This window comes from Periplaneta americana, chromosome 11, assembly GCF_040183065.1.
Source record: "Periplaneta americana isolate PAMFEO1 chromosome 11, P.americana_PAMFEO1_priV1, whole genome shotgun sequence".
Classification (NCBI taxonomy): domain Eukaryota; kingdom Metazoa; phylum Arthropoda; class Insecta; order Blattodea; family Blattidae; genus Periplaneta; species Periplaneta americana.
The window spans coordinates 144,985,877-145,268,882 of record NC_091127.1 but is presented as its reverse complement, the minus strand read 5'-3'; the positions used below and the strand labels follow the sequence as shown (position 1 = coordinate 145,268,882).

Here is a 283,006-nt window from a genome sequence, read left to right as displayed (position 1 = left end):
TCTCAGTAACTGTTTCACGTTGCTTACCTACTGCTACAGTACAGTATGGAGGAATCTAAAAGACGGAACGTAACATTTAACGATTTACAGCTCGAACTTATTGATCTTCAATGTGACCTAAGGGCTAAAGATCGTTTGAATAATACTACTAGCCGGTTGAGTTTTACAAGAATAAACACTAGCAATAATATCCACAACTACACAGTCTGGCTGTGAAAATGATTGCTTTGTTTGGCTCAACATTTTTATTTGTGAGCAACTGTTTTCTATAATCAACTTTAATAAAGGCAGACATCGAACATCTGTAACTGATGTTTCATTACGATCAGTAAACTACTGTTCCTTTCAACTGCCAACAGCATAAAACCTAATTTTCATGTACTGATAAATAAAAATATAACAAAATGATATTGTACATCTAAGTAGCTATAGAATTTCTATTACTTCTGTAAAATAAATATTTCTTTATTAATTAATAATAGTCCAAGATAGTTTTGCAAACACTGAACGGGAATTCATTTCATAAGCACTCGTAATAGTAGGGCCTACTTCATTTTGTGTATATTTTGTAAGAGATCCACCCCTTCTTCCAGTCCACCCTTATACAGAGCGCAGCTAATATCTGCATTCCGCTCATGAGCTGTGAGCCGGCTCGGAGAGCGCAAACCTTGTGCAGGCCTGAACTAGATCCATTCGTGTCCAAAATGGAGAATGAGCTAAATCAGTGTCCCGTACTCGCTCATTGCACAGCTCTAGAAGCAATAAGAAACATAACATCAGTGTGCTGAATTTTGGTTGAATATGAGTAAATAAAAGCGCTTGACTTTTTCACTGAATTTAGCCAGACAGAAAATCAACTGACAAGAATACAAATGAAGACCTGTTACACAACATGGAGACTACGTTGTCATATTTAACCAGTAGATAATCAATGACAGATGAGAAACAACAAACAAACTAGTTGAAATCATTAAAGGTAGGGAACAAGACACGCAGGCTTATATACACTCGTATTATTGATGTATGTAGAGACGCTGAAGTGTTAGAATGTAAAAGTTATACGTAGCTATACAAAATAGTAGTATACCAATACAAAAACTGTCCTATAATTGTATGCACACTGACAGCACATCACATTCCTTTTTTTTTTTTTATCGTGTAGTGGAACTTCATTTATGATTCTTGGCTTATTTGCTGACAAGTCCTTCAGAAATTCGAAGGTCGGTAACAATGAAGCTTAGAGAAGAAAACCTCATAGAGAATACGAATTACGGAGCCGGTTACCTGGCAAGGGTAAAGGTGTTGCTTTATATAGTGAGGTTCCATAAGACAATAAATGGGTCGCCAATAAATCTGGGTTATCTACTTCGGAATGGGTATCTTTTTTGAAGATGAATGTTAACGTTGCAGCTGTAAGGGCGGTTCCTGGTAGGCCTTTGGACGGATTCCGGTGCAGATATAGATGCCCGGAGAACGAAACTCTTGCACACGTCCAAGGTCAATGTGATCATGAACTGTTACTGCGAATGCTCGTCACCGTAAAGTGAGGTCTTTAATTGCTACATCATTAAAGAAGAAACCCTGGAAGGTGGGAGAGAAAGTAAGTTGTATAGCAAGAAATGGCTTCTCTAGACGCATAGACATATTGGCGTATTCAAAGCTTACCAAACATGGCTTCATAATAGATTCTACAATTAGATATGAACGTAGCGTTCACCAGCATTACTTAGTATTTAATAAGGAACGGATTTTTAGGTACCAGAATGATTAGCACAAATCGAGGGTTTATGTTGTAGTTTGTCATTTGTTCATAACTACTACCAACATTAACTACCTGAAAACCCTGTTTTAAGGAATGAATAACCCAAATATTAACTGGATTAAAATTTCAATTGAAACTAAAATGTAGTAGGCCTATTGTTCTATTTTCACATATAATACTACGTGGAAAGCCCTAGTAGCATAAAACTTAAACTAAAAAGACAAAATCACATTTGCTTCATATTCTTCTAGGCCCACATCATTTTCGAGTATTAAATAAAATGTCCAAAACTACTGTAAAGACTAAGAATTAAGTTATATCGTCTTATAGGCATAAAGATATAATTAATATAAAATATTATATCTTGATTTCCTCAAAAGAACAAGGTGTAAAAGAAATTGTCAAACTGCCGCCTCTTGCATTTCGTTGCAGATTATTATTTAGCATTCTTGCTAAATTTTGCGTTGATTTCTTCGAAAATCGAAATATTCGCCTGAAATTATCGTCATTATATATGTAGTTACAAAAAATTATTCCTGTATCTTATCACTCTAATCCGGGGATGTAATACTCGTAGACACAAATTTTCCTTTGATAATCATCCAGCTGATCTACTGTCTCCATCTTGCATACATGTAGCTGTGGTTTTAAACCTACCCCAGCCGTGGTCTCTGCTTCAGACCATGGTTTCGAGCCGTGGCTCAGAAAAATGAAAAAGACCTCGTTTTATAAATCCAAACGCGGTTTAAAGCCATGGCCGTGGTCTAGACCTCGTTTTAGAAATCGACTGTTTGGGTCGATTTATAAAACATAGACGAAATCTTCGTTCCAAACCTCGGCTTTTAAACCGCGATCAAGGTCTGAATCCTTATTCGATTTCTAAAACGAAGTCGAGACCCGGCTTGAGAAGAAACCGAGGTTCGTGCGTTTTATATATGGCAACGCAGCTAAGAGTCGATTTTTATTGCCGATAAACAGTCGATATTAGAAAGAAATGAACATCGGAATTAATCATTTTTATTGATTTGCATTAAGTCATTCTTTTGTTCTCAGCTAAGTTATTTTTATGCTGTATTTACTAATTTACAGAACATAGGCTATGTGCGTTTAATACTAGCATTACTTAGTATTTAATAGGGAACGGATTTTTAGGTACCAGAATGATATTCACCAAATAATTAGCACAAGTCGAGCGTTTTTGTTGCAGTTTATCATTTGTTCATAACTACTACCTGAAAACCCTGCTCTTTGGAACTAATAACCTAAATATTAACTGGATTAAAATTTCAATTTAAACTAAAATGTGGTATGGTTTTATTTTCACAACAGGCCTATTATGTGAAAAGCCCCGGTAGCATGAAACTTAAAATAGGAAGACAAAATCAAGTTTGATTCATAATCTTATAAGTAAGCCTACACATAATTTTCGTGTATTAAATGAAATGTCAAAAACTACTGTAAAGACTAAGAATTAAGTTACATAATCTTATAGACATAAAGATATAAAATTAATATAAAATATTATATCTTACTTCCCTCAAAGCAACAAAGTATATAAAAAAAATAGTCAATCTGCCTCCTCTTGCATTTCGTTGCAGATTATTATTTAGCATTCTTGCTAAATTTTGCGTTGATTCCTTCGAAAATAGAAATATTCGTCTGAAATTATTGTGGTTATATAGTTACAAAGAATAGTTTCTGTCTCTCATCACTCTAATCCGGAGATTTAATACTCGTAGACACAAATTTTTCTTTGATAATCATCCAGTTGATCTACTGCCTCCATCTTGTATATATGAAGCCATGGTTTTAAACCTACCCCAGCCGTGGTCTCTGCTTCAGAACATGGTTTCGAGCCATGGCTCGGAAAAATGAAAAAGACCTCGTTTTATAAATCCAAACGCGGTGTAAGGCCATGGCCGTGGTCCTAGATCATATATGTAACAGATATGTCGGGGTTATAGGCTTTGAGATTAACAACTTTTGTCAGGTTTACTACGCTGCCATCTAGTTGTTACATAAGAAGTCACGTCATAATACTCATTTGAATTGCATTAGCGACTGTGCTGCCATCTCGTGTTCGTTTACGGCGGACGGGTGGCGATCCTGGCGGTTGTTCTCTTCAAAGTGCTGCCGATTTTAACGTAGCGAGGAGGTATCTGTTACATATTATATGATCTAGGCCGTGGTATAGACCTCGTTTTAGAAATCGACTCTTTAAGTTCCAGAACACGGTGGAAAATCAAAGTCGTCTTCTGAGTTCTTACAATAATATTTACCTTTTTTCTGAGCGCGAGCGAATGTCATAACATTGTTATGTTTACCAATTCTTTTGATTTATTTACCTGCACGCATAATTCAAATAATCCTGCATATACAGTAACTTCATCCCCTTCCGGTTTCAACATATTATCGCTCGATCTACGCCCCTTTTCCAGTTGATTAATATATTTGTAAGTTAGTAGTAGAATGTCGTTAATCGACTCTTTGCTTATGCTTTTTCCGTTTTATTTGAGCATATATTTCATTCTGACTAGGTTCACGACTCGAATATCGGAAATAATAACACGATCATATCCTCCAATAAAATATAAATCAAACACCAAACAACTCTAACGAGAATAAATAAAGGCAAAGGAAGTAATTAGATAATAATTAATCTCTTTCAAATAAATTATAGATGACGATATGGCGATATTAGAGCGTGTTAGAGAATTTGATAGAATCCTGCTTCGTTACCTCTCTGTCTAGTACAAATCGATTACGATCTGTAAGTATTTGGTTACTCACTCTTTAAATTGAAGTTTATTTTCAACTATATCGACTGAAAGATAAACTGAACTAGTTCTGAAAGGAGGCCAATTCACCGCGTCTCAAAGAAAACCTCACTCGATGTGAGTTGAGTTGCACGATGTGATTTATATTTTGGGTGTAGGGGGGGGGGTTATTAGTGGGTATCAAAATTGAACGCTAGAAGTGGTATTTTATAGCTATAGGCCTGTGTTTCAATGCTTAAAATGTGAATTACTATTAAAGCACCTGAGGGTATTAAGGCCCAGCATGTTATAAGGCCCACTACCTAGTTTTGCCATTAGTAATACACTTTTGCAAAAGAGAGCAACAGCTCTTGAGACCTATTTCTTCTTGCATTCGAGTGAGGTATAAAGAAATTAGATTCTGGTTCTTGTTTGTAGCTGACTGGTGGCAACAAGTTATGTGTGATTATTTCTGCTTTCTTCATAAAATTCTGCAAAATTTAAGTTGATATTTAATAGTTTTACTGTGTGTTATTAATATAATATTAAATGCTTGTTATTGTGTAAACGTTAAGAAGTTTGGGGCTACCGTGAAACTTTCGCTAATGAGCATATGGGCACTCCATAAATTAAAATTGGCGCGAAGTAACAGAGCAGGAAATAAGGCCCATGAAATAAATACGTGGAAACGCCCACAAGTTCATAGAAGTCCCTGAACTATAAAGTTCAAACTCTGAAGCACAATCTTTTTTGCAATAAACGAAACAAACGAAAGACTGACAATTCCTAATGCAGAAAGAGCATTGGATGAACCATCAACTTCAGGATTTGTAAACATCCAGGGGACGCGGATGTGTTCTGTCTGCGAAGAGAATTGTTGTAGATATACATGTGTGTGTCTCTTGTGAATGATGGGTGCACGATGAATGTGTAGGTCTTACTGTGGAAAACACTGAAGACTTTGTATGCCCAAATTGTGTTCAGTACTTATATTCTTTATTGTGGCCTTATTATCTGTCACAGCAGGATATAAGGCCCAGTGACATGATGTTAATTTTCGTTGCTCACAGCATTTATGTGTCTTTTTGAATATTTATTTGAAGTAAAATATTATAGCATAACTATAAAAGTATGCTATTCCTTTATTTAAAAATTGCTAAACGACTCTATTTCAAAGAAAGAACGTTTTATTCCTTAGGCGGGCCTTATTACCCCCGGTTGCCTTATATATTTCCATAGACAAAGCGCTCATACATTATGCAGAGTGTCCCAAAAATAATGACTCATTTTCATTAAAAGCATGTTTAATATAGTAAACGTAGTAACGTAGTAAGCCTTAGATATCAATAAAGTTCAACGTGGCCACCCTGCACATCAACGCCACAGACCACCGTTCGTCCATAGCTGTGAACACACTCTGCAGTTGATCAGGTGTGCTGCTGTTGACACGAGACGATAAAAGTCACCCTCGGCTCTCTTTTTGCGCATGCGCCATCGGTGTAGTATTTCCGTTTCCGGTGTGATGCTGGGCCTCGTTGTAAGCATAAAAATTGTTTTATTCACCGCATTCTAGATTCACCTTCGTCACGATCATATATTATTTACATTTCGGTGATACAAGTTACGTAATTATAATAATAGTGCATTGATAGATTTCACAATTATTACTCCAGCTCCTGTTATCCAAGTCAAACCTTATTTTCGTATAATTGTATTCCAGAATATTTCCTCATAAGTCTTGATAGGCTATATGTATTAAGAGTTAATTTCTGGTGGTAGTATTGATATTAAACTTGGCTAACACAATATTCCATCTACAACTTCAGAGGAGCGGCAAGAACTAGCGCTGAGGTAGTTCTGGATATTTCAATTGTAAACCAACTTACGAATCTCGTGATATGCAAATAAATATCACCAAACGTAGGTGCCAACTTCAGAGGGGCTGCAAGACACTTTGTGTCCAAATTTATAAAACCAGGGGCATCACATCCAGTAAAATTAAGAGTGATCTCAACCTTGTTAACAATTCGAAGAGATATTCCTATGTAAATAAAGCGGCGAAACTAGCGCTGAAGTAGTTCTGGTGATTTCGGAAGTGAAAATTGTTGAATTTATAAGGGTTTCTTTTTATGTAGATACAGTTGATCGTATATGCATCATAGACAAATATATGCATGGCGTAACAAAACCCTAAACTAACCAAATCTAACCTGTCATAGATTCGTATATGCAACATGTATATAAGCGGGGAATTACTTCAGCACTAGTTTAGCCAAAAATTGAATTAATTTGTTTGAAAGATGAAGTAGGTTATAGGCCAAAGATTATTATTTGAACTCTATAGAGAGTAGTGGTTTGGTTCGACTGGAACATCTCGGAAAAAAGAAGATATATATTTTTTTTATTATTACCGGTATAGACCTATATTCATTATTATTTATTATTCCACAGTTGAGTAACAAAATGGACAAGGAACCAACCAAAAGAACAAATCGGGACACCCTTAGAACAATAGCATTTTAAATATCATGGTAAATTAGGAAACATACCACTAACTTTATGTGTTCCTGTAGGCCCTAAATGTTTTTATCCATCTAAATCACTGATAGAGGAGGTCAGCTGTCGAACATGTTAGTAAAGCAATTCACAATGCCGCTATCTTTCCTGAATTTGAGATCGGTGAATCTTCACACACGCAACAGAGTGACTCCACTTCTCTATTCATGATCCACATTTTTGTAGTTCAGTTCAAATCTATGAACTATTGGGATCGAACAGTAATGGTCCTAAGTCTTACCAAGCGGAAATAACACAGAGCTAACAGTTAATTAACAGTGTATGGTAATTATGTAGTAATAATCGGCCAGGCCTCCATATTCCCGCAATAGAGGTCCAGGGCACCTTCGTTATCATATGTATTTTCTTTTATTAAATTTCGTTTGTATATGATTAACTTGTCATCCAGTATCCACTTTACACCCTGGATCTCTGTTGTAGTAAGATGATGGCCTGGCCGATACGACCTGTCGATGGTTTGTTTCTACACAATTATTAAAATATATGTGTATACTTGGTAATGTATCTATCCTGGATCTCTATTACGGGAAGATGGCCTGGCTGATGATTACTACTTAATTACCCAAAATTTAAAACTAACCATTATCAACACTCGTTTTTAGGTTGATTTTTTTTTTTGTTATGATCGTCGTCGTAGCTGTGTGCTCGTTAATTGATTAGCAACGGCTATATAACTACTGATAATGGATAAATGCTTAATAAAGAAAATTGTCCCCACTGAAAGTGCAGTGAACGGGAATACAATGATAAATTGGGTTATATTAATGACAGTGAAATTAATGGCTCATCGTCGGGTGGCGATCAAAACCTTGTAATTCCAAAACTGAAAATTTTACAAGAGAAAGATATAATATTACTGATACGATATCATGTTCACGTGCTCTATTTTATGTACATGTCTTAAATGTCTGTTTAAATTCGACTGTTTACTAAATATGGTACTGCAATGTTTGCATACCACAGGCATTATTACAGAAGTTTGAAAACTAATCCATCAATCTCGAATGAAAGGAAAAGAAATCCAGTTCACAATTACTGCGGTAAATAAAACATTTTTATGCTTACAACGGGGCTCAGCGTCACACCGGAAGCGGAATTTCTTCACCAATAGCGCATGCGCAATAAAGGGAGCCGAGGGTGACTTTTATCGTCTCGTGCTGTTGACCGCCTCCACAATCCTTTCACGCAGCTGATGCTAGCTTGTGATTGTAACCCTGTACACAAAGGACTTGATGAAGAAATCTAAGGAGGTAAGGTCAGGTGAATTCGGAGCCCAGTTACTCTGTGAACCTCTACCAATCCACCGTCCCGGAAATATGCGGTTGAGGTAATCGCGAATAATGAGAGCGAAGTGAGGTTAAATCGACGCTAAAGAACTGAGTAATTGATACAGCGTGGTTAAATAACCAACTGAAAAAATATCTAGATAATCTCGCAGCTAAATCAGCGGCGTTAAACGGCGGATTTTTTTTCAATGTATAAAAATAATCCCTTAACATGAGCAACATATTATCCTCAACGAATGTTGGAATACGTGATCGGTTTTGTCAAATAAACTAATTTCGTCCGTGAAAGGGTCCAGTGGCGTACTCTAATCTTTTCTCTCTATGTCATTACACAACATTTGTAGACAAAAGTCTGAATTAATTTTTGTAAAATTGTGTATCTATTGTACTTATTTTTCATAACGAATGTCATTTATGGTTCCTATAGAAGTTCTGTATACCTCTTGTGACTAACAATATGTATTCAGCTTGGGCCAGTTGGTTTCTTTTTTTTTTTTTTTTTTTATTCTTTTCTTAATGAGAGTGCAATTTTATTGTGCATGCTTCCCCACTCCATTATTCCCACTCCTTTCCTTACGTCATTTTCTCCCCTTCACTACCTTTCCTGGAGAAATTACTCTTGTTCTAGTCTGTGAAGGTTTGCATCGCTCCTTTCTGGCTGTTTTTCCTCAAAGTATGATATGCTTTCTTTCTCTCCGCCGCGCCGTTTTAGTTCTTAGATTCGTGTCTAATTTAATTTTATAATTCATTACTTTTTTGTGGTACGATAGTTACCTTAAGATACTATGCCAGAGCTATTTAATTTCTCATACTTATTATAAATGTTATTTCACAGACTGTTTTTATTGATAAAGACTCTTTTATTCACATGTTCGTTTGTGGTGACTTATTTTTATATTAGTCTCAGCTGTTATAGAAAACGAGTTCGCAATTCATTCATACACTCTTCAATGCACTGTTCATTTATCTTGAAGATTTGAAGGACCCTGAGAATAGATTCAGAACACAATTAACATTTCTCCACACTCATATCTTTCACTCAACCGATGGATGTTTTATGCTTGTAAATTGAATTAATCTTTTTTATATAAAATACATTAAAGGTGAAATCTTACAGTTGTATGAACACTTATAAATTAGTTGAGGAATGTTAGTCAGATATGTTTCGGAGAATGCTTCTCCATCTTCAGTGACAAATACTGTACTACGACGAGGTGGTTCAAATGTTCGAACCGTGTTCTTGTGTGGCTTAAAGAAGACTAAAGAAGGTTAGAATACTAGCTAATTAATGAGACACAATCATATACTTTGTCTTTTCTGGATTTACTTCCAAACCTACCTCTTTACTTGCTTCAAGTAAAATTTCCGTGTTTTCCCTAATCGTGTGTGGAGTTTCTCTAACATCACGTCATGCGCATAGACAAGAAGCTTATGTTCAGCACTAGCATGTGGATTTTCATGAACCCATATTTTCACATTGTTTATTGTAAAATAATCATTCGGTAGGTAGCCTAACCATGATATCAATAACGAGACAAAAACTTGGAGAATTATTTTTTATATCAACCATAACAATCCAATCCTAGGTAATCATGAAGCCATTATAATTTATATTAAAAAATTGAAAGTTATTTTTCGTTCTGTTACAGTTTCACATCTCTATCATGTTTAATTGAAATTATAAATCATTTAAAAGCTCACTATTACTATAGGAAAAGAGTATACTTCTGTTTTTCGAAATATTCTGTGAAAGATCTAACGATATCAGATATTTTATGTGAAATAGTTTTGGAATTTTCCAAGAGTTTGGACTGATACTTTGTGGGCCTTAACTCTGTCAGTATAAATAAATAAATAAATAAATAAATAAATAAATAAATAAATAAGTAAATAAATAAGTAAATAAATAAGTAAGTAAGTAAATAAGTAAGTAAGTAAATAAATAAGTAAATAAATAAGTAAATAAATAAGTGAATAAGTAAATAAATAAGTGAATAAGTAAATAAATAAGTGAATAAGTAAATAAATAACTGAATAAATAAGTGAATAATTGAATAAGTGAATAAATAAATAAATAAATGAGTGAGTGAGTGAGTGAGTGAGTGAGTAAGTAAATTAATAATAATAATTGTTATTATTATTATTATTATTATTATTATTATTATTAATTATTGTGAAAAAAGACTATTTAAATCGGCAAGGAAAATTATGCTTCTGGTTTTCCCCATATCCACATAGAGCAAAACGTAGTATCATCAGGTGTAATAGAGTATGCACAAAAATTACGCAAAAATATGAAAAGTCGATGAGAAAATCTCGTGTTTTCATTCCATTATTGTGGAGAATGTGCTGACTACAACCCATTGAAGGAAGAAATATTAATAAAGTCAGCACGTTTAGAAAGAGAAGGAAGTAGAAAATATTGATTAATCGTTTGACAAAAGGACAACACAGTTTCTACGAATTCATTAATCAAAGCTCGAACATGAATAGGAAAGAGACGCAGGCACACACCTCCGATATTCGCAAGGTGAAATTAATGTACCGTACATTTAATAAAATTATAAATACTCAAACAACAAATTCTTCCCATTCAAGGTCCGTGGACAGTCAATGAGTTTGTATGATCCAAGGAATGAAGTGTCGGCTCATTTAAATAATATTGTTGGTTGTGAAGGTTTACACCTAGTTATGTATTTATAGGCCAAAAATTGTTTACTTTAAACGATATAATTCTCAAGTTTTTGATTATCAACTTTGTTACTGAATCATCACGATGAAAATGTAATAGCACATCCCAAATCACATAGAGAATGTCTGAAATAACACTACAGCTAAAAATAAACGTATAAACGTGGCGAGACCACAGTGTGGTATTTTCTCTACTAGACTCTTATTGGTTTGATTAGTATAAACAATATTTTCTGATTTAAAACATTTACTGTAATACAGTCAAGGATGATATAAAACAAAACCAGTTTGCACTTTCAAAAATATCTTTTATCTTCACGTGTTTTGAAGGTTATTCTTCGAACTTCTTAGAGTTGTTGTAATACGTTTCACAGTAGATCTACTTATTTTTTTCAACGACGCTTTTATATTACATACTTCACCTAGGCGTTATATTTTATCCCCGGTATATCAGATGGTGACCTGCAGAATGACAGACGACAGAATTGAAGAACAGGGAAAAAAAGATTACAACATAATGCACTGCTACAGCATACGTAAATGTATGGTATGAAACACAGATAAAATCTAGTTAACAGACCAATACTAAACCGGAACATATAAATGTAGAATGTACTGTACGTTTGTAAACACTAAGGACTAGTTAAAAGTATGTCTGTAAGTGAGACTGTCAACTGGGATAGTATATTATCGTTGTACAGACCCAGAAACAAAATTTGTGCCACCTGAATTTTCCAAGTTCCAATTATAACATACTGCGCATACTCAGTGCTTCACCTGAATTTTCCAAGTTCCAATTATAACATACTGCTCATACTCAGTGCTTCACCTGAATTTTCCAAGTTCCAATTATAACATACTGCGCATGCTCAGTGCTTCACCTGAATTTTCCAAGTTCCAATTATAACATACTGCTCATATTCAGTGCTTCACCTGAATTTTCCAAGTTCCAATTATAACATACTGCTCATACTCAGTGCTTCACCTGAATTTTCCAAGTTCCAATTACAACATACTGCGCATACTCAGTGCTTCACCTGAATTTTCCAAGTTCCAATTATAACATACTGCGCATACTCAGTGCTTCACCTGAATTTTCCAAGTTCCAATTATAACATACTGCTCATACTCAATGCTTCACCTGAATTTTCCAAGTTCCAATTATAACATACTGCGCATACTCAGTGCTTCACCTGAATTTTCCAAGTTCCAATTATAACATACTGCGCATACTCAGTGCTTCACCTGAATTTTCCAAGTTCCAATTACAACATACTGCGCATACTCAGTGCTTCACCTGAATTTTCCAAGTTCCAATTATAACATACTGCGCATACTCAGTGCTTCACCTGAATTTTCAAAGTTCCAATTATAACATACTGCGCATACTCAGTGCTTCACCTGAATTTTCAAAGTTCCAATTATAACATACTGCGCATACTCAGTGCTTCACCTGAATTTTCAAAGTTCCAATTATAACATACTGCGCATGCTCAGTGCTTCACCTGAATTTTCCAAGTTCCAATTATAACATACTGCGCATGCTCAGTGCTTCACCTGAATTTTCAAAGTTCCAATTATAACATACTGCGCATGCTCAGTGCTTCACCTGAATTTTCAAAGTTCCAATTATAACATACTGCGCATGCTCAGTGCTTCACCTGAATTTTCAAAGTTCCAATTATAACATACTGCGCATGCTCAGTGCTTCACCTGAATTTTCAAAGTTCCAATTATAACATACTGCGCATGCTCAGTGCTTCACCTGAATTTTCAAAGTTCCAGTTATAACATACTGCGCATGCTCAGTGCTTCACCTGAATTTTCAAAGTTCCAATTATAACATACTGCGCATGCTCAGTGCTTCACCTGAATTTTCAAAGTTCCAATTATAACATACTGCGCATGCTCAGTGCTTCACCTGAATTTTCAAAGTTCCAATTATAACATACTGCGCATGCTCAGTGCTTCACCTGAATTTTCAAAGTTCCAATTATAACATACTGCGCATGCTCAGTGCTTCACCTGAATTTTCAAAGTTCCAATTATAACATACTGCGCATGCTCAGTGCTTCACCTGAATTTTCAAAGTTCCAATTATAACATACTGCGCATGCTCAGTGCTTCACCTGAATTTTCAAAGTTCCAATTATAACACACTGCGCATGCTCAGTGCTTCACCTGAATTTTCAAAGTTCCAATTATAACATACTGCGCATGCTCAGTGCTTCACCTGAATTTTCCAAGTTCCAGTTATAACATACTGCGCATACTCAGTGCTTCACCTGAATTTTCCTAGTTCCAGTTATAACATACTGCGCATACTCAGTGCTTCACCTGAATTTTCAAAGTTCCAATTATAACATACTGCGCATGCTCAGTGCTTCACCTGAATTTTCCTAGTTCCAGTTATAACATACTGCGCATGCTCAGTCTCAAATTTTGTTTCTGGGTCTGTACATACATCACACTTACGCGAGAGAAAAAATATATAAAATAAAGAAAAAGAAAGAGAAAAAATTTCACTCAATTGATATTCACTGATTATGAACTTTTTAGAGAAACATACAATATTGTTCTTTTCAACGCGTTATGTCCGAATTCTCTATATATTGATCCGCGCTATGTATAATGTTTACTGTATTTTCAATTGCAAAACTTGTGAAGCTTGCCTGAGTGACTTACGGGAGCTCCTTTCGAATGCTGCTGAAACGTTTTCCACCGTCATTTCCGCTATTTTATGGCCGCTACTATGCCTCTTTAACACACTTCCAGTAACTAAAAATGTGCCATGAGATTTATTTATGGTTTTATGAGTCGGTGCATTGCTGTTAAACACTCGCTAAATATTCTTTGTACACTAACGTTGGGTTTAACTCAGCAAACCAGAGCACTACCTGCGCTCGTTTCTGTGGCGACGCCAGGACTGACACGGGAGCCCTTGCTCATGTTTTGGTGGCAATTTAAAACATCACAAAACTTGATGAGTTTTCCTTTCAGATGGCACCTCCTCTCTCATTGTATTACCCGTACAGAAATATACCTCGCTTGTATTTAAACAAATATTTCTCTGGGTTTCATATCGTGTGTATACTTCACTGTCTGAAAAAAAAAATCATGTTTAATATTAAGAAAATATTATTATTCTAAATCAATCTGTCAACATTCATTCTAAAACTTAATGGATATAAATCAAAAAGTAATTTTTTTCACTGTTCTTACTGTATCATCTTCAGATATTTTTTTCTGATTCAGATAAGAACAGTGTTGCAAGAAGCATTTTATAGACAGCAACATGCTGAAAAAGAAAAAAATTCAGAAAATAACTAATGATCATCGAAAAATATCCACTCACTTCAGAACTGTCTGCATCCCAGCTTCTGCTTCATACCTTGTCATTCATTCTTCTGAAGCTACTTTCTGCTACATCTGTTGACCTTTTTCAGTTTTATTTTGGTCACACATCCCTTTTCTGCTCTGTATTCGGCTCCTTTCTGAAAATTATGGTTGATAATACTATTGGGACATATTTTAAAAAATAGCATTTCATTTTCAGAACATGAAGTCATAGTCCTATAAAATAAACTTAAATAATATAGTAGCTAATGAAAAGGACTAAACGGATGCTAATATTTTCCTAAATAATATATACAGGGACATTATTTTACTTTTATTAACATTTTTAATATTAACTTGCCTATACCTCTGGATCAACGCCGTTTACTACTCCCTTCCACGACTGGAGTTCGGTGATACTGGCGTAATATACAAACAAATCACTTTACTAGGTATAGGAGGGAAGAAAGTAGTTCATCCATTTACGTAAACTAGGGAATATTGCGCTTTTGAGTTTGATTATTTTCATTAGGTTTTTGTTTAATTAAAATACAGTATAGTATTAACAATGAGTGTTTTTACTCACGAACTGAGCTGTCCATGTGGACGTATTCATTATGCAGTGTATATTATACTTTCTACAGCACATTAGCGTGCAATATAGAGAATGAAGTTAAATTGAAAAATAATCATAATATGGATATTTAAACATATTTTTGAAAATGGTGGCCATTCATTTCGATACAGGCTTCGGTTCTAATGTGCATATTATCGCACTATAGACTATTGTACCTAATCCCAATTACCAGTTTCGTTCTTCGTACTAGTAACTCATGTTGAAATAATTCTGTACCTATTCTATAAAAGAGTGCCTTACGTTCTGTAAATTCAATCTTCACTTCTGCCCGATCCGAAAAGATAAAATTACTCAGACATACTATCTACTGTCCGTTAAGTGGTTATGTCGTAGGGTCGTAGAAAGGGAGGAAATCACGTGACAGTTAATTACTTAATGAGGCCCTTTTATTTCAGTTATTTTAAACAGTTGTATAATATTACGTAGACGTCCAATTCCTAACAGAAATTAATGTTCTGAGAAAGGAGCTAAGACAGCCCAGCCACTAGCTGGCGAATATAAGCTGGTGGGGGAAACCGGGATACGTTGTAGGCAAATGGACGACAGTACCTGTGCGAAAGTGATTCAATATTGAAAGCTCTTTCGTCACTAGAAAACGCGAACATATTTTTGGAACGTACTGATTACTATGACCGTAAGGCTACTATGACTGTATATGCGGTCTTGGATATGTGTGGAGGACGGTTGAACTTCATTAGTAGAAGGGGTGAGAGTGAAGTACATTAAAAAACTCAGGTACAATAAAAATTGAAGTAAAAATAAAATGATGTCCCTGTATAAGCGGGAATTATAGTAGTACAGTACATCTCCTTTAAATACAACCTTAAGAATATTTAGAAAGCCATATACAGTATAACATTACATTTATTTACAATACATAATTAATTGCGTAGTTGCGAAAAACATTTCCGTGACAATAATATTCCGTATGTCCTAAGTTTAAAACACCATAAAAAGAGTTTCTTCACTGTATAATTATTTTTAGCGAAAACTAACATTCTCAAATAACGAGTTAATTTGAATTATTTCGCACATGTACAGATACAATAGCACATCACAAACGTAAAAAATTGTTTTAATGTGTTTAATAATAGTACATTATGCAACGAGCCTATAATGGTAGTAATTAAGATGCGAGTATGTTTATGAAACGAGCGCAAGCGAGTTTCGTAGTTTTCATACGAGCGTCTTAATTATCATTATAGGCAAGTTTTATACGACTTTTTATGCTCGACCATATTTCTAACTTGAAATTATTCATAAGTATTCATGTTGTTCTTATCTGACTGGGGAGCGGAACTGACCTTGTGCAATATCTCGTAAATTGTAAGATACGCGCAGACGCGAAAGTATTGATTTTTTCCGAGAAACAAATGTCATTGACCTTGATATAATCTAGAGAATAAAATAAACATTAATCTTGATATAACCTTGACATTGATTTAGACATTGAAAAACTAGATGACAAATTGAATTTATTTGAATATTATTTACAATTCATCATCCTTAGCTCGACAACCCATCATGGGTCCTGGCTGTCCATAGGAGTTTCCGCCATTCACCCCTATTTCTAGCAACCTTGTTTCGTTCCCCATGTCTTCGTGAATAAGTCCGTCCGGCTATTTCTCCATTGGATTTCGTGACAATTGTTTTTTATGAGATGGGGTCGTCAGCCCCAAGCTCAACCATCCGGCAATCCCGGTTGGACGATGATTTTCTGTCGGGGTTTACTCCCTTAGCCGATAAGTCCCAATTATAGAGTCAGGAACTCGCTTTTCGCCCTTGCATGACTTAGCGTTACCCAGGGGCCACGACTAGGACATGCATGCATAGGACTTGGTAGGTATAACTGGCATTACCCAAGTTTTACTGGAATATAGTCATCAGCCGACTATACTCCCTTGAGGCCTCCCACCCCTTTATTATTTACAATTAACGCTAAATATTATAGTAACAGAACATAACCTTCTGTGACAGTATTGGATTTCCAGCCTCCGTGACGATTCGCTAGTTGTCTTTCGAATGCATATCCGAGAATAATCGATATTTGCGCTTTCATATTGCTACAATGGTGTTTTCTGATTGGTAGAACACCTGAACTTTAATGAATAGGTGTACTTTAATGAGGTGCATTAAAGGGCTGCTACTAGGTGTATAATTACTACATTTCGGCATGGTCGAGCATAAACATACTGTCCTTCTATCGAATGGTAAAAAACCAATTCACGAATCCACGTCTGCCAACAATTTCCCCTATTTGGGAGTACTTCAAAGACAACGGTACGTATTCATTCTCACAATAGAGAAACCCTTAATCAGTGGTATATACCTAGTTATATCTACTTATAGAACTTACCTTCAATAACATCAAGCATGAACATCATGAAATGTCTGCTTCCTTTGAAACAGTTTCTATGGAAATGCTCTAACAATTGATTTAGTTTCCTATGATTCACTGTTTTCTGTCTTTGTTTCCATTGTAATATTTATAAAGGAAGAAAACGAGCTATTTTGAGATGATATAGACCTGTGCTTAGAAGATATTACGACTTGGAAATAATGCTAAGAACACGAGGTGACTTTGTTTAGGCTTCGCACTGTTATGTCATTAAGTAATATGATCTGTGTTTTAGTTACTTGTTTATGTCTTTATTTTACTTTATTTTAGCGAAACATAACACTCGCAAAAAACGAGTTAAATTGGTTTTTATTTCATACTAGCTGAAAGCATCCGACGTTGCCCGAGTTGTTCTTTTTTATTCTTTTTAATTAAACTGGTTGTTAGACTTTTCTGTCGTACCAAAGAATCAATATATACATATAAACTATCGTTTAATTTATATTGGAAGATTTTTTACCCCTTGGCTGCTGCATGCCTATTTTTTTAATATAACTTGAGAAACTATATCTCACAAATTCAGAACATATTACGCCTACATTAATTCTTATTTCATACACAGAATACAAATACAATATAAACTCGCAATAAGTCATTTTTAACATAGAGAGTAATATTCTGAGAGACGTATACCAGTTTTTTATAAATTAAGAGATTATATCTACAACGCATACCATACTACATTGGCAACGTGATTATCACAGTCTACTATATACAGTCGCGAAGCTCAATATGTAGTAAAAATGCAAACATGGTTAGTTGCCCACCTCTAGGATCGCTACTATCGCCTCATCATCACAGATCTCTCCTAGCAGATGACAAAATATGTTACACTTTCGTTGTCGTGTTCTTTTCGAAAAATTAACACCTTCCTTCCATTATTGAAATATTAAATGGTTAAAGTTCATTTATTATTTTAATGAAATATATTAAATTCCACCATAAACTCGAAGATGCCTGCAAGAAATAGGTTAATATTACTTTTGTTTGTGCAAAACGAACTGAAATTTACTATAATCGCTTCACTCATTCAAGATTATAGCGATAATGAACTATGAAACCAATAAATATTAATTTGCATTTCCCTTTACAACAATAATATAATAACAATAATAATGGAAAAATGAATTAATGGGAGTAACTTACGTATACCGGTACTTGTAGTGTAGGGTTACGTATTTAACAAATTGGGATGAGGTTAAGCAATAATAATCACACAAGAATTGGAAATAAAACGTGATCAATAAATTTTATTGTAACAGACTTACTTTTTCTACGTCTCTAGTAAAGTAAAAAATAAAAATAGTAACAAAATTAACAGCTATAATTAAAAACATATCCTTTGAAAAAAAAAAAGTAGGCCTAAGTTGTCTGAAAATGTACAATTATTCAAGGAATCAGCTGATACAGACGTAGAATTAGTGCAAAGCTTTTGTTTCTCAGCTGCAGGTAATAACAGAACAGGTTTATTTGAAACATCAAATAAAGTTGGAACTCCATTCCAGATTAATTTATTTTTATTTTCTTTCATAAATTGTGTGTTTTCGAAATGAAGAGAGCAAAACTTTTGTATTATAATAAAGATATGCTTCATTCTTTGTCATTAGATCTTCCCTCCTGCTGTTTATTAACCACTTTTTGCATCTACTGTAGAAGTAAAATAAGAAATAGATGTTAGGATTTTTCTTCACGAGCATCAATGCGAAATACGCAACGACCTAGCACTCGATGGAAATAAGACTCAGTCCTCTCTAAATCCAAAGTCGACCGTGGACAGTCTATTGTTTCTAGTTGCTAACCGCTTGGAGCGCTTTATCGCGAGATTTGCAAAAAATCACCTCAAGCTTCGCGACTGTATATAGTAGACTGTGGTGATTATACAGATAGAATTTCGCAGTAACACATTTTCGGACATGAACAACAATAGGTATTTTGAGAGACGTATGATATTATTTTTATTTTTACTATCTGACCTGACAGTGTTATTTTTAGTCGGCTTACGTACTACATTAGCAATATGACAAAAGTACCATTGGATTTCTTTTTGATGTGTGTGAAATCTATTTTTTTTTCCTACTTCTTTGTATAAAATATAGTTCAGAATGTGAAAAGCACGGAGTTTTTAAGTTAATGTCTGCAACTTTGAGCGACTGTCCTTGAGCTTAATTTTAATATGACCATTACAAATGTTAGTCGCACTGAAATTGCTGTTACTTAAAATCGAAATGCATGTTAGTGGGTATCATGAGAATGCGCGGATAAAAACATCTTCTTTCGCTTTGCTAATTAATATTGTCACTTCTATTACTACGTTCTAAATGAGTTTTTTCACACTAATTCTTATTTCATTGCATAATTTTGGTGCGTCAGTATTTCGCAATAGTACTACTGGTGATTCAATATTAAGTATTAAATTATAAGGTAGCAATCCTTGTGGTTTCAAAGAATTCAGGTGGATAAAACACAGTCTGCTCACTTTGTACAACTGCATTGAGAAATTCATAATACGTTCCTGGGCTGAGTAAAGATATTTATTGCATGAATTATTTAGTTTTAGCCTTCATGATGTGTATCAACAATGTTATTTAATTTCGTCTTATATTTTCCATGGCTTCTTGAAAGTCAATGTTGAATATAACAGACAATAATAAAGAACAAATGACTGCAGCCAATTGCATTTTAATATTATACAAGAATGTTTGATCGCATATAATTTGATTTTTGATTTTTTTTTATGCTCGACCATGCCGAAATGTAGTAATTATACATCTGGTAGCAGTCCTTTAATGCATGTCATTAAAGTCATCTACTCATTAAAGTACAGGTGTTCAGCAATTGACAACCCAGCTTACAGGTGTTCAGCCAATGACAAGTCAGCTTTGTACCGTTATAAAACCGCAAGTATCGATTATTCTCGGATATGCAATCGAAAGAGAATTAGCGAAAAGTCACGGAGGCTGGAAATTCAATACTGTCGCAGAAGGTTATGTTCTGTTACTATAATAATTAGCGTTAATTGTAAATAATATTCAAATAAATTCAATTTGTCATCTAGTTTTTTAATGTCGAATTCAATAATCAAGGTTATATGAAGTTTAACGGGATTACATCAAGGTCAATGACATCATTGTTCCTCGGAAAAAATCAATACTTTCGCGTCTGCGCACATCTCACAATTCACGACCTAGAACAAGGTCACTTCCGATCTTGTCAGATACAAATAAAATGTATACATCTGAATAATTTCACGTTAGAAATATGGTCGTATGAAACTTGCCTATAATGGTAATTAAGACGCTCGTATGAATATTATGAAACTCGCTTGCGCTCGTTTCATAAATATCCATACTTCCGCCTTAATTACTATCATTATAGGCTCGTTGCATAATGTACTATTATTAATTTAACATCCATTTGCAGAATTTTAATGTAGCCTATGTTCTTCTCCTGGCTATGAAGGTTAAATGTGCAAACTTTGGCAAATATCGGTCAAAGCGTGTAGATTTGTATAGAGTACATACATATATAGCCTACATACATAGCCACATTGACTTTTATATATAAGATGGAAGTGACAGAAGCAAACAATAAATACAAAAAAAAAAAACAATGGAGTAGGCTGTATTGGAGAGACAGCCGCGAGTTTTACGCGTGAATACGTCACTGATTGTTGTTCAGGTAAACGGTAGCAGTGACAACATCTCTTCTACCGTAAAAACCCGGTAGGTCTATATCTTCGCAGTGCTGGGACTCTTGGAAGTAGTCATCTTGTATGGGACAAATTTTTGTATAATGTGAAAAGCCTTCTTTTAGATTACAAATAATAATGTTGAAGTGAGTTCCGCGCCGTGGCGTCGTGGTCTAAGGCAGCCTGCCTAGGACTCGCGTTACGGAATGCGCACTGGTTCGAGTCCTCATGGGGGAAGACATTTTCTCATAAAATTTCGGCAGTGTATAGGACCGGTGCCCACCCAGCATCGTGATGCACTTGGGGAGCTACGATAGGTAGCGAAATCCGGTTACGCAAACCAGCTATAACGGCTGGGGGCTCATCGTGCTAACCACACGATACCTCCATTTTGGTTTGATGATCGTCCACCTCTGCTTCGGTATGTGGCCTTGAGGCCAGCAGCCGGCTGGTCGGTCTTGGCCCTTTGTGGGTTGTAGCGCCACGTATTATTATTATTATTATTATTATTATTATTATTATTATTATTATTATTAGTGCATCAGTTATTCATAGATTTCAAAAAGGTATATGACTCGGTTAAGAGAGAAATTTTATATGATATTCTTATTGAATTTGGTATTCCTAAGAAACTAGTTCGATTAATTAGAATATGTCTCAGTGAAACGTATAGCAGAGTTCGTATAGGTCAGTTTCTGTCAGATGCGTTTCCAATTCACTTTGGGCTAAAGGAAGGAGATGCACTACCACCTTTACTTTTTAACTTTGCTCTAGAGTATGCCGTTAGTAAAGTCCAGTATAGCAGAGAGGGTTTGGAATTGAACGGGTTACATCAGCTGCTTGTCTATGCGGATGACGTGAATAGGTTAGGAGAAAATCCACAAACGATTAGGGAAGACACGGGAATTTTACTGGAAGCAAGTAAAGAGATAGGTTTGGAAGTAAATCCCGAAAAGACAAAGTATATGATTATGTCTCGTAAAGAAAATATTGCACGAAATGGGAATATAAAAATTGGAAATTTATCTTTTGAAAAGGTGGAGAAGTTCAAATATCTTGGACCAACAGTAACAAATATAAACGATACTCGGGAGGAAATAAAATACAGAATAAATATGGGAAATGCCTGTTATTATTCGGTTGAGAAACTTTTATCATCCAGTCTGCTGTCAAAAAATATGAAAGTTATAATTTATAAAACAGTTATATTACCGGTTGTTCTTTATGGTTGTGAAACTTGGACTCTCACTTTGAGAGAGGAACATAGGTTAAGGGTATTTGAGAATAAGGTGCTTAGGAAAATATTTGGGGTTAAGAGGGATGAAGTTACAGGAGAATGGAAAAAGTTACACAACACAGAACTGCACGCATTGTATTCTTCACCTGACATAATTAGGAACATTAAATCCAAATGTTTGAGATGGGCAGGGAATGTAGGACGTAGGGCGAATCCAGAAATGCATATAAAGTGTTAGTTGGGAGGCCGGAGGGAAAAAGACCTTTAGGGAGACCGAGACGTAGATGGGAAGATAATATTAAAATGGATTTGAGGGAGGTGGGATATGATTATAGAGACTGGATTGGTCTTGCTCAGGATAGGGACCGATGGCGGGCTTATGTGAGGGCGGCAATGAACCTCCGGGTTCTTTAAAAGCCAGTAAGTAAGTAAGTAATTATTATTATTATTATTATTATTATTATTATTATTATTATTATTATTATTATTATTATTATTATTGTTATTATGTTGAAATGTATGGCAGAAAAGGAAATCTTCGCCTAGGATTTGTGGATAAGGCAAACGTTCTCGCATTCGAAGTGTTCGTGGTTTGATCCCAGATCGAAAAGATTCATTGTCCATTTGTCCCGTCCCATATGTTGTTCTGTGTTATCCCAGCTTTTGCTCTATGCTGTATTAACTACGCGACCAGGGAAACCCGAATGCAAGCTTGTCTTCGGTATCGGTCCAAAATTACGTTCCATTCACCTCATGGCAATACACAGTACGTCGGCATTAATAGGAGGAGGTAAATCGAACGAAATGAGAAATAAATGGAGAAAGAAGCGAAGGGAATTTTCGTGAAAACAATTATTTAGAAATCATTGCTACTTGTAGAATTTACATTACACTGCATTTTATTTTCTTTAGGCCTACTTGTATACAAGATGATACAAAATAATACTCAGGAAATATGACGAGTACACTTCTATACAATACGAGGACATTGCAATGCAAACGCAGGATACTGAGCTCTCGACAGGCTGCTCTTCAAAATTATTCTCAACTAGGCCTACATATAAAATCGGATTGCCATTTTTAAATCGCTTCAAAGTTGTATCAAGTACACGGTTATATGAAGTTGGTGTGACTCAAGACATGGGGGGACAGATGTCCTGAAGAACTCTCTGAACATTAGCACTCCTCTTCTCAATCCACAAGCTTTATAGCTGTGTTGTGTATATCAGGTTCCAACCTGAGACACACAGCACCTACTAATAGATAGTGATCGATAATTTATTGCTGTAAGTGTGGCTTCTTTAGTTATTACTTCTATGAATAAATGGCGAAGATAGTAGTCAATTTGCCTATAGTACATAAATATACTCGCATTATAGAATTCAATTTTTCATACCACTCCACTTAAAAAAAAACAACACTAGGTTTAGCTGGAAACAGCTGATATTGTCAACTATGAGAATAATTTATGCTTAATCTGCATCATAATTTTCCCTATTGCCACCTATTGAGAACTAGCGGAACTCTTTCAAAGTTTGTCAATTTTTTTTGGTTCTCACTTATCCCGTGGTTGGAAAGTTCATTTACACGATCATAAAGTCAGATATCTTTGAACGCAGTGTCCCCTAACACTGATGTTCAAAAACCCCTGACTCCTACTATTCGATAGTGATCGATAATTTGTTCGTGTAAATGTGATTCTTTAGTTATTACTTCTATGATTATATGGCGAAGGTAATAATCGGTGTCGCTAATAGTACATAAATATACACATATTACTTACAAATGGCTTTTAAGGAATCCGAAGGTTCATTGCTGGCCTCACATAAGCCCGCCATCGGTACCTATCCTGAGCAAGATTAATCCAGTTCCTACCATTATATCCCACCTCCCTCAAATCTATTTTAATATTATCCTCCCATCCACGACTTTGTCTCCTCAAAGGTCTTTTTTCCCTGAGATCTTCCAACTAACACTCTAAATGCATTTCTAGCTTCAAACATACGTGCTACATGCCCTGCCCATCTCAAAAGTCTGTATGTAATGTTCCTCATTATCAGGGAAAGGATTTATATGTAAATACATATTTACTTATAAAGCTAATATAATTTATATTTTGCATTATCTTTATGTTTCACAATGTGTAGGGTTGAAAAATCCTACTTTTATTTTCCATATTTTTCCATATTTTAGAGTTTAGTACATATTTTCGTTAATTTCCATATATTTTCCATATTTCATATAAAACAGTCCATATTATATTAGGTTTAACAATAAAACAAAACAAAATTCCATTAACTTTTAAAAATACATTTCAACAATAGAGATTTAAACACATGTTCAGTAATCCCTTTAACATCAGAGTTATTTGAAAATTAGCAGTCCTATCAACAATGGGAAAGTAAGTTACAAAACTGTATTAATTTAATTTAAAATTTTTAACAGACTTCAGTTGTGCAGCTCAACAGTTAAATGCCAGTCAGAGTACACATAGGTTCAGTTTTGTAAATCATACTATAAAGACGGTAAATATGCCAAAAGTACGTCATTCAGTCAATTTAAAATCAAAACTAACAAGTTACATTTCAGAATTTAAAGAAGATGGTTTATCAACTGACAATAAAATATTATTTTGTAATTTGTGTCAGTGTGCAGTATCATCTACACAAAAGTTCCTGGTGCAACAACACATTACAACTAGTAAACATCAGGCCAACAAACAACTAAATTCCAAGCAGAGACAATTGTTTTTAACACAACCAACAACATCGAATGTAAGATCTGAGTTTAACATCGACCTGTGCCGTTCTCTCATCTCTGCTGATATTCCTCTCTACAAACTAAAGAATAAGGTCTTCAGGGAATTCCTTGAAAAATATACTCAACATACAATCCCGGATGAGTCAACACTTAGGAAGACGTATGCTCCATCCATCTACGATGAGACAATACAGAAGATAAGAGATGAAATTAAAGATAGTTCAATTTGGGTTTCCATTGATGAGACTCCCGACAAAGAAGGTAGACTTGTTGGTAATGTAGTTATCGGTTTGTTAAGTGAACAATATTCTGAACGAATTCTTTTACATTGTGATGTTCTAGAAAAGTGCAATAACAAAACTATAGTTAAACTGTTCAACGAAGCTATGGGTATCCTGTGGCCAAAGGGTATTATGTACGATAATGTGTTATTCTTTATTAGCGATGCTGCCCCTTATATGGTCAAAGCTGGACAAGCATTATCTGTTGTATATCCTAAATTGACTCATTTTACTTGTGTGGCGCATGCATTTCATCGTGTGGCAGAAGTGGTCAGAGACAATTTCCCTAAAGTAGATTTGTTGATTTCATCAGTGAAAAAAGTATTTCTCAAAGCTCCCAGTAGAGTTAACGTGTTGAAAGAAATGTACCCTGAAATTCCATTGCCACCAAAGCCAATTTTAACTAGATGGGGTACATGGCTAGAAGCAGTTGAATATTATGCCGAACATATAGACTCTATTAACAATGTTCTCCTTGCATTGGACTCTGAAGATGCAGTCTCAATTGATACTGCGAAAACAGTTACCTGTGACATAAGTGTGAAGAATGACTTAGCTCACATTCAGCATACATTTTCATGCATCATAAAAACGCTCAAAAGTCTCCAAAATAGGCACCTTTCACTATCTGAAAGTTTTGAAATTATAAATAGTACTGTGGAACAACTGAATCGTGGTAGAGGTAAAGTTGCAGATGCAGTAAGAGCTAAGGTGGACACTGTACTTTCAAAAAACCCTGGATATGAAGAACTACAAAAGGTTGTTGCTGTGATGAGTGGTGAATCAACAGTGAAGATTAACTTGGACTTATCCCCAGCAGACATTGTGAAATTGAATTATGTACCAGTTACTTCTTGTGACGTCGAACGCTCTTTTAGTCAGTATAAATCTATCCTCAGAGACAATAGAAGAAGATTCACTTTTCAGCACTTGAAAGAAATGTTTGTAACCTATTGTTATGGTAACAGACAATAAAAATTGTGTTTTGTTGAAACTACATTGGAAGATAAGGTACGTCCATTATATTTTTTGTTTAGTTTGATTAAAATGTACCAATATTTAACGTACATAGTCATTTTTTTATAATTTTAAGTCCATATTTAATTCCATATTTTGGTAAAAATCCATATTTAATTCCATATTTTGGTAAAAATAACTACATATATATTTACATATTTCATATATTTTTAGTCCATATAAATCCGTTCCCTGCTCATTATGTTATGTGAAGAATACAATGCGTGCAAATGCCCATATTATACAATTCAAAATTTCATTCCCCTCTAATTATTGTAAAAAAAATACTAGACTTAGCGGGAAACCACTGATATTGTAAATAATTATAAGAATACATAATTTATAAGCCTACTTAATCTACATCATCTTACCACAGTCTAGTTTATACAGTCGCGAAGCTCAATACGTAGTAAATATGCAAACATTAGATAATTGCTCACCACTAGGATCGCTAATATCGCCTCATTACAGGCAATGCAAAATAGTACCGTTACAGGCTATTGTTTCTAGAACCCTCAAAACTCAAGCTTCGTGACTGTGTATACCAAGCCCCTACAGTCTCGGCTGCGCGAAACGAGGAAACCGGAGCAAATTGAACGCTGCGCTTGCCGCCATATTGTTGGAGAGCAGACAAATAATAGCAGTGCGTAAATCACGCAATTTAACGCTGTGATGATCTAAAATTGACATATTATGGCCATTTTCGACGTTTAACGTAAAATTAGGACGAAATAAACATATTCAAAGTTTCATTGATATGTGTTAGAACATTAAAGAAAAGAAAATACGTATGCAGCAATTTATAGAAAACATACTGATACATCCATAAATAGGCCTACACAATACACATTATAAATTGTATAATTTTACGATAATCAGCAAATTGTTAGGTTTCAGAGAATCTAAAATTATATTAACATATTAACTCTTAGATTACAAGACATAAATATATGCACCTTGATTACACAAGTTCTTGTTATAATGAAATTCCTAAGTGAAATAAATAAGCGATAATCAGTATAGACTTGTTGTTAAGTTTTATAGAATCAAAAATAAATTATATTACCGGTACTTTTAGACCACAGGACATAGGTAATCTGGCAAAATGTAATATGCGAAGGTAGCCAAATTATATTGAATTCATTCTTCAATTAATAAAGGGAATACTATCAATTATAAAAAGTATCGGTACCTAATACATTGCAAACAATAGGTAACGTGAAGACCTAAAAACTAAACAATCACTTTATGCAAGATAAAAAAAACCACATACTTTTTATGTGTGGATTTTTTACATATTGTATTTTTATTTTAAATAAATAAAATAGATATATTATCATTGCTTGCGGAGTGATGGTACATAATTTTTATGCACATATGCAATATCAATAAGATGCCATTCCTTGCTTTTGTTAATAAAATATATCCGGCAAAATGTAAAAGAGTTATTTATAGGTGAACTCTGAATCATAAATTCATAAAGGAGGCTTAGCTATTATAGCTATTTATTTATTTATTATCTGGATATTTATTTATCCATATATGGATCTTGAATGAAAGTTTATTATCTTGCAGATAAATTCATTTACATAATAAAAACAAAGTTATCTTTCCACTAATGTTTTAACATCTGATGTGTAAGTCTAAATAATTCACTCAGTGGGATTTCTCTACAGTCTGATATACCTGTACTAACAATTAAGTATTCTTTATTGTCGTAAACTACTGATTGATTTTTAATGATATTGATATTGTAACAACAGAAATAATATTATATCGTACCTTTTGCAAATAGCTTGGAAAATTAAACAGGGATGGTATTATCGCCGCGCTCTCATGGTTAACATTCGGCAGGTCTTTGAGCGGCCTCATGCGTTCGGCAGGTCTTTGAAATTTAATTGTATTATTGTTTTCAATTTCTTGTGTCGCCGCTCCAATCACTCGCCTCAATTTCAATAATGCAACCAATAAGCTGCTTCAATTATTATTAAATGACACTTACTTGTCTAAGCCACGTAGACTAAACCCGAGGTTGCAATGTCTTGTGTTGAGGACGAACATTAAGGTATGTGATTAAAAATTATTATTACAGAGTTATTATTAAGAGTTAAGAAAGCCAACGTACTCGTATATGAAATAATAATAATAATAATAATAATAATAATAATAATAATAATAATAATAATAATAATAATAGCCATTTAACAATATAACAAACTAGTGCTTATTCTTATCGAGAAAGTAGACGTGTCAACGTGACGCTTAGAGTGAAACCTACAGAGCAACAATCGGTCGGCAAAATTATTTTTTTAAACCACACCGCACGTTATTGTATGATGCCGACATGTTAAGCATGAGTCCGCGGCGATAATATATCATCTTTCAAAATTATATTGCCATTACTTTCACACTATTCACTAAAAACACCCGAGACAAAACAAAGGACAAGTATGACAATCGTGTTTACCGCTCTATTTCTACCAGTAGCATGGCGGCGTAAACATGCGCAGACTGGTTTCAATTTTGGACAGCACACCAGCGCTCTGTGTGAGTCTAGTATACTATTATAACGTCTTTGGTATACTATTATAACGTCTTTGGTGTATACTAGACTGTGATCTTACCTCCAACACTTTTTACCCGTCCCAATAATCGCGTCACCTGTTGAGAACTAGCGCAACTCTTTCAAAGTTTGTCCGTTTTTTATATCTTTGGTTCTGATCGTGGTTAGTTCAGAAAATTGTTCGTGTAAGAGTGGCTTCTTGAGTTATTACTTCTGTGAATAGATGGTGAAGATAACAGTCAATGTCGCCAATAACATATAAATATACCCGCATAAAAAAAATAAAAATTCCATCCCCCTTTAATGCTGTAGAAATTACTAGATTTAGCGGGAAAGTGCAAATACTGTCAATTATAAGAATAATTTATACTTAATTTACATTCATATTTTCCCAATAATAGAGTCACCTATTGAGAAGTAACGGAACTATTTCAAAGTTTGTCAATTTCTTATATCTTTGGTTCTGATTTATCCCGTAATTAGAAAGTTCGCCTACTCGATCAGAAAATTGGAGTTCAGGCCATAAAGATTCAATAAAAAGATATATAGGAAATTCATAACAACTAAAATTGTTGTATGAAGCAATTCAACTAAGGGAATGCAATCGTCTCAAAACATATGAACAGCAGCAATACGAGATTAAGAATTTACACAAAGAAAAAATATGTAGTACACTCTGCAATACATAATGATTTCAGAGTGCGTTGCTGTCGAGAGGATTTTTCCAACATTTTATTAATTTATGAAGATTTATATTAATCTGTATGTCAAACATTTATTATTTTGTAGTATGAGGTAATTAATAAGTTTAATTTACGATTAAACCTTACACAGAAAATAATATATATGAACACGTGGAGCGACAAGAGTGGTAGAAAATCACGTGACATAAAAATTGAACATCGGAACGAGAATGATAGCTAGATATACCCTGTCTTCCGTGTTGTTCTTTCACTTCCGATCTTGAACTTGTGGAGTTTAATTCTGCAGCGAGTAGCAACTATGAAGAGTAAGCTAACGAGTGACCTAGGGACTTCGGAGTGAAATATATTTGCTGTCTGGGTATTTATTGCGTTGTAAACTTCACAAAAATCTGTCTATTCTTAAAAGTGAAATTAATATTTGTGATGACGTAAAATGCAAAATATTAGCGTGGAATTAGGACGTATTTAAAACACTTTCATTCTTTCGGTTTCATTCTTCATTGGTTATGACATGATTAAATTATTACGAACGACCGTATTTTTAGTTACTTAGACTTAAATTTTTAATAATGAATTAAGTTGAAAGAAAAGTATTGCTGAAATTTGTATCTCAAAGAACAAAGATTACAAATTCAAGTATATTGTAATATGCGGAAGTGCAGCACTGATTGATATAATAGCCATTTTGAATGCAAGTTTTTGAGTGTTTGAAATTAGTAAATTTTATTCATTGCAAGCGCTCTGAATTTGATATTCATCTCAAATATTTAAGTAAATTCCTTGAAATTTTCATTCAATTAACATGCACAGTAACAAGTTTCATTTAATAAAACGCAGCATTTTAGTATGAAATTGTGGAGTTAATTTCATGTAACTAAGCTTTTATCATATGAATATATGAGAACTATAACAAAATTCTGTTTATAACATTCTCCTACATACCAAATGAATTTGAGTACGTAATAAGAATTTCGTACTCTTAAATGTAAATTTGTTTCTGCAGTCTTGTCTGGAATTAACGTTGAGATTTCATTTTATTTGTTCGAACTGTTCACTGAACGAGCTATGTTAAAGTGCACATGACTTTATTTTTGATACGTATTTTCCTCTCTACTGAAAATACTTGCGGTCAAATACTGAACCACATTTGATGTCTATACTTCATCGCAACACACACTTTTTAAAAGGACTAATAACTTTCTCTTCTAGGTGGTGGTTGTAGTTTCTGTTTTAAATCAATGTAGTTGTATTTTCTAGCTTGCAACTCGTATTTAGTTCCATTGTCTGTCGGTGATTGATCTGTTCTCAATAAATTACACACTGCAATTAACACACACATTTTAAACAGATGAAGTATGACATTGAATGTGCAGTTCTATTAATTTCTGTACATAGATTTTGACTTGCAGATAATTAAATTTATATGAAACTCTGCTGTTACAGAAACATTCAAGGTTTGCTGTGTACAGCAATAAAAGTGACTGTCTAAATTACGAAATGTGGAATTGATTTATATGGGAACCCTTTACTTAGTTTGATGTTAATGAAATCTCAAATTTCCTGAGTTAGTCTATTAATCAAAGCTTGTTACTCGACATGTTTATTACTAATTTTAATCCCCATTCATACGAATTATTTAAAAAAATCGTAACGTTTACATTTAAATCTTGTTCTAATTGTAGTAGGCCTACCGATTCTAGTTCGTACGAAAAGTTAGGCTTGTATAGTGCGGAGAAATATAATTGACAAAAATGTTTCTAGTTCAAAGGTATGTCGGGGCAAGACCAATTTTTTGGTATTAAACTTATTAAAACTTCTCTGAACTACGTTCACTTAAAAGCTCGGAACCTTACTGCCCACGTCATTTTTCTGCAACACAAATTCGATGAAAAGTGAAGTTGGGGAAATTGTTCTTTATTGCATTATCAACTCGAGTACTTAAATTTATTTTAGTATAGATTAATTCCAAGATACGTGATATGAAGTATTATTCCAAACTGACAAAATTACATAAAACCTGATGGCAAATATATTCAGAATGTCCCTGAGAACGGCTAGACCTACAGACTGAACAGATAAAATGACTTCAGGTAAGATATCGCAAGTTAATCATGGGGTTCATCAGATATAAAGCAAGGAACGAATATTTCAGTAATGTCACGATCTGATCATTTTCAGAATACGAATCCCAGATTCCTGAACCTGGAGCAACTGTAACTTCAAGAGGTCCATATTACAGATCCTGAACTCTAAAGAAGAAAATTGAAGAGAATTTTTCCAGTAAGTTTGGTCCTAGGTTCTCTAATAGTACTTTATTAAAATTCTAAATTTGTGTATATTAAGATATTTGTGCTTCTAAAACTAGTTTTAATTTCAAATTTTATTCGGTATTTAATATACAGGGAGATTCAGTGACTGTTACAAAATCTTAGGGATGATTAAGGCAATTATGAAGAACTTGTCTGGAAACCTTCCGTTTGATAGTTTCAAGCCTAGATATGTTAGTCAGTGCAACCAGCTAGAATCGAACTTAAGACCATCCTTTTGAAGTTTGGTTGACCTGTTCCTGCAAACATTGGTGATTTTTCATAAACATGGTATAAGCTAGTTGGCATCCTAAATGATATTTTGACTGATTAAACCTTGCAACTACCTTCCATTGCCTTTTGCTCGTCCATAAAGGAAATGTAGATCAGCAAGTTGCGAGAAAAATTGCAAGATATAATAAGTCAAAATATAGTTTACGATGCCATGTTTGAGAAATCAGTTTGTAGGAATGGGTGTCTGCAACGAAACTTCCAAAAGGATGGCATTGAGTTCGATTCCAGCTGGTTACACTGACATATCTAGGTTTGTAACTACCAAACGGAATGTTTCCGAACATACTTTCCTATACGAAAGTTGTTCATAATTTTATTGTATTTTCTATCATCCCTAAGAGTTTGTAACAGTCACTGAATTGTCCTGTAATATTGTGTGTATTTTAGAATTTCGGTAATATACAGACGTGTGCAAATTATTAGACTCAGCACCACATTTTTTTCATTTTCATAATATGAATTACTAACCCACAAAATAACTCTGTAAGATTCTATGCTACAGGATCACTACAAAAAAAGTTCTAGAAATCTGAATTTTTCAAAAATGAGGGACTGGTTCCCTGATGGTGAATGTGTCTTTGTGTAGGATGGAGCATCCCGTCACAAAACCAGATCAGTAACTAATTTCCTGGCTGAAAATAAAGTAGACGTCCTTCCCTGGGCAGGTAACAGCTCATACGCAAATTAAATCGAAAATCTTTAGTATATCGTAAAGAGGAAAAAAAAAATACTAAGTTGGACCTCATAGAGGCACTTATCCAAATATGACACAGGGATGAAGACGTCAAGAAACAATGTGAAAATCTCGAGAACAGCATAAAATTGATGATAAAGAACAAAGGGTTTCATATTAAATTGATACAAACTGTGTCTGAGTTTTGTAGAATGTTACTTGAATCATTATCGTTTGAGTATAATAATTTGCACACGTCTGTAGAAGATTAAAGTGCTTGTTTCAAACTAGAACATTGGGGGACAATTACTATCGTATAAATACATACATATGGGTTTATTTTTAGGTTCGGCATTGCAGTAAAATTGCTCCAAACATACACGATCGCCTATTGGGTTTGCTTCGCACGGACTCTCAACTGGACTTCATCAACTACCCGCTTCAACTGCAGTCCAACGCGGGAACTTCCTGAAGAGATTTCCACGAATAGTAGGACTGCACATATTGTCCCTGTTGTTGCTTTATGATCAGTAAGGGTCACTGGCTGAACAGTTCAGAAATTCGCGAACCACCCCAGGCAAGGTGGTTGTAGTTCCGCTGTAAGGTTTTAGTTTGTAAGAGTCAAGTTGGCTGGCCTGATTATAGATGTCACTGCATAATTAAGGACGTAGTAGCGCAATTGTTTTGTTTTTTGTTGTGTTTTTCTCCTTTCCGCGTGTTGATCAGGTTAGGTTTCGCGATTTCAAATCAGGGTTGTAGGATTTTAGGATGCTAGTTATAAGACGTGCCAATGTGCTGGGTTGCATTGGTAGAGCAGTGCATCGGCAGGCTGTATGAGACTTGAAAACGGTTCAGTCAGAGGCGGACATAAGGCAACCAAGTGAAGAGGTCTGTGTTAAATCTTCCAAATTTTGTGAATTTCATCAGATATTGAATGAAACCGTGGACTATACTAGTACACAATAAAGTGTGATGGTATAGTTAATTGTAAATGAAGTAACATGAATATACAAAAAGGTCTCGAATTCAAATAAGATTTTTAATCACATTAAAGATGGACTGAAGTAAAATTATGGATGCGACCTCTCCACTGAATCTATCGGCATGCGTCAGGGTAGAGTTTGTGCTGAAACTCTTCATTCATTTAGGGTGATGAGTATGGCTATAACTCTAACCTAACTATTCAAATTAGAGTAGCTGGATATCTTCTGAAAACAAAATTCCTTTCATCTATTCGTAATCTGGTTAATTTTTTCAGGAATTAATCAGAATCTCTACGAATAAGTCTGCGATTTGGAGTATGAATTTATTAAAACCCAGAAGGTATCCATACAAATCAATTGACGCATGCAATGGATTCGTCCCCAAAAATTCTAGAGAGAAGCAGCAAAAGTTCCGTTCGCAGACACAATGAAGCACAAAGGTTAAATGCAGTAGTAAATATAATTGAGCTTTAATACAGATATTGAAGATATTTTTAGTACTCACAATTATATTAATGCAAAGAAGTATTGAGAATTGATTCAGTTATAATCTTAAAGTAATAAAGCAGTTTTAATTATAATATTAAAGTGAATTAAGCAATTTAAAGTTGTGATAATGAAGAAATGTTCTGATAATTGAGGTGCATAATTATGTTTGCGATCGTGTCGGATTGCTGTGGATCTCGACCGGTTGATTGGCAGCCGGGTGCGGTGAGCGGAGTGATCTTCCGATCTTGAGATGTGTGTGTTCACGCCTAATCGCGATACGTCGAATCGTAGTTCAGAAGTACCCCGTAGGTAGTGAGGTTGGCGTGCGCAGATGCATACCCAGATGTGAGGAGATACTACGTGAACCATCAAATGTCAATTTCTTCCAAACCTGTTAAAACAAATACTATAAAGTAGTTGCGGACCATTATTAACTTTCCCCTTCATGATCCTGTGACTCAACGTGTCGAAGGGGTGGCAACAAGGAAATGTGCCGGGATTACGAAATTCAAATTTGTTCGTGAAATTGATTCCATAAAACCTGCCAAACAAAAATTAGCAATGTTATTACTGTTCAGGATTCAACTGAAAAAACCTAGTCTCTTAAGACTGTAAATGTGGTAGTACGATACAGATAGGGGAAACTCGGCTAATTCTGCAGTACGAGTAATTCCGCACTAGTGCATATGATTTTACTGCCGCTTTACAATAACGGGAACTTAAGTTTTGATGCTGTCAACAGGAAGCATGTGCTCTGCAGTGCTATAGAAAAAAAAAAAAAGATATTGGTCGACACCTCTGTCGGCAATACAGTGCCAACATCGAACGTTGGCTGTTTTTCGTATTTTGCTACACAGCTGTGAAGAAAGTGAGCATTGTTACATATAAATTGTTCCTTTTATCTTGAATTCATAATGTATTTCATAATTATTTACTACTGCGGAATTAGCCAAGTCCTATTGCAGATTTATTCGCACTGTTGCGAAATTAAGAGAGCTTCTTTAAACTGTAATGTAAAACTAAATAAATTTGCATTTTAATAGGTAGGCCTATCTTTATCTCGTTTGGTAATGAAAGGTTTCGTTCATGTCTACGTACCATGATATTTTTCAATAAACATTTTGATAAAAATATGATAGATTTACTTCTTAATATTTCGGAATTAGCAGTCTCCCCTACTGCCTTATAAGTAAGGACTATTTTCTAGCAAAATTTTAGTTCTAGTATTTTGTGACGAGAAATTAATCTAATGTTCTAAAAGCCTGTAGATGTATGGCCTTCAGCCATCTTTCAGCGATGTTTACCATTGTCTAGTTTTCAATGCGAAGAATTCGCTGATACTCATTTCAACGTCTTCCATGTTTTGGAAAGTCATTCCACACAGGAAGTGGACCACGGGTCGAAACAGATGGTAGTCTGAAGTTGCAAGATGAGGGCTATATGCTGGGTGTAATAGCAGTTAGATTCCTCTCAATTACTTGATTTTTTACGTTGTGGCTTGAACGTTGTACTGTCTCTCGGGTTATAGTCTGGAATTCTGTTCAGAGAAATATACTCCGATTAATTAATGCTCTGTATCTTTCTCAAAACTTCATGAACTCGTTCTAGCTGTTGAGAATAAAGATCCACGTCGACTGAATATAAGTTTGATCCAAACACCCAGTGAATCACACTTTCAAGATTTCACCAGACATTTCTTGTCCAAACCGATTTTGTTTAACAACTAGGCCTACTTCGGCTGGCTGATGCTGATCGAACGAGTTTTGAGATATCAGGGTTGTGGCAATATATTTTTCATCATCTGTCATTCTTCTGATAACTCTAACATCCATGGGATTAGCGATAAGCTGACAATATATCAACTCTACGTTGAGTAATATTCAGGTGTGTCTTCATGAGGTACAGATCTAAAACTTTTGTATGATTTTTCTAAGCGCCTAATGTAGCGATGTGTCTTTGAAGCACCAAATTCTTCAGACAACCTGAGTACTACCTTGAGGACATTCTACCAAAACTTTGCGTGTATTCTCAATATTCCATACCTTAAGTCTTCCGGGACGTTTTAAATCTTAAATGTGTTCTCCATTATTGAGATTCGAACCAACGTTCTGCTTCATGCTCACTAACACCACCTTCACCCTCGACTTCGTTATTCGAGCTGTGGAAGCTTTGTTTTTAAAGGGACAAATCTCAAACTTTATCATCTGTTATGTTCTTTGTATTAACTGAAGATGTCACATTCTCACAATACGCATTAGCCATAGCGTCCTATAAATTGCATTGCCTAACAAAAAAAATCGTTAGTCTTTAAGTCCAAGCTTAAAAAATAGACATTTGCGAGACGATCTAGTAAGATTAATGGTTGGAAAGATTGTTGGTTTTAATGCAGATATCAATGCAAATGGGTCTATAAATTGCGTTCAGTAAAACTTTCTATTACTATTTACCACTGTAAATTGATACGAATACTGGCGAGTGTTTCGTTAAATACTATTTTTGTATTCCATACTTGGTCTGGTTCTTCGTATGGATGAAACGAGAAATCAGGTCTTTAAATTTCTGTTCCGAGGCACATTTCCTTGGCGAAACAGGATCAATCTAATAATTGCAAATTGTTGTTGGAGAGTTGAACATCGTTTCGATATTATTTCAGGTGTTTGTTGGAGACTGGCTGTACACTGCTGAGGGATGCTGTGAAATTGAAGTGTGTAAGTACGCATCATGACTAAACTGTTTAAACCAGTGGATCCCCCACCACTACTGCCCTGGTACTTAATCCCATTCGAAAAATAAAATTCCATGTAAAATCGAAACACTCATTTGACTCAAAACCAGTGGATACCATCCAACTTTTAATGTACCGGTATCTGCAAGACGAAAAATTGTATTATGTAAACGTATTTTTGCAATTCTTTGGCTTCTAGACTAGTTTGAAATTCATCTTAGGGTTGTTTCAGACAAGTCTTAATCGATAATGTAGGATATAAGATGTAATTAACTTTCAATCTTAATGACTTATAATACAGCTAACAAGCAAACTTTCTTATGGGGAAGGGCAGATAAAATATATTTTTTCTTTCACCATGTTAATATCGAAACAAGTGCTTGTACAAATTTTGGTTCCTCGAGTCCTATTACGCCCCCCCCCCCCCAAAAAGTATTTCCTTGGGGCAGTTTATAGGAAGGAAACTGGAAATATTTATTGGAACAGATGCAGATATTGTTGAAATATTTTTCAACACATTTTCAACAGGAAATGAGACATTTGTCATACCGTGGATTCAATTTTTATATGTCTTGTCTGCCGCTCGGAATGAGAATCAGTGTGACAGCCGTCTGCATATCTCTGTCGATCCCATGATGTGATAAATGTCAATTCCAATGGGGAATATGTTGAAAAATAGCGCAACAATTGCTGTATCTGTTCCAAAAAAATCTTCCCATGGAAATTTCTTTCCGTAAACGGCACAGGGAAACTTACTTTCAGGGTGACCCTTGTAATTGCGCTCGGGTGCCCAAAATTTGTACAGGCACAATTTTTTCTACATTAACGTGGTGCAAGAAAAATAAATAACTCTTATCTGCCCCCATGAAAATGTTTGTAAGACTGAAAATTAATTACAGCCTACATTCTTAGACTTGTATAACTTGCCGATTGCGGTGTGTGTGAACTGTTGGAATGTGGAAACTATTTTTAGAGCAGTTTTCATTTTGGATGTTGGTTGTGATGTCCCACATCTTGGAGAGATTCCAGCGAAACGGGACTCGAAACGACTTCAGAATTCCGCGTAAATAGTGTCATTGCATTATTGAATTGTTTATTTTTGGTGCAGGGAACTTCTTTTTAAGTGCGAGTATTTATTAAATACGGTCTTCATATATAAATACTTACGCGGTATTTTGAAGTATAGCGCGGGACTCATTCGAAACCTTTCATTAAATTCATACAATGATACGAATGTGTTAATTCTTCGCCGAAAATTTTTACGTATACGTCTTTGATTAGACGTAAATTTAATAATCTTCGTATGAGTCATTAGAACTACTTAACATCAAAACTGCTTTAGTTTAATTCTTGATATTACCCAGTTATTCAAAAATTAATTTAATAAATGTCTTTATTGTATTTATTCAGAATTTGTTGCAATATCAAACTTTACACATCAGAGCATATTGTAGAAAATATGCTAACTTTGCAAGTAAAGTTTACACGCTTATAAAATTACCCTTCATTGTGAAGCAGAATACATGTAGTGTGCGCAAAATGTAATTTGTAAAGATTTGATTTCCTTCGTAAAGTTCAACATTACAAAGAAAGATTGTGAAACAGAAGTTTACAATTTGCAAAGATTGTAAACATTGTGAAACAGCCCCCAGGACTATTTTCTTGATGTGTCGTATATGACAAGGAGCACATATTGAATTCCTGAAGTAAACTTTAATTACTTTATAGAAACAGAGTAAATTGATTTCTGGTAACTTTAATAGTTTTGTATTTATAAAATATTGAAAGTAGATTTCTTTTGTACTAACCTTTATAGTTCCGAATTCGAACTGTAAAGATAGACAATTTATCAAGATACTTTAGGAACAGCAAGGATTAGCGGACAAATCGTCCAAACAAAAACGTCCATTACAACATTGGTCCATACAAAAATGTCCACGATATAGAGTCCAGGTTATATCGTCCATACGTCAGTCTTAGTTTGGTCCAGAAAAAATTAGCCACACTTTAAAAAAAGATCCTTGAATTTGAAATGTAGTATCCAGTAAGAACTGCATGAAGTAAAATGACCAAAGTTTATTATTGTGTTCGTTAATTATACATTTCTTATTATAGAGCAGTAGGGTTAGTCTTCAGGCGATACGAAATTCCTCTTGTGTACACATCAATCTGATTTTTTTCTTTAGATTCATTATATCTTTTACGAGTTTGATTTCCTCGGTATTGTCTTGAAGCTGAGTGCTGTATTTACGTATGACGACCAGGGACCTGGGTGAATAGTTCTCGTTTTAAGACGTCAATAAATTTGACAACGATGTTTTCTATATTCAGTTGTACATCGGGCTCTGCAGAGATTTTTCCTCGCAACGCCAGTATCTTCTACTCCTATCTTTGTTATATGAATGAAAATGGTAATACTTGTCGTAATGCAGCATCCGCTTATTTTTTTGTGAGTAGATTTTCGCCAAAAATTTCATAACTTTTATAAATTATATAATATTTACAATTTTTTTAATAAATTTTTTATTAGTGAATTTTATACTCCGTAGATTTTTTAAATGTTGCTAGGAATCAGCGTCACATTATTATTGTTTGCATTGTTTCTACTCGTGTTTCACACTTATGTAACCTCATATTTCATTATATAAACCATTTAGTCATCCAGACTTTTTAAGATCTGGACATTCTTTCATGGAAGTTTATCGGACCATTTAGTCATCTGGACATTTTTTAGGCATGGACTTCTGTCACGTCCTTTTCTGAATGGACTAAATTGCATGGCGCTTTTAGGGTGGACGACTTGACCTGAAAGAACTAGTACAGATCTGTGTGTAAAACGTTGACAGCCATACGCCGTACGGGCAAAATCTTCTCTTCCCCATGCAAGTCATCAAAAACTGTACGTTCTCTTACTCCGTATGTGACCCATATGGCCCCACGACAGCACTGAAATATAGACAGAATTACTCGTATTATTAAAATCTGTATATTTCTGTATATTAATACATTTCGATTAGTGTCCTGTCCACTTCTTGCTGAAAACTTCCCCACTTCTGAATCTTTCATAGATCTAAAACTGTCTAGATTACTTACAAGAATTACACTACTAATATCTTATTTCAGGACATGTTCGAAGTTCCTGGTTCCTAGACATCCAGGCGATGAAGACGTCAGGTAATTGGCAGTCCATATCGACATGTGCGTTTTTCACGTGAATGTGGTACGAAGATTGAAACAAAAGCAGTGTGGAATGCAATAAACATGTGAACTGCAGTAAGATTCGCATATTTTCATGTAACATGTAGCCTAAACATTGTAACTTGAAATAAAACAGTGACTGTTTAAACAATTTTTTAATCCTATTTCTGTATATTTAAATATTTCAATTTCTCCAGAATCTGTAAAAAAAAAAAAAAAATCTGAAAATTGTCTAGCGGTAAATCCGTAAAAATTTCTATCCTCTACATAAGAATGCAGGTGAACAAAAGTTTTATTACAAACTGCTATTCTGGTTTACTAACTGCCGACCCCAATGAGTAGGATACCCTTCTCATGCCCCTTTGCACGTACAAAAAGCCAGCCTTCGAAACGTTGTGAATTTCCTATTTATTTATAGCAATTGAAAATGCCCAATCTAATGTATTCTTAGCTTACCATTGCTTTATCCCTCTTTAGATAAATATATTGTTTAATTTGTTTGACGAGACTTGGGGTCCACACCTGTGGAGTAGACTAGCGCGTCTGGCCGCAAAACCAGGTGGCCCGGGTTCGATTCCCGGTCGGAGCAAGTTATCTGGTTGAGATTTTTTCCGGGTTTTCCCTAAACCCTGTATGAGCAAATGCTGGGTAACTTTCGGTGTTGGACCCCGGAGTCGTTCCACCGGCATTATCACCTTCATTTCATTCAGACGCTAAATAACCTTAGACGTTGATAAAGCGTCGTAAAATAACCCACTAAAAAAACTCGAGACTTGGTTATGGATAAAATGTTAATATTATTTGGTTTTCGGAGCCGGCTTGTAGGTTTGACTCCTATACACTAAAAATTTCCTTCGAAATTCTTGAATATTGAGCTTTGTAACTACAAAAAACATCCCTTATAAATTGGATTATTTTCACTTCCAAATTCACCTGAACTTTTCATGCGCTAATTTCTCAAAATATTGAGATAATGGCTTTGAATTTGTTCTAATTTAAGATCTCCCTCCAATAAGAGTGTAACATCTGTAATACGCGTTTCAGGAGAAAAAATAATTTCGGGGGCAGATTTCGTTAGACCTATATTTACTAGCAAAACCATTTGATTAATCAAGGATAAAAGTTTATTCAGCTATTGTTACAAATAAATGCTTCAAAATTACTTTTTCCACCGAAGTCGCATATTTCATCAATTTGATGTTACCCATTTTCGAGGAAGGTTTGATTTGTTTTTTTTTTTTTGTTTTGTTTTGTTTTTTTTTTTTTTTTTTTTTTTTTTATAATTTGACGTCCCTTCATCATCGGTAGCACTACAGCCAAGATCGAGCCTCGGTTTCTTTCAGGATTCTTCGCTATTTGTCCCTATCTCTGGCTACAATCCACCAATTCTTCACTCCAAGCCTTTGAACATCTTTCCGTATGCAGTCCTCCCATCGAAGCTTAGGTCTTCCTACTCTCCTCCTTCCCTCAACTTTGTACTCCAGTACTCTTCTGGGTATCTCGTTCTCTTCCATCCTCCTTATATGCCCTGCCCATCTTAGTCTTGAAATCCTGATCGATTGGATGTCGGGATTTATAGAGTTCATATAACTCATTGTTATACTTTAGTCTCCATCCATTGCCATCATCAATAGGGCCAAAAATTCTACGTAATATCTTCCTTTCAAATATATAAAGGCGATGGATATCAGTTTGTCATAGCCAAGTTTCGGAGGCATAATTTGACGTCCGTTACGGTAATAAAATAGGCCTAAAACACCAGATCTGGAGCCAGACAGATGTAAAAACCACTAGGAGAACGACATGGTACTAAGCACCAAAGTTTGAAGCTAAATGAGCTTTCAAAAGCCCAAAAGCACCATATTGGCTACACTGATATTGACGAGAGAAGAGGACATCTTAATCTCAAAAGTGAGACTTCGTCATTTCAGCAGTTGTCCTGGACTTGGTTGTTTATTAAACTACCGTCGAAGATTTATGATTCACGTCACTTTATTTGTAGGGCCACATGAAGACTGTTGAACACCAGAACCCCCTTAAATACTCCAGAACTAGTGGCACTAATAGGTTTTGCTGCAAGTGATGTACAACACTATAAAGTAATGGGCCCGGTCAGAGATCTAGAGAACTCATTTGGTTGTCATCTAAGGAAAGTGAGTGGTAATGCTGAAAGTGAAGTATTGGTTCTCGTTTGCATGGATATGTTGCTAAATTTAAAGGAATATTTACAAGTGACGGGAAAGTTTCATATTGTGCAAAATGTGGGGAAATATGTAAGAGCAGCGATCTCAAGCCAAACAGCATTAGCTGGTAGTAAGCACACCTCCAGGCAAGTACTTTTAGGTGAAACACTTTCCTCTTCCTAATCCTCACCTTGAAAATGTTTTAAATATTATGCAGATTTGTGTAGAACATTTACAGCTGATATTACTTTAGCCTAGTATTCATTGTCGACTACTGGTGCAGCTCAAGCGGTAGTGCATTTGCCTGCTGATTCGAAGTTGCGCTCGGGCGTGGTTCGATTCCCGCTTGGGCTGATTACCTGGTTGGGTTTTTCCTGAGGTTTCCCCAACCATAAAGCAAATGACAGGTAATCTATGGCGAATCTTCGACCTCATCTCGCTATCACCAATTCCATCGATGCTAAATAACCCAGTAGTTGATGCAACGCCGTTAAATAGCCAAGTAAAAAAAGCATTCATTGTCCATTGCAACAACAAAGTGTTTTCATCCGTCGATGTCTCGTCGCAAATGGTAAGTTTTACCTTACGTATAAAATTATTTTGATTAGGTACGTGATATTAAATAAAAATATATGAAGAATATTGGAAGAGAAGGGGGAATGTCAGGATTTTCAGGAGAGCTAATTTAAAGTTCAAAAGTAATTTATTCAAGAAGTGTGTTACAAATGATAAGTACCACCATGAATTTTGAAAGGTGATTATCTGATTAATCTAGTAATTAATATGTTTTATTGTCTAAACATAAACTTCCAATTTTTACCATTATCTCAATTTTCACAAAAAAGTGACATTCCCCCTTTTATTCCTGTGGTCTTCATATGTAAACATTTTATAAACGAGTTTCTACTTTTAGCACATAAAAACAAACATTTAAAGTTTTTTTTTTATCAATAGCAATCTCACTAGTGGTTTTGATTTATCTTGAGAAAATCGGAACTCGAGTGGGATTTGACTGTTAGACGATTAGAAGAAAGTATATAAAGATTAGAAAAAAGAAAATACTCTAATACAATAAGATATTGACTTCTTAAATTCTAAACTGTGTTGTATTATACCATCTTATCATTGAAAATATTCCGCTAGATGGCAGTAGTTCTCTCGTTACCAGTTATGCCAACTATACAATTTTCATTGAACTCTATGGACGACTACTAGTCAAGAAGACTTCGTTGATTCAGTTTCATGTTTATTAAAACAATTGCATTCCACTCCAATTATCAATATATATTAAACAATTTCTGATACATGACTAGCAATAATCTCATACAGCAGAAGCTGTAACATAACCTAAATAATATAAACAAGATAAATGATAGAAAAGTTTTAATTAAGGATGATGAAATAAAAATTCATTTTAAAAGGTACAATTATTGAAAGTACAATGTTGGCAAACAGAGACAAATGTTAGGGAAGTGATAAAAACAAATGACGACAGGGGGAAAGGGAGGTAAGTCAGTATGTACCAATTTTGTACAGTAGCAAATTGAAAGTTTTCAACCAAATATCTTTTATCTATACAGAACCCCCACAAAACTGACTTCTGTCATAGAAAGGATACATATTTGTTTATCCTAACGCAAATGATGAATGAAATTAAATTGATACATATATGAAAACAATACTAAATTCTATCCTAATGTCACACCATTAAGTGCAAAAAGGAGGTTAGTCAACTAAAGCGATGTATTTTATCTGAATGTTACTTCAAGTTCACTTCACTAAACTGTCATTTTATGCAATTTAATCACATTCTTCATTCAACTTGATCTTGGATATGTGTGGTAGATTGATAGGCTTGAGCCTCTACAGAGAAACATTTCTTCAGTTCCTGGAGATCATTGAACTTTTCTTCCGATATGTATAAAAGATCTGAAACAAACATTTCTTCATGTGATATCTTAGCAAACTCTCATTCACCGAAATTAATATTTTAGCCCGATTATAAAGTACTTAAGTACTGAGGACTTGTGAAGCTTACCTTCATAAGCTCTTGGTGGATATACGAATTCGTTGGAGTCCAACTCTGGTACAGGATTTATGTCTGCCCACCTCCCACGCAGTTGTACAGTAGTGGCAAAAAAACGGACCGACCCTTGTAGCTGATACAAAAGAATCCTGTGCTGTGTATTGTGTCAAACTGTGGTAATTTCAATATGGATAGTGAATCTAGAGATATGTACTGCTATTTAATGTAAAAATACGCAGTTATCTTTGCCGAATAGAGGTAGAAATGTAATATTGATGCCAGATAAAAATAAAACTCTGAAAGTTTTTTCGTCTGTAAGTTTGAGGCACTAAAGGAAACAAAAGACGTTAAGAATCGAACAAATGCAACGAATTTCATTGTTACGATTAATTATACAAGATGGATGTGTTTTGTGACTAGCAAAATTTGAATCTGTGACTCTAAGGCCCAATTGTATAAAACTCCCTGACTAAAGATCAACTTTGATCGAAGATCGAAAAGTGAACCGAGTTCAGACACTTCTTCTATTGTATAAAACTTTTCTGCGATCAAATTACCTTGGTTCAAATGCAATCTAAGTTCACGTGAAAATGATTTGGCAACATCGCATAAACAGGTGAAATACGTGATGCGCGGACCATGTTATACAGGTTTGTTCAGTGTTGCCAATCTAGCGACTTTAACTCTTTTTCAACAACAATTTCTTTTAACTTTTATATTGCTTAAATAGGGATTTAGTGACCTTTTTAGCACCCCATAGTGACAAAATGTAAGCTTTCTTTGTTGATAATGAGAAATCTAGCGACTTTACAACTACTTTTTGGCGACTTTCCGTACACTCTGTTGCAGACACTGTTTTTTTTTTTTGTGTAATGTAAATAATGGCGGACAATAAGAAGAAGGCTGACTGTTCTCCAAGTTGTTATCATGTTATGGCGTTTGATACTGCTAAACATAATAAAGCTTTATAAAACGACAATTTTCGTTTAGTAATACAGTTAATTGAACATTTATTAATGTACCTATCATATCCATTAATAATTAATGATTGTTATAAACATAATATAATTATAGGTTATGTTATTTGATAATGCTGAACACGATAGAGCCTTATAAAATATAAGAATGTTTGTGTATTAAGGCAAGAAATTGAAAGAAATATATATAAATGTACCTAACATATCTATTAATATTAATAATAATGGATATTTTATTTGCACAATCTGTCACTCGTATATTTCAAACAGAAAAGAAATAAATGAACTTGGATCATCTAACTTAATCGGAGAAATTTCTTCAGTCAAAGTTGACTTTAGTTTGAGACAAATTAATCTCAGATTAGACTTTATACAACACAAAATTCCAAGTTCAGCTGAAACAAGGATCAATTTAACCTCTGAGCTAAGATTAAATGGTTTATACAATCGGGCCTAAAACCAGCTACAAAGGTCGGTCCGGTTTTTTTTGCCACTATTGTACATTTCTCTGTGAATGACCAGCCGAGGATGTTCTGCTTCAACTTTCAGCTCTTTTAAAGGTCTGGTGGGAAAAGGGCAATTCTTGATGTACTTATTGTTTAAGAAGCTACTTCAGTCTCTGATCAGCCCATCATCCACCTCTATAACTGTGAAGGGTTCAGGCATAAGTCTTGCATTCTGAAATACGCTGATCCAGTCTTGAGGAAGTTCTGTTACAGTTTTTGTTTTTATCAATTCTACATCCTTGTCACATTCCAAATAGGAATGTCTTCGTAAATTGAATGTTACAACTGACCGAAGACGTTTTTTCTCATGAACAATGTAATGTACATATCGGAAGAGGGTATAGTTTTTATTTTGACCTCCTGCAGAGTCACAGAAGACGTTTAAGTGTTGGACTTCAGAATTTAGAATATTCGTTATATATTCATTAAGAAAAGATGGTACCTCATTTGGTCCGTTTCTGCCAGAAGTTTCAGGATGAACGAAGAAAATTGCTTTATTATCAGACAGTTGGTCAGTATTGAAAGAGAAAACGCTTAATTGTCGCTTGTAACACACTATATTTGTACTAATATTGGGGCAGGGGAGATTCTTCTGAAAGTCCATAGAAATAGACTCTACGTGTTGATACTTCCTACTCCTCATTTTTGCTTCTCTTTTGCGACTATAGAAAGTTTCAGCCCCAAATACTACATGAACCTTGCTCTGAGTTTTAATATCCTTGATTTTCTTCTCTAGCTCACATTTTGTCTGATGTTTGCTGCATCTAGTTGAGCTGTTAGTGACTTTTTAAGCACAGTAAATTCATCACAGGAGCTACAAGTGTCAGTTCTGGGGAATCCATATGAGATATTAAAGTTTGTATTAAAATAGTGCGGTAAGTTTCAAAGGACACTAAATTTTCAGGATGTATTTCTTTATACATATTATACATTTTACTGATGTTCAGCTCCTCAGACAGGTATATTTTCTTCGTTTGGTTCCTGCTCTAATGACTTTCACGGCCTTTAAATGATATGTGATCTATAATTAGTCTCTCGGTTTCTACTTTTTTTTTAATAGAGACAGTTGTTTGTACCTGTTCTTGTGTTTGTCTCTAATATCTTTGCCAGTTGCATTGTTCGATGTGATACGTTTTTGAATGTTTTCAAGTCTCTTTTTAGAAATACCATGCACATACCTAAATGCTTTTTGACATATCTCCATTTCCTTCACATTATACTCTTCTGTTACTTTTACCCTCTACTTAAAGCTTTTACTACGGAGGATTGCTTCATCTTCTTCCTTCCTAGGCCTCTTCTGATATGATGAGAAGTAATCAGACCACACAAGTACAATGTTTGTTTCTCCCAAGACTGTAAATTATTGATGTTTCTTATTACGTTATTTTGATTGTGTTCGCCAAGAACATCAAAACACTTCAACTTACTACAAGGATCCCCTTTCTCATGTAACTGAGTTCTCAGCTTTTTGTTAGCATCACTTATCCTACCAAAACGCCTCTTCTTTTTGCAGCCTTGACTAGCATCACAAACTTCATGACATTCACTCATAGCACTGTCTATTTGCTCCATCGTAATAGTCCAACTGACTGCTAATGTATTTGGAAAACAACTGTATTGAAGTAGGAAGCCTTGCTATTCATACTGCTCAAACATGTACGCAACAATGCACAAATACACATTCGGTCAGTATTACCACTTGTATTTTTCCATATGGACTTGCAGTACTGACAAAATACTTCCTTAGATTCACTTACCTCCCTCTTTCACAATTTACTCCTGACTTATACATCTTTCCCTGTGACTTATATTTTAAACTTACAATTTCTCATTGACTAACCATCCTTTAACTCTGCAACTTAGTAGACATAAACTACATCGTTCAGGCTACAAGATAGCACCAAGAACTCATTTCATCCCATGAGATGACTTACCTCCCTTTTCCCCTGTGACCTTCAAATGCGAGGGAAGTGATAAAAAAACAAATGCTAGGGAGGTGATAAAAATTGTAGGATGAGCAGCCATGATTTGTTCCGTTTTATTGGTCAAAAGTAGTAGATAATAGTCACCTAAAAATCCGATCCCTGGTCATCAGCACTGTCGCAGCCAATTCCTCTCTATGGCTCTTTCAGCCGTTGGAGACATTTGTCTTAGTAATAATTGTTTTCTTGACTTGACAGTAAATGGACATATAATAAGGCTCTTTGGCATGAGGTGGACACGAAACTGGCATTCAACTAAAACAGCACAGAAAATAGCATCAGCAATGACACAAAAACCATCATAGGTAGGGTTCACCCTCACTTGTGTGGCTTCTAAGCAGTGTACACTATGGTCGACGTGTCGGTGCACCGTTTTTAAAACTTTTTGAAAACATTTCTTTTTAATTCTATTAATCATCATAACAAGGGATGGAGAAAGAAATACAAAGGAGAATAACACAATCCTGAAAAGCCTTCTGGGCGCTAAAGTTTATACTCCTTGACAGGTCCATAAACCGCAGACTCAGACTAGAGGCTCTTAACTCCTGTGTATTCCCGGTGCTAACATACGGTTGCCAAACCTGGGCCCTCACAGAGAGGCAAAAGACGAACATCGAAATATGCCAAAGGAAAATGGAGAGGAAGATAGTTGGCGTTTCACTTAAAGACAAGGTCTCCAACACGGCACTGCAGAAAACTACAGCTTCTGAGAACATCACAGAAAAAGCCTTCATAACGAAGTGGAAGTGGGGTGGTCATGTAGCAAGGCAGCAACAAGGCAGATGGGCGCGAGAAACTACCATGTGGGACCCGTACATAGGAAGGAGAACACAAGGCAGGCCAAGAAGAAGATGGGCAGATACATTCAAGCAGCAGCTGGGAGGGAACTGGTCAACCATCGCCCGCAACAGGAACGAGTGGAGACAGATAGTGAACAAAATCATATAGAACTAAAATTTGACAAACTATAGTGTATGTGAATGTAAATATTGTTCACGTGAAATAGCTCATCATGTGAACCACACCAACCGAGCTTCCCCTCCTGTAGGAGGCCCTAGCCCTTCATAGGACACAGTGGCTTCATTCATTCATTCATTCATTCATTCATTCATTCATTCATTCATTCATTCATTCATTCATTCATTCATTCATTCATTCATTCATCATAAACCCGTGTGAGGTTGCTAGTCCTCCATCGGGCGCCTCTCCAGGTGGCGGATAGGAGAATGCCTCTCATGCAATATGAGTGGTACTGGGGAAATGAAATACCCAGGGCGGACCAAAACTAGCACCCTTGCCAGGGTTAAGGCGAATACCTCAACGGTGGAAATGGCGGAGATGGTAACCATCGGTATGGCTTTGAAGGCGGAAGAGGCAACCAGACATATCCTGAATTATTAAGTGGAACTGCTGCCTTGTGGTGTGAGGGTATCACAAAGGCTAAGAGATAAATCCCCGACATGTGTACAGGCCGAAAGGAGGCAGCCCCTCCACTACACTAGGAGACTGTGGACCAGTCATCCACATCTCTGAAGTAAATTTTATTACAGAAACCTTAACAAGAGGAACCGGACTGACAATTTGAAGACAACCTTTGGCCCGAAGATGGTTACGGAAATAGGCTGTTGGAACTGATACAATCTGCTCAGATTAGGAAAGCAAATGCAGCGTTCGTACAGCTATACTCGACACGGAAGTCCCACGATATTTCCTTACGAACGAAATTTAATAAAGAATTATTCATCCATGTGGCGTATTTCAATAGCGTGGAAGGTTTTCGTGTAAATTCAATTTATAAATCACTTAATTTGAAGTCCACTGAACGATGCGACAAGATTGCAACACTGTAGCTAAAGAGACAGGTGAATGTAGTTAGCCTGAGTTCGTTGACCTTTTACATGAAGAGAGAAAGAGAGGCGATGTTGCCGGATTGCTGAAACTTCCATCATAATTTTCTAATTAACAGTGCATTTAATCACAAAACGTAATATAGGTTTTCTATTCATTTAAGTGCAACCTATCGTCCCTTTCAGTCTGAAGGGTTATTTCACTTCCACCTTGTTTATCGAGGTGCACGAACCAAAGATGAGAAACACTGGGTTAGTCGATACTGAAAAAAGCATTTCACTTGTGTATTTTATCTGCGTAACGAACATGGTTATAATGTGATTATCTGTTTCAATTTCGGTATAGTCTTCTTTCTTCTATTTTCAAATATGTCGCTTCAATGACCCGTTCCACCAGGTCTCGCTGTCGGCGCGCGAACTGCTCGGTTTGTGGACTACCGGAAATTGGTTGCAATAGTCGTGTAGACAAAAACCATTTCCGAAACCTCGTACGTTGCTATGGTGGCTAATGACCTGAATACTTCCGTTATCTAACACTACCAATCTGATGGGTCATTAGCGTGCTACGCTGGCCTCTGTAATCCAGCCCTGCACTGCTTTCAGGAATACCCAACACAGTAGCCTACAACTTGAAAACTTATCTACACCACATCTTCTACACAAGTATAGAATAATTACCCATGTTTCTTGCAAAATAATGTGTAGTGTCTACTATGACTACGTGGATAGCGCGTGCGCTTCTGAAATAATTCGTCCGTGGTTCGATTCCTGGCATGAGCCAAAATTGATTTTCATTCCACGGGACTTGGAATTTTGTACTTACTTACTTGCTTACTTACTGGCTTTTAAGGAACCCGTAGGTTCATTGCCGCCCTCACATAAGCCCGCCATTGGTCCCTATCCTGAGCAAGATTAATCCAGTCTCTACCATCATATCCTACCTCCCACAAATGCATTTTAATATTGTCTTCCCATCTACGTCTCGGTCTCCCCAAAGGTCTTTTTCCCTCCGGCCTCCCAACTAACACTCTATATGCATTTCTGGATTCGCCCATACGTGCTACATGTCCTGCCCATCTCAAACGTCTGGATTTTATGTTCCTAATTATGTCAGGAAGTTTGTACTGAGATTTATAAATTTTCCAGCCTTTAATTGAATGTACTGTATATATTTTTTTGTTGAAAATATAAGCGATAGGCTTTTCCTAATCAGGGATTGTCATAAGGAGGCCTAGGGTACCGCTTGAAGTTACTAAACCACGGACAACTGTGTTGTATAGATCGAGGGAAATGGAGATGGAGAGTGCACTTCTTGCCTCTGCATGTAAACATTCAATCACAGTAGGGTACAAAATAAATGTTCACGTTTACACATATAAAATATACAGTGCATTTCTAATACAGAAAGCAATAGCCTAACATTACATGTTTCAATTTATATTATATTATACTTACTTAATGGCTTTTAAGGGACCCGCAGGTTCATTGCCGCCCTCACATAAGCCCACTATCGGCCCCTAACCTGTGCAAGATCAATCCAGTCTCTATCATCATATCCCACCTCCCTCAAATTCATTTTTATATTATCCTCCCAGCTACGTCTCGGCCTCCCCAAACGTCTTTTTCCTCCAGCCTTCCAAATAACACACTATATGCATTTCTGGATGCTCCCACACGTGCTACATGCCCTGTCCATCTCAAACGTCTGGATTTAATGTTCCTAATTATGTCAGGTGAAGAATACAATGCGTCAGTTCTGCGTTGTGTAACTTTCTCCTGTAAATTCATCCCTCTTAGCGCCAAATGTTTTCCTAAGAACCTTGTTCTCAACACCCTTAATCTCTCTTCCCCTCTCTCAAAGTGGGAGTCCAAGTTTCACAACCGGCAATATAAGTGTTTTATAAATTCTAACTTTCAGATTTTTTGACAGCAGACTAGATGACAAAAGCTTCTCAACCGAATAATAACAGGCATTTCCCATATTTATTCTGCGTTTAATTTCCTCCCGAGTGTCATTTGTATGTGTTACTGTTGCTCCAAGATATCTGAATTTCTCTACCTCTTCGAAGGATAAATTTCCAACTTTTATATTTCCATTTCGTATAAAATTCTGATCACGAAACATAATCATATACTTTGTCTTTTCAGGATTTACTTCCAAACCTATCGCTTTACTTGCTTCAAGTTATTTTCAATTTAAGTATAATATTATCTTCGTTATCCTCTGATTGAGATTCTGGCTGATATGTATATCTATTATTAGGCATTGCATCTCACTTGACGATATGTGTCAGAGGAAAACAATTGCTTGTATGCATCTGAAGTCTGATTAGTGTAATATGTAGCTAATCGGCGATGTATGCAATGCAGGAGGAAAGCAACTGACCACTCTACCCCATTATCTCCTGGCCTAGTTGCCTCATACGTGATGCCTTGTTGGTATCACTTATGAGGTTCAGACCTGTCTTGGACAGTTGACCAACAACAACAATTATGTTCATTTCTTGGTTTATATTAAATAAAACATATTGTTTTCTAAATGTTTTATCCAAATATTGTTTTTTTTTATTGTAATGTAATTAGTTTCAGACGAGTCTATTTCTGTGAACTACATTTTATAATTACAGTAGGCCTATTGTGTTTATGTTGCTGTTTTTCCTTATTTTGTAATTTATGTAGGCCTACAATTACAAATAGTATGTGTTCTGTAATTCTAATAATAAAGTTTTATTATTATTATTATTATTATTATTATTATTATTATTATTATTATTATTATTATTATTATGCGCTCGCCTGCCGATCGGGATTTGCGCTCGGGCGCGGATTCGATTCCCGCTTGGGTTTTTTCCGAGGTTTTTCCCAATCATAAGGCAAATGTCAGGTAATCTATGGCGAATCCTCGACCTAATTTCGCCAAATATAATCTCACTGTCACCAATTACATCGATGTTAATAACCTCGTAGTTAATACAGCGTCATTAAATAACCAAGTAAATTAAAAAAAATATTATTATTATTATTATTATTATTATTATTATTATTATTATATTACTACAATTGTTGTCCCGCGCCGTAGCGTCGCGGTCTAAGCATCCCGCCTAGGACTCGCGTTACGGAATGCGCGCTGGTTCGAGTCCTCATGGGGAAAGAAATTTTCTCATGAAATTTCGGCCAGTGTATGGGACCGGTGCCCACCCAGCATCGTGATGCACTTGGGGAGCTACGATAGGTAGCGAAATCCGGTTGCGAATACCAGCTATAACGGCTGGGGGGATCATCGTGCTAACCACACGATACCTCCATTGGTTGGATGATCGTCCACCTCTGCTTCGGCATGTGGGCGTGAGGCCAGCAGCCGGCTGGTCGGTCTAGGCCCTTCACGGGCTGTAGCGCCACGGATTATTATTATTACAATTGTTACAAAGTACCTTTGTAAATAGTATTGCCCTGTATAACAGTTTATAGAACTAAGAATAATTTTACGTTTCTACATCCTAAAGACGATAATGCGATGTATTCTAACCAACGTAATATTTATGTTTGTCTTTGCAGGCGAACACTTAATTTTTTTCTTGTATTGCTCCGTCCAACTAACATTATGTACGTATGAGGGGAGGGACTACCTTGCCAGCTGCTTTGTAAACACTGTATTATTCTGTGTGTACTTAACTTCAGAGTAAATGTGCCTCAACTTCGAAGTATAATTATTACATAAATAGTTTCAATAGAGGTGCTGTGATCGAAATGACGTAGGTGGTGTAATGTTTATCCTTGGATTAGACAGTAGTATAGGCTATAGCAGGCAGTTGTTCGGATGTTTTCGGAACTTCCAATGGATGTTCCATGTCGATCGTAAAATTTTATAGATTGTGTGTCGACACGTTTACTTAGTAGAGTTTATATTGAACCTCTGCTATCCTGACCACCGAGACCATCTGCAATAATTGATAACGTAAGTTAAAGAAATTATTTAAACTTCAGTATTGGTACGCATTACACACGAGACTGTTGTCTCATTTGTGTTTCGTTATTTTATTAAGAAATGAAACTAAGAGATTGTTTACCTTTACAAGCATACATACAGAGTGGAAGTGAAATAATCTTGCAGATTGAAAGGGACGATGGGGCACACTGAAATGAATAGAAAAACCAATATTACGTTTTGTGATTAAATACACGGTTAATTAGAAAATTAAGTTGGAAGTTTCAACAGTCGGGCAACATCAACGCTTCTCGTGATACAGATGTAAGAGGTCAACGAACTCGGTAACTCTGTAGATGAGCTGTTTTCTGGCGCTGTGTTGCAACTAAAGGCTGGTTCACAATAAACCGGGAACGAGAACCAGAATGAAAACGAGAAGCAGATGACGTGAATATGACAATTTTTGAGTCACAATAAACCGAGAACGTAGACGACTATGCATATCGATATGTATGTCAATAACGATATGTAAAGTCGATATTACGCATTCTGATGTTATTTGTGAATAATTGACCAATGGCGTACTCTCATGAGTACAAGGCAGCCAACATAAACACAGGTTAACCAACTTCAAAATTTCAACTGAAACACTTCATTAGGTACGGTACTATAAATATGCCCATACATCTTTATTATCACAACCTATTTTAAGTCTACCATAACGTAAAATAATTAGAGAAGAAACATCTGTAATAGAACAAAAATGAACACAACAGTAGTTATTGAATTGAAGCATGAATATGTAGTGTGTAATACAACCAATACAGTAATAAAATATGATTCGCTTCCGATCGGTGTTCAAAGATGCAGCTGTTGAAAGCCACGTATTCTCCTTCATTTTCTCATCTTTATACGAGGCGCGCCGCTTATCGTAAACGTGAGGATTTTCCTCAACACTCAATATTAGAATCTCATCAAATAAAACTTGCTCCATGATGCACAGCACAGAACACAATAATGCATAGGTTATGTCACGGTCTCCTTGCTACAAAATATACGACGACAAAATAGCTCTTAGATGGCAATAGAATGAATCTAGTGGGCTGTGATCGGAAACGTGAACGCCAAAGTTGAAACTTAGCCAACTCTCCGTTCCCGATCCCGGGCTCCGGCAAGCTTTTCGTTAATTGTGAATGCTCACATTTAAATGTACACATTTAACAATTTTACCGTTTTCGTTCCGATTCTCGTTTCCGGTTTATTGTGAACCAGCCTTAACTCTCAGCGTGAAGAGACTTTAATTTAGATGTTTTTAAAATTAAATTTACACGAAAATCGTCCACAATATTAAAATACGCTAGAGGGATAAATTATTCTTTATTAGTTTTCCTGTCGATATGGACAAACTAGTGTCACTGTAATAACACTTTCTTATAATCCTAACGTGTCTCCATTTGGTTCTGTACATTTCCTACATTATTGAATTACTGAAGTAATTCTTAATTTCCAGAATATACAAACAGATAAACTGTCGTAACTATAGTTAATTGTTTATTGCACGATTATTTACTTACATTAAAGCTAAACATTTACACCTCTGGATGCCCCATTGATACATAAATCTGTGTACAAAACATCTGGTATTTATCTTAAAATCCTGAATTTTGCAGTGAGTTTCAAATCTTTAAACTCGATTTTCTCAAAACAATATTTTGGTAGTTACGACAGTTTAGTTCTGAGAGTGCCATTGTATTGTATTATATTGTATTGTATTGTATTGTATTGTATTGTATTGTATTTATTAACATTCCATGGTATTCATACATTGCTTCACAGCTGGAATATGGAACAAGTAAAAAAAAAAAAAAACTTAATACTATTATAAAGTCTTAGGGCCGTATTCATAGACATTTTTAGCGCGGGCTTTCGGTGGATGATCAGCGTTTTTCGTATTCATAAACCAGTGTTAGCGATAGGATATGATTTGAATTCTGTACTAGTAACCAGTGGATAGCCGGGGCTAGCTTAGTACGCTCGTAGCGCGTGCTGCGAAATGTCTATGAATAGCACCCTTAATTTATAGTCACAATCTAGATGAAATATATACAGAAGAGATTTACAATATAGTCTACTAGTACAACACAAAGTTTTAGTATCAATTTCATGAAGTGTTATTGAATGTCATGAATTCACCTACAGAATAGAAGGCGTGAGAAATTAGCTACTTCTTTAATTTGGCCCTAAATAATCTTATGTTTTGAGTTTCATTTTTTATATCTATAGGGAGGCTATTAAAAATTTTACTGCCATATAACGCACTCCTTTTTAATAGCATGATAGACTTGCCGATGGAGTATGAAAGTCATTTTTTGACGTGTATTTATGCTATGAACTGTTGAATTAGATACAAAGTTTTCACGAAGCGAAGCTTGAGTTTTGAGGGTACTAGGAACAATAGACTGTGCAGGTACTATTTCGCATTGTCTGTAACGAGGCGATAGTAGCGATCCTAGTGGTTAGCAACTACCTATAGATGCATATTTACTAATTGACTTGAGCTTCGTGACTGTATGTACTAGACTGTGGTACTAGTGAAACTATATGTTATGTTTGTAATTGCTAATTATGGGAATGACAGATTTGTACTGGAATGCATCAAATCCGCCTCGTCCAAAGATGAATGATGAGAAATAAAATAAAATAAATAAGGCTAAAATGAAATTTAAGTGTGAAAATCCTCGAAGAAGAGAGACTTTCAGTCGGTGTGTCATAAGTAGGCCCCGTGAAAAGTATTGCTATCAGCTTAGTATGCAACATAGCATACCTGCTTTGAGAGGGATGGAGTAAATAACGATAGACAGCGTGACGTTGGCAGTAGTACATTTTGGTTCATGAGAAATGAAGTAATACATGAGAGTCTCATTATTTGTGCGTCCTTTTGACTGGTTTCCAGTGATTAGCTATGAAGCTTATAAAGTGCAATTCTAATGTATTCTCATTAAGAGACATAAATATTTAATTGTACTTGACATAGACCTACTGGTAATAATATTATTTACGTATTGATGCGTTGAAATGAACTATGACACGCATGTGCAACTCATGTAACGTGTATCATATTCGGATAACGTGTTTCAAGAAACTTAGCAGATTTCTTCATATAGCTTGCAGCATCTGTAACATTTTATAGTAACATATTTTCGAATTGCACACATGATGGCCATAGCAACTCCATAGCACTCTCAAAAAGTTCACATATAATAATAATAATAATAATAATAATAATAATAATAATAATAATAATAATAATAATAATAATAATAATAATAATAATAATGATTTATTTTAGCTGGCAGAGTTAAGGCCGCAAGGCCTTCTCTTCCACTCAACCAGCAAAAAGTGTATATACATATGCATGAACTTACAAAGAATTCAACAATTTGATTTAGATGAGAGTTACATGTATACAAGAGTTATTTACGAATTAAACAACAATTCATGGATATGATAGGTACATTCATAAATTTTCAATTAACTGTATTACTAAACGAAAATTGTCGTTTTATAAAGCTTTATTATGTATAGCAGTATCAAACACCGTAACATAACAATTTGGAGAACGGTCAATCTTCTTCTTATTGTCCGCCACTATTTACAACGCACAAAACAAACCAGTGTCTCCAACAGATTGTGCGGAAAGTCGCCAAAAAGTAGTTGGAAAGTCGCTAGATTTCTTATTATCAACAAAGAAAGATTAAATTTTGTCACTATGGGGTGGTAAAAAGGTCGCTAAATCCCTATTTAAGCAATATAAAAGTTACAAGAAATTGTCGTTGAAAAAGAGTTAAAGTCGCTAGATTGGCAACACTGAACAAACCTGTACAACATGGTCCGCGCATCACATACTTCACCTGTTTATGCGATGTTGCCAAATCCTTTTCACGTGAACTCAGATTGCATTTGAACCAAGGTAATTTGATCGCAGAAAAGTTTTATACAATAGAAGAAGTGTCTGAACTAATTAAACTAAAATACATAGAATGTTAATATGTCTAAAGAAAAAAGCAACATTGTAGTCAGTAATATTTTAAATCAGTATGATTGGAGTGAAATGCTAATAAGGTTATCTTTTAAGCTGTTCTTAAAGGTGTTTGTTGTCTTGCAGCCCCTAATATATTGTCTTGCAGCCCCTAATAAATGGTGGAATATGGTGGAATATTAACCCTCTCTAACATTTCACTCATTAAGAGATAGGGTCTACAGCAACATTCCGCACTAAGGGTACCGACAACCACTTTTGCAACATGACGTCCAACAGAGTCCATACTTTCATCTATAGAAACCCATATCTTCTCATTTTGTAATTTACACTTCACTTCACGCAGACATTTCTCATATGCATATTGCACATACTTCTTCCGCAGTGTTGCTACATTAGGAATTTGTCTTCCAGTGTACTTTTCTGAAAAGCCACGGAGTTTCGCGTTTCGTAATTGGTTTAACGGAATATTTGAAGCAATAAACGCGACACACATATCTTCATAAAATGATCGTTCAAGTAGTTGTGAAGAAGATTCGTGCTATACCTTGCTTAAATTCTGTTGTCTGTTACATGCGAGTTTATGCTTATTGCTATTTATATGTTTCTTAACGTTGCATGCCATGTCGGCTGCCAATTTCACAAAACAGTTCATTACCATGGATGGAAAACACATTTTCTCCATATTGACGAACATATTTCCTTAGTGGTTCTATCTTGCGTACTTTTGGTCTCGGCATTCTGAAGACCCGTGTCGACTGCTTTTGACTGCGTTGTACTAAGCTACGCCGGCACTACTCCTACCTGCACAGTGATGCGTGCAAGAGTCCTCGGTTCATAAACATTAGCTATACTACATCGCGCGTTTCCCTGTAAGCAATACTTTCTCCGGGGTCTGGTCATAAGGAATTTATCGTACTAGACTAGTTTGAACTTATGACCCTTTGGTATAACATCAAACACTGAGGGCACTCCATCAAAGAGAGGGTGCAAGAGAAATTATGATAGACGGATTAAAATGTAAGACTCGAAAAGGGAGAGAGAGCATCTGTTACTACGACGAGGTTCCGTACTAACTTGCACATCGATTTTAGACTGCAGGTGAACGATATCAGAAAGGGCACGCGAGTGGCTCATTTATGCAGTGTCACCCTGAGGAAATAATATTCTCACTAATACGTTTTTAATGTTCTAACCAAAACACCAAGGCGCAGTTTATACTGGGGGAGCTGTTATTCCCTTCGTTTAAGTCTCAACTAAAGTTTCTTGTAGACCTATGTGTATTGTCAATTATTGTGAGTGAAACATCACTTTTTAAGTGTGTATAGAAGAGGGTTCAGAATCACCCTCAATTTGCTTAAGGTAATAGTGAACAGTATTGGCTTTCACAACAGCGCTATAAAATAAATACTCACAGAATCACACAGGATGTTCCCCAGGAAACAGGTTTTGCTCAGGTAAATGCTGTAGAACTTTTAGGGCCGATTGTATAAACCATTTAATCTTAGATCAGAGGTTAAATTGATCCTCGTTCTAGCTGAACTTGGAATTTTGTGTTGTATAAAGTCTAATCTGAGATTAATTTGTCTCAAACTAAAGTCAATTTTGAAGAAATTTCTCCAATTAAGTTAGATGATCCAAGTTCAGTTATTTCTTTTCTGTTTGAAATATAAGAGTGGCAGATTGTGCAAATAAAATGTCCATTATTATTATTATTATTATTATTATTATTATTATTATCATTATTATTATTATTATTATTATTATTGTATTGTATTTATTAACATTCCATGGTATTCATACATGCTTACAGCTAGAATATGGAACAAGTCAAAACACTTAATACTATTATAAAATCTTAATTTATAGTCACAGTCTAGATGAAATATATACAGACGGGATTTACAATATAGTCTACTAGTACAACACATAGTTTTAGTATCAATTTCATGAAGTGGTATTGAATGTCATGAATTCACCTACAGAATAGAAGGCGTGAGAAATTAGGTACTTCTTTAATTTGGCCCTAAATAATTTTATGTTTTGAGTTTCATTTTTTATATCGATAGGGAGGCTATTAAAAATTTTTACTGCCATATAGCGCACTCCTTTTTGATAGCACGATAGACTTGCCGATGGAGTATGAAAGTCATTTTTTTGACGTGTATTTATGCTATGAACTGTTGAATTAGTTACAAAGTTTTCACGATTACATACGAGGAAGACTATTAACGAAAAGATATACTGACAAGCCATGGGCATTATTATTATTGTTATTAATAGATATGGTAGTACATTTATATATATATATTTTTTTTTTCAATTTCTTGCCTTAATATACAAACATTCTTATATTTTATAAGGCTTTATCGTGTTCAGCAGTATCAAATTACATAACCTATATTATGTTTATAACAACCATTAATTATTCATGGATATGATAGGTACATTCATAAATGTTCAATTAACTGTATTACTAAACGAAAATTGTCGTTTTATAAAGCTTTATTATGTTTAGCAGTATCAAACACCATAACATAACAATTTGGAGAACGGTCAATCTTCTTCTTATTGTCCACCATTATTTACAACGCACAAAACAAACCAGTGTCTCCAACAGAGTGTACGGAAAGTCGCCAAAAAGTAGTTGGAAAGTCGCTAGATTTCTCATTATTAACAAAGAAAGATTAAATTTTGTCACTATGGGGTGCTAAAAAGGTCGCTAAATCCCTATGTAAGCAATATAAAAGTTAAACGAAATTGTCGTCGAAAAAGAGTTAAAGTCGCTATATTGGCGACACTGAACAAACCTGTACAACATGGTCCGCGCATCACATACTTCACCTGTTTATGCGATGTTGCCAAATCCTTTTCACGTGAACTTAGATTGTATTTGAACCTAGGTAATTTGATCGCAGAAAAATTTTATACAATACAAGAAGTGTCTGAACTCGGTTCACTTTCTGATCTTCGATCAAAGTTGATCTTTAGTCAGGGAGATTTATACTATTGTGTATATTTCTCCTGGATCGAAAGTGGAAAGATTTCTTGTATTATCTGGTATGAACAGATAAGATATTGAACCGACGTCACAGTGAGAGCATTAGTATACAGCTGACTTCAATTCAGTGCCGTTCAGTTTAATTCGTGGTATTTCAGTACACACATACGAACAACAAGTTTTCATTTAAGATACGGATATTACGAAGAAATCGTACAAACATTGTTGTGCTATATTTCTAACGAAATATCCTGGCGAACAACCGTTCGACTCAACAATTCAGAATTTAGTGAAAAAAGTTACAGAAACCGGCTCAGTTTTTTAAATAGAAAAGAAGGTTAAAAAATCGAATTTTTTAGTTTATTTGTACACATTTCTACATCTGTGGTCGTATTGCGTGTTTGTAGGATCTGTAGGTATAGGCTACCAGTAGGCCGTTTTGATTGTTTTTGAATTCCTGTTTCCATTGTGTGTTGTAGATGACTTATGTTCATGCAACTGATTATAGATTTTGATTAATGTTTATGATATTGGTAATTGAGGCGGTGATGAATCAGTACATGTAAATTCCCAATCTGGAATTTGCCTTTTTTTTTTTTTTTTGGTCAAGTTTATTTATTTAACATGTCGATGGTGTTCAGATGAAAGGACGTATCCTACAAAAGAAAAATACTTCAGAAACAGCTATAATTAAATTTTAACACATTATTATTATTAGTTACTTTATATGAAGTAATGTAAACATATATTTATGTTTTGTAATTAAATTTTAACTAATTACAATAATTACAGCAAAAAAGTCACATTAAAAAAATGAGGATTAAACCCTTGTCATATCGCGTGTTTAGGGTCAGTGGGTGTACAAGTAGGCCATCTTTACTATTGCTGAGTTCCTCTTTCTATTATGTTGTAGATGGCTTGTGTTCATGTTAACTGATTATAGATTTTGATTAATGTTTACAGAAAATACTTTTTTCTTTAAAAGAAACTATGAATGTTCACTTTCAGACTCATGTTAAATTGCTTGGTTTGACTCTTCATACCAAAATGGACTGGGATCGTCATATAGATATACTTTGTATTAAATTATCTAGAGTTATTTCTCTGTTAAGACAATTGAAAACTTTGGTATCCAAATCTTATCTTAGAATATCATATTATGCTTTTTTTAATAGCTTATTTTTGTATGGGATTCGTATTTAAGGTAAATCAAAATTACTTATCTTGCAAAAAAAAAAAAAAGACCTTACGTATCATTACGGCTGCCCCTTTTAATGCTCATTGCAGGCCGTTATTTAAACAAGAGAAAATACTGACTGTAGTGAATCTTTATTTATTTTAATGTTTACTTAGAGTAAAAAAAGGAATAAATAGCTATAGTAGTGGACGAGGTGTACATAATTATAATACCAGATCCAATTATCTTCTACTTCAACCGGCAGTTAGATTGAATAAATCGAAGTGTTGGCTTGATTCAATGTCTCTAAAATTATTCAACAAACTATCTTATGAGGCTCATAGTGTTACTTTATCTAGATTTAGAAACGTTTTACGAAAATGGCTTTTTTATAATCCTTTTTATAATGTGAGTGAATATATTGGACAAGCAGGAACCCTTCACTTCTAATTTTAATTTCAATTTGTTTTTTAATCTGCACTTGTGTGTTTTTGTATTGACTGACTATGCCCATAGCATTTGTTTTATATTTATGGCTGTAATTAAATTAAATTAAATAATATTGGTGATTGAGGCGGTGATGAATCATGGCATGTAAATTTCAAATCCAGAATTTGCCTTTGTGACTAAAGGAAACCATAAAAAAACTCAGATTGGTTGGTCATGGGTCGGTAAAATCGAGTCCTAACTGAAAAAAAAAAAAACTCGAAGAGATAGCCTATAGACTATATTGCGTTCCATAATGTTTGACAGGCGACATAAACATTGCCGGAGAGGAAGGCTAATGAGCCAATGGCAGAATTCACGTTTCAATCTTATCTTGAAATTGGGCGGTCTGAAGCGTTCTACCTCCGCCCAACTTCAAGATAAACGTGGATCGTGACCTCTCACATTGGTTGATTAGCAAGTAGGCCTATCCCCCATTATATACCTGGAGAAAATATATTACAAACTGAATGTTAATGATACATATCTACCTAGAATTTATATTTTATTCCGAAATTACTTGGAATGTTTATATCTCCAGTATGTTTCAAAGAATCACAAACAAAATTTACCAACCAACACCTCACTACCTTCTTCCCCAATAGAATTTCAAATAAGCTTCTTACAGTGGCTCACAGTGAAAATGATATACTAAGTATTTAATGTCCATCATCATCCATTTCATAGCCAGGGTTAAGTTCATCGTGCGATGTGCTGCACTTATACAGAACAATTCACAGAACAGGAGTGGTAAGCACAGTAGGTCTCAGACTGCAGTGCAAGCCTTCGGGTTCCTCCTGCTTAAAAGAGAAACAAAGTATATTATTAGCAATTTAAATAATTACATAAGTGAATGAATGAAATAAGTAAATAAATAAATAAATGGAGGAATAAATAAATAAATAAATAAATAAATAAATAAATAAATAAATAAATAAATAAATAAATAAATAAATGAACAAACTCGCAAACAAATAAACAAGTAAAAATAGGCCTATAAACAAATAAATCAACAAAGGAATACTTAAATAAATAAGTAAATAACTAAATAAATAAAATTAATAAATCACTCAATAAGCAAAAAAATAAGACATTACACAAATAAGTAAATAAATAAATAAATAAATAAATAAATAAATAAATAAATAAATAAATAAATAAATAAATAAATAAATAAATAAATAAATAAGTGAATATGTAAATAAATGAACAAACTCGCAAACAAATAAGCAAGTAAATATAGGCCTATAAACAAATAAATCAACAAAGGAATACTTAAATAAATAAGTAAATAACTAAATAAATAAAATTAATAAATCACTCAATAAGAAAAAAAATAAGACATTACACAAATAAGTAAGTAAATAAATAAATAAATAAATAAATAAATAAATAAATAAATAAATAAATAAATAAATAAATAAATAAGTGAATATGTAAATAAATGAAGAAACTCGCAAACAAATAAACAAGTAAATATAGGCCTATAAACAAATAAATCAACAAAGGAATACTTAAATAAATAAGTAAATAACTAAATAAATAAAATTAATAAATCACTCAATAAGCAAAAAAATAAGACATTACACAAATAAGTAAATAAATAAATAAATAAATAAATAAATAAATAAATAAATAAGTGAATATGTAAATAAATGAAGAAACTCGCAAACAAATAAACAAATAAGTATAGGCTTATTAACAAATAAATCAACAAAGGAATACTTAAATAAATAAGTAAATAACTAAATAAATAAAATTAATAAATCACTCAATAAGAAAAAAAATAAGACATTACACAAATAAGTAAATAAATAAATAAATAAAAAAATAAATAAATAAATAAATAAATAAGTGAATATATAAATAAATGAAGAAACTCGCAAACAAATAAACAAGTAAATATAGGCCTATAAACAAATAAATCAACAAAGGAATACTTAAATAAATAAGTAAATAACTAAATAAATAAAATTAATAAATCACTCAATAAGAAAAAAAATAAGACATTACACAAATAAGTAAATAAATAAATAAATAAAAAAATAAAAAAATAAATAAATAAATAAATAAATAAGTGAATATATAAATAAATGAAGAAACTCGCAAACAAATAAACAAGTAAATATAGGCCTATAAACAAATAAATCAACAAAGGAATACTTAAATAAATAAGTAAATAACTAAATAAATAAAATTAATAAATCACTCAATAAGAAAAAAATAAGACATTACACAAATAAGTAAATAAATAAATAAATAAATAAATAAATAAATAAATAAATAAATAAATAAGTGAATATATAAATAAATGAAGAAACTCGCAAACAAATAAACAAGTAAATATAGGCCTATAAACAAATAAATCAACAAAGGAATACTTAAATAAATAAGTAAATAACTAAATAAATAAAATTAATAAATCACTCAATAAGCAAAAAAATAAGAAATTACACAAATAAGTAAATAAATAAATAAATAAATAAATAAATAAATAAATAAATAAGTGAATATGTAAATAAATGACCAAACTCGCAAACAAATAAACAAGTAAATATAGGCCTATAAAGAAATAAATCAACAAAGGAATACTTAAATAAATATGTAAATAACTAAATAAATAAAATTAATAAATCACTCAATAAGCAAAAAAATAAGACATTACACAAATAAGTAAATAAATAAATAAATAAATAAATAAATAAATAAGTGAATATGTAAATAAATGAACAAACTCGCAAACAAATAAACAAGTAAATATAGGCCTATAAACAAATAAATCAACAAAGTAATACTTAAATAAATAAGTAAATAACTAAATAAATAAAATTAATAAACCACTCAATAAGCAAATAAATAAGAAATCACAAAAATAAATAAATAAATAAATAAATAAATAAATAATAGTTAAATTAACGAATATTTTTTTAGAGTTTTTAGTTAAAATGAATTTTTAAATTCTTTGTATTTTACTTTTAGTGATGGGAACACTGCCGTTGTAAAACATAGAGTCAAGCTATAGCCCCTTTCATGTATTGATTCATAGACATTCAGAGACTTTTTCACATACCATTGTCCAGGTATGTAATTTTCCGCAGGAACTAAAAATTGATTTCCCATACAAGTCATCCCTTCCTTTTATTGTTGTACTAAAGTCCCCTGTAATTTTCTTCGTCGTGAGGCATATCGACTGGCATGTTCCTTTGCTGCCTTTATGTACAATCATAACAGCACAAAGACGGAGATTAAAATAGTTACTGCAACTTGTCCTTTGATATGTGGAATAGTGAGTTTCTACTACAGGAATGTTCACTAAGCAACTCTTCTTGTCTTTATTCTGCAGATTCGTTTTCTTGAGAATTCCTTACAACCTGTAATGTTTACTAATCAAGGACAATAATACACATTCGCAACTACATAATAAAACTGACAAAGCCATAACTTTAAAAAGTTTAACAGGGTGTTCCTTATGTTTTTTTTCTCTTTTTCCCTGTGTTCTATGTATCGTTCCACATATTTTTTGAAATTGCCAGAGTTTTGAACCAACATCTTTCTCATATGACGCATCATTTCGTATATGCTGTAATTCAAATGATAAATTTTCTTCAATATTGTACTGTTAATGACTTTTTTTTTAAAGAATTGCATCTTTTCCTTTAAAAGCATAATATATTTTAGCAGTTGATACTTTACAGTTATAATTCTGTTACATTTTATGAAGTAATAGCAATATGCGTTACAAGAGCGGTATGTTGAAGTTTTCATGTTCGAGGAAAAGTTTGAAAAAGCGAAACGTAGTTGAGCTTTTTTAATTTCCGAGAATTGAAAGAAAACATACCGCTCCTGTATCGTACATTATTTTGTGCGAAGATCGTTTATTACATACCTGAAAGACGTATTTCTAATTAGTTGCAATGAAATCTCCATCTTGGTTTCTGTTCAATAACGGCAAATTTGTAAAACAAAAATATCTATCTTCAACATTGTTGTTTTAAAATGTTTTCTGTGTTTACTATACTCCAGCAGGCCATGATATACGTTTGTCTTTTTTTCCCCCAGTCTATGATGAGTCTGGAATCTTGTTGATTTTTTCACGGCTTCCTTAATGTTACTTGCATCACGAATGCAGTAACTTTAGTGGAGTTGTAGAGTTTACTTAATTTTTGCAAATATTTAAAAACAATAATTAACAGTAAAATTTAGGTGAAATTGCAGTGGTAAGTTTCCAATTTATAATTATTACTATATTGAACATCTCTAAAAATAATATGTTAAAAGCCTAAAGCAGTTAAAATCAATATGTCACTTAAGCGGTAAGAAGAGAGAAATTGTTATGTGTGTTAGGTTGGGAATACTGAATGTGGAATTTTAGGCTTTCCTCGGATTAGTTTTGTGCGGAAACCAAGTAAATACGCACGATCTCGCACAAATTAATATTACCTTGAAGATCACCTTCTACGTTTGTTATAAGCGTCTCGTCTTCCGCTTATAACATTGAAATTATGGAATTGTTTCTTGCTATTTCTATTCCTGGATTATACTACTCTACATCAGGCACCGATACCTCGGGAAGCACATGTTGTCTATCGAGGAATTTCAGGAAATAAAACCTCCAGAATCGCGAAGCTGGTTATCCACTGCGATCTCCTGGGTTGAATTCTGGTTTATGGAGGGCACAATGGACCATTCGTGCCTAAGTGTTCTTGTGAGAGTGTATTGTATGGGAAATGGAATTCTCGTCACCGGAATTCCCGTCCCGTCATTGTACCAGTCACTGCAATTTCTTTCACTCTGTGTTTTGGCCATTTCGATTTTTTGGTCACTCGATATTGGTCACCTGATATTTTGACCACCAGTACACATTTTCTTAAAAATAATAATTTATTTTGGCAAGTAAAATATCCATAGGTACACTGAATAACATGTTATGTGATTAATTTTCAAAATTGCCATACTGCATAAAATTTTACATGATTTAAATTCCAAATTGGCACCCAAATGGTGTCCGATGGCTTTGAGGTACGTGAGAACATCACCATCTTCTTTATAATCAGGGTATCGAACACCGATTCTACTAATTCTTCTGTATAAATTCTTATTTTTTACGGGGTGGGGAGTGACCTTCTTCTACCCGCTCGATATGTTCGTAAATCCTTCCATCTTCACTTCGCAATAACCTTAGGAAATAGTATATCGACGGATGAGGCTTTCACCAGGGACGTCTCATCCTTTGAGGCTTTCAGGGCTCAGCCCCGCATGAAAATTTGCGTAATATATTATTTCATATATTTACGAATAACTCTCAAATATAGAGGAAGTCTCGTTCTCTGTATAGTCAAGGTTTGGACTTATCTGCGCGGAGGAGATGCTATAGCCTTCTGTTGTAGAAGCGACAGATAAATTCTAGCCCGGAGATGCTAGATCCCCAATACAGACCTTACGAGGAGAGTATGACGTAGTTCCTGGTTCGGCGTAGCGCAGTGATGTCAAAGCAAGCGCATTTTTCTGACCTTGACGTCGTGCGCGGGCAGCAAGCGCTAAGTATAGAAAGAGGAAGGGCTGTGTATATGAATAACAAACCTGTTGGATTAAGAAAACAGTGGTGCACGAACTTCAAACGGAACATGAAATTTTATGTCGTTATTTTTATATGGCTTCTTTCTGTTTAATATTATCTATATTGTCTGTAAAACAAAAGTACTAACACTAATTTCTTAATATTGCAGTTGTGTTTTAAATCTTAATAACAAAATAGAGAGTTAAGAAGGAATATTCACTTAAATTCCATAGTAGTATAATATTAGCCTATACTGTATTAAGTGGATGAAACACATCATTCATAAAGCAAGTGATATTCCAAAGAAAGAGATTGAGTATGACATGATAAGTTGGAATTCATATTGATGGTAACTTTAGCCTTACAAATGTAATCAATAAACTAATCAAAACAATATTACAGTACAAAGCAAAGTTACCTAGATACTGTATCTGTTTTAAGTGTAACTAATATTACATAACAAAACTCTTATCGCATTATGCTTTTAAGGTGATATTAATTGTGAGCAACTTCCTATCATGAGAATATTAAATTATTTTCTCGAAAACTGCTGAAGCTATAGAGCTGACATTTTTACAACACATGGGCACGTATCTTTTGCTTATGATGTAACAGTAGTTGCTTTGTTAATTCATTTCCTTACAAACAATTTCCATGCGAATATTTTCAAAATTTTCAATACACTATCTTCAGTAATACGTATATACGGTATATTAGATTTACGAAAACATTATGTAAGGCTACTAAATAAATAGGCCTATACCTGAAAATTTCAAATATTTCTTTTCAATAAAAAAAAATCAAACTTGTGAAAAATGAGCATAAAAATTAAAACTTACATTTTATAATGCACTTATACTTCTCAGGCAAATCTAAAAATTAACATGGATACAGTTTTAATAAGTTCTCTTCCCTTTATCTATTGAATCAGTGCTGGCATCCCTGAATATAGCTCGACCAAGCGGCATATACCACCTCTTTCGTCTGTCTCTTTCCTTTCCGCTGTAAAGCACTCAGGCTCTCCTGGGCTCTAAAGCGCGCGCTTGCTCCTGTGGTCATCAATTGAGGCGCTGACATGGGAAAGGTAGTAACTGCCAAAAACAAAATTTTTCAGGGGAAGCAAAAAAATTTATGGACACTTTCTCACTTACATTATTACAGAAACTGCTTTAAATGAAAGGTATACACTCATGTTTGTGTTACATATGAAATTTGAAATGTCTGGCACAGATTTATTTGTGAAATCCTATTTCATGAAAATACAACATTGAAATCACTCCTTAGACAAACTGAGAGATAACGTTATTTATACATTATGCACAATTTTTTCGGTAAAATGCATGACACTTTTCATCGAGGAAGTCTAACATAGATAACAAGTCTCTCTTTTTGGCATCAGGGACGACTGGTCTTCTTTCAAGGTCTTCCAAGCACTGCAAGTTAGTGATTGACGTTAATGACTGTCCTTTCTTAAAAATCCTGTGCTCTGTCCACATTTCAAGGTCATTAAATGACTGTCTTGTTTTTATTAGAGGAAAATCAGCTCTTGAGATTCTAATCCAGTTGAGGGTGCTGATTTTAATAGGAGTTGTATTCAAAAACTTGTCACATTCTGCAGAAAAGTCGAAGAAATCCTCATCCTTCATCATTATTACATTATTAGGCCTTAACTTTTCTGGAACCTTGGTCTTGCATCTTTGTTTTTCTTTTCTCTATGATGCCAAATTCCCTATCACATGGCATGTAGGAATGTTCTGAAACCAGGAATTTCAAGTCCACTGAATCAAAATGTTTCTTGGCAATAATGTAAATCAGGACCATTAGAATCATCCGATTCTTATTCTGCCCTGCACATTTATCAGCCCATATTTGTCTAGACACACTCTGATGTTGTATAAGGAGTTACTACCTTCTCCGCACCAACAGCTGTGCACATACAACTTACAACATCTAGTGACTACGTTTCCAACTTCGTTTCATTACATACGGACATACCACAGTCTACTATATACAGTCGCGAAGCTTGAGGTGATTTTTTGCAAATCTCGTGATAAAGCGCTCCAAGCGGTTAGCAACTAGAAACAATAAACTGTCCACGGTCGACTTTGGACTGTGTCGTATTTCCATCGAGTGCTAGCTCGTTGCGTATTTCACATTGATGCTTGTGAAATGTTCGTTATTGGTTGTAATGAAAATGTTAATGGCTAAAATACAATAATTGAAATAATAATATTTCACTAGAGACGTAGAAAAATTAAGTTTGTTTTAATGAAATGTATTGATCACGTTTTATTTTCAATTCTGGTGGGATTATTATTGCTTAGGCCTATTTTTTTTTCAAAGGATATGTTTTTAATTGTAGCTGTTAATTTTGTTGTTATTTTTATTTGTTACTTTTCTAGAGACGTAGAAAAAGTCTGTTAGAATAAAATTGATTGATCACGTTTTATTTCCAATTCTGGTGTGATTATTATTGCTTAACCTCATCCCACTTTGTTAACTACGTAAGCCTACACTACAAGTACCGGTACACGTAAGTTACTCCATTAATTCATATTTCCATTATTATTGTTGTAAAGGGAAATGAAAATTAATATTTATTGGTTTCATAGTTAATTATCGCTATAATCTTGAATGAGTGAAGCGATTATAGTAAATTTCAGTTCGTTTTGCACAAACAAAAATATAATATTAACCTATTTCTTGCAGGTATCTTCGAGTTTATGGTGGAATTTAATATACTTCATTAAAATAATAAATTAACTTTATGCATTTAATATTTCAATAATGGAAGGAAGGTGTTCATTTTTCCAAAAGAACATAACGAAAGTGTAACATACTTTGTCGTCTACTAGGAGAGAGAGCTGCGATGATGAGGCGATGGTAGCGATCCTAGTGGTGGGCAACTACCCATGTTTGCATTTTTACTACATATTGAGCTTCGCGACTGTATATAGTAGACAGTGGACATACTACCTTCTCTGTGCCATTGGCATGGCCATTTACTACCTTCTCAATGAAAAACCTAAAAATTCGAATTTTTGGCAGTTACGACCTTTCCCATGTCAATGCCTCAATTGACATGCCTGGAGTAGCGATCAGTGCACGGAGATGCTAGATCCTATAACACGGATGTTGCAAGTGAAGGAGCCGCGCAGGGAGAGGGACGACTTTAGGAGCTCATTCAGCTCTGTCGCGGTTGCGTTCGCATCGAGGTAAAATAGTGTAATACAAGTAAAGGTAACTCTGGCAATAACTTAGCCCACTGAAATTTAAATTTCTACAATAAATTCTCAGACTGTTTTGAGAATACCTAATTTCCCTATTCCAAGATTTGTGACTTATCTTTCTCTCTGACTGAACCCCTCAATTTATACTGTACTATATAATTTTGCAAAATGTACTCATCTGAAGAATTTAATAATCGTACACCTATTCGTTTCATTTGCAACATGCGCAAATATGACCACATTACACCTTCCCTTGAAACGCTCCAATGGGTAAGATTACAGATATGTCCATTCACTAATTTTCCTATATCGCATCATCAATACTTCTTCGCCTAACTATCTCTCGGTGCGTTTTAATTTCTTATCCTCTTATCACAGCCTGGGTACTCGTTATAAAAATGACCCTTTATTATCTATGCCTTGCCATAAAACAGCTCACTATTCTTCCTCTTTCACAGTATCAGCAATTCGTTTCTGGAACTCCCTACCCAGCTCCTTCAGGAACTGTCGAACGATATTGCAATTTAAAAGTAAATTGTTTAAACACGTGACCAGTATTCATGTTTAATTCTCCTTTGTGTGTATATGTGTATATATGTAATTTTCCTCAATGTTGTATAGTTATAATTTACATTTGAATTTGTTATTCTTGTAATTTGTAATATCGGTTCACTTTCCGCTTACATATTCATTGAATGTAACTTCTAGCCTTATATTATTTTGTAATTATTATTTAGTATGTTCGCATTATTTTACTCGACTTGTGCTTGCATAACTATATAAATTTTTATTAGTGTTCTTTAAATATTAGTCTGTCAAATTGTATCAGCTTCTTTTGTTTCTGGCTAAGTGGAAGAGAAGGCCTGATGGCCTTAACTTCGCCAGAATAAATAAACAGATATTAAATACATAGATATTTTATTAAATAGATATTCTTTTACATTGAATTTTAAAATATGCTTGAGTTAATGTTCTTGTGTAATATTTTAATGTGTTACTGTCAAATCCCACATGATCCTAACTGTTCACTTTCTAAACCCATATGTTCCAAACGGAGCACTCTCAGAACACTCATGATCCAAAGGTCATTGTCAAAACTCGTATGGTCCATAATTTAAAGCTAAATAACTTCTGTGCGAGATCGTGCGTATTTGCTTAGTTTCCGCACAAAACCAATCCGCGGAAAGTCTAAAATTCCACATTCAGTATTCCCAATCTAACACACATAACAATTTCCCTCTTCTTACCGCTTAAGTGACATATTGATTTTACTGCTTTAGGCTTTTAACATATTATTTTAGAGACGTTCAATGTAGTAATAATTATAAGTTGGAAACTTACCACTGCAATTTCACCTAAATTGCACTGTTAATTATTGTTTTTAAATATTTGCAAAAATTAAGTAAACTCTACAACTCCACTAAAGTTACTGCATTCGTGATGCAAGTAACATTAAGGAAGCCGTGAAAAAATCAACAAGATTCCAGACTCATCATAGACTGGGGAAAAAAAAAACAGACGTATATCACGGCCTGCTGGAGTATAGTAAACACAGAAAACATTTTAAAGCAACAATGTTGAAGATAGATATTTTTGTTTTGAAAATTTGCCGTCATTGAACAGAAACCAAGATGGAGATTTCATTGCAACTAATTAGAAATTCCTCTTTCAGGTATGTAATAAACAATCTTCGCATAAAATAATGTACGATACACGAGCGGTATGTTTTCTTTCAATTCTCGGAAATTAAAAAAGCTCAACTACGTTTCGCTTTTTCAAACTTTTCCTCGAACATGAAAACTTCAACATACCGCTCTTGTAAAGCATATTACTATTACTCCTATATAAATAAATACGGTTACAAATATGAATAGTAGTTTTTAATCATTGCTCTTGGATTTATTAACCTTCATTGTGAAGAAAATAGGCTCCAAATGTTACAAATATGTTTTCCCTCATTTGTGAAAATTTTCATTTTTGGAACACCTGAGTTATGACTAACCGACTCAATTATTGTATTTGAGAAATCCGTAGTGAGACTTGAGGCGAACAAGATTGTAGTCAAGGTTTTTTTTATCAATGTCCTTCCGTTTTTCCAGCTTACTGTTAGACATCATCTTTCAGTCCAATTTTTATTCTCTTATCATTCTATGACGTTCCCCGGATGCCGCCTGGTGATGCAAGGGTGGGATGTTGATTTAGGGACAAGGAAGTTTGCTGCTCCAAACCTAAATGCTCAGCGAACCATAGAGCAGTCTGCTGGTGTTGGTTGGGAATGTGTCTAAATGTAGAAAGCGCAATAGATCTACAAGGTCGCACTATACTGTGACCTGTTCCAATAATAAGGAAAGTATTCTGAATTGCAAATAAAAAATATTGAGGTAAAAAGTGTGGAGTTTTACACCTCCCATACCATCGTAGCAAGTCATCGTGTTCTATTGGCTAATCTTGACATACGCGATGTAAATTGCGTAGTTCTTAGTTTGTTATCAAGATGTTGACCGTTACTGATAATTAGGCTAAAGCTCGGAACTTGGGGACTTGTGTGTCATGTGCGTGAGTAAGGTTACAGGTGCAACGAACACAAAGCTCGTGCTGCAAGTGCTCAGGGACAGTCGTGTGTACTAAGAAAGTGGTCACATCAAATGACAAGAAGACGGATGAGGAAACCCTTTCATATCGAAGCCAATGTCGTTCAGAGAATTACAGGTAAACGATCTGTTTTGACGGATTCGAATGGGTATTATAGAAGTTCGAAAATACAGTCAATTTTCTAAATTTTAAGTAGGCCTAAAGAATTTCGTGGAGGAATTCGGAGGAGATACATTACTTTCTTCGAATCGAGAGTTTATATTTTGTAAGTTGTGCCACACACAAACTAGAGGCTGGAAACGGTGAAAGACATTGCAGTCCCTTAAATCGGTGGAAGATTTGTCCACAGCCATGGATCAAGTCGTAGAAGGACCTGCCCTAGTAGTGACACACAAACTGAAAACTATTTTCGAGAAAAATTTACGATATACTTATCTTTCTCAGATACGAGATCAGCTAGCAACTGCTGGATATCTAACAGAAAACAGTGACAGTGAAAACATTCAGTATATTAAGTTTTCTGCCGTCACTTCAGTGGAAATAAGTTTTTCCGGTTTCAAATCATGTTTAACTAACAGACGAAATAATGGGTTCGAAAATGTTCGAATGTACGTAGCCATACACTATAATAAAATGTACAGAGCAGAACAGTAAATTTTATATATTTCTTATTTTTATTTTCATTACGCATATGCTATAAAATTACGTGTTTCAACCTATCGCAATACTATCAATGTGTTGTTCCAGTCAGAAATCACTTTTATAGCAGACCTGACAGTACCTCCGTGCTGGAAGCGTGAGTTTGTTGACATTGAAGTCCGGTCGCTTAGCCGCGTGTAAAGACACAAGTCCCCAAGTTCCGATTTTTGCTGATAATATTCATACAGAAGTGGCGTATGCCGAAATCATGAACCGAGACTCGTGATACGGTCAGAGTGCAGATATGGGTTATCAGAAATTCATTCTCGAAAAATTAATATTTTGTATAAAGAAGATGGGCTTCCGTCTGGCAGACGCTGCATTTAACCGTAGAGGGCAGAATATAGTGAGCACGTATCCAGAATACAAAAAATGACAACCGAATACTATAATATCTAATATCTTTGGGTACAATTTCACTTTATAAGTTTTCATTAATATATTTGGGTTAGAAATTCAATGTTTTTAATAATTAATACTTACTTACTTACTTACAAACGGCTTTTAAGGAACCCGAAGGTTCATTGCCGCCCTCACATAAGCCCGCCAGCGGTCCCTATCCTGAGCAAGATTAATCCAGTCTCTACCATCATACTCCACCTCCCTCAAATCCATTTTAATATTATCGTCCCATCTACGTCTCGGCCTCCCTAAAGGTCTTTTTCCCTCCGGTCTCCCAACTAACACTCTATATGCATTTCTGGATTCGCCCATACGTGCTACATGTCCTGCCCATCTCAAACGTCTGGATTTAATGTTCCTAATTATGTCAGGTGAAGAATACAATGCGTGCAGTTCTGTGTTGTGTAACTTTCTCCATTCTCCTGTAACTTCATCCCGCTTAGCCCCAAATATTTTCCTAAGCACCTTATTCTCAAACACCCTGAACCTATGTTCCTCTCTCAGAGTGAGAGTCCAAGTTTCACAACCATACAGAAGAACCGGTAATATAACTGTTTTATAAATTCTAACTTTCAGATTTTTGGACAGCAGACTGGATGATAAGAGCTTCCCAACCGAATAATAACACGCATTTCCCATATTTATTCTGCGTTTAATTTCCTCCCGAGTGTCATTTATATTTGTTACTGTTGCTCCAAGATATTTGAATTTTTCCACCTCTTCGAAGGATAAATCTCCAATTTTTATATTTCCATTTCGTACAATATTCTGGTCACGAGACATAATCTTATACTTTGTCTTTTCGGGATTTACTTCCAAACCGATCGCTGTACTTGCTTTCAAGTAAAATTTCCGTGTTTTCCCTAATTGTTTGTGTATTTTCTCCTAACATATTCACGTCATCTGCATAGACAAGAAGCTGATGTAACCCGTTCAATTCCAAACCCTGCCTGTTATCCTGAACTTTCCTAATGGCATATTCTAGAGCGAAGTTAATTTTAATAATTAATAAAATATGTAAATTACTCTATATATGAAACGTGTAGTATATTAACTGACATTATGTGAAAAATGTAGTATGTGAAATATCTAGTATTTCAAGTGACGTATTCGAAATGCGCAGTATGTGAACTGTCTTGTCACGCACGATATATTTACCATTCCTAAATGCTTTACTATTATTATTCTATTTCATCTTTTCACTTGTTTACTAAACTGTTAACAAGTTACTAATCTGGTTACTTCTTAACTATAGTGAGGGTCACATAAGAACAGTTCCTAAACAGCAAATATTGCCGTCTTGTCAGTGTTGCCAACTGTTACCACATATCACAAGACCTACATACAAAATGAATTATTTACTTACCGTACTTTATGTTGAAAGGTTATTCTAAATAATTCAATAATAATTTTGTAACATATTTTCGTAGGCAAACTATACGGAAAAGGGATCAACATGTCAAGTATTTTGTCTGGCAATACGAAATTCTGTGATTTGACTAAACAATTAACTCACGAGGCTTAACCTAAAAATGTATTTTGTTTGACCACATAAAATTGTTAGTACTAACTCCGAAAACTTACCTGACTATAGTCTTGAATTATAACCACAACGCAACACATAAAATAACTATTATGTATTAACATTAATACTGATATTAATTAATTATTAGTATGTTCAAATTTCACTAGCTTCCAGTAACCGGCTCAGAAATCTAGTACAATTTTAATTTCATGAAACTTCAGTACCGACAAATATTGTCGATATTTGTCTTAGTTGCCAACATACTAGTTACAAAATCACTACCATTTGTAGTATTTGTCAGTATCGAAATTCGAAACGAAGTTGGCAAAAGAAAATTCAATCTGCAAACTATAAAATCACCACAATCCACTAGCATATGTAGTAATGGGGAAAAAATGGTTAGGTTTCACCCTTAGGGTATGAAGTAAGCTGACCCGGACTATAACAGCTTTTGTAGAGTGAAGGATTATTTCACATTATAATCTCTCTTCAACTAGTTCTTTTATATATTTTTTCCCAGCTAATTTTGACTCTGAACAGAAATTTACCGGCCAATTTAGTTTTGTGAAAGTTATTTTCTCGTTTATCTTCAAAAATTTATTATCTATTCCGCTAATTCTGAGGTCAACGGTCGCTGTGCATTTTAATAGTACCGGGACATCACTTTATTTTTACTTGCATTTTTATTGTACCTGCGTTTCTGAATGTACTTGACTCCCACCCCTTTCACTAATGTTCTTGCTCCCGTGAGACACACAAACTTACGGCCGCTGTTGCATTCGAAGTCTGCTAGCAGTGAAGTAAACAGTACAGAGTATAGTGTGTTTCATAAATATGATTGCGTTTTCCATAGAAGAAAGAGACTATATTATTGAAGCTTATTTCCAGGGGCAGGTATTTATGGACATTAATTTTATCATTTGTGTGTTTTTAATATTGGTGTCGGCGGAGATTGTTGGAGATTCATTTGTACTCTTGTTGGATATTAATGGAAATTTTGGAAAATACAATTATTTTGAAATTGGAGTATTAAATCAGTAAAGGTTCGTTGGATTCTGGTAAAGATGCAGTATGGCTAATAGACAATATTTGTTGGATTAAGACTGTATTTAACACACATTCATTAAAAACGAAAAAAAAAAAAACCTGCAGCCCTCAAATTAATACTTTCAAATTATTAGTGAAATGTCGAATTCTCCGCCTTTTGAGTTCACTACTGTAATCAGAACACCTGGAATACCATGTAATGTAGCCTACTTGAATGTGCAACAAATTCAAATGAAAAAAATGTCCGAAAAAAGAACTCAGAATATGAAATTCCCTATAAAACGACACAATAATAATAATTCATGAATGTGATCTTATTTCGCTATTAGAACACTATTTCGCGATTTGCGATTGTTTTATTCGCATATTAGGCCTATTAATCAGAATCACTTAATTCGTAAAGATTGCTAAAAATCTGTTCTATATCTATTATGTCGTGATTTTCTCTATCTCCGTAAATACCCGCCCTGCTTATTTCGCACAGGTACGGTGTGTAGCATGACTGAATAACTTTATCTGTGTGGGCTGAGCAGAGGTGAAGATTAGAGTTACTGAAAGTACGGTAATATGCTGAATAAAGTAGCCATTATGTAATGAATACAACCGCCTGAAGAGTTGAGTTTGTGAAAAAAAAAATGTTACTACTCTACTGTATTTTGATAAAATACCGTAAAAGTAATGATCAAACTGAAAATCCTATTTCCCTGTAACATAAATGGATAAATTACTTTTCTCTCCTCATATAGCTAGTAAAATGATTTGTTTACATACTGCACTAGTAGACTAACACCAAACTCCTGTAATGGAAGAGGGTAACAGTGTTTCCGAGTATAGCCAGGTTAATGTTAAAAATATTGGTAAAAATAAAGTGATGTCCCTGTATATGTATTGCGTCTTCCAAACACCCGCATAGGGGACAAATATCCTTAACCACATTACCTCTTCTACTTTTGAGTCTCCAGGTACCTATCTCCCCCAGGCTGATTCTACTCTCATTTCTCTTGTGTTTAATCTGACATACCCTTCCTGTTCCCAGAAAGTTTTCATTTCTCTATAATAACTTAATGAATCCAAGGTCGTTATATTACTAAAAACCTTCTGTCTTGAGATTTCGTATTCTCTGTCTTTCATTGTTTTACCAATAATCTTGACATTTAGAGTCCCTGTTTCTTTCCATAACCAATTTAAACCTAATAGGCGTACTTCCGATTGTAATTATTGTAACCAGTTCGATTTTAGATCAATTTTACCTATAAATATAGCATTAAATTTTTTAACATCGACGTATTATTCCTTAGTATACAGTAATGTTAGGGCCTACCTAAATATTTTGTAGAAAAAGAATTTAGATTTCATAACATTCATCTTCTTCATCTCATTCAATAGACATATTCAGGTCAAGACGCTTGTCTTCATCCGCTTACGGGAAGGGGCGTCCTCTCCGCAACCGTTCCTGGGTTCTAAGCCTTTCGCAATATCTCTGCCAGGATTCATTCCTTAAGGGCATTTCCAAGGGCTTTTCGACACCTTGGAATGACCGTTGGAATGGATCATGAGCTGCTTGTCACCTTGGCGGTATGAACTTAGGGCTGGGGGTTTGTGTGAGCGGGTGAGGGGTCACATGCTGACGGTGGGCTGGTACACCTCATCCCATTAAATTCGGGGTGCACAATGGGCTTCAGGATGGCCGACGTGCAAAGGGTTGTCCCTAACCCGCTCCTCGCCACCGTTACCTAACCTAATCTTAGGTTTACGTGAAAAAATCGGAATAATCATTAACAAATATTATAAACAATATGTTACTTTATACAGGGACATCATTTTATTTTTACTTCAATTTTTATTGTATCTGAGCTTTTGAATATACTTCACTCCCACCCCTTGTACTAATGAAGTTCCAACTGTCCTCCACACAGAACCAAGGCCGCATATAGTAAACACTACTGAGTTAATGAGTATATGTTCCAGAAATATGTTCGCGTTTTCCAGTGACGAAAGAGCTTTCAATATTGAATCATATTTTCGCAAAGGTACTGTCGTCCGTTTGCCTATGTCGCATCCCGATTTTCCTCACCTGCTCGCCCCTCTGTAAAGGCTAGTGGCTGGGTTGTCTTAGCTCATTTTTGAAAACATTAATTTCTGTTAGGAATTGGACGTCTACGTAATATTATACAACTGTTTAAAATAACTTAAATAAAAGGCCTCGTTAAGTAATTAACTGTCACGTGATTTCCCCCCTTTCTACGATCCTGCTTCATAACCACTTGGACGGACAGTAGATAGCATGTCTGAGTAATTTTATCTGTGTGGGTCAGGCAGAAGTGAAGATTGAATTTACGGTACGTAAGACACTTTTCATACAGTAGGTACAGAATTATTTCAACATGAGTTACTAGTACGAAAGACGAAACTGGTAATTGGAATTAGATGCAATATTCTATAGTACGATAATATTCACAAAAGAACTGAAGCCTGTATCGAAATGAACGGCCACACATTTTCAAAAATGTGTATAAGTATCCATATTAAGATTATTTTTCAATTTAACTTCATTCTCTATATTGTACGCTAATGTGCTGTAGACAGTATAATATACACTGCATAATGAATACGTTCAGTTCGTGAGTAAAAACACTTATTGTTAGTACTGTACTCTATTTTGATTAAACAAAAACTTAATGAAAATTATCAAACTCAAAATTCCGATCTTTCCTAGTTTACGTAGCTAAATGGATGAACTAATTTTCTTCCCTCCTATACCTAGTAAAGTGATTTGTTTGTATTTTACGCCAGTATCATCGAACTCTAGTCGTGGAAGGGGGTAGCAAACGATGTTTCCGGTTCTCAACCGTTAATCAAAAGGTATAGCCTGGTTAATATTAAAAATGTTAGTAAAATAAAATGATGTCCCTGTAGAATTCAATGCCTGCCTTCATAGTAACAAAAATTAATTTCGAAATTTCCATATTAACAGACTGTACCGAACGTACGTGGAGAGATCGCTCGCTGGAATAAGACGACAAATCACGTTACGTATCACAGCAGAGTAATACATTTCACATCAAGCGTTCGTTTACCTGATTTGTCAGTATTTTTCTCATCTGGAATTCAGTTATAAAATAAAATATGGGGAATAAGGAAAATGGGTTGCCCACTTCGAAAATTTCTCTGACCTGAATACCCCTAACCCTCAAAATAAAATGCTCGCGATACTTTGGTGAGTGATGAATAGGGATCGGATTTTTATGTAATTGCATATTATATTCCTTTCAACCTAACCGTATATAAATAACAAGTCTTTGCGAATCTTGTAATTACCATTAATATATTAAAATTTGATATACGTATTTTTACATATTTACCCCACATTACACATTATGGCTTGGTATTACATAAATTTACATATTTAGGGGGTTTATTCATTTTTACTTCTCTGAAAGGAAAAAGATAACTTCTGCTGGGGAAGTTTACAATTTGAAATACACAGATTTAAAAAGCCTTTTTACCTTCCTTAGTTCCAGGAAGTAATAGAGACACTCATCCCATACCGCCCACTGTAAATATGAGTGAACAATTGGCCCTCGGTTGTACAATGCTTTAACTAAATTACACCCAGAACTTCTAACATGTAACCCACTAACATATAACAAGAAAATTAGAAACGTGTTAATATCTTCAATTTGATTAAATAAATTTTTAGCCTATGTGTATGAATTAATCAACCTATATTATATTTGTATTCTATAATTTTGAAATATATATAGTCCTACTTTTCAAGTGCGATATTATTCTTTTCTAGTGTTAATATTATATTATATAATTCCATTGCCGCTGTAATTTAAATTTTAGTTCCTATTTTATTTTACTTATTTATTTTTATTATTATTATTTTATTTTCTATATTTCTCTTATTTAATATTGTATTATATAATTTCTGTAACTGTAATTTTAATTCTATTTCCTATTTTATTTTATTTTATATTCTCCTATAGGCCTATTAATATTATATCTGAACTGCGACCGAACACGAGCGGTGCTCATTCGGTCTCAATTTTTTTTATTGGGTTATTTTACGACGCTGTATCAACATCTAGGTTATTTAGCGTCTGAATGATATGAAGGTGATAATGCCGGTGAAATGAGTCCGGGGTCCAGCACCGAAAGTTACCCAGCATTTGCTCGTATAGGGTTGAGGGAAAACCCCGGAAAAAACCTCAACCAGGTAACTTGTCCCGACCGGGATTCGAACCCGGGCCACCTGGTTTCGCGGCCAGACGCGCTGACCCTTACTCCACAGGTGTGGACTTCGGTCTCAAATTTTGTTAATACTACTGTATCTTCTTTTTTTTTATATTGTTTGTATTATTTTATTTCTATTTCTCTTGTTTGTTTGTAATTATATTTTTCTGTATATTTAAATTTAAATAAATAAATAAATAAACTAAGAAAAACATAAAAATCCGGTCCCTAGTGACGAACGACGCGTTGGCGATAGAATGTGACTGAATGAATGATCTGTTACATTATTCAGTGATTTAGGTCGTGAACGATTAAGCATATCGCTCTTATCCAAGAAGACAGCTATAAAATAAAGCTGCTGCGATTTGAGTGACTTGTGTTTATCACTACACTCTTAAATATGCACTTCACTACACTGTCGTAAAGTATAATTTACCGGCTGAAACCTGTTGTATCTACTATGTAGTCTTAGAAAGTTACAACCATCTGTTGCGATATCCAGCAGACAGGAGTGGTCATCCCTGGGTGTGACCTTCTACTCGCATGTGAGTGCTGCGCCACTCATGTCGAAATTTAACTTCGCTGGTTTCCAGCAGCACACCTCTGATACAAAGGAAAAACAGAGTGAAGAATAATTACTTCCCGTTCCTGTCGGCAGTCGGTTGTGCAGGCTGCTGTCGCGAAACAAGACTTGGGCACGCCGTGTCAGTTTCAAGGTGCGTTCAGGTGTACGCAGACGTAGTGCAGTTCAGCGTGATACATCTCATGTGTAGGTGCGTATCAATCATCAACTAACAGTTATTCTAAGCACGAATATTGTGCTCAGTGGCGGTTCGTGATAATAATAGAAGATTGATAAATGGGCAATTTACTAAATAGTGTTATATATTTAAGCACGTGGGCTTACAGCTGTTTCGGTGTATACACCATCGTCAGAGCCTACTAACAGATATTCTAAACACGAATATTGTGCTCAGTGGCGGCTCGTGATAATAATAGAAGATTGATAAATGGGCAATTTACTAAATAGTGTTATATATTTAAGCACGTGGGCTTACAGCTGTTTCGGTGTATACACCATCGTCAGAGCCTACTAACAGATATTCTAAACACGAATATTATGCTCAGTGGCGGCTCGTGATAAAATGCTACTGTGTTCACCATTTTGTGTTCCAAAACCGAAGAAAATTTGAAATCGTACGTTTAGCCCTAGATCATATGTTTAGCTTAATATGAAATGTCATGATTCCAATGTTTCACTATCGAAAAAAACCCGTATATAAATTCAAAACATATAATAATAGAAGATTGATAAATGGGCAATTTACTAAATAGTGTTATATATTTAAGCACGTGGGCTTACAGCCGTTTCGGTGTATACACCATCGTCAGAGCCTACTAACAGATATTCTAAACACGAATATTATGCTTAGTGGCGGCTCGTGATAAAATGTTACGTGTGTTCACCATTTTGTGTCCCAAAACCGAAGAAAATTTGAAATCGTACGTTTAGCCCTAGATCATATGTTTAGCTTAATATGAAATGTCATGATTCCAATGTTTCGCTATAGAAAAAACCGTATACAAATTCAAAACATATAATATTTCTTATGTCTCAGCCACTATAGGAACTTAATAAATACCTTGAAAATGTCTTGGATTTGTAGTATTGGTTAATAGAAATTGATGTGATCACTGGGAGAGCTATAAGCCCATCCAACCCGCCCTAAATACGTACTTTACTTATATACGAAAATCGTCGTGCGTGAACGAAGAATACTGCCATATTTCTTTAATGTAACAATGGGTTTCAGTGTTGCCAACATAGTAATAATACTACACACTACATAGTAATAATACTACACACCTAATCAAACCTAACCTAACCTTCCTCATAATACTACACACCTAATCAAACCTAACCTAACCTGTCACATAATACACACCTATATATACGAAAATCGTCGTGCGTGAACGAAGAATACCGCCATATTTCTTTAATGTAACTATGGGTTTCAATGTTGCCAACATAATAATAGTACTACACACTACATAGTAATAATACTACTCACCTAATCAAACCTAACCTAACCTTTCTCATAATACTACACACATAATCAAACCTAACCTAACCTGTCTATATACGAAAATCGTCGTGCGTGAACGAAGAATACCGCCATATTTCTTTAATGTAACAATGGGTTTCAATGTTGCCAACATAGTAATAGTACTGCACACTACATAGTAATAATACTACTCACCTAATCAAAACTAACCTAACCTTTCTCATAATACTACACACCTAATCAAACCTAACCTAACCTGTCACATAATACACACCTAATCAAAGCTAACCTAACCTGTTACATAATACTACACACCTATAGTAACATTCCTCACATTTAGTATAATTTCGTTATCATGTATTGCCAGCTCTGCCAGTCGTGTCGGTTTCCATCTAGTGGAAGTGGATCGTACTAATACAACTAATTCGAAGAAGACGCTGTGGCGACTTCTATAATAATTACATTCGTGATACACTAAATGTGTTAATGTAGTAATAATTCTGTATGTATGATACAATAAGATTTGAAATGTGTTGTGGTTGTGATAAAAGTATTGAAAATTGGTTTATAGCGACACATTAACAGTGATAGAAGTGTGAAATATTCGTTCAGTGCCTGGTGGATGCTCTAGATTGAATTGTAATAATAATAATAATAATAATAATAATAATAATAATAATAATAATGATAATAATGATAAAACCCAATGTTTTTAGTTCCAATTTCTCCTGGTAAGTCAGTTTAACCAGTTCTTTACTGTTCAAAATTGCTTGAACAGAGAGGTCATTGTTTACGTTTGTTAAAAATTAATACATATCACAGTGTCGTTATTTACAAAAGCGTGTGTCCAGTAATATTTTAGCTCGTTGTTCACAACACGCTGATATACCATAGCTATACCAGTACTGTAATCCCATTTGCATAGATTGATTACTATAAATACATGCCAGTAAATAATAATATTCTTAAATATTATACACCTCTATACAGATCTTAAATTCATACCACTATCACAGTCAGCCAGCACGTGTTTAAAAGCCAAACTATGCTATTATGCAAACACTAAAGTATAGTAATACACACCCACATAAAGTAAACGTTTCGAGAGTGAGAAATACTGACACCTACAGGCCAAAATACAGACTATTAAATTTTCTCCTCGAGATATAGCACGTCAACAATAGGCATCGATGCACCTGACATCTGTAGGATAGATTCACTGTTCACTTAACGCTTTGTGTTCCTGATGAGTCGTAAGTGGCCAGCGAAAGACAATTTTCGACTGCGCATGCGTGTAATTCCTGTTAACTCCTTGAAAAGAGCACGTCTTGTACGTGAACGCATGTTTCCAAGGTTACATAAGAAGTTTATGCAAGATGCGGTAAGGTTAAAATACTCGATTCTGATATTATACATCTCCACTACGTCAATACGGTATTAAATAATGAAACTAGTCGTGCATTAATAGAAACAAGGTGTTCACGTGCTCTTATGCTCTTATTGACGCACCGCCACTGAATCTGTGCTGTTACAAAAGAAGCTGCAAGTATTAACAATAGTTATTTAGCGGTGGGTTAGTAAACAAAATGAGTAACAATAGTAATACCTAATAATAATAATAATAATAATAATAATGCAGTTCGACTAATTAAAATGTGTCTCGGTGAAACGTACAGCAGAGTCCGTATAGGTCAGTTTCTGTCGGATGCGTCGGGCTGAACCAAAGAGAAGCACTATCACCTTTACTTTTTAACTTTGCTCCAGAATGTGCCATTAGGAAAGTCCAGGATAACAGACAGGGTTTCCAATTGAACGGGTTACATCAGCTGCTTATCTTTACGGATAACGTGAATATGTTAAGAGAAAATCCACAAACGATTTAGGGAAAAACGGGAATTTTACTTGAAGCAAGTAAAGAGATAGGTTTGGAAGTAAATTCCGAAAAGACAAAGTATATGATTCTCCCGTGACCAGAACATAGTACGAAATGGAAATATAAAAATTGGAAATCTATCCTTTGAAGAGATGGAAAAATTTGAATATTTTGGAGCAACAGTAACAAATATAAATGACACTCGCGAGGAAATTAAACGCAGAATAAATATGGGAAATGTCTGTTATTATTCGGTTGAGAAGCTCTTATCATCCAGTCTGCTGTCAAAAAATCTGAAAGTTAGAATTTATAAAACAGTTACAGTAGAACCTCTATTATCCGTTGTAATGAAGGGGGTGGACTGAACGGTTAATCGAAAAAATCGGATAATCCGTACCATAAAAATTTTTCATAAATTAACTGTATTATAGTACTTTGGCCTATAGTTTCGTAATTTCCTTCGTGGTCCTGTATTTAACATGCTACGTAGTGGATCAGGATTTCACTAAAAGTTTCGTTGTTAACGATGAGTTCTTAAGGGCCAAGGGTTGATAGTTGATTGCCTGCGGAAAAATAGAAATACTTGAAGTCTCACGTTGTAGATTTACATACTTTATGCACTTTATCCTTGTCTTTTTTTTTATTAAATCGCGTACAGTTTCTCCTCTCCCAAACCTCTCAATTATTCGTAATTTTTTACGCTAATTAACAACACGTTTTCTTTTAGCAACTGTGGAAGACATTTTGCATAAAAGTTATACAATAAGACTACTCGAATTTTAATGATAAGGAAAGACTGATACACGGGTTTGTGGAAGTTCTTGGGGTAATATCTTTGAAAGAGGTAGTGACTATTTTATAAGTAGACTAACTATTTCTGTTGCCGACAGTAAAGCATTCCTACTACATACTGTGAGACTTGTAAGGGCAAAGGCTTGTAATAACTCTCCGTAGAAAACTACGTAGAAACATAAAGTAGGGTACAATACTTCATAATTTTTTTCTGCAGTAGAATAAGAAAGAAAAAGTTGGAAAAAAAAGTCGGATAATCCAACAATCGGTTAATAGGGTGACGGATAATCGGGGTTGTACTGTACATTACCGGTTGTTCTGTATGGTAGTGAAACTTGGACTCTCGCTTTGAGAGAGGAACAGAGGCTAAGCGTGTTCGAGAATAAGGTGCTTAGGAAAATAATTATTATTTGGTGGTAAGAGGAATGAAGTTGCAGAAGATTGGAGAAAGTTACACAACGCAGACCTGCACGCATTGTATTCTTCATCTGACATAATTAGGGACATTAAATCCAGACGTTTGAGATGGGCAAGGCATATAGCACGTATGAGTGAATCCAGAAATGCATATAGAGTGTTAGTTGGAAGACCCGTGGGAAAGAGACCTTTGGGGAGGCAGAGACGTAGATGGGAGGATAATATTAAAATGGATTTGAGGGAGGTGGGATATGATGCTACGGACTAGATTAATCTTGGCTCAGGATAGGGATCGATGGCGGGCTTATGTGAGGGCGGCAATGAATCTCCGAGTTCTCGTAAAGCCATAAGTAAGTAAGTAAGTAAGTAATAATAATAATAATAATAATAATAATAATAATAATAATAATAATAATAATAACAATAATAATAATAGTACTTACAACTTACTTACTTACTTACAAATGGCTTTTAAGGAACCCGAAGGTTCATTGCCGCCCTCACATAAGCCCGCCAGCGGTCCCTATCCTGTGCAAGATTAATCCAGTCTCTATCATCATACCCCACCTCCCTCAAATCCATTTTAATATTATCCTCCCATCTACGTCTCGGCCTCCCTAAAGGTCTTTTTCCCTCCGGTCTCCCCACTAACACTCTATATGCATTTCTGGATTCGCCCAAAGGTGCTACATGCCCTGCCCATCTCAAACGTCTGGATTTAATGTTCCTAATTATGTCAGGTGAAGAATACAATGCGTGCAGTTCTGTGTTGTGGAACTTTCTCCATTCTCCTGTAACTTCATCCCGCTTAGCCCCAAATATTTTCCTTAGCACCTTATTCTCAAACACCCTGAACCTATGTTCCTCTCTCAGAGTGAGAGTCCAAGTTTCACAACCATACAGAAGAACCGGTAATATAACTGTTTTATAAATTCTAACTTTCAGATTTATGGACAGCAGACTGGATGATAAGAGCTTCGCAACCGAATAATAACACGCATTTCCCATATTTATTCTGCGTTTAATTTCCTCCCTAGTATCATTTATATTTGTCACTGTTGCTCCAAGATATTTGAATTTTTCCACCTCTTCGAAGGATAAATCTCCAATTTTTATATTTCCATTTCGTACAATATTCTGGTCACGAGACATAATCATATACTTTGTCTTTTCGGGATTTACTTCCAAACCGATCGCTCTACTTGCTTTCAAGTAAAATTTCCGTGTTTTCCCTAATCGTTTGTGTATTTTCTCCTAACATATTCACGCCATCCGCATAGACAAGAAGCTGATGTAACCCGTTCAATTCCAAACCCTGCCTGTTATCCTGAACTTTCCTAATGCCATATTCTAGAGACGTATCCCTATAATAATCCTCGGAATAGGACTGATTCTCTGGCACGACCACAGCAAAGGAATAAGGATAATAATAATAGTAATAATAATAACAAAAATAATAATAATAATTCGTGAGTAACTCTTCAGCCAGGAGTTTCGAACCCCCCAACAATATCTATACAGAAAACAAAGTCTCGGTGAACAGTATAGAGCAGAACATCTTGTAAGAACTAGACAATCAGGGCAAAAGATAAATTAAGAATAACTGCGGTGGTAATGAAATATTTGTGGAAGAGCAATATAGAAATTTTGGAAGAACTGAGAATGACATCAGCTTTTGAACAAATTTTAAATTATAAGTCGAAGTGGATACAACATGTCAACAGGATGCTCCGCCAAAGATATCCTAGATTACTAAAAAAATTATACCCCGGCGCACAGTGGGACGGATTGCGATTCTAGCCGGAACAAAATCTAATATTGATAAATTCCTTTCGAATCGTTGAAAATAGCAAAATGAAGGTAAATTATTATGACATTCGATTAAATATTTGTATGAGACTTATTATTTTAGTATAGAATGCCTATTTATTAAAAAAGAATCGTACAGTAATAGAAATTGCATACAACTAATGCAAATAAAAAATTAAAGTACATAGATATTATTTTACAGACTACTATGAAGAGAAAAGTGATATATGTAGTAAATTTTATGACTCATGTTTAGAAATCTGAAGCGTCTGTTGTATCTCGAGAAGTGTCGGACCGCTAGCGCTACTGTCGTCCTCATCTTGAGGTTGCAGTTGAGTAGTACTATTGTTGGTACTTGGAGTAGTTTAATTACCTCAAATTACATTTTTGATTTTCTTGTATTTGGATGTCGATTGATCTGTGATATGATGGGATCAGAAGATACTAACAACATACAAATTTCAGTTTCTGCAATTTTTCCTACATGTATAAGTATTTTATGCACGCTGGATGGCATCAATATATCTATTGTACATATAAATGGGCTGTATCATTGGTGTACTTCTCAAACGCCTCAATATACTGTATATTGAATATCCACATGAAATGGTGCGTAAAATTACAGAAAATCTGTGAATGAGGTCCTACTAATGCCCGTAATATTGGCTGTAATTTGTGGGTTTTCAAAAAAGTCAACGTGCTATATTGCCATCATTTGATGTCCCAGGGCCACCAGATTTCGGTTTGTCAATAAGAAGACCTAATTGAGAGCGAAATCTATAAATAATCCCCTGTTTTCTAGCTTCAAAAATATCTTTGTTGTTGCCTCTGACCTGCCAAGAACAATGTCTTTGAGAAAATAATCCTTTTTACGGTGACACTGCATCCAACGTCTGTTAAAATTACTTCGAATACTTTTCAAAATATTATGAATGCACTTCCCGCTATTAGAATCACATGTTTCAATACATAATTTGTTCAAAACATATCTATATAGTTCATCCAAGTCGTCACTTTTATTGGCAAGTATCGGAAATAGATCACGGCGCGAAATCGCCGGTAGCTGTTCCGAGTCTGAAAAAAATTAACCACATGCAGAGCGGTCAGTAGGAACAAATGAAACTAGGTTAGTCTTAAAGTGCACACTTAAACCTACATTCTAACATAAAAATAAATGTGACTCTGCGTGACTCTGCTATTATAAGTCAACGTTTACTTTGAGAAATAGTTTTAAAAAATCGCATTTCCCGCCGTTAAGTTACTGTAACATGCCGATTCTAAAAATTCAAAGTTATTATGAACATAAAATTTATATAATAATTATCTACCATCCTTGTTCTTCATTTTCCATTTCAGAATCACAAAAAGTTTCACTCCCAGATCACAGAAAACAAGCTTGCTTCTTACATTATTTCAGCGTGGCTGAGCAATAAAATTTGTTACGGAGGGGAATCCTCGTCATCATCATTGTGTGACGTCCGTATGTTTGGTGCCAAAGCTTTTTTCTCATAGATAAGCATTCTGTGATTCATTAGCAACAACTTGAGATAGGACACGCATAAAAATGAGAACATGTGAAAATTGATTTTGTTCCGGCTAGAATCGCAATCCGTCCCACTGTGCGGCGGTTACCAGAAACTCTGGAAGACCACTGTAGAGAATTCTCGACCTCTAATATGAGACCGGAACGAGCCAATCTGTGGCCCAACTCCTTGGACGCTACATGATGATGATGATGATGATGATGATGATGATGATGATGGTATTTACGGATTAGGCTTAATAGTTCTTTTCAATTCTAATAAAATTTGTCATTCAATATTTTCTTATGTTTTCGTTATTTTTTTTTCTGATTTTACGGAAAGGTAAATCCTTTGCTAAATACAATTTCTTGATTTAGGTTTAGGCCTATTCAAACTGTAGAATTCGGGAATTTATAATTACAAAGATGGTAACCTTGCTGCCCACTCAAAGGTTAGTCCTGCTATACTCCTCAAAAATCTCATTTCTATCATCTCGATTCTTTTTTCTTCGGATTTAGTAAGAGTCCAGAATTCAGAGCCGTACAGCAACATAGGGACTGCCATAACTTTATAAAATTTTAATCTTGTTTCTTTGCTAGTGTATTTTAAAGTTCTTTTTATTACCTCACAGAAATAATTAAATTTGTTTATTTATTTGTAAAATCTTCTTTTCTTGCATATGAGATATTGCAGCCCAGATAATTAAAAGTATTAATTTGTTCTATCATTCTTCCATTCAACACGATTTTGGCTCTAATTGTTTCTAATCCTCTAAAGGCTAACACTTTTGTTTTAGTAGCCGATATAGTTAAGCTATTTTCTTTGCTAATTTTGTTTAATTTAAATATTGCCATTTGTAGGTCATCTTCGGAAGCACAAATTAAAACCTGATCATCGGCAAAAAGTATCGTATATAAGTTTATGTTTTTTTTATTTTAAAATGTACTTTCAAATCCATCTGCCACTTCAGCACGATGTCGTCCATATATACATTAAAAAGTGACGGTGACAATGGGCACCCTTGTCTTACTCCTCTATTTATATTGGCTATTTGTTGTCCTTCTTTACAATTAATTACAATTTGGTTATTAGTGTACAAATTTCTTATTATTGTTACATAAATATTGAAAGTAAATATAGTATGCACTATGCTTGTTTCAGAACAATTTCATCACAGTTCACTTATAGGTACTACCACAGTCTAGTATATACAGTCACGAAGCTTGAGTTGTGAGGGTGCTAGGAACAATTGACTGTGCCGGTAGTATTTCGCATTGTCTGTAATAAGGCGATATTAGCGATCCTAGTCGTTAGCACCTATCTAGGGATGCATATTTACTACGTATTGAGCTTCGTGACTGTATATACTAGACTGTGGTACTACTCTAGTACTTTATCAGCTAACAACTTTTGGTTATCAATCATTTGACAGCTTTTCTTAATGTTGTGCATGAACCGTTAATGCTCATATATTTTCGCTCAAACCTGTTTTCACAGAGCGAGTCAAACCTCGCGCAAGGACACTGTCCTTGTGATCTAATACAGGCCGTCAGACAGACCACGTGACTCTATTAACAGCTGATCGCGATGAGTTGCTTTTAGAGTATAATGTAACTACATTAATAAAATTTGATACACTGATTATGAGACAATTTAACATTAATTTCTTGCGACTCATGGTGTAATTTTTATTTGAATATTATTTTTGGCGTGAAAATTACGTTGATATCAACAAAATTTCGTACGTGTAAGTTACACATGTCTTCATTTCGATTAAATATTGCGCCCTGTTATGTTGTTAAGTGATTTTTTGTTGTTATAAACAGTAAATATGTGTAATAATTAGGGAACGGAATTTGGAGTAGTAAAAGCTAATATTGGCATCTACACAGTCATTTGTTTACAACCCTTTATACCAAGTCCTCCCCTTCATGACATATTCGCAGATCTCTGCACGTCAACAACAGGTGAACGGGACAGTTGTCGCATAAGAACTTCAACATGCAGGTTTGCAGTTCAGCGTAGTGAAGTGCGGGTACAATGCCGAAAGTGAAACCGACTAACAATACAAAATTGAAAGACTATATTTGTAAAAGCTAAGATCGAGTATCAAAATTCAGGAAACAATTCCCTAAATTATCGCTTCCCCCATGTCCAGTTCTTAAGAGATGGGGGTCATGGTTAGAAGCTTGCAATAATTATTATTACGCACATCACCTCCAATCTGTGAAGAAAGTGGTCCAGTCTTTCGACTGCGATTCAAATATGCCAGGAACTGCTAAATGATAGAATAATCAAAAAAGAAATCATGGATATTAAGTCAATTTTTTTTATATTTACCGGATGCCATTATTCGATTAGTACAGTCAGGAGTAGAATTAGTTGAGCAAAGAAATATTATGAGTACTATTGTAAATAAACTGAGTGCAGTAGAAGGTGAAGTAGGAAAACGTGTTGGTGAAAAAATGAACAGAGTTTTGATTAAAAAAGATAGGTACAGTTTTCTCAGTCAGATTGCAGATGCACTAACAAACACGTGTCCCAATGACGTCATTCAACATGTGAATTTAATTGACGTATTTTGTTTCAAGTACTCTCCAATTGTTTCTGCAGATGTAGAGCGGAGTTTTTCCATGTTAAAAAATTTCCTTCCTTGCAAAAGAGCAAAGTTGTGTTTAGAAAATTTGAAAATGATATTTACAATTTATTATAACAAGGCATAGCAGGAATAATTGTTTCATCACCAAAACATAGCATTAATTGAAAATACCATTTCGTTTGGCTCTACATTTTGTTCAATATTTAATGATACTCTATTAGGCTATGTTGTAAATATTGTAGTTATATATATTCTAAATACTGTAGTGTACGTTGTGTACATATTATCATATTTCATGATATTGCAAATAAAGGTTTTAATTTAGCACGCTCCTGATAGAAAAACACACATACTGTATTCAGAGTCGAGTTCCATACAGAAGACAACTGTCTATCAGCCATCAATATTTCCCCTGACACGCGAGGAAGCAGAGATTGATATTTAAATATGTATATTTGTAATGTTGTTTATTGGTATCTTGTGCGTTGCCAAGAAAAGCACATGTAGTTCAAAGTGAAATGCAGATTATGTATGTAGGCCACTATATGTCATTAAACTATTCCGTATGTTTATTCTGAAATACGTTTACAGCACGTTGCGTGTAAGTTTGTATGAAGTGAACTGTACTCGTCCATGCTCTGTGACGCAGCTCGCTTGACAGTCACTGATCTACAAATATGTATACTACGTTTCACCATTCTTTATAATACTCCAAATCCCTTTCCCTAGTAATAATATACATGTGCAAATGGAAACATTGACTCGCTTGTAAATTGTGATCAGGCCCATGTGTAGTAACACAGTGAAATTTAAAAGTAATCAGACAATTGTTCTGTTTACTGAAAAAGTTTTATTAAACTTAAATTATTGCGTCGTTTTACTTGGAGGGAATAATTTACATCAGCTGTGGCGAAAAGGCCATGGTGCGCCGAGCCACTGTGTAAGCTGCAACGTGCATAGCACCTATGGAGGGAGGCGGACAACCGAAGGGGAAGTTAATGTTTACGACGTGTAACGAAGAAAGAAATGAACAAGAAAACATAGGACACATTATCATAACCTAAAATTAACTGTCTTCAGAATGTCTCTGCGACAAAGTTTCAAAATCAGGAATTATGTCACTTACTGCCAATCGTAGTTGATCACGAAGGCATTTGTCTGTCAGTCGTGGTCTAAATTTGATTTTTACTATTTTCATTGTTGAAAATAATTTTTCACAAACGTAAGTTACAGCGAACATGGCTTCAATAGAGCAAGCGAAAGAACGAAGCTTCAAATATTTATTTTTTTCCAAAGATTTGAAAAGTTCAATATCTGTCAAGTCCTTACATCTAGCTTTCATTTAACGTCACATTGTAAATCTGTGAGTTTAAATTGAAAATCTAACCGCATTATTCGTACATCTGCTGTAAAAGAATCGACGTACAGAGATGATAATGATGATGATGACGATGATAATAATAATAATAATAATAATAATAATAATAATAATAATAACAACAACACTTAACCTTTTAATATTTCATCAGTAACATGTAGTAACTTATAATGCCGTTTTATGCTACACAACCGTTTTCCTAGTAATATTTGTGAACAAATCATACATTTAATATTTTCATCATATTGTAAGCAAAAGAATGCATCCTCCCATCCTACTTGAAACTTTCGTTTTTTATAGAGGTACATGGTTTAGAGAGAGATATTGCGACGATACGCCACTCGCAAGTCCGAGACAAATACAAATAGAACGGAGTTTGACTCCAGTGAGTAAGAGGGTGGGGGTTGTAAGTAGGAAGCGAGAGAAAAGCACTGCGAGCCACAATGTGCTCGTGAGTCGCATTTTTGCCGCGGCTGATTTACATTAGAAATAATATAATTTTTGATAGTGTACACATTTTGTACTAAAAATAAAGAGAAAAATTAAAAACGAAACATTATAAAATGGTGAGCATACCATAGATCTATTGTTTTGGTAAGTGTTACACTATGTAGTTGTGTAATTAAGTAATTAATTGAAATAAAGCGAGGTTAATTACACAATTATTGCATATGTTTATGCACGATTCAGTAATGTTTAGTTGCATGGAAAACATTGCACGAATATTTTGATGACGTTGAATTTATAGGTTATGTTTACTGTACTTACCTCATATTCCTATTTTCGTAATTTTATTATATACATTATAATTAAGCGTAAATGCAATTTGCCTATGTTTTAATTTGTTTCTTACTCTACTGGAGTCTATTGAATTGCACTTACTTACTATCTACCAGAGGAAGTAACATAATACAGGGTGATTCAAAAGGTTGCGCACAAACTTAAGGAGCTTGTAGACGGATAAAAATGCAACAACTTTATAATAGGAACTTATGGGCTAGGAAGTAATCCTGTGTCAGTGCAAACCTGATAATGTCAGGAACTACATAATGGACAATCACACATTTAAGTTAAGCAAAGATAATGTTTACTCAACAGTTTTTTTTACAAAAGTTGTTCAAATTGGCGACCACCACATTCAATACTGGCGTAACATCGTCGTAGGAAATTCTGGCGCACTACACCAAGTACATCACGCATCTCACGAACCTAATCGGATGCTGCAAGTTTTCTGGCGAGAAGTGTTTCTTGGTCGGGAGCTTGTGTCTCGTACACGAGGCTTTTGACATGTCTCCGGAAGAAGAAATCAAGACGCGTCAGATCAGGGGAGCGGGGTGTCCAATAAATTGCACCTTCCTTTCCGATCTAACGCCCGGGATATGTTACGTATTTGTAGAGCGAAGTGCAGGTGCTCCGTTTAGTCGCATCCACATCTGGCGACGCACGATAAGTGGTACATCCTCTAACAGTTCTGGAAGAACGTCTCGTATGAAGACCTTGTAGGCCTACGTCACTCCATTCAAACGTGGTGGCAGAGGAACGTCTTCATCATTTCATAGTGTATCAAACCCAGTGCCTCATTGCAAAGAAAGCTTACATCTGCAATGTAGTTCCTGGCATTCCCAAGCGTGCACTGACTCAGGATTACTTCTTAGATCATAAGTTGCTATTCGAAAGTTGTTGTATTTCGACGAAGTGCGATTCATTCGTAGTAGTAGTAGTAGTAGTAGTAGTAGTAGTAGTAGTAGTAGCAGCAGCAGCAGCAGTAAGTTTAACGAAACTTTCAACTGAGATGTTATTCAGAATGTAAATGCAATGCGGACGAGAAATGGCTGACAAATTTGGCTAAGCTATGAGGAACAGAATTCCTTAACGTGCCGTAAACCTACGTCACAGACCTTGAAGCTTCAGGTTCTCCCGCTCCAGAAGATGCCATTGTAAGAATTTTATCAATCTTTAAAATCCGTAGCCCATGACCGTCGTAAGCCACCGACGTAGCTCAGGCGGTATCGCGTTTGCCTTCTGATCCGGAGCTGCGCTCGGGCGTGTGTTCGATTTCCGTGTGAGTTGCGTTTCCGAGGTTTCCGCCAACTGTAAGATAATCCCTGGCGAATACTTGGCCACATCTTGCCAAATACCATCTCGCTATCACTAATTACATCGACGCTAAAAAGTCTAGTAGTTGTTGCAGGTCCTTAAATAACAGACTTAAAAAGAACGAGTTTTAACAGCTGAACTTAGCACCTAACGACTAGCATGCCAACCGCTAGACCACATCATCGGATGAGGAAGTGAATTCGTAGGCTGCTGTACAGTAGATGTCAACACGTAAACAATACATGTAACGATAACCGTAAATATAGGACTGCATACACACAAGTTTAAAATGGATATAAAAAGATCCGAGGCTAATTTATTCTATGGTAATGTGACGAGTGATTTATTGACAAGTATTTGACAATGAAAAGCCACGAACCATGTTTCCGGTTCATGATCATTGCTGATACGCTAATTTACAAAGCCTTGTTCATCCGTTCTATCTGCTTACTAAAGTATACCGGTACACAATTATTGCCGCATTATTTAATATTCATAATTTAATGACTGCATTTTCTAATTTATTTTTCATGTCCTCAATTTTATAAAATGTAATTTTGCACAATTTGATGTCTTCAAGAATCTTGTTTTCCATTTAGGTGTCGCTTACAAAATGTTGACGGCAACGTCTCTACTGCATATCGATGGCTAAGAAGTGATACCTCGTATCTTTGAATTTGCAGATGAATCCGAAAACTATTTTAAAAATTAATTTCTCTCAAAATAGACAAAAATTTTATGTGTTTCTGCATTGTAAACCCCTCTACTCGAGGACAAAATATTAGTTAACTGTCAAATTTTGTGAACATAATAATACATCAGTTATTTTAATAATAACGCTGTAGTTAAAGTAAATTACCATGTAAGATGGCTGCGCGCACTGAAACATGGTCAAACATAGTAGTGTGAACCGGTTTTTGCTTCTGAAGGGCGCCTTACGAGGAGAAATTCATCGTCAACTTGTTGAGGTCTACGATGCGAATGGCATGTAATGGAAACAGGTGTGGCTTTTGTGCTTCCTACAGCCCCGACCTGGAGATAGTGATTTCCATCTCTTCGGACCGTAGGAACAAGAAGTGTTTGGACAAGAATCGATGCCGGTATATATGAAGTCTGCGTCACGTCATGTCACGTCACTAGGTCATGGCAGTTTGGTGAGCGGCCGTATCGTTGTTGAATCGTTTAAAATCCAAATGCTTCTTCAACGGTCCGAAAAGATGGAAATCACTGGGTCCAGGTCTGACAAGGGAAGTATCACACCCCACATGCCGAAACTTACCTCGAAACTTTGGTGACATAACCGATGTACTATGAGAAGGCCACGTGAAAAATATTAGTTGCCTGTTTCCACTGCAAAGCCCCGAAATAATCCCCGGAATTTTGCATGTAAGTAATAGGGAAGTGGATACTAGTCGCTACTAGTTGGAATGGACAGCCCTTCCTGTGTGCAAGCCAGTGGAACGGTGGGTGGCAATCAGCAGCGAACGTGAGTCAAGGTCAGTAATACAAGCGGACCACTACAGGGTTATAGGTCTCGCAAGGACGGAATACCGACGGAAGGAATGCGAATCAAACACTGCGATAAGGAAGAGCGGGCGACAGGAAAGGTCACGAGATAACTTTAATGATATTCAAGATCAGTGTGACAATGAAGTGTTTATTCGTTGTGCATGATGCCGAAAAGAATTGTGTTTTAAACATTCAATCGATGCCAGTCACTTCTGTCTCTTGTTTATACTTCATTGAGAAGATGGGACGCGAGAGAGTTTACTCCATTTCACACGCGCACTCCACTCCGCTCGCCGGTGAGGCAGGGATGTCCAGCTGCGCCGCGTTATCATCTGGCCACAGAAGGATTCCAGCTTCGATTTCGGGGCCTTGCAGTGGAAACAGGCAGCTAATGTTTTGCACGTGATCTTCTCGTAGCACATCGGTTATGTCACCAAAGTTTCGAGGTACGTTTCGGCATGTGGGGTGTGATACTTCCCTTGTGAGCTGTAGATAGACTGGTCCAGTATCTCCCACTGGAATCACATTCGTAATACCATACCTCACCTCATACCACGCTTAAATTATCATATTTATTAAGGACTTATGTCTACTCTTTATTGATCATCTGACTCTGTATATTATGCCTTCTTATAGGCATATAAATTTATTACAATAATTCATGTAACAAAAGTAGAATATATTAAACATGCATTACTCCTGTAAGAAATGAAAACTCGCTATACTCCCAAACGAATGGTAACTAATATCAATAAAAAGAACTAATAATAATAGATACAGTATATGACAGATAGAGTCAGTGTAAATTACACTACAGCACCAAGGTCACGAATGATGACTGATATCAATAAGAACTAATATAATAGTACAATATATGTTAGTGTCAGTGTAAATTACATTAGAGCGCCAGTCACGAATGATGATTGATATCAATAAATAGTACATTATGCAACGAGCCTATAATGATAGTAATTAAGAATCGAGTATGGATATTTATGAAACGAGCGCAAGCGAGTTTCATAATTTTCATACGAGCTTCTTAATTACCATTATAGGCGAGTTTCATACGACTTTTTATGCTCGACCATATTTCTAACTTGAAATTACCGGTATTCAGATGTATACATTTTATTTGTATCTGACAAGATCGGAAGTGACCTTGTTCTAGGTCGTGAATTGTGAGTTGTGCGCAGAAGCGAAAGTATTGATTTTTTCCGAGGAACGATAATGTCATTGACCTTGACGTAGTCCCGTTAAACTTGATAATATTATAATATTATAACCTTGATTATTGAATTCGACATTGAAAAACGAGATGACAAATTGAATTTATTTGAATATTATTTACAATTAACGCTAATTATTATAGTAACAGAACATAACCTTCTGCGACAGTATTGAATTTCCAGCCTCCGTGACTTTTCGCTAATTCTCTTTCGATTGCGTATCCGAGAATAATCGATACTTGCTGTTTTATAACAGTACAAAGCTGACTTGTCATTGGCTGAACACATGTAAGCTGAGTTATCATTGGCTGAAGACCTGTACTTTAATGAGTAGGTGTACTTTAATGGCATGCATTAAAGGACTGCTACCAGGTGTATAATTAGTACATTTCGGCATGGTCGAGCATAAAAGAACTAATATAATAGCTACAATATATATGATAGATAGTGTCAATGTAAAATACACTTACTTACTTACTGGCTTTTAAGGAACCCGTAGGTTCATTGCCGCCCTCACATAAGCCCGCAATTGGTCCCTATCCTGTGCAAGATTAATCCAGTCTCTACCATCATATCCTACCTCCCTCAAATCCATTTAATATTATCTTCCCATCTACGTCTCGGCCTCCCCAAAGGTCTTTTTCCCTCCGGCCTCCCAACTAACACTCTATATGCATTTCTGGATTCGCCCATACGTGCTACATGTCCTGCCTATCTCAAACGTCTGGATTTTATGTTCCTAATTATGTCAGGTGAAGTATACAATGCGTGCAGCTCTGCGTTGTGTAACTTTCTCCATTCTCCTGCAACTTCATCCCTCCTAGCCCCAAATATTTTCCTAAGAACCTTATTCTCAAACACCCTTAATCTTTGTTCCTCTCTCAAAGTGAGAGTCCAAGTTTCACAACCATACAGAACAACCGGTAATATAACTGTTTTATAAATTCTAACTTTCAGACTTTTTGACAGAAGTGGTCGTGCCAGAGAATCAGTCCCATTACGAGGCTTACTGTTAGGTTTCGTAACAAGCTGTTTTTTACGGTGATGGGTTGTTAGCCCTTCGCCCAACCCCCAAGCTGGAGGACCACCCCTTATCGGCTGTCCACGACTGCTACACTACAGCACCAAAGTCACAAATACATTATAACTATTCATCATCATCATCATCATCATCATCATCATCATCATCGTGCTCCGACCTGGCCCGTCATATACTTTCACCTGTCCAGGTGTTCACACCTTAGTTGAAAGATCAATGTAGAAGGTATTAGAACTATGTCCATAATTAAATAATTACGTACTAATTGAATTTTCTACATGTATGCTTAACTACTTAGCTATGGTGAATCAGCTTAAATATTTGCTGCGGTTAAAAATGCCGACAAATGCATTCTCATTTAAATTACTATTTTTATTTCCCATGTTGGCTTTATTTATTCTTCTTTGTTGTTGATTTGAGGAGTAATATGTGTATACCGCAGTATCCAGGATACTGAGGTGTGACTTCCCACTAACTCATCCTGTTTTTCTGTTCTTCATAATTACCTAATATGGTTACATGTACCTACCTTACTAGTATCACTCATAATCCATGGAATTTATTTTTATACAGGGACATCATTTTATTTTTACTTACATTTTTATTGTACCTGAGTTTTTTAATGTACTTCACTCCCACCTCTTCTACTAGTAAACATCCAAACGTTCTCCACAGAACCAAGGCCGCGTATGCAGTATTGAGTTACTGAGTATAGTACGTTCCAGAAATATGTTCGCGTTTTCCAGTGACGAAAGGGCTTTCAATATTGAATCATATTTTCGCACAGGTACTGTCGTCCGCTTGCCTACGTCGCATCCTGATTTCCCTCACTTGCTTCTGTTCGCCCCTCTGCAAAGTCTAGTAGCTGGGCTGTCTTAGCTCCTTTCTGAAAACATTCATTTCTGTTGGACGTCTACGTAATATTATAAAACTATTTAAAATAACTTAAATAAAAGGGCCTCGTTAAGTAATTAACTGTCACGTGATTCCCCCCCCCCATTTCTACGGCCCTGCTACAAAACCCCTTGAACGGACAGTAGATAGCATGTCTGAGTAGTTTTATCTTTTTGGATCGGGCAGAAGTGAAGATTGAATTTACAGTACGTAAGGTACTCTTTTATAGAGTAGGTACAGAATTATTTCAACATGAGTTACTAGTACGAAGGACGAAACTGGTAATTGGGATTAGGTACAATAGTCTATAGTGCGATGATATGCACAAAAGAACTGAAGCCTGTATCGAAATGAACGGCCACCATTTTCAAAAATATGTTTAAACATCCATATTATGATTATTTTTCAATTTAACTTCATTCTCTATATTGTACGCTAATGTGCTGTAACAGTACAATATACACTGCATAATGAATACGTCCGAATGGATAGCTCAATTCGTGAGTAAAAACACTAAGTGTTAATACAGTACTATATTTTGATTAAACAAAACCTAATGAAAATTATCAAACTCAAAATTGCGATATTTCCTAGTTTACGTAAATGGATGAACTACATTTCTTCCCTCCTATACGTAGTAAAGTGATTTGTATTTTACGCTAGTATCATCGAACTCCAGTCTCGGGAGGGGGAGCAAGCGGTGTTTCCGGTTCTAGATCTTTAATCCGAAGATATAGCCAGGTTGATATTAAAAATGTTAGTAAAAATAAAATGATGTCTCTGTATTAGCCAATTGTAAGCTATTTCCTATCTTGGGTTAGAATTGAAGTTTTAAGGCGCAGTTCACTCGCCGTTTCAAAGTAAGACGGATATTTGGCCTCTTAAACGATAATCGAGAGAATATTCGTCACTGTGTTGTTCTTCGCAACACCGTCTGTGATATAGTGGAGTGGATAGAACTCTGATCTCGTATTAGGAGACTGGGGTTCAATTCTGCTGTACAAGCGTCAATCATGACACCATCCAATAGAAAGCCGCGTTTTGGGTGAATCTTGTCCTACGAAATTAGTGTAAAAATATCCTATTTTGAGCGAAGAATCATTCTCTCTGAACGCAGCCAATTTAGGAGAATAATCCAACAGAACTACTTAGAAGTCAGGAGTTGGGCGGTTAGTTATAAACTCCAAGTAATTACTACAAATTTAAAGTATTATTTTAACTAAAAAATTATTTGAACACATCACTTCAGAAGTTGAAGTTGAAACCTAGAAAACTTTGGTTTTATTATTGTATTGTATTTATTTATTTACATTCCATGGTATTCGTGCATCGCTTTACAGCTAGAATTTGTGTATGTAAAAAAGTCTTAACAGTATTACAAAGTCTTAATTATATAGTCACAGTCTAATTGAAATATATACAGAAGAGTTTTACAATATATTCTACTAGTACAACACAAAGTTTTAGTATTAATATTTAATACAACACAGAAATATTCATGAAGCATTATTGAATGTCATAAATTCACCTACAGAATAGAAGGCGTGAGAAATTCAAATTCAAATTTCAAATTTATTTACAATTTACATTTGAATTGAATACATATGAATAGATTATGATGATAGAGACTGGATTAATCTTGCACAGGATAGGGACCGCTGGCGGGCTTATGTGAGGGCGGCAATGAACCTTCGGGTTCCTTAAAAGCCATTTGTAAGTAAGTAAGTAAGTAAGTAACATATGAATAGATACCCGAAATGAGCATAATGCTCGTGCTCGGGTACAGTCCAGTAGTCTACATAAATTTTACAGGGTTCAAATAATAATGCTGATGTTATAAATAATAGTAACAATAATAATAATAATAATAATAATAATAATAATAATAATAATAACAATAATATAATAATCGTGATAGAAATGATACAAAGATTGTAATACAAAATAATTCATTAATAATAATAATAACAATAATAATAATAATAGTGATAAAACAAAAATATTTACAATAATAAAATAAATACTAAGACGGATAAAATAAAATATAAAACCACTAGCGAGAATTGAAACAACTTAAATAAGCATATAATAACCGGAAAAAATGCCAAACTCGAAAATCAACAGAAAAGTACTAGGTACTTATTTAATTTGACCCTAAATAATCTTATGTTCCATAAGGAGGTTATCAAAACGTTTTAGTGCCATATAACGCACTCCTCTTTGTAGCACGATAAACTCGACGATGGAGTATGAAAGTCATTTTGATGAGTATTTATGCTGTGATCTGTTGAAATAATTACAAAGTTTTCACGATTACATACGAGGAAATTTATTACAAAAAATACACTGACAAGCATGGACATTATTTGTAGTTTTTTGAAAATGGTCCTGCACGATTCCCTAGATTTGGCACCTACTATTATTCTAATTACTCAGAAATCTTCTATCTTTCCTATTTTCTGCCTTCCTCTTAGTCTCCGCGTATGATTCATATATCTTAATGTCATCTATTAGGCCTATTTGATATCTTCTTCTGCCCCGAACTCTTCCCTCGTTCACCATTCCTTCCAATGTATCCTTCAGTAGACAGGTTCTTCTCAGCCAATGACCCAATGACCCAGTCAATTTCTTTCTCTTCCTGATCAGTTTCAGCATTATTCTTTCTTCACCCACTCATTCCAACACAGCTTCGTTTCTTATTCTGTCTATCCATTTCAGACGCTCCATTCCTCTCCATAGAATATCCACATTTCATGTGCTTCTAGTCGTTTCTCTTCACTTCGTCGTGATGTCCATGTTTCTGCCCTATACAATGCTACACTCCACACAAAGCATTTCACTAGGCTCTTCCTTAGTTATTTTTCCAAAGGTCCGCAGAAGATGCTCCTTTTTCTATTGAAAGCTTCCTTTGCCATTGCTGTTCTTCTTTTGACTTCCTGGCAGCAGCTCATTTACTGCTTATAGTGCACCCCAAGTATTTGAAGATGTCCACTTGCTCTATTACCTCATTTACAATTCGCAATTTTAATTTCTTTACTTTTTTCCCTATCATTATGGTCTTCGTCTTATTTGCATTTATCTTCATCCCATACTGCTCACAGCTGTCATTTAGCGTGTAGATAAGGTTTAAACGTGAAGGAAGGGGTATGATTATTTATAGAATCTTAGACGATAGTACGGGTCAAATTTGGGGAAACTAGAAGGGAAGAGGATAAACTAATGTAATAGAAGAAATAGAAAATGAAGTGTTAAAACGATAGTAATTAAATGTAAATAAATGTGGTGATGACACCCTATACAGAAATGTTTGATACGCATTTAAACTTGAATAACCAAGTAACCCATATTACCAAAAAAGTGCTTTCCATACTACATTCCTTAAACAGCATTCGAAAATTCCTCCCGCTATCACTCAAGAAAATATTAGTGGAAACACTAGTAATGCCCCACTTCGATTATTGTGATTTTCTACTGACTGACCTCAATGTTAACCAGTCACAAAAATTACAAGGTGTTCATAATTCTTGTGTTCGCTTCGTCTGCGATGTCCGTCGCGCTGACCACATTACCACATCCTTCCAAACTCTAAACTGGCTACAGCTTAACGACCGTAGAAATTTTCATTCTCTTGTTCTCCTTTTCCAAGTCCTTCACACCTCTACACCTACCTACCTTGCCTCCCGCACGCACGCAAAATAGCCGCATACTAGCCATACCTAACCATAAGACATCATCGTATTCATCATCATACACAATCTCGCTCTCGCGCTTGTGCAATACCCTACCCAGTGACATCAGAGACTGTCGGAATTTAGTAGCGTTCAAAAGCAAGCTTATAAAGCATTTTCTTACTTCGCAGAGTAGGTTTAATTTTTACTTAATAAAAGAAATGCTTCTCTCTTCTTAACTTTTACAATAAACTGTCTAGCTTTTATTAATCAGTTAATCTTTTTACGTACTTTGATTTTTATTGTATTTGTAAATGTAATATTAATTGTAATTATAATTGTAATTGTATTCTTAATATTGTAGTTGTAATCCCCTGGTAGAGAGGAAGAGAAGTCCTGATGGCCTTATCTCTACCAGGTTAAATAAATAAATAAATAAATAAATAAATAAATAAATAAATAAATAAATAAATAAATAAATAAATAAATAAATAAATAAATCTATACTAATAATAACTCTGTAGCCGAAATTTTTCTGGTAATTTTCGCTTTTCCAAAAGTAATTGGTCCTAACATGTATAATTAACCATCCTGAAACCGAAAATCGCTTTTTTGAAATTTTTGTTTGTATGTCTGTCTGCCTGTCTGTCTCTCTGTCGGGATGTTTGTTACCTTTTCACGCGATAATGGCTGAACCGATTTATATGAAAATTGGAATATAAATTAAGTTCGTTGTAACTTAGATTTTAGGCTATATGACATTCAAAATACTTTATTTAAAAGGGGTTTTACAAGTGGGCTTGAATTAAATAAATCGAAATATCTCCCTTATTATTGATTTTCGTGGAAAATGTTACATAACAAAAGTTTCTTTAAAAACGATTTCCGATAAGTTTTATTCTAAACAAAATTTTGATAGGACTGATATTTAATGAGATAAATGAGTTTTAAATTTAAAATAACGATGCCACCTATTGGCGTGCAATGAAATAGAAACAAATGACTGCATCTATAATGGACCTTGGACAACAACAATCGAAAACTATTAAACATAGCCTACAGAGAATGTTTCTGTGTTTGTATGAAGTAATATCGAAAGCTAATTAAACATTTGTATAATTAATTATTACTTCAGCATTGGAAAGTGTAGTTTCTGTAGATGGACATAATGCTACCCATATAATGTTATTACAGTAACTTCTGAGTGAATTGAGGACAGGTAAGATTAAAATAGCTTCTTATGCACAGGAAACTTGATAGAAAAAAAATATAATTGCATATCACTATATATGCTGTATCACTATTTAAGTTATTTGAAGGGTTCAGAACCATAGTGGGCCAAGCGCCATTTACTGAAGACGTAGAAAACAAGGGTTAAAGTTACGTTATTACAATAATTCAACGGAAACACAAAGCAAGTGATATAAAGTATACACATTAAAACTAAATGATATGTCAATCTTCATTAACCTATGGTTGGATGTAATAAAAATTAAGAAACATGTTAAAGGAATTGTCATTGCACCAAATGAGTGGAATCTGGATCAAAATGATCGCATTTTAATTTTTTAAGACAATTTAAATTAAGTAACATATTAAACGATTTATCCTTCTATCAAACACGAATGTTCCCTGGACCAAATGTCCTATTTTAATTATATAATTAGTTTATATTTATTTCTAACGGGTGCAGCGGAGCGCACGGGTACGGCTAGTAAATAAATAAATAAATAAATGTGAGGATCATCACTACATATAGCTATACAGGGTGGAAGTGAAATCGCCTTGCAGATTTCCAGAGCGAATAGCTCATGTTTTATGTAACAAGAAATTATAATATCACACAGGTGGAAAGTTAATAGTTTTTTTTTTTTTCAGAAAAAAAATGTTTTCTCTCAAATGTTTAACAACCTCTTATGCGGTAGCTATAGCGAATGGGATCGTGATTTTTGTCCATATACATAAGAAAACTAATAAAGAATAATTTATTCATCTGGCGTATTTCAATAGTGTGGTCGGTTTTCGTGTAAATTTACTTTTAAAAACCTCTAATTTCAAACTAAAGCACGATGGAAGTTTGTTGCAACACAGCGCCAGAGAACAGCTCATCTAGCAAGACACACCGAGTTCGTTGACCTCTTACATCTGTATCACGAGAAGATTGTGTTAGCGACGATGTTGCCGGACTGCTGAAACTTCAAACTTAATTTTCTAATTAACCGTGCATTTAATCACAAAATGTAATATTGGTTTTCTATTCATTTCAGAGCACCCTATAATCCCTTTCAATGTGCAAGGTTATTTCACTTCCAACCTGTATAAAACAGCTGTTGACAATAATTACATATGATACTGTACCTGTGTATCGAGTGAGCAGAGACAAGAGACAAAAATATAAATAAATGAGGACAATAATTCATAGTTCATATTATTTAAATTTTGAACAGCAATGTCTGTCAAGTTCATACGCCACTGGTTCTAACTGTGTCGGTATGACAGCAAAGTTGTCCCTGGCGTTAAACTGCAAATCAGGGTTGCCAGATAAAGGAAACACAACCGTCATACAAACGTATGAAAAATGTCGTACTTCAACATAAAATTGTCGTACATTTCTCACCTTACTATTTTTATAGATAGTGTACAATCATATTTCACAATACACTAAAAGAAAGTGACTCATAGGCCTATTTATAATTATACCAGCATATGTTTATTCAAATGAAGAATATTACTAATTATTGTTCACATCCACAATGACATTTAACATTCAAACAAATCACCATTTCTTCATCATCACTGTCAACTCCGTAAAGCATGCACGATGACGCTTGATAAGACGCAACATCATTATACTGAAAGTCAGCAGAAACTTGTCTTTGGCCAGCGTGACGAAAATATTTAGGCTAATATTAATCAATGCTTCAGCTATTAATCAAATTAGTCCACCTCCAGTCCACTCAAATCCGCTATAATATCGGCGCGTTTAGACTTCTTAATCCTACTGCAGTACTATTTCATTGATAAAAGACATCCATTACCGAATATATAAGGAAGATAGCAAATGTCTGAACTCATATTACTTTCACATAACCGCGCAGTACGATGAAACCTAGAGCTGAAGATGACCAATTATGATTTGCATGGGAAGCTTAGCCACCATATCGATTTTCAAAACATCTTTTATACCTTTAAAGCATGATTTTTTCCCCATATTATTCAGCGACATACTGAGTGAAGAAAACTTGTCTAAAAAGAGACGAATTAACCTTTGATTTTATTTTACTTCTAAATCAACATTATAAGTTCGAAAATAATTTTGTTCCTTCATTAAAATAGTCGTACAAAATAGCGTACGACATAGAGTTCGGTCGTACCTCGTACAATTAGTTAAAATAGTCGTATGCGTACGACTATAGTCGTACGTATGGCAACCCTGCTGCAAATACAGCGGACAGTCAGTCAGTCTTGAAAGGCTTGAACCGAGTGTTGCCATTTATGTTGACAAGAAGGCTTGTTGCCGATAAGACAGAGTGCAAACGCAAGTAGCTTCTTTCATTTCGTCATGGTTTCAAATTTCGCTGTTGAAGGACCATCCCACGATTATGACCGTTACTAGAAACTCCTCTAACGTTCTTTGTGATCACGTAGGCCTATTTTAATGAAAAATAAAGCATTGTTTTGAAACTCAAAACTAATTCGTATATTAAGAGCATTAAAGACAAAGTCACATATACAGGGTGTTTCTGATGTGGTGTTACAAACTTTCAGGGATGATGGCGAAGGGCACATGTATCAATTTGAGATAAGGAACCCTGGTCCGGAAATGACCGAATCGAAAGTCACAAGCAAAAATAGTTGTGTGGAAATGAAATAATTTTATTCCTCTGTAAACCTTATTTTATGTGTATTTATCTGTACATCTTACACATACTGTATTCATCTGACGTTGTTTACGTTGTCTACTTACAGTATTCCATTCAGTGCGCTGTCTGAGGGGTGGGGACAGGAAACTACACTAAAGCAATGCAAATGGCGTAATGTGTAACGGACATGGTCGGTCCTGATATGCACGTCTGTAGACAGCAGTGTATGTGTACAAGTTGCTGTGTGCAGTCGGTCAGTCCTAGTGAAATGGAGGAGTACACGAGAGCGGAATATGGAGATCTGATTTTCGAATACGGATGAGCCAATAGGAACAGTAGACAAGCTCACAAATTGTATCGGGCCAAATACCCACGTAGGAGACATCCGGCCCATACCATCTTTCCACGACTGTTCCAAAGGTTAAGGGAAGGAGGGCACGTGGTGCCAAATTACAATTCCATTTCCACACAACTATTTTTGCTTATAACTTTCGACTCAGTCATTTCTGGACCAGGGTTCCTTATCTCAAATTGATACATGTGTCCTTCGCCATCATCCCTGAAAGTTTGTAACACCACCTCGGAAACATCCTGTAGATTTCTAAAGACATTTTGTGGTATGATACAGTTTCTACCAAACGTTTAACGACAAACATTCAAAAAAGATGTTTCATTCCTTTCCTTGTATTTATGTGAAACCCTCTGATTCTTATACAGAGACCAAATGCCTGTGAAAAATGACTTTTTTTTTTACTGCAAACCCAATCTCTCTACTTTCAAACTGTGATTATAGGATAACAATTTTTCTGTTATGAAAACTTATTGGAAAATTAAATTATTGTAGGAAAAAAATTAATTACTCCAGAATGGATGTACTTATATCAATGAATTTTGGGATAGAGTTAGATATTATCTCAAGTCATTCTTCCACATTACAATAATCTGTCACTTCATGTCCACACTCACTGAATTTCGACTAATTTTTCCTTTTTTCAAGAAATAAATCTAACCTTTCCACACTTGTAACAAACTCCACAACCGTTTAGTAAAAATGGAGGGAAAAAGCTGATTGACAAGTTTTTACCAATTCCCAACGTTATGATGTAAATGGCAGTGGCGGTCCCTGATCAATTTGCCGCGAATTTCAAACTGAAGAGAATTTAAAAAACTGGAAATTTTCCTAAATGAAAGAAAGAAAAAATCTGGATTACAGGACGTGAAAGAGCTGCCACAAATGTTTAAAATAAAAAGTGATAATTGCACAAGAAACATTTCAGATTTGTCTAACTCTATCCCAAAATTCATTGATCTAAGTACGCTCATTCTGAAGTAATTAATTATTTCCTAAAAAAATGATGCAATTTTTCAGTAAGTTTTCATAACAGAAAAATTGTTATGTAATCCACAGTTTGAAAGATAGAGAAGTAAGAACTTCATTTTTCACAGATCAGGGGGGGGGGGTTCACATAATAATAATATAGATAATAATAATAATAATAATAATAATAATAATAATAATATAATTTATTGCCAGAAAATACAATGCAAAGAAATTGTAAATTAACCAAATTCTAGCACTCCCTGAAAGAGAGTGTTCTCGTTCTCAGGGGAAGATTCGAAACTAAAGTATAAAGTATAAAGTCAGGAGATAAACATCACTTTTTGAAGGGGTGTCTTTAAACTTTTGATAGAAAGTATATACTTTTTTTCGCAGCTGTGTGATTGTGTAAAATTATCAAAACATTTTCTTATGATCAAGCCTAGTACTCACTGAGATAAAAAAAAGGTACTCGTTTGAAGCTTACGTTGTCTTCGGAGTCCGACACACATTTTGTGAAAATTCTCATGTTTGAGTTACAATGAGATTCTAATTACATACGATATATTATTATATTATATTTATTTATTTACCAGAGCTTCCTCAAATTAGAGGCTGCCATTAGACAAAGTATACAAAACAAAACAAGAACAAATAGACGATGAAAGATAACAGAGTAAGAAAAAGGTAAATAAGTACATAAACAAACAAACAATGGCAGTTTACAGAATAAAAAAAAAGTTACAAACAAGTAAAGAAGCAATGAAAGCTAATAAGAAAAAGAAAAATGATAATGGTCGTCAGTTTTTTTCAGTAAACTGGTTCCGTAAAAGTTTGACTGACTCTCTAATTATGAGGAGGGCCAGTTCATTTAGAAAAGATTTGTGCAGTCCTAGGGTCTTACAGAATTGAAAAGATGGGCCATATTATATATACTAGCCGTACCCGTGCTCTCCACTGCACCCGTTACAAATAAATATAAAGTAATTACATAATTAAAATAGGACATTTGATCCAGGGAACATTCGTGTTTGATAGAAGGATAAATCGTTTAATCTGGTACTTAATTTAAATTGTATTTAAAATATTAAAATGCGATCATTTTGATCCAGAGACCACTCATTGGTGCAATGACAATTCCTTTAACATGTTTCTTAATTGTTATTACCAATTATTTTTGGAAAAGCGAAAATTGACAGAAAAATTTTGGCTACAGATTTATTATTATGTTTATATTATATTATTTTATATTATGAAAAAGTGTGTTGATAACGGATGTACTCCAATTAGAAAGTTTTTAATTTGTTGTGGGAGCTCTTGAATCTCAGGAGGAACAACTTTTACAACAGCGCAACATAATCTGCTTGGCTCATTACCCAATTTTTTTGCATTGCATTTATTGCATATGTATTTTATGTATTTTAACACGATTCAATTGAGCATAGTTAAAATTTGAATTATAAAATAATGGATTGCTAAGCTAACGTACTATTACTGCATACTAAATCAATACACTCTCGTTGTTTGTTAATTCTCTGATATAAAAATGAATATGTTCATAAACATTATTATAAGAAATACAGGAAATGAATATACAGAATAACCTATCAAGTTTTCTGTGCATAAGAAGCTATTTTAATCTTATCTGTCCTCAATTCACTCAAAAGTTACTGTAATAACATTATAGCATTATGTCCATCCAGAGAAACTACACTTTCCAATGATGAAATAATAATTATTTATACAAATCGGTTAATTTAGTTTCCGATATTACTTCATACAAACACAGAAACATTCTCTGTAGGCTATGTTTCATAGCTTTCGATTGTTGTGTCCAAGGCCCCTTATAAACTTAGTCATTTGTTATTTTTTTTATTTCAATACACGGCCTTAGATGGCAATTATTTTAATTTTAAAACTCATTTATCTCATTAAATATCAGTCCTATCAAACTTTTTCACAGAATAAACCTTATCAGAAATCATTTTTAAAGAAACTTTTGTTATGTAACATATTTCACAAAAATCAATAATAAGCGAGATATTTCGATTTATTTCATTCAGGCCCCCTTATAACCCCCCTTTTAAATAACGTATTTTGAATGCCATATAGCCTATAATCTAAGTTACAACGAACTTAGTTTATATTCCAATTTTCATCGAAATCGGTTCAGCCATTATCGCGTGAAAAGGTAACAAACATACATACAGACAGACAGACAGACATACAAACAAAAATTTCAAAAAAGCGATTTTCGGTTTCAGGGTGGTTAATTATATATGTTAGGACCAATTATTTTTGGAAAATCGAAAATTACCAGAAAAATTTCGGCTACAGAATTATTATCAGTATAGATTTATTTAACCCTTAAATTGGCAAAACTTCATTTCTCACATTAGTTTATTAAACCGTGTCGGACTGTAAAGAAAACAACTATCGCAATGTCCATATTATATATGTTGTACAATATTATAGTATTATGACATTTTGGTTAAATTTAATTTTCCTACCAATTTTTTTTTCTATTGTTCTATTAAAATTATAGCATACATCCTATTAACCTATTGTATCCTATAGGATACTTTGCGAATTTAAGGGTTAACAACAACAACAGTATTATTATGGTAAACCTTTCAGGAGAAAAATATTTTATATATGCATTCGCTCGCGAATACATACGTTGTGTTTATGACGTGCTGCAATAATCAGACATTTACAATTACAATGGATCAGTCATCCTAATTTTTCTTGTATTTTAAATTATTTTTGGCGAGGAATTAATTCTTGACTGAACTGTTTGCGACTTGCACAGGGAAGTAAAAGTTTTACAGAAAAATGTTAGTTTTTATACTCTAGAGCGATATTAATTTTACGAAATAAATTCGTAGTTATGTTAAAGCCCTAAAACCCTAAACTTTATGTTTTGGTGTTTTCGTTTCGAGGCATAATTCTGTAGATATTAATTCTTTTACAGAAGTATAACATATCTTTATTGTTCTAATTGACATCCATTCATTGACAGGGTTACAATGTAAATTAAATCTTCCTGTATCCAAAGTGTTTAAATTCTTATCTTCTTCCTCCATTCTTCTCTTGCCTCCCAATCCCGTTCTTCCAAGCCTCTCTCCTTCATCCCACTTCTTATATCGTCCATCCAGGTTTTTCTTGGCCTTCCCCTCTTTCCTCTTCCTGGCGGAATCCATTCCAAAATCTGTCAGGGCAATCTTGATTCTGGCATTCTACGTACGTGGCCATGCCATTCTAATTGCTTGTAGCTAACGAAATCTAACAATGTACTATTAACTCCCACTTCTTGTCTAATGGTTGTGTTTCGAATTTTTTTCCGATTTAGAATGTCTAGTGGAACGTCTAAAACAATTCATTTCAGTGGAGAGGAGTTTCAATCTCAGATTCGTGTTTAAATGCCACATTTCCGCCCCATATGTTTTAGTACTCGTCATTATAGATTTATAGATTTGGAGTTTTGTTTCAATTGTTATTGTCTTATCCCATCAAACCCCATTTAACATAGCTATTGGCGATCTAACTTTCTGAATTCTATATTTTATGTCACTATGCTGGCTGTATGTTGAGTTAATTTTTACCCCCAAATATTGACACTCCTCACATCCTTTGATACATCCCATTCCATCTTCCAAAACCAAATCTTTCATTTCCTCCCCACAGGACATATATAGTGCTTTCTCTAAATTTATTTTTAAACTCTAATTGGCATAATAAGGTTAATTTTGCGAAGTAACTGGTATCATCATCTTTAAGCCAGAGTGTTTTGCATGAATGCATTGGATTAGAGCAGAGATCTCCAAAAAGCGTATCGTCATTCGATACTGCCCTCTGAACACAGTGTGCTGTAAGGCTAGAGAAGGGGAAGAGACTCGTACCTCAACAGATGGGAGCGATCAGTGGGGGACTGCGGCAACGACCTGCTTATGGTTACAAATAATATCAAAAGAATAAGAAATATCATACGTTTGATATTATTTTGACATATATGAAGCTGGAGCCCGTCTGTTGCCATTGACACAAGCCATTGCAAATTTAACCTCTTCTGTTCTATGGTGCCTTTCAGTGCCTGGGAAAGATCTTCTCCAGTTGTATTTTGTAATTACATCTAGAAGACAATCAGACACAGTAAAATGTTCATTAAGTCCTCGGGTGAAAATGGCTACGTGAGCTTTGTCATTTCTATCTGTGCTTTCGTCCACTGCAAGTGAGTAAGCTACAAACTGGTTAATTGTGGTTTCGACTAAAGATTCAATTACATTTACAATCTTTAAATTCCTTCTTTGAACTGTAATTGGAAACAATTAAATTTTCTTAAACTTTGACTTTGTTCTGGACACAATATTTTAGTAACGTCCTATATGCACGATTTTACAAATGATGCTTCTGTAAAGGGCTTCATTGATTTTCCAATATTCAAGCTAAAACATAGCTAGCAAGAAGCTTTTTGCTGTTTAAGACGTGTGTGATTTGTGTTTGTATTTTCTTGTTTTATATTTATCAAAATATTTGTAAGCCTATGCAATTCACCTAAAATTAAACGAAAAACTGTGTGTTTGTCATGCGGAACTGAGTGTAAACGTATTGTAATATACTGATTATTATGTATAACCAACAATTATACAGATAGCCCCAAAATAAATTATTTTCACATGTCCAGCATGCCTGTGAAGAGTCGAGTAGTGTCGTCGCATGTTGAATTTTAACACACCCTTAAGAATTTTCGAAAAATTAAGCATTTCACATTCTCCCCACTAACACAAAAATATTTCTCTTCCCATTCATCCTTTCATATACTTCGTCCATGATTAGAAGACATTGTGAAACGGTGGAACACTCCGACCAACACAATGATAATGGCAGTCCGCCACTGCTCTTCGTTTGCGCATAAACATTGCGTGCAGTACTGGTGGAGATTGGTGAGGCGGAGCGCGCTCTTTACGTACTGGCTTCGGTTCCGTTCAGGGGCTTACTCGCGAGAAGGCGTTTGGAGACGTCTGGATTAGAGGTATAATTGTGTAAACCAGAAAAAATAGTAATATACGTTACAAGAGCGGTATGTTGACGTTTTCATGGTCGAGGAAAAGATTGAAAAAGCGAAACGTAGTTGAGCTTTTTTAATTTCCGAGAACATGAAAACAAACATACCGCTCGTGTATCGTACATTATTTTGTGCGAAGATCGTTTATTACATACCTGAAAGACGAATTTCTAATTAGTTGCAATGAAATCTCCATGTTGGTTTCTGTTTAATGACGCCAACTTCGGAAAACCAAAATATCTTTCTTCAACATTGTTGCTGTAAAATGTTTTATGTGTTTACTATACTCCAGCAGGCCGTGATATACGTCTGTCTTTTTTCCCCCAGTCTATAAATGCGAACTTAAAACAAACGGTAAGGTTATGTAATGATTTATTTTTCATTTTAATATTTTAACAATATTATTTATATAACATATTGCAGTAATAACATCGGCATCTGGAATCTTGTTGATTTTTTCACGGCTTCCTTAATGTTACTTGTATCAGGAATGCAATAAGTGGAGTAGTAGACTTTACTTAATTTTTGCAAATATTTAAAAACAATAATTAACATTGCAATTTAGGTGAAATTGCAGTGGTAAGTTTCCAATTTATAATTATTACTATATTAAACGTCTCTAAAAATAATATGTTAAAAGCCTAAAGCAGTAAAAGTAATGTCGCGCTTAAGCTGTAAGAAGAGGGAAATTGTTATGTGTGTTACGTTGGGAATACTGAATGTGGTATTTCACACTTACCGCGTATTGGTTCTGTGCGGAAAACAAGCAAATACGCACGATCTCGCACAAAAGTAATTTGGGGACATATCACATAATTCACTAAATTTACCCTTATTATACGTAAGAAACAAAATTATAAAAACAGTCTTGGACAATAATCCTACGTTCAGTCATTCACAGTTTTGTGTGTTTTTCAAATAGACCCTAATTAATTTTCGTCTAAGAATGATTCTATTCCATGTGAAGTCCATTAGCTCGGGAGATGTCGTTGTACACAGACACACAGCATGTCAAAGTCGCCTGTTTGGCATCAAGGATATTCAAAACTAATTTCCGTGAAAATCTCAATATAGCTACATTTTTCTGCACCGACAAAAATTGCTCTTGGTTCTCACGAAAAAATGCAACGGACTTCCGATTTAATAGTCAATTTTGTAGATGAAGATAGCATTAGCTTTTGTTGAGTTGGTTCATTACTTCCTGTATCATTGAAAACATTTTTAAGGTTATGCAAGAATGAAAATATTTAACGATACATAGAAGAAGCACTTTTCTCCAACTAAATTTTTGAAATTTATAATCTGTGTAATGCCACTGTGCTTCTACTAGTCACGTTGTTCTTCTGGAAATAAGTATTTCATTATATTCTACAAGACAATGAAGAGATTGAGAGAGAGAGGGGGGGGGTTGAAAGTGCAACGTCATATTATGTGTATTATAAAACGTATGCTGCAAAATACATACCTACATAGTTTTCTGTTTTTGCATCTGATGCAATATTCATTAAATAACTTTTTTTTCAGAAACAAACTGTGTAGAAGATATTTTCTAATATCCTATTTATAAGTCGCTGACGATAGTAATATGCCGGAAGAACACTAGAGGAAAGCAGGTGTCGCGAGATGAAAACATTTAATGACTTTGTATGAAATACGTTCCTGCTCAACCAGTTGGAGAAAAAAGAAAATGATACATTGCTATTGAACACCTGGCGTTATAGGCAGTATGCAAAGCTCTTCTGTCTTGCGGACTGCTTCAGTTTTTTGTTTAAGGGTATATGTACGTACGTGAACGACCACAAATATTATCAGAAAATGCAGGCTCTAAATTTCTAAAATTTTGTAAAAAAAAAATGAACTCACAACTGGACAAAAATTACAAGGTACCACAACAAGACTTATTAGAATTTAAATATCTGTTAAAATTATAAAAATGGTTACTAATAATATTTTTCAATCCAGTTCTATCAAAGTATGAAAAAAAAAAAAAACAAACAAACAAACAAATTCTGCAGTTACATAATTTGGTAACCATAACATTGTTATGGTCTCTCTGACATCTTTAATATTTTTCCTGCATGTAATAAACACTTATTTCTGAACAGTAGACTACTCTCAGACATGTAGAGTTGTTTATTTTAATACAATTATTTTTTTATTTGTCCTATATAAAATATATTAAAATTTGCATAATGTTTTGTGACCTAATGTTTCTATTTTCAAAGAAATGGGCATTATTGTAGTCTGTCTTTTGCATAAACGCATGTTAAATCAGTGTAGAAAATTTCAGAATTCTATCTCTAGTGGTTGTGGAGTTCTGAAATAATATGTGTGAAAATTTTCAAATTTTGGAAAATTTAATTTAAAGTAAAAAGTGAATTCTAAAATATATTATTGGTAATCCTTTTTATATTTTTATCAGATATTTAAGTTCTAATAAGTCTTGTTGTGGTACCTTGTAATTTTTGTTTAATTGTGAGTTCATTTCCTTATAAAATTTTAGAAATTTAGAGCCTGCATTTTCTGTTAATATAAAATGTGTGGTTGTTCACGTACATATACCCTTAACGATGTTCGAATTGTTTCACGCTCTTTGTGGGTGGTCGGCTCTAAGGTGTAAAAAGTAGATTACATAGAGCCAGCCAGGTATTACAATTAGGTATCTTCAAGAGCAACAACATGAAGCGTGAAACTGTAACTATTAGGAGCCAGATAGTACTATTTTTTTAATAACATCCCTATGTTCTTAAAAATGACTTCTTAATGAAACTATAAAGCATCTGCTTAGAGTAATTAAAGAAATTATATGTAAATTATACTGTCTTGGAGGTATACATTTTGATTTTATGGTATAAACTTTGCAATTGAAAGTTTGTACTTAGTTGCTCTTCTCTTTTATACGAGTAATTAATTGTAACTTTTTTTACATAATTTGTTAATATACGAGAAATAGTCTAAAGTAATCTTAATAATTGTTTTATTAATTGAAAATGTACAATAAGATTACAAACACTTAATCACTTTTCAACATAGTATAACAGGAATACTTCTATGTTGAAAAGTGATGAAGTATTTGTAGTCTTATTGTACAGTAGTGGCAGTGGCGGTTCCTCGGGGGAGGGAAGGGAGGAACGTCCTCCTCACATTTTCTTCTTTTGAAAGTAAATACCAAATAAAATATGTGCCTTGAAATTCGAGGAAGATTCGATAATTTTTAAGTTCACAGCTATAAGAAAAACTCGGTTGATCGAATTTTAAACGACGCGCACTCATATGCCGTAGAAAACAGTGAGAAAGATGCGAGATTGTCTGTGTAGAGGAAAGGCACTCCATTCCTCCTCTACTGCAGTTAACACACATAGACAACAGCGCACTAGCGGCCAGAGAAAGAAGCAGAGTTTTAAAGCAAGTAAATGAACGGAGAGGGAGGAGATCCTCCTCTGAATCAGTCATGGGCGGGAAATAGAAACCGACTGGTCGTGCAGCAAGCTAGCTACTGCTGCCACCTAACGATGCTGCATTCAACCGGACTGTAACACATCTAGGAGGAGACAGAACAAAAACAGTTTTAACGCAACGCTATGAAAGACACCATGTAAACTTTTTTTAAAATTATAAATCAAAAATATTATTCATTGTTTGAAACTTTCATGGATATTTGAAAGTTAAAGTCGGGTTTATGTAAAACAAAGACGAAGTACATAGTTTTACGTAGTTGGCCCCTGAAATTCACTTCTATTCATTGTTTACTAGACAGAGCAACAGCCAAGTTGTCAGTTTTGTACAAATATATTTGAAACTGAAAGTAGGTACTCCAATCTACATCATTTTTAACATAAAAATTAATCTGCCACCGGCAGCTTTCAACAATAATGATAGTATGACGTTACAAGAACTGACATTCTTCAAAAGTATGTGATACTGAACTTGTAAAATGTACATGTGGCAATACAGACCACGTGGGTGGGTGCAGTGTTCTCGCTTTCCTCAGATTATTTCCCATTCCCATTTCCATTTTTCCGTAAAACGGTTCCGGTTACGAGTTAGTAGCTTCTTCCAACACGTGTGATGTTGTAGTGTGCTCGAAAAATGCTACGAGGTTGTGAATTTCCTTGTAATTGTTAATTTGTGCAATTATTCAACAATGAATGGAAGTGAAATCATTATATTTTGGACAATTTAGGAAACTCAGCTTACAAGAACAGATTATTGCTATACTGAAGGGAAGGCCAACCCCAACAGTACTTGGTCTTACATGTATGCATGTAGGCTAATTTGTAGTATGTTTCATTCAAGAAGGTGTCATTTAGTGCCGTTAATTTCTTTCCTCCTCTTAAGAAATATGCAGGAGCCGCCACTGAGTAGTGGCAAAAAAATCGGACCGATGAAATAATCAAAGTTCCTGAAATGAGTCACTGCGCATGCCAAGCCCGCATTCACAAGATAGCGAGTAATCTATTGAAATTGTTGCAGTTTCGACTGCTGACGTAGCCCATTTCGAAAGCCATTAGAAAATAACCTGGTAAAATTCATGTTCTGGGAGTAATAAGTAAATTAAGTAGTAAAATATCGCTGCAATGAAAAAGTATTAGGAATAAATTTGAATAAGGAACAAGAAAAAGTTTCCTTCCCAGGCAGCATTCGAACCACGAAAGTCTTGGTTACCAGTCTATCGTGCTCTGGAGTGAACAAGGCTCTGAAATCAGCTACAAGCGTCGGTCCGGTTTTTTTTTCCCACTACTTTACATATTCAATTAATAAAATAATTATTAAGAATATTTTTTGACTCTCCCTCGTATCATATTTCACATTATCTTATTTACTTTGCTATTACGGGTGTAAATTTGTTCACTATATTAGTTATAAAAATACTGTAAGTTCACAATAATGAAAAAGATTAATGTATTAAATAGTTGAAGTATCGACTCAATTGTAGGCCTAGTTCAAACAAACACATTTTTTTTTTCAATTAGATAAAGTCAATTTCTTTCAGCTACTCTGTTTGTATACTGAGGAACTCTTAAGTGTATGATCAAATGCTCCTGGTGTTCTGTCAAGCCTGAAAATCATTAGGGGTCAACTTTAAAGGTCGAATATTCGGTCCGATAAATTTGTTTCTCGTAAAAGTCTCAATTACTTTCATTGTAGAATTCATTGTTCTTTGTCATAAAAATGGAAGGACACCTAACCTGTTTAACATTTCGACTTCATATACATAAAAAATCTTCCTCAGCAATATTACATAGGATCTCTGTGGGCGCAAAAATTCGTGCTCTCACTCGATATCCAAACTCTTTCGTCTAGAACCGAGGCTCTCCACAACACTCGGTAAAATCAATTACCAGTCTGAAATCAGGGTCATTCTGATTGCAACACAACGAAACACGACACACAATTTGTAGGTCGCTGGAGTAGAACGCGTGGGAAATTACAAGGTCACAGTTGTAGCCGTCGAAGAAAATCTTTGTCAGATTCTTAAGATTTCCATTAATTAAACTCACTTTGCTTTAAATTTTTTGTTTACCAAATCGAGTCTAATTTAACACCAGTCATTAAAATATCTTTTTTTCCTATCAAACATAAATGACTTAGCTACGGTCTTCTGTACTTCTTCAGATGTGACGAGGGAAGTGTCCGCTGCGCATCGCAACACAAAAACATTGGCATTATAATCTGAGGTTCCACACGACATTATAGTTCTTTGTTTCTTTCTAGAGAAACGGATTTTGCTATCACTTTGCCGGAAGTGGGCCTATCTTCTGCGTGTCGCTCGTCCTGTCCTTGAGATTCGCAAGAGTGAATTTAAAGCTACATCATTTTAGGACGCCTGCAGAGATATTCCATTATTTTGTACGTTCACGAGTGGTTGAACTCTTTTAGTGGGGAAAAAAGAACAATATATAGCGAGAGTAGTGGTGGGGTGTTATTTGAAGACCTGCTATTTTGTCTCCGTGACAAGGTTTGTCGCTGATCCCGACTGTGACCACAGCTTCAAATCACATCTCCGAGAAATCATCATCTCCATCCGATATGTGACTTAGCGATGGCAACTAATGTACGTATATTTGACCATATGACAGTGATGTCAAAGGAAGCGCATTTTTCTGACCTTGACGTCGTGTGCGGGCAGCAAGCGCAAAGTATGAAAAGAGGAAGGGTTGTGTATATGAATAAGCAGCCTGTTGGATTAAGAAAACAGTGGTGCACAAACTTCAAACGGAACGTGAAATTTTATGTCGTTATTTTTATATGGCTGATTTCTGTTTGATATTATCTATATTGTCTGTAAAAAAAAAGTACTAATACTGATTTCTTAATATTGCACTTGTGTTTTAAATTTTAATAACATAATAGAGAGTTAAGAAGGAATATTCACTTAAATTCCATAGTAGTATAATATTATACTGTATTAAGTGGATGAAACACATCATTCATAAAGAAAGTGATATTCCAAAGAAAGAGATTGAGTATGACATGATAAGTTGGAATTGATATTGATGGTATCTTTACCCTTACAAAAGTAATCAATAAACTAATCAAAACAATATTACAGTACAAAGCAAAGTTACTTAGGTACTGTATATGTTTTAAGTGTAACTAATATTACATAACAAAACTTATCGCATTATGCTTTCAAGGTGATAATAATTGTGAGCAACTTCCTACCATCAAATATTAAATTATTTTCTCGAAATGTGGTGAAGCTATAGAACTGCCATTTTTACAACACATGGGCACGCATCTTCTGCTTATGATGTAATAGTAGTTGCTTTGTTAATTCATTTCCTTACGAACAATTTCCATGCGAATATTTTCAAAATTTTCAATACACTATCTTCAGTAATACGTATATACGGTATATTAGATTTACGAAAACATTCTGTAAGGCTACTAAATAAATAGGCCTATATCTGAAAATTTCACTTTTCTATAAGAAAAGTTGAGAAAATATTTCTTTTCAATAAAAAATATCAAACTTGTGAAAAATGAGCATTAAAATTAAAACTTACATTCTTATAATGCACTTAAACTTCTCAGGCAAATCTAAAAATTAACATGGATATAGTTTCAATGAATTCTCTTCCTTTTATCTATTGAATCAGTGCTGGCCATCCCTGAATATAGCTCGACCAAGCGGCATATACTATCTCTTTCGTCTGTCTCTTTCCTTTCCGGTGTAAAGCGCTCAGGCTCTCCTGGGCTCTAAAGCGCTCGCTTGCTCCTATGGGCATCAATTGACATGTCTGCCATATGATGTGACAGCTCCGGACAACTGCAAGTCAAAAGATTCATACTAACTTGAAGGACAAGATAACTGTGATCTACAGTTAGGCCTATATTACACTATAAAATGTCTGTGTCACAGAAGTTTGATAAAATATGTATGATAAAATCTTTTACAGTGTACACACATCTAGCTGTGACATAGTTCTGTGATAAAAGTTATGGTCATCATCATACCTTTGATAAAATCTGTGATCGAGAAGAAAGAACATTAAGTACACATGGTCTGTGAAAACTACAAATTTTTAATATCACATTATGACGCACATAAAATGTTTCATCATCCATTATTAAATACTTAGTAGGTATATATAGGACTTCACATCTAAATACTGATGTTCTCTCAGTAGAGTTTAATGGATTCTTTTTGTATCTTTTCTCTCTACCCCAATCTCTAACCCAAATCGCAGGCTTAGAGTGTAAACCTAACTAACAAAAATAAAATTTTACAGGAGAAACACAAAAAACTGAGTATAAATTAACTTTGAAACTTCACCATCTATACTTTGGATTTGGTCCTAAAATTTCAGAGTTAATTTATACTCAGTTTTTTGTTTCCCCTGTAAAATTTTCTTTTTATTGGTTAGCAGGTTTACACTCTTACTTACTTACTTACAAATGGCTTTTAAGGAACCCGAAGGTTGATTGCCGCCCTCACATAAGCCCGCCAGCGGTCCCTATCCTGTGCAAGATTAATCCAGTCTCTATCATCACACCCCACCTCCCTCAAATCCATTTTAATATTATCCTCCCATCTACGTCTCGGCCTCCCTAAAGGTCTTTTTCCCTCCGGTCTCCCAACTAACACTCTATATGCATTTCTGGATTCGCCCATACGTGCTACATGCCCTGCCCATCTCAAACGTCTGGATTTAATGTTCCTAATTATGTCAGGTGAAGAATACAATGCGTGCAGTTCTGTGTTGTGTAAATTTCTCCATTCTCCTGTAACTTCATCCCGCTTAGCCCCAAATATTTTCATTAGCACCTTATTCTCAAACACCCTGAACCTATGTTCCTCTCTCAGAGTGAGAGTCCAAGTTTCACAACCATAAAGAACAACCGGTAATATAACTGTTTTATAAATTCTAACTTTCAGGTTTTTCGACAGCAGACTGGATGATAAGAGCTTCTCAACCGAATAATAACACGCATTTCCCATATTTATTCTGCGTTTAATTTCCTCCCGAGTGTCATTTATATTTGTTACTGTTGCTCCAAGATATTTGAATTTTTCCACCTCTTCGAAGGATAAATCTCCAATTTTTATATTTCCATTTCGTACAATATTCTGGTCACGAGACATAATCATATACTTTGTCTTTTCGGGATTTACTTCCAAACCGATCGCTCTACTTGCTTCAAGTAAAATTTCCGTGTTTTCCCTAATCGTTTGTGTATTTTCTCCTAACATATTCACGTCATCCGCATAGACAAGAAGCTGATGTAACCCGTTCAATTCCAAACCCTGCCTGTTATCCTGAACTTTCCTAATGGCATATTCCAGAGCGAAGTTAAAAAGTAAAGGTGATAGTGCATCTCCCTGCTTTAGCCCGCAGTGAATTGGAAAAGCATCAGATAGAAACTGACCTATACGGACTCTGCTGTATGTTTCACTGAGACACATTTTAATTAATCGAACTAGTTTCTTGGGAATACCAAATTCAATAAGAATAGCATATAATGCTTCCCTCTTAACAGAGTCATAAGCCTTTTTGAAATCTATGAATAACTGATGTACTGTACCCTTATACTCCCATTTTTTCTCCATTATCTGTCGAATACAAAAAATCTGATCAATAGTCGATCTATTACGCCGAAAACCGCACTGATGATCCCCAATAATTTCATCTACGTACGGAGTTAATCTTCTCAAAAGAATATTGGACAAAATTTTGTACGACCTAAGCCGACGAAATACATTTTTTCTTTGATTTCTTCTTTAGTATTAATGTAGTAACCATCACTGCATATTTTACAGTTACAACAAGCGTAGAACTATTGTGGATCTATTATTAGAACTGTGATGAAAGATACGATAAAAATTTTGACACAGTGTAATATAATCAAAACCTTACATTTGATCATATGATAAGAAATTTTATCATATTCTGCGACACAGAAATTTGATAGTGTGATATAGGCCTTATCGTCCCACTCAAAACGTTAACTTCGGCAACTCTTTGATATTAAAGCTACGTCCACACATTGCCGAATGCACTCGCTACATTCGTCCACGAATGATTCACTCCATCATTCATAAACATTTTTGGGTGAATATACGCGCTCATACATCGCGATAACATCGCTAACCGCACGTTTGTTACGCGCCGCGTTAATCAGTATTGTTGATATAAATATATGGCACCGGTGTACCAATTCCCAGTAGAGTGACAAACATAATTATATATCTGGCGCTTTAAACATTCGCAGTCGCTGAGAATCGTCCGAACACAAAAATCACACTGTGACAATCGCTATTACCTGTCACAGCGATTTTTCCGGAGCTGTCACAATTCGGAGATATGACGGCAGAATGTCGTCCCCTGATGATTTACAGCAGTGATGTCAATCAGAGCGTATATGCGCTACGAAAACGCTTGCGCTACTGGAGAACGCAGAGCGCGCCAGCTACGAATACGAGCTGCAGTGAGGGTTGTACAATGTACAGTTGGCATTCATCATGCACCAGCGAAGAGATCGTATAACAAGTTCCAGGTCGAATGGGCACTGGAGTTCCTATGCAAGGAACAGGAAGGAGATATACAGTGCTTAATATGTGGACAACATACGATTAGTAAGAAAAGCAGCAACAGCGACATTATTCAACATACCATGAACAAACATACAGAGATATCGAGGGGGAAGAACGATCAAAATTATTACATACATTACAGACTACCGTAAGTGCAAATATCTAGATTATTTACTATGTATCAATTAATTTATTATTTCTTTATTGAGGATCCTTACAGGGAGTTATCCCCAATTACAAGCACACCAACATAAAGAAATACAAACAACAAATTAAAAACAAATGATTCATAAACATGTGCTGTAAACACAAAGTTTACAAAAGTTCAGTGTATATACTAATGTGATAAACTTCTAATTTCCAAATACGTAAACTGAATTGACAGATGTATAGGGCTACATAAAAAAATAAAGTACAGTTATTAAAGAGGTATTCAATTGAAGACAGTCGTGTAGGCCTAAATAAATAGTGTTCAAATTTAATGTATGGGCTATTCCATCTCAAATCGACAGAAATATAGAGAAAATTGACCTTGCATTTTTTAAATACAATGAAACTTTTTCTGTCCGTTGACAACTGTGATACAATGCTTTGTGCAAAGTTTGAGGCATCAGAACTTAATAGTGTTTAAATTAAAAATATTTTAATTTATCGTATTTTCACAAAATTAGCAACTTTAAACTGTTGTGGCTCCGAAACCCTTTCACCCAATGATCAAAATCATGGTTTATTTTGATGCTGAGAAATTAAAGTTTATATTGACATGTAAACAGTTTTTCTTACTTTTTATGGAAATAGAGGAATTTAGATTTTTCTTCATTAAGACGCCTTTGCCCACGAAAAAATATTTTTAAATTATATGGTTAGATTCCGCATTGAAAGTACAAATAAACATATTTTTTACTGGTGCACCGTTGAAAAGAAAGTATTGAAAATATCAAATAAAGAAAATAAATAGTACGCGCGTGAACCAACCAGCTGACTGTGAGACGGGACCTAGCAGAGACAAGCAAGGCCAGGAGACAAAACATGCGATGTTTCGTCTAGTAGCGCATAGCTGGGCTAGCTTTATCACAAGTTTTCATAAACACAGGAATAAAGTGACGCCCAACGCTCACTTATCTCCAGTGCGTGCGGTATATACTGCTCCGTTCAAGTCTAGGCGTGTGAAAATAAATCACTTTGTCCGCCTCTGTGTCTTGCTCTTATCTGTGTTTACGGCATCCCACTCCAGCACTTAAGCACGGGAAGGAATCGAACGTCCGTTATGCGCTCTTTCTTTGACATCACTGATTTACAGGATCTCGAGGATTTGATAAAACGCAATATATTTAAGGTTATACAGTGTCAGTTCTTTATCATTTCCTCAAAGGTTGCTTAGTATAGGTGAATTTGTTACTCTGAAGGGACAGTGGTCTTAATCTAGAATAGTGATGGGCGAAGTTGTTCTTTTCCCGGAACAGTTCCGACGGTTCCGGTTCCGAAAAAATACTATGTTCCAAATAACAGTTCCGAAATAACAGTCACCAGTGGTGATGAGTCGGAGTCGTTGAGTCGTTCAAACGAACGGTACAGTACCCTCCCTCTTCACCATAGACAAATAACACCATGCAGCTCACACTGGAGCACTCATAGGCATGACATAGTACACATTCTTATCTATAGATGGCACTGCAATGCACATTCGAATCGATTTTGGAAAATTGCTGTGCATGCGGACCAAGAGGAGCTTCTATTTCTACTCCTCTTGATGTGGACAGAACTCAAAAGCTTAATGTTAGTAATTACACAGCTGTTGACTACAAGGACAGAATACAACACTTTGTTTTCGTACATAAAGTTATAAAGATATGGTAGCCAACTAAAAAAAAAAAAAAAAACAAATCATTAATTTTTATTTTTACTTTTCTTAATGCACAGTTATAATAATAATAATAATAATAATAATAATAATAATAATAATAATAATAAATATTACAATTTCATAAATAAAAAAGATATATATTGGCAGTACTGAAACCTGGAAACCCCGCAGTGGGTTAGTAAAATGTTGGAATCGCATCTTTACCAAAGTGTAATTTAAACTTCGCATTAAACATCGCTCTCCAAATCAGTACTTATATGGGTAGATTCCAACAAATAATGCTACAACATTTTTGTCGTTCTTTGATAACAGAGAAGATAGCACAAAAACTTGTGCTTGTCAGACTTAACCTCAACAAACGACATACAGACATTGTAACTAAACCTCTCATTACCATTTACGACTTTAACCTTTGTATAGAATCAGCTGATCAATGAATTAATAATAGTATGCGTACTTTATGACTTTGTAGAATGTTTATAAAACAGAATTAGTCAACTAATGGTGAAATAAACCATAAAGCGGGAATGAATATTACAGATTATTAAATACTTACTATAACATTACAGATGATTGGCCAGTCTTACAAATGTTGATATTAAAGTTCGCGCCACCGCAAGGATTTCAATTTCCATGCGCCCCCCTCCAACCACGTGAGAGTTTCAAATACCAACTTCATCCAACGAAGTTCCAAGTACAACATAAAGAACAACGAAAACAGTGTAACTGCTGCTGTCATTGGTTCATCGGAACAAGCTCCGACGTTCCGACTGTTATCTCGGAGTCGGAACATACCTTGTGCAACGCGGTACTGCGAGCCCGCAACAGCTGGGCAAGTGAGCAGCTCGGAGTCGGAACACTGTTATTTCGGAACAGGAGGTTCCGACCTACTGTTCATTTTTGCAACAGTTCCGAGGGAGTCGGAACATACCTTGTGCAACGCGGTACTGCGAGCTCGCAACAGCTGGGCAAGTGAGCAGCTCGGAGTCGGAACACTGTTATTTCGGAACAGGAGGTTCCGACCTACTGTTCATTTTTGCAACAGTTCCGAGACCGGAACAGTTCCAAAATAACTGTTGTGTTATTTTTTACCCATCTCTAATCTAGAATAGTATTGGTGGTGGTAGCAGCAGCAGCAGAAGTATTAGTAGCAGTAGCAGTAGTAGAGTGCGATCAGTTTTGCTTTCCGCCGGAGTTGTTTTGCCTATAGGGAAAATCCCGCGCCGCGAGGGAAAGCATAACTGATCACACAGTAGGTAGTAATAGTAGTTATTGAATGACGTTTGGAACTGAATAGGTTATTCAAAGTCGAGATTCAATGCAGACAAAAATGGCCGATGAATTTTTCCCGGAGCCTTCTAATAGGGACATAGTTCTTTTACATGTAGTAAATCTATGATACTGGACTCACAGATTTATTTCTTTCCCGAAGGAAGCCATTATAAGAATTTTATTGTGCTCCGAAGTCCATTGCTCTCGGCCGGATTTGAACTCGAAAACTTTAGATCTAAAGACCAACATGGTGATCTCAAGGAAAACTCTTGATTAATCGATTACAACTTACGTCACAACTAGTTTAGTGACAGTTTCTTTAGGTCCGGAGCTCGGTGTGTGTAATTAAAGGATTACAACTAAAATAGAGATTATAATATTTTTTCTGTGTACCGTAACATCAGCAGAATTCTTCGAGTGTTTTCATACAACTGACGAAGGATTTTATCTGCATCTATAATTTGGATTTTTCTTGACCTCACTATGGAGGGACAGACGATGGAATTCTTTGTATCTAGGGTCAGTAAGGTGTCGATAGAGAATGCATCTAACGGGATGCGAACTCACGACTGGCTAAAACTCTTGCATTAAGTGAAATTGTATTAGAATGACAACAAAACGGCGAATGCTATAAAGCGACCTAAGACGAGACTTCAAGGGGAATTTTTTTTATTTTTTCTAAGATATTATAGAGCCGTAGAATGAAGTGATTACTGGTCAACAAAGGAATTGTTATAAACCTAACACAGCGAACTTTGAACCTGAGACTGTTGAAAGATCATGGTCGTATTTAATGTATTTGTCGCCCCAGGCTATGCCTGAAATGACGCCCCTTTATGCATAGCATAGCGCAAAAGTCAGTTATCTTCATTTTAGTTGCTAGTCGCCGTGTGAACATAAGTTTAAGCTTTTAAAATGTATTTTTTCTTACTATTTCAAGGATTTTACTGCCTGAACTTCCCGTTTCTAATAATAGCGGGCTGCACTGCACTGCCATTTGAACATTAACTTCGTTAATGAGAGAAAGAGAGGGGGGGAAGGAGGGAGACATGGAGGAGAATAGACGAGATGTGACAATTCTGCAGAATCACGGGTATCCAAAACGATACAGGTGGGTGGCTGTTAAAGCGCTCATGCATACAGAGGACGTGAACTATACGGAAATATGCCGCATGGATATTACGAAAATGTGAATTTTTATATTTTAAAAGAAGCTGCCAATATCTGAGAACGTGAAAGAATTCTCAGTTGCATAATCGATTAACTAAAATAGTACATTATGCAACGAGCCTATAATGGTAGTAATTAAGACTCTCGTATGAAAATTACCATTATAGTCAAGTTTCAAACGACTTTTTATGCTCGACCATATTTCTAACTTGAAATTGTTCAAAGTATTCAGGTTCTTATCTGACTGAGGAGCGGAACTGACCTTGTGCAACACCTCGTAAATTGTGAGATGTGCGCAGACGCGAAAGTATTGATTTTTTCCGAGAAACAAATGTCGACATTGACCTTGATATAATATAGAGAGTAAAATAAACATTAATCTTGATATAACCTTGAAATTGAATTAGACATTGAAAAACGAGATGACAAATTGAATTTATTTGAATATTATTTACAATTAACGCTAATTATTATAGTAACAGAACTGACTTTATTTCAAATATAGGTTATTTATTGATTTATTGTTGTCTTTCAATTGCATATCCGAGAATAATCGATACTTGCGCTTTCATATTGCTACAATGGTATTTTCTGATTGGTGGAACACCTGAACTTTAATGAATATGTGTACTTTAATGAGGTCCATTAAAGGGCTGCTACCAGGTGTATAATTACTACATTTCGGCATGGTCGAGCATAAACTAATTTAGGAAACTCATCCTCCTCCAATTCTACGGATGTAGCAATGTAGAGAAGATTGAAGTAATGGAATCCTGGCCAAGTGATTGAAAACACTGCATTTTTTCTTCTGGTGGACGTAAACGATTTATGAATAAAACAGAAATCATCAAATACAGGGTGTTAAAAAGTATCCAATATTTTAGGAGGTGATAGTATGCATCAAAACTAGAAAACAATGTCTAATAAACATGGGGCCTACAATACATACATTCTGAGATCTGATCACTTGTTCATAGGAGGTGCTCAATGTGACGTCTATTTAAGGCAGTGCATTTTTCTGTCCTACAATACAGCAGATTACCAGATAATCATGCCGTAGTTGGTGGAAAACTGATACGTCGCAAGGAATACTGAAAACAAAAGTTTGGTTGCGGATATGAGCGGGGTTCAGCAGAGATGGTGTTGTGAATTTTAGTAATCAGCATGTGTGGGCTGATGAAAATCTCCATGCACTTGAAGAAACAAGGCATCAGCACCGATTCTCAATCAACGTATGGGCAGGCGTTCTTGGCGATAGATTAAGGGCCATACGTGCTACCACAGAGATTAACTGGGGCTCGTTATCAGGACTTTCTTATTAACGTATTGCCTACCTTGCTGGAGTATGTGCCATGTCAGCAAAGACTACAGATGTGGTTCATGCATAATGGCACACCAGCACATTTTCTCCACAATGAGCGTGAACATCTGACGCTGACATTTCAGGACCGCTGGATTGATTGGAAAGGCCCCACACCTTGGCCTGTTCGTTCCCCAAATCTAAATCCCCTAGACTTTTGGTTATCAAGAACAACCAGATCAATTTCAAAGAGTGCGTGATTCTTTACGCCGAAGGGCAGAGGAATGCATTGCCATGAATGGATGTCACATGGAGCACCTCCTACGAACAAGTGTTCAGATTTCAGAAAGTGTTGTAGAACCCATGTTTATTTGGCATTATTTTCTTGTTTTGATGCATACTACCACCTCCTAAAATATTGCATACTTTTTTAACACCTTGTATTACTAAATGCTTCGAATAACAGTTCTTACTATCAGAAGAACAGTGTCAGTGTACTAAACAGCGTTTCCCTATAATACAGTTACATAGCAACAAAGTACATACAGAAAAGTTTTGCTTTGAATCAGGGATACACCGTCATGTAGATATTTCTTATACCATAAAGATTGAAAATGTATATTTTGTCTTCCTTCATTTGCTATTTTAATATGTAAATGTGGTGTCAATCTCCTATCTTTGTAAACACATTTTGTGCGAGATTGTGCGTATTTGCTTGGTTTCCGCACAAAACCAATCCGCGGAAAGTCTAAAATTCCACGTTCAGTATTCCCAACCTAACACACATAACAATTTCCCTTTTCTTACCGCTTAAGTGACATATTGATTTTACTGCTTTAGGCTTTTAACATATTATTTTTAGAGACGTTCAATATAGTAATAACTATAAATTGGAAATTTACCACTGCAATTTCACCTAAATTGCACTGTTAATTATTGTTTTTAAATATTTGCAAAAATTAAGTAAACTCTACAACTCCACTAAAGTTACTGCATTCGTGATGCAAGTAACATTAAGGAAGCCGTGAAAAAATCAACAAGATTCCAGACTCATCATAGACTGGGGGGAAAAAAAGACAGACTATATCACGGCCTGCTGGAGTATAGTAAACACACAAAACATTTTAAAGCAACAATATTGAAGATAGATATTTTCGTTTTGCAAATTTGCCGTCATTGAACAGAAACCAAGATGGAGATTTCATTGCAACTAATTAGAGATTCCGTCCACACCTGTGGAGTAACGGTTAGCGCGTCTAGCTGCGAAACCAGGTGGCCCGGGTTCGATTCCCGGTCGGGGCAAGTTACGTGGTTGAGGTTTTTTCCGGGGTTTTCCCTCAACCCAATATGAGCAAATGCTGGGTAACTTTCGGTGTTGGACCCCGGGCTCATTTCACCGGCATTATCACCTTCATTTCATTCAGACGCTAAATAACCTATTACCAACTGAGCTACCCGGGAACTCCACCCGACACCGTCTCAACTTTTCTCTTTATATCCACACAGCTCGCGTGGGCTGACGAAACGCCAGAGACCCACATCGAGTGCACACACTCTCTATGTCTCTTTGTTTTTCAGTGCTGTTAGGTTAAAATCGTACAAAATGAAGAATTGAATGCAAAAAATGATTACATCCCAATGTGAGGTTCAAGTATTGATAGACTTAATTACTAGATTGAAATATGTTATATAAAAAGATGTAATCCCGGGTGGTGACGGGATTTTCTCATTACCAAACTTTTCAAAACTGCTTCGAGGTTCATTCAGCTTTGCTATAAAATTGAGTACCGGGTTTTTCCCGGGGGTAAAAGGCGGTCAGAGAGTGGTGCCGACCACACCATCTCATTCTAGTGCCGAGGTCTAGAAAGCATGGGGCTCTACCTCCATGCCCTCCAAGTGCCTTCTTAGCATATAAAGAGGATATCTTTTTTTTTTTCTTTTAAAAAATATGTAATATCCATAAAGGAAAAGGATGAGAAGATTAGTAGAAATGTGGGTACGATCCAGAACCACATTTACAGCAGGGAACTGTGCATTATCCTAAGATCCATCCATAACCTCTCTTCGTTCAGCCAGTGATGTAGAGAAAGAGATACTGGAGTGTTCCCTCTTAAAATACAGAAAATATCAGTTGCATAAAATCGTAATATAAGCAGCCGATCCATAGCAGAAATACGACTGTTTCTGTGTTACTTTTAAGTGACCCATTTGATGCAACAGAAATGACACTGTAGATTTTGATAAACGAAATCCCTCCCGAAATTTTCTGTCACCTAATTCCTCATAAGAATTCTCGCTTTCCACTAAAGAAACTTCACGCTAACCATCATCTCTATTCAAGTAATTCAAGTACTGTACAATAATAATCGTCTTCGAAATAATTACCTGTGGATCTGGTCGCCATTTTGTTTTACTTGGCCTACTAATCACTGGTTATCTCCTTTAACCGCTCGAATATGGCCGGTTAGAAATTACCATGGTTAACCTCCTATTTAAGTTCTTACCGAGGTCGATACTTCGCAAAAATGCTTAACTAGGGGTTAGGTGGTAATTTTAACCAGTGGTTACACTAAACGACGTAAGTGGGCATAAGCCTCAAAAGCCTCTTAAGAGCTTCTCCATGATTTTCTTTCGTAGAGAAAAAAAAAACCGTACTGCGGCTTAGCCACCGTATACTGTACGTCGTCGTTCTTCTTGCAATAACTCCTATGTGCAGAATTGTTCAGTACTTTTTTTACTGGCTTTTAAGGAACCCGGAGGTTCATTGCCGCTCTCACATAAGCCCGCCATTGGTCCCTATCCTGAGCAAGATTAATCCAGTCTCTATCATCATATCCCACTTCCCTCAAATCCATTTTAATATTATCTTCCCATCTACGTCTCGGCCTTCCCAAAGGTCTTTTTCCCTCCGACCTCACAAGTAACACTCTTTATGCATTTCTGGATTCGCCCATACGTGCTACATGCCCTGCCCATCTCAAACGTCAGGATTTAATGTTCCTAATTATGTCAGGTGAAGAATACAATGCGTGCAGTTCTGTGTTGTGTAACTTTCTGTAACTTTATCCCTCTTAGCCCCAAATATTTTCCTAAGCACCTTATTCTCAAACACCCTTAACCTATGTTACTCTCTCAGAGTGAGAGTCCAAGTTTCACAACCATAAAGAACAAACGGTAATATAACTGTTTTATAAATTCTAACTTTCAGATTTTTGGACAGCAGACTGGATGATAAAAGCTTCTCAACCGAATAATAACACGCATTTCCTATATTTATTCTATGTTTAATTTCCTCCCGAGTATCATTTATATTTGTTACCGTTGCTCCCAGGTATTTGAATTTTTCCACCTCTTCAAAAGATAAATTTCCAATTTTTATATTTCCATTTCGTACAATATTCTGGTCACGAGACATAATCACATACTTTGTCTTTTCGGGATTTACTTCCAAACCTATCTATTTACTTGCTTCAAGTAAAATTTCCGTGTTTTCCTTAATCGTTTGTGGATTTTCTCCTAACATAATCACGTCATCCGCATAGACAAGCAGCTGATATAACCCATTCAATTCCATACCCTCTCTGTTTTCCTGGACTTTTCTAATGGCATACTGTAGAGCAAAGTTAAAAGGATATAGATATTTTTTTTTTTCTAAAAAAGAATTTTCTTAAAAATCCATGATTCATTTCTAAAGATATTGTTATTTTTTTTATGAAAAAAAACTTATTGTCATTGGAATAGAGTCCTCGTGTGATGATACGGCCGTCTCTCTTATAAAGAATAGATGTGTAAAGGTGATAGTGCATCTTCTTGCTTTAGCCCACAGTGAATTGGAAACGCATCTGACAGAAATTGACCTATACGGACTCTGCTGTACGTTTCACTGAGACACATGTTAATTAATCGAACTAGTTTCTTGGGAATACCAAATTCAATTTTTCAGTAGGAAGAAAAAACACATTTATTCATCCTATGGGAGCCGTACAAAGGAGATTGTGAATTCTTACATTTTCGAAAAAAAGAAATAAATATAATTACATACAGGAGATTTTATTATTTTCTGTATCACTATTTAAGTTATTTAATAGAGCAAAAATCTGAAAATCGATAAATATGTCACATAGGAGTTATTGCAGGAACAATGACGATGTATCTGCGTGGTAAAGTGTATCACCATATTCACTACTAAAGCGAACTAATCGTCTCACGCGTAATACGGCCATTTTACTTCAAGACACGCTGAAACAGCCGTGTTCAATAACTAAAACTCTACCATCGCTAGTAATTTAATATAGCCTACAATTTTCGTTTTTACAGGATCAAAAGCGGGCCACATTACATAATTATAAAGCCAAGGCGGGCCGCATGTGGCCTGCGGTTCGTAACTTGGACTGCCCTGAAACCTTGTCGTTTTCTTTTATGTTATACGTATCGGTAATTAACTGCAACCAACGTGGGATCGTAGTGACGTTGTCCTTGGTACATCTTCCTACTACGCAAAATCTTTGAAGCAACAACTCAAACGCCAGTCTAAATGCATTTCCTGCTGTGCAAAGGTGCGGTATCGTTACTCAAATGACGTAACAAGACGTAATTCCCGTTTGTTCTTCCATCATTCACCGCCGCGGCTGTGGCTGAGCACTAGTGAGCTGGTTTTCCTTCCAGACTTTCCGGGTTCGATCTCTAGCCTACGGTGATGGACAAAACAGACATTGTACAGGGTTTTTCCCGAGGTACTACAGCTTCCCTCGTTCATTCCATCAACACTGTCCAACTCCCCCCCCCCCATTTAATTTGTCATCTGCAATACAAACATTTACAGGCACATCCAGTCTTTGCTTTGACATGCAGAAGGTCTAACTTCTGCCCAAGACATCTATTCCAGTGATGTCAAAGCAAGCGCATTTTTCTGACTTTGACGTCGTGAGCGGGCGGCAAGCGCTGAGTATGGAAAGGGGAAGGGTTGTGTATATGAATACGCAACCTGTTTGATTAAGAAAACAGTGGTGCACAAACTTCAAACGGAACGTGAAATTTTATGTCGTTATTTTTATATGGCTCCTTTCTGTTTAATATTATCTATATTGTCTGTAAAACAAAAGTACTAACACTTTTTTCTTAATATTGCACTTGTGTTTTAAATCTTAATAACATAATAGAGAGCTAAGAAGGAATATTCATTTAAATTCCATAGTAGTGTAATATTATACTGTATTAAGTAGATGAAACACATCATTCATAAAGAAAGTGATATTCCAAAGAAAGAGATTGAGTATGACATGATAAGTTGGAATTTATATTGATGGTATTTTTAGCCTTACAAATGTAATTAATAAACTAATCAAAACAATATTACAGTACAAAGCAAAGTTACCTAGGTACTGTATCTGTTTTAAGTGTAACTAATATTACATAACAAAACTCTTATCGCATTATGCTTTTAAGGTGATATTTGTGAGCAACTTCCTATCATCAGAATATTAAATTATTTTCTCGAAATCTGCTGAAGCTATAGAGCTGACATTTTTACAACACATGGGCACGTATCTTTTGCTTATGATGTAACAGTAGTTGCTTTGTTAATTCATTTCCTTACAAACAATTTCCATGCGAATATTTTCAAAATTTTCAATACACTATCATCAGTAATGCGTATGTATATGCGGTATATTAGATTTACGAAAACATTCTGTAAGGCTACTAAATAAATATGCTTATACCTGAAAATTTCACTTTTCTATAAGAAAAGTTGAGAAAATATTTGTTTTGAACAAAAAAAATCAAACTTGTGAAAAATGAGCATTAAAATTAAAACTTACATTCTTATAATGCACTTATACTTCTCAGGCAAATCTAAAAATTAACATGGATACAGTTTTAATAATTTCTCTTCCCTTTATCTATTGAATCAGTGCTGGCCATCCCTGAATATAGCTCGACCAAGCGGCATATACCACCTCTTTCGTCTGTCTCTTTCCTTTCCGCTGTAAAGCGCTCAAGCTCTCCTGGCTCTAAAGCGCGCGCTTGCTCCTGTGGGCATCAATTGACATGCCTGCTCTATTTAGAAAGAATAATAGAAGGCAAATTTGATTTTACAATATTTGTATCTTAGACATGAAAAAACGAATCTGTAATTTGCCTAATTTTTATGCTTGAACAGAACCTGAATAATGTATTATTATTATTATTATTATTATTATTATTATTATTATTATTATTATTATTAAATATCCGTGGGAAAGAACCCTAATTCACCAAGCGGTATGCTAGGGTTTTAGTTTTGTTATGCGTTATACTACTTATCTATACTACTTGTGTACACAGATAATGGTGAAATATATCTCTACAGTCTTTTAAAGATAAAGTTTAACAAATCTATGAATTCTCGGTAGAAACAGGATTTTTTTAACACTTCACATAGTGGAGTCCTGTATTCGGTGTTGCAGTACAGAAGATGTGTCTTTATTTGAAATCTCTTTGCTTCAATAATAGGACAGTCAAATAGAAGGTGTTTCATACTGTGAAGGTCTTCGCGGCAGGAGCATGTAGAGTCGATGTCTGCTGGAATGTTGAATCTGTCGAAGTAAGTTCCAAATTTCCCATGTACAGAAAGAAACTGCGTTGTTACGAAAGTAGGTTTGAAGTGATGGCTTTTGAGTCGGTCGTGGATTGTTGGGAAGTAGGTGTGTCTTGTTAGTGATCCGGTTGTGCATGTCGTCCATCTAGTATTCCAGTTTTGATGAGTCTGTTGTCGTATTTGTTTCTTGATATGTGATATCGGTTGTAAAGTGTAGGTCGGAGTTTCGCTGCTGGAGACTGCTGCTTTCGCTAGCTCATCAGCTCTTTCATTTCCTCTTACACCAATGAGTCCACGGACCCAAGTGAGGCATATGTGGTGCGCGTACTTTTAAAGTAATTACCTTGCCTCTATCGCTAATGGGTGACGGTTGTACTTGTCAGCGATGCAGTGAAGAGCAGCTTGGGAGTCACCTAAAAAAATGATATTTTCCCCTGTTGTAATTTTGTAACTTTTAATGTATTTCATATATATCAGTAAATAACATGTTATAGAATGCTTGTGAACGGAACCAAAATGTGTAAAATTGCATTACAAATATTTGCCCTGTCGTACTTTATAATTTTTCATATATATATATATATATATATATATATATATATATATATATTTAGGCTAATAGATAAATGTTTTGATTATGTCTCGTGACCAGACTATTCTACGAAATGGAAATATAAAAATTGGAGATTTATCTTTCGAAGAGGTGGAAAAATTCAAATATCTTGGAGCAACAGTAACAAATACATGACACTCGGAAGGAAACGAAACGCAGAATAAATATGAGAAATGCGTGTTATTATTCGGTTGAGTAGCTTTTGTCATCTAGTCTGCTGTCAAAAAATCTGAAAGTTAGAATTTATAATACAGTCATATTACCGGTTGTTCTGTATGGTTGTGAAAGTTGGACTCTCACTTTGAGAGAGGAACATAGATTAAGAGTCTTTGAGAATAAGGTTCTTAGGAAAATATTTGGGGCTAAAAGGGATGAAGTTACAGGAGAATGGAGAAAGTTACACAACGCAGAACTGCACGCATTGTATTCTTTACCTTATATAATTAGGAACATAAAATCCAGACGTTTGAGATGGGCAGGGCATGTAGTACGAATGGGCGAATCCAGACATGCATATAGAGTGTTAGTTGGGAGGCCGGAGGGTAAAAGACCTTTGGAGAGGCCGAGATTTAGATGGGAGGGTAATATTAAAATGGATTTGAGGGAGGTGGGATATGATGATAGAGACTGGATTAATCTTGCTCAGGATAGGGACCGATGGCGGGCTTATGTGAGGGTGGCAATGAACCTGGGGGTTCCTTAAAAGCCAGTAAGTAATAAGTAAGTATATATAATATTTAATAGATAAATGTTTAATGTAAATTTCAATTATCTGGGTTGTGAAATATCTTATCAAAATGAAAAAGATGTGAACAAGAAAATTACCAAATTTACACAAATTCTAAATTAGTACAAAAATCTACAAGAATAGAAATATATAATACAGTAGCATTACCCTCCCTTTTATACGGAAGCGAGATTTGGACATTAAAGAAAAAGACATAAACAGAATCAAAGCAACGGAAATGAAATTTTTCAGGAGGACAGCAGGATATACTCTTTTAGACCGAAAAAGGAATGAAGAAATTTTATAACAATTAGAAGTAGAGTCAGTAGAAAAAAAATCAGCAGATACAAATTCAATTGGCTAGATCATGTAAGAAGAATGGAAAATTCAAGAATCCCAAAAATTATGATGCAGTATAAACCTAGAGGACATCGTAGACCAGAAAGACCTTTTAGAAGACTGCTAGATGGGGCCGAAACAGGTCTACAGAGGCCTAATTCGTGAAGGATGATGGATGATGATGATGAATGTTTAATGTAATATTAAATAAATGATCCAGTCATAAAGTAATATGTCCAAACATTTTTTTTATAAAAAGTAACATGTACGGGTTATATTTCATCATAAATCACAAAAAGAATCTTATTTTCATTTTATGCAGATAAAACAAATTTCTGAACACGGAACAATACATTAGAATATGAAAGCAAATAATTTTGTTGTATAGTTTGGTAATAAAACGTATTTCGCCATTCCTAAATATAGTTTATGGTAGACATGTTGCATTTTGAACGCCACGCATGCACGCACGCACGCGCACAGACAGATTATATAGATGTGTGTATATATATATACATATATATACAGACATATACCCAGTATATATACATTTTTTCTGGTATTACTTTATATTATTATCATAATTTTCTCTAAAATCCAATGCACGTGTCTTCTGACCGTACGTGCTTTGTACCGAAAACTAGTCCTCCTTTGTAGGTTCTCCCGCCATCTATGATTACATCCAACTACTCTCTAAAAGAACACATATATTAAAACGGAAATAGCACAATAAAACACATTATATAATATATTATCCTAACCTAAAATACATAAAAGTGTAGGTACAGTTGGGTGGATACTATTATCCCTTCCTCAGTTCGCGTCACAAACTTCAACAGCTGAAGTTCTAATCTTTCTCGCCTTCAAGAGGAACAATCCAGTCTTTTGTTCCCATTCTCTATTCCCCATGGGGTCAAGACATGCAAGCGAACTCCTATTCTGACTTAGCATCGAGGGTGGTAGATATTTTCTCCGTATATGTTCCAATTCGACACACTGTAATAAAATATGTTTATAGGAGTCCTTTTCTCTGCAAAGCGGACAAAGACGCTCCCCTTCTTTGTTGACAATTTTATTACCCTTACATGCCCCCAATCTTAGCCACGCTAAACCTGCTCTGCTGTCTTTGTTACAAGAGTTTATGTAGTCACACCTCCCCCAGTTAAGCATGAGATCTGATTGTAAATGTAGTGAGGATTTCTCCGAACATTGTAGCTCAATCTCTTGCCTCTCGATATAAAAAGCATGGGATATGCAAGCTATGTGCATTCTTTATCGTACCCATGACCGATATACAGTATAAAACGCTTGTTGTCTGCGAGTTCTCAAGATACCGGAAGTAGCCTACTCTGAGAAGTTATCCAAGTAGCTTGGGAAGATGTCGCGGGAGAATGCGGCTATGTGACTACTCTAATCTGATTCCTGAACCCACGAACAATGAGACAATGTAGAAGCAGAAAGTCGCTGAAAATGATGTTAAATCGGGACGACTAAAACAATATATTTTCAGTTGTAATAATAATAATAATAATAATAATAATAATAATAATAATAATAATAATAATAATAATAATAATAATAATAAAATAATAACAATAATAATAATAAGCTAATAATAATAATAATAATAATAATAATAATAATAATAATAATACTGTATTTCATTCACTCCGGTTGTTATGAATTACCCTACAGATTAAATAAAAGTAAAATAATTTCTCTTTTTCGGACGGACAAGCGTAAGACGCATAAGGAGCGTAACACACAGCTAAACCTCGTCAATGCGTTCGCTCGTGGGTTAGATTCCCGATTGGGTTGATTACCTGATTATGTTTCTTCCGAGATTTTCCTCAACCATAAGACGAATGTCAGGTAATCTATGGCGAATCCTCAGCCTCATCTCGCCAAATACCACCTCGCTATCACCAATACCATCGACGCTACATAACCGAGTAGTTTATACAGCGTCATTAAATAACCAACTAAAAAAATACACCACTCAATTTAAAGTACGAGTGAGAGTGGCTCATTTTTAGTTGTGTCTGTTTCAACAGTGTTGGATTCAGACGTTTTCCATCGGCAGGGAGTTATACCACAGCGCATTTTTCTGACCTTGACGTCGTGCGCGGGCAGCAAGCGCTAAGTATGGAAAGAGGAAGGGTTGTGTATATGAATAAGCAACCTGTTGGATTAAGAAAACAGTGGTGCACAAACTTCAAACGGAACGTGAAATTTTATGTCGTTATTTTTATATGGCTTCTTTCTGTTTAATATTATCTATATTGTATGTAAAACAAAAGTACTAGCACTGATTTCTTAATATTGCACTTGTGTTTTAAATCTTAATAACATAATACAGAGTTAAGAAGGATATTCACTTAAATTCCATAGTAGTATAATATTATACTGTATTAAGTGGATGAAACACATCATTCATAAAGAAAGTGATATTCCAAAGAAAGAGATTGAGTATGACATGATAAGTTGGAATTTATATTGATGTTATCTTTAGCCTTACAAAAGTAATCAATAAACTAATCAAATAATATTACAGTACAAAGCAAAGTTACCTAGGTACTGTATCTGTTTTAAGTGTAACTAATATTACATAACAAAACTCTTGTCGCATTATGCTTTTAAGGTGATATTTGTGAGCAACTTCCTATCATCAGAATATTAATTATTTTCTAGACATCTGCTGAAGCTATAGAGCTGACATTTTTACAAGACATGGGCACGTATCTTTTGCTTATGATGTAACAGTAGTTGCTTTGTTAATTCATTTCCTTACAAACAGTTTCCATGCGAATATTTTCAAAATTTTCAATACGCTATCTTCAGTAATACGTATTTACGGTATATTAAATTTACGAAACAATTCTGTAAGGCTACTAAATAAATAGGCCTATAGCTGAAAATTTCACTTTGAAAAATGAGCATTAAAATTAAAACTTACATTCTTATAATGCACTTATAACTTCTCAGGCAAATCTAAAAATTAACATGGATACAGTTTTAATAAGTTCTCTTCCCTTTATGTATTGAATCAGTTCTGGCCATCCCTGAATATAGCTCGACCAAGCTGCATATAGGCTACCACCTCTTTCGTCTGTCTCTTTCCTTTCCGCTGTAAAGCGCTCAGGCTCTCCTGGGCTCTAAAGCGCACGCTTGCTCCTGTGGGCATCAATTGACATGCCTGGTCTAGTATATACAGTCACGAAGCTCAGTACGTCGGAAATATGCATCCATAGATAGTTGCTAACCACTAGGATCGCTACTATCGTCTCATCACAGACAATGCGAAATAGTACCGGCACAGTCTATTGTTCCTAGTACCCTCACAACTCAACTGTATATATTAGACTGTGGTTATACTATGCCGGGGGAGAGATGGAACCGTCAGCAAAAGGAACAATAACTCATATATTACGCAATAACAACATAAGGCAGCATATGTAAAAGAGAACATGGAATTAAAAAGTTAATGTTTTAGTATAAAACATTATGAATATGAAGTAGGTCTATCATTCTATGTAAAATTGCCCCATAAAGCCGGTGTTAGGTATCATTTTTACATAAACCTCCCAAATTTAGTACAAGTAGTAATTACTCACCGATGAAATAAGACGAATGCATTTTCCAATAACTTTTCTAAATTTCTTAAAGAGTAGTGGTATGAATATTCCATCTGTTTCGAAGAGCTTCAAGGTAATTTTAAATGCATTTCACACAGTTTAAAAAAGGCACCACTTCGGGTACGATCGAAATACTACAAATCAGAAATGAACAAAACTAACTGCCGCTCTCGCTCGCTGTGTTCGTTGCATTTGTCTTTCGAGTCTCGTCTCGTAACTCTCGTGCGCTTCGAATCTCGCTCATCATTCTCAAAATAGCATTTGGTCGGCGTGGAAAGATTTCGTAACTTTGAATAACATACATAATTGAAATAAATAACATTACAGATGTTTAGTTGATACAAAAAGACAAAACAAAACAGTATCATAGTTATCAAAATGTTAATATATTTTTTTTTATTTGAGATTGTACACTTGATCTCAAATATACGAAAAAAATCCTAGCCTTTTAATAAAGGGCCTAGAAGGTAGAGATGATGTTTCAAGTCGGCTACTTGACTGTTTATACATATATAACAGTTGCTAAAAATAGATAAAAATTCAGTCTGGTATAAACTACTATGGTGATTCAAGGCTACTTGACGTTCGAGAGTTGACCACTCCCGATGTCTTGAGAACGTTCCCTTAATTCACTTCCAAGCAGTCAACGATGTAGGCAATATTGTCGTGCGGGTTTTCGGCTTTGCGGGCGCTGTTAGTCTTGCTTTCTCGATCGTTGTTCAACTCTACTACAAATCATATTTAGTTTTCCATCTTTTTTTTTTCTATTTGATTTCGCGTCAAACCGTTTTATGCATTGACTCGCTACTTACAGCACTAGATGAAGGTAACACAGATTAAATTACCGGTTCACAGATTCCACTTTCACTTAGAGACAATTCAGAATGTTCTTTACTAATTGCAGCGGATGCATTTTCCATTGACTCCTTAATACGTCTTTCCTTTTTTAGAAAAGTGAACAGTATCTCTTGTTTTGCCATCGTATACTGAAATGTTTATATTTACTGTATATGCTATAACTATTTTAATAAAAAAGTATTATATTTGCTAAACAAAACTAACACTGAAAACTACGTCGATAAAAACACAGCACACCACTTAAATTTAAACCAAAGAAAGATCGACCGGCAGATAACCAATCTTCAAGAAATCAACTTTAGATACTTGAAAATCTACATAAAATTGATTTGAGTTATTGAAAAGTCATATCAAATTGAAATATAAAACCGTATTGTATAAATTATATTTTTTAGTTCAATAAAAGTCTGAAATCTTCGGGGGGGGGGACATCCTGGAATCGTTTATACATATCAAAATAATTTAGAAATTCACTCTTCTATCACAAAAATAAATTAAGATAAACTAAATATATTTACCAAGCCTATAGACGAAATGATATTGTACAAAGATTTTTCTCAATTGTCAAAAATTCAAATTATTAAACAAATAATAAAGTAAAAATGTATATTTCCTTATTTTTGTAAATATGCCGTTATTCAAAATGAAACAACTAAAGAAACTCAAATTTGAACTATTTAAAAGCCAAATTGTTTAACGTATTACTTATCGATTGTAATTATTGAATTATTGTACAGTTTCGAATGGAATAATTCGCCATACGTAATTACAAAACACACACACACACACACACGCACACACACATATATATATATATATATATTGGCGACAAATTAAGTTTCTTTATCAATTATTACAGCTTGTAGAGTATTCCTGTGAATTTAATTAGAAAATTTGCTCTAAACATTCAGTACTGGACATTTTGATGAACATATTATTTTATTGTGCAAGAATTTTTTAAGAATTAATTAAGTTCCTATTATATATGTGTATACATACATACATCTTATATATGAGCCGTTCAGAGCAAAAGTGGTGTAAGTCAAAATTTGGGAAATGAGGTTTAAAGTAAAAATTCTGTAACATACAGCGCAAAGTAGCAATTAATATGTCCTTCTTGCTATCCACTGACTACTAATAGTTCAAATAAATTGAATATTAATTGCTATATATACAGCTTGATCCCGAAGTAACATAATTAATTTCAAGGAGTTATTCTTTCATATATTTCAAGCAAAAAAGTTTGATACAATTGTGTTCGTTTTTGCTTCCTTTTCGAGAAAAAATATTTTATATAAAATATTTCATAGCGTATTTTGGGAAAGCCATTGATTTAATTCCCAATATGCTCAGTGAATTTAAGAGAGCAGTGTATTATGATAATAAATATAAATTTGATCTGAAGGAATGTAACTTTTCGTTCTGAAAAAATAATTTTAAAATGTTACAGTTTGTCCGTTTACAAGCAAAACACATGAAGTCAAAAATATTACTTTAGAGAAAAGGTAGTAAGGAAGTTCTTGACAAAACTGAATCCTAAAAATATTACTTTTAGTAAATTTTTCCTCTTTGTATTTCCTTTCTCAAATTCTAAATTATGTGCATTACATACAGCTTTCTCTGAGAAGTAATAGTTTTGAATTTGTGTGTTTCTCTTGTAAACCGACGATTTGTTCGGATCAAATTTCTGCACATTTAAACAGCAAAACTTAAATTCTTTAACTCATTCATGATCGTAATGTCATGCTCTCTTAAATTTACTGAGCATATTGGGAATTAAATCCATGACTTTCCCAAAACATACTATGAAAATATTTCATATAAAACAATTTTTATCTCGAAAAAAAGCCAAATGCGAGCAAAATTGTATTCAACTTTTTTGTTTGAAATATCTCAAAGAATAATCGCCTGAAATTAATTACATTACTTATGGTTCACTCTGTATATACATACATACATACACACATACACACATACACACATACATACATACATACATACATACATACATACATACATACATACATACATATATTGTATATTACTTCTTATGACATCGAGTAATCAGTAGCTCATTACGAATTTTAAAAAAATTACAAAACTACTGTTCTATATAGAAGAAAACATAAGGAACAGTGATCAAACAAATAGACTTCTTTTCAATTAGTTTAGTCTCAAATATTAGAATTGAACTTGTAGGGAAAATCCAGAATCAAATAAAAAGACCGTGAAATAACAAACAGAATGTCATAGATAGGTATATATATATATATATATATATATATATATATATATATATATATATTACAATCTGTCAAATACGATTTGAAAAGTTTTAATTCATAACCTGTAATACCATAAAAATAAAGCTTATCGTTTAAAATATTATGATCAATGGAATCGAAGGCTTTATTCAAATCAGAAAATCTTGCTATTATTGATAAACATAGTCGTACATGACGGTCAAACATTGTTTCTGCAATTGGTGTAGTATTGTTAAACAAATGATGGTCAAAAATTGTTAGCAACATCAAAAGAAACAATTTTCTCAGCAAATTAAAAAAGCCCATTTATTTGATGCCTTGTATAGCCTATGTATTAAGTTATATATGTATTCAGGGACGTCGCTAGGGAGGTGCGAAAGGGTACGCAAGCACCCCATAAAAAATCGGAGCACCCCTTTCCGCACCCGAAAGGGCAATTTATTAACAAAATACTAGGCATAAATTATTTTGAAGAACTAAAACAAACAAACAATTACTTGGATGTGAAAAAACTACGTCCCATAGTGTATCGTAATGGATGTGATGAGCAATAATAATAATAATAATAATAATAATAATAATAATAATAATAATAATAATAATAATAATAACAACATTAATAAACAGATGTATAGTATGCGCGCAAGTGCATGAAAGAACATGTTTGATTTTTTATGTACCACATTTTTACAGCTCGCACCCCATTTTTAAAACTCGCACCCCATCCGCACCCCCTTGCTCTGATCCTGGCGACGTCACTGTATGTATTACACCGTTTATGCTATTAAAATGCGACACATCTTCCATACCCTCATCTTCGGTATAATATACGACAGTCAATGAATTGAAATTACTAAATTTGTTGAATGTGTCAAAGGGAATTACTTTAAATACCTTTGCTTTGTGTAGGTTTTTACCCTTAGAAAGTGATTGATTGCCTAGAATATTTTGTTGAAATGTTTGTTGTATTGTCTATATAATTGCGTAATAATTATTGACAGATTTCATATATAAATTCGTCGCGAATGATTCACTCTGGGTTATGGAACGTTTCATATGTTTACGCCTTCGTTGTACGTTGTAGGCCTATATCAAAAGGTCAGCCTTTAACAGCAGATCTTCTTTAAGACTGATATTGCATTGTAACTATTGGCTTTATTTAATGGTGTATGCGATATTTTCACTGCGTGTTTGTGGAGAACCTTTCGATGAAACTTTGTGGTGAAACAGGATAGTATAATTTATATTGGTGCGATGACAAAAAGAAGTTGCTGTATTTCGCAACTCCCTCGGTCCCTACGCGTGGAGGAACGGATTGAACTGACCCCTCCCACGTACCTTACGTGCGACTGAACCCAGGACTGCCAAATGCGAAGCTAGCACGCAACGCAGATATTAATGAACAAGAACAGATCTGATATCTAAGTAAGAAAGGAGAGAAAGAAAAGTCGTCCATCTATCTTCATACGTTGGTCGATAATGTACAGACTACTCGCAATAAATTGAAAGCACACAAGCAACACTATGACAACAGAAACCAAACAAATGCCTACGTTACACCCAACCCCCACTAGTTGCTAGCACGCTGCCAGGGAAGGGCGCTCCAGGCTCGTCTTTTGTTTACGACGATCCTTTACGAACGAAGGTGAGTAGAATTAAACACAAATATTGACTGCAGCTTGTTTCAAGACTTGTGTTTCGTGAGTGAAGTTTGAAGTAATGACAATACTTAATTTCTATGTGTCAACGTCTGTTTATAAAGTGGACCACTTTTTACATTGCGTAGTTGACTTTTAAGACTTCGTATAGGCCTAGGCCAGGTGACGAAACGTTTTTACTGATGAAACTCGAGGTGATAACGCAGCAAAGAGCAATACCTTTTTTCAGAGTCAGCCAAAACTGGTTAATCCAGTTTTTTTTTAGTCATTCATTGTATCTTCATTCAGATATTTATCCATTGCTGTTTTCCGCTACAATGTTCTCCCTATTTCTTTTTATTTGCGAGTTAATTTTTGAATTCATATTTCCATTATTCAACGCGATACCAAAATTATTTTCTTTTATACATTTCTAAGTATGAAATGTTGTAATGTGCTACAGAAATAACTGAATTATCAATTCTTTTGTCTACATCTTTGTTTCCCTAATTGCTGACTTTGCCGTCTGGATAATTAAATTTGTTCACCTGCTCGATTGTAGGATGATCAATACTTATTTTGATTTCTAACAAGTCTGTCAGCTGTCAACATGGAAATTTCGTATTATAATATTTTCTACGTTCTAAAGTTTGTAAACTGTTCTTTGTAGTTCGTCTTCAGACCGAATGAATACGATCTGATTGTTCACGAAAGCAACTTACTGAATTAGTCTTGTATTTCAATAAAGTCTGTTTTTGAAATGTGAAATCATCTATTAATATCTTCGTTTGCAATTTAAGCCAGTTATTATGTTGTGTTAATATTTTGTTTCATTTTATCTTTTTAAGTATTTAAAAAATACGTATACTTATATACATTTAAATAAAATTTGTTTAAGCGGAAATGCTTGTCGACTTTCTTCATTAATTTCAGCAACAACGTCGCTTATCTTCTTCGTTCTTATAGCCTACGTATGTTTCTCTGGTCTCGTAAGGATGCAAGCCAATCAACAGGTTGTTATACCTTCCGGTCGTTCTTCGTATTAGTACGTCTGTTTCAGTTTCTTGACATGTGGTATAAAAGTTCTAGGCTCATTTGTTATTTATTTTTCTTCGATGTTATCTATTACTTCTTTAGTTTCTTCATGATACCATTCCATTTCACTTGGCGTAATTATTTCCAACTATAATACTTCGAAGTTCGCTGTAACGCGGTTCATAATACCACGAATTCCAATATACAGTATCTTACATTTGTTTTAAGCGTCTTTAGCTAGTGGTGTGATTTTCTGGTATTAACGATTTACGTGAAATGTGCTAAAAAAACTTAATTTTATGCATGGAAAATTCAAATCCCTTAACGAGAGTTCAAAATTAAGTGAAATATATTCGGAAATTTTCGCGAAATAGATAGAAATTCACGAAATTGCTTCATAATCACTATAATTAAAAAAAAAAACTGCAACAGATTTTATGGAGCATTTATACGAAAACAAATAAGTAAATAAAACGTGAAAATTTACTTCTTTATAAAATATATATGAACATTTATACATATTTGATCGTTCAGCATTACATGCGTGTGAAATCTGGCAACGATGTACGCATAGTTTCAGGAACTACTTCCAGGGAGCAGTTGAAGCAGACAACGGTCATTTCTCTTTCCCACAACAACTGCCTTTGTGTGATCAAGAAGGCTTTGCCGTCACCCTCTCACACTCGAAATAAATTGAATTATGAATTTAATTAACGTTACAAACAGCTTTCTTTGAGTTTCAAAGGTATTGTTTCAGTAATAATAATAATTTAAAAAAATGTTATTTTAGTATTTTTTAAGTTTCTTCAGGGTGCGAAATATGCACGAAACTGCTTGTTCTCTTTTACGAAATATGCGCCGAAATTAAACCATTTTAATCACCGAAATCAGGTTAAAATAATCATCATAAAATCACATCCATATATATGACTATTTCATTGGAATTTGTATTTAACAAAATCTAATATTGCACATGACCTCGGTCATTACTCTACGAAAAATAAACTATTTTGAAACATTTACACGTTTAAAACTTTGGACTGATCTAAGTTAAAGAATGAACTGCGACACTACCAATAAGTCCGAGAGATAAGTGAAGTACCAATTTTGGAATAAAATAAACGTTGTATGCATGATGGCTATGTGATATTAAATAAATATATTATTATTATTACTATTATTATTATTATTATTATTATTATTATTATTATTATTATTATTATTATTATTAAATCATCCTGCACTGTTCGACTTACAATATGAAAATGACAGTGATAACGGTGATCATAATGGTCGTAGTAGTGGTAACAGTGGTGGTTCTAGTGATGGTGACGTTAGTGATGTGGGTGTAGTCTATCCAAAATAAAAACCTCCCTTGGTCTAAACAATATTTATGGCGGAAGGTAAGAAAGAGTTCTTCACTTTTCATATTATGTTTTTCTTCTTGGATAGGTATACGAATTATTTCAAAATTTATGGCAAAGACCTAATAATATATCGTATAATGCATGACAATGCCTCATGTAATGCGAAATTATTCATTAAAGTGATCTGTGTTATTGATAGAATCGTAGGGCCGTATTCATAGACATTCTTAGCGCGGGCTTTCGGTGGATGATCAGCGAATTAACGTTTTTCGTATTCATAAAACAGTGTCAGCGATATGACATGATATGAATCCTGTTTAGCACGTTCGTAGCGCGGGCTAGCGAAATGTCTATGAATAGCACCCCAAAGGTTTAGCCCCTTTTCTAGCTCGCAACGTATAACATGAAGGGAAGAAAAAGTTCTTCACGTTTCATATTATGTTCTTCTTCTTTGATAGGTATACGAATTATTTCAAACTTTATAGCAAAGACCTAATAATATATCAAATAATACACGACAGTCCCTCATATAATGCGAAATTACCCATAAAAGTAATCTGTGTTATTGATAGAATGCAAAGGTTTAGTCCCTTTTCTAGCTCGCAACGCAATGGTACACGTTGCGGGCTAGAATAGGGGATAAACCTTTAATTTAGTTATTGACAATTTTGTTATGGTAAGTCGTAACAAATATGGTGGTGAATAGTAATTATTGTGCTTATGGAATAAAATGGCAATATTAAAATGTATAAATAGCTAAGATATTTTGTTCAATATGTGTCGTCAATTTTTATTTGGATGTAGTATTTCCATATCGCGAACAGAAGCATATAATTACAAAAAGTACATTTGAAATCAATAAGCTGCAATGTAACAACAGGTTGGAGTAGAGTTAGGCGAACACGTGTGCAGAGTTAACGTAAATATTATTCAACGCCTAGAAAACGGCGCAAATGTTAAGGATACTGCTTGAGAGTTTAAGGTAATATTTATTTATTTATTTATTTATTCATTCATTCATTCATTCATTCATTCATTCATTCATTCATTTAATTACTTATTTACTTATTTATTTACTTATTTATTTATGTATTTATTTACTTATTTATTTATTTATTTATTTACTTACTTATTTAATTACTTATTTAATTACTTATTTATTGATTTATTTACTTATTTATTTATTTTTTATTTATTTACTTATTTATCTACTTGCTTATATAATTACTTATTTATTTACTTATTTATTTATTTTTTTATTTATTTACTTATTTATTTACTTATTTATTTAATTATTTATTTATTTACTTATTTATTTATTTTCTTATTTATTTATTTTCTTATTTATTTATTAACTTATTTACTTATTTATTTACTTACTTATTTACTTATTTATTTATTTACTTATTTATTTATTTTTTATTTATTTTTCTATTTTTTTATTTTTTAATTATTCATTTATTTGTTCATTTATTCGTTCATTTATTCGTTCATTTATTTGTTCATTTATTTATTCATTCACTCATTTATTTATTTATTTATTTATTTATTTTTTTTTTTTAATTATTCATTTATTCATTCATTTATTCGGTCATTTATTCGTTCATTTATTTGTTCATTTATTTATTTATTTATTTATTTAAAGTTCGCAGTGCTAAGTCGTAATGCCCCCCCTCCTGAAATTCCATTCAATTGCATTCCATTCCCCTCGTAGTGTTCGAATGCACCTTTTCTACTATTTACATTGCGTTCAGTCAGATATTAATATCTGGATCTGACATATGAAAATTTCCTTACAGTTAGAAAATTAGTACTTTCCCATTACATGAGAACTTACATTGTCAACGGAGGAAACCCTACTTATAAGGCATTTGCAACCTTACAAGTGAAATCTGGGATGTTAACAGATTATTTCGCTGACCCTTGTACAAGAGTGGGTTTTACCGACCACTAATGTCAAACTCAGATACTCAAACGAGTCCATCGCAGTGGAGTAACGGTTAGCACGCCTGAACGTGAAAAATGCGGGCCCGGGTTCAAATCCTGGTCGGGGCAAGTTACCTGATTGAGGTTTCTTCCGGGGTTTTTCCTCAACCCAATAAGAGCTAATACTGGGTAACTCTCGGTGCTGGATGCTGGACTGGTTGGCATTATCACCTTCATCTCATTCAGACGCTATATAACCATAGCAGTTGAAAAAGTGTCGTAAAATAACAAAAAAAAAAAAAAAAAAAAAAAAAGCTCGAGCTGCGTAATGTGAAGATTGTAAAGGTACTTGTCCACAGTGCAATTTAATTGCGTAACAAGTTGCCCATCGTGTTTACATATAATATTACCACCGAATTCATAATATTGTGCAAACTTAAAAGTTGGCACGACGACAAAAAAAGTTGCATTTAATGTTTAAACATAAGGTGCCTCCGTTATTAAACATACACTTCATAGTTCATCTTCATAGATCCTTATGGAGTAACGGTCAGCGCGTCTGGCCGCGAAACCAGGTGGCCCGGGTTCGAATCCCGGTCGGGACAAGTTACCTGGTTGAGGGTTTTTCCGGGGTTTTCCCTCAACCCAATACGAGCAAATGCTGGGTAACTTTCGGTGCTGGACCCCGGACTCATTTCAGCGGCATTATCACCTTCATTTCATTCAGACGCTAAATAACCTAGATGTTGATACAGCGTCGTAAAATAACCCAATAAAATAAAAAAAAATCATAGATCTTGATCATCTGACGAGAGTTTGCTACGAAAGCCCCACGAGTTGTTTTGGAAAGACCAAGCGTTTTATAAAAATGTTATACGACTGTACTGAATCGTTTTCAATTATCTATTGGAAAAATTAATATCATTAAAGAAACATATTAGTGGGAAATATCATATTTCAAGCAGAACGGCTTGTAATAATGTAGCAATAGAATGTGTAGAAACAAATAAAGGGTGTTAACGTTATAAACTACCTAAGTTATGTAGACAGCACGTATCGGCTTGCTGAATAAAATTTGTAGTGATATTCAATTATTCCTTAAAATTATATTTTTAACTAGCCGTACCCGTGCGCTCCGCTGCACCCGTTAGAAATAAGTATAAAGTAATTACATAATTAAAATAGGACATTTGATCGAGGGATCATTCGTGTTTGATAGAAGGATAAATCGTTTAATATGTTACTTAATTTAAATTGTATTTAAAATATTAAAATGCGATCATTTTGATCCAGAGACCACTGATTTGGTGCAATGACAATTCCTTTAACATGTTTCTTAATTGTTATTACCAATTATTTTTGGAAAAGCGAAAATTAACAGAAAAATTTTGGCTACAGATTTATTATTATGTTTATATTATACTATATTATATTATATTATATTATATTATATTATATTATATTATATTATATTATATTATGTAAAAAGTGTGTTGATAACGGATGTACTCGAATTAGAAAGTTTTTAATTAGTTGTGGGAGCTCTTGAATCTCAGGAGGAACAGTTTTTACAACAGCGCAACATAATCTGCTTGGCTCATTACCCAATTTTTTTGCATTGCATTTATTGCATATGTATTTTATGTTTTTTAACACGATTCAATTGAGCATAGTTAAAATTTAAATTATAAAATGATGGATTGCTAAGCTAACGTACTGTTACTGCATACTAAATCAATACACTCTCCTTGTTCGTTATTCTCTGAGATAAAAATGAATATGTTCATAAACATTATTTTAAGAAATACAGGAAATGAATATACAGAATAACCTATCAAGTTTTCTGTGCATAAGAAGCTATTTTAATCTTACCTGTCCTCAATTCACTCACAAGTTGCTGTAATAACATTATAGCATTATGTCCATCTAGAGAAACTACACTTTCCAATAATGAAATAATAATTATTTATACAAATCGGTTAATTTAGCTTCCGATATTACTTCATACAAACACAGAAACATTTTCTGTAGGCTATGTTTCATAGCTTTCGATTGTTGTGTCCAAGGCCCCTTATAGACGAAGTCATTTGTTTTTTATTTCAATACACCGCCGTAGATGGCAGTTATTTTAATTTTAAAACTCATTTATCTTATTAAATATCAGTTTTATCAAAATTTTTCAAAGAATAAAACTTATCATAAATCTGTTTTAAAGAAACTTTTATTATGTAACATTTTTCACAAAAATCAATAATAAGCGAGGTATTTCGATTTATTTAATTCAGGCCCCCTTATAACCCCCCTTTTAAATAACGTATTTTGAATGCCATATAGCCTAAAATCTAAGTTACGACGAACTTAATTTATATTCCAATTTTCATTGAAATCGGTTCAGCCATTATCGCGTGAAAAGGTAACAAACATACAGACAGACAGACAGACATACAAACAAAAATTAAAAAAAAAAAGCGATTTTCGGTTTCAGGGTGGTTAATTATATATGTTAGGACCAATTATTTTTCGAAAATCGAAAATTACCAGAAAAATTTCGGCTATAGATTTATTATTAGTATAGATTTATAAAATACCGTCTTTTTAAGATTGGTAGTAATCTAATTATTTGTTTACATTTCAACTGAACGTGAATTCCATTGCCAATGACTTTGTGCCCAACACATACCAATACTCAACAGAGTAATAAACAACTGGTTCAGTGTATGTATTGGGCGAAGTAAATAATGCCTATCCTTATTTTAAGTGAAGTAAGACTCAGAAAACACATTTTTTTTTCTGGGAAAACCTTCAGAGTTACAGAAAAATCGTTATTTTACTTTTTTCTTCTGTTATTTATGCTCTGTCATCAGTTTTTTTTAGCAGTTTATATTGTTTACATTCTGTATTTGAAAATTTTTGTTTTATGTAACGAACCTGAATTTTCTTTTAAGTAACAGTCACTGATGTCTCAGAGTGCACTATTTCACTCATGCAAACACATATTTGTAAATTTAAATGTCATGTTGTGAGTATTAATTTAATTTAAAGTATTTTCATGCTTTAATACTGTTCGCGCAACTTATCTGGGCAGCTAAAAGAGCGGGGAAGCGGGGTGTAGCGAGGTTGCTTGTAGCGGTAGCGTGGCAGGAGAGGGAAGGAGAGGGGCAGCGAGAGAGCACTAGGGAACCCAAGTGCCTAGATAAGTTGCGCGGACAATACTTAATCTATCTAAATCATTTATAAACACCCTTTTGATTAATTTTCAGATATTAATGCCACTCATTGCTGCGAGAGACTGGGAAAATACAATATGATATCCACTTCTCATAGAATTCACCATGTTGGACGTTGTATCACAAACGGACATAATATGCTTTCTAAGCCTACAATCTATTTTAAACAATTTTTAATTTTTAAACACTGGCATACAAATTGCTAATAATTATTCTAATTGTAGCTTTACTCATTTGATTATTTTATCTGATTGTTTTAATCCAATACTATGTATGATGCTATGACTCCTAACCACTCTTTGCTTTAAAATGAGCATGCATGGTTTAAATCACGTATATGTTTCATTCCTATACTACTTTCACCTATGTTCAATTGAGTTTGTCGGCTAACTATAACACCTGAAGATGACTTACATGAAAAGTCGAAAATATTCGTGATGCATAATATAATATTTTAATTGATATAACAATTTATTTCTGCTTTCACACTTAGATAAGTGATAGACTGAAAATTGTACAAAACTATTTTATATTACATATATGTAGTTTGTTTTCATTAATGTAACATATAGGTATAAGAATAGTGTAAGTAGAGGTAGGGGTAAGGGTATATGATTAGGAGTAGGATGAGTAGAGGTAAGGGCAGGAATACAATGAGTAAGGGTAGGGGTATATAAGTAAGAGCAGGAGTAGGGTTAGGATTAGGATAAGTAGTAGTAGTGGTAGTGCAAAAAATCTATTTACTTATGCTTTCAACTGCAGAGGTTATTCAACGTTCAAATTTATCATAGCTCTAAAAGGCCGTCATATTTTGCTGTGAGCCCTTTATCACGATCCAGGTTCTTCGACGTGCCATATATGTACGACACATGGTCCATATTTCCACTTTCTGGAGGAGGAAACCAAACTAAGTATTTTATCGCCCTTTATAATCCTTCGTCCTTGGCCTGGTTTCAACCCAAGAATCTCGGAATCATGATATCCGCCAAACCACGGAAGCCAACTCCTTTGATATTATCTAGACTAGACCGTTTCGTTTATCAGTTTATTACAGCAAAGAAACGAAAAACATATGATTTGGTATGAAGTGCATTGCAATTTTGTTTCTCTATTTCAACCCACTAATTTCTATTAAACCCGCTGTTTTTATTTACGTCATTCCATATAGTCTGACCCTTAAGATATTAAATATGAATGTAATCCAAACACTGGTAGGCCTACAGACAGACAGATGCTATGCCCAAAACAATTTCTACGGTGCTAGAAATTAGGTTCGTTCCAACAAGCGGTTCATGGATCAGTTCATGTACGGTTCCTGTACCAGCTTATGCGCATGCGCTAGTTGAGCATCTGCTATGGGATTGAAACTGACTGGACGCTGTTGGAACGCTTTCACGGATCGTTATGTACAAAATCCAGAGATGCTATAACTGTGATTATCTTAGCTAAGAACGGGATGCTTATTATTATCGTTTCGCAGCTAATTCTAATTGCAGAAAATAGAATTTCGATCATTTTCTATAAAAAGATGACAAAAAATATGGAAGGCAAGAATTCCGCCAATTCAATGTCGTGTACTGGGGACTCTCATCTAAAAATAGTTCTTTTTTAATTATTAATGTATGTAGTTATTTATTATACTTTTAATCAAAGCTGCATGATGAAATTGTAATTAACTATTTCAATACCCAAATAATTTCCATTCCCTTTCTTTTTGGCGAAAATTTAAATTAAATCTCTAGTTTTATTATTTGTCTTCACTGTCATTTTTCATCTTTAACCTCACTGATGTGAACATTCGATCATGTCTTTCTTCAGTATCCAGGAGACGTTGGTGAGCTTATGCGCATGCGCATCTCTCGTACTCTTCCGTACATGCCTCAATCCGCGGACTATTTCTGACCGTTCCGAACCCGTGTCAAAAGCTTGTTGGAACGCCCGACTGCAGTACATGTTTCCGGTTCAGAACTGGTTCGAATTGTGTTGGAACGCTTTTTCTATACTGCGCATGCTCACGACGGTTACGGACGGTTCCTGACTGTTGTTAGAACGAACCTGTTTATAAAATTCTACGTTTTCTTGACAATAAAAATACTTTTACAGCATCGCAATACTTTGTCTTAACACTTCGTGTGATGAGAGAGTAGAAATCGAAAATTAGCCGTAATAATTTTGTTCTGCTTTGTGAATACCCACAGTATATACAGTCACGAAGCTCAATACGTAGTAAATATGCATCTGTAGATAGTTGCTAACCTCTAGGATCGCTAATATCGCCTCATTACAGACAATGCGAAATAATACCGGCACAGTCAATTGTTCCTAGCACCCTCACAACTCAGGCTTCGTGACTGTATATACTAGACTGTGGTACCCACATATCTTCATGATCTCTAATCACGGACGTGACCTAGGCGTTGTAGCTGAATATATACTTAATACGATTTTTGCAATGATTCAGAAAATTGAATTAGATAGAGAAGCGAATATAAAAAAAAACAAAATATGTCTTGTGAAATCGTCTCGACAATCACGACCAGCGGCGGATCGTGGGTATTGAATTAAGGGGGGCTCCATACAAAAATAAACCAAGCAACTTACTTTATTTAAAGATTAGTTCCATGCGCCTTATCTTGTAAGCTGTGTTTAAATGAGACAGGCTCATGTTAGTAGATTTACTGGCATTTACTGTCCTGCGGGACAAAATTCCGGCACACCGGCGACGCTGATATAACCCCTGCAGTTGCGAGTGTCGTTAAATAAACCATAATTTAATTTTTTATATGCAGATTTGAACCTTAGAAATATCTAACTGGCGATGTTGTAGTTGGTTGTATAATATATATATATATATATATATATATATACATGATACATATATACATGATACATCAATAAATGAAAAAAAATAACTGAGCCAGAAATTGAATTCAGGATATTCAAGAGTACGCACCAGGGCGCTTGCCTCATTTATTGTGATGTTGTTAGATGTTTCAGATTCCATTATGGTTTGAAAACATTCTAGCAATGGCTCCTTCTTCTCATGAACAACATTTACTGTTCTTATTTAAAACTCCATATTGTTGCCCCAGCTGATGGAATTGTCTTTGAAACACATTAATCTAATACAGATCGAGAGAAGAAAGCAGGGTTACTGGATAAATTATCAAAAAATATGCGAGCCTTTGTATTTTGTTTAGCGGCTCTTTCCATTATGAGATTCAACTGATGGGCACTTAATTTCACATTTCTCCTGAATTGTTAAGGTACTGAACTGAATAGACTGTAAATATTGTACAGAATTAAACATTGTTGCACTTGTTATACTCACAACATTAAAGAAAATGTATTTAAAACTGCGCGCTACTGACAAACTGCTGCAAATTTTGCAGCGCCTGGAAACTCTGGATTCATGGCAAGGGGCAGCAGGGAGGAGGGGCAAAACTAACGCGCAAAGAGCGTATTCCGAATCTCACCGGTGAGCAATCCGATGGCATCACGGTGTTCCGAATTCCACCGATGACGACATTGATGCTCCACCGGTGTCGCACCGGTGCCATCAACTTGCAGAGGTGGTGGCAATCTCCATCAGCCGCCATCAGTGAATCTGATTGGTTCTTGTATAGGGCGGGAATTAGCAGACGAATGACATCGTGCACTGTTGTGTCATGGCGGTGTGTTCTGCTTTAGTTCTGCTGCATAGTTTGTAATGAGCACAACGTAAAAACAATATGTTAATGGCTTATGAGCGAACATGTCAACGGACCAGTTATTACTACCGGTTCAAGAAATAAGTTTATGATCTCTTTTATTTGAACGAGATGGCAGTACGGAAATTTCACAAAATTTTGCTAGCGTAGCACAGATAACCACTTACACAGTCGCCATGACAGCATCGATTCTTCCAGCAGTTTTGTTCCTTATTTTCGTTGCAACGTGACGTCATTGATGCCACCGGAGCGGTGAGATTCGGAATACGCTCCAGGGGAGGAAGTGGCTTCGCCTTATAGTCCTTGGCTCTGGTTTCGCTCTGGCAGCACCAGGGGAGGAAGTGACTTCACTAACGATTGCGTGCATGTCATTGAGAGCGATTTTTTTTTAAATTCGAGCCGCTAAATAGAGACTGTATAATAAATGTTTTTCACAACATAAAACGAGAAAAGAGCCACAAATGCCTGGGGGTGCTGCAGCTCCGCAGCCCCTCTTCGGAAGCCGCCCCTCACGACCGTGATAAATCGCCTCAAATGTAAACCTGATCTCCGCACACATTAAGAAACAAGCCGCGATTAGTTAGCGTGACTGTCCACTTCAGTCCACTCACGTCTGGATTGTCATTCTTGTTTCTGACTTGATCCCTCTCTGTTCTGCATTCTGATCTATACGAAGCTTTACAAGAAGTGGTGGCCAGTATGTTAACGGGGACAGCAGACGTGCGTGTTGTTCTTATGCGACATTATCTGAAAATGGTTGAGAAAATTGTTTTACCATATTAATCAATGAGACAAGAACTGATGAAAAGCTTCAAATTCATCACGTTGCTTCAACACAAATTCTCTTCTGCATTAGGACATAATAAATCCAGTTAAGTCGAACTGAGAAATTTATGAGGTAGTTATAGGTTTCAATAAATAGACGTATGAAAGCATATCAGACATAATAAACGATAACATGACAAATCACACAGATAAAATGGCATAGCTTTCCTTGACAGATGTAGGCATTAAAGGACCATATGTTTTCTTGAAAAATACTTCTTATGTATTTCTAAGAATATAATTCATGGAAGTCCACACCTGTGGAGTAACGGCCAGCGCATCTGGCCGCTGAACTAGGTGGCCCGGGTTCGATTCCCGGTAGGGGAAAGTTACCTGGTTGAGGTTTTTTCCGGGGTTTTCCCTCAACCCAATATGAATAAATGCTGGTTACTGTTACTGTCATATTATTGTTACTGATATTACTATAGCTAGCGCAAGAAACGATTACCGAAAACCAATGGTGGCGTTGCTGTCTGTTTTGACGTGTGTTTGTAGGCACACCGAGGAGGGAGAGATGCGAGCTGATGGAAGTACTGTCTCTTCCAAGAAGATGAACAAATGAGGACATCGCTGTGGAAATAAAGAACGTAGGAAGAGAAAAATTCGAAGCTAATTAAACGCGCAACATATGTTTACGAATGAAATAATAATACCGTGCGATACAAGACACGTATTCACATGCAATGGAACAAACTAAAGTAATGTAACTATCACAACGCAAGACTGATTCTATCAATGTCATTTCTCTTCCGACTGTACTTTGAATATCATTCAAGTTATCTCGTGACCTTTCCTCTTGCCCGCTCTTCCTTATCGCAGTGTTTGATTAGCATTCCTTCCGTCGGTAATCAGTACTTGCGAGACCTATACTATTAATATTACTGCTCCTTCTACTACTACTACTACTACTACTGCAAGTGCTACTGCTACTGCTACAGTATCATCACCACTACCGTCACCATCATAACAGTAATGAATACAGATCTCAGATTCGTTCCAATAAATTATCTGGCCATCGTTTAAATCTCTTTGTTTGTGTGTCTAGACTCGATAACTTTACGGGCTGTCCTACAAAATAAGAAAAATGTCACTATTCATTACACGACTATTCCATACTGACTGATGCCTATTATTGTACTATAAACTGTGTTGTATTTTCCCTGAATTGGACATGCAGCTGGAAACTATGTTAAGGAATGTACGAGTAGCTATATGATTTGTATTCTGGTGCAACGCACGTTGACCTATGGGACGTGAGCGGCATTATAATTTCGCCGCGTCTGTAGACGTGAGAAGGCTTGTTGACAATTTCTTACACGGTCTTTTATCATACACAGGGATTAAGAAATATATTGTACCAACTTTTGGACTATGTTGTATTACTTCGAACAAGTAGATAGCCAGTTTACGATACCTATTCTATCTTCTAGTCAGGTAGTCAGCATGACTCAGGAACATTTCGGGAGACAACACAAAACAACACCTGACAGAATCCCGCTTGTGTTTTTTTATTTGTTATTTACGACGCTTTATCAACTGTTATGGTTATGTAGTGTCTGAGTGAGATGTTGATAATTCTAGCGAGGTGAGTGTCCAGGGTCCAGCGCCGAAAGTTACCCAGCATTTGCTCTTAATGGGTTGAGGGAAAACCCCGGAAAACCTCAACCAGGTAACTTGGATCAGCCAGGATTTGAACCCGGGCCCTCTCGTTTCGTTACTGGATTCGGTATATAGTTCTGTCAGGTCTTTCAAAACGCAGAGAACTTGCCATCTGCGATACTCCTGTAATGTCGGTAATTCGCCGCACAACAAACTATTGATCTAAAATATTGCAAAATATAAGCAATTAGGTGTAAAACATAATTTACTTAGCACAATTAAGGAAGGACTTTCTGTCTTCTTGTGCGAAAGATTTGTCGCATTTATTCCCTTAGAGAAATCAGAGTGTTTTCCCAGATTATATCCTTCAGTTCTTCCGAAATATTTATATGGATTAATTAATTAGGCTTACTTGTCTTTTAGAGTTCCTTAGAGATAAAAGTCACAAAAGGTTATGTCGAGGGTTCTGTTGAAGAGGGCGCGTGCATTTGTCTTTTTCTTGGGGAATTTTAACAGGCAAAGAGTACAAAAAGAATTCACATAGCCAGTAACAACTCAAAAATGTCATCCGACAGATCATCGACTATATCGACTGCATTTCTCAACAGAAAGTGCCCGAGCGAGGTGTTACTTTTTAAACTGATACTACAAAATATCTGGGGCAAAAAGACAGATTGTTTCATCATCTACTTTCTTAATTTTGGAGAGCAAATTATCGTCGGCTTAGAATGTAAACCTGGTAACCGCCAAAAAGAAAATTTTACAAGGGAAGCAAAAAACTAAGTTTAAATTAACTCTGAAACTTTAGGATCAAATTCAAAGTACAGCTACAAATGACACCTGTACTTTGGATTTGGTCCTAAAGTTCCAGAGTTAATTTAAACTCAGTTGTTTGCTTCCCTTGTAAAATTGTCTTTTTGGCGGTTAGCAGGTTTACACTCTAAGCCGACGTTATGTTTCAACCGCTTATCTTTAGTAATATTTATATTAACACTTTGCGCTCTGTCGAATTACCAGAGTTGTGCTATCTTTCCAATAGCAAGCTCTTTGCCTGACCGGAGGCTACGAATGGCACGAACGGTAGTCGGACGCGGTTTTGCGGTTTCCCACCAATTTATTCATACAATAATATGTTGCCAACCTTTTGATTGCTGTTTGCGATACCCAAGTTATTCTGACTTCCAAAGATCTCTATCACGGTTTATCTCTATAACTATTACAATATGAAAATAAGCAGAAAAGACGAAGCGTAATCTATACTAGTAATAAATTTTATTTTATTTTATTGGCTTATTTTACGACGCTGTATCAACATCTAGGTTATTTAGCGTCTGAATGCAATGAAAGTGATAATGCCGGTGAAACGAGTCCGGGATCCAACACCGAAAGTTACCCAGCTTTTGCTCATATTCGGTTGAGGGAAAATCCCGGAAAAAGCCTCAACCAGGTGACTTGCCCCGACCGGGATTCGAACCCGGGCCACCTGGTTAAGCGGCCAGACGCGCTGACCGTTACTCCACAGGTGTGGACCTAATAATAAATCTGTAGCCGAAATTTTTCTGGTAATTTTCGATTTTCCAAAAATAATTGGTCCTAACATATATAATTAACCACCCTGAAACCGAAAATCGCTTTTTTTTATTTTTGTTTGTATGTCTGTCAGTCTGTCTGTATGTATGTTTGTTACCTTTTCACGCGATAATGGCTGAGCGGATTTCGATGAAAATTGGAATATAAATTAAGTTCGTTGTAACTTAGATTTTAGGCTATATAGAATTCAAAATACATGGTTTAAAACGGGGCCTGAATTAAATAAATCGAAATATCTCGCTTATTATTGATTTTTGTGAAAAATGTTACATAACAAACGTTTCTTTAAAAATAATTTGCGATAAGTTTTATTCCTTGAACAATTTTGATAGGACTGATATTTAATGAGATAAATGAGTTTTAAAATTAAAATAACTGCCATCTAAGGCCGTGTAATGAATTAAAAAACAAATGACTTCGTCTATAAGGGGCCTTGGACAGCAACAATCAAAAGCTATGAAAGATAGCCTACAGAGAAAGTTTCTGTGTTTGTATGAAGTAATATCGAAAGCTAAATTAACCGATTTGTATAATTAATTATTATTTCACCACTGGAAAGTGTAGTTTCTCTAGATGGACATAATGCTATAATGTTATTACAGTAACTACTGATATAATATAATATAATATGTAATATTATATAATATAATTTATTTGAAGGGTTCAAAACCATAGTGGGCCAAGTGCCATATACTGAATACGTAGAAAACAAGGGTTAAAATTAAGTTATTACCATAATTCAATGGAAACCTATAACAAGTAAAATAAAATATACACATTAAATCTAAATGATGTCAGTCTCCATTAAACTATGGTTGCATGTAACAAAAATTAAGAAACATGTTAAAGGAATTGTCATTGCACCAAATGAGTGTCTCTGGACCAAAATGATCGCATTTTAATTATTTGGATGCAATTTAAATTAAGTAACATATTAAACGATTTATCCTTCTATCAAACACGAATGTTCCCTGGATCAAATGTCCTATTTTAATTATGTAATTACTTTATATTTATTTCTAACGGGTGCAGCGGAGCGCACGGGTACGGCTAGTAATAATAATAATAATAATAATAATAATAATAATAATAATCATAATCATAATAATCATAATGATAATAATAATAACTTCTTACAAATGGCTTTTAGAGAACCCGGAGGTTCATTGCCGCCCTCACATAAGCCCACCGTCGGTCCCTATTCTGAGCAAGATTAATCCAGTCCATAGCATCATATCCAAACTCCCTCATATCCATTGCAATATTATCCTCCCATCTATGTCTCGGCATCCCTCCCTCAGGTTTCCCAACTAACACACTATACGCATTTGTGGGCTCACCCATATGTGTTACATGCCCTGCCCATCTCAAACGTCTGAATTTCATGTTCCTTGATTATGTTACGTGAATACAATGTGTGCAGTTCTATGTTGTGTAACTTCCTACATTCTCCTGTAACTTCATTCCTCTTAGCCCCAAATATTTTCCTAAGCACCTTATTCTGAACATCCTTAATCTCTGTTCCTCTCAAAAGTGAGAGTCCAAGTTTCCCAACCATACAGAACACCCGGTAATGTAAATGTTTTATAAATTCTAACTTTCATTATTTTTTTAAAGCAGACTGAATGACAAAAGCTTCTCAACGAATAATAGCAGGCATTTCTTATAAGTTATTTATTCTGCGTTTAATTTCCTCTCGAATGTCTTTTATATTTGTTAGTGTTGCTCCAAGATATTTGAATTTTTACACCTCTTCGAAGAATAAATTTCCAGTTTTATATATCCATATCGTACTATTTTCCGATCACGAGACATAATCATATACTTTGTCTTTTCGGGATTTACTGCTAAACTCTGTAGTTGCTTCAAATAAAATTCCAAACCCTCTCTGTTATCTTGGACTTTCCTAATGGCATATTCTAGAGAAAAGTTAAAAAGTAAAGATGAAAATGCATCTCCTTATTTTAGCTCACAGTGAATAGGAAAAACGTCAGACAGAATCCGGCCAACATGAACTTTGCTGTATGCATCACCGAGACAAATTTTAATTAATCGAACTAACTTCTTTGGAATATTATATGATATTCTTATTGAATTTGGTATTCCCAAGAAACTAGTTCGATTAATTAAAATGTGTCTCAATGAAACATACAGCAGAGTCCGTATAGGCCAGTTTCTATCTGATGCTTTTCCAATTCACTGCGGGCTAAAGCAGGGAGATGCACTATCACCTTTACTTTTTAACTTCGCTCTAGAATATGCCATTAGGAAAGTTCAGGATAACAGGCAGGGTTTGGAATTGAACGGGTTACATCAGCTTCTTGTCTATGCAGATGACGTCAATATGTTAGGAGAAAATACACAAACGATTAGGGAAAACACGGAAATTTTACTTGAAGCAAGTAAAGCGATCGGTTTGGAAGTAAATCCCGAAAAGACAAAGTATATGTTTATGTCTCGTGACCAGAATATTGTACGAAATGGAAATATAAAAATTGGAGATTTATCCTTCGAAGAGGTGGAAAAATTCAAATATCTTGGAGCAACAGTAACAAATATAAATGACACTCGGGAGGAAATTAAACGCAGAATAAATATGGGAAATGCGTGTTATTATTCGGTTGAGAAGCTCTTGTCATCCAGTCTGCTGTCAAAAAATCTGAAAGTTAGAATTTATAAAACAGTTATATTACCGGTTCTTCTGTATGGCTGTGAAACTTGGACTCTCACTCTGAGAGAGGAACATAGGTTAAGGGTGTTTGAGAATAAGGTGCTTAGGAAAATATTTGGGGCTAAGCGGGATGAAATTACAGGAGAATGGAGAAAGTTACACAATACAGAACTGCACGCATTGTATTCTTCACCTGACATAATTAGGAACATTAAATCCAGACGTTTGAGATGGGCAGGGCATGTAGCACGTATGGGCGAATCCAGAAATGCATATAGAGTGTTGGGAGACCGGAGGGAAAAAGACCTTTAGGGAGGCCGAGACGTAGATGGGAGGGTAATATTAAAATGGATTTGAGGGAGGTGGGGTGTGATGATAGAGACTGGATTAATCTTGCACAGGATAGGGACCGCTGGCGGGCTTATGTGAGGGCGGCAATGAACCTTCGGGTTCGTTAAAAGCCATTTGTAATTAAGTAAGTAAGCTTCTTTGGAATACCAAATTCAATAAGAATAGTAGGCCTATATAAAACATCTCTCATAACCGTGTCAAAATCTTCTTTAAATCTATGAATAATTGATGTACTGTGCCTTTATACTTCTATTTTTGCTCCAATATCTCTCGAATGCAAAAATCTTATCAATAGTCGATCAATAATAATAATAATAATAATAATAATAATAATAATAATAATAATAATGCAGAGGAAAAAAAAAAGTCACAACTTATAGCACAAAAAAAAATGTAGCCTATAGACGACAAACCCACAGATCTGTCAGTCTGATGAAAAGGCAAACAATTTTCTAATGTAACTATTAGGAAATTAAAAGAGCGTAAAATTTGAACAACGGTATGTGTATAGGTTAATACTGTTTTGGAAACAAGCATGAAAGGATATGAACACATCACAGTGGAAACCTAATAAATTTCTTCTATATATTTAGCACTCTGACATGAGGTCAACGCATCGTAACTGTGACACTAACAGAACAAGATCGATGACTTCACAGTCACGCTACTTCACTTAATGGAGATGGAAGGGCATAAAGGGGAACGCAGAGATGGTTACTGTTTTGTATTCATTTAACGACCCTTAGAAATGTAGCACTTTTGTTCCTTTGCAGGGATTTTCTTATTCGCGCCTGTCTTCTATCTGTGATTTCTCCTGAACTACTTGATTGGTTTTATTTATATTTAGTATTTATATTTACTCTTATTTTCTTGGCGCTTGAAAGTAAAAAAAAGTCTCTAGAATAAGTTAGTAGGTCATCGCTAGATAGTGTAATAGTGGAAATGGCACTTTTTACCCTCTGATCATACTGGCTGGAGACGTCTCGGAAAAGTATTGTACTGTAGTTATTACTAGATGAGACCGATACTAGTACATTATGCAACGAGCCTATAATGAAGGTAATTAAGAAGTGAGAATGGATATTTATGAAACGAGCGCAAGCGAGTTTCAGAATTTTCATACGAGCTTCTTAATTACCATTATAGGCGAGTTTCATACGACTTTTTATGCTCGACCATATTTCTAACTTGATATTATTAATTTTAATTGTATCTGGCCTTCAGCAATGTTCCGTATGTTGTGAGATGTGCGCCGACGCGAAAGTATTGATTTTTTCCGAGGAACAGATGTCCACATTGACCTTGCTAGGCCATAAGAACCTACAGAGATAACATTGCAATTAAATTAGATATTGAAAAACGAGATGACAAATTGAATTTATTTGAATATTATTTACAATTAACGCTAATTATTATAGTAACAGAACATAACCTTCTGCGACAGTATTGGATTTCCAGCCTCCGTGACTTTTCGCTAATTATCTTTCGATTGCATATCCGAGAATAATCGATACTTGCGGTTTTATAACGGTAGAAAGCTGACCTGTCATTGGCTGAACAGTTGTAACCTGAGTCGTGATTGGCTGAAAGACCTGACCTTTAATGAATAGGTGTACTTTAATTACATGCATTAAAGGTCTGCTACCAGGTGTATAATTACTACGTTTCGGCATGGTCGAGCATAAAAATTTATATAGATCTAGTACTTGATGGTTAATTATGATGATGTTCAAATATCAATTCAGTGGGGAAATGTAATTATTTATACATCTTGATTACACAACTTCTAACACTATATCACTGAGGAATTAAAAAATATATATATACAGGGTGTTCCGAAACTATTCGTTCAAAATAATACAGGAGGTAGAGAACATCAAAGCAAATATATTTTGTAATGGTACATATGGTCCCTGAAGGCAATTTCTGGTCCTAGGGACGATTTACACAGAAGGTAGTTTAGCATGCTAATTACATCAGTGGCATTCACAGGAACTGCTCGAATGCGCGACCATTAGCCTTCTTCTGTTTCCACAACGGTTTCATACACCAGCTGCTTCATATGCCCCCAGAGGAAGAAATCCAGACACGTGAGGTCAGGTGACCTGGGTGGCCAGGTCACGGGGCCACCTCGGCCGATCCATCGATTCCTTATCGAAATATATTTGTTTTCATGTTCTCTACCTTCTGTATTAATTTGAACGAATAGTTTCGGAACACCCTGTATATTCAATCCAATTCAATTCAATTTATTAAGCCATTAAACATACAGTGATAGTCTTTGTCACAATACGGAAAGAAAAAAAAACATACATTTGAAAGTACACATATAATTGAAAACAGTAAAATTTAATTAGAATGAAAACACAAAACATTTTGAAACTCTAAATATTAATCAAAACACTTCACTCTTAATGTAATATTTGTAACTAAATGTAATTAACTTTATTTATTAAAAAACAATTTCGTATGAATTTATGTTAAGAAACTCATCTACAGAGTAGAAGGGATTAATTAAAAGCCAATATATACAGGGTTTTTCCGAGGTGGTGTTAGAAACTCTCAGGGATGATGGCGAAGGGCACATGTGTCAATTTGAGATAAGGAACCCTTGTCCGGAAATGACCGAGTCGAAAGTTACAAGCAAAAATAGTTATGTGGAAACGGAATAATTTTATTCCTCTGTACACCTTATTTATGTGTATTTATCTGTACATCTTACACATACTGTATTCATCTGACATTGTTTACGTTGTCTACTTACAGTATTACATTCAGTGCGTTGTCTGAGGGGTGGGAACAGGAAACTACACTAAAGCAATGCAGATAGCGTACTGTGTAACGGACATGGTCGGTCCTGATATGCACGTCTGTAGACAGCAGTGTATGTGTACAAGTTTCAGTGTCCAGTCGATCAGTCCTAGTGAAATGGAGGAGTACACGAGAGCGGAATAATCAGACCTGATTTTCGAATACGGAGGAGCCAATGGGAACAATAGACAAGCTCACAGATTGTATCGTAGGAGACATCCGGCCCATATCATTTTTTCCACGACTGTTCCAAAGGTTAAGGGAAGGAGGGCACGTGTTGCCAAATTACAATTCCATTTCCACACAACTATTTTTGCTTATAACTTTTGACTCAGTCATTTCCGGACCACGGCTCCTTATCTCAAATTGTTACATGTGCCCTTCGCCATCATCCCTGAAAGTTTGTAACACCATCTCGGAAACACCCTGTATACTTTATATTCCTCAGTAATTACTTTACTAAAACGTTAATTACTTTTGATTCAAGAATAACAGAAATTGGTGATTTAATCGAGATTGACTATAACTTACAGTTCCTACAGTATAAAATGATAAATAAAATAAAGTTATAAATGAAATAGTATAGATAGTGAGTCAAAACTGTTTCTTTCAGAATTATTAATTATTATACAGGATGTTCTGGAAAAAAATTCCAAAATCTAGAGAGGAAGTAGTATGCATTAAAACAAGAAATAAAAGTGCTATAAACATGGATCCTAAATTAATATCTTCTGAGATTGGATCTTTTCCGAGGTTCTTCCCAACTAAGGCGAATGACAGGTAATCTTATTGGCGAATCCTCAGCTTCATTCGCCATATAGGCCTACCTTCCTGCTATGACCAATGTCGTCGACGTTAAATGACGAAGTAGTAGAGAGTTCTTAAATAACTGACTAAAAATAAAAAGGGCCTTACGAGGACAGAATTGCAAAATCACTTGAAGTGACACAATGAGTTATCTCCGAAACGTAACTTGAAATGCTTAAATAATGATCCGAGCACGCTAAAGATGTTTTAGCCCGTGAATAATTAGAAAGATTTGTGATGTCACAGAATTCAAAATTATTTCAAATGTGATTTTCAAATCACTGAAAAGGCTTCAGCATTTCGATGATGTTGAACAGCAATTACGTATGTAAAAAAAAAGCAATATGAGATTCTACTTGATTGCTGTCAAAAGAAGTCTTTCCCATTCGTTTACAAACACATTTTAGGTCAATGCATGGATACAAAGTTTACTAGAATATGTTTAAGTACCCTCATTTTGTCCCTTATCAAGATACAGAGCGTTCACCTACGGGTGGGGTCAGGAAAGCGGCCTGCCTGCGGTGTCGCTTGCGGGAATCATCTATCCGTAAGCTTCCGCTTTCTATACTATACTCTGTAGGGTTTTAATTTTAAAAGTTTAGCAGCAGGAAAGACTGATGTTTTTGAAACACTAACTTCCTGTGAAACACGTCTTAGAGATTTATTAGGAGAGCGTGTAAATGATGCACTGATTGCATCAATTTTTTCTCCCGTCAATACTCTTCGTTTTCGCTTAGGAATTGTAGCATTTATCGACCCTGTTGTCCTTAATTTGTTAACAAGACGTCTAACAGTTTCTCTACCCTGAATTGGACCACCCGAATATTTCACTTCAAATTGCCTACGCACCTCTCTACATGACTCTGTTTTCACATATGCATCATACATAAAAACTCTCTGTTCAAGCGTGAATTTTGCGTTTTGCATTGTTAACAAATTTTACACACACGCTGAATATTTAAGCAACTGTGTCAAGAAACTGCACTGTACGTGTTAAATACTGCAACATCTGGCTCAGAACTGATAACTTGTCGACCTTGATGCCCTTGATTGTCGAGCGTGTCTCAACAACTGCGCGCAAAAAGCGGCGTATCAGTACATGCCACTTTCCTGGCCTCACCCGTAGGCGAACGCTCTGTATTAAAATGTTTTTTCGCTCTCCCGTACAATTGAACATTTTGACCTGTCCACCTGGAAGGAAGTAAACTTCAGCGGTAAGTTTTCAGGATTTGCTATATAAACTATAATTATGTTTTTTTTTTTTTTTTCCAGGCAGTTTTACGAACACTTGACACCGCTCCTTGTATGCCTACTGATGATCCGGCTGCATTTTTCTTCTTCTGGGAACCATTCTGATGTCAGATTGCTGCTAATTTTGATTGTAAGTTCTAAAGTTTTATTGTTTTTGAATAATAATTTACATGTCCACTTTCAGGGACAAAATTGGCAGCGCGGAAAGATATCAAAACTGAGTGGTTCTTCTCCAATAACTTGTATAAAAACTGAGGAAAATCATATATCTGTAGTATAAAATATCGATATATTAAATAGAAAATTTTCCTCCAAATTGTATGACTGATGCTAACATCAGACGTCTGCTATAAGAATCGAAATGGTCGTGAAATTCTGATCTACGAAGTGATAGATGGTAATGCCGTACATGGTTAGGCCTACTCTCCGTGGACCAACATATCGACCTTTAATAAATGAAAGGATTAAGGTTACCTATTGTATTATTTAAATTTTAAGACTCTTCAGAAATTCTTTTATTACATGTATTGCTCTATGATAATCAGGATTTTCAACTCTTATTCTCAAGGTTCGTAAATTTTCTGACAACAGGCGCTCCCTAATCTCCTATGTTCACAACATCAACAATAGTAATATGCGTTACAAGAGCGGTATGTTGAAGTTTTCATGTTCGAGTAAAAGTTTGAAAAAGCGAAACGCAGTTGACCTTTTTTAATTTCCGAGAATTGAAAGAAAACATACCGCTACTGTATCGTACATTATTTTGTGCGAAGATCGTTTATTACATACCTGAAAGAGGAATTTCTAATTAGTTGCAATGAAATCTCCATCTTGGTTTCTGTTCAATGACGGCAAATTTGCAAAACAAAAATATCTATTTTCAACATTGTTACTTTAAAATGTTTTCTGTGTTTACTATACTCCAGCAGGCCGTGATATACGTCTGTCTTTTTTTTTCCCCAGTCTATGATGAGTCTGGAATCATGTTGATTTTTTCACGGCTTCCTTAATGTTACTTGCATCACGAATGTAGTAACTTTAGTGGAGTTGTAGAGTTTACTTAATTTTTGCAAATATTTAAAAACAATAATTAACAGTGCAATTTAGATGAAATTGCAGTGGTAAGTTTCCAATTTCTAATTATTACTATATTGAACGTCTCTAAAAATAATATGTTAAAAGCCTAAAGCAGTAAAATCAATATATCACTTAAGCGGTAAGAAGAGGGAAATTGTTATGTGTGTTAAGTTGGGAATACTGAATGTGGAATTTTAGACTTTCCGCGGATTGGTTTTGTGCGGAAACCAAACAAATACGCACGATCTCGCACAAAATATACTTCCGCTGTACATGGGTCGTGCTATGTTTGATTAAAATTCAGTTTGGCAGATCTTGCATAAATTATAAATTTCAGTTTCTCGCACAGAAGATTGTGAAGTGTAAATAAGGATTGAAAGGCACATAGATGTTTACTGTTCGTATGCATAGGTCTGCTATATTAAATAACAATTTCAAACAAAAAATACATTGATTTAAAAAGTAACAAACAAGCAAGGCCTAATTATCAAGAATCGAAAAACTGTTAACTGAGGTTTCACACTTTTGCGGCAATCATACAAGAGAACTGATATTGCCCTTTCTGAAACTAGTGAGCATTACCTCATGTAAATTTCTGGTTTTCGCAAAAGTGACGTTGTAACAAGTCAAGGTATCAGACATTCCAAGGTGATGGTTGTGGCTTCTGTTGAAGATATGATTATGATTACCATATTTTATCATCATCATCATCATCATCATCATCATCACTACTGTAACACTTGAAGAAATTGAAATCGATAGACATGATTCGTCCTTTATCATCAGTATTGTTTCACAACAGAAATATTAAGTTTTGTTTCTTCTACTACATTGTAACTGGATTTTTCATATTCTACAGTTACCACTATTTAACGTCATTATCAATATTTAAGTTCATCATTGTTACCACAATCGGCAGGCTATCAATACGAAGTAATGGAAACAGTTTTTGGAAGGAAATATAATACTTCCATTCTACAAATTATTTTTAGATAATTTAATTTGCTATTTTGCACATAAGAAAAATATATAACTTAGGAAGATTTGTTTTCAGACAATATTCACAAATGATACCAAAAAGCACCACGTATGAGGCAACTAGACCAGGAGATAATGTGGTAGGATGGTCAGTTCCTTTTCCCTCCCCTCCATTGCATACATCGCCGACTAGCTACATGTTACACTAATCAGACTTCAGATTATACAAACATTATTGTTCTTCCTCTGACACATATCGTCAAGTGAGATGTACTGTCCGATAATAGAGTTACATATCAGCCAGAACCTCAGTCAGAGGTAAGAACACGAAATAGAAATATAAAATTTGGAAATTTTTCCTTTCAAGATTTGTAGAAATTCAAATACCTTGCAGCAACAGTAATAAATAGACCTATATGACATTCGAGAGAAAATTAAATTTAGAATAAATATGGGAAATGTCTGCTATTATTCGGTTGAGAAGCTTTTGTCATCTAGTCTGCTATAAAAAAAACTGAAAGTTAGAATTTATAAAACAGTTATACTACCGGTTCTTCTGTATGGCTGTGAAACTTGGACTCTTACTTTAAGAGAGTAACAGATGTTAAGGCTGTTCGAGAATAAGGTGCTTAAGGAAATATTTGGGGCTAAGAGAGATGAGGTTACAGGAGACTGGAGAAAGTTACACAACGGAGAACTTCACGCATTGTTTTCTTCACCTAACGTAATTAGGAACATTAAATCCAGACGTTTGAGATGGACAGGGATGTAGCACGTATGTGTGAATTCAGAAATGCATATAGAGTATTAGTTAGAAGACCTGAGGGGAAAATGTCTTTGGGGAGGTCGAGACGTAGATGGGAGCATAATATAAAATGAATTTGAGAGAGATGAGATATGATGGTAGGGAATTGATTAATCTTGCTCAGGATAGGGACCGATGGCGGGCTTATGTGAGGGCGGCAATGAACCTTCAGATTGTCACTAAGACTACTGGCCGGTAGTGGCATTACTATTTATCTTTAAAATAATAAATAAATCGCACTGTGTAGTAAACAAAGGTGACGGAAACAAATAGAGTTTTCCTCAACATGCTTTACAATAAAACTTCAACTGAGAACTTTGAACTTGGTATCCCGACTTGATTTCCGGATTCGTCAGCCATTTATCTCACATGCACTCAAATATTTCCTATAAAATAAGACTAATACATCACTACTTTCTTAATACACGAATTCACATTACTTGCTTTTGAGACAAAACATGTTTTAAGTCAAGGAAAAGAAAAGTGTATTTGACATGTCGCACTTTATAAGTATAGCCCTTGACAAATTAAATTTTAATGTAGGCTATATATATTTGCATGTTGTTGATTTGGTGAACCAAGGTTCGTGCAATATCGATTTAGCATATGGAAAATACGTCCATTCTTTAGATCGTAGCATATTTTATTAAAAAACTAAATCACTTCCTGTTATTTCCAACCAAAACTGGTAACTACAGAATATATTGAATTCTGTTTGAAGATTTACATTTGCCAAGTTCTTGTAAACCATAAATTATTTATCAACATTCTTTCAAGAAATTAAATTAGGGTAGGCTATTCACTGAAAGGAAACTCAATCATTTCAAGTGGGGACTAAGAAAAGTTTAATATTCATTTACTATTTTGTAATAATAATAATAATAATAATAATAATAACAATAATAATAATAATAATAATAATAATAATAATAATAATAATAATCCATGGCACAACAATCGATGAAGGGCCGAGGACGAATAGTCTAATGCAGGTCTCACATCCACATGTCTTACTAGAATATTTTATGAATTTCTGAATAAGCTCGGGGGATGCTATGTGAATCGAATTTTGAGAACTGCGTGTGAATGATGTTTGGGTCGCATCTGTGACTCAAATGCTAGCGGGCTGGTCTTCTATCCAGGCGGCTCCTGTTCGATCCCCGGTCGTCATTGAATTAATGACGGACAAAGCTGACGTTGCAGAGGATTTTTCTCGGGGTACTTCTATTTCCCTCTATCATTCCATCAACATTTTCCATCTCTCATTTCATCTATTATCAGAAATAGTTAAAAATAAGCTGGGATGAAATCTTGAGATAAGGTGGGTGCTCCTGTTATGGCCATGTTCCTGATATGGCCACCCCCTATTGTGAGTTAGTTAACCAAAAAATCCGCTAAATTGCAGCAGCATCCAGTGAAAGGGCATCCTGGTATGTCACTTGATCGTTTTTCATCCAGTCAGGTTGAGCAATATGGCGTCAGTTGCCTGTTTTGAGGTTTTCATGTGACCTCTTCTTATTTTTCTCTGGTAAATCTCCTTTGTTTCATGCATGTTTTTCAAAGACTTGTTTCATGAAAAACATCGTACTCCATTCAGTTTTTAATGTTATGTTGATTGGTGTTGTCGTTGATGGCGTATCTTTCACGAGTTGTTCATAATCAAACGATTTTCGTGAAAGCTTACCTGCTCCTGATATGGGCATATCAAATGCACCATGGCCATATCAAGTTCATTTCACTTTTATTTTTTCACCTGACAAATTTACATGCCGTATAGCTGGGATTACGCAAAAATTTTTGTATTTTAAGAAAAACAACGTAATTTTTTTTATGGAAAAACTGTTTTGACTACACTTTTGAATTATAAAAAAGATTATTAAGTGTCATGTTTATTCATTTTACACCAAAATTATTTAATTTTAGCACAACATGGAACATGGAACAAGGGTGACCACATAACGTGCACATGTTCCTGATATGGACACTAGGTAGAAATTTGGAATTTGGGACTTTTGGACAATTAAAGCTACTTTTATGGGGAAAGGAAATTGTTTTAAGAAAGTCCATTAGACTGAGAACGAGTAAGAAAAAAGTGGTTTACTTTTTTTTTTCAAAATGGCGGCTAGAAAAATTCTCAAACTTTAGCATGGCCATATCAGGGACACCACCTTAGTATGGGTTTCCGAAGCTGATATGGAAAGGACTTGAGGCTTGGAGTACTTACGGTATAGTTTACGGATATTCAAGTAATAATAGGTTGCCGCAATAATATGAAGATGTAGAATATAATTATGACTAGATAGTTGACAGAATAATATAATATGGAACTAGCCGTCTTGTATACAATGAGAGTAAACATGTCTGTTGTTATACAGTAGTAACCATCATATTGTATCCTTTACTATCCGTTACTTATATTCCCGTTTCCCATTTGCGCTGTGCATGCCACGTCATTGTGAATTTTCTCTCTTTACACAAATTCACTCGCAATTTTTTCCAATTTAACTTGTCGACTGTGATTGTTGCTCAATTGATATTGTAGCATGGTTCGTTACGAATCGCTTGATACCAATGCGAACGTTCTATCGCTTCGCACTTTCAAGTTACCCTGCCGCCTCTGTCACACGACCCGCCAATTGTGCCTCAAATCTCCCCTCTCCCGCGTGTTGTTAGATGACGTCACCCACTCCAAGTCAATGAGCGTATTCCGAATCTCAGCGTTGAGCAATCTGATGGCATCACGATGTTCCAAATTTGAACGATTACGTCACTAATGCTCCACCGGTGTCGCACCGGCTCCATCAGCTTGCAGAGGTGGTGGCAGTCTCCATCAGCCTCCATCTGAATCAGCAGTGAATCTGATTGGTTGTACAGGGCGGGAATTAGCAGACGAATGACATCGTGCACTGTTGTATCATGGCGGTGTGTTCTGCTTTGGTTCTGCTGTATTGCTTTTAATGAGCACAACGTAAAACAATATGTTAATGGCTTATGAGTGAACATGTCAACGGACCAGTTATTACTACCGGTTCAAGAAATAAATTGCTTATGCTCTCCTTTCTTTGAACGAGATGACAGTACGGAAATTTCGCAAAATCTTGCTAGCGTAGCACAGACAACAACTTCTACAACCACTATGATAGCCATCGAACCTTCCAGCAGTTTTGTTCCTATTCCGCTGCAGCGTGACGTCATTGTTGTCCACCGATCCGGTGAGATTCGGAATACGCTGATAGTCACGTTGGATACATTGATCCTTCGTCTGTTGAACGCCGTTTACTGCATTGGAATATATAGTGTAGTATAGAAATTATAGTGCGACAAATGTGGAAAAGTGTTCGTCGACTTTGTGGATGGCACCTTAGTAGTTACTGTACGAAACCGTAGATCATATATGTAACCAGATAGGTCGGCCTAATAGGCTTTGACGTTAACAACTTTTGTCAGGTTTACTACGCTGCCATCTAGTTGTTACATAAGGAGCCACGTCATAATTCCCATTTGAATTGCATTAGCGACTGTACTGCCATCTCGTGTTCGTTTACGGCGGACGGGTGGCGATCCTGGCGGTTGTTGTCTTCAAAGTGCTGCTGATTTTAACATAGCGATGAGTTATCTGTTACATATATGATCTAGGACGGAACTTATAGACCAGTGTTGCCAATTATCACTCGTAAAATATGCTAAACTGACTTGTGAAAAAGGCCAGAATTGGCTAAATTTCATATTTTTAACACCTGCTTGAACATTAACAAACTGCATGAGTAAAAAAATACAAGACTCACGTAGCAAACATAAATCTCTTCCTTCTACTGTCCACACCTGTGGAGTAACGGTTAGCGCGTCTGGCCGCGAAACCAGGTGGTCCGGGTTCGATTCCCGGTCAGGGCAAGTTACCTGGTTGAGGTTTTTTCCGGGGTTTTCCCTCAACTCAATATGAACAAATGTTGGGTAACTTCCGGTGCTGGACCCCGGACTCATTTCACCAGCATTATCACCTTCATCTCATTCAAACGCTAAATAACCTAAGATGTTGATAAAGCGTCGTAAAATAACCCACTAAAATAAAAATAAAAAGGTAAAAATTCCTTCTCCTCGCCTCATTTCTTCTTCTGGTGCTGCAAACATTGTTCCTCGCCTTTAGCGTGCATGCAACATTTTTACCAATAAGTTTCAGTATTTCTTTTGGGAATTGGTATGAAAACATCATTTGTGTTGACATTTCAGTCCAAACCTTACGCTCAGAATAAGAGCTAGGGTACTCGTTTTCAGTTTGTTTCTACAGTAAGTTTATTTTTCACTATATTTAGGACCTGGTTGAAAATCCTCTTGACTTCCGCGTTAGAATGCGGTACAGTTAACACGGAAAGTGCTAATGAGACCAAATCCGCAGAAGTATTTTGGCCTCCGACATCACTGTACTAACTTCTTGCCAGAATTCAGGAGTGGATGTCTTATTCGTCCTTCTGAAGTATCTGATATTTCATCACTGGTTTTTAATTTTGTCGATATTTTCTTCAACACCCACAGCTAACACCAAATCAGTGATAGGTCGTTTAATTGATTTCAATGTTTCTTTTACACTTAGAAATTACATTTTGAGTGATAAGTGATAACTGCCTGCAGTTGGAGCTCGATTGACAAAATAATTAAAGAAAGATTAAGTACAAACTCAGTAATTCCCGGATATTCTCATTCCACAGTATGGACGTTGCGTTCAGAGGCTATCAGAGGTTTGGCATTTGGAGATGAAAAATACCTGACTCATATGCGGTAACTTATTGAATCATTGAGGAAGAGAAAATTAGAGTAATATACTTTATAATTAATTGAAAATTCAACTAGTGTAATTAAATTTTTTACCTTTAATGGCAATGGGTAGTGATGCCTGTGCAATTAAGAAATTTGAGTACAAAAGTTTAGTTCAATATTTCTACGCTTTTAGTACTTAGAATGGAATAAAAATTTCCATGGTTATACAATCAATCATTCTGAATTCATCTAATTAGTTTCGTATCCAAGTGCAAAAGAAAAGCCCTAACTGATAACCTGTTTTCCCACTTTGCTAAGTGTACCCCATTCTTGAGGTGCACAATACTTGCTGCAATCCTCACTCATATAACTTGTATTTTTTAAATTTATCTAGTAATGTATATTGGAAATTCTAGAGCAAAATTTAGTTAAATATTTCACTCCTAGTGAAACAGAAAAAATATTGAAATTTGTTTAACATTTTTTGCAATTTTTTCAATGCATATATATTTTTTTTTCTCGTGTTATGTGTGTGATTTTCTTAGGCTACACCCGTAGGTCTACTATGTAGAACATAGGCTGTAGAAAACACTGTAAAAATTTCATGTAAATTGATTCAGTAGTTTCAGAGAAAAGTTCACTTAAAGTTTGAAAAATGTCAACTTATGGAAAACTGCATTTTAAAAAAGAAGAAGAATATATGAATTACATGCACCATCAAATTTATAGAGGCCGTTTAAAGGGCTTATCTGCAGAAATACCCCCACAATACTTATATTGTTTTAAAGAGCAAGTTTTGTAGTTTTTAACACAAAATAAAAAATCAGATTTTTGACCTCTAATCACTACCTTACACAGTGAAAACTGAAAATGGCTAGAAATTGCTACAATAGATTAAAAAAATAGCTAGAAATGCCGCTAGTGGTCTTTATTTTCAAACTAGTGTTTAACTGTCACTTTAAAAAGGCTACATCTAGCCATAAAATGGCTAATTTGGCATCACTGTATAGACATATTCACGTCAAAAGAGTCATTATATACACGCTTCCTGCACAATCCTGTAACTCTTAATCATGAAACTCAATTTATGTCATCAGCCATTATCCGCGACAGGCTAGTCATTTGTCCGGTAAATAGTGCACTGAACGGCCAAAGCTACTTTTCATATCAGGATCGAGGTGAACAGTCGTCGTGAATATATACTGCGCCCACCCCTTCATTTTCAAAAATGTAATTGCACTGTGACATTTGTATTCATCGTTCAGCTTCGAGTACACAGGAGTTCCAGACCTTGCGTACGACACACGCCCGCTCTTAATCGACCTGTTGATACACTATAAGTCTTGGAGCTTTACAATGGCAGATTGCAATTATATCGCATGACCGAGCCTTGAAATGCACGCGACCTGCTTCCGCTATTAAAAGAAGGTCTCGTATGGGTTTAAAATAAACTGCAAGTGCTGAATAAAGCAGGCCTTGTACAGCTTGATTCAACGATCTTGGCCCTTGTCCTTGCTTGTTTGGCTAGTGAGCGAGCTGTGTGTTGCGTCATAACTTCATAAGAAAGAAATTTAATCACAAACGTGCATAGAAGGGGAAGAGGGAATAGAAATAATGAAAATAATATCTATGCTCGAAGTTGAGGGATAATCCATGTCAAGAAGATTAGTCATCATGACATTGTTTAGTCAACAGACGTAGCGGTTTTTTTTTTATAACCAGGGCATCATGAATCAGAACGGATTCAGAGACATCTGTATCTACTGACTTCGAGCCTCTCCTACACTCCTAAATTTTAACGAGTTGAATATGTAATTAGTTTAGTCACAAGAGCAAACATTAATTGGTTTGAGGACCGTTGCTCAAACTATAGGGTTTTTCAAAAGTGAAGAAAGATTGCTCTAGAGTATGCCATTAGGAAAGTCTAGGATAACAGAGAGGGCTTGGAATTAAACGGGTTATATCAGCTTCTTGTCTATGCGGATGACGTGATTATGTTAGGAGAAAATCCACAAACGATTAGGGAAAACACGGGAATTTTACTGGAAGCAAGTAAAGAGATAGTTTTGGAAGTAAATCCCGAAAAGACAAAGTATATGATTATGTCTCGTGACGAGAATATTGTACGAAATAGAAATATAAAAATTGGAAATTTATCTTTTGAAGAGGTGGAGAAGTTCAAATATTTTGGAACAACAGTAACAAATATAAATAATACTCGGGAGGAAATTAAACACAGAATAAATATGGGAAATGCCTGTTATTATTCGGCTGAGAAGCTTTTATCATCCAGTCTGCTGTCAAAAAATCTGAAAGTTAGATTTTATAAAACAGTTATATTACCGGTTGTTCTTTATGGTTGTGAAACTTGGACTCTCACTTTGAGACAGGAACATAGGTTAAAAGTGTTTGAGAATAAGGTGCTTAGGAAAATATTTGGGGCTAAGAGGGATGAAGTTTCAGGAGAATGGAGAAAGTTACACAACACAGAACTGCACGTATTGTATTCTTCACCTGACATAATTAGGAACATTAAATCCAGACGCTTGAGATGGGCAGGGCATGTAGCACATATGGGCGAATCCAGAAATGCATATAGAGTGTTAGTTGGGAGGCCTGAGAGAAAAAGACCTCTAGACGTAGATGGGAAGATAATATTAAAATGGATTTGAGGTGGGATATGATGATAGAGGGAGGTGGGATATGATGAAAGATAATGGATTAATCTTGCTCAGGATAGTGACCAATGGCGGGCTTATGTGAGGGCGGCAATGAACCTCTGGGTTCCTTAAAAGCCAGTAAGTAAGTAAGAAGAAAAATTTCAAAGCCCGTTAACATTGTCAGGAGATAAATTGGTATCAAAATAATAAAACAGTCTTGTTCATAGAAGTATAAACCAATTTCAAAACATGCAGATGTGATAGCCATTTTCCTCTTATGTATATCATTATTAACCCTCTTCTAGACAATGGACAGCATTCAAAAGAAAATCTTTCATAACGTCTTGAATTTTGTCTATTAATAACGAAAAATTCGCTCCGGCGCGGGGGACCGAACCCACGACCGTTAATTCTACGTACTGAATGCTCTACTACTGAGCTACGTCGGGACTCCATCCACGTCACCGGATCGAATTCCCCTCCTTTGGTTTTCCCTTTCTTGGCCTATTTCATGTTTCGACATATGTTATCATATATAATTAAAAAATAATAACCATAACTGGGAATTCCGTAGGTTCAAAAATTAATAATAAGTCATCATAATTTAGATGTAATTCAGTTTTTTAATAAAATGCTGTAATGACTAGAAATTGCAGGGTCCAAACCTCAATCCGTTTAGAGTTCTTAACCTTCTCAATCTACTGGAACAATCTTCATTATAGTCTAGCAGCACTGAATAAGATCAAATTCACATTTATGGAGGCAAAATCATTATAGTCTCATATGAATGTGCAAAAGTGTAGATATTAATCCGCTCAGAAATAGCTTGAATCGTTATTTATCTACTTCATTTGCACAGCGACAATAGTGAAACAAATTTAAATGTAATTTTCTGTGGAAATAAAGTAATATTTCCTGATTTAAAGTTTACTTTTTGCCAAATTGTGCTAACATTATTATTTTCTGCAATCTAAATTACTGGATATAATTTAATTGAATTGTTTAATTTTTAGAGTTATATATATGCATAATCCTGAAGTTTTCCTTTCGCCATTAGCTTTATTTACTACTTCTTGTTTAGCTAGAACCTATTTTGACATCTGAGAAACTAAAACGTGTTTTAATTCGTTTTCACACGTAGAATTTAAATATTATATTTAAAGCTGTTTTTTGGATATCAATTTTTAGAGAGTTTCATACCCATTTACAACTTTCAATTTTTTCACTACGAGCATAAAATAAAATTTTATATCCAGTTTTATGATATTTACTACATTTATTACCGTTTTCAGCAACAGATGTTAAAACCTAACAATTCTTATATGATTTATCAATACATTTAACACAAAAACTGTTTCATGAACAGTTACTAACTTTAACAATTTTTTAACTGTTTGTTAAATTAACAACAGAATTTTCCGTGTTAAAATCTTAACAAAGTTATTAATTCCTGAACTATGGCTGGTGTTAATTGCACTGTAGATGCAGATGAGCTTTTAGACCTTTTAAATGTACCGCATGTCATCGTAAGAGAAGTGTAAATAACGTTTCCAACAGTTGAAGGGCGGCTGCAAAATGTTACGTTGCTTGGTTCTTTCCTCGTGATAAATGAATGCATTAGCAATCCTAAGTCCACACCCACTCGTCTTCTTTGACTTTGATTTTCACACCGTCTGTTTTCTTGCATTCCAAACTAGACTAATCTTTATATTTGGTTACCAATTCGACTAACAAAGACTTTTCTATTTTAGTAAAATTGGATCCTTTGTTTCTATTTTACACCATATTTTCTCTACCTGAAATGGGTGAAACGTGTTCAGAAATGTTTATATCTGTTTTTTTTTTTTAAGATGGGACGTGACAGTTCAGAGGTCGAGCTTAGAACTACAGCGCTATAATTTTTTTTTTTTTTTTTTTTAAGATGGGACATGACAGGAGCGTTGCGATCGGAAAAAACAACTGAATGTCACATATACTGTTTTCGCTGTAAGAAAAATCCTAATGTAAACATAAGCGCGTTGCTGTCATACCGTGATTGGCTCCCAGTCGAAACACTCACAGGACGCAGGAAAATATAGTTCGTATTAGGAAACCATAATCTTGTATTATTTGAAAATAAAAAATTGAATTCTAGTTGTTAAATACGATGAAACATATAACTTCACTTATATGTAAAACGCTATGTAAAAGAAAAGCTACTTTTATATTTTGTTATGTACTGTGAACGCGGATGAATACCAACACCGAGGTAGTCTGTTCCTGTAACAAACTGGCGTCACTTGAGCTCGTAGTTCACGTAAGCACGTGGTACTGAAGTATGGCTTCTGCGTTCTCAGTGTTTGTGGTTATTAATCATAAGAGTGGAAACCCTCTCAAAAACGAACAAAAACAAAATAGTCTTAACTGTATATAATAAGTTATGCGAGTTTTAATTACAGTAATTATAAAGTAAATGTTTCCTAAGCAAACGAATGCATAGTAGTGAGGTTAGGCCTACTTGACGAGTAACGGGAGATGTTTAACATGAAACAGAATGTACAACAGTAGGCGGGAACACGTACTGAGAATCTATGGCGCCAAACAGCGGCCAATGAAGCCTCACTTCAGTCACGTGCTATTATTTATATTAGGATTTTTCTTACAGCGAAAAGATTATAGCGTGGTAGGCCTGTTGTTGTGGTAACAACGGTTGAGTTGCCAAACTTACCGTTCGCACGTGGCGAGTGCTTAATAGCTCTCTTTGCGACATTTATTGTGCACCAGAGTGCTGTATTGGAGTTAAATCGCTCGCTTCAACTAGGTCGAGTGTCGCACCCTCGAGTGAGATACGATCGGTCGTGATACGGTCGTAATAAATAGAAGCACAGTACAAGGTCATCTCACCGAGATCTTGTATGGAAGGCGACAGATAAGATACACATGTGTTTTGCTCACACGGTAAAAATAAGGCTTTATTTTCTGCGTTTATGACAAACGTTTAATGGAACAGTCAATGGAACGTACCAAAACAGGAACATGAAGTTGTAAATAAAAATAGTATTAAAAACTTCGATACACAGTTATTATTGCTAATTAATAATTATTCAATATTTGATTTACCACATATATAATATAATAGGTCCATACATAGTGTTCCGCCTATATACTGCGACAATGTAGAAACGTTTTACAAAATATTATTGATATAGCAGTAGATTAATAACAATATTAGTACAGAGATAACGTCACAGAAAATATAATAAAACGAATAATCATGCTGCACAACTGTTACAGACGCAAAGATTGATGCACTAATTATTAGAGATTATTATTATTATTATTATTATTATTATTATTATTATTATTATTAGAAAACTTGATACAGTTCTTGCATTATCGTGATTGTGTTCTCTGTTGATAATAATTACATTTACATCCAATAACATCTATAGATGTGGCAAAAACAAAATCACTCCTGTGTGGAAAAAAAAAAAAAAAAAAAAAAAACATTTATCTACAACATTTATATTACATTGTAAAGCAAGTTTTGTAGTTGTACTATGGAGAGGTTACTTAAACACTGCAAAGTTTTGAAATGATAAACATCTATGATGTTACTACACAGTTCATCACTGTAACAAGAACGAATGTCTAACGCTCGGCTTATACCGTTCGAGGATTTATCGCTCGTGACAATTTTACCCATCATGCATGTGCGCTAACTATCGGATTGTGCTATGAACTACTTGGCGCTCGAGCGAAAACGTCCGATGCAGACCTCTGTTGTGCACACAATGTTAGCATTGGTACGTTTCGTGTTTGATTCTCTGTCGATTTTTGTATTGTTTTCTTTACCTTAGCGTCAACTGTCAATGAATGTTTTAACGTCAGCATCTTAACGTCAATTGCTAGCTTCCATCAGCTGGCAGCATGGTAGTCCATATTGGCAACATTGCATTGTTGTTCCAAGCTCGGTCATGTCCCATCTTTAAAAAAAACAAGTATATATACCAATATGCTCTACCACGCTGTCAGCTGATGGGAGCTAGCAATTGACGTTAGTTGGCTGACGTAAAAACATTCATTGACAATTGACGCGAAGGTAAAAACACAATAGAAAAATCGACAGAGAATGAAAGACAAAACGTATGAATGCTAACAATAAGTCTCCAAGAGAGTTATTGAACACTCACCACGTGGAAAGTGTTACTTTGGCAACTCAACCGTTGTTACCATAGCAACAGACCTATCATGCTATGCGACATTCAGTTACTTTTGTGCGAGATCGTGCGTATTTGCCTGGTTTCCGCACAAAACCAATCCGCGGTAAGTCTAAAATTCCACATTCAGTATTCCCAACCTAACACACATAACAGTTTCCCTCTTCCTACCGCTTAAGTGACATATTGATTTTACTGCTTTAGGCTTTTAACATATTATTTTTAGAGACGTTCAGTATAGTAATAATTATAAATTGGAAACTTACCACTGCAATTTCACCTAAATTGCAATGTTAATTATTGTTTTTAAATATTTTCAAAAATTAAGTAAACTCTACAACACCACTAAAGTTATTGCATTCGTGATGCACGTAACATTAAGGAAGCCGTTTGTTTTAAGTTCCCATTTATAGACTAGGAAAAAAAAAGACAGACGTATATCACGGCCTGCTGGAGTATAGTAAACACAGAAAATATTTTAAAGCAACAATGTTGAAGATAGATATTTTTGTTTTACAAATTTGCCATCATTGAACAGAAACCAAGATGGAGATTTCATTGCAACTAATTAGAAATTCCTTTTTCAGGTATGTAATAAACGATCTTCGCACAAAATAATAATGTACGATACACGAGCGGTATGTTTTCTTTCAATTCTCGGAAATTAAAAAAGCTCAACTACATTTCCCTTTTTCAAACTTTTCCTCGAACATGAAAATTTCAACATACCGCTCTTGTAACACATATTACTATTTTCAGATCGCAGCGCTAATGTCATGTATCATCTTAAAAATCTATTGCACCTACAATGTCACGCTGATATTTTCTTAGCAGTGACATTCACAGTGACATGTAAAGAAACTATGTACCCAATAACTTTAGCATTCCATTTTGTTAAACTATTGGTCGTGCATGATTATAACCACTTACTTACTTACTTACTTATTGGCTTTTAAGGAACCCGGAGGTTCATTGCAGCCCTCACATAAGCCCGCCATTGGTCCCTATCCTGAGCAAGATTAATCCAGTCTCTACCATCATATCCTACCTCCCTCAAATCCATTTTAATATTATCTTCCCATCTACGTCTCGGCCTCCCCAAAGGTCTTTTGCCCTCCGGCCTCCCAACTAACACTCTATATGCATTTCTGGATTCGCCCATACGTGCTACATGCCCTGCCCATCTCAAACGTCTGGATTTAATGTTCCTAATTATGTCAGGTTAGGGATGCAATGCGTGCAGGTCTGCGTTGTGTAACTTTCTCCATTCTCCTGTAACTTCATCCCTCTTAGCCCAAATATTTTCCTAAGCACCTTATTCTCAAACACCCTTAATCTCTGTTCCTCTCTCAAAGTGAGAGTCCAAGTTTCACAGCCATACAGAACAACCGGTAATATAACTGTTTTATAAATTCTAACTTTCAGATTTTTTGACACCAGACTAGATGACAAAAGCTTCTCAACCGAATAATAACAGGCATTTCCCATATTTATTCTGCGTTTAATTTCCCCCCGAGTGTCATTTATGTTTGTTACTGTTGCTCCAAGGTATTTGAATTTTTCCACCTCTTCGAAGGATAAATCTCCAATTTTTATAGTTCCATTTCGTACTATATTCTGGTCACGAGACATAATGATATACTTAGTCTTTTCGGGATTTACTTCCAACCCAATCGCTTTACTTGCTTCAACTAGAATTTCCGCGTTTCCCTTAATCGTTTGTCGATTTTCTCCTAACATACTCACTTCATCCGCATAGATAAGAAGCTGATGTAGCCCGTTCAATTCCAAACCCTCTGTGTTATCCTGAACTTTCCTAATGGCATATTCTAGAGCGAAGTTAAAGAGCAAAGGTGATAGTGCATCTCCCTGCTTTAGCCCGCAGTGAATTAGAAAAGCATCAGATCGAAACTGGCCTGTACGGACTCTGCTGTAAGTTTCACTAAGACATATTTTAATTAATCGAACTAGTTTCTTGGAAATACCAAATTCAATAAGAATATTATATAAAACTTCTCTCTTAACCGAGTCATACGCCTTTTTGAAATCTATGAATAACTTATGTACTGTACCCTTATACTCCCATTTTTTCTCCAATATCTGTCGAATACAAAAAATCTGATCAATAGTTGATCTATTACGCCTAAAACCACACTGTTGATCCCGAATAATTTCATCTACATATGGAGTTAATCTTCTCAAAAGCATATTCGACAAAATTTTGTACGACGTCAACAAAAGTGATATTCCTCGAAAGTTACTACAGTTAGTCTTGTCCCCCTTCTTAAAAATAGGTATGATTATGGACTCCTTCCATTGTTATGGTACAATTTCCTTTTCCCAAATTGCAAGTACAAGTTTATAAATTTCGCTAGATAATGCCCTTCCACCCTCTTGTATTAATTCTGCTGGAATTTGATCAATTTATAACCACTATTAATAATAATCCATGACGTGTAGGGCCAAGACCGATCAGCCGGCTGCTGGTCTCACGGCCACATGCCGAAGCAGAGGTGGACGATCATCCAACCAGAATGTAGGTATCGTGTGGTTAGCACGATGAGCTCCCCAGCCGTTATAGCTGGTTTGCGTAACTGGATTTCGCTACCTATCATAGCTCCCCAAGTGCATCACGATGCTGTATGGGCATCGGTCCCATACACTGGCCGAAATTTTATAAGAAAATGTCTTCCCCCATGAGGATTCGAACCAGCGCGCATTCCGTAACGCGAATTTTAGGCAGGATGCCTTATACTACGACGTCACGGCGCGGGACATAACCACTATTATCAACTTAAATAAGTGTTCACGCCTGACGGCACCTTCAAGACATGGCTGATAAAGTACCCTTTCAATACATTTTATCGCTTTACCGGTTTAGTCAAGGCTTTAGAATGCTTGAAAATTACCAGTACACTACTTTACTATCACACATGCTAACATACACAAAATTACTGCATCGATATTTGCGTTTGTTGAAATCCTCTCAAGAGGCCACAACCAATACTATTAATTTAGCTTGCACACACTATTTAGATACCACAATTTCTCGATACTCGATACCGATATCTATTTCAGAGCTTCGATACTCGATACTACAACTTTAAAAATGAAAAATGAAAACAACGCAATAAATAATTGAGATATTTCAAAGGTCACTGAAATTTCTTACACTTTATTAATATGTGCTATCTCATTGGTCATGTCTAATTTAAAATAAGCGGACAAAGAATAAAATTCTTAGGTTTAAACAAGTTTATTGTTTGGGGTATATCTAGCGTTATCAAATAATAAAATGAAAAGTAGGTGGCAGTGGTATACACAATATAAACAATACAAAATAAAGCAATACAATTTCTATCAAAGGTGCTTAACATTCTACCCATGTTATATTTTTCTTTATTGTTGATATATAAATTGTGATGGTTCGCAAGGCGCTTTGTTATGAATCAAGTATATCCTAGTACTGTACACACTATGAAATAGTCTAGAAATATTGTGTTACAGTCGTTAAGTCGTTGAAATATATTGTCTCGCAACTGTTCATAAATTTCAGCGAAAAATTTTTGCGTGTCCAGATACGCCAGTTGAACTAAGCACCATGAAGATAAGACGTTAACTGTGCATTCACTGCGTCTAAAATAACTCAGAATAAGAGTAAAAAAAAAAATGTTGTCACAAATATAATCCGAAATTTCTCATTACTTTTACCTTTTTAACAAAGCAAAAATTATAAACGCGTATCCAGCGTTAATTTTGTAGGTAAATGTAGAAAGTATTAAAATTTACACATAAATAGTTATTATTAATTATAAGTGAATTAATAATAATAATAATAATATAATAATAATAATAATAATGGTTTATTTTAACTGGCAGAGTTAAGGCCATTCGGCCTTCTCTTCCACTCAACCAGTATGACTGAAAAATTACTACAATGCTATGAATATAACATAATTAATACAATACAATTCAAAGCAATACAATACTACAATACAAGACAATATAATACATAATTAATATAATACAATCACAATTCTTTTCATCTTCACAACACCAATAAAATAATTATGTAATAATAATAATAATAATAATAATAATAATAATAATAATAATGATAGTCATACCTAAATTAAATTAAATTATTAAACTCGATCACAATTATAACTTCAATTTGACTACGCCCGTAAGAAATCGTTTAGCCTTTTCTTGAAAGTGGTTATTGTCTGGCAGCCCCTTATCTTCTGAGGTAGAGAATTCCATTCACGGGGGACTGAGACAGTAAAAGAGGATGAATAGTGGGATGTTCTGTGGGCAGGAATTGCTAGGATTTTGCTCTCCTGTGTAATTCTGTTTCAAAACTATTTTTATATTTATTCATAAATAAACTGTGTATACACGCCTGGTAATAAATGGCTATCTAAACTGAATGGATTGACCAGCAGCGAATGGAAGGACGCTATTAAGATGACTGCCAATATATGTCCAGTACGTGCTCTGCCAGGTAGGTCTCAGAATGGAACCCACTGCCGACATTGTCGGAGTGAGAAAGAAACACTTGCTCACATTCTGGGAGCCTGTCCTCATGGAGAACTACTGAGGAATAGTCGTCACCACAAGATTCGATCCCTTCTAGCATCGGCCCTACGAGGAAAAAACTACCAAGTAGAAGAGGAGGTCTATGGTTTGTCCACAAATGGATCTACAAGGCGCATTGACATCATCGCTATCCCGACAAGATCAACAGGCGGATTCATAATTGAAAAATGAGTTCTGTTCAGTCAATACTTAACATAACACAATAAAACATGTTATAATAACATTTACACAGATTTTAAAAACAAACGTTTTCGCCAATTTTGATTGGCATCTTCAGGTCGTGTAGGTTGAATGGAACATGTTATAAAAAGTGAACACTTGGTATATGACGTTAAAAACCAAAGTTACAACTGTAATATCACTTAAAAACAGAGAATAGAATATAGCAAAAAGCCTCCACGATGTGTGCAGAATCACTGTGTTGAAAGAGGCGTGTGTGAACCAAGGAAACAGCAAAACTCTTCTGTCATTGCAGATACAGTTTTCAAGATAGATTTGAAGATGCTACGAACAGGTCGGTCGTGTGGCCGTTATGGAGAGCAGGAAAAATCCTGTAAATTGTAAGGATAGAATGAAAGAATATTTAGAAGCATTTAAGTATTATTTAAATCTTCTAAAACAATACTTACAAAAAATGGAATAACGTCTTGAAATCCATGAGGACGGCGACACGACTGATCTTTACATTAAGTGGTAGCGTATGACGAAAACTGTATACGTTGCAAGACTAGTGGATGAATGACCGTTAATTGCGTGTGATTTTAAACAGCGGGTTATTTGAATTTGGGTATTGTTCGTTAAGGAGCGGGCTATCATTATTATTAAAAAAGGTGGTAATATATAGTTCCTCCTCAGCATTCATATAATTATAATTGTTAATAGTCTTTAAGACCTGAAGGGCTTCTTCTATGCCAGTAAGTTCGTGATTAAGGGAAATGAGATGCGTGGCAAACTTTGATTTATTCCTATTGAATTTGAAGTCAGAGACGTGCTCTTTGTAACGCGTGCGAAGATTCCTTTTTGTTTGGCCAACGTATTTACTGGGACAGTTTTTACATTGTAATAGATAGATACCGCTATTGGCAAATTTATTGTAATTTTGAATGTTATTGGGAATTATATTATTAAGTTTGTTGTTGTTACGGAATGCTACGTTAATTTGTTCTTTTCTAAAAAGGTTACCTAATTTGTATGACACATTACCGAAAAATGTCATGGGTTTCCAGTGGGTGGTTTTAGTCTTTTTGACACAACTTATTAAAGTGCTACTAGTGATTCATAATTGATCCAACTGTAAGAATGGAAATGTACGAAAATCAACCTGCTGAGGTACATCAGGAAAAATGCGACATATATGACCCACTATACCATATTATAAGGAAAAATATCATCTAACGTCGATCGAAGTTATTGGATTACTGATTGGGGCTAGAGGAACCATCACAAAAAGATTCGCGCATTTTTGTAAGCAGTTTGGTCTAGGACAAACTCTTGTCACTGAAGTATCTGTGTCTGCAGTGAAGGGATCTATAAATATCCTAAGAAACCATCTCTACAGTTATATAGATTGATCTCTTTGCTATGGCGATCTGCTCACTTAAGTTGGGTCTTGCAAATAGACGACTGTGATCACCCAATAGCTAATAGATAGTAGGAAATTTTATGTTTCTTCTGGAATTAATGATGTTTTATTTAGTCTTTTCCAATTATTTCTAATTGTGCTATTTCTTATTCTTTTTCTTCTCCATTGTTTTCTTTTTTTCCATTATAACAACAATTTTATGGTAAGCTTTGTCTTCTAGGCAGCCTTCACTTGGAGGAAGCTGAATAAAATTTATTCGAAATAAACATAGCTCTGTAACCATTTATATTGAAAAGAATGTTCAAATTCATTCTCTAAAGCAAGAATATAACATGGGTGACAGCTGTCCTCCACGCGAGAGAATACGTTACGAAAAAGTACGCGAGTACTGAAAGGTTAAGAGCAAATGCTAGGTAACTTTCGGCGCTGGACCCTGCACTCATTTCGCTGGCATTATCACCTTCATCTATTCAGAAGCTAGATAAACATAGCTGTTGATAAATAGGGTTACCATGAGAAGAAATTCTATAGTAGGACATGGAATCTAAAATAAGAGGACATTGCCGAAAAAAGGAGGACTTTTTAAAAATTTGTATGAACAAAATTAAAGATAAAAACAATGGCTCACCTTAGTTTTCTGACTAGTTGCTGGATCAGTATTACATCTGTACCCTACTTATCGGTGGAGCCCACTTTGTGCACAAGAGCCTGAAGAGATAAACTTATATCTTGTAACAAATAACTATGGAATTGTTCACAGGAGATGTCATTGAAATTATATTTTACGATGATGATACCTCTGACTGTCTCCGTTTGCATGCGATTTCGTTCTTTTGTCCATTAAGCAGATATTAAGGAAAATACTCTCTCAGTACTTCCATTGTGACTTGGGATATAGAAATAGAACTGACATATTTTTATTAAGAGTTCTGAGAAAGTTTCAGCGCTCGCAGAACTATTGGAATTGAAGAATTTGCATCATTGTTTATCTAAAGTTAAATCTTTGTCCAAATTAACTTGATTGGCATATTTTTGGACATTGCAGAATAAAATTGATAAAATAGTTTAGAATCATGAATAGTGACGTTTTAGATGTAAGAATTCAATGTCTGTGAATAGGTCAACATATTTTATGTTTTTATGTGCTCCATCTTCAACTATTGAAAGCAGTTAAATTCTTTCATAGGTTTTCACCATTTGTTTAGATGTTCTATGCATAATATTCATATTAATTCTAGTTGAAATGCGAAATGCCGGACATTTCAAATTCTTTTAAAATGCTTGCCAGACAGGATAAAATGATTAAAAAACAGGACATGTCCTCCTTTTTCCGGACGGATGATAACCCTATTAATATATCGTCGTAAAATAACCAATTAAAATGGTTCGTTGTAAAGAAATTAAAACAGTCTCTGTTTATAAATTTTGTTGTTAAAGACTGCCAGAATAGTAATATACGTTACAAGAGCGGTATGTTGACGTTTTCATGGTGGAGGAAAAGATTGAAAAAGCGAAACGTAGTTGAGCTTTTTTAATTTCCGAGAACATGAAAACAAACATACCGCTCGTGTATCGTACATTATTTTGTGCGAAGATCGTTTATTACATACCTGAAAGACGAATTTCTAATTAGTTGCAATGAAATCTCCATGTTGGTTTCTGTTTAATGACGCCCAACTTCGGAAAACCAAAATATCTTTCTTCAACATTGTTGCTATAAAATGTTTTCTGTGTTTACTATACTCCAGCAGGCCGTGATATACGTCTGTCTTTTTTTTCCCCCCAGTCTATAAATGCGAACTTAAAACAAACGGTAAGGTTATGTAATGATTTATTTTTCATTTTAGTATTTTAACAATATTATTTATATAACATATTGCAGTAATAACATCGGCATCTGGAATCTTGTTGATTTTTTCACGGCTTCCTTAATGTTACTTGTACCAGGAATGCAATAAGTTTCGTGGAGTAGTAAACTTTACTTAATTTTTGCAAATATTTAAAAACAATAATTAACATTGCAATTTAGGTGAAATTGCAGTGGTAAGTTTCCAATTTATAATTATTACTATGTTAAACGTCTCTAAAAATAATGTTAAAAGCATAAAGCAGTAAAATGAATGTCGCGCTTAAGCGGTAAGAAGAGGGAAATTGTTATGTGTGTTACGTTGGGAATACTGAATGTGGTATTTCACACTTACCGCGTATTGGTTCTGTGCGGAAAACAAGCAAATACGCACGATCTCGCACAAAAGAATATATCAACGTGAAATGTAAAGACATTCTGCCCTTTAAATGAGACGTCACTAGGGTTGGGTTGCTACTATTCCCAACCAAGTAAAATGGAAGACTTCTCATCTCGATGCTCACTCAGTTGCCCTCGTGTGGGTATCGTGTCAAGTGCCGGCCAGCCTCTTATCCACAGCAGTCGCGAAGTTCCAGTCTGCCGTGTGATAGTGTGTGTCATCGATAATACGCTATAATTTAAAAATAGCCTCGGTGTAAGTGATCTATAACGTTACGTGACACGAACAAGTGTCAGCGTTATTGTTCTTATTTGTTACACACGTCATACTTTGTGACGACGTTTAATTTTTAGCATAGCACTGAAATTGTGGCGGAATATAACAGTCTGTATCCACTGGATATCCAGCTCTACACCACGGGACGAATAAAGGTGAAGTTTTATTAATGTACTGCCAGTATAGGAAATTAAAAACAAACACTGAAAATACCTTAGTTTTGTAGTGTGGAGTAGTAGAAACTCGATGTGATCACTGGGAGAGCTGTGGTCCCATCCAACCCGCCCTAAATAGGTTCCTTACTTACATAGGAAAATCGTCGTACTTGAAGGGAGAAGGCGGCCATATTTCGTCGTTGTGATGTTATTTGAGGTGGAGTGGGAGAATGATTGCAGTGTCACCAACCATTCATATTATTTTACACACCTAACCTAACCTAACCAAACCTAACCTAACCTAACCTAATCTAACCTAACCTAACCTAACCTAACCTAACGTGGTACACACCTATTGTAACATTCCTAACGTTTAGCACACTTGTAACATTCCTCACAATTTCATTTCGTTTGCCGATATTGGCATCCCTGCTACGCCTGTACCATATCGTCTGCTGGAATTCTGAATCCAACTAGTGGAAGTGAAGTGAAACTGCGACTCTGTTGATTACGTTTTCGAAGTTGTTTCTGTGTTATCTGCAAGAATTATTGTGTCATTGTAGTGATAATTGCATTTATATTGTACAATAACGATTGAAATGTGTCATGGCTGAGATAAAAGTGTTCTAAATTTATTTCCAGCGCCACAATCCCAGTGATAAACATGTGAATATTCGTTAGGAGTCCATTGGAAGTAGCAGTAGGATAATGAAACTTGACCCTAATAAATTTCAGTGTTGGAGCCAACATGGGACATAATTGGATAGTTTGAACACGTTTGCGAATTACTCCTTTCTAGACTTTGTGTCCAATGACGGAAACAATGTTGATTCCCGTGGGTAGCAGTCAGCCAGTTGCTTTGACCATGGAGGACGACACTGTTGTCGATGTAGCAGCGATCATAGTTGTGTTGTCTTGAGCATCTTTTTTGGGGGAAGAAAACGAAAGAGAGGCGTCGTACGAGATGGTGGGTGTTATCTCTCCTGGAGTAGAGTAAGGTAATTCAAGCTGTTTTATCATATGATTGTAGTTGTTTTGTCTTTGGTTTCACCAGTAGAACCTCTTGATTTCAGATATCGCCAGTGTTTTGTAAAAGGGCGCTATTAACAAAACCAGAAGACCTAAAAATCTCTTTAAAAATTCATTGTATAAAATATGTAGCTTACTTTCTTTATCTCAATATCTACAGTAATTTTATAGACTCAAGTTTTCACACATAAAATGAGTCAACGAAGGAATGATTTATAACCATTTATTAATGTAAAACTGAAAAATTGTTGGTAACGCCCTTTTTACAAAACACCATCGATATGGTGGGTCAAAGAATATGCTATCAGATTTGATAAAAAGTGCCAGCAGGAAAATTTTAAAATTTCTTCCGAATGTCTGCTATAGTTTTTGAGTTTATGTGATTGTTGTTTAGTCAACTGTCCGAAGACAGGTCTGGACCCCACAAGTGACACCACAAGGCATCACTCATAAGGCAACTAGGCCAGGAGAAAATGGGGTAGAGTGGACAGTTCCTTTCCCCCCATTACATACATCGCTGACTAGTTACATATTACACTAATCAGACTTGAAATGTATACAAACAATTGTTGAATATATCAGCTAGAACCTGAATCAGAGATGTTTGAGTTTATATTACGTATTATTCCTAGACTATATCGAAAGTCTTAAATATTCCATTGACGGAAGCATTTTTTAAAGATTCACTGACAAAAATTTGTGTTTTTCCATAACATAAGTATTGTGGCATATATGTAATGAAAATTGTTAGTCCATGTTTTAACATAATTTTAATATGAATTGATAGGCCGCTCTCCTTAAGAGACGCCACTGTGTTTCTTACAACATTCGCATTGGGAATAAGGGAAAGATGCTGATTCTTGTTGAGTTGACACACTGAAATTTTAATCACTTGACAGCATGAAAAATACTTCATTTTAGGGATGTACAGAGTGTCTAGTGAAGCGCTTTGTATGGGGCCAGAAACATGAATATTACGACGAAGTGAAGAGAAGTGAATAAAATCATTTGAAATGTAGATAATATGGAGAAGGATGGAGCGTGTAAAATGGACAGGCAGAATAAGAAACGAAGCTGTGTTGGAAAGAGTGGACGAAGAAAGAATGATGATGAAACTGATCAGGGAGAGAAAAAGGAATTGGTTGAATCACTGGTTAAGAAGAAACTGCCTAAGGAAGAAGATTGCACTGAAAGGAATGGTGAACGAGAGAAGAGTTCGGGGCAGAAGATGGACGACATTAAGATACATGGATCATATGAGGAGACAAAGAGGAAGCAGAAAATAGTAAAGATTGGATTAAGCTGGTTTGCAGTGAAAGACCTACCCTTGGGCAGAACACTTTGAATGAATGAAAAGTGTCTAAAGAGCCTACAACAAATAAACTGAAAGAAGAAAGAAAAGAGGTAAATAAAAATAATAAATTACAATAAAAAATACAGTGGAACCCCGATTATCCGTCATCCTATTAACCGATTGGTGGATTATCCGTCTGTCTTTCTCTCGCTTTTCTCTGCAGAAATATATAAAATACTATACATTATATTAGCACGTTATTCTTTCTACAGAGTATTATTACAAGTCTTTACCCTTACACAGTATGGTCTATTGTTCGAATTGTCATACTGTATAACTTCTGTATAAAATGTCTTCTACGGTTTCAAAAGAAATTTTGTTGTGCTAAGTATCGGGAAAAAAAAATGTAAATAATTGAGTGGTTTGAGGAAAGAGAAACTGTGGCTCATCTCACAACAGGATACGAATTTAGAATGTACAACACGGGATCTTCACTATTCATATCTTTCCACTGGCAGCCATTACAAGGAGTTCCCTTGCACCTTAAAACCCGTCATTGACAATGAAACTTAAATTAGTGAACTTGTGATCCACTACCTCTCGTGTTAAATATAAATGCCATAGAGGAAATTACAAAAGTGTAAGTATTATTCACTAAATTGACGAAAATTTTTTATGGTACGGATTATTCGATTTTTTTTTTCGATTAACCGTTCTGCCCATCCCCTTCATTACCACGGATAATAGAGGTTCTACTGTATGTGCCAAAATTGTTGTATATTTAACATTTACTGGATAGACATCGTATATCATCTTTGTACGTATTAACCAGCAAAATTATCGTAAATCTCAACACATTAAGGCATGATTAGCAATGTTGGTATAGTAGGTCTACATTTACATTGGCTGGACAGTCTAAGACGAGCCCAGAATGCGATGGGGAAGGTCACTTTGGTGCAGGATAAAAATACCGACACCAGGCCGAATTTCCTCCCACGCCAACGTTGGAGACTCCGCACTTGGCCGCGCCACCTGCTCTTTCTCCGTACTACGCGTCAATCCTCCATGCGTCCAACGTTGGAAGGCATTTGTTGCATAATCTGGAGTCGACTTGTAATTTTATTAGTTTCAAGCGTTTTTATTAGTCCTAAAACTAGACAACGCCCTTACATGTTCACAATTTCATAACATTAGCAAAAATCACCTCCATTATCTTCATCGTCTCATTATCCTTATGTATCATCATCATTGTCTTCTTCACCATCGTAGTTCCCTTCATTTAATTCATCTTATACTTCTTTGTGAAAGTCACTATAATCTTTTCGCTGTAAGAGAAATCCTAATGTAAACAATAGCACGTGACTGAAGTGAGGCTTCATTGGCCGCTGTTTGGCGCCATAGAATCTCAGTATATGCTTCCACATACTGTTGTACATTTTGTTTCATGTTAAACATTTCCCGTTACTCGTCAACTAGACCTAACTTCACTAGTATGCATTCGTTTGCTTAGGAAACATTTACTTTAAATTAAAACTCACTTAACTTATTATATACATTTAAGACTATTTAGTTTTTCTCCGCTTTTCAGAGGGTTTCCACTCTTATGTTTAATAACCACACACACCGAGGATGCAGAAGCCATGCTTCAGTACCACGTGCTTACGTGAACAAGTACGAGCTCAAGTGTCGCCAGCTTGTTACAAGAACAGACTACCTCGGTATTACTGTTGGTATTCATCCGCGTTCATAGTACATAACAAAATATAAAAGTAGCTTTTCTTTTACATAGCGTTTTACATATGAGTGAAGTTAAATGTTTCATTGTATTTAACAATTAGAATTCAATTTTTTATTTCCAAACAATACAAGATTATGGTTTCCAAATACGAACTATATTTTCCTGCGTCATGTGAGTGTTTCGACTAGGAGCCAATCACGGGTATGACAGCAACGTGCTTACGTTTACATTAGGATTTTTCTTAGAGCGAAAACAGTATAGATCCTGTTTGCTATATGACAGCATGTGTCATTGACGAAGTGCTAGAATAATCTCTTTTGCACCTTCTTAGCCGCCCTTGTTATTATCATATTGTTAAATCGTCCCAGGTTTCGTCTTCAGTTTCATCCAAACATATTTCCTTTATTTCTTTCATCGCTTTCTTGCTCCTACTCAGTGGCGGCTGGTGCTTCAAAATTTTGTTCGTTTACTTTCTTACTACAAAACATTAGGTTTATCATGCTACAGTTGTAAAAATTTGCAAAAAACTCACCTATTTATTTCCACAATGTTTTCCCAGAAGAATCTCTTCGTAGTGTCATTAGAGCGTATCCGTTCATAAATGAAAGGAATATTCGCACTGAACTTTCAGTTATTTATGGCACTGACGAGTTCAGAAACATTTCTGGCTGAGTGTCTCTAATGGAATTTTTCAGAGACGGCAATTCATGTTCAACTTTCGGCGAATGTACAAAATTACTAGAAATTTTACTAACAATCCCTATGACGACGTCAGAGGCTGAAAGGTGTTTTTCAACTCTCCTTCGAACAAAACACAAGGAAAGAGGACAAAAATCTTCTTATTTCACAGCTACATAACCAGTGAAAATTCTCGCACGCGTCAGAATGGAATTTTCTGTTAAATGACCTGGTTTTTGTTTTCACGCACTGGGAAATTTCAAGGTTCGGAGTCGATCTACCAAGACGCTTAATCTCAAACTTCTCTTCTAAGCTGCGCGATGAAAATGGATGTTCTATTAAAGATTTAATTGTATTCATCTTAACTAGCGTCTATTTAATATAGTAGAATAACACAAACAACACCATTTATTGAAACAGCTTCTTATGGGCCACCACGTGCTCTCAACCAACTCGACTCAAGTAACTGCAATGAAACGGAAAGCAAAAACACCAATAAAATACAGGGTCACCCTCTAACCCAAAAGAAAAACTTGTTTTCGCGCCTAACTGCAGGAGCAGGGCGGGCATTTTCCGTTACTGATTCATTCATTGTTACTCATCAGCTACTGCCATCTGTTTCCATTTTCAAAGCTCCTTTACCTTCCTATTCGTTTATCAGCAACTCAAAATTCACACTGGACAACACCCCTCTCATCCCCTCGCCCCGAAGAGATACCCAAGATCAAGTCAGTCTCCATAAGAAGTACGGTCGTTTACTTTGACAAGTCAACGATGAGGCTCCTACAAACGATTATAGTTGGATGAGAAAATTACTACAATTGATCATACCAATCTTGTACTTAGACCACAATAATTTAACTAGTATTTTAAACCAAAATATCCTTAAATTTTTTTTAGGTGTAGCGCAAACTTGCTACAACCTTAAGGAGCCGAGCCTGCTCCTATCTTTTCTTGTATGTGGTTTACTACCTAAACAATTATTTCAAATTAGCCTATGTCTCCTAGCAGTCAACACAGTTTGTCGGTTGGAGTCATTTGTTGTACATTTCATTATATTTATTATATAACTAGCCGTATCCGTGCGCTCCGCTGCACCCGTTAGAAATAAATATAAAGTAATTACATAATTAAAATAGGACATTTGATCCAGGGAACATTAGTGTTTGATAGAAGGATAAATCGTTTAATATGTTACTTAATTTAAATTGCATCCAAATAATTAAAATGCGATCATTTTGGTCCAGAGACACTCATTTGATGCAATGACAATTCCTTTAACATGATTCTTAATTTTTATTACATGCAACCATAGTTTAATGGAGATTGACATCATTTAGATTTAATGTGTATATTTTATTTTACTTGTTATAGGTTTCCATTGAATTAGGGTATTGACTTAATTTTAACCCTTGTTTTCTACGTATTCAGTAAATGGCGCTTGGCCCACTATGGTTCTGAACTCTTCAAATAACTTAAATTATATTATATAATATTACATATTATATAATATTACATATTATATTATATTATATTATATTATATTATATTATATTATATTATATTATATTATATTATATTATATTATATCAGAAGTTAGTAGGCTAATAACATTATAGCATTATGTCCATCTAGAGAAACTACACTTTCCAATGGTGAAATAATAATTAATTATACAAATCGGTTAATTTAGCTTCCGATATTACTTCATACAAACACAGAAACATTCTCTGTAGGCTATCTTTCATAGCTTTCGATTGTTGCTGTCCAAGGCCCCTTATAGACGAAGTCATTTGTTTTTAATTCATTACACGGCCTTAGATGGCAGTTATTTTAATTTTAAAACTCATTTATCTCATTAAATATCAGTCCTATCAAAATTTTTCAAAGAATAAAACTTATCGGAAATGATTTTTAAAGAAATTTTTATTATGTAATATTTTTCATAAAAATCAATAATAAGCGAGATATTTCGATTTATTTAATTCAGGCCCCCTTATAACCCCCATTTTAAATAATGTATTTTGAATGCTATATAGCCTAAAGTCTAAGTTACAACGAACTTAATGTATATTCCAATTTTCATCGAAATCCGCTCAGCCATTATCGCGTGAAAAGGTAACAAACATACATACAGACAGACAGACATACAAACAAAAATTATAAAAAAGCGATTTTCGGATTCAGGGTAGTTCATTATATATGTTAGGACCAATTATTTTTGGAAAATCGAAAATTACCAGAAAAATTTCGGCTACAGATTTATTATTAGTATAGATTGCATGAGACAACAAATTTCATACGACGGTGTAGTCTCATTAGAGTCATTCATTTTAACGTAATGTGACCTTAACACGGAATTCCCTCGGAAATGTATAAAAAAACTCATAAATGAGCTAGCTTAATCCATATTGATAACAGGAAAGAGTATACAGAAATACGCGCCTTTGACGACATTAGGAGTGGATTATTCAGTAATATTACAGCCAAACAACTAGAAACGAATTCAATTATCAATAGATAACATTAAGATTGGGTGTTCTTTTTCGTCGTTTTTTTTTATTTTCTCATTTTATACCGTCTTAAACACCAATGCTGTATAGAAGCCAAGTCCCGTGGAATGGTGTTAAAGTTAACTGTGAGACCTTGTGGGAAGATATCCTGTAACGGTAAGAAAAATAAGAAGCAGATTCCGTACCAATGGAGGAAGAAGCTTATTCCTCCATTCGTACGGAATCTGCAAGAAGGACTATTTAACATAGATTAATGAATAGTAAATAAAATGTAGGAAAAACAGACTTGAAAGCAGAAAAGAAATGCTATTCATCAAAGAGAAGAATAGCCTAAAAGAAAACTAAAGAACTATTAACGCTCAATGAAAATGAGGATAATAATGATGATGCGTTTCCAATTCACTGTGGGCTAAAGCAAGGAGATGCACTATCACCTTTACTTTTTACCTTTGCACTAGAGTATGCCATAAGAAAGTCCAGGATAATAGAGAGGGTTTGGAATTGAACGGGTTACATCAGCTGCTTGTCTATGCCGATGACGTGAATATGTTAGGAGAAAATCCACAAACGATTAGGGAAAATACTGAAATTTTACTTGAAGCAAGTAAAGAAATAGGTTTGGAAGTAAATCCCGAAAAGACAAAGTATATGATTATGTCTCGTGACGAGAATATTGTACGAAATGGAAATATAAAAATTGGAAATTTATCCTTTGAAGAGGTGGACAAATTCAAATAACTGGGAGCAACAGTAACAAATATAAATGATACTCGGGAGGAAATTAAACGCAGAATAAATATGGGAAATGCGTGTTATTATTCGGTTGAAAAGCTTTTATCATCCAGTCTGTTGTCAAAAAATCTGAAAGTTAGAATTTATAAAACTGTTATATTACCGGTTGTTCTTTGTGGTTGTGAAACTTGGACTCTCACTTTGAGAGAGGAACATAGGTTAAGGGTGTTTGAGAAACAGGTGCTTAGGAAAATATTTGGGGCTAAGAGGGATGAAGTTACAGGAGGATGGAGAAAGTTACACAACACAGAACTGCACGCCTTGTATTCTTCGCCTGACATAATTAGGAACATTAAATCCAGACGTTTGAGATGGGCAGGGCATGTAGCACGTATGGGCGAATCCAGAAATTCATATAGAGTGTTAGTTCGGAGGCCGGAAGGAAAAATATTTTTGGGCAGGCCGAGACGTAGATGGGAAGATAATATTAAAATGGATTTGAGGGAGGTGGGATATGATGATAGAGACTGGATTAATCTTGCTCAGGATAGGGACCAATGGCGGGCTTATGTGAGGGCGGCAATGAACCTCCGGGTTCCTTAAAAGCCAATAAGTAAGTAAGTAAGTAAGTGAGTAAGTAAGTATCATTATTAATATGCAGACATCTCCTATGTCCCTAGGGCAGATCTTACCGTACTTCAGCAACCAGTGATCGCGGAAATGCTATGAATATGAGTATGGGGTGAAGATCGAATAATACCTTACCGGTATTCGAACCTGGACCGCCTTTGCGTCAGGCTGTGGTACAGACTACGCAGTGATCTCAGGGCTTTCACATATACATACACACACACACATACATACATACATACATACATACATTCCTTCTACTTGCTGTATTTATTTATTCGCTATATTACACACTAAATACTGTATCTTTGGAAACTGGGAAATTCCACAGTAATTTTATGACAGCCTTCGCTGAATACCAAACGTCACACATTCCAATTACGAAACTCGTTCTTTTCCAGTCTCTTCCTTGTTCACAGTAAAAGGATTGGCATTCATTCGTCTTTGCACACCATAATTCCTTCAGAACTGGGTGTGGTCTAAACTGTACCAGCACAGACTAATGCTCTTCCTGGAATTGCCATCTACATTGTATCGGGAAGAGAAAAGACCTGGATGGTTGAAACTCGTAATTAATCACATCGTATTCGTAAGACTCTAAGATTAGATTGGAGTGAAGTCTCTACATCGGATATTGAAGCAGTTACAACTTGCAAGTTTGCAGCGCCATAATTCTCTGCCCGATGTTTCTCACATTCGTAAAAATTACTTAAAACGTTCTTATTCTCACCTCCTATCCAGGTAACTGCTGGAAGTCAATTCATATGCAATTGATAATTTGTTTCCTCGAACTCGTGTTAAACATAAAGTATCTGCACCGTAGATAGTAAACAGAATGTTTAGTAAGGCAGTTTTGCAACAATCTTGAACGCAAGAATTGTATTAATTCTTTTGTAGTTTCTGCAGATCACCACAATCTGTCGAGTTGACATAATACTCTCTGCTAAATCAATTATTGAAAATTTTAAGTAAATCTTATAATGTGTGTGTTTCTTGCAGCTACGTTAGGAGGATGAACATGTTAAAAAATTAAAGCTTTGTCTATAGCGGATGTTCCCAAACTTTTTCGGATCACAACACCTTACTTGTGCTCTCTACACAACTTTTCGTAAGTGGTGTTTCGGATAACAGACCTACAGATAAATTATCTTCGCGATGTAATAATCTGTTTGTTTATTTATTTATATGACTGTGTCACTATTTTCATGTAGAGAAGTGCTGATTCACACAAATTTGATGTTTAAAAAAGTAGCAGAACCATTGTAGCTCTATTTATGATAGCAAGACTCTCGAATTCTGCCTGGATCCAAAAGAACTGTATGGAATTCTCAACAGAATCTTTCCACACACTTCAAAATTTTAATTGTCACACTTTTACCGTTGTTAGGTTTTTTTATGCTCGACCATGCCGAAATGTAGTAATTATACACCTGGTAGCAGCCCTTTAATGGACCTTATTAAAGTACACCTATTCATTAAAGTTCACGTGTTCCACCAATCAGAAAACACCATTGTAGCAATATGAAAGCGCAAGTATCGATTATTCTCGGATATGCAATCGAAAGACAACTAGTGAAACGTCGCGGAGGCTGGAAATCCAATACTGTCGCAGAAGGTTACGTTCTGTTACTATAATAATTAGCGTTAATTGTAAATAATATTCAAATAAATTCAATTTGTCATCTCGTTTTTCAATGTCTAAATCAATTTCAAAGTTATATCAAGATTAATTTTTATTTGACTCTCTATATTATATCAAGGTCAATGTCGACATTTGTTTCTCGGAAAAAATCAATACTTTCGCGTCTGCGCACATCTCACAATTTACGAGATATTGCACAAGGTCAGTTCCGCTCCCCAGTCAGATAAGAATAACATGAATACTTATGAATAATTTCAAGTAGAAATATGGTCGTGCATAAAAGTCGTATGAAACTTGACTACCATTATAGGCTCGTTGCATAATGCACTATTAATAAATTGTCATATTTCCAAATAAGTTATGATCTAATACAATAAATATTGGTTTGACAATTTTTCGTCCTAAAACTTATTTTTTCTTTGAAATAATGTAATAAAAATCATACGGTATATTAATGATCAATCAAATATGAGCAAACGTTTTTGGCCAAGAACTCGTCATCTTCAGATCTACATAGGTGACGCAGTAAAATTTCAAAAGTTTTTTTTTTTTTTTTTTTTTTTTTTTTTTTTTTTTTTTTTTACAGTTGGAATTTTTATTTACAGTACAATAATTCTCAAATTGTCCAAGAATAATGGACTTATCCTTGACATCCAGTTCCATTTTATTTGCTGGCTTACCTTTTCTTTCCTCTTAGAAATCGATATTTTTATCCCCTGAGACTCATAAATAAGTATATCTTACAGAAGTACAAAAGAGAGCACATTATTTTGTAGGCCACTAGCCTGTCAGAAAGTAAACAGGACTTCAAGTTCGAAGTTACGTCGTACGAAATGAACACTACCTAACATGGTTACGCATTACGTATCATGAGGCTCACTTTATCTCCATTATAAGCCACTGGCATTGCTGCGTCACATTACAAAATGAATAGAAACGTCTCGTCCTGCCGTTCTTAAGGGAACACTTGACTAAAAATTACAACTCTTTTTCCTAATAATTTTTTCAACCAAATTTTGAGAGCATGTTTACTATATAAAGGTCTAACAAAATCCAAATTTTGAACTCCCAATTTTTTTTTGTTTTTGATTTTTTATTATATTCCTTTTTAGAAATATTTTCAAACCCAACTTTTCAGCAGAAGATCTTAGTAATTAAGTTTTATTTTTTGGTTGCATTCACAAGATATAAGGAAATATTTCTATGCATTTATTTTATGAAATTTATCATTTATTCACTTTCAAAAATTTTTTTGAACCTTTGAAAATGTTATTTTTTTCTATAGATCATGAAAAAAATAAACTAGCAGCATTTCTTACAAAGAAAATGCATAGAAACGTGCAGCTACCTCATAAATCATAAGGTGAATGGCATGAAGATTTTACGGAGACGGTGTTGCTGCCAATATCGAAAAATAATAATGCCGAGAAATGTAAGGAGTTCAGGACTATCAGCCTGATATGCGCCAAAACTTCTGACTGCGCGAGATCGACTGATATCATCTGGCCGACCAAGTCGCAATTCGATTCGTCTCTCCGGTGTCTCCAGTGCTGTCACCTATCAGGATTAGTTGTCGACATAACATAGTTTTCACCATCCTTAATTATGATTTCATCAGACGTGGCAACATAGTAATTGACGCAATCTTGAGGATCGTACTCCAGTTCCAAGTAGCTTGGCACTCCCACGCCCAGCTGGTAGGTGATAAGTACTGCACTAGCGCTCGATTTTCTAGGTCAAAGCCACAGAAGTTTTGTTAGTACTGTTCTCCAACCACGAGAAAGTCTCCAGGGAATGAAACGAAGAGGGGTGATGCTGTGAATTAATGTTGATGTCATAAGATATCATAAGGTCTCTATTGGCTATCTCTCAAAGCACAAACCATAACACATTTTTATACTACCCTAGTTACAAAATTAGATCACTGTTAATCTCCTGGTCTTTTATTCCCTCCATACAGGAAATAACACATGGAGGAGAGCGCATGTTTTTTAAACTGACGTAATAACTCTAATATTATCTATCTACTTCGCTCCAATAGATGACGCAATAGTAAGTACATTCCTTTCACGGTTTATCTCCTGGTTGGAGAACAGTACAGTAGATACAATTTCATGGTGTGCGCTTTGTAACATTCCAGTACTATACATTATATAATCTGTATGCAGTGTACTTTACTGTTCTCCAACCAGGAGATAAACCGTGAAAGGAATGTGCTTACTATTGCGTCATCTATTGGAGCGAAGTAGATAGATAATATTAGAGTTATAACATCAGTTTAAAAAACATGCGCTCTCCTGCATATGTTATTTCCTGTATAGAGGGATTGAAAGACCAGGAGATTAACAGTGATCTAATTTTGTAACTAGGGTAGTATAAAAATGTGTATATCAATATTATGGTTTGTGCTTTGAGAGATAGCCAATAGAGATACGAGTACCCACGTGTGTGACCTTATGACATCTTATGACATCAACTTTCATTCACAGCATCACTCCGCTCCGTTTCATTCCCTGGAGACTTTCTCGTGGTTGGAGTACAGTAGTATAGGTCTCGCAATCACGGATTACCGACGGAAGGAATGCGAATGAAACACTGCGATAAGGAAGAGCGGGCGAGAGGAAAGGTCACGAGATAACTTTAATGATATTGAAGAGTACAGTCGGAAGAGAAATGACATCGATAGAATCAGTCTTGCGTTGTGATAGTTACATTACGACTTTAGTTCGTTCCATTGCATGTGAATACGTGTTTTGTATCGCACGGTATTATTATTTCATTCGTAAACATATATTGCGCGTTAAATAAGCTTCGAATTTTTCTCTTGCTACGTTCTTTATTTCCACAGCGATGTCCTCATTTTTTCATCTTGTATGTATTTATTTAACACTACAATTGGGTATACACCCGGTGGTAGTGATATATAATATACAATAATTACAATTACGTGAAATAAAATAAAATAAACGTAAATGAAATAAAATAAAATAAACGTAATCTATAAATAGTAGATGCAATAAACCTAGGACTATAAATAAAAACTATTCTATAATAACTTATAAGTACTTCTATTTCACCCATCTATTACCAATTTAAGTAATTACATATCACCTTAATTAATCACATACCAACTTAATTACATATCATCTTAATTAATTACATATCACCTTAATTTATTTACATATGAACTAAATTACATCTTAATTAATTACATATCAACTTAATTAATTATATATCAACTCAATTAATTACATGACACAACTTAAATAATTACACTGCACCTCCAATTAAATTTTCAGTCTAATCTTCTCAACCTTTCCGTAAGGCGACACGCTACTGAGTTTTCGTCAATTTTGGTCAATATTAAAAGTTAATTTTTTTTTTTACTGATGAACTATATTGATTAGGAACAAACCCATGCACCATTTCATTGTAGATAGTCTTAGCATCATTTTGAAAGTTTAAGAAACAAATTATCTTTATATGAGACCTAGATATTTGTTTACTAAAATTATAAACACTTTTTGTTTATTTTATTTTTTTCCGAGTACATTTTTCAACATAAAATTTTGAAAATAATGTGCACATGTAACTCATCAACATCTATTCGATTTTAAAATTTAAAAAACTTACAACCAAAATTGTGGTGATTAGAAATCTCAATAGCGTGTCCCTGTAAATGTATTGATTTTAAGAGGACCACCCTGAAAGATTGCCGCAGGTAAGCTGTTCCAGTCTACTATTGTGCGGTTAACAAAGGAACATGGTCATCTGTGGTTTGATTTCCAAGGAAACGGGAAGCGAGGTAAAAGTAAACATTTGTTATTTTGTATTTGTGAAGGTAAAATGGGAAGAAATAAGAAGTTTGGAAAGAGAATGTTTACTGGAAACATTCATACAAGAAAGAAGGAAGTTATTAGTGATTTAATTAGTGACGGAAACGTTAATAACGTATTTAGTGCAGAAGAGATTAGGTTTGACCGAACACCATGTGGAGAAAATGTAGCAACTACCAGTAACAGTAAGTGTGTTACACCTCCTAGTTCATCTAAGAAGAAACTTTCATCTTCCAAAGAACTATTTGATGAGATGTGTGAAATGCAACAGTCTAATATTTGTGAAGATAATATGTTAAAATCTGGTTATGTACTAGTGGATGTGGAATTGCTATCAGAAGCATTATCTCAACAAACAAAGTGTAAATATTGTGAATGTGACTCTCTGTCAATTCAAGAAGACATGAAGAAACGAAAAGGACTTGCTACATCATTAGTAATAGTGTGTGCAGTGTGCGGAAAGGAAGGCACGTTTCAAACATCAAAAGTTACCCCTAGTGGATATGAAGTGAATACAAGATTCATATATGGGCTACGCTGTATTGGAAAAGGTTACGCTGCTGGTAGATTATTGTGTGCCATGATGAATTTGCCTAAGCCACATTCAAAATTTCATAAGGTAATTGAACATATTCAAGAATCGGCTGGTACTGTCTCAGAGGATAGTATGTTAGAAGCATGCAAGAAAGCAGTGCAATGTAATGACGGTGATGACAAGATTCCAGTTGCAATAGATGGGACATGGCATAAGAGAGGCCACACGTCAAACCATGGAGTTGTGGTAGCTACATCAGTTGATACAGGCAAAGTTTTAGATTCAGAATTGCTATCAAAATATTGTCATACATGCAAAAAGTCAGGGGCTCATGAAGGCTGTGTAAAGAATTTCGATGGAAGCAGTGGTGGTATGGAGGCAGAGGGAGCTGTACGTATTTTTCAACGTTCCAACCAGACTCGTGGTGTGAAATACAAGTAGTACTTAGGTGATGGAGACAGTAAGGGGTTTGTAAAAGTTGTGGAAAGTAAACCATATGGGGACGATTGTACTGTGGAGAAACTGGAATGCATTGGACATGTACAAAAGCGTATGGGTTCCAGGCTTCGCAAACTCAAGAAAAATTTAGTGGGAAAGAAGCTTTCAGATGGCAAAGGTGTTGGGGGATCAAAGAGACTTACAGATGGCATGATAGATAAATTACAAAATTACTATGGCCAAGCCATAAGAAATAATTTGCATAGTCTACAGGATATGAGGAGTGCAGTATGGGCTACATATTTTCACGAACTCTCCACTGACGATGATCCCCAACATGGCCTGTGTCCTAAAGGTGACAATTCATGGTGTAAATATAATAGAAAGGAACCCGATTATAAACACCATGGTTTACCATAATCTGTTATGCTTGCCATAAAACCAATATATAGAGACTTGTCACATCCAGAGTTGCTAAAAAAATGTTTGCATGGCAAGACTCAAAATACAAACGAAGCATTCAACCATGTTCTGTGGTGCAGGATCCCCAAAACAGTCTTTGTTAGTGTCAATACACTTAGATTAGGACTAACAGATGCCATCATATCATTCAATGATGGAAATATTGGAAGAATGAAAGTCCTACAAAAGTTGGGGATTGAACCAGGCTTCAACACCATAACCATCTTGAAGGAATTACACTCTCTTCGCATCAAAAAAGCAGAAATGGTAATGGAAGAAATGGCAAAAAAGGGAAGAAAATTGAAGAGGAACAAGAAGAGAAGCCGTGAGGACACAGAAGATTCAGATTATGGTGCTGGAATGTTCTAGCAATGCACTCAGGTATGAGAATATTTGTCAAAACTTTAAATCCATTTTTCTCAATTGTACATTTTTTGTAACGTTGGTGCATGTTGCATCAACACCACTAAAGATAAATGCATGAAATTTGGACTGGACATTAAGAAGACCATAACTAATAATAATATGAACGGAATTTGTTGTAAATTACTTAGAACCTGAGTTTTCAAATTTTGAATTACAAATTTTAGACATAAAATTAAACATTTAGAAAAATATTAATAATTAAAAAACTAATAACAGTTGATCGAAACTGGTTCGTATTATTCAAGATAAATGTATATTAAATAACCCCTCAAAATTTTGAGTTTATATCTCAGATACATCCAGAATAAAGTGCACCAGAAATATCATAATTTAACATGGGTGGTATAGGGAGGGCTTGCTTACCTTAAAAGTTTGTTGATAACGGATATACTCCGATAAGTAAGTATTTTAATTTGTTATGGGGGCTCTTGAATCTCAGGAGGAACAACTTTTACAACAACGCAACATAATCTGCTTGGCTCATTACCCAATTTTTTTGCATTGCATTTAATGCGTATGTATTTTAACACGATTCAATTGAGCATAGTTAAAATTTGGATTATAAAATAATGGAATGCTAAGCTAACATATTATTACTGCATACTAAATCAATACACTCTCGTTGTTCGTTAATTGTCTGAGATAAACATTATTTTAAGAAATATAGGAAACGAATATACAGAATAGCCTATCAAGTTTTCTGTACATAAGAAGCTATTTTAATCTTACCTGTCCTCAATTCACTTAGACGTTACTGTAATAACATTATAGCATTATGTCCATCCAGAGAAACTACACTTTCCAATGGTGAAATTATAATTAATTATACAAATCGGTTAATTAGCTTCCGATATTACTTCATACAAACACAGAAACATTCTCTGTAGGCTATGTTTCATAGCTTTCGATTGTTGTTATCCAAGGCCCCTTATAGACAAAGTCATTTGTTTTTTATTTCATTACACCGCCTTAGATGACAGTTATTTTAATTTTAAAACTCATTTATCTCATGAAATATCAGTCCTATCAAAATTTTTCAAAGAATAAAACATATCGGAAATGATTTTTAAAGAAATGTTTGTTATGTAACATTTTTCACAAAAATCAATAATAAGCGACATATTTTGATTTATTTAATTCAGGCCCCCCTTATAACACCCCTTTTAAATAACGTATTTTGAATGCCATATAGCCTAAAATCTAAGTTACATCGAACTTAATTTATATTCCAATTTTCATCTAAATCCGTTCAGCCATTATCGCGTGTAAAGGTAACAAACATCCAGACAGACAGACATACGAACAAAAATTTCAAAAAAGCGATTTTCGGTTTTAGGGTGGTTAATTATATATGTTAGGACCAATTATTTTTGGAAAATCGAAAATTACCAGAAACATTTCGGCTACAGATTTATTATCAGTGTAGATTTTAATGCAATATGGTTAATGTAACCCATTGCACATCATATAACAGTTCAATACAGGTAACAGTGATCTGAAGATGGTTTACAAAACCGAAAACTTTCATCAAGTAGTATGAAATAAAAATATCACATTATTATATAAGATAAGTTTATGACGGACTTAAAGAAAATATTGTTAAATTATCTAATAGAGTACAATCCGCTCTCCGACCAACAAACAAATGTCAATAATAATTAATCAAAGATAGCAGCTCAACATCAGCTCCATTTCGTTGTCATTGCAGCACTTGAAGAATTCAGACTGCATAACTGATTTGTTAACTCGAGACTCGGCTGGCTCTATGAATTCAGTGTCACATATTTTTGGGGTCACAGGGTCACAATCGCTGAAGTGTTTGTGGACAATGATGCTTAGTATAAAATATAGGGTGTCAGCAAAGCTATACTCTGGTTTGAATCTTTAATACACACTCCAAGTCAGTACCGGTGTTTATGTTCAATGTATGCTATAGTGTTTTTCAGTTTAACATTTAATTTAAATAAATATGTCACCAAAGTCCCGCGCCGTGGCGTCGTGGTCTAAGGCATCCTGCCTAGGACTCGCGTTACGGAATGCGCCCTGGTTCGAGTCCTCATGGGGGAAGAAATTTCCTCATGAAATTTCGGCCAGTGTATGGGACCGGTGCCCACCCAGCATCGTGATGCACTTGGGGAGCTACGATAGGTAGCGAAATCCGGCTGGGGGGATCATCGTGCTAACCACACGATACCTCCATTCTGGTTGGATGATCGTCCACCTCTGCTTCGGCATGTGGGCGTGAGGCCAGCAGCCGGCTGGTCGGTCTAGGCTCTTGACGGGCTGTAGGTGTCACTAAAATTAACCATTGTTTTCTGCACAAATAATTTGTGCCATCATAGTTTTGATTTCAACAATAAGAACTTAATTATGTGTGTGAACCAATTTAATCAAATTTTGTGCATATTAACTTGGCTTAATTGCAATTAATTTGATAGATTCTGAAGTCTGATTAGTGTAATCTGCTACCAGTCAGCGATGTATGCAGTGGAGAGGGAAAGGCTCACTCTACCCCACTATCTCCTGGCTTAGTTGGCTCATGTGTGATGAGTGTGATGACCAGGCTTCGAGACTTTGGACCCGATACAATAAGTTTACTGTGCTTGTACTATAGGTTGTTGACTCGCTGCAGGTAGTGAAAGGTAGAGATGTGTTCAGGTAACAACGTTGCTATTTAGAATAGAGTACGGTAGTATGGGGAAACACACACATATGGACATTCTGAAAGTAAATATACTGTCGGTGACTCAGGAGAAGACGAGAGCGGACTGAAGAGGAAGGGATGTGAACAGATAACGTACGACAACACGTCAATATTTGTAATGTAGTAAGCGGAAACATTAGGTCTCCTTCTGTTCAACTTAGCTTTAATTTCCATACACATTGTTACTCATGTTTCCTGCACGAGTAATAACCTGGCTACTGGGATGCTTATCTGAGCGATGTTTATAATAATCAACAGCGATAGTCAAGAAGGTCACATTCTTGCCCCTCGTCTTCTCCTGAGTAACGGACAGTACATTACACAATGACAATGTCAAAAGAATGTGAAAAGCATTTATTCGCCTGTCTTTTATAAGCATTTGTGTTTAATTATACACAGTGTTAATGGTGGAAATAAACATGTAGCAATTTTAATTTCTTCATTTATCCTATTGGTCGTCTTTAGGAAGTGCAGTGACAGTACCGAATTGCTATGTGCTACAAGATACATTTTCAGTGTCTCAAACGTAAATCTTTTTCAGTTGTCTACCAAACACAGTTTGTACTGTGAAAAGATGCACTCTACGTCGCATGACTTTATAGGATCAAAACAAAAAAACCTAACATCATTGCAGTCTCTAAGAGACAGTCCCCCAGGTGGCCCGGGTTCGAAACCCGGTCGGGGCTAGTTACCTGGTTGAGGTTTTTTCCGGTGTTTTCCCTCAACCAAATACGAGCAAATGCTGGGTAATTTTCGGTGCTGGACCCCGGACTCATTTCACCGGCATTATCGCCTTCATTTCATCATCATCATCATCATCATCATCATCATCATCATCATCATCATCATCATCATCATATCCCTCACGTATTAGACCCTACAGGATCTGTTACGGTCTCATGCCAGCGCTTTCGTGGTCTTCCCAATTTCCTCTTTCCTCTTGGTACATAAGTAAGAATCTGTTTAGGCCATCTAGTGCGATCCATCCTTTCGACATGTTTTTTCCACTGAAGTCGATATTGTTGAACAAAATTAATTATGGGATCCATTTTGAGTTCCTGCAATATGTCCACATTTTTACAGTGTTCCAGCAAAGAGCATCCCGCTGTTCGTCTCATGAACCTCATTTCAGCTGTCGTCAGCCTTCGCTCATCAGCTTCTCTGATTGTCCATGCCTCGCTACCGTAAGTGAGGACCGGTCGAGCTAGTGTTTTATATACCTTTAGCCTTGTATGTTTCTGAACATGGGAGGATTTGAAGACGGCGTTAATTACGCCAGTGATTTTTATAAATTTAGATATTTTGTTTGACATATCTTCATCAGTGATGTAAGAGAGGTTATAACCTAAATAGTTAAATGAATTAACACGTTCAATTAAAGTATTATTTATCATGATCTTACTTGGAATTGGGTTCTCTCCCGAAAATGCCATGACTTTTGTTTTCTCTTTTGAGATTTCCATATTGAAATCAGAGGCGATTATGTGCAAATTATAAATGGCTCTTTGTAAAGCATCCTCTGTTTTAGCGATAATAACCTGATCGTCGGCAAACATTAGTGTATCGAGAACTGTGTTTCGATTAATTTGAATTCCAGCATGATGACTTTGCCTCCAAATGTATAAAATATGGTTCATATATATAATAAACAACAGAGGGGAAAGACCGCACCCTTGTCTAACACCTTGGTTGATGGAAGTCCAGCTAGTAGTTCCGCGTTCAGTTCTTATGGCAATTTCATTTTGTTGATATAAATTATAAATGGAGAGAATGATTTGGTTTGGCACATTATCATAGAGTAAAATCTCTAAAAGTTTATTTCTATCAACTCTATCAAAAGCTTTTATGAAATCAATAAAAGCTAAGTGGGTTGGAATATTAAATTCTCTGTGCTTTTCAATTAAAATCTTCATGGTGAAATATCTGTCACAACATGATCTTCCTTCATTTCATTCAGACGCTAAATAACCTAGATATTGATACAGCGTCGTAAAATAACCCAATAAAAAAAAAGAGACAGTCCTTCTTCTCGGGTGACTCTATGTCCGCTAATTTGCTGTTTATATTACACAATGCTCCATATCCGTTATTTTTACATAAAATTGATTTCCACTTCTGTTTTACACGTTCAGTAACCGGTGTACTTGGTGTCTCATTAATTCTCTGTTCATTTCCTCAACTAATTTGAGGGCTTCCGGCATCTCTTACTCTGACTTTTGTAACCGTGTAATAGTTTCAGACACAGTTTAAAAATGGGTTTGTATGAAAACCAAATTATTTGTCAGAACATTCAAATCCAGAGCGTTTTCCTTTGCGTATTTGTTGGCATTCATTCTACAGTACCCCCACCCACTGTACGCTTTACCACTATACTCAGTACCCCGTTGTGCGGATTTCCCACTAAACTGCTCTATTGGGTCAGAAATCTCGAAGTCTACTTATGAGTTTCGAATCTGTCTTCGGATAGTTGATCACAACAACGTAATAGATTGAATAACCAATACTTTTTAATGCAACTCAAATGTTAGGTGTATACCTTTCGAGGGCTAGACGATCAGATATTGATCACCCACTGGTTTCCTAGACCGAATATTTTTACTCGTTAGCTCCGCATTTTCCGATTACAATGCTGTGTGAGCACCGAGGTTCCGTACACTATACTTCGTTCCATAATGTCTGACAGGATAAGTAAACATTGCCGGCAGAGGAGGAGAGAAGTATAATTGCTATTCAACCAATGGCAGAGGTCTCATTCCACGCTTCTCTTGAAGTTGGGCGGGGGGTAGAACGCTTCAGACCTCCTCTGCCGACAATGTTTACTTATCCTGACAGACATTATGGAACGAAGTATAGTTGAACTGCATATGAAAATTTCTTAATAATCTACATGAAGACTATAACCATGAAACTATCCCGCATTTCGTATCGCAAATCAAGAAAATTTTACAACCCTAAAAATATTTTCATTATAACGGCGGTATGCATATACTAATCTTGGTAAGGTTCAACGTGGACTATCGATTAAGGGACAGATTCCTCTAAAAAGACTAAAATACCGCCAAATTCTTTAAGTTTCAAGACCTTAACTAGCCAGCCCAAAGAATGACGCCTTAGACCACGCAGGTACATCTCACCTTAAAGCCTGTCTTTTGGCACTTAGCAGTTCACTTACTTACTTACTTATTTACTGACTGGCTTTTAAGGAACCCGGAGGTTCATTGCCGCCCTCACATAAGCCCGCCATTGGTCCCTGTCCTCAGCAAGATTAATCCAGTCACTACCATTATATCCCACCTCCATTAAATCCATTTTAATATTATCTTCCCATCTACGTCTCGGCCTCCCCAAAGGTCTTTTTCCCTCCGGCCTCCCAACTAACACTCTATACGCATTTCTGGATTCGCCCATACGTGCTACATACCCTGCCCATCTCAAACGTCTGGATTTAATGTTCCTAATTATGTCAGGTGAAGAATACAATGCGTGCAGCTCTGCGTTGTGTAACTTTCTCCATTCTTCTGTAACTTCATTCCTCTTAGCCCCAAATATTGTCCTAAGAACCTCATTCTCAAACACCCTTAATCTCTGTTCCTCTCTCAAAATGAGAGTCCAAGTTTCACAGCCATACAGAACAACCGGTAATATAACTGTTTTATAAATTCTAACTTTCAGATTTTTTGACAGCAGACTAGATGATAAAACTTCTCATCCTAATAATAACATGCATTTCCCATATTTATTCTGTGTTTAATTTCCTCCCGAGTATCATTTATATTTGTTACTGTTGCTCCAAGATATTTGAATTTTTCCACCTCTTCAAAGGCTAAACTTCCAATTTGTATATTTACATTTCGTACAGTATTCTCGTCACGAGACATAATCATATACTTTGTCGTTTCGGGATTTACTTCCAAACCTATCTCTTTACTTGCTTCAAGTAAAATTCCCGTATTTTCCCTAATCGTTTGTGGATTTTCTCCTAACATATTCACGTCATCCGCATAAACAAGAAGCTGATGTAGCAGTTCACAGTCCCACAAAAGGTGATTTACTGATTGTAGGGCCTATATCTTTTTTACATGAACAATTCGGATTATCAGTTATTTTAAATCTTTGGAAGTACTCTTTTAGTTTTACATGACCTGTTATGAAAGCAGTTAAATTAGCCGTTAATTTTAAATCCTCCCCACCTCCCCGTGGGGAAAGGTCTGAATTCAACACTCTATGCGACAACAAGAAAGACGTGAAGAAGGATAAGAGCGACATATTAGAATGACATTTGACATACGGACAGATAGACGAACGAACATGACCTGTCGTTTATCATCACATTGAGGTCGCCAGTGTTGCCAACACCAGAGATTTATCCCTAGTTGTTGAGTGCCATCCTAGATCATATAATATGTAACAGATAGGTCATCGCTAAGTTAACATCGTTTGCATTTTGAAGAGAACAACCGCCAGGATCGCCACCCGTCCGCCGTAAACGAACACGAGATGGCAGTACAGTTGCTAATGCAATTCAAATGGGAATTATGACGTGACTGCCTTATGTAACAACTAGATGGCAGCGTAGTAAACCTGACAAAACGTGTTAACGTCAAAGCCTTTAAGGCCGACCTATCTGGGGTATATATGATGTAGGGGTGCCATGTGATGGAGATAATTTTTCCTAAAGTTATTGTTTCTAGAGATTTTTTATTTTCATTTTCTTTCAATTCGTCTGGTATTTTAATTTTCGTATGTTCAAAATTTGAGTTATAACTGTATTTTCTAGCAAGCATAAAATGTGACTTTCCGTTCTTTATCGTATTCCTCAATGTGTTCTTGCCATAAAGGAAAAAAAAATATTCAGTCACCAGATACCGTGTGAAGGTTATTCGCCACTTTTCCTCGTAGGAAGGTGGTTGGGTGAGTTTTTTCCAAACGAGAACTTCCTCCGTTTCTCTACTTGACTTCCTTGTGTGATACGTGTGCTGGTTGAGTTTATTACTTACTACCCAGGCATATTAGCTAATTGGATTGAGGTTACGGTGAAGTGTTTTTTGTGATTTGTGGCTTGTGACTCCAGTGTGATTGAGAATAAATACTTGTATACGTGATAATTGTATAAATAAAGGTAAGCAAATACTGTAGGCGCATTTAAGGTTAAGCAAGAAAAGATTACATTTGTGGGCATGAGTAGGCTTACTGCGATTCTGTTGACAATTAAGGGTATATGTACGTGAACGACCACAAATATTATAAAAAAAATGCAGGCTATAGATTTCTAAAATTTTATAAGAAAATGAACTCACAATTCGACAAAAATTACATGATACCACAACAAGACTTATTAGAACTTAAATATGTGATAAAAGTATAAAAAGATTTACTAATAATATTTTTCAAACCAGTTTTATCAGAGTATGAAAAAGAATTCTGCAGTTACGTCATTTGGTAACCATAACGTTGTTATGGTCTCTCTGATATCTTTAATATTTTTCCTGCATGTAATAAACACTTATTTCTGAAAAGTAGACTACTCTCAGACATGTAGAGTTGTTTATTTTAATACAATTAATTTTTTATTTGTTCTATATAAAATATATTAAAATTTACATAATGTTTTGTGACATAATTTTTCTATTTTCAAAGAAATGGGCATTATTGTAGTCTACCTTTTGCATAAATTCATGTTAAATCAGTGTACAAAATTTCAGAATTCTATCTCTAATGGTTGTGGAGTTATAAAATAATATGTGTGAAAATTTTCAAATTTTGAAAATTTAATTGAAAGTAAAAAGTGAATTCTTAAAAATATTATTAGTAACCTTTTTACACTTTTATCAGATATTTAAGTTCTAGTAAGTCTTGTTGTGGTATCTTGTAATTTTTGTGCAATTGTGAGTTCATTTCCTTATAAAATTTTAGAAATCTATGCCTGCATTATCTGATAATAATTGTGGTAGTTCACGTACATATACCCTTAAATTAATCTTCTCTTTAAAATTAAAGCAAGTACACATTTATATGAAAAAAAAAATGAGTACAAAATTCGAAGAGTTTATGTTTCTGCGAAATAAGAGCAAAATTACATTTTATAAAACACTTTTACGTTTTTGTAAAAAAAAAAAAATCATAAACATCTAAAGGCCGCGTCACATACACATTCTTACATTTTTTAAAATAGTTTGGTCACCTCCCATGTTAGCTTTTGCAGTATGTATAACGTAGGAATGTGACGTACCTGATATTCTCTTTGCTATCTGTATCGTTATCTCGAGTTTTCAACTAATCTCTCTGGTGCTGGTGTAGAATATTGGCTGCCTGTGCGATCTCTTTAGGTCAAAACTGACGGAATTTCGACGTAGCGGATGGGAAAAGAATGGCTTTGACGGATGACGAATTTTCTGGCGGAAATCACGATTTACATCACTTTTTGACTTTCTTTTTGCTGCTGTCATTTATAATTGTTTAATTTTTGGGGGGATTTTATCTTTTCTCTGAACAACCCTGCGCGTGCCGTACCATGTTATTTTTATTTGAATCAAGATTATTAAGTCAGCTGTGTTAAAATTTGCTTTTTATTTGTATATAGTGAGATTAATGGGATCTTATTAATTTTATTTAAGTTTGACGGATTCTGACGGATTTCCAGGTATTAGACTGACGGGAATACAATTTGTGTGTTGGCAACACTGGGTCCGGTGTCCACTCACAACCAAGTTGTATGTGGTAGCGAGTGATTGTGATTGAGAAAAAAGGATGGCTCGAGATAAAATTACACCATAACTTCTAGCATGTTTCTTGATATCAAATTATTTAATGAGTATATTGATAATTCAAATGACATATTATCAATATTAAAACAATAACAGATAATTAATTCATATAAAATTTGCTAATGTTATATAATTTATGCTATGTTGCAAACGTTTTCGCCAATCAATTGGCATCTTCAGGCATTAATAAAACATTATTACAGATATAGGGTAAGCAAGGGTGAATAGGGTCAAAATTCATATTTACTCTAATAGCTCACATAACTTAACACCAAAGCTAAAGTGTGATACTTCGTCAGAAAGATTGAAGTTTTAGCTACACGTTTAAATGTCTATATTAGAATTAACTCTGCAACAATGTAGCATATTTAGAAATTAAACAAAGTACTGCATGACCCTTTTCACCCTAAGCAGCCAGGGTGAATAGGGTCATCATAAGGGCGAATGGAAACATTCTTACTTTTCATTTTTATTCGTAAACTTGTACAATAAAATGCTTATGAAGATTCAGATCCAGACAAATTATACAGAGTGAGTCAAAAGTATGTTTGGAAAACGCGTGAGCGTGCTTCTGGATCAAAAATAAGAACAATTCCTTACATGAAAATTTGACGGAAAATGCTTATTTATTGGAGAAATGGTCATATTCTCTTTTTCTTCTTTTTTCGTTGTGTGACAAGTACATGTTGAGAAACTTGTCATTTAACGTTTACAAAAGGCGCTCAGTGTGTCCCCCTCCATTGTTACACATGCCTGAGCACGACGTACACACGACTGGCGAGTTCACTCAAACACCGTATTGTCATCATTGATCAATTGGCATACATTTTCAACAAGTTGCAATAGCTCCTCTGGATTATTCACTGGTGTTGAATAGACGACAGTCTTCAAGTGTCCCTAAAGGTAAAAATCTAATGGGGTGAAGTCGGGTGATCTGGGTGGCCAAGGCACTGGACCACCGCGTCCAATCAAAACAAAAAACAATGTACTACTGTCTTGTTACTGTGTTGTTTGTAAACAAACACTGGTACAAAATCAAACCAAAAACAACACAATAATATGATCAGATGCTTATGTAAACGAAAATAACTATTTCCGTCAAATTTTCGTAAGGAATTGTTCTTATTTTTTTTATCCAGGAGCACGCTCACAAGTTTTCCAAACATACGTATGGCTCACCTTGTATATTCAATACTAATTCTTCATCACAAGCAACAAATGTCCTGTTTTAATTATTCAATAAACATCTTCCCAAATAAATCTCTTCTTACTCTCAGCTCCAACACAATTTTCGTGGTATCACTCATTTCCCTTTCCCATGCATTGTACACAGTTTCCGAGCTTTAAAGCAACAGGATCTCTCTATTTAACATTGCAAAAACCACATGTAGTATCATATTCATCTGATGATTCATCTCCTGACGATGATGATGATGATGATGATTATGGGCACATTTTCGAACATCTAACATTCAGTTCAAACCCACAAGCTGAAAGTTTAGGCGACTACATTTTCCAGACTTCTTTGTAGGTAATAATGTGGTACATTGAAGAGCGCCGCAGCGTGACGCTGGCTTCGTTCTTCACGATAAGCTTTTATTGCCCTCTACATATACTCGTCCAATCATGAAGATTGCGTCTTCCTTCTGTATTTCCCCATTTAGGACAAATATAAACCCTATTTCAATTAAATCAGTTTAAAATATTCTGACCCTTTTCACCCTTAAAATAGTGACCCGAATCACCCAAACAGCAGTAATATTTTGCATCATAAGGTTTGCCATGCTGATTGATCTTAAAAGCTCAATATATGGGTAACCTGTCCTTTAAGAGTCCACTTTCAACTTAATTACTAAATCATATAAGTATCACAATAATAACTGGTAAAACGGAGATTAAATAAACACTACAATTCAAGAAATTAAATAAAATATTGCTACTTATCGTTACAATAGCAATTTTCTAATTCAAACACCGCACCGAAAACAATGCAGTTACATTGCTTTCCCGCCTTTCTGCATTGAAGAAGTTCCCAACTTCAACGCTAGCTAGCGCACAATCCAGTATTCTTTGTTCTTTAGCTTACAGAGCGGTGTCTTCAAAACTGACCGGATTCATCTGGTGACCCTTTTACCCTTGTTTACCCTATTCAGAATTAAAAACATACGAGGGAGAGTCAGAAAGTAACCTTAATAATTGTTTTAATAATTGAATATGTACAATAAGACTACAAACACTTCATCACTTTTCAATATAGTGTACAGGAATACTTGCATTGAACATAGATGGGACTATGTTGAATAGTGATGAAGTGTTTGTAGTCTTATTGTACATATTAAAGTAATGAAACAATTATTAAAGTTACTTTTTGACTTTCCCTCGTATAAATTAGATAAACATGATAAACCTTAAATTTTAAGGTAACACTTTAATATTCACACAGTATAACTCTAACCTTAAAATACATTGAATTTAGATTATTGATAGAAATTTAAACCCGGTAATTTATTGATATATGAGTGTAATTCTTCACCATGTGCAATAATAGTTGTTTTAATTATTATAGCACGCAATAATAGAAATATAAATTTTAATTAACAATTTAATAATAAAAAATATTTACAACCGTTGTTTAATTCTGAACACGTTTTTGATATCACTTCTTTTTAATTGTCATGTTCGTGCTAAATTGGAATATGCCTCAGTAATTTGGTCACCCACTTGTAAATTATATAGCAATCAAATTGAAAAAAATTCAAAAACGATTCTCAAGATATATTTATTTAAAGAAATATTCGGCCTTCTATAAGAAAATTTCGTACTACAATCTACTTGCTGAATTTAATTTAATGTCTCTTGCAAGTCTTAGATTACTTGCTGAGCAACGTTTTTTGTATAAAATTTTGAACGGTCTACTGGATAATAGCGAAATATTATCACAAATCCACCTTAACGCTAGAACATCACATTTAAGAATCGTCAATTGTTATATTATAAAAAACTAAATACTTCAGCACATAAAAATTCACCAGTATTAAAAATGTGTTCAGAATTCAATGAAAAATGTAAAACATGGGATCTAGATTTCAGCATTCCTTACATGAAATATAAACATTTTGTTATTAATATACTGAAAGTAATTTATTTTAAATAATATTGCTATTTTTATTTGTTAGTCTGTAATTTGCCATTTATAGCTACATTTTACATCTTTTGGTCATGATATCTATATTTATCTATTTTTCATTTATTTTTATTTTGTATTTTTCATTTATATCTATATCTGTGTCTTTTATTTAGGTAATGTCTATTTGTCTGTTTTTTCTCATTTTTCAATTGTATTTTTACTTGTATCTCGCATTTGTATCTGTTTTATCTCTTTTTTCATGTTATATCCAAGTAAATATCTGTACTGTCTATTGTAATTGGGACTTTGCTCTGTTATAGACAAATAAATAAATAAATACATAAATAATTGAATGAATGAATTAACGAAGAATGAATGAATGAATGAATGAATGAATGAATTAACGAACGAATGAATGAATGAATGAACGAACGAACGAATGAATGTATGAATGACTGAATGAAAAATGAATGAATGAATATGAAGCTAACAAAATCTGTTCATAATTGTAACTAAATCACTAAATGAAATACTCATCCCTTACTGGATGCCTTTAATCGTGTGTAATATATTAATTACCACAACTATTGTTAATTTATAAATGTTTTATCATGTTTATTAATTTATGTTTTTAATTCTGAACAAGTTTGTAATGTATATTGAGATATTTTATTACTGCCTGAAGATGCCAATTGATTGACGCAAACGTTTGCAATATAGCATAAATGTAACATTAGCAAATTTTATATGATGTACTAATTATTTGTTATTGTTTTAATATTGATAAGTCATTTGACGGAAATACACTCATTAAATAGTTTCATATTTTACACATTGACTTATCGGAATTCAACACAATGGTCTTAAAGATGTTTCTTGATGTTTAAAATCTCACTGTAATTTAATGTTCCTTTACTTACTGTTAGTGACTGGTAAATTTGTCCGTGGAAGGAAGGGCGACGGAAGGGTGGGGCAACTCACTAGACTAACTATTACCTAAACATCCTTCCTTCCCCTGTCCCCACTGAGAACGTCAGACCCCTTTACGACAACTGTCTTTTTTTTTTAGTTGTTTTACGACTGTTTATCGACTTCTATAGTTATCTAGCGTATGAATGAAATGAAGGTGATAATGCTAGCGAGATTAGTCCAGAGTCCAGCGTTGTAAGTTACCCAGCATTTGCTCTTCATGGCTTGAGGGAAAACCCCGGAAAAAATCTCAACCTAGTAACTTGTTTCAGTCAGCATTTGAACCCGGACCCGCTATTTTCACGATCAGACGTGCTAACCGTAACTCCACACGGCTAGTCTTTTTGGGTACTGACAGTATTTATTATTTTCAAGAATTTTAACTGAAAATCTATAAAAATGCATTGAATATCTACCACCAAACTTTCCACAAAAATATTCCATCCAAAAACGCTACAAAATGCTAAATTATAACTTTGAAAGTGGTATAAAATGCTCATTTTAATTTTTGAAGTGCTAATTCTTTAATAGTTACTAAATTCTACCATCTATATACATTTAAATCTTACCTGTTCTCATATGTTTTTTTTTTTTCATCTTGCTATATTTAGCTATTTTGTATCATTTTCTGTACCTAACAATTGTCGATGACGAAGTAAATATATGGAAAGAAGTAACCGATCGCACGTAATTTTGTGTATCTGTATTTTCGTAGAAAGTTTTAACAAAGGCATGTGTTATAAATATGGAACAGATTTCTAGGTGGTAAAAAAGAGAGATTTAGGATTTTATAAAATCCAATTTAGGACTTTTAGGAGTTTATACAAAATTAACAATTAATGATCATTTTAATTTTAGTAAATATTCCATTTTAAGTGGAATTTATGTACAAAAGACTGGTGCTGACATTGAGTGCTTCTGAACTGAAGGCTCGAATTATATCAGTGAAAGAGACTAACTGCTAGTTGGTCAGTTTCATTTTTCATAACGGGGTTGCATTGACGCAAAAACTAATTTGCAAGCTCTCGCCTAACCTGAACAATCTATCACCCTTTTTGTGCTAGGGTAGATTTTTTTCAAACGAATTTCGGAAATTAGGTAAAATCTTCTTCCCTCCCTTACTGAGACCAATATGAAACGAAGTTGTCAGACGAGTCTGTAACTGAAACAGAGTTCTTTTTTTACATTTTAAATATCATTTTTGTAGTTTTTTTTTTTTTACATATTTGCATTTTTAGTACTTGTATTTTTATTTTAAATATACTCAAAATACTACAAAGGCGCTTTTCAGGCACAAACATAGATTTTAGGAATTTATAGGAGTTTATGGTTCATTTAGGCGTTTTAGGTACTTAGGCACTTGGAATTTCTCAGGATAATGATGTTTTGATGAAAAGGCAGATTGACAACACATCGCTCAGGATAAAAGACTGATGTGATGCCAATAAACTTAGCATCAACTCAAATAAGACTGTAGATATTAAATTTTCTTTTAACAGAAATATTACTGACTTTTCTTCAGTTCAATTCCTAGGCATTCACCTCGGAGCCGGTCTGGGCTGGAGTACACACATAGAATATCTTGTTAATAAAATTAATAAAGGAATTTTCATGTTACGAATCCTCAGACAAACATATTATAATTCTTTACTTACAGTTTATTATGCCCATATGTACAGTCACTTAAGTTACGGGATGCTTTTGTGGGGTAACCGTACTTCGATTTCTAAGTTGTTTAGTCTTCAAAAGAGAGCAGTGAGAATTATTTGTGGTGTCTCTTCTAGAACTCATTGTAAACCACTTTTTGTTCAACTAGGAATACTTGCGTTGCCGTCAATGTTTGTTCTCGATTGCCTTCTTTATGTTAAGCGTAATGTGCATAATCTTCCTACTTATTCATCCATTCATAATATTATTCTACCCGTTCCAGACTTGACATATATATCATCAAGTACAAATATAGTACTACAAGCACTAGTTTTATTTTCATATCTTATAAACTTTATAACTCCTTACCATTGCATATAAGAAAAACATGTCATATTTTACTTTCAGAAGGATGGTGAGGACATTGATGGCAAATCCACTCTACAGTGTCAATGATTTTAGCAATATTACGTTTTAGATATTATTTGTTTTAACCTCATGTAATTGACAAATCTGTACATTTTAACCTAATTTTATATTATTTCTTTTAAAACTTTTAATCTGTTTTTGTGATTATCTGGTGATGGCATATTTATTTTTGATTTTACTTTTACATTTATTCATATTGTAGTAGCCATGTATTATATATATATATATATATATATATATATATATATATATATATATATATATATCTGATGTTGTCTATGGCTGTAAATCGCTGATGACATTAAATTAAAAAAACATTTAAAGAAATAAAATAAAAAATATAGAATTTTAATACGGGGATCCTGTGTAGCCTACATTAAACGTAGAGATATCTGAATAACATACGTCCAGAACGTAGCAAACAAAATAGGTACGGAACTAGAAATTCATTACCTAGTTATACAATTTGGTGAAAGCGTTCTTTGAGTATGTAATGTCATACACATTTAAGTTCTAAAAATGCTTACAAACAATTTAATAGATGCAATCTCCGAAGCAGTACCTTCACAAGCCGCTGCTAACAGTGTGGTTTTGCAGTAAATAAAATTACCATCTGCTACTAATTATCCTGCCAACTCAGATAATATCTTCGCGCGTTATTCTGTGAGCTGGAATCTGTACTGCTGACAAATCCCTCAAAGAATGTAAATATAGCTTCGAGCGCTTGTTTGTGATTTGTATGCGAAAAGACAGCTCTTCGGGCGATTCAGGAGATGCACAAACATTGACATTGGCATCTACCGGGCGAGAAAGAGTCATTCCTATTCAGTGCAACCCAAGTAGACCTTTCGTGCACGAAATTAGTTGCGAGTCGATTTTGTGTTCGACTAAAGGTGCGTACACACTTAGCGAACGAACAACGAACGAACGACAAACGATTGCATTCGTTGATTGAAATCGGTTTGTGTGTACGTCGCAACAAAGGCAAACCGATCGTTTGGTTTGCCTTCGGAAGTGATCCGTCGCTTGTCGGTACATCAAAGGAAGTTGGTATTCGTTGTGGACGGGATTTGCCACTAGCTTGTAGTTCGTAGCAGAACGCAGCGCTTAGTTCAATTTCACTAACAGGATGTCGAAACTGGAGTGGACTGAAGACGCTGTTATAAATCTTATTAATGCATATAGGGAGCAGGAAACTTCATGGAATCCGAAGTATCCTACTTACCACAAGAAAGTAAGAAAACATGATGTTTGGGAACCTATTGGAAAGATGTTCAGCTGCAAGATAGGCGAGTCAAACACGTGAAAATTATTTTTGTTTATTTATTTTCAGTGGATATATGTTTTTTGTTTATTGTAGGGAGCAGAAATCAAAAAGAAAATTGAAATTGAGTCCCTACTGACATCATTCCGGAGGGAAAGACAGAAGTCCACAAAAAGATCTGGAATGGGGAGTGATGAAGTGTACGAGTCAACTTGGTTCGCGTATAAACATATATATAATTTGAGCTGGTAATGGAAATTACGGGAAAACGGCTGAACGGATTTTAATAAATGGCCCCTCATTTTGAAGCTTGGAACCCAAAGTTTTTCGGAAAAGTAGTAGTTTTCAGTGAAATGTCAATTTTCCTACATAATTTTCCTATTTTCCAAAATCCATCTGTTGTCAGTTTTGAGAACTAATTTTATCGAATCACGGCCGACTTGATTGAATTTCAGAACAAAACACACACTACAATAAACAATAGGCTATTACACGAAGGCCATGACCTGCAGGATTGCCGACATATTTAGAGCTCAATTCAATTTGTTATTAAAAACTGATTCTGCAGTGTATAATAATTTTCTGTGTACAACTGTGTATTGGATATTCAAATCTACGAAACTTGAGGTGGTTTGATGACATTATTATCATTAGAAATTAAATATTATTATAGTTAATATCATGATGCATCTATTTTTCATTAATTGTACATAATAGTGATGCTATATTGATGACATGAAAGTGAAACGTTTTGAGGTTAAGTAAGTAAATGTAGAGAATATCTTAATTTAGATCTTCATTTCTATAATTTACTGAGTGGCTGCTGTATATAACTACAGAACTTAAGTAAGATAATAATATTGTTATTAAAAATCAAATATTTTTATACTTATTAACCCATTGGGGTTGGGTCTTTTTCATATACTTAATGGCGGTGTAGTGTAGATATTGATATGTGTCATTGTCTTCAGTATTGGCTCGAGAGAGCGCAAAAATTACAGTTCCTAAGGAAAGACCAAAAGGTATTACTTACTGATAAAATAAGAGGCCTAGAAAATTTTGTAGTCTCCAGATCATTTCAGCAAGATCTCTTAGTAGGATAAAATGATTTTACGCTCTACATTTCAAGTTCTACATGCAGCAGCTATACGAAAATGCTATTGTTCGAAAGCTTAGCAAACCTGACATTTTTTAAACTTTTGCCTACAATCCAGAATGACCTGAAATAGCTACTGCTATCGTCCTGACATTGATACTTACGTTTTCGCATTGAAACTCAAAAACTGAAGTTGGATAGGTTCAAGAGAAAGTATTTGGCCTAAAAAAAAATCCATTCAGAGGGAGTATGTTTCATTATTATGGAAGCAAATAACTATTAAAAAGACAAGTATTCTTCATTGAAAATAAATCTGAAAAATGTTTATTTGAACGTCTAACGTACTTAGTTTGCAGCAGCATTTGCTGCACAAGCCACTAGTAAACATATGTTTTGGACAAATTCATGCCCAGAAAAAACAAAGTTCCAACCTTGTGCACACAAAATAAATTATTGGCACTGAAAAGTGTATTTTCATAAGCATGATGCGCATACGACAAACACAGACAAATCTCTCTTTTTAGTATTTTAAGATAATTATTGTCAGTGAGGTATCCGTGTACTGAAACTTTCCCCTGGGGCCTATTTCATAAAAGTAATAATTTAATACCATTACTAAAAAGGTAATGACATTAAGTAATATTATTACTGTTCTGTTTCATAAAAGTAATAGTTAATAATATTATTTATTACTGTAAGCGCTCATATTATTCCTAAAATAAATAATAATATTACTAAAGTGTTCCATAAAGCTGCAAAGATAATTAAATTTATTAATAATATTAACGTTAGTTCCATGACTGTATTTTAAGTAATAAGCTTAGTTTAATAATTTGTAAAAAGTAAATGCCAATGTAGGGTTAGATTTTGAAGATAAAACCACGAAAACATTTGAAATGGATAATTCTGACTCAAATAGTGATGAAGAGGGAGTGTTTGTACAACGTCCATGAAATTTTAGACAACGAATATCCTACAACCATATGCAAGAAAGTTACGAATATAATGAAATAGGTGACCTTTCAATTCGAGAACTTTTCGCAAAAAACTCTGTTTCTTCAAGTTATTGTCATGTCTTTTCCCCATTTTAAAAAGCATCAGAGACAAAATGAATTACTAACAAAGTCCCTCTTCATACTTACAAATACTTACAAACTGTCATAGGCGCCAATATAGGTGGACCAGGCTGAAATTGGAAACTATCTTATCTGATTGTAAAAGAGAAACAATTGGAAAGGGTGAAACCTAAATTAAATTCAATTACAGTATAGAACTGTTAGAAAGTAATTACTGTATATTTTACATTATTTTATGTTATTTGAATGATTGAACTTAATGTTTTTTCCCTCCTTTCTCGTCATTTTTAAAACTATAATAATTGTTCAGAAATATATGCCTATGGGACATTTACATCACAAAATACAGTAATGTGAATATTGTCTGTACCTATTGAAATGTTTTTTCAATGTATACTTGTGACAACCTGAATCTATATACTCTTCACTAATTAGCATTGTGAAGATCTTGGTGAACCAAAATCTTTTGCAGACATATAACAAGTAGATCTATTACAAAATATATGGACTACTTTAAACCACCCCTATTGAGGGCATAAACTAAAATTAACTTACGAGGTTTATAGGTACCGTATCTGCAATTCCACATCACAATCTCTAATTAGAACATATTTGCATTTTGTATAGTCAGGTAACTTCTTGAAAATACTACTTCAACATAATCAGCAATAAAAACCCATTAAGATAATTTCAGTATTTTTATTAATTTCGTCATAACACTAATCTTCTACAATATCCACACCTTCAAACTCAAACACGATATTTTCTAGGAACGACTTCACCGCGTAAGTACTTATGTCGTTATTGCATTACTTATTTTTGGTAAAAGATTAATTTTTATGTGTATTTATTTACGCTTGCACCAATAATTTTTAAGCCTTTTTATAAAAGTACTTGCGCAGTATTCCGAATTATAACGGAACTTGAAATATCTTACATAAGACGCTTTGCAGGGTCCACTAACCCTGCCGTCGTTAACACTGTCCTTAAGGCTGCTACAATATTGTCATCAAAAGTTTTCACTGCTTAACATTTTCATATGGTACTTCTTTAGATAACGAGGTGCAAGTTTTACACACACACGCGCGCGCACACACACGCTTCTGTCACTGATACACTGTTTTTGGAATTGCAAACTTTACAACAGCAGAGACGTGAACAATTAGGAATGATAAATATCTGTTCATAATATTTTAGATTTATCATATTGTTTCTTTTACTCGTAAATCAACTGAATCAAATAACAGAAACAATAACTTCGAGTTGCAGTGATTTAAAATCTTATCCGAAATAAATTGTCTCCCAAACCTTCACACATATTACGATTTACTCTGTTGTTGCTATTAAAGATAGTACTTCAAAACTTATTTCATTCAACAACTGTTAACAGAGAGAATAATATAAATAGCTGTAGAGTGCAGACCAACTTGGTTATGTTTGTCAGCCTTAACCTCAAATCATCTGGCTACTGTACGTAATTTATGACTCGTGCAAAACGTTTATGAAACAGAATTTAGTCGGTTAATAAAATTGTTTTCATGACTGTAATACTATTACTTAATATTATTACTGTGTTTATGAAACAGGCCTGCACTTGCTATAATTATATTTTCGTCTGCCTTTATAGCGGACAATCAGCGAACGTGAATGTTTTCTGACAATTTGCTGATGATTTGTACGTCACTTCAAACAGCGAACGAACAACGAAGTTTTGCTTCATCATTCGTTCGTTGTTCGTTCGCTAAGTGTGTACGCACCTTAAGACGGCTCCACTCTTCGCCGCACAACGCATTCATCTCCAGCCATCAAAGTCTGAATACTATATCGTTGGTGCCAGTCTGCCATGCCTTGGAAATCCACTGATTTGAGGAATACCTGTCACGGTGAACGGCTGATACGATGTCGAATGAACGCAATAGGTGCCCTGTTTTTCGAAAAAGAGATAATGAAAGCGGAATTGTGAGGAGCCGTAATGGAATAAAGAGAGAAAAATGGGAGAAGTCCAGGAAAACCCTCACAACCTTCGCTTCATCCACCACAAATACAGCTCCATCGTCGCGGGGATTTGAACTAGGTTCTGCAGTCGTTATAAGCAGCACTCTGCCAACAGATTGTGGAGCAGTATTAAAAAGAATCCTGCAACTTTTGATGAAGAGATTATCAATTAATATAATACAATATAAAATACATAATTTTCAGTATGACCTTCAATTTGCGTGTTTTGCTATTAAAATATGCACTGTTTTTAATTATATTGTCATGTGAATATAATTTCAGTGCAGTTTATCATATCAGTTGGGTAAACCTGCACTCATTTTGGAGTTACAGTAGTCCAAGAGGAAAATATAATGTACTATGCAAGTTGGAAAGTTAGGAAAAAGTTTCCGCGTGTCAAGGTAACATTGGCCCAATATTAAAAAAAAAAAAATATGAACTCAGATAATATATAACAACATGTTTAAGAGACATTATTAATTACTTCATACAGAACTTCTTCTAAAATGTTTCATTAAAATAAATTAAAAACACATCAATTACAAAAGTTTACTTTTAGAATAGTAAAAGAATTGAGCCAATGTTACCCCAGTTGACGTGAGTAGATAGCCTACGTGTTGAGCACAATGCAATGGTCAGAAATCACTATCTGCGCTTGCATCTATGTCATACTAATTGAGTACAAACAACAGTAGAAACTATTCTACGAGAAGAGCACAAATACATGGTGTCTACATTCCTCCATTCCACAGGCCTAGAGTGCGGACGTGCTTGCACGTTGTGATAGCAGTTTGTCGAACTTACTTGGTACTATCCCTATACGCAACACTCGAATGATACAAAGAGCCAAGGAGAACACTGTTTCAATTAAATTGTGTCTTTAGTCAAACATAAAAAGCTGCAATCGCCAAAAGGAAACTACTCGACGAAACATAAAAAACTATATAGCCTATTTTGACAGATGCATTACTAAAATATAAGACAGGAGTAATTTCTTGATTGGTTTACATTTTGTAAAACAAGCAGTCTATCACTGCAAAACTTTTTAATTAAAACATTTGCAAGATTTTAATTTTAACCAACATTTTTAACCACAGCTACCACCAAAATAATTTTGAACAACATTTATAACCATACCAGCACAATCAATGCTGTCAGTCCTAAGTCTTACAGAATGTGGAAGGAAAATGTGTCAAATTGTTTGTGCTAAACGCGAATGAAAGATTTCATATTGTTTGTACTCTACTCGTATAAGAAATAAGGGTTGTTCAGGTATATTGTGCTCAATTTGTACGCACCCGTTGACAATACGTCATTTAATGAAAAGACACCAAAGCTCAAATGTGCCGACTTTTAATTTATTCAATGGGTGCTCACGCTTTGGCACTGATATCTGTCAATAAAAGTGTATTTTTGTCACCTGCATGACCTTTAGCGTGCTACTGGATATATATAGTAGCTGCAACATTGACTCGTTTTTCAACAACAGAACACGCCATGATACATAACCTAAGCTCTTTAGTTCACTGTAAATCGTTTAATAGCTTTGCCAAGAAAAATCCCCTTCTGTAACAAACGCCTTTATTGCTCTTTGGTCCGCAACAGAAAGAGTTGAAAGTTGTGGTTTAGTTTCTAGAGCAATCTGTAAGATAGTAATAGGATAATAATTCAAGTTGATTCTACTTCAACTGAAAATACTAATGAATGCTACGTTTCACTGCGGTGAATGGAAGATTATCTATACTATAGCACCAATATTAAATTTGCTTATTTAATGATCCATTATCTCATGAACCGTTGAAGATATCTTAATGAAATTTTTACTGGATGAAGATACAAGACTTCTAAGTATACGGATTTATTTATAAACTAAATACAAGTTGTAAAAAATATATAATTTTTTTAATAATGCTGATTTAATTTTCTTATATTTTATGTAAAATATTTTTTTCTGATAAAATTAATAGAAATAGGCTGACATCTCTTGATTTGCGTCCATTTCATTATTGTATTGTTGTTAACATGTGTTAGAAATGTAATTCTTCTATCATTTGAAGGGTTCAGAACCATAGTGGGCTAAGCGCCATTTACTAAAACCGTAGAAAACAAGGGTTAAAATGAAGTTATCACCATAATTCAATGGAAACATAGCAAATAGTATAAAGTATATACATTCAAACTAAATTATATGTCAATCTTCATTAAACTAGGGTATTCACTTAACTTTAACACTTGCTTTCTCCGTTTTTTAATAACTGGCGCTTGGCCCACTATGGCTCTGAACCCTTCATTCATAGTTCTTGAAAAATTGGGAATTTGCATAAAAAAATAATTATAAGATCGACATTACTTAAAAAATTCAAATATTTTTTACAAATTATATTTCAGCTTTCTTAGAAACCTTGTATCTTTCTCCTGTACAATGTCTTCAGTAGTTCCATAGATAATGGGTCATTAAATAAACAGATTTAACGTTGGCGCGATGGCGGTGGGGTAGTTAATCTCCCCTAAAGCGATAGCTAACGCAAATTTTGAAAATTGCGTCGTGTAAATTATATTGATTATATTATTTTGTAAAGCCTACATTACTTGATCCATGAACAATATTTGTTCACCTCATTGTGGCACGAAAGTTAGTCAACTACCGGTGTACTCAGGCGGTAGCGCGTTTGCTTGCAGATCCAGGGTTGCGCTCGGGCATGGGTCATATTTTCGCTTGGGCTGATTAACTGGTTGGATTTTTTTCTAGGTTTTCCCCAATCGTAAGGCCAATGTCAGGTAATCTATGGCGAATCCTCGACCTCATCTCGCCAAATACCACCTCGCTATCACCAATTCCATCGAAGCTAAATAACCGAGTAGTTGATACAGCGTCATTAAATAAACAAGAAAAGTGAAAATCTAAATCGAAATTAATTTCAACTCAAAAATCCAGTGGGTGTAGAGCACCCATAAAATGTTTATACCGGATTCTTGACCTCCGGGGCGCCTATGCCACAGATAACAGGATAATCTTAGAAGAAGAAGAAAAAGAAGAAGTAGTTAGTCCTGTAAGTTATGGACTTAGGCCTACATCGAGTGAAGGAAATACAGTTACAGGAATACAATGTCTACTTATATTGTAAAATACGTAGCTGTGCAAAGCCGGTGATAATAAATTTATGAAGCGGACGACTGCAGTGTGTCCGTCCCGAGCTGATGGCGGAGTAACGAGATCGCTCAACGCCGCACGTTGCCTGCGAACACGCCCATCTTACAGATAACTAACACGCATGCAACCCATATGCGAGGCAGGTCATGACGACAGCCATGTTCAATGATTTAATATCCTCATAGCGTTTAAAATTAGCTCTATAATTGAAAGCAACAGATCGTCATACAACAAACAATTCATAAAATTGGAAAAAACTGTAGCCACTGTAGGAAACTTTTTGACCACATACAAGTGTTTTTTGATAAAATATATAGGCCTATAACTACATTAAAAATAAAATTTTAAAGCTGAAGACAATGAAGACCTGCTAGGAAATGAATCAACTAGCTCTGAGTTCAAATTATATTTTGAAATGTACAGTAGAACCTTTATAATATTAAAATGGATTTGAGGGAGATGGGATATGATAGAGACTGGATTAATCTTGCTCAGGATAGGGACCTATGGCGGGCTTATATAAGGGCTGCAACGAACCTCCGGGTTCCTTAAAAGCCAGTAAGTACAGTAAGTACAGTAGAACCTCTATTATCCGTGGTAATGAAGGGGTGGGCTGAACGGTTAATCGAAAAAAATCTGATAATCCGTACCGTGAAAGGTTTTCATAAATTTAGTAAATAATATTTACACTTTCGTAATTTCTTCCATAGTCAAGTATTTAACACGCTAGGTAGTGGATCAGAAGTTCACTAATTTAAATCCGATTGTCAACGACGGGTTTTTAAGGACTAGACTTCGTTGAATTGCCACATGCAGCATGCAATCAGGTTACCGATGTACGGTAGTATAGAGGAGGTGAGCGACCGCCCGGTCTCGTGGTATAAGCAGTTCATGTTAAGAGTTGTGACCGATCCAAATAGATAGAGCAGCTACATCTAATGTATACCTATGTAAGCACTTGTTTTTGCATTACTGTGCTTGGAATAGTCAAAGCGTAACATTTGTTCAGTGCAGACAAGAATTCAATCAAACATACTACAGTGAGAGTGTTGCTGTTCCAAATAATTGCTCCTGGAATACCCTTACCCCCGCAGCCAGTCTTGGCCCGTTGGGGAACGTGGTTGGATGCTGTTAATTATTATGCAGAACATTACGGCAAAATAATGGAGGTAATTGATGCATTGGATAGCACAGACAGTTCGCTGTTGCAGCTGTAAAATCATTGCTTTCTGAAGAGCTGTTGGAAGATATTCTGTTCATTGATTCTAATTTTAAAATCGTGTCCAAAAGCGTCATCTTGTTAGAATCGTCTAAACTACAACTCTCCGAAGTCCTTAATATAGTGGATAAAGTATCACAAACCGTTATCCAAAATAACAATTCACTAATTTCATAAAAAGTGAAATGTAAGTTGAGAAACGTTATTGCTAAAAAATTCTGCCTATTCACAACTTCTTACTATAAATGATGTACCATCAGGTCACGACAAGACATCTGAAGTTTGTGTACTAAAACGTAGTGACTTTCAGTTCTTCAAATATGTACGTATTACATCGTGTGATGTTGAACGTACATTTTCCCAAAATAAAAACTTTTTAAGTGACCATCGGAGGAGGTTACTTTGCAGTCGCTCAAAATGTACGTAATTCTTCACTGCAATGCACATATTCAAGGATGATGTGAGTATCTTACATTAAATTTTAAGAGTTAATATATCTCACTATAAAATAATTGTGTATTTACATGTTTAGACATTTCCTATTTCAATGATCATTCATTATATTTCTTGAGTGCAGGATACAGGTTTTATTGTAACCGCAGTATACTGCTCAGTGTTTACATTTTAGAGGCATACTCCATCCTTTGCATGTCCCCTTCTCATACAGTCTATACCGCGTGCGTAGTAAACCTTGCGATTCTCGTGGCAATTCCACGAAGTCTATTAAGGACAAAGGAAACTACTTGTAATGGCTGCCTGTGAAAAGGTAGGAATAGTAGAGGTCTCGTCTTGTAGATTTATATACTTTATACACACCAATCTCGTATTGTGACGCAATATGAGCCACAGTTTCTCTTTCCCCAAATTATTCAATTATTTCACTTTTTTTTTAAAGAAATTTGGCACAAAAGAAGACATTTTATGTAGAAGTTTTACAGTATGACAATTCGAACAGTACACTATACTGTGTAAGGGAAAGGCTTGTTATAACACTCTCTAGAAAAAACTAACGTGCTAATACAATACGCAGTTCTTAATATATTTCTGCAGAAAAGAAAAAACAAAAGACGGATAATCCACCAGTCGGTTAAGGGCACTGAGTTGTAATCCCTGTGCGATTAAAAACTTTCAGTACAAAAGTTTAGTACAATATTTCTAGGCTTTTAGTGCTCAAGATGGAATAAAAATTTGCAGGCTTATACAATCAATCATTCTGAATTCAGTGGTATAAAAGACAACTAATTAGTTTCATATCCAAGTGCAAAAGAAAGCCTCTAACTGATAACCTGTTTTCCCACTTTGCTAAATGTACCTCATTCTTCAGGTGCACATTACTTACTACAATCTTCACTCATATAACTTGTATTTTTTTTAAGTTATCTAGTAATGTATATTGTAAATTCTAAAGCAAAATTTAGTTAAATATTTCACCCCTAGTGAAACAGAAAAAATATTGAAATTTGTTTAACATTTTTTGCAAGTTTTTCAACGCATATATATTTTTTTCTCGTGTTATATGTGTGATATTCTTAAACCCGTAGGTCTAATATGTAGAACGCAGGATGCATAAAAAATCTGTAAAAATTTCATGTAAATTTATTCAGTAGTTTCAGAGAAAAATGCACTTAAGTAGAAAAAATTTTAACTTATGGAAAACTGCATTAGAAAAGAAAGATGTATGGATTACATGCATCGCCAAATTTAAAGAGGTCATTTAAAAGGCTTATCTGCAGAAATATCCGCACAATATTTATATTGTTTTAAAGAGTAAGTTTTTTCACTTTTTTTAAAACACAAAATAAAAAATCGGATTTTTGACCCCTAATCACTTCCTGGTTCCCTTAATAGAGTGACCAATAATCGGGATTCTACTGTATATACTGTATATATAATCATTACAAGACCAGATTACAACCTAACAGGAGTGCGATAGGATAGGCCAGATGTCTCATGTATGATGACGTGTGATTATGGCTATTGATGACGGTATAATGATTATGCTTTCATCACTGATGATCATCATTATGGAATAATGATAAGAATATGCGGGCACAAAGAAAAGAAAAGACTATCACAGCGCGTAGGCAGTCCGTCCAAGTCGAACACGCAGCTCACAAAGGACGCCTGTCGAAGCAGGCTACCTGCCAGTCCATTGTCCGTGCGCGTGACTAATGTCAAAGGTTGCAATTTGTCTTCTTTCGTGTACACACGCAAATGTTATAGATGTCTTCGAGTGGGCCTGATGATGGTTTTATTTTCCTTCACAGTTTCATATTATAAGTGGAAACAAAAAATTGACATTCATTAAATAAATAGCAGCAATAATATTAGTTCTAGACTGAAGGAAAAGTTATAATAATCCATTTTGAATCTTGCGTACACTACTTTTAACACTTGAATATAAGTAATTGAGTAACTAGCGGACTTACTCGTGTTAATTATGTAAGTCTGTGCGGCTTACAGCTGTTTCGGTGCTTCATCACACCATCCTCAGAGCCTACTAGATCTCGGTGTCATCTCGAACTTCTCTGCCTGTTATGTGGGTGCGATTGATTGTTGAAAGGTGTTGAAAAGTGGAGTCAAATAGTGTGTGTGTACTGAAATTGATCTGTGTGTTGAGAATTTGATCGGGGTGTGTTTGCATATTTCGTATTGTTCTAGTGTGTTGAGTTTTTGGTTCTTGGGTTGTATGTGTAGGATTTCCATGTCCGCATTTATGTTATTGTATGTACTGTTCTCCAACCAGGAGATCAACCGTGAAAGGAATGTGCTTACTATTGCCTCATCTATTGGAACGAAGTAGATAAATAATATTACCGTTATAACGCCAGTTTAAAAATCATGCGCTCTCCTGCATATGTTATTTCCTGTATGAAGAGATTAAAAGACCAGGAGGTTAACTGTGATCTAATTTTGTAACTAGTGTAGTATCAATATGTCTGTATCAATGTTATGGTTTGTGCTGTGAGAGCTAGCCAATAGAGATAAGAGTACCCACGTGTGTGACCTTATGACATTTTATGACATCAATATTCATTCACAGCATTATCCCCCTTCGTCTCATCCGGCAGAGACTTTCTCGTGGTTGGAGCACAGTATGGTAAATGGTTAGCATTGGTTACGTGATCGGCGTATGTAGATGTATTGTGTCCTCTGGTTATTGCTTTAATGTGTTCTTTGTAGCGTGTTTGGAATGATCTGCCTGTCTGTCCAATGTAGAACTTATCGCAACTATTACATGTGAGTTTGTATACACCTGTGTGGTCGTATTTATTTGTTTGTGTTTTTTGTGTGTTGAGATGTCTTTGTAGTGTGTTTTCTGTTCTGTATGCTATGTTGTATTTCTGCTTTCTGAATGAAGATGCGATCTTATGTGTGCTTTTGTTGTCATATGTTAGTGTGATGTATTTATTGTGTTCTTGTGTTGTTTTTTGCGTGTTTGTTAAGTTTTTGTTTTGTCTTTCTTATGATGTTGTCTATTATGTTTGGATTGTAAGCGTTTTCTTGTGCTATGTATTTGATTGTGTTCACTTCTTCTTTGTAATGTTGTTGGCATGTAGTGGGTATGTTGAGTAATCTGTGTACCATTGTCCTGAATGCAGCATGTTTGTGTTGTATGGGGTGGTTAGATGTTATACTTATTACAGGTCATAGAAGTTCATAATGTAGCCAGAGATTCAGGTTCCCACATTTACAATCAGCATTAGCAGTAGTAGGGATATCAGTCCTACGTGCTTGCCTCCTATCTCCCTACTCATTTCTGTTCGAAGCTGAATCGATCCCAGGACCATGGAACAGCTGGAAGGATTAGATCATGTGCAAATATTCCACGGATATTTTCGGAAATCGAACTCGTGACCTTCAATTTTGTAGCGTAGTCTCTTAACCACTACGCTACTCCGTTCTTCAGTTGTATACCTGTATTATACAGAGTGTTTCAAAAGTAACTGTAAAGAATAAAACTGAATTGAAAAACAAACTTGAACTCTTTGCAGAATAAACATTTCATATCAAATTATACAGGGTGTTTCAAAAATACGGGGCATCATTTCAGGTATGTATTTCCCACATGTAGACAATCAAAATAGTTCATTACAACATGTGTCCGGAAATGCTTTATTTCCGAGTTATGGCCTTCACAACATTGAAATTCACCGGAACGTTTTTCTTTCCGCAGGTCGTTGCCGTCAAAGGAGACATTAAGAGGGCACTCTAACAGTTCATTCCGAGGCGAAGGTTTTACATTCAGTGTTGTGTAGGCGTTAGACTGTGCGACATGTATTCAAATCAAGAGCTGGCAGAGATACACTTCATGTACGGTAAGGCGGACGGCAATGCTACGCTGGCTCGTCGTTTGTACCAGGAGAGGTACTCACAGCGACAATGTCCAGATCGGAAGACATTTGTACGTCTCCATTACCGTCTGTGCGAGTATGCAAAATTTAACTCTCCTGGTTTGGGAAGGGGACGACCAAGATCTACAACTCCAGAAGTACAGGAGGAGATTCTGGAGGCTGTGAACATGATTCCTTCTATCAGCACACGAAGGGTAGCGTTGCAAGTCAATGCCCTCATACGACTGTCTGGAGACTGTTGAAAGAGTATCAATTGTATCCTTATCATTTGCAACGTGTACAGGCCCTGTCACCAGCAGATTACCCTGCACGAGTTAGGTTCTGTCAGTGGTTCTTGCAGCAGTGTGGTGTAAATCCGAACTTTCCTGCCTTAGTATTATTTACAGATGAAGCACAGTTCACACGAGATGGCATAACAAATTTCCACAATCAGCATGTATGGGCGTATGAAAACCCACGTGCAACTGTTCCATCTCATCACCAGGTGCGGTTCTCCCTCAACATGTGGGCCGGTATCATTGGTGATCGATTAGTTGGACCCCATGTACTTGTAAAAGACTTATGGGGCAGGCGTACACAAACTTCCTGGAAAACACTATACCTCATGTTTTAGAAGACACTCCACTGATCAATCGTCAACACATTCACTTCTTGCATGATGGCGCTCCTGCACACATCAGTCGTACGGCTCGCCGGTACTTGGATCGAAGGTTTCTGATCGATGGATAGGTAGAGGTGGCCCCATTGCTTGGCCTCCACGCTCACCTGATCTGAACCCTCTCGATTTCTACTTGTGGGGCCATTTAAAATCATTGGTTTATTCGTCTCCGGTGCCTGATTTGGAATCCCTTCGGAATCGAATTGTGGCATGTTCTGAGGCCATACGCAACACTCCTGGAGTTTGGGATCGTGTTCACAGGTCAATGAGACATCGATGTGAGGTCTGTATTCAAGCAGGAGGTGGACATTTTGAACATCTTCTGTAATGACAACGACTTGCGGAAAGAAAAACGTTCCGGTGAATTTCAATGTTGTGAAGGCCATAACTCGGAAATGAAGCATTTCCGGACACAAGTTGTAATGAACTATTTTGATTGTCTACATGTGGGAAATACATACCTGAAATTATGCCCCGTATTTTTGAAACACTCTTTATAGTGCACGTGCTGGAAAGTGATAAACAGGAAGTTTAAGACAAGTATTATGAATCATTAAAATAGGCTGGCGATAAGGCATCATAAATAGCTAAAATAGGCAGGCAAAAAGGCATTATAAATAGCAAAAATACGCAATTGTACTGATATGTTGCGATATGAAATATTTCTTTTCGTAGTTCGCTGACTGCTCACATATTTTGCATGTAAGTACTTTACCATCAGTACAAAATACGTCGGATCCAAAAGTATTAACGTAAGTTTGCAATTTACTGCGTAAAGGAACACTGAATTTCGGAATCTTGCTGCTAGCTACAACAACGTCGCAATAAAAAATGAAAGAAAAATAAGCGTTAAAAATAACGTTAGACCCGCACTCATTGTTGTCTTGATAAATAAACTCAAGTGATAATTATAGTCGCGACGCTGTTATTCCCGGCATGACTCCTCCTCTTTGCTTACGTCTTAGGAAGTGAAGGCTCTATAAAGTCTAGGTAGGTAGTATCGTTCGCCATATTTGTTTTTTCGTTGCCGAGCTACCATACGAGGAATCTATTTGCCACACCGTAAAACATGATCTTGTCGTAGCTCCTATGGTAATAAATCAAACGCATTGTAATTCAGCAAATAAATGAGCGGCAAATAACGTCTTCGTGTGCTTTCTGCGAACGCCAACGAAAGAGCCAAAATGGCGGGCGATTATATTAAGTATTTATCGAGCCTTAAGAAATTAATAACGTCTTCACCAGCGAATCACAAGACGCAAACGTTTAAATGTAGCCGACCTTTAACGCGATTGGCTGCCGGAAATTAGAGCGACGGGACTATAATTTACTGCGTAAAGGAACACTGAATTTCGGCATCTTGCTGCTAGCTACAACAACGTCGCAATGAAAACTGAAAGAAAAATAACCGTTAAAAATAACGTTAGATCCGCACTCATTGTTGCCTTGTCAAATAAACACAAGCGATAATTAAAACGCACATTTTTGCACGGCACCACTCATTGTTGCAAAGAAATATGAACTGACTTAAAGACAATAGTATACATTCGGTGAAGTCACTTTCATTGTAGGGGTTATAGAAATAAATTAAAATATACCTGTAGGCAATTTGAATAATAAATTAATAAATAATAGATAAATAAATAAAGGCAAAACAGCATTTATTTTGTAAATTAGGCATTTATATTAAATAAGGCAGAAAAGGACAACATAAAACTGTGACGTTCGAATCACAAAGGTATAATTCGTTCAGATTTACTTTCAAAATGAAGAAAGATTTAACACATTTAAAAAGGCATTCTGCCAAAGTTCCGATCTCTGGTGATAAATAATATTGTTCACCCTGTACATTGGAAATGTAACAGAGTTGTGGTTACTATTCATAGCGATAAATAATAATTTGATTTTAAACAACACATTCTTGTTTATACAAGCAATTAAATTTAAGCATTTTCATAGTATAATAACGTGAAACCGATATTGCAATATAATAAATGCAACTGCACACTTTCCTTTTACTCTCGCCGCGACCACGACAATGCGTTAACAAAACAATATCCGACTTCCACAAGGTATTCAAGAACAAACTTAAGAAAAGATTTACAAACAAGTGTTTTAAAAACAAATTTCACTGTAAAATGAAAATGAAAAAAGGAAGAAAAAAAAAGAGAAAAAAAATGCACCCTCCCCCTCTGGAAATTGCCTAGGTTGCCTAGGCCTAAATCCGGCATTCTGCAGAGCTCTAGTCAATAGAGCCATAGCGGGGAATAATAATAATAATAATAATAATAATAATAATAATAATAATAATAATAATAATAAAGTATCCCCGTAACTTGCCATGAAGGCGCTTGGGGGGCATGGAGGTAGAGCCCCATGCTTTCCATGACCTCGGCACTAGAATGAGGTGGTGTGGTCGGCACCACGCTCTGACCGCCTTTTACCCCCGGGAAAGACCCGGTACTCAATTTTATAGGAGGCTGAATGAACCTCGGGGCCGTTCTGAAAGTTTGGCAACGAGAAAAAAATCCTGTCACCACCTGGGATCGAACCCCGGATCTTCCAGTCCGTAGCCAGCTGCTCTACCAACTGAGCTACCTGGAATTGATATCTAAATTAAGAATAGCTACTATATGCAAATGTTAGCAGATCTGAGCAAAGAAAGCGAGAAAGTGGGGCTACAGATGAACCCTACTAAGACCAAAGCAATGACAAACAACATAGAGACACCAATAATGATAGACGTCACACACATTCAGTACTGTAAACAATATGTTTATTTGGGACAAGAAGTCAGCCTAACTGAAAAGAGGGACAAAGAAATTCGAAGAAGAATTAACGTAGCATGGGAGAAATTCTGGGGACTCAAATTCCTGCTCTTAGACAAAGATATTAATATACAATTAAGACTGAAACCCCTACGGACCTGTATCATACCGACCCTAACATATGGCAGCCAAACCTGGTCGTTGACTAAAAAACAAGCACAGAAGATACAGGTATGCCAACGCAAAATGGAAAGAAAGATATTAGAGATTAAACTACAGGACAAAGTAAGAAATGAAGAACTGAGATTAAAAAGCGGTATCGAAATGGCCTGCAAGACGGCGAGAAGACTAAAATGGAAATGGGGAGGGCATGTAGCCAGACTACCCGCCGACAGAATGATGGGGATACGCCACTACAGTCTGGGACCCAAGGAGGGGAAGAAGAGAAAGGGGAAGACCAAGAAGGAGATGGGCACAGGACTTCGTTGACGTGATAGGACCGCAGTGGACGCGTATTGCGAGAGACAGAGAAAAGTGGAAAAAGACATAATTTTAGATTTAGAATAAGTAACAGTAGAACACAAAACAGTGAAGTGAAGTGAAGTGAAGTGAAGTGAAGTGGCTCAACTTTGAGTAAGGTCCACAGAGACTAGCTCACCCCGTGAGCAAAAGTAGAGCTGCCCTACCGATGGTAGGAGGCCCTTGCCTGCTAAGGAGGTAATGGGCTTTTCTAATTCTAATTCTAACTATGTGCAAGTCAGTAGCTTTTCTGAGCATCACTTTAAATCTGCTGGTCAAACAGTGTCACATGATAACCCAGAGAGATAACTGGCTTTTCACATGTTCATCCCATTTCTTATTTGTGTCAGGAACGTTGAAGGCGTGACATACGCAAATGTCGGTATTATTTTACATAATTTTGTCGTATGCATGTATTCATCCCAGGAATGGGACATGTTGAAATAACATGTTAATTTTTGGAGCGTGCTTGACACAATCGGCATCTGCCGTCTGAACGTGTACTTGTCATAGTTTCGTGTTCTCAATGCTTGTCTTGTGCTGCAATTATGACTGCCTCCGTTTCTGACTTCATGTTTCCTGATGTGTGGGTTTGGATCTGATGTAACTTACTTTTGCATTCCCGAGTCTTTAAGAATTTTCCTGCGGAGACGGTCATTTACCCATGCTTCTTTATAGCCTACATTCATCGTGTGATTAAGATGTCCTGTTGATAGTAATATGCGTTACAAGAGCGGTATGTTGAAGTTTTCATGTTCGAGGAAAAGTTTGAGAAAGCGAAACGTATTTGAGCTTTTTTAATTTCCGAGAATTGAAAGAGAACATACCGCTCGTGTATCGTACATTATTTTGTGCGAAGATCGTTTATTACATGCCTGAAAGAGGAATTTCTAATTAGTTGCAATGAAATCTCCATCTTGGTTTCTGTTCAATGACGGCAAATTTGCAAAACAAAAATATCTATCTTCAACATTGTTGCTTTAAAATGTTTTCTGTGTTTACTATACTCCAGCAGGCCGTGATATACGTCTGTCTTTTTTTCCCCCAGTCTATAAATGCGAACTTAAAACAAACGGTAAGGTTATGTAATGATTTAGAGTTTACTTAATTTGTGCAAATATTTAAAACAATAATTAACAGTACAATTTAGGTGAAATTGCAGTGGTAAGTTTCCAGTTTATAATTATTACTATATTGAACGTCTCTAAAAATAATATGTTAAAAGCCTAAAGCAGTAAAATCAATATGTCACTTAAGGGGAGTTGGTCATTATCGCATGCAAAATAATGGTAAGAATAGCCTATCTTCTAGCAGTCATAAATATAATAGTCTACTATTTATCAGTGGTTTTTCATTTTCGTTAGCTATGTGTGTATACATATTAAGCTTTAAAATGAAAAAGAATGGTGACTAGAGTAAATCTGTATCCTTAAATTAATTTTTTAAATTAAGCACAATTTTTTTTATAAATTCACTACATGTCTGCGATTAGGTACACTCTATTCACTTATTATAACAGATATAGAAATGAAAATTTGACCACTTACTGCTAATAGATACTAAAACATACCCTACTAAAATTATTCATATATCTGTAATATTATGGGCATAGGGCTTATAGTAATCATCACCGTCAATAAATTAAAAAAAATTGAAGATTAGTATAAGCCCTATGCCAATAATATTACAGATATTTTAATAATTTTAGTAGGGTATGTTTTAGTATCTGTTAGCAGTAAGTGGCCAAAATTTTAATTCAATGTGTGCTATGATAAGTGAATAGAGTGTACCTAATCACAGGTATGTAGTGAATTTATATAAAACATATGTTTAAATTCAAAAATTAATTTAAGGGTAAGATTTACACTAGACTAACCATTCTCTTTTCATTTTAAAGTTTAATGTGTATACATATATCACTAAAAAAAATGAAATAGCTGTGATAAATAGTATTACATTTATGACTGCTTGAAGATAAGCTATTTTTACCATTACTTTGCATGCGATAACGTCCAATTCCCCTTAAGCGGTAAGAAGAGGGAAATTGTTATGTGTGTTAGGTTGGGAATACTGAATGTGGAATTTTAGACTTTCCGCGGTTTGGTTTTGTGCGGAAACCAAGCAAATACGCACGATCTCGCACAAATAAGATTTTAAGCTCTTTTCCCTTAGTAGTGTTTGGTTGTTCTGTACTTTCTAATGAGATTTCTCTTGTAGTTATTATTAGGTATTACTATTGCCATTCTTATCGTCATCTTCATCATGTTCATCATGTATGTCCACTGACGAGAAATCTGTGTCCGATTTTTTATGAAAAAGTACGTTGAAAATGTCACAATGAAGGAGCTTTTATTTTGATCAGAACATCCATTGCTCCACATGACCAATTCTCATTGGGAGAACTTTTTTCTTTGCTCATAGAGAAATTTGAGTGTCAATGTTACTTCAGAGGATCCACGCTGAGCTTGTTCTTTATTTCATATCACCATGCAGGAATCATCATTTGAACAAACATGGATACAGTAATTATATAGTTATAACTTCCTCTGATAGAAGGCCTGAGAGTTACTGCAGAATGGTAGAAGCAATGTTTGCTTAATGTCAACAAAAAATGTGCGTTTCTTACCTAAAAGAAACACAGAAATTTTATGAGTGTGTATACAAATACTAACCTCAGAAACTTCAAAATGTGATTAAGTGGAATCCACTTTGAACTTCTGAATTTCTATTCCCACAATAAGTATTGTTTTGATATTATTTACAGTAAAATAATGCTTTAAAAATTAACATATGCTTGCATACTTTTCTTCTTCTATTTAACTGATGATTACATGATGTAATGCAGAGTTCCTGTTGGCTAAAGTTTGATATTGTATTTTATAATTCTGCAGAGGGCAAACATTATAACAGCACCATTACAGTTAGTACCGTTCAAATATTTTGGTTGATGGGATCTGCCAGAACATCACATTGCATTTTCTGGTATTAGACGTGCTCTAACCGGAAAACAAAATGGCGGATCACATTCTATGCACAAAATTACATAATAAAACATGTTTATCTCAATATCGGTAAAATGCCAGTTAGTACCCTTATAATTGAAGGGTTCAGAGCCATAGTGGGCCAAGCGCCATTTATTAAAAACAGAGAAAACAAGAGTTAAAATTAAGTGATTACCATAATTTATCAAAACATATAGCAAATAAGATAAAGTATGAACATTAAAATTGAATGATATGTCAATCTTCATTGAATTATGGTATTTACTTAACTTTAACCCTTGCTTTCTCCGTTTTTAAGAAATGGCGCTTGGCCCGCTATGGCTCTGAACCCTTCAATAGTACAAATAAAGACGCTTGCAACTTGTTAACAATAACATCTCGAGTGTTGCATTAATCTACGTAGAGATAGCATCATGGCTCTCTTTGATAACAAAATATGTTCTAATCCCCAAAAGGCAATGCAAAACTTACAACACAACTTGGAATTATTGTAATCTTCACCCTTGTTACAGTGCGCCCAGGAATTCTGCGTTTTGAATGCATCAGTCTGTCATACACTAATATATGAAGAGTCCACTGCAAGAATGATGGATGTCACTTTCTTGTCGAAAATGAACCAAGACTGTCACTGCATAGCTTAAGACATATATAATGTACATAGAGAGTTATATGGCATTAACACTGATAGTCATTGTCCAGTAATGATCGGAAAATCACAGTTAAGCTTTGTGCATTAAACATTTCAAACTTTCAATTGCTTCTGCTGCAAAATGTATTTCAAATGACATCCATCATTCTTGCAGTGGACTCTTCATATCCTTTCCAAACTGTCCCTTTATATCAAATTCTTAATGATGCTGATAAAATTATTAAATACGCGCTTCAAGAAATGCTGCAACTACTGCAGATCTTCCTGATAACATGGTCTACAGTAATCAGAAATTTAAAGGACTCGGACTATTCAGATCTCAATAGAAAGACAAATTGCAATATATTCCCTCCGTTTATTGCGGCATGAAAATAATTCTTACATAATTCGTATGAGAGATCGCACTGCAGAGGGCAGAAATTCCTTGAATAGGCTCCATTTAACGGCTGACGAAAACCTACTCAATCAGAAAGATGGTTTCTTAGACCCCAGGAAAATCATAAATAAGCAGAAAGATGTTAAATTAAAAAAATGGTGCTATCTTTCTGAAGATCATCCACTGTCAAACAGACTACTAAGTCATCGCACGGGACCAACCTGTAGTGAATGGAGAGATGCCATAAAGATGATCGGCAGTGTTACTGCTGTACGTGCCACACCCGGTAGAACCATGGATAATAACCGTTGTCGGCATTGTCGTGACGAGATTGAAATCCTGCCCCACGTCCTTGGTTCCTGCTACCATGGTGAAGTTCTACGTAATACCAGGCATCACAAGATTAGGTCAGTTACCGCACAGACTCTACTCTACGGGATCCCGGCTTCGCGGTGTACGAAAAAGTCTATGGTTTATCAGCGAATGGCAGTTCCTGTGGGATCGATATGCTTGCATTCAAGATACCGACAACAAGGTCACAATTTTGATCCCACGATCAGATTCTAATCCTACAAGAATCAGTCTGAAGATTTCCACTCTAAAGGAAAGAACTATATATACCTATACAAACCTGCTATTTCTTATTACACTTGAGAATACCAACTTAATTCAATTCAAGTTATCGGATTGATGTTGATGCAAGAGGAACGATAACCGATAAGTTTGTGAACTTCTATAAAGACTTCAATACTGACAAGTCAGTGATGAAGAGTATTTCTCTATTTGTAAAAAATACTCAATTTACATTCTGCCGAATCATATATACACAACTTAACAGCTTATATTGATTTAACCCCTGACTGACCTGTGTTAAATATATTTCCCTTTTTCTTTTTATACTTTGCTATTGTTCCTTTGTATTCTTTGTTTGCAAAGGCAGCTCCCTTTAGGGGGAAGTAAAATAAATTACATTTCCTTAAATCAACTTATGAACGAAAAGGTATTTACGTCAATGTTACCATTGGTTCCAGTAAATGAAAATATCTTGTGACATATTTGCTCATGATCTTAGTGAAGTTTGTTTAGTCTAATTCAATTTCGTAACCAAATTCTTGACTTGTCGTTTATGAGAATGTTCAATGTATGACAAAATCTTTAATGTGCAGACAGTTAGTCAATGATTAGAAGTAAGAACGTGTTACTGTGCAAGACGGCACATGTTTTCCAATTAAGTCCATTACATCTCGTCCATGTGTCAACTGTCTACAGTTTATTGAATGCGTTACTTTATTGGAGAAACTTCTAGGGCCATATGACGTCAATGTTGTTGGTTGTGAGGCAGTGTAGTCTTGAATCTTCATTTAAGTGCAACTATTAAAGTGCAAACGAATTTGGCGACAAACACACAGATCAGCCAATCTTGAAAATTTTAGGTTAGATTGTCATTTTATGGATCTTAAGATGGCTCAGTTTAAAATTCTTCTTCTCGTCTAGCTTTAAGCCTCTTTTAGTGTAATCTTAGTCTCCCCAATACACTGTAGCTGCTGATCATCTTCAATCCCCAACTTCTCATCTAACTTTAAGCCTCTTTTATTGTAATCTTAGTCTCCTCAATACACTGTAGCTGCTGATCATCTTCAATCCCCAACTTCTCGTCTAACTTTAAGCCTCTTTTAGTGTAATCTTATTCTCCCCAATACACTGTAGCTGCTGATCATCTTCAATCCCCAACTTCTCGTCTAACTTTAAGCCTCTTTTAGTGTAATCTTAGTCTCCCCAATACACTGTAGCTGCTGATCATCTACAGTCCCCAACTTCTCGTCTAACTTTAAGCCTCTTTTAGTGTAATCTTAGTCTCCCCAATACACTGTAGCTGCTGATCATCTTCAATCCCCAACTTCTCGTCTAACTTTAAGCCTCTTTTAGTGCAATCTTAGTCTCCCCAATACACTGTAGCTGCTGATCATCTACAGTCCCCAACTTCTCGTCTAACTTTAAGCCTCTTTTAGTGTAATCCTAGTCTCCCCAATACACTGTAGCTGCTGATCATCTACAGTCCCCAACTTCTCATCTAACTTTAAGCCTCTTTTATTGTAATCTTAGTCTCCCCAATACACTGTAGCTGCTGATCATCTTCAATCCCCAACTTCTCATCTAACTTTAAGCCTCTTTTAGTGCAATCTTAGTCTCCCCAATACACTGTAGCTGCTGATCATCTTCAATCCCCAACTTCTCGTCTAACTTTAAGCCTCTTTTAGTGTAATCTTATTCTCCCCAATACACTGTAGCTGCTGATCATCTTCAATCCCCAACTTCTCATCTAACTTTAAGCCTCTTTTAGTGCAATCTTAGTCTCCCCAATACACTGTAGCTGCTGATCATCTTCAATCCCCAACTTCTCGTCTAACTTTAAGCCTCTTTTAGTGTAATCTTATTCTCCCCAATACACTGTAGCTGCTGATCATCTTCAATCCCCAACTTCTCGTCTAACTTTAAGCCTCTTTTAGTGTAATCTTAGTCTCCCCAATACACTGTAGCTGCTGATCACCTTCAATTCCCAACTTCGTATTTCCAACACCCTGATATAGCCCTGTACAACAAAGAAGAAACCAAATAGATTTATACGTCGAGGATTACAAAGAAAACAACGAGAACAATGGGAATGCAAGAAGAACAAAGAGGTTAGCATTTTATGTGAAGGTTAATTTCCAAGTTACCCCTCATAAATAGCGAGGAGAGAGACGTAGTTCCACAACAAAAACCAACCTACTCATAAGATCCAAAAAAAAAAAAAATACATTATCATCCAAACAAATATAAGGCCAAAAAATGTACATTATTGTTATTCACGTAATTTATGGACTCCATTGGTCTAGCCATTTCTTCTTACATGAATATAAACTTTTTTTTTTTGGTGAAGGAATTCGAAGGCCACCACCGCAGCCTCGAATGGACTTATTGCGCCTTACCATTATCACCCCTGATAATATTGGTAATTAAAAAAAAATATGAACATATGCCCTGTTCTGAACGGTTTCGTAGAAAACTAATGGAAACAATATATATTGTGTGTAACGCACGCACGCACACACAGAGTGATTCAAAAGGTAATGATCTACTAATATAAGAAATTGTTTATTGTTCAGTCTTTACACACTAGAATCGTTTAAATACAGCAAGGTTTCTAGGTTTCATGTTTCATTTGATCTAAAAATTGGGCGGTCAACGACAAGACTCTCGTTACATGTGTTAGCATAACGGTGTGCCTCCAACTGAGATAGCTCAGGATATCTCGACAGTAAACACATTTTAATTCAGTAGAGCTATGTTGGGTGAAAACGAATATTTTTCCTGAAACGCTTTCGCTCAATTCCCTCCCAAAGGAAGTCATATCTCTTAAAATTGTGTCTTTCTTCAGAGATTTCAGTGTTAAGATCTCGGATTTAATAGAATGGTAGCCACTCGAACATAGAGAGATTTTTTTAACATTTAAAGAAACTTGCGTCTGTAAGTAACTGAAGTTAGAGAGATACATTATCAAGTAGAAAAATACTATATTCAATCTGTACAAGTTCCCGAATTAATACATGTATTCATTATGTTGATTAAACACACTGACATGCCTACTCTTACTCAAAGGAGAATGGAGACTTAAGTATATATTAATTCAGTTTTAAATAATGTGTTATTTGTGTGAAAATAATAAGCTTTTACCCATGTGATATGTAATTTAGTTGCATGTAGTTCCCAAACGTCGGAAATGTTAAATATCGCACAATCACAAAACAAATTTCCTTCGTAACCCAAGCAGTATCAAAGCGTGGACTCTCATAATTGCATGCACTTCGTAAGTTTGCATTGCTTTTTAAGTGAAGCAATAAATCATGACCGGTATCGCATTACGGACAGTAACTCCAATATGCAAAAGAATGCAGAATTTGTTTAAAACGTCGCGTCCGAGGGAAAGAGTGAAGCAGCTCCGGCACCACGTGGTATTGCTCATCGTCTATGACGCAACGGCCGAGGTTCTATGACTCGCATTCTGACAATTAGTACTGATTTCGTCAGTTGTTGATGTAAGCCGGGCACTGTAAGTGTACATAGTAGTTCTCCTTGCTCCCCATGGAGAGCAGAATGAGTTTTTTTCACTGTGATCGCAAGGAAGGACTTCGTGAGAAATCACACGTCGCTGTGAGGCCGCGCAACAAGGATCTTTTATAGGTAACTAACTAGACTTTACCCAATTACTTCGTTTTAAAACCTGTGGTCGCGCGAAATTTACCATACCGAAATATTATCTATCGTAATACTATGTAAGACATTTTAAATTTACCATACCAAAATATTATGCATAGTAATAGTATGTAAGACATTTTAAATTTACCATACCAAAATATTATGTATGGTAATAGTATGTAAGACACTTCAATTTACCATAACAAAATATTATGTATGGTAACAGTATGTAAGACATTTTAAATTTACCATACCAAAATATTATGTATGGTAATAGTATGTAAGACATTTGAAGAGTCCACTGCAAAAATGATGCATGTCACTTTCTTGTCGAAAATGAACCAAGACTGTCAATGTATAGATTAAGACGTATAGAATGTACATAGAGAGTTACATGGCATTAACGCTGATAGTCATTGTCCAGTAATGATCGGAAAATCACAGTTAAGCTTTGAGCGCTAAGCATTTCAAACTTTCAATTACTTCTCCTGAAAAAATGTATTCCAAATGACATCCATCATTCTCGCAGTGGACTCTTCATTTTAAATTTATCATACCAAAATATTATGTATGGTAATAGTATGTTAGACATTTTAAATTTACCATACCAAAATATTATGTATGGTAATAGTATGTTAGATATTTTAAATTTACCATACCAAAATATTATGTATGGTAATAGTATGTAAGACATTTTAAATTTACCATACCAAAATATTATGTACGGTAATAATAAGTAAGACACTTTAAATTTACCATACCAAAATATTATGTATGGCAATAATATGTAAGACGCTTTAAATTTACAATACTAAAATATAATATGTATGGTAATAGTATATAAGACACTTTAAATTTAACATTCCAAAATATTATGTATCGCAATAGTATGTAAGACACTTTAAATTAACCATACCAAAATATTATGCATGGCAATAATATGTAAGACGCTTTAAATTTACCATACAAAAATGTAATATGTATGGTAATAGTATGTAAGACACTTTAAATTTACCATACCAAAATATTATGTATGGCAATAGTATGTAAGACACTTTAAATTTACCATACCAAAATATTATGTATGGCAATAGTATGTAAGACACTTTAAATTTACCATACCAAAATATTATGTACGGCAATAGTATGTAAGACGCTTAAATTTACCATACTAAAATATAATATGTATGGTAATAGTATGTAAGACACTTTAAATTTACCATACCAAAATATTATGTATGGCAATAATATGTAAGACACTTTAAATTTACCATACCAAAATATTAATACGGCAAAAGTATGTAAGACGCTTTAAATTTACCATACTAAAATATAATATGTATGGTAATAGTATGTAAGACGCTTTAACTTTACCATACCAAAATATTATGTATGGCAATAGTATGCAAGACGCTTTAAATTTACCATACTAAAATATAATATGTATGGTAATAGTATGTAAGACACTTTAAATTTACCACACCAAAATATTATGTATGGCAATAGTATGTAAGACACTTTAAATTTACCATACCAAAATATTATATACGGCAATAGTATGTAAGACGCTTTAAATTTACCATACTAAAATATAATATGTATGGTAATAGTATGTAAGACACTTTAAATTTACCATACCAAAATATTATGTATGGCAATAATATGTAAGACACTTTAAATTTACCATACCAAAATATTAATACGGCAAAAGTATGTAAGACGCTTTAAATTTACCATACTAAAATATAATATGTATGGTAATAGTATGTAAGACGCTTTAAATTTACCATACCAAAATATTATGTATGGCAATAGTATGTAAGACGCTTTAAATTTACCATACTAAAATATAATATGTATGGTAATAGTATGTAAGACACTTTAAATTTACCACACCAAAATATTATGTATGGCAATAGTATGTAAGACACTTTAAATTTACCATACCAAAATATTATATACGGCAATAGTATGTAAGACGCTTTAAATTTACCATACTAAAATATAATATGTATGGTAATAGTATGTAAGGCGCTTTAAATTAACCATACCAAAATATTATGTATGGCAATAGTATGTAAGACGCTTTAAATTTACCATACTAAAATATAATATGTATGGTAATAGTATGTAAGACACTTTAAATTTACCATGCAAAAATATAATATGTATATGGTAATAGCATATAAGACATTTTAAATTTACCATACCAAAATATTATGTATGGTAATAATATGTAAGACCTAGAATATGCCACTAGGAAAGTTCAGGATAACAGACAGGGTTACATCAGCTTCATGTCTATGCGGATGACGTGAATATGTTAGGAGAAAATCCACAAATGATTAGGGAAAATACGGAAATTTTACTTGAAGGAAGTGAAGCGATAGGTTTGGAAGTAAATCCCGAAAAGACAAAGTATATGATTATGGATCGTGACCAGAATGTTGTACGAATTGGAAACATAAAAATTGGAAATTTATCCTTCGAAGTGGTGGAAAAATTCAAATATCTTGGAGCAACAGCAACAAATATAAATGACACTCGGGAGGAAATTAAACGCAGAATAAATATGGGAAATGCCTGTTATTATTCGGTTGAGAAGTTTTTGTCTTCTAGTCTGCTGTCAAAGTTAGAATTTATAAAAGAGTTATATTACCGGTTATTCTGTATGGTTGTGAAACTTGGACTCTCACTTTGAGAGAAGAACAGAGATTAAGGGTGCTTGAGAATAAGGTTCTTAGGAAAATATTAGGGGCTAAGAGGGATGAAGTTACAGGAGAATGGAGAAAGTTACACAACACAGAACTGCACGCATTGTATTCTTCACCTGACATAATTAGGAACATTGAATCCAGACGTTTGAGATGGGCAGGGCATGTGGCACATATGGACGAATCCAGAAATGCATATAAAGTGTTAGTTAGGAGGCCGGAGGAAAAAAGACCTTTTGGGAGGCCGAGACGTAGATGAGAAGATAATATTAAATTGGATTTGAGGGAGGTGGGATATGATGATAGAGACGGGATTAATATTGCACAGGATAGGGACCGATGGCGGGCCTATGTGAGGGTGGCAATTGACCTCCGAGTTCCTTAAAAGCCACTAAGTAAGTAATAGTATGTAAGGCACTTTAAATTTACCATACCAAAATATTGTATGGTAATAGTATGCAAGATATTTGAAATTTTCCATACCAAAATATAATCGCAATGTCTTTCAGTGCACTGTTTTTGTCACATTTACGTTTATTTTACACAATTTATTTGTGATGTCTATATTGACAGTGAAAATATTAGTTCAAGTATCCTCAACTATGCCTGCAATATTACACGCTTGAGCGTCTTATCTAAGGCATTTTACCTCTGCAATGAACCTTCAATCAGCTACAAAGATGTAGTTATTTAAATAATACGACTAGTAAGAGCAGTGATCGATAAGATTAGTCACTATGACTGCGAAAGAGGGCAGACGATGTGTAACTGTTTTGTATATGAACGTACCTGTACCTGTGTTGTGACGTCACATATAGGCTACTTCGAATAAGGCAACCTCATTACATACTCATAGGTAGCTGAATTACGAAGCCTATTTATAAGCTATGGATCTGTGCACATTTCTCATTATGGAAAATTTTTAAACCCTGAACTGCGTTCCTATGCGGTACGCCACATCCTATCGCAATAATGGACACCAAGGAATTTCATGATACGACAGAGGGCGAGCTGCTTAGCTCTTGATAACCTTCATTATCCGAAAGTCCATTAAGACTAATTAGTCAAGGCCCTTCTGGGAATACTTGGAGCGCTGTCTTCATTAATGCTTTCAACGACAGTTGCTTCCTTTATTAGCTTATGGATTACTCATAACATGAACCCTACAGCAATGATGTAGAGCACCGAAGAGTTGCAAACGCACGTGTATAGGTCTCGCAAGTAAGGATTACCGACGGAAGGAATGCGAATCAAACGCTGCAATAAGGAAGAGCGGGCGAGATTACTTGAATGATATTCAAGAGTACAGTCGGAAGAAAAATGACATCGATAGAATCAGTCTTGCGTTGTGACAGTTACCATTATGACTTTAGTTTGTTCCATTGCATGTGAATACGTGTCTTGTATCGCACGGTATTATTATTTCATTCCTAACCACATTTTGCGCGTTTAATTAGCTTCGAATTTTTCTCTTGCTACGTTCTTTATTTTCACAGCGATGTCCTCATGTGTTCATCTTCTTGGAAGAGGCAGTACTTCCATCGGCACGCACCTCTTCCCCCTCGGCGTGCCTACATACACACGTCAAAACAGACAGCAACGCCATCATTGGTTTTCGGTAATCGTTTCTTGCGCGAGCTATAACAGTGAATTCACAGTCGGGCGAAGATGCCTGACTTTTTCTTTGATTGAAAATTAAAGATACTGTTTATTTAGTTTTGAATTTCATATTGAAATACCAAAGTCTGGAAGGTATTTTGAAACTATATTTTCCGGTACAAAACAGAAAACATTAATTACCTTGTTTATAGATACAGGTTTTCTTCTTGCCTGCACTGTAGGCATCTTTCCCCGATAGTCGGGTAAGATGGCAAATGCAATTAACACATTTACTGATATATGTATTTTACCTGAACTTGGTTTGATACATGTATATAACAAAATTGACTTAATCTATAGTTCATGGATACTTTTCCACTCGTTGTATTGCATTGTATTGTATTTATTAACATTCCATGGTATTCATACATTGCTTTACAGCTAGAATATGGAACAAGTCAAAAAACTTAATACTATTATAAAGTCTTAATTTATAGTCACAGTCTAGATGAAATACTGTATATACAGACGAGATTTACAATATAGTGTACTAGTACAACACGAAGTTTTAGTATCAATTTCATGAAGTGTTATTGAATGTCATGAATTCACCTACAGAATAGAAGGCGTGAGAAATTAGGTACTTCTTCAATTTTGCCCTAAATAATTTTATGTTTTGAGTTTCATTTTTTATATCGATAGGGAGGCTATTAAAAATTTTTATTGCCATATAACGCACTCCTTTTTGATAGCACGATAGACTTGCCGATGGAGTATGAAAGTCATTTTTTGACGTGTATTTATGCTATGAACTGTTGAATTAGTTACAAAGTTTTCACGATTACATACGAGGAAGATTATTAATGAAAATATATACTGACAAGCCATGGGCATTATTTGTAGTTTTTTGAAAATAGTCCTACACGATTCCCTAGATTTGGCACCTACTATTATTCTAATTACTCTTTTTTTGCAATAGAAATATATTGTTACTATCTATGGAATTTCCCCAGAATATTATTCCAAAACTCATTACCGAGTGGAAGTATGCAAAGTATATTGTTTTTAAGGTATTGATATTTACTATCTTTTGCATAGATCTAATAGCAAAACATGCTGAATTTAGTTTGGGGGTATCACTACTTAGCAACACAGTCATTGCACATATTTTATTGCCGTGTGCAAGACTCGTGAAATCACTTCTTGCACACAATGAATTCAATCCAGTACATTTTTTTGTCATCAGTCTTTTTTTAGGCGGCGTTTAAGGGTACGGTAAGGAATCCCGTATGCTTGCGATGCTCTAAAACAGTTCATGCCCTCTGTTATAACTTGTTCCATCGCAAGTTGAAGACTGTCCTCAATCCACTGACTTCTTTCAGAGGATCTTACGTAATATTTACACATTCCCTGCAATAAAACAAAAAATATAACTCTTGCAACAAATTGTCATCTTACCCCGAAAAAAGTGATCATCTTCCCCAAGTATCGGGGTAAGATGCCTAGTGCTGTGACGCAACCTAAAATGGCGGAACAAGGTCGTTTGTTGTTAACAATACAAACTTTAAAACCTTTACTATAATTTACAATTCATTTTAATATATCAATATGCCTGGTAAATTATTAATAAGTATTTAATGAATTTCAATCTTAAGGCATATAAACTTGCAAATGTTTACTATAATATTCATTACAAAAGTTTGACAGTTATTACGAATTCAAGGATGTATTAAAATTTTAACATAACTTTGCAATTATTTTATAGCAGAAAAATAAGCTTTTCTTCTTCTACAACAAGAACACGTGACAAAATGAGTTAGCTTCCACTCTACAGACATTCAACTGTCTCAGTGATCATGAAGACATGCGCGTGGCGTTCTCTCTTGGAAGAATGTGAAACTAGAAAGAAATAAGCATCTTCTCTCGATAATCATGTCCCCCCCCCCCGATTCACTCTATATGTTGTTATAAAGTAGAGATGGGAACGATGTATCGGTTTTTACGAAATACCGATATTTTCGTTTCGATATACCGATATCGAAACTTTGATTTAATATATCGGTTTTCTCATAAATTTATCGATTTTTTTGTGGAATTATTATCATCATCAGTAACAACAAAATCCACACTACACAACTTCGATAATTCCTGAGAGATGGCGCTACTGAAGGTGGACAGTTACATAATTGTGCAACCTCACTCAATACTTTGTTCTAATTGGCTGGACTGGAATTCGAATTCAAACTGTTTAATATGCAGTACCAAATTCAAAATACAGCGTGTGCGAACGTGAGACAGACGGAAGGTTTATCTACTATTGTTTTAATATTGTTATTAATGTTCTCCAAGGCAGGAGAGCAACTCCCACCCAGAAAGGGAATCATCTGACCTCAAAACGGGTATCAAAACTTTTATTTCTATGTTCTGAAATTGAAAGAGAAACAAGAATTTAATACCGATGTGACATTTTGTTTAAGTCTGTGATTTCTATGCACAATCTAGTGCTGACATTCTGTTTTCTTATTATATCTTTTAGTGCATAAAAATTCTATCCCTACAATCATCACCATTGTTGCTTGGAATGTTGGAGAGTAACAATAACTTGCAATGGGAGCTACTATAGAAGGATTGTATCAAATCAACTGTGAAGTTTGTTAAAAGGTCTTGTAACATTCTAAGTACGGTTTACTTACATTTAAAAATAATTACGAGTTCTGTTTATTTACATTTAAAAATGATTACGTTATTAGGTAGAAAAGAGCATTATATCTGTATTCTGGAATGAATCCTAGGGCCTATATAAAATTAAAATAATTGAATCGTGTTCCAGTATCAAATACACAACCATGTAGAGTTCACTTAACTCTTTACCACCATATCATTTAAGTTCCCTTGGCTCCACTATTATTTTGATTTAGGTTAGGACCTACATCATATGGTATTGAAAATATATTGTTTATTGTTGCAATTTTACATTTATGCTTTTGACTATTATGATGTTAATTTCAATGGTAAAAAAGACTGTTATGACGTTAATTTCAATGGTAAAAAAGAATGTTACAATTTAAGTAGGCTAATTTTATTGTAATTCAGTAAATGTACGCCTGAAAATGCAATTTGCTTATGGAATAGCGATATATCGATAATTGTTCGATATATCGATATATTTCCTGCGATATATATCGTTTATCGAAATTAGGTTTGCAATATATTACAATATCAATATATCGGTATTTAATTTATTTCCTCCATCACTATTATAAAGGTTTGGATTATTATAATGTCTGGAATGACATATCAAAGATTGAACTGTAAACTTCCTTTAGACAATAAAGATTATAATAGTATTACATATTCGCAATTTTTCACTTCCTATTGTTTTTATTATTAAACATTTCGAATTTTATTTGTATTTTGTATGGTTTGTGCTATTTTTGGTTGCGTATTGTTAAATTGTCTGCTTTATATGAATCCTTACGAAAGCCTGATGTTTGTGTTATTAAATATGCTGTTGTAAATTTACAGGATTATTGATCGAACATATCCTCAAGATACGTAGTTTAGAAAAGACTGTAGCAGATTACTTTTAAATATTAATTGTTTCTCCTGTTATTCTATCATTGGTTCTTTATCGCCTCGTCATGATCTCGTTGACTAATTAATTTATATTCAAAAGAATCGTTAAACAAACAGCGCGTAGTGAGCTTTGTCGTTAATACCGAATTTCATATTAACAGTATTGGCTTTTGCTCCGATGAGGCGAGTTTTTGACACATGTCATAGAAAGCTTGACTTTATAAAAGACCTGAGAACTTAAAAATGTAATGAATTATTAGCATTATCCAATCCATAATACTTCGAATAGCGCAATCCAAATTGAAGACTAATCGTAGTTCACAATGTTGACAAACTCTCACCAGAGTAATCGGCAATCGATAACAAACACTTTCTTGGGGGTGTCTTGATCAAAGCGGTTGCTTGGATGGTTTCGTTGTTTAAAATCGCTTTCTCCTTATATCCTCATTCTAAAGCCCAATTGTATAAAACTCCCTGACTAAAGATCAACTTTGATCGAAGATCGAAAAGTGAACCGAGTTCAGACACTTCTTCTATTGTATAAAACTTTTCTGCGATCAAATTACCTTGGTTCAAATGCAATCTAAGTTCACGTGAAAAGGATTTGGCAACATCGCATAAACAGGTGAAATACGTGATGCGTGGACCATGTTATACAGGTTTGTTCAGTGTTACCAATCTATCGACTTTAACTTTTTTTCAACAACAATTTCTTTTAACTTTTATATTGCTTAAATAGGGATTTAGTGACCTTTTTAGCACCCCATAGTGACAAAATTTAATCTTTCTTTGTTGATAATGAGAAATCTAGCGACTTTACAGCTACTTTTTGGCGACTTTTCGTATTACACTCTGCTGGAGACACTGTTTTTTTTTTTGTGCAATGTAAATAATGGCGGACAATAAGAAGAAGGTTGACTGTTCTCCAAATTGTTATCATGTTATGGTGTTTGATACTGCTAAACATAATAAAGCTTTATAAAACGACAATTTTCGTTTAGTAATACAGTTAATTGAACATTTATGAATGTACCTATCATATCCATTAATAATTAATGGTTGTTATAAACATAATATAATTATAGGTTATGTTATTTGATACTGCTGAACACGATAGAGCCTTATAAAATATAAGAATGTTTGTGTATTAAGGCAAGAAATTGAAAGAAACATATATAAATGTACCTAACATATCTATTAATATTAATAATAATGGATATTTTATTTCCAAAATCTGTCACTCGTATATTTCAAACAGAAAAGAAATAACTGAACTTGGATCATCTAACTTAATAGGAGAAATTTCTTTAGTCAAAGTTGACTTTAGTTTGAGACAAATTAATCTCAGATTAGACTTTATACAACACAAAATTCCAAGTTCAGCTGAAACAAGGATCAATTTAACCTCTGGTCTAAGATTAAATGGTTTATACAATCGGGCCTGTCGCGTCCAGAAAATAGTTTCAATCGACTGGTAATGTAAAGGATTAAAATGCAATATATTTCTGTTATCACAGGATTACACATCTTGTCAGCTTCTTGTACGTGTTCTTTTATCTATCTGTGTTCTATTATTGTTTTTAAAACTTTCTTCATTTACAATCTTCTGTGATGGGGAAAAATATTAAATCACTGGATGCAGGATTGTAGCGATGATATTATTGAATCTACATATAATGCCATGAGGATAGCCGTTCGAAGACTTGTAGGCCAGCAATGTAATTCAGGCGATACCGGGTTTGCTTACTGATCCGGAACTTCGTTCGGGCGTGGATTCCATTTCCACTGGGCTGATTACCGGGTTGCGATTTTGCGAGGTTTTCCCTAACTGTTGCTATAACTAAAATAAGACTTCGTTTGCGACACTAGCAGAAGATTACTTCGATTGGAGATACAAAAATTGTGTCATAGCACGTTAAATATCGCAATGTGAACTCTAATATATGAAAAATAACCCAGAGATGTATAATCTATTCATTCATTCATAGTACGATGAAAGAGTCTACGTGCTGATGCTTTATCCACTAAGCCACACCGGATACAACTCCGACGCCGGTTAGAAGCGTCTCAGATTAAGCTCCAACTCTTGGGTTCCCTCTAGTGGCCGCCATCTGCACTACGTCATAGATGTCTATGAACGCAGGACCGAAGTCCACACATGTGCTGAGGTGCACTCGATATGAGTGACTAGTTGGCCGGGATCCGACGGAATAAGCGCCGTCTTAAATCACGAAGTGATTTACGCATATCATATATATTATTTTACTGTACCGAAGTACATATGATATTTCCATGCAGATATTCTGCGTCATCATACGATGAAAGAGTAATGGAACGGAGAAAAATTCTCTCCGGCGCCGGGATTTGAACCCAGGTTTTCAGCTCTACGTGCTGATGCTTTATCCACTAAGCCACACCGGATACAACTCCGACGCCGGTTAGAATCGTCTCAGATTAAGCTCCAACTCTTGGGTTCCCTCTAGTGGCCGCCCTCTGCATTACGTCATAGATGTCTACACATGTGCTGAGGTGCACTCGATATGAGTGACTAGTTGGCCGGGATCCGACGGAATAAGCGCCGTCTTTCATCGTATGATGACGCAGAATATCTGCATGGAAATATCATATGTACTTCGGTACATTAAATAATATATAATATAATATATTCATTCATAGTGTTCTGCCCAGGTCTTTCAATGCAAACCAGCTTTCTCCAATCTTTCCTACTTTCTACCTTCTTATTTGTCTCCTCATATCATCCATGTATCTATCTTAATATCGTCTGTCATCTGTTTTCTTCTGCTCCGAACTCTTCTCCCGTTCACCATTCCTTCCAGTGCATCATTCAGTAGGCAATTTCTTTTCAACCAATGACCCAATCAATTAATTTTCCTCTTTCTGATCAGCTTCAACATCATTCTTTCCATTCTTCTCCATATCCACATTTCAGATGCTTCTATTCGCTCTTCTTTAGATCTAATAATGTTTAGTGGATTTTTGTAATTCATTGGTAACTTTAGTATCTATGGCTATTAGTGATTTCTGGTTGTGCTACGAGATAGCATTATATGTCAACAATATTATGATGTTGAAATTTGTGTTCAGGTTTCTACTTAGCGACAGTCCTGTATTGTAATGATTAGTGATGAGGGCACTTTTCATGTTTCTGGGTATGTACAGTAGTGGCAAAGAAACCGGACCGACCCTTGTAGCTGATTTCAGAGTCACAGATTCCAAATTTTGCTACTCCCAAAACACATCCATCTTGTATAATTAATTGTAACAATGAAATTTATTGCATTTGTTCGATTGTTACCGTCTTTTGTTTCCTTCAGTGCCTCAAACTTACAGACGAAAAAGCTTTGAGAGATTTATTTTCATCTGGCATCATTATTACATTTCTACCTCTATTCGGCAAAGATAACTGCGTATTTTTACATTAAATATCAGTACATGCCTCTGACTTCACTATCCATATTGAAATTACCACAGTTTGACACAATACACAGCACAGGATTCTTTTGTATCAACTACAAGGGTCGGTCCGGTTTTTTGCAACTACTGTACACCCTTTGATATGGAAATTGGTCGCTGTTCAGAGACTAAGTCCCACCTCGGAATAGCTCGGGAATCATCGTGAGCGCCGTGTTTACACGCATGCGTTTTACTTAGAGATTCCAAGCCAGGTCTTTGTAGAAAGAAGAAAGAGCTCTATCCCTAAGCCATGAAGGCTTCACAGGGAATATTCGTTTCGTGACATATAGGTACGTCGCTGCTACGACTTGACTTCATCCTCGGACCTCGACGCTTAATATTTCTCCTTGTGAATCTCGCTTTAACCCGAACGACACAGATAAATTCACGCTGCAGGACCATTTTCCGTGCTAAGCTATAAATTGTCATAAAGTGAGGATATGGCCTCATGAAATTCCAGGTGTCATTGTTGAACATGAGAGCAATAGCCCAAAAATTAATATGTAGTAGTAGTAGTAGTAGTAGTAGTAGTAGTAGTAGTAGTAGTAGTAGTAGATTTATTTTGCCTGGCAGAGTTAAGGCCATGAGGCCTTCTCTTCCACTCAACCAGGTTTCAATAATATACATGAAATACAAAATTAGATTACAAAACAACACAAAAGAAAATACCTTAGAAATTACATAAAATATACTAGAAAATTACAATAATCAAGATCAGTTACATAATATAAAATTACAAATAGTCAAGATCGGTTACATAATATATAAAATAAAGTAGAAAATTACACATAATCAAAATCAGTTACATAACATAAGGGGAATATACACACACACACACACACACACACACACACACACACACACACACACACACACACACACACACACACACACACACACACACACACACAAACACACAATTTATAAGACCTAAAATGCTCGAGATAATTTCGACGATTAATTCACTTGAGATATATTATACAGTTAATATACTAATAGGAGAATGCATGTGGATTACAAGACATAAAATGTTGATTAGCAAAGTCGTACTAAATGGCATACAAATACAAATGATTAAGTAATATATCAAGATAATAAAAAAAGAAAAAAAGAAGAGGAAGATAGAGGAGAAAAAAATAACAACTTGGTCATTTAAGACTATTTAGAAACTTCCGCAAGAGTCTAGTTCTGTTCATTAAAAAGATTTCTAAGTAGAGTGTACTTAAAAGATTTTAGACTCCGACTGCTCCTGATTTCCTGTGACAAGGAATTCCAGGAACAAGCTGTGTGTGTTGTGAAGGAAGCAGAGTAGAGAGATGTTTGATGGAATGGAATTGATAGAACAAGGTTATGCTGTGAACGTGTATCACGGTTGAGGTGAGAAGCTAAAAGTGTGAAGCGAGGAACTAGGTAAATAGGTGTGGAATTATATGTGGTGTGCTCTGGTCGTTTCTTTACAGAATCCATTGTAACTTCGAATGAATATTACTTCCACATGTTGGGACTGTTTGCATAATCCCAAATCCTCAATGCAATATAACCTTCCAGTAGATAGTGTCCATCTATATTTTTTTTTTGGACCAAACTCTTACGGAATTTTACTTATGAGGTTATATTAAACAAAGGGTGTACAGCGTACAACATTAACCATTTGAAAGAACGAATCAGAGAAGCTACCACATTCATCACTCCTGATATTCCTGGCCGTGTATGATAAGAATTGCAGCGTCACTTAGACGTCTGCCGGATTACCACAGGAGTCCACATCGAACTTAGTGGATACACAGTAAAAACTTGGGGAGTTTTTCTTTCATTTAGTGACTTTTCTGCATCTCTATCGTGTTTCGTTACAATTATAAGACCATTTAAAACTCCACCATGACTTTACGGTTAACACAGCGCACATAGTTCACACAGTTATTGCTTCCCTTTAGTATGCCCTTGATTAAAGACAGCTTTAAAACACTCAAGCGAATCGATTTGTACTAATATTACCTGCAGTTAGTAAACACTTCGCGAAGACAACGTTTCCCAAACTATTGTCCGAGCATCACGAGTGATCAAGAAGTATCGTGTTAGACCACAATGAAAACTGTCATTTACCAGAAATGTTTATATGAATAATAGATTGAAATTAATGAACTTTTTAATAAAGTGACTCAAAGCATTTATGTGAGGTTTTTATAACGACTGATTTAGAAAAGTGTATTGTAACAGCTTAAGGTTGGTTCACAATAAACCGGAAACGAGAATCGGAACGAAAACGAAAACGGTAAAATTGTTAAAATGTGTACATTTAAATGTGAGCATTCACAATTAACGAAAAGTTTGCCAGAGCTCGAGATCGGGAACGGAGAGTTGGCCAAGTTTCAACTTTGGCGTTCACGTTTCCGATCACAGCCCACTAGATTCATTCTATTGCTATCTAAAAGCTATTTTGTCGTATATTTTGTAGCAAGAAGACCGTGACATAACCTATGCATTATTTTGTTCTGTGCTGTGCATCATGGAGCAAGTTAAATTAACCGATTTGTATAATTAATTATTATTTCATCATTGGAAAGTGTAGTTTCTCTAGATGGACATAATGCTATAATGTTATCACAGTAACTTCTGAGTGAATCGAGGACAGGTAAGATTAAAATACATTCTTATGCACCGAAAACTTGATAGGCTATTCTGTATATTCGTTTCCTGTATTTCCTAAACTAATTTTTATGACCAAATGAGTGGTCTCTGGATCAAAATGATCGCATTTTAATTTTTTAATTAAATTTAAATTAAGTAACATAATAAACGATTTATCCTTCTATCAAACACGAATGTTCCCTGGATCAAATATCCTATTTTAATTATATAATTACTTTATATTTATTTCTAATGGGTGCAGCGGAGCGCACGGGTACGGCTAGTTATTAATAAGAAAAAGAAATTGATTGTTTTAGTAATGAAGGGAAAGATGTTATAGAATCAAGAAATTAATATACAGTAGAACCCCAATTATCCGTCTCCCTATTAACCGATTGACGGATTATTCTACTGTCTTTCTCGTTTTTTTTTTGTGCTACAGAAATATATAAAGTATTGTACATTATTAGCATTTTATTTTTTTCTAGAGAAGGCTGTTACAAGACTTTACCTTTACACAGTATGGTCAATTGTTTGTGTTGTCTGTTGTCGTACTATATAACTTCTACATTAACAGTAGCGGACGGTGGGTTTGAAAGTTGAGGAGGCCAAAACGTGAATAATGAGAATATAAAAATATAAGGCCTGTAACGTACCTCATTACCAAGCGCAGAATTGATAGATTTTAAGAAATTAAAATTAGGTTTTCCAATTTATGTTTTAGGATTTTAAATCTTATGTTTAGGAATTTATATGATTTTACGGGGGAAAAATAAAAATAAACAACATACTGTTAATATATTACAACGGCTTGGTAAAGATTGCTAGTCTTTGGGACACTAAGTCCTAACCTACGAATTAGGTCTTTTTAGGTCATATTACATTTAAGAATGTTACTCTTTGCTACATAAAACGAACAAGAAAAGCAATATTTCGAGAGTACCGGTAACGAGATAGCAACAAAATTGATTCGAACCTAAGAATCCGGGGCTTGCTCATTACTATTACATAGGCCTAGTATAATTTTACAGCAAATTAACTCGACGATCCTCTTTCTTCGCAAACCGATCAAATAGGTCACAACATACTGAATAACTGCTACTAGAAGAAGCTATAGACAAATCTGAATTTGTCGATGTATTTAAAATACTGTAGAAGTAAATACATCTCGTAACACAACAGAATAAAATAACAAGAACACACGCAAACAAGAGAAAATCTAACAACATAAATGAAAACTTTTACGCAGGGAGAGAAAACTAACAACACGTGACTCAATTTTCTAAAACCAAGAAGAGAGAAAGAGAGAGAGCTTCCCAAAACAGCCGAAACCGGCAGTACAGTTGTCAGCGGTGGGTAGGACGTCTCCAAATCGGCTCCCTCCGCGCGTTCTAGTCAAGTTTAAACACTCTTCTAACCAGCTATCTTATTGGTTGAACTGCTGTTATCATGGTTACCGGGGAGTAGCGTCATGTAGCCGACTCCTCTCTCCCCCTCTCGCATAGAAACTGCAGGCTGCTAGATATCGACTATACAGGTTACAGCGCTATCTGTTATTTTTCAGTACTAATTATTTTTACTATCTACAGTATAGCGAGCGACCATCACCAACTGAATGTGGTCGACTTTGCGTAACTTACATCTTAGTCGTAGTGAATAGTAAAATTAATATAAAAGGAAAAATGTTCGTCATTTGCTGTAACTTGTCGGTGATCTTAATTCAGCTGAAATTATTACTGCCATATTGTATTCTGGTAAAATATTAGGGGAGGCTCGGCCTCCCTTGCCTCCCCTGAGAATCCGCTGCTGTATTTAAATGTCTTCTTGGAGTATCAAAATAAATCGTGTTATTCTAAGGATAAAAAGTGCAAATAACTGAGTGGTTTGGAGAATGAGAATGAGAATACGAAATTGGAGTCACAACTGTGTGCAATTTAATAAAAATCGAAGATAAATTTTATAATGTATGTAAATCTACAACACGAGGTCTCCACTATTCCTGTCTTACCACAGACAGCTATTACAAGAGTTTCCTTGGCCAAGAACTTTCCAAAGTTAAATTAGTGAATTTATGATCCACTACCTAGCGTGTTAAATACAAGACTATGGAGGAAATTACGTAAGTATAAGCAATATTCACTAAATTTACGAAAATATTTTATGATACGGATTATCCTATTTTTTCGTTTAACCGTTCAGCCTACCTACCCCCTTTATTACCATGGATAACAGACAAAATTTGAATGGACCATAGTTGTGTTCCAGGACCATAGTTATGGAAAATGACGGTACTGCTTTATGGTAGCGGGAGAGATTAAAATGTTGCATTTAATAAAAAGTTCGTGTGGTGTTGTGTAGTAAACCATTATTGCTTATTTTTTAGACGTACAATAAAAAATGGACCAATATTGTCAATATTGTTAAATAAAATGAAAATTTATCATAAAGTTCTATTAATGGGATTGAAAGTTTGTATTTGCTGTTTGTTTTATGTAAACAACGGTCCCCCGTTGCATTAGAAGAGAGCATCTGTTTTATACCGGTATGTCTGTATCCGCTTGAGCTGTACTGTGTACTTGTAAACTCCCTCTTCCCCATCCAGCAACGTTGCCAAACGCCTAATATTGTAAACTTTAATAATTAATTAAATATTGCAATTAGGAAAAAAATTATGAGGACATTTTTTCTTATGACATGAACAATCATCAGTTAAAATAATGACACTTATAACTTATATATAAATTACAGCCTTATATTACAATAATAAGAATGACGTCATTCTTCATCATTGCTTATAAACTGATTTTCAATGACAAGCGCCAAACTTTTTCTCTAGAACACTTAGAGAGGGTTTTAGTAATTTATATTGCGAAGTCAACTATGGTTTGAACAGATAAAACAATTTTTGTGGAGTTTTAAATACATTTCGGTGTATACATATACAGTATTTGTACCTTTTACAAAGTTAAATCTTTTATAGAAACACAGTTTGGACACTCAAGTACTACTTCTTTCAGTTTACAACTCTATGTATAGGTCTAATATTGGTTTATTTGCCTTTGTCAATAAATTTGTAATTTGTTAACATTGTACACTGGCGTTCAAAGATACCTGACCCTACTAATCGATAGAGTGATCGATAATTTGTTGGTGTAAGTATGGCTTCTAGTTATTACTTCTACGAATAGATGGCGAAGATAATAGTCATTGTTGCCAAACGTACATAAAATACCCGCATTATAGAATTCAATATTTCATACCTCTGTTCTGATTGTAAAACAACACTGAGTTGATATTGTCAATTATGAGAATAATAATTTCTGCATACTATACTCGAACATCATCGCTTTCCCCGACACTTGTTTTAATCGCCACAATAATGGTGTCACCTATTGAGAACTAGCGGAATTATTTCAAAGTTTATCAGTTTGTTATGTCTTTGGTTGTCCTATCCCGTGGTTAGAAAGTTCGCTTACACGATCACAAAGTCTTATGTCAGATATCTTTGAACGTCAGTGTACTAATTTTTTTAATATCTGTAGTATTTTCTTCTATAGCCTACTTTTGAAGCTATTTTATGTTTCGTAAAACCTAAATGAGTTACTGAAGGAACTTATTTTAGGCACCTAAAACAGATTTTTAGAACCTAATAATTACGATAATGTTACCGATGCATTGATACTATAGCTATGCTAATAACATTAACGATGGAATCATCATTACACTAATACATTTACAATAACGAAGATCTAAATAGTGGAAAATGTATTAGTATTAGTATTTATTTATTTAACCTGGTAGAGATAAGGCCGTCAGGCCTTCTCTGCCCCTCTACCAGGGGATTACAACTATAATATGAAGAATAAAATTACAATTAATATTAAATTTACAATTACAATTACAATAAAAATTAAAGTAAAAGTTTACCTGATTAATGAAAGCTAGACTTTTTATCATAAAAGTTAAGAACAAAGAATATTTTTGTATTTACTGAATTACAAATTAAACCTATAATAACAAAATTCTATAGTGATGAAATTACCGGATATTGAAATATTTTGTGATAGATTAATAATAATAATAATAATAATAATAATAATAATAATAATAATAATAATAATGATTTATTTAACCTGGCAGAGTTAAGGCCATACGGCCTTCTCTAACACTTAACCAGGAGTAAAGACTGCGTTGCAAAAACACTACAAATTAACAAATTTACAATTTTACACACAAAACTGAATAAGATAATAATAATAATAAAAAATAAACAACAAATAAGAAGAAATCAGACATAATATATAACATACAGAAAGAAAGAAAAAAGCATAATAATATGTGAACAGCAGGTCAAAATAAATGAGGCATACAAAAAAAAGACAATTATTCATAATAATAATAATAATAATAATAAAGAAGAATAGTAATAATGATAATAATAATAATACTAATAGTAGTAATAAAATAGTGCAGTACAAAGTATACAGTGAATACAATATTTCTAAGTACACACAATAAGGAAAATTAAGATTATATATAGCTCAACTTATCACATTAGAGATATAACATTATCGGAAAATATGAAAACAAAAATATAAAATAAGTTGAATATCATTAGAACATAAAAAAAATGTGAATACGTGGAAACATGCAATACAACACTTGTCATAATAGTAAGTTAGTTTGGCAACTCGTCATAAGATAATTTTCTAACTTGGATTTGAAAGAATTCAATGTTCGGCAGCCCTTGACTTCAGGCGGCAGAGAGTTCCAGTGACGAGAGGTAGCAACAGTGAAGGATGAGGAATACAGAGACGATGCGTGAAGTGGAATTTCTAGCGTGTTATCGCGTTGTGCTCGAGTATTAATATTATGATAGCGAGAGAGAGTATGAAATCGAGCGAATAAATAATAGGGGGATGAAGAGTGCATAATTCGATATAAGAGAAAAAGTGAGTGCAGATTTCTCCTCTCATGTAACCTAAGCCATGATAACTTCTTGAAAGAAGGTGAGATATGATCATAGTATCGAACATTACAAATGAAGCGGACGCACGCGTTATGAACACGCTGTAGTTTCTGAGCGGAATCAATCCTGAGATCACTGAACAAAACGTCGCAATAATCGAAGTGAGGTAGAATGAGTGTCTGTACCAGCGTCTGTTTTAATTTAGATGGATAATGATACAATCTTTTTAGTGAATGGAGAATAGAGAACTATTTACAAGAAACCATGTCTGAACGATTCTCAATTACTGACCAAGTGCCTAGTAAGTTTGCGTTTGAATTCAATTTTATTTCGACAGTCCCTGATGCTAGCAGGTAACGAATTCCAGAGTCTTGGCAGGGCTATTGTGAAAGAGATGAGTATGAGGAGTAATGCTAAAGAAAATCCACTGCTAAAAGTTGTCAAGTTTGTACAGTTAATTCTGAAGCTACATGTATCACACAGTTGTGATATCAGATGACCTCTGATACGGTTTATTATAATTCATTAGTTTATTTTATTACCATCTTCATAAATCTCATCGTAATTATGTATAGAAATCAAGCATTAATAATAAAACAGACTGATGTATTTCGTAATTGAATATATATCTAATCATAATGAATAACTGAGAGTACCAAATACTTTTTCCTTTCACCAGAGTTAAGTTTCACGTTGCCACTTCTATATCTCCTGAATTCATACACCATATCGTTTGCGTTATCTAACCAGCGTTATCTATCTTTCACACGTTTACAATGATTTCATTTTTTTCCAGTGATCAGTCCAACCCAATATGGAGCCGGGATCTTGAGAGTTACTGTCTTCTCGTTTTTCTTTCGGACTGGATTATTCAGGTACATTACACAGTGTAAAACACAAAACATTCTACTTGTATTTCATGAGTGTAAAATATAATGTTACGTAAGTGTCACGTCACATAATTGATAACGTATTATCAATTACTTATCATGAAATTCGAACGAAACTCGTGATGTGTACTTCAGTTTTAATGCAGAGGTAAGTTTATCACTATAGTTTCTCTTTCATAGGTGTTCTATTCATTAGTTTTATAAAATCATCTTCAAGAATTCAGGTGTTAGATCCGCTTCGATACTGCAACTTCGTAGGTTTACAAGCAAAACTCATTAAGTAAAAAATGTTACTTCTGAGAAAAAGGCGTATATAATATACATAATGTATGCGTATAAATTTAGAATTGGAAAATGAAATACGCTTAAAAAGAAACAACTTATTAAAAATTATAACATTTTGAGGATTCAGTCTTGTTAGAAGAAAAACACCTTTTTCTCAGAAACCAACGTCTTGTTATCTCCATTTTGTTCTAGGCCTGCCTATGTTTATTATACATTCTACGTTTCATACGTCTAGGCTACAAGTCATCTAAAAAATCGCACTCCTATTAGGCCTACTTCAATTTCTACTTTTACCCTCGAGGACCATCGATTTTGTTTCTGAGCCAAGTAGGATGGAAAAAAAACTATTATTATTATTATTATTATTATTATTATTATTATTATTATTATTATTATTATTATTATTATTAACTTTGTTAGGAGAAAATCCACAAACGATTAGGAAAATTACGAGAATTTTGCTTGAAACAAGTAAAGAGATAGGTTTAAAAGTAAATCCCGAAAAGACAAACTATATGATTATGTCTCGTGACGAGAATATTGTACGAAATCGAAATATAAAAATTGGAAATTTAGCCTTTGAAGAGGTGGAAAAATTCAAATACCTGGGAGCAACAGTAACAAATATAAATGATACTCAGAAGGAAATTAAACACAGAATAAATATGGGAAATGCCTGTTTTTATTCGGTTGAGAAGCTTTTATCATCCATTCTGCTGTCAAAAAAATCTGAAAGTTAGAATTTATAAAACAATTATATTACCGGTTGTTCTTTATAGTTGTGAAACTTGGACTCTCGCTTTGAGAGAGGAACATAGGTTAGGGTGTTTGAGAATAAGGTGCTTAGAAAAATATTTGCGGCTAAGAGGGATGAAGTTATAGGAGAATGGGGAAAGTTACACAACACAGAACTGCACGCATTGTATTCTTCACCTGACATAATTAGGAACATTAAATCCAGACGTTTGAGATGGCCAGGGCATGTAGCACGTATGGGCGAATCCCGAAATGCATATAGAGTGTTAGTTGGGAGGCCGGAGGGAAAAAGATCTTTAGGGAGGCCGACACGTAGATGGGATGATAATATTAAAATGAATTTGAGGGAGGTGGGATGTGATGATGGAGACTGGATTAATCTTGCTCAGGATAGGGACCAATGGCGGGCGGCAATGAACCTCCGGGTTCCTTAAAAGCCAGTAAGTAAGTTATTAACTTAATATTTTTATTTTCTCTTGTCTTGTTCTCAAAAAATCCTTTTAACTTTTCTGTATAACTTATTATGTTTTGAAACTATCGAAATTAAAAATATGCGTCTCTATTCTTTCCATATGAGAATTTTACATTCCAGATACTTGAAATTCGCCGATTTTGAAATCTTATTTTTGTAAAGTTTCGACTTATTAATGTTTACACCTTTGATTATATTCTGGGCTGCTTACACAAACACAGAAACGTTCTTGCAGTAAGAATAACCTATACAGCTTATATCGATAAATTATTGATTTTATTTTTTTTCCTGCAAAATAGAGTCAACTAAATGTTATTTTATAAACCCACAGATGAATATTACATCTTATTTTATTTTTTTATTTACTGATTACGCACGTTACCGATTTTCTAGTGCAAAATTTAGTAGATATTTTCTCCGGAGATATTCTGTTTCTTCACAGTGGGCTAAGATGTGTTCCATGTATCCTTTTCCACACATAATGGATAGATTGCGGTCTCCTCATTCGATGACAATTTTATAACCCTTCCATGCCTCAAATCTTAGCCACGCCAGACTCGCTGTACTATCTTTGGTACAAAAATTTATGTAGTCATCCTTTCCCCCATTAAGCATTAGGTCTGACTGTAAATGTAGTGAGGATTTTTTACATTATGTGTATGACTGAAACATGGATGAGAGCTAGTGATAAGGTACAGTTTACCAACCATTGTAAGGGAAGAGAGGGCGTTGGCCGGGAGGGATTAGTATGTTCTATAAAACGCATGATTGGATAGAGGTTAAAGAAATTAATATTAATTTAGAAGTTGTAATATGTGCTAGTATAAGGAGTGGCGCTATACTAACGATAATTATTTGCTTAATATTTTGTTATTATGTTGGGTAAAACTGTGTTTAATCAAAATTGTTAATACGCTTCTGCAATATCACAATGTTTTGTTTGACACTTCTTGTAATGAGAAAATAAATTCGTTCAAATTTACTATACATAATATTAAAATGATTACATTATAAATTTGTTGTACTTATTAATTTAATTCTCTTTTAATCGGGTACAGACAGTATTCAGTCATGATAATGAAGTAATTGTATTGTATTGTATTTATTAACATTCCGTGATATTCATACATTGCTTCACAGCCAGAATATGGAACAAGTAAAAAAACTTAATCTATACTAATAATAAATCTGTAGCCGAAAATTTTCTGGTAATTTTCGATTTTCCAAAAATAATTGGTCCTAACATATATAATTAGCCACCCTGAAACCGAAAATCGCTTTTTTGAAATTTTTGTTTGTATGTCTCTCTGTCTGTCTGTATGTTTGTTACTTTTCATGCGATAATAGCTGAACGGATATCGATGAAAATTGTAATATAAATTAAGTTCGTTGTAACTTAGATTTTAGGCTATATGGCATTCAAAATATATTATTTAAAAGGGGGGTTATAAGGGGACCTGAATTAAATAAATCGAAATATCTCTCGTATTATTGATTTCTGTGAAAAATGTTACATAACAAAAGTTTCTTTAAAACTCATTTCGATAAGTTTTATTCTTTGAAAAATTTTGATAGGACTGATATTTAATGAGATAAATGAGTTTTGAAATTAAAATAACTGCCATCTAAGGCCGTGTAACGAAATAAAAAACAAATGACTTGGTCTATAAGGGGCCTTGGACAACAACAATCGAAAGCTATGAAAGATAGCCTACAGAGAATGTTTCTGTGTTTTTATGAAGTAATATCGGAAGCTAAATTAACCGATTTGTATAATTAATTATTATTTCACCATTGGAAAGTGTAGTTTCTCTAGATGGACATAATACTATAATGCTATTACAGTAACTTCTGATATAATAATGCAGTATAATATAATATAATATAATATAATATAATATAATATAATATAATATAATATAATATAATATAATATAATATAATATAATATAATATAATATAATATAATATAACATAATATAATATATTTGAAGGGTTCAGAACCATAGTGGGCCAAGCACCATTTACTGAATACGTAGAAAACAACAAGGGTTAAAATTAAGTTTATTACCATAATTCAATGGAAACATATAGCAAGTAAAATAAAGTATACACATTAAATCTAAATGATGTCAATGTTCATTAAACTATGGTTGCATGTAATAACAATTAAGAAACATGTTAAAGGAATTGTCATTGCACCAAATGAGTGCTTTCTGGACCAAAATGATCGCATTTTAATTATTTAAATACAATTTAAATTAAGTAACATATTAAACGATTTATCCTTCTATCAAACACGAATGTTCGCTGGATCAAACGTCCTATTTTAATTATGTAATTACTTTATATTTATTTCTAACGGGTACAGCGGAGCGCACGGGTACGGCTAGTACTATTATAAAGTCTTAATTTATAGTCACAGTCTAGGTGAAATATATACAGAAGAGATTTACAATATAGTCTACTAGTACAACACATAGTTTTAGTATCAATTTCATGAAACATTATTGTATGTCATGAATTCACCTACAGAATAGAAGGCGTTAGAAATTAGGTACTTATTTAATTTGGCCCTAAATAATCTTATGTTTTGAGTTTCATTTTTTATATCGATAGGGAGGCTATTAAAAATTTTTACTGCCATATAACGCACTCCTTTTTGATAGCATGATAGACTTGCCGATGGAGTATGAAAGTAATTTTTTTGACGTGTATTTATGCTATGAACTGTTGAATTAGTTACAAAGTTTTCACAATTACTTAAGAGGAAGATTATTAATGAAAGGATATATTGACAAGCCATGGGCATTATTTGTAGTTCTTTTTTAAATAGTCCTACAAGATTCCCTAGATTTGGCACCTACTATTATTCTAATTACTCTTTTTTGTAATAGGAATATACTGTTACTATCTGTGGAATTTCCCCAGAATATTATTCCAAAACTCATTACCGAGTGGAAGTATGCAAAGTATATTGTTTTAAGGTATTGATATTTACTATCTTTTGCATAGATCTAATAGCAAAACAAGCTGAATTTAGTTTGGGGGTAATTCTTTAATATGATTTTTCCAATTTAACACATTATCGATTTTTAAGCCAAGAAATTTGGTTGTTGTTGTTGTTGTTTCTAATAGGGATCTATTGTTAATTATTGGGCTAGAAATTTGCGAGGTTGAATTTGGACAGGATTTAAATTGAATTATGTTAGTTTTGTTACAATTTAATACTGTGGGGGGGAAAAATGTGAGTTGCAGAGAAAAATACCTCGATGGGATCAGCCACACAAGCACTTTTTCTACAAAATTGTCACATGATACTTCTTTCAGATACCTCATTCTTTTGCATAAATCCCATTGGCTAAGTTAGACCAAATGTATTTTACTTATTCATTATCGTTTGTTATTATATTTAGAGAATGCAAGCTAAGGCTGTCAACAGTAAAGTTCAGTGACGAAGACCAAGAAACTCGAAGATTCCTTGACACAACAGTTTTATATGTAAACAAATCATGTATTCTTAAGTACTATCGGTTTCAAGAACACTTGCACCTGACTGAAATAAATATTTGGACGATGCAAATGCAAAGGTATGCGTAATTATTTTCAGGGTGCAGTGAAGGGTAGACACTATTTTATCTTTTTTCAATTTTACCACCAAAAATAATTTGGTTTATGAACAATGTTTGCGCTCTTTCATTTCATTATTCGAATTATAGGTGACCTAAATATTAATTGAATCGATTTTTTTAGAAACCCAAGCCATGAAATACAAAATTTTGGGGAAACACAAAAAACTATTTAAAATAAATGCATGAATTAACCGTTTCTGACAATTATGGGTGCACAAGGTCATAGAGACCGTGGAGAAACAAAAAAGCCAAGCAATCCTCTTCCTAATAACAGCTGGCCAAGGAACTGGCAGGTGCTGTACTCTGTCGGTAAAGAACGAAACTATTTCTGAGGATACCAAATGAAATCATCGGGCAAATCATATGAGTCAGAGATTACAGAAATGTTAGTGATTCCAAATGGAATCATTCGAGCGGAAAGGGTTAAGAATTAGAACATTTGAAATCGAAATTGTTGGTAAAAACATAATGAATATTTTTGTATGCAGAAGAATATTTTAAAAATAGAATATGACTCAATATTCATGTTTGAAAATGTTTGACTTATGGGGTTGCTCAAAATCTGGTAAAGATTTAACAAACCGAGCTAATCTTTCAAAGGCGAGCTAAAGTTTTTCTGTTTATATTGTATTTTATGTTAAAATTACTAGCAAAATAAATAAATAAGTAAATAAATAAATAAATAAATACATCTTCATAATTTTTGCTTCAAGTGAATAAATTTTACTCTAACCTGTATGAAATGTTACTAAGGACATAAATAATAAAGTTCTGCATGAAATAATCTAATACAATAATACATTACAAAAAAGACAACAACATTATTCTAACACATCCAAAATTCAGAAACAAAATAATTAATTTACGAGAGACAACAGCTTAGGCTATAATTTTGTTCATTCTGTGTCAGCCTTGTCACTGACTTATGGGCCTTCTCCACGAAACCTAATTTTCAAGCGCACATGTCAAACAGAAACACCGTTTTAATTGTGCTATTTTTATACAAAATAGTATATCTATCCCTATAGAACAGGAATTAGCAATAAACTCAATTTTATTAAAATTTGACTTACGGGGATTCTGAAAAATCGAGTCAATTATTTTAATAGGCCGTATGCTAACCTGACCGTCACGTAGTTACATTTAAATGCAGTTTCCAGGGTATGAATTTTTTTACATTTTTCAATCTAAGACATAATATTTCTCAAAAACTAAGTGATTAAGTAAAAAATTGATCGGGATAAAATCACACCATAATCTTTTGGCATGGTTCTTAATAATGTTCACAATTTCACTGTAATTTTATATTGTTTCTTAGCTGTTTTATTATTTTCAAGAATTTTAACTTGAAAATCTAGAAAAAGCGCCGCTAACACATTAATGGCATTGAAGTTCTGTCACCAAACTTTCCATAAAAAATTTCCATCCCAAATGTTACAAAATTCTAATTCTACTGATAAAATTAAAAGTGCTTTAAGATACCGGTACTAAATTTGATTTTTGAAGTGCGAAATTTGCTAAAAATCCACCATCTCTAATTTGTATTATTAATCTGCCACGACGTATTCAGTTATTTACTATAATTTTATAGATTGCAACTCTTGAATTGTTGTAGTATTCGAATTATGAAAATAGAAAGCTTGAATTCTGTTAAAGGTTTAAGTTAATACATTACATACACACCTGAGTCTGTTATTTTTATTCATATTCGGATACTAGATTTATTATGAATCTACATTATACACTCTAATGTTCTTATCAATAAAAACTCTTATACAGACGTTTAACTATCTTATACTTACACAAAGAATAGCCCGTTTATAAGTCGTGTGTAAATTCCTTACAAATAATCATTACATACGTCGTGTATAACAGTATAACTGTTACACAGCTACGTCATAATTTCGTCATTACTTCAATACAATAGGTAATAGCACAGTCTAGTACAGCCACGAAGCTCAATACGTAGGGAATATGCATCCATTGCTAGTTGCTAGCCATTAGGAACGCTACTATCGCTTCATCACAGATTCCTTCCCTAGCAGACGAAAAAATGTATTATACTTTCTTTATCGTGTTATTTTTTTAAAATTAACACATTCCGTCCATTATTTAAATATTAAATACAGGTTTATTTGTTATTTTCATGAAGTACACGTATGTTTTATAAACTCACCTTGCTGGATCTTTCGGAAGAAGGATAACTCTGGCTGATTACCTAATTTGTTTTCTTACGAGATTTTTCACAACTATAAGGCGAATGGCTGATAATCCCATGGCAAATACTCGGTCTCATCTCGCTATCACCAATTCCATCGACGTTAAATCGACGGGCCAGTTCAAAAGGAAAACAACTCAAAATTTAAAGTTTTGAAAAATCTGCATTTTAAAGCTTAATATTGCTGTGAAAATCCAAGGATCATTGAAATTGCTGAAAAGTCTGGTAATTATGTTTTACATATACTATAAGTTTCAAATTAGAGTATGTTAATTGGATTTTCACCGCAATATGGAGCTTTAAAATGTAGTTTCCTCAAAACTTTAAATTTTGAATTGTTTTTCTTTTTAACTGGCCCGTCGAAATAACCTCGTAGCTGATATAGTGTCATTAAATAACCAACTAAAATAAACAGGTAGGTTACTCTTCCAGGCCTCGAGCGAAATAACTCTCGGAATGCAACCTGTTAGTAGCTGAAAACCCAAGAAATTAAATCTGACACAGTTACAACCTCAAGCATCTTGCTTTTTGGGTGTGATCTAGTTACATTCTATTTATACAATAAATTGTAATGTGTAGGCTATTATATTATGAGATTGTTAATCAATTACGAATTTTGAAGAATATTCATATACGAGTATTACAATAAAATTTGTAAAATATTTGTTATTGTATGTAATTTTTGCTTGCAATAAAATCTTTGTAATCTTTTGTAAAATTAAAAAAAAATAATCTTAAAAAAATCTTCTTCACATACTTCCTGTTTTGCTACATTGTAAGATGTATAAATTTCATGATAACTCACCCTGAACGTTACACTAACAGCCAACGTATTTGCTCTCTGTTTCAGGCGGATGAGGAGTGGTATGGCATCCGTGTTGCAGTGGAAGGTGCACCGCCTGATCAACGTGCCTCGCCTTATAGTCCTCGTTGTAGTCATAATTTCTCTTTTTCTCCTGTTACGATCGTCGGAAATTGATTATGGCGTTCTTCCATACAGACAAGAACTGTTTAACACAGTTGCGAACAGTGCTTTTCAGGGCTTCAACAATGAAACAGGTTCAGAAGATGGAGAATACATCGTTCCAAACATCGTCCATTTCTTGTTCCTCGGTATTACTGAACCAAGTTTTGTAGACACTGTTTGTGTATTGGCAGCATTTAAGAATCACCGTCCAGATAAGATATATTTTCATACTGACGTAGAAAAATTTGAGGGTTATAACTGGGAAAAACTGAAAGGAACGCCCGATTTAAATATCGAAATCAATAAAGTGACCTTGCCAGATGAAATATTTGGCCAGAAATTTAGTTCAAAATATCATCGGTGGCATGCAAGTGATGTTTTACGAATATTAATTCTTATGAAATATGGAGGAATATTCTTGGATAATGATTCCTTCGTGGTGAGAAACTTGGACGAATTTCGTAAGTTTGAGATGGTTTTAGGCTGGCCTGAAGGACAGTATTTGGGAACTCAAGTGCTTGTAGCGCACAAAGACGCTAGGTTTTTGCGCCTTTGGCTTGAAACTTACAGACAATATTATCCTAATAGATGGTATTTTAATGCAGGTGAAAAACCCACAAAGGAGATTCTCTGGTTCAGACCTGACCTAGTGCACAGAGTGAAGACCTTGTTTGGAGTTCACGATCTCGCCGATCAGCTCTATCGGGTTGAAGGGTGGAAGGAATGGCGTAAATACTATGCAATACATTTGCTGATCAGGCATCGCTATTATCGAGACCACTTCTGGAACTTTATTTGGTGGCCAACTCTACACGAAAACAATATTCAAGATTATCCGAAAACATTTGGAGAAATGGCGAGGGACGTATACTTCGATTGAACAAACGGAATGTTTTGTCGGTGTTCAACTCCAGTATTATATTTCACGTACTTGTAAAGTGTAAAACATATGAACTTTGAAGAACTACAGTGATTAGTTAATTGTGTCTAGTCATGTGTATAGTATTTATTGTTCACTATACACAGTTACACTGTCAACCATAATTGAATGTAATTATTAAATGTTGATTTATTGTGTAATTTAATAATTGAATGAATGCTTGATTTTCTTCTGATAGCATTGAAGAATATTGCAGGTGGTTACCATTTCAGACAAATCAACATTAAAGGAATAGTCTTGTTTGATACGCTATATGCCATCTCATGCACCCAAGGAAAAATATATGTATGTATAATCTTTTCGCTGTAAGAAAAATCCTAATGTAAACAATAGCACGTGACTGAAGTGAGGCTTCATTGGCCGCTGTTTGGCACCATAGATTCTCAGTACGTGTTCACACCTACTGTTGTACATTCTGTTTCATGTTAAACATTTCCCATTACTCTTCAACCAGGCCTAACCTCACTACTATGCATTCGTTTGCTTAGGAAATATTTATTTTATAATTACTATAATTAAATTATTTTTAAGTCTTATGTCTTCAAAATGGACAGTTGAGAATGCTGGAGCCATACTACAGTATCATGTGCTTACGTGAACAACTACGAGCTCAAGTGACGCCAGTTTGTTACAAGAACAGACTACCTCGCTATTACTGTTGGTATTCATCCGCGTTCATAGTACATAACAAAATATAAAAGTAGCTTTTCTTTTACATAGCGTTTTACATATAAGTGAAGTTATATGTTTCATCGTATTTAACAACTAGAATTCAATTTTTTATTTTGAAATAGTACAAAATTATGGTTTCCAAATACGAACTATATTTTCCTGCGTCATGTGAGTGTTTCGACTGGGGGCCAATCACGAGTATGACAGCAATGTGCGTATGTTTACATTAGGATTTTTCTTACAGCGAAAACAGTATATTTATGTTTTCAATATAAGTGGGCACCTATTCGGAAAAAATGTCCGTTGCCATTTCTGTAATTCTGACTGCTTATTGAGAACAGCCGATGCAATCCGCAGCATACCATTATTGGAAATCACCTTTTATGTAGGCCTATTTTTTTTAATCTAAATACACATTTATTACAATTATTACAATTAGGAAACTACAAAAATACATATTATTAAATATAATAGAAACAAAAATACATTAAAAAACTATTATATACATAAAACAAGAACGAACATGTCAAAATATATTTAAACGAAACAGAAATATAAATTGAAGAATAAAACTTACAATCAAAATGTTACTAGTGGTTTGCGCATTATATTTTCTTGCTCTGATTACAATATTCATTAAAAGTCAAAGTTCTTGTTCTATGAGCATGCTAAGTTTATTCTCATCAAGCGGTGACCTATGATTACTTGAAATCATAGGACTACCTACCAATTGAGTCGTCTAGAATCAAACTGCACTTTATCAAAAAAATCTTATTTGTCAGAAAAGACGAAAAGCTAGTTCAGTCAGACTTCAAACGATAATTTTACTACTAAAGTTAAGGCAGATAAATTCCATATTTTGCAATGCATTTTGATTAATTTTCAGAAAAGTCTATGATATATAATACGAATATTTATTTTCAGTCAATGACTTTACTATTAATATATGTAAGGTGCAAGTCCTTACATTTTATCTTATTCCAGGTAAACTTGAACGCTGACATTCATCTTACTATAATAGTCCACACCAACTACAGTATTTGGATACCGTCCGTAAATTAACTATGTAAGTTTCCATCTACTCAACACGTCACACGAAATTTAATTAATCTCATAAAATTTTGAATAACTCTTCATTTAAAGTTAAGTCATCAACTTAATGATAATACACATTATTTAATTTAATTACATAACTCTATTAATTCCATTTTAGATTGAAGAGCATCACCGCTCATAATGCACGTTCAAGTATATGCCGCAATTCAACATGATAAGACAACCTAATATTGAAATATATCGTCGGATACAAATGATATCCATAACAACTTTGAATAATTAGACTCAAGGCACAACCTCAGTCTATATATTATGACGTACATACATTTAGAAGGTGAAAAGACTTGCAATAATGATAAAACAAGAATGCAGGCACGAACAAATCAGTTAATATAGTTCAAAGACTGGAATGCATCTCTTCACACAATATAGTATACAGATTTCATTTTTTTTTTATCATTTTATCAGTG

General features: G+C 34.9%; 1 protein-coding gene across 13 annotated transcripts; it reads left to right on the top strand.

The window, feature by feature from the left end:
- Positions 1-53,718: 53,718 nt before the first annotated feature.
- Positions 53,719-280,985, top strand: LOC138709419 (lactosylceramide 4-alpha-galactosyltransferase-like). 13 transcript variants are annotated; one of them, XM_069840160.1, is made up of 4 exons: positions 53,722-53,837; positions 170,424-170,532; positions 271,445-271,523; positions 279,752-280,985. In XM_069840160.1, the coding sequence occupies exon 4, from the start codon at positions 279,756-279,758 to the stop codon at positions 280,746-280,748; it is 993 nt and encodes a 330-aa protein (XP_069696261.1). In that variant the 5' UTR covers positions 53,722-53,837; positions 170,424-170,532; positions 271,445-271,523; positions 279,752-279,755; the 3' UTR covers positions 280,749-280,985. The 13 variants fall into 13 exon arrangements, with proteins under 13 accessions (XP_069696270.1, XP_069696261.1, XP_069696260.1 ...); XM_069840159.1 differs by lacking the exon at positions 53,722-53,837 and adding an exon at positions 82,419-82,574; XM_069840161.1 differs by lacking the exon at positions 53,722-53,837 and adding an exon at positions 147,223-147,240.
- The last annotated feature ends 2,021 nt before the right edge of the window (positions 280,986-283,006 follow it).

Bases quoted from the DNA above. Each gene is read 5' to 3' on its own strand.
- LOC138709419 (XM_069840157.1), top strand. The intron at 276,642-279,751 runs GTATGCGTAATT...TCTCTGTTTCAG, and splicing joins TGGACGATGCAAATGCAAAG to GCGGATGAGGAGTGGTATGG.